Genomic DNA, 288,358 nt, shown 5'->3' with positions numbered 1-288,358 from the left:
TACCGGCAACTGTCTTCCCTGAAGGGCCACGAATAGAATAGCAATCTTTGTCCTCTTCTTGTTTGGACTCTTTTTTAAATTTTTTATTTTTTTGGTAATTTTTTTGGCTGCGCCACACAGCATGGGGGATCTTAGTTCCCCGACGGGGGGATCAAACCTGTGCCCCCTGCACTGGAAGTGTGGAGTCTTAACCACTGGACCGCCAGGGAAGTCCCTGGACTCTTTTAACTCTTTTAACTCTGGCTTCTCTGTTCTGTTCCACTAATTATTTCTCCACAGTACTCTATTGATTTTATTATAATACCTTTTTACTATTCTTCTTTTTCATACATTCTTGGCAATTCTAGGGCGTTTATTCTTCCATAACAATTTTGAGAATCGTATTCATGTTTGTGGTAGACTGAATAATGCCTCCCCCAACAAATATGTCCACCTCCTAATTCCTAGAACCTGTGAATGTTACTTTACTTAGTAAGAGGGACTTTTTGGATGTAATTAAGTTAATGATTTTGACATGGGGAATGATCCTGAATTATCCCATGGGCCCAGTGTCATCACAAAAATTCTTATGAGGGACACAGTAGGAATCAGAGTCGGAAGAGAAGGCAGTGTGACAATAGAAGCACAGATAGGAGTGGTGTGCTTTGAAGATGGAGGAAAGGGCCACAAGCCAAGGAACGAATACAGGTGGCCACCAAGGCATATAGGTGGCCGCAAGAAGCTGAAAAAAGCAAGGAAGTAGATTCTTTTCTCAAAGCCTCCGGATAGAACCAGCCCTGCCAACACCTTGATGTGAAACTGATTTTGCACTTCTGACTTCCAGAACTGTAAGACAATAATTTTGTGTTGTTTTAAGCCACTGAATTTGTGGTAATTTCAGTAGAAAACGAATACAGTGTTACAATAGAAATCACATTAAATTTATATATTGATTTTGTGAAAAATGGCATTTTGTTTCTTTTTTTACTAAACTTATTCTGAAATATTTTATATTTTGCCATTATTGTGAACGAGACATTTTTCTGTTTCTACAATACTTTTATGTAATTATTGTTAGGATTTGAGAAAAGCTACTGATTTTTAAATACTTATTGCTTGTCCAACCATGTTACCAAATTCTCTTATCTTGTTACCTGTACTTGATTCTCTTGGGTTTTGTTGTCATAGTTTGCTTTAAAATTTTTTTTTATTTTTAGGAAAGCAATCACATCATCAGCAAAAACAAAAAGAGCTTTATTCTTATTTTCAAATGTTAGGTCAGTTATTTAATTTTGTTGTGTTAATAAGTTTGGGATCTCTTCCAAGTCAATTTTTAGTCATAATGGTGATGGTGAGCATCCCTTGGGTAGTTTCTGTTTAATTAAAATGGTTTTAGCATTTTGCATGTTAGGGTATTATCTGTCATCAGTTTGGTAAATAGCCTTTATTATATTAATTCTTTAATTCTTATTTTACTCATTGGGAATGGCTGCTACTTTACTAAATACATTTTAAACATCTAAAGATATGATCATATGGTTTTCCTCCCTTAAAGGACTGATGCAGTAGATTGTGTTTAAACTTCCTGGTACTGAACCACCCTTGACTTCGTGGAAGAAGTCATGATCTGGTTTTTGTTTGTTTGTTTGTTTTTTGATACATGACTGGATTCTACTTGTTAATGTTCTTGAACCTATACTTGAAATTTTCTATAATTTTCAATTTTAAATTTATCAGCTTTAAGGTTTTTTTGTTTGTTTGTTTCGTCCGCACTCAGCGGCATGTGGGATCTTAGTTCCCTGACCAGGGATTGAATCCGTGCCCCCTGCATTGGGAGTGTGGAGTCTTAACCACTGGACCACCAGGGAAGTCCAGCTTTAAGTTTATTTTGACTTTATAAAATGAATCGGAGTCTTTTTATCCTTTTCTATGGCTGAGAGTAATTTAAATAAAAGTAATATTGTCAGACCTTTAAAGGTTAGATAAAATTCAGCTAGAAATTCATGCCCGGTGAATTTTCAAACATTTGTATTTCCCTCCTCTTTCCCACTCAACTTTAAACACCTAGATTTTTCTGATATAATTTAGTATTTTATTTCTATATTGTCATTTGAATTATTCTTATAAATCTTTCATTTCAAGAGCCCTCATTTAGACTTACCTATCTCTAGTCAGAATCTTTCTATTTAATATATATACATGTATAAAGATTCATTGCTTACCAGTCACTCTTCTTTTTTTTATCTTCTCCCATATTGAGATTTATATTCTGATTTATTTGATGTTTGGTTTGTCTTTCTGAGTATTTTCCTCAGATAGAGTACATCACAGATAGACTGACACGCTCTCTGAAAGCTTGCATGTCCCTCCTCATATGTATTTTCTTTCACTCTCACAGACTAATGAAACAATGCCAGGGTATGGAATTTCTCTCAGTACTGTGTAATGATATTTCACTGTTTTCTGGCTTCCAGTATTGTGGTCTGATGTGATACCTGTCTGATTATTTTCCCAGTGTAGATAACTTGTTTCTTCTATCTGGAAGTTTACAAAATCTTCTCCTTATCCTTAGAATTCAAGACTTTTATTGAAATATGGCTAAATATGTGTCTTTTCTCCCAGTACTGCATTTCTCTAATGACTAACAATGTTGAACATCTCTTCATATGTGTATTGGCTATTTGTCTGTCCTTGGAGAAATGTTTATTCAAGTGGTATGTTTATTTTTTAATTGGGTTATTTGCCTTTTTATTGGGGCTGTTAGTTGTGTGTTATATGTTTGTGTTAGTTATTTGAACCCATGGCTTCCCAGTGTTTTCTGGATTTCTTTTTTCATCAGTGATCACATCAGCCCAGCAATGATCACATCACATCAGCAAACAATGAGGTCCACATTGGTCATAGTTAATGATGTTCACCAAAGGAATACGTTCTTTATGTTTCGTCAGAAGTTGGAAAAGGTACTTTATGACCTTAATGTAGAATGGCAATCAGTTATTTGGGGCTCAGTGAGAGAAAGAAAAAGTTCTCAGAGCTCTGAATTTACATTTTGAAAGAATCCAGGTTTTCATAGCATAGACTCTAAGGAAGTGAAGCTTGAAGTGAGTTGTTCAGTTAAGAATCTATTACAGTAACCTAGGTGAATGGTGAATGTGTTTGGGCCGTGGGGATAATGGAAGATTATAAGTGATCAGGTAGAATGAAGAGGATTTGCCACTAGATTGACAGTGGTGAAGAGAGAAAGAGAGGAGTCAAGGAAAACTCTAAGGTTATTGTTCTGAGAAACTGGAAGAATGGAATCATTCACTGGGTTTAAGATGACTGTAGGAGAAACAGTTTGAGGAGTAAAATTAAGGGTTCCATTTTTAACATGATAAATGTGAAATTTCTATTAGCTATCCTAATAGGAATATTGAGTAAGCAGTTGGATCTCTCTGCTGGAATTCAAAGGAAAAGTATTGGCTGAAGAGAAAAATTGGGGAATTATTAACAGTTAGATGGCATTTAAAATCATGATATGGTGTGTGTACACACACACACACACACACACACACAATGGAATATTATTCAGCCTTAAAAAGATGGAAATTTTGTCATTTGTGACAACAGAGATGAACCTGGAGGGCATTATTCTAAATGAAATAAGCCAGACAATGAAAGACAAATGCTATATGGTATCACTTATATATGGAATCTAAAAAAAAAAAAAAAAAGGTGGAACTCATAGAAACGGAAAGTAGAAAAGTATTTTTCAGGGGCTTGGGGTAGAGGAAATAGGAAGAGGTTGGTAAAAGGGTAGAAACTTTAAGCTATAAGATGAATAAGTTCTGAGGAACTATGTGATATGGTGATTATAGTTGATAACACCATATTGTGTAATTGAGATTTGTTAAGAGAGTAGAAGTTGAATGTTCTCACACACACAAAAGTAAATATATGAGGTGATGGGTGTATTAATTAACTCAATGGAGGGAATCTTTTCACAATGTATGTGTATATCAATCAAATCACCATGATGTACACTTTAAATATCTTACAGTTTTGTCAATTATACCTCAATAAAACTGAAAAAAAAAGAAAGTCATGATCCTGAATGAGGTTACCTAAGGAATGAGTGTTGTATAGAAGAGAAGAGATTTGAGGTTGGAAAATGACGATGAAAAAGCAGAGGAGGCTAAGAGAAGGCAGTCTGTGAGATACAAGGAAAACCAAGAGAGACAGATGACTTAAAGCCTAGTGAAGATAGTGCCTCAAGAAGGATGGAATGATCGGTTTGGTCAGAGGCAGCTGAGAGGTGGAGTAAGTTGAGCTGGAGAAGGGACCTTTGGATTTGACGATATGGAAGTCATTGGTGGAGTTGATGAAAACTGTTCGGCTGCAGGGGTGGTGATGGAAGTTTGACTGGAGTAGGTTCAAGAGAGAAGTGAATAAGGGATTAAAATTTTTTTCTATTATTATTATTGGCACTTCAAATAAAAATGTTATATTTCTTAATACCAAAACCTAGTCATACTCTGGTAGGTAATCTCTGCTAATTTAAATTTAACACCCATTATTTTAAAAAATACTTAACTAAACCAGCTATTGAAGACACCCACAAACACACTTCACAGAACCAAGTACAAGACATACTGTGATCCTTTGGGATTTCTTTTGGAATATTTGTATAGGAAAGCGAGCAGTTTTAGTGTGAAGGGCGGCAGAGAAATGGGGCAGTGACAGGAGGGAGTAAATGGAGACTCTTTTACAGATGGGGGGAATATTACCGCATAGGCGGTGGAGAGAGAAAAATTGATTCTACAGCAGCAAGATGGAGCCGATTGCTGGAGCAGCACCTTTGTGTAGATGAGAAGGTAGCTAGTGGGAATCTAGCCACAAGTGGCAGGGTTGACCTAAGATAAGGAACCCATGTTTCAGCCAGAGAAGCCAGAAGAAAGGAAGCATGTAAGTGTAGTGAGGCGGGGAGGTTGTGCAGGTCGGGGTTGGGGTGTGTTCTTGCTCTTTGTCTAGTTTGGGCTCAACAGTGACCTTCCGCTCATTTACTGATTTTGTTTCGTCCGAAATTATTTCATTTAGAGAACAGAGTGCTTTGTGTGCTACACTTGAATCTAAGCACTCTTAACTATTTTCGTATTTAAGATAGTATCTTCCTCCTATAGCAGTGCTGTTTCTCTGGGTATGTCTTCTGTTTGTTCACGTCCATCTTCCTCTCTCTTAGTGTTGGTCCCTTGAGATGAGTTGTATTTTTCTTTATTGCCTCTTGGGGATGAGATCTAGTAGCTTGGGTACTAGAAAGCTTGGGTAGCATGCAGAAAACTTGACCTCTGTTTACCTGTTGTTTCAAGGCAGGCAGGTACCAGTTGCTGCTGAGGAATGCAGAGGAAAGTTCTTTTCTCCCCCTTTCATCTTCTTACATTTGCTCAGACTTGGGAGCAGAGAAAACCCAACCCATCCATTGCCGGACTTTTCAACATCTTGTGCCTCAGGAAGAATGGGCACATTTATGTGGGCAAGTTTAAATCCCCGGCCACTCTCTCGGCAGGATCCCCTCTTCTGGTCCTCACCTGGTGCTCTTGCACTGTGGTCCAGGCAGTTGTCCTACTTATGGTGATGAAAAACCTGCATAGTTTCCTTCTCCCAACCTTTAAAAGTTGCCAGGGCCTTGCTTGCACCCAGTACCCTATAGGCTCCTGCAGCCATTTCACTTAGGAGGGTCAGGAGGCAGGGAGCATAGGGCAGAGGGAGCTCCCTGATTCCGTTTGTAAGGCACTTCGGCGGTCTACTTACTTTTCACGTTTGGTAGACATTTGTTGATTATTCCCCATGTGTCAAGCACTGTGCCCGTTTCTCAAAGTATGTCCTGCAGAACATTAGCTATGCAGGATATTAACAGGTGTGTCATGGGAAAGCTGAATTTATGGTTAGTTGGTTCAAAGAAAAGTGAAAGAAGTTACTGCAGGACCTCTCCTCTAATTTCCAGTATTAATGGGAACACTCAACAACTTGTCACATTTCTCAGCAGTCTCAGTATTATTTGAACCATGAAAGCTCTTCTTGAGATATATTTAACAGAACACATCATGGAGCGATTGTTCCTGGAACAAACTTTGGAAAATGTTGCATTCGGGGTGAAGCTAGGTGAGCATATATGTATTACACCATACTCCAGACCAGACTCTTTGTTTTATGTTGTATGTACATGACCTCACTGTTACTTGACCACAGTCCTATGAGGTAGACAGCACTAGGAATATGAAACTCCAAATAATGGCAGAGTTAGGATCTGGCCTTGTTCTATGATACCACTGAAACAGGAGGGAAGGGGGCAGGGCACAACCTTTAAATGAATGACATAGCCATAGGACATGACAGAAACTGGTTGGAACCAACTAGGTCCAAGATGGCGGAAGATTCAACTTCCAGTAGACCTTGAGCCTCATTATACGCTCATTGTAATACATTAGCTAAATGGCACATCCACCAGTGCCATGACAGTTCTGAGGCCAACTATAAAAGATCAAAAAGTGGGCGGTGGCCCAATTTCTGGAAATCCCCACCCCTTCCCTGAAACAATTGGAATAATCCTCCCACTCATTAGCCTATGAAATTACCCACCCCTATAAAAACTGACAACCCCATACCCTGGTGCCTTTCTCACCTTCTGAGATGGCCCACACTCTGTCTGTGGGGTGTGTTTCTCTCTAAATAAATCCACTTCTCACCTATCACTTTGTCTCCCACTGAATTCTTTCTGCCATGAGACATCAAGAACCTGAGCTTCATTAAGTCCTGAGACCAGGTGTGTGATCTCAGTTGGAAGACCGTGGGTTCAAGTCCCAATCCGAGTTGCACAGTTTAACCACCACTTCACCACTTCTCCACTAACCTATTGAAAATTACATGAAGAAAAATCACTTCAGTACAGCTTAACATTGTAAGTAAACCACTGCAGAAACCTGCTCCAGAAAGAGTGTATAGTTTCTAGACTGCCACAGGAGAACTGTCTTTTTGTTGCTTCTTTTCCCAGAATTTAGAGGAGACAGTCAAAATGTTTTTGAGTTCTTCAGTGTCTTCTTTTGGAACCATGCCCAAACAATACATATTAGAGTAACACTGGCTCCTGTAACAAAGATAAACAAGAATGGCTAATAACTCAAACACAATAAAAGTTCACTTCTCATTCATTAACAGTCCAGGACGGGGATTCTGGTCATCAGGGGAAGGTTCTGCTCTACACAGACTTGTAGGACTTCATCAAATGGTGGCTCTGCCATTTTCTTTTTTTTTTTTCCTTCCCTTTTAAAAAATTTATTTATTTTTGGCTGCTTTGGGTCTTCGTTGCTGCGCGCGGGCTTTCTTTAGTTGCGGTGAGCGGGGGCTACTCTTTGTTGCGTGTGTGTGCTTCTCATTGCAGTCTTGTTGTGGAGCGTGGGCTCTAGGTGCGCGGGCTTCAGTAGTTGTGGCTCATGGGCTCTAGAGCACAGCCTCAGTAGTTGTGGAGCATGGGCTTAGTTGCTCCACTGGCATGTGGGATCTTCCCGCAACAGCGCTCGAACCCGTGCCCCCTGCATTGGCAGGAGGATTCTTAACCACTGCGCCACCAGGGGAGCCCAGTTTTCAAAATATTATGTCTCAAGCCACACTGGTGAGATGGGGTGTTGCTGCCTCAGGGAGTACCAGTGGCACACACCACTTCTACTCACAGCTTACTGCTAGAACTCAGTTACATGGCACATCTAACTGCAGGGGTGTCTGGGAGATATCATCCAGCTGTGTGCTCAGGAAGAAAAGAAAACTTATTCTGTTGGACAGCTAGTAGATTCTGCCACACCAAGCGGTGAAAAAGATACCTACCAAAGCTTTCCCTGAGCATCTCTTTAAGATCAGCCGGTAATAATTGTAATGATGACGATGATTTAAAAAATGGAAAAGTGCTTATAATTCAATAATAGGTATCTACCAAATGTATGAAATGTGCAATATGCCATACTAAATGCTTTACATCTATTACCTTTAATCCTCTCATAAATCCTAAGACAAGGGGGAATATTAACCCTGTTTGATACAGAAGGAAACTGAGGCTTATGTCAGATTGAGTAGCAGAGGCCAGATGTAGAACTTGGTCAGTCAGCTTCAAAGCCTGTACAGAACCTCTATTCTATACTCAGAAAACCACTGCATGCTAGGATTACAGCTGTTTAAAAGGAGGCACATAAAAAGACTCAAAGGAGCACACAAAGCGCGTAATACTCATTGTGTCCAGGTGGTGCAACTTATATTTTCTTCTATTTTTTAAAACTATGCTTGAAGAAACTTTTTCCTGCTTCAGACCTTTTCAGTGGGATGGCACTTTTCTTTGAGTGAAAGGAGGAGACTAATTTTACCATTTAAAATGTGGCATTTATAAAAACAAATAAGACAAATCACCTTCTTGATAATAATGGGATGGGGAATGTGACCTTTTCTTTTTCCTGGAACTTGCTTTTGTATAGTCTCTCTGGGGCTTGTCTGTGGCTATGGAAAAAGAAAAGGCTTCTTGGTCGTCTTGTTTGGAACGGGCGTGGCCTTACCTTGTTCTCCACCTGAGTGGGTAACTTACTGGAAAGGGCATTCTGTTTGCTGGGAAAGGGAATCCACGTGGGAATCCTACAGCTTAACATTTTCCTGTCATCATCACATTGCATCTCTTGATGTGGTGTAATCTTTTCTTTCTCTTTTCTATTGCTGTTGTTCTTCTTAAAACTGACAGCTAATTTTGTTTTAAAATGAATTTTATTTTGAACAATCTTAAACTCACAGAAACTGCAAGAACAATACAAAGAATTTTTTTTCCCTCAAACCATTTGACGGTAAGTTGACTACATGATACACTATCCTCCCCCTTTCCCCTTATGTCAGTGGGTATTTCCTAACAACAAAGACATCCTTTTACAAAAGCACAATACACTCATTAAGATCTGCAAATCAACATTGTTACAACTCTAGACCCCATTCAAGTGCTATCTATTGTCCTGCGTCCATTATAGCAAAAGGATCCACCTCAGAACGCCTTGTTGCATTTAGTTGTCAGTCACTTTAGTCTCCTCCAGGCCCATTTTTTAAAAAATTGAAGTATAGCTGATTTAAAATGTTGTGTTAGTTTCAGGTATACAGCAAAGCGATTCAGTTATTTTTATATGTGTGTGTGTATGTGTGTGTGTGTGTGTGTGTGTATGTATGTTCTTCTATATATATATAGAATATGTATATATGTTCTTTTCCAGATTCTTTTCCATTATAGGTTATTGCAAGATATTGAATACAGTTCCCTGTGCTATATATAGTAGGTCCTTGTTGTTTATTTTATATATCTGTTAATCCCAAACTCCTAATTTGTCCCTCCCCCCTCCTTTCCCTTTTGGTAACCATAAGTTTGTTTTCTATGTCTTTGAGTCTATTTCTGTTTTGAAAATAAATTCATTTGTATCATTTTTTTAGATTCCACATATAAGTGATATTATGTGATATTTGTCTTTCTCTGTCTGACTTACTTCACTTAGTATGATAATCTGTAGGTCCATCCATGTTACTGCAAATGGCCTTATTCTTTTTTATGGCTGAGTAGTATTCCATTGTATATGTATACCACATCTTCTTCATCCATTCATCCGTCGATGGACATTTAGGTTCCTTCCATGTCTTGGCTATTGTATGTAGTGCAGCTATGAACATTGGGGTGCATGTATCTAGGCCCATTATTTTATAGACTTCACTCAATCTGGTTTCATCCGATATAAAATTTAGTTTATGCATCTTTGGCAGGAATTTCTCAAGTGCCACTTTATTCTTCTCTTTGCATCCTATCAGGTGCACAGAACAGAAGAAGGGAGCTATCACCATAGATAACTAGAGTATGAACTATGTGTGCTATACAGGGAGGAACCAAGTAAAATCTGTTTGTTAAAATTCCTCTCTGGGTCCCATGGTCTCTACATGACCCAGAAAACATTTCTTTACCAAACATTTGCTTTTCCATCTTCATGTAAATTGCCCTCCTCCCCTTTGGAGTCCCAAACCACTACTTCCAACATCCTCTTTTGCCTTTAGCTGAAGATGATATTTAAGGTGAGGGTTTCAGCCATTTTGGTGAGTTACTCAGTTCTCCTGGCTCTCTCCCATGTATACATGTTATTAAACTTTTATGTGATTTTCTCCTGTTAATCTGCCTCCTGTCAATTTAATTCTCAGGCCAGGCAGAAGAACCAAGACGGGTAGAGGAAAATTTCTTCCTCCCCAACACTATCTGTGTATGTTGAGAACCATGCGTTTACCCCAGATGCATCCAATTCCTGTCCAACATCATGGAATGTATTCTAGTTTTCTTCTTTTCCATATGGTAACTCCCAACTCCAGCAGTAAGAAATTTGGCTCCCAATATCCTTAAATCTCCTTATTTGCTCAATCCCCTAGTATTTAGTGACTCTCCAGTCATGGCCCCTGCCCCCTTGCTGCTGTGTATTCCCTCCTCACGCTGACCTGCCTACCCCACCTTGTGGAAGGGAAGCCGTCCCCACCCTGCTCAGACTCTGCCACCAGCTCCTGCTCGGACACCTTCCTCATCCCACTGAGGTGTGGATTCCCTACATAGGACCAGCGCCCTGTGCGTTTGCCTTCCGTGCCCTCTTGGGCTGTGACTCCTGACACGAGGCACCCCCTGCTGTGTTATGCTGTCCTCACCCGGCTGGGTCTCCACGTCCCCAGAGCAGCTGCAGGGCACCTTCCTCAACCCATTCAGCCCACTCCCCATGGGGATGCTAAGTTCCCCTTTTTATGTGTGCCCTAAAGGGGAGCACAATTTGCCACCCTAAAATATATCTCCTTAGCATGTTAAAACAAAATTCAACTGAGTAAATTTGAACAGATAATTGGCTTTATTAAATAATCCATGAATTGGGCAGCATCTCATCTAGTAAATAGAAGTGTTCTCCTTGGGGTTGTACAAAATGAAAGGTTTTTATAGGAAGAAGGGGGGGAGGGGGCAATTAACAGAAGAAAAGAAAAGATTATTTTTAGGTCAGTTCATCTTCTTTTGGGGTTGGGGGAAGACGGGAATGACACGGGTTTTATCATGCAGATTGCCTCTTTTTTTAAAAAATAAATTTATTTATTTATTTTTGGCTGCGTTGGGTCTTCGTTGCTGCGGGCGGGCTTTCTCTAGTTGCGACGAGCGGAGGCGACTCTTTGTTGTGGTGCGCGGACTTCTCATTGCGGTGGCTTCTCTTGTTGCAGAGCACGGGCTCTAGGTGCATGGGTTTCAGTAGTTGTGACGTGCAGCCTCAGTAGTTGTGGCGCACGGGCTTAGTTACTCCACGGCATGTGGGATCTTCCTGGACCAGGGATTGAAGCCGTGTCCTCCTGCATTGGCAGGCAGATTCTTAACCACTGCGCCACCAGGGAAGTTCCTGCCTCTTCTTTTGCCTGTGAGCTTTTGCCCACGTGACATATTACCTTATTGGTGCTGACCAGAAAATTCTAAACTGGTTGATTAAGATTACATTTCTGGTGAAGGTCGAAACCGCAGTTAGGTTAGGCATTAAATCTAGGTTTGGTATCATGGGCTTTAGCATACGTGATACCATTTTGGGCTTCTGCTTTCCTCTTTAACAGGTACAAGGATTTAGGCTTGTTATTTTAAAGAAACAGCAGACCTGGGAGAAGCTCCGAAAACTCAACAGAAGTTACCCTTCTGAAAGAGACACTTACATTTATGAGGGAAATCTTCACTGGTAAGAGTGTCTTCCTCTCTGTACATGGAAGAGGAGGGAGGAGGAGGAGGACTAAATTTCTAGAAACTCTTATTAGTGGAAAAGGCACTAACTTAAATCTGCATAACAACCTTACCCTTGTTTACTGTGCTTTGTCTGATCATCTCCCATAACTGGCTCCCTCACCCAGCATCTTTCTTTTGCCTTTAGCTGGAGATGGTATTTAAGGTGATGGCTTGGGCCATTGCTGGGAGTGACTCAGTTTTCCTGGGTCTCTCCCATGTATACAGGAGGTATACATGTCATTAGACTTCTGTTGTTTTTCCCTTGTTAACCTGTCTCTTAGTACAGGAGGTGTCTCAGCCAAGAACCTAGAAGGGTAGAGAGAAATTCTGCCTCCTCACCCCCCCAGCCCTTCTCACCCTGCTCGGACTCTGTATCTATGCCAGGCTGTCTTTGCATGGTGCCCTCCTCACTGTGCTGAGGATCCCATACCTGGCATGGGCATCCCTCTTACAGGAGGACCTCCTTGGCGACCTAGGCTCTGATACAGCCTGTGCCTGGCTGTCCCAAGGGATACATTCCTCACCCTGTTCAGGCTGGACACCCTGCCCTGGGCTACCACCACCTCCTCCAGCACTGGTCCCCAACTTTCTGTGCCCCACCAATTGGCTTTAGGGGTGAAATGTTCTAGTGGGAAAGGGGAAATGAAGAGGAAAAAGAAGAAGAGGAACTGTCTTTCTTAGCCTATGATATTGTGAGATATATATATACATATTCTGGTGACCAAAATATATTTCTCATATATATGTGGTCTTTATTCATGGTTCCTGGTTCACAGCTCCCCAAATCCTTGTAATTTCCTGAGGAACTAGAGTAATGGGAGCATCTTTTATTATAATATTTGGTCTCTTGTTCTCAATTCCTGAAGTCTTGTTATTCATAACAAACCCCTTTCCACCACAACTGGGCTTATTTGTTAATGAGGTAACTTTCGGAAAGCACCTAAGGCTGGGGGAGCTGGTAGCAGGGGAATCAACTATGAATAGAGGGTTGGATCTTTCAGTCCCACCCCCTGATTTCTGGGGAGGGGAGAGGTTGAATCAGTCACCAATGACCAGTGGTTTAATCAATCATGCCTATGTAATGAAGCCTCCATAAAAACCCAAAAGGAGAGGGTTCAGAGAGCTTCCAGGTTGCTGAACCAGAAACCTCCATGTGCCACTGTGCGAGACCCCAAACTATACAAGGACAGACGCTCCTTTGTTTGGGATCTCCTCCTCTGTATCTCTTCATCTGGTTGTTGATTTGTATCCTTTAATATCTTTTATTATAAACTAGCAATCTAGTGAGTAAACTGGTTTCCTGAGTCCTATGAGCCTCTGTAGCAAATTAAACCCAAGGAGAGGATGGTGGGAACCTCCTATTTATAGCCACTGGCTCGGAAGCACAGGTAACAACCTGGACTTGTGATTGTCATCTGAATGGAGGGCAGTCTTGTGGGACTGAGCCCTTATCCTGTGGAATTTGATGCTGTCTTTGGGTAGATAGTGTCAGAATTGAATTGAATTGTAGGACACGCAGCTGGTGTCTGTGAATTGCTTGGTGGTGTAGGGAAAATCCCTCCAAACATTGGAATTAGGTGCAGAAACCTCACAGCCCTAAATCATCAGTATGACAAACTCTGAGTTGACTCTTAAGGTTCTGTGCTTCTGATCAAGTTTATTTTGGAGACCATCTCTGGGCACAGAGTTGAAGATCTGGGTGATTAAGAGCTTCAGCAGATAGGGCACCAGGCTAGAGGTTAGGAGGCCTGGCATCTAGTCCTGACCCTGCACTTTGCCAGGGGTATGAAGCCTGTTCCACCTCTAGCCCTTTGTATAAATGGGGTGATAAATAAACAAAATGATCAATAGATAAGATGCCCAGTAGGAGTCCTTTTTCTGCACATATAAAATAGAGATGGTTGTTGTGAAGGTGAAGTGAGGTAAGGCATTCTGAAATGTTTTGAAAACTATAAAAACCTATGCATATGTGACATTTTTATTAGAAAAAGATTTCATCAGGAAATATTAATGTAATGCAAACTTTTAGCAGGACAATCCTATTTTCTTTATGACTTAGAAAATTGATGTGACTAAAACATATCCCAGTACACAGAGCTGAAAATGTGTGCTGGGGAAATAAAATACAGGATGCCTGGGTGGGGGGTTGGGCAGCACATGCTGGATCCTGCTGAAACCAGAACGCTGTAAGTTCGTGGAAGAGCTTTGAAGAACTTCCAATTTAATACAGTTTGCATATTTATCAATTGCTTTATTATAAACTTTCTAAGAGCAAGATTTTTTTCTTCAGTGATACCCAAGTTTACTCCTCTGTCTCCTCTGTGGAAATTTCCTCTGTGCACTGACACTGTTGTAGCTGCTTCTAGGACTTCCTTTTTCATTACTGTTTACCATCCACATATGTGTGGTATGTAATTGAACTATCTCCTATTTCAACAAAAGAAGTCAACTCAATGGGATCTCTAAATCTGAAAATTCCTTGAGTCCCAAAGCTTCCATTTATGCAAAAGGAATGAATTTAAGAAGTTTTCCCATATATTATGAACAAAATTCCTCTCTGGCATTTTTATAAGTGATTCTAATACATATTTAAATTACTTCTCACTTATTCTTGAGTGCTAGAATAATGAATTAATAAGCACAGCTAAGCCAAAAAAGGGGCCCTGAGGCCACCAGCCCTGTATGGATTACAAGTAAAGACTGGCTTCTAATGTTGCTCTATGTTAGAGGGACGTAGGCTTTATTTTTTAAAGATTCCAGAAAAACCACAAGAGAAGTTCAGCACCGTTCAAAAGAAGAAATAAGGTCAAAGTTTAGGGAAGGCAGAGTTGAGAAATCCCCACATTTGAGAAAGCTAGAGACAGCATGAACATTGCGAGGAAGTGGTCAGTTCTAGCAGACAGTGGGTCAGCATGAGGTTGAAAGAAGATGAAAACCACTGACTCATGGCCGCCTCTTGCATTTGGCAGGCTGCCAAGTGCCTTTACACATTCTTTTTTTTTTTTAAACATCTTTATTGGAGTATAATTGCTTTACAATGGTGTGTTAGTTTCTGCTTTATAACAAAGTGAATCAGTTATACATATCCATATGTCCCCATATCTCTTCCCTCTTGCATCTCCCTCCCTATCCCACCCCTCCCTATCCCACCCCTCTAGGTGGACACAAAGCACCGAGCTGATCTCCCTGTGCTATGCAGCTGCTTCCCACTAGCTAGCTATTTTACGTTTGGTAGTGTATATATGTCCATGCCACTCTCTCACTTTGTCACAGCTTACCCTTCCCCCTCCCCATATCCTCATACACATTCTTAGTTATTTCTGCAGGCACGTTGTAACTGCAAGGGATTTCTTAGCTCAGTGGTAACTGGGAGATGCCACGCAGGTAACTGAGCTGGGCCAATGAATGGGAGGAGGAACGGGCTGTCTACAGGGTGACCCGGAGGGTGTCACTGTGTGGCACTGTGTGAAGCCACTGTGTGGCTTCAACTGGATAGGACCGCCTCTGAGGATTAAGTTACTTTCACGTATCTCTCTTCATTCATCCATTCATTCCTTTAGGAAACCCTATCCTTGCATAGATAGGGTTGTCAGGTGGTTTAAACCAAAAATTCCAGACATACGATAAAAATGTGTAGACCAAGTTAAAAAAAAAAAACACCTAAAATTCCAGTGATATGGAAAACTTATTAGTTAGAGATGGTGGCTTGTACACATGTGTTTATCTTGGTTCTCTTGAAAGACCCCATTAAAATGACAATGAATTTTATATCAGAGCACAAACGCATAAGGACAAAGAGAGTAGAGGAGACAGGGGGAAAGAAGGCAAGATGGAGAGCCAACAGATGAGTGGGAACTGACGTAGCCAACTCAAAGAAGTGAAACCCTAAGCTGCCTGTGGTGGAAAAGGAATCATCCACTCGCTTTACACCACAGACCCCAGAAATGCTCAGAAATCCGTGACACCACATATCTCTAAGATGCGGGAAAACAGGTTGAAAATCCTTTTAGGAAGCAGTTAGAAGCCCCACTCCCTTCTCAAAGTCCTGCAGCCGAGGGTCCCTTCCCCACCTTTGCACAGGACTGAAGGCTTGTCTGTAGAGCCACATTGCCCTTTACAGTGGCCACTCAGCACATGTGGTTTTTGAGCACTTGAAATGTGGCTCTTCCAAATCGAGATGTGCTGTAAGTGTGAAATACACACCGGACTTGAAGACAGTACAATAAAAAAGAATGTGAAATACCTCTTGACGTTTTAAAAAATATTGATTACAAGTTGAAACAATAGTGCTCTTGATATGTCGGGTTACATGAAACATGATTAAAATTCACTTCTCTTTTTATTTTTTTAATATGACTGAGAGAAAATTTAAAATTATTTCCATGGCTCCCATTATGTTTCTGTTGGACAGCGCTGCTCTAGAGAGTGTGAACCAAGGGTGACGCGGGGGCAAGGGCACGGCTGAGGGGTTTCCATACTGAAAACAGGAGGGCCAAGCGAAGGCTAACATGAAATAGTCAGACCCTAGCCTCTTCCCTTACTCAGATCCCAGGTTGCTGGCAGCTGGTCTGCTAACCTCAGGTTGGAGAGGGGAACACCTAGCCCAGGACAGCCTAGGAGAAGACCTACGCAGATCTGCAAGCAAACCCCGGCAGCCCCTGCCATCTCCACAGCATTCACTTCTGTGCATGAAGATGGGTTCCTGAAAACGCCTGCAACTGTCTTGGGGAGAATGTGCTTCTCGGCCTGCACATCCCAGCCAGAAATGCCAGAGCCAACGTCCCTGCAGTTGGTGGATACAGAGCCCAGTTCCCTGGCTCTTCCACTGGGTAGACAACCCTGAGCTGTGTGACCCACAGGGACTTGAGTTCTGCAAAGTGCCGAGTTTGCTTGCCCTGGACAGCCTCCTTCCTCCCCTGCCTCCCCACCGGGCTTTCCTGAGATGACCCATGAAATTAATTTCCTGCACTCGGCTTCTTGTCTCTGGGTCTGCTTTGGGGAGAACCTAAACCAAGACACATTCTTTTTTTTTCCCTGACGTTTATTTATTTATTTATTTTCTTATTAGTCATGCATTTTATACACATCAGTGTATACACGTCAACCCCAATCTCCCAATTCATCCCACCACCACCACCCCTACCCTCTGCCGCTTTCCCCCCATGGTGTCCATGCGTTTTTTGTCTACTTCTGTGTCTCAATTTCTCCTCTGCAAACCAGTCCATCTGTACCATTTTCGAGGTTCCACATATATGCGTTAATATACGATATTTGTTTTTCTCTTTCTGACTTATTTTACTCTATATGACAGTCTCTAGATGCATCCACGTCTCTACAAATGACCCAATTTCATACCTTTTTATGGCTGAGTAATATTCCATTGTATATATGTACCACATCTTCTTTATCCGTTCGTCTGTCGATGGGCATTTAGGTTGCTTCCATGACCTGGCTATTGTAAATAGTGTTGCAATGAACATTGGGGTGCGTGTGTCTTTTTGAATTATGGTTTTCTGTGGGTATATGCCCAGTAGTGGGATTGCTGGGTCATATGGTAATTCTATTTTTAGTTCTTTAAGGAACCTCCATACTGTTCTCCATAGTAGCTGTATCAATTTACATTCCCACCAACAGTGCAAGAGGGTTCCCTTTTCTCCACACCCTCTCCAGCATTTGTTGTTTGTAGATTTTCTGATGATGCCCATTCTAACTGGTGTGAGGTGATACTTCATTGTAGTTTTGATTTGCATTTCTCTAATAGTGATGTTGAGCATCCTTTCATGTGTTTGTTGGCAATCTGTGTATCTTCTTTGGAGAAATGTCTCTTTAGGTCTTCTGCCCATTTTTGGATTGGGTTGTTTGTTTTTTTAATATTGAGCTGCATGAGCTGTTTATATATGTTAGAAATTAATCCTTTGTCCATTGATTCATTTGCAAATATTTTCTCCCATTCTGAGGATTGTCTTTTCGTCTTGTTTATGGTTTCCTTTGCTGTGCAAAAGCTTTTAAGTTTCATTAGGTCCCATTTGTTTACTTTTGTTTTTATTTCCATTACTCTAGGAGGTGGATCAAAAAATATCCTGGTGTGATTTATGTCAAAGAGTGTTCTTCCTATGTTTGCCTCTAAGAGTTTTATAGTGTCCGGTCTTACATTTAGGTCTCTAATCCATTTTGAGTTTATTTTTGTGTATGGTGTTAGGGAGTGTTCTAATTTCATTCTTTTACATGTAGCTGTCCAGTTTTCCCAGCACCACTTATTGAAGAGACTGTCTTTTCTCTGCTGTATATCCTTGCCTCCTTTGTCATAGATTAGTTGACCATAGGTGCGTGGGTTTATCTCTGGGCTTTCTATCCTGTTCCATTGATCTATATTTCTGTTTTTGTGCCAGTACCATATTGTCTTGATTATTGTTGCTTTGTAGTATAGTCTGAAGCCAGAGAGCCTGATTCCTCCAGCTCCGTTTTTTTCCCTCAAGACTGCTCTGGCTATTCGGGGTCTTTTGTGTCTCCATACAAATTTTAAGATTTTTTGTTCTAGTTCTGTAAAAAATGCCATTGGTAATTTGATAGGGACTGCATTGAATCTGTAGATTGCTTTGGGTAGTATAGTCATTTTCATAATATTGATTCTTCCAATCCAAGAACATGGTGTATCTCTTCATATGTTGGTATCATCTTTAATTTCTTTCATCAGTGTCTTATAGTTTTCTGCATACAGGTCTTTTGTCTCCCTAGGTAGGTTTATTCCTAGGTATTTTATTCCTTTTGTTGCAGTGGTAAATGGGAGTGTTTCCTTAATTTTTCTTTTAGATTTTTCATCATTAGTATATAGGAATGCAAGAGATTTCTGTGCATTAATTTTGTATCCTGCAACTTTACCAAATTCATTGATTAGCTCTAGTAGTTTTCTGGTGGCATCTTTAGGATTGTCTATGTATGGTATCATGACATCTGCAAACAGTGACAGTTTTACTTCTTCTTTTCCGATTTGGATTCCTTTTATTTCTTTTTCTTCTCTGATTGCCATGGCTAAGACTTCCAAAACTATGTTGAATAATAGTGGTGAGAGTGGACATCCTTGCCTTGTTCCTGATCTTAGAGGAAATGCTTTCAGTTTTTCACCATTGAGAATGATGTTTGCTGTGGGTTTGTCATATATGACCTTTATTATGTTGAGGTAGGTTCCCTCTATGCCCACTTTCTGGAGAGTTTTTATCATAAATGGGTGTTGAATTTTGTCAAAAGCTTTTTCTGCCTCTATTGAGATGATCATATGGTTTTTATTCTTCAATTTGTTAATATGGTGTATCACATTGATTGATTTGCGTATATTGAAGAATCCTTGCATCTCTGGGATAAATCCCACTTGATCATGGTGTATGATCCTTTTTATGTGTTGTTGGATTCTGTTTGCTAGTATTTTGTTGAGGATTTTTGCATCTATATTCATCAGTGATATTGGTCTGTAGTTTTCTTTTTTTGTAGTGTCTTTGTCTGGTTTTGGTATCAGGGTGATGGTGGCCTCGTAGAATGAGTTTGGGAGTTTTACTTCCTCTGCAATTTTTTGGAAGAGTTTGAGAAGGATGGGTGTTAGCTCTTGTCTGAATGTTTGATAGCATTCACCTGTGAAGCCATCTGGTCCTGCACTTTTGTTTGTTGGAAGACTTTTAATCACAGTTTCAATTTCATTACTTGTGATTGGTCTGTTCCTATTTTCTATTTCTTCCTGGTTCAGTCTTGGAAGGTTATACCTTTCTAAGAATTTGTCCATTTCTTCCAGGTTGTCCATTTTATTGGCATACAGTTGCTTGTAGTAGTCTCTTAGGATGCTTTGTATTTCTGTGGTGTCTGTTGTAACTTCTCCTTTTTCATTTCTAATTTTATTGACTTGAACCCTCTCCCTCTTTTTCTTGATGAGTCTGGCTAATGGTTTATCAATTTTGTTTATCTTCTCAAGGAATCAGCTTTTAGTTTTATTGACCTTTGCTATTGTTTTCTTTGTTTCTATTTCATTTATTTCTGCTCTGATCTTTATGATTTCTTTCCTTCTGCTAACTTTGGGTTTTGTTTGTTCTTCTTTCTCTAGTTCCTTTAGGTGTAAGGTTAGATTGTTTATTTGAGATTTTTCTTGTTCCTTGAGGTAAGCTTGTATAGCTATAAACTTCCCTCTTAGAACTGCTTTTGCTGCATCCCATAGGTATTGGATCGTCATGTTTTCATTGTCATTTGTCTCTAGGTATTTTTTGATTTCCTCTTTGATTTCTTCAGTGTTCTCTTGGTTATTTAGTAACATATTATTTAGCCTCCATGTGTTTGTGTTTTTTACGTTTTTTTCCCTGTAATTGATTTCTAATCTCATAGCATTGTGGTCAGAAAAGATGCTTGATATGATTTCAATTTTCTTAAATTTACTGAGGCTTGGTTTGTGACCCAAGATGTGATCTATCCTGGAGAATGTTCCGTTGGCACTTGAGAAGAAAGTGTAATCTGCTGTTTTTGGATAGAATGTCCTATAAATATCAATTAAATCTATCTGGTCTATTGTGTCATTTAAAGCTTGCATTTCCTTATCAATTTTCTGTTTGGATGATCTGTCCATTGGTGTAATGAGGCATTAAAGTCCCCCACTATTATTGTGCTACTGTCGATTTCCTCTTTTAGAGCTGTTAGCAGTCGCCTTATGTATTGAGGTGCTCCTATGTTGGGTGCATATATATTTATAATTGTTATATCTTCTTCTTGGATTGATCCCTTGGTCATTATGCAGTGTCCTTCCTTGTCTCTTGTAACATTCTTTATTTTAAAGTCTATTTTATCTGATATGAGTATTGCTACTCCAGCTTTCTTTTGATTTCCATTTGCATGGAATATCTTTTTCCATCCCCTCACTTTCAGTCTGTATGTGTCCCTAGGTCTGATGTGGGTTTCTTGTAGACAGCATATATATGGATCTTGTTTTTGTGTCCATTCAGCAAGCCTGTGTCTTTTGGTTGGAGCATTTAATCCATTCACGTTTAAGGTAATTATCAATATGTATGTTCCCATTACCATTTTCTTAACTGTTTTGGGTTTGTTTTTGTAGGTCCTTTTCTTCTCTTGTGTTTCCCACTTAGAGAAGTTCTTTTAGCATTTGTTGTAGAGCTGGTTTGGTGGTGCTGAATTTTGTTAGCTTTTGCTTGTCTGTAGAGCTTTTGATTTCTCTATCGAATCTGAATGAGACCCTTGCCAGGTAGAGTAATCTTGGTTGTAGATTCTTCCCTTTCATCTCTTTAAGTATATCATGCCACTCCCTTCTGGCTTGTAGAGTTTCTGCTGAGAAATCAGCTGTTAACCTTATGGGAGTTTCCTTGTATGTTATTTGTCATTTTTCCCTTGCTGCTTTCAATAAATTTTCTTTGTCTTTAATTTGTGCCAATTTGATTACTATGTGTCTCGGCGTGTTTCTCCTTGGGTTTATCCTGTATGGGACTCTGTGCTTCCTGGACTTGGGTGACTATTTCCTTTCCCATATTAGGGAAGTTTTTGACTATAATCTCTTCAAACATTTTCTCGGGTCCTTTCTCTCTCTCTTTTCCTTCTGGGACCCCTACGATGCGAATGTTGTTGCGTTGAATGTTGTCCCAGAGGTTTCTTAGGCTGTCTTCATTTCTTTTCATTCTTTTTTCTTTATTCCGTTCCACAACAGTGAATTCCACCATTCTGTGTTCCAGGTCACTTATCCGTTCTTCTGCCTCAGTTATTCTGCTATTGATTCCTTCTAGTGTATTTTCATTTCAGTTATTGTATTGTTCATCTCTGTTTGTTTGTTCTTTAATTATTCTAGGTCTTTATTAAACATTTCTTGCATCTTCTCGATCTTTGCCTCCATCCTTTTTCCGAGGTCCTGGATCATCTTCACTATCATTATTCTGAATTCTTTTTCTGGAAGATTGCCTATCTCCACTTCGTTTAGTTACTTTTCTGGGGTTTTATCTTGTTCCTTCATCTAGTACATAGCCCTCTGCCTTTTCATCTTGTCTGTCTTTCTGTGAATGTGGTTTTTGTTCCACAGGCTGCAGGATTGTAGTTCTTCTTGCTTCTGCTGTCTGCCCTCTGGTGGATGAGGCTATCTAAGAGGCTTGTGGAAGTTCCCTGACGGGAGGGACTGGTGGTGGGTAGAGCTGGCTGTTGCTCTGGTGGGCAGAGCTCAGTAAAACTTTAATCCGCTTGTCTGCTGATGGGTGGGGCTAGGTTCCCTCCCTGTTGGTTGTTTGGCCTGAGGTGACCCAACACTGGAGCCTACCCGGGCTCTTTGGTGGGGCTAATGGCGGACTCTGGGAGGGCTCACGCCAAGGAGTACTTCCCAGAACTTCTGCTGCCAGTGTCCTTGTCCCTTGGTGAGCCACAGCTCTCCCCCGCCTCTGCAGGAGACCCTCCAACACTAGCAAGTAGGTCTGGTTCAGTCTCCTATGGGGTCACTGCTCCTTCCCCTGCGTCTCGATGCGCACACTACTTTGTGTGTGCCCTCCAAGAGTGGAGTTTCGGGCTTCCCTGGTGGCGCAGTGGTTGAGAATCTGCCTGCCAATGCAAGGGATGCGGGTTCGAGCCATGGTCTGGGAAGATCCCCCATGCCGCGGAGCAACTGGGCCCATGAGCCACAACTACTGAGCCTGCGCGTCTGGAGCCTGTGCTCTGCAACAAGAGAGGCCGCGACAGTGAGAGGCCCGCGCACCGCGATGAAGAGTGGCCCCCCACTTGCCACAACTAGAGAAAGCCCTCCCACAGAAACGAAGACCCAACACAGCCAAAAATAAATAAATAAATAAATTTAAAAAAAAAAAAAAAGCTAGGAAGGGGAGGTGGTGGTGGAAATTTTGAAAAAAAAAAAAAAAAAAAGAGTGTAGTCTCTGTTTTCCCCCAGTCCTGCCGAAGTCCTGCAATCAAATCCCACTAGCCTTCAAAGTCTGATTCTCTAGGAATTCCTCCTCCCGTTGCTGAACCCCCAGGTTGGGAAGCCTGACGTGTGACTCAGAACCTGCACTCCAGTGGGTGGGCTTCTGTGGTGTAAGTGTTCTCCAGTTTGTGAGTCACCCACCCAGCAGTTACGGGATTTGATTTTATTGTGATAGTGCCCCTCTTACAGTCTCATTGCGGCTTCTCCTTTGTCTTTGCATGTGGGGTATCTTTTTTGGTGAGTTCCAGTGTCTTCCTGTTGATGATTGTTCAGCAGTTAGTTGTGATTCCGGTATTCTCAAAAGAGAGAGTGAGAGCATGTCCTTCTACTCCACCATCTTGAGCGAATCTCACCAAGACACATTCTGAGAGTGGAGATTCTTCAGGAAAAGAGCCCAGCCGTGTTCCTCTGCAGGGGAGCTGCTGCGGATGCGCCTCACCCATGCTCTCAGCTCCTTCCAGAGCCTACTTTTAAATATGAGCAGGGAGCCCAAACCACCAGACATTGGAGGGAATCCTCTAATGATTCAGAGAGCAAAACAACATTGTTTTTTAAATGATAATCTATTTTATGGCTCGTTTTTGTGCCCCGCTTGTGCATGGAAGTAATATTGTGCCATAAGAATAAGACTGAATGCATAAAAAGGATGTGTGTGTGTCTGTGCCTCTTTCGCTAAACAGAAAGCTGAACTACTAGGCTGACTGACTCCTACCTATGCCAGGTGCCTCTCACTGAGTCAGGTGCTGGAATGCAGAGATGACAGTCAGTCCCTGCTGTTCAAGGAGGTACAGTTCAAGAGAGAAGTTAGCCAAGAGGGGAGATGCTTATTGTGCCACAGGAAAGAGTGGGATAGACTCTGCACAATGGGGTAAGGGTGCCCAAGTGGCCCTAAAACAAACAGGCTGGGGGAGGGCACGAGGAGACATGTACAGAGGGCCACCAGGATGCAGCAGAAGGAAGGACATTCCCAGCAAGGACCACGGAAGGGACCACATGCGGAAAACTGAAATATCCTGAGATGTCCGCAGTGAAGGGTGTGAACAGGAAAGGGTCCAGGAATGGGGCTGGAGGGGAGCCGGGCCTGGCTTATTATGCCAAGGAGGTGGAATGACTTTCTACAGGAACCCAGGCATCATTGAAAGGCTCCGAGCAGCTTCACCTAAAGAGAGAACGTCTCCAGTGGCCTCCACAGTCTTTCCTTAGTGGCCAGATGCCCCCTGCCCCTGTAGAGGAAATGCAAGCAACCACTACCTACCTCTGTATCTTTTTTTAAATTTGAAGTATAGTTAATTTACAATGTTATGTTAGTTTCAAGTCTACAGGAAAGTGATTCAGTTACATATATATATACATATATATTTGTGTGTATATATATATGTGTGTGTGTGTGTGTATATATATATACACACACACACACACGCACACACTTTTTCAGATTCTTTTCCATTATAGGTTATTATAAGATACTGACTATGGTTCCCTGTGCTATACAGTAGGTCTTTGCTGTTTACCTATTTTATATATAGTAGTGTGTATCTGTTCATTGCAATCTCCTAATTTATCCCCCCCACCCCTGCTATCCCCTTTGGTAACCATAAGATTGTTTTCTATGTCTGTGAGTCTATTTCTGTTTTGTAAATAAGATCATTTGTATCATTATTTTAGATTCCACATAAGTGATATCATATGATATTTATCTTTTTCTGTCTGACTTACTTCACTTAATATGGTAATCTCTAAGTCCATCCATGCTGCTGCAAATGGCATTATTTCATTCTTTTTTATGGCTGACTAATATTCCATTATATATATATAATACATATATACACAAATATATACATATATATTATATATATATATATCACATCTTCTTTATTCATTCATCTGTTGAGGGACATTTAGCTTGCTTCCATGTCTTGGCTGTTGTAAATAGTGCTGCTATGAACATTGGGTACATGTATCATTTTGAATTATGGTTTTCTCTGGATATATGCCCAGGAGTGAGATTGCAGGATCATAGGGTAAGTCTCTTTTTAGTTTTTTTTTTTTTTTTTAATTTTTATTTATTTATTTATTTATTTATGGCTGTGTTGGATCTTCGTTTCTGTGCGAGGGCTTTCTCCAGTTGTGGCAAGCGGGGGCCACTCTTCATCGTGGTGCGCGGGCCTCTCACTATCGCAGCCTCTCTTGTTGCGGAGCACAGGCTCCAGACGCGCAGGCTCAGTAATTGTGGCTCACGGGCCCAGCTGCTCTGCGGCATGTGGGATCTTCCCAGACCAGGGCTCGAACCCGTGTCCCCTGCATTGGGAGGCAGACTCTCAACCACTGCGCCACCAGGGAAGCCCCTATTTTTAGTTTTTTAAGGGACCTCCATAGTGTTCTCCATAGTGGCTGCAGCAACTTACATTCCCACCAACAGTGTAGGAGGGTTCCCTTTTCTCTGCACCCTCACCAGCATTTGTTATTTGTAGACTTTTTAAATGATGGCCATTCTGACTGGTGTGAGGTGGTACCTCATTGTAGTTTTGATGTGCATTTCTCTAATAGTTAATGATGCTGAGCATCTTTTCATGTGCCTGTTGGCCATCTGTATATCTTCTTTGGAGATCTGTATCTCTTGACGCCTATGGCGCCAGGTGCCTGGCAGTGCTGTGAAGTGTGCCTTTTGTGCTTTAAGTGTCCCCTCCCCCCATGAGTGATATCCATGTTTTTGTTCCTCTCACTCAGCGCCTCCATTAGGCCTAGGGCCTCTCACCAAGGAGCTGAGTGGCAGGCATTCCTCCTGCTGAGACCCATTCACTTCGAGTGAGGAGTCAGTGGATTGGATGCTCTGATCCTGGCGAGTGTAAAATTCTTTCCAAGTTACACGAGATCATCTTAAACCAGTTACATGAGAAAAGTTTCTAGAAAGCACTAAGAATGATAAGGGGAGAATGTCAGGCTCCTGACAGGGTGACAGGGAAGAGATCTGCTGGTAGAAGTCCTCATGACACCCCTAAATCATCACCGAGACACAGGGGATCTGGAGAGGCATAAACAGGCAAAGGAAGGAAGATGTTTTAGGGAGCTGAGCAGGGTCTGCCAGGCAGCCCTTAAAACCGTCTGCAGGCAGCACAGTAGGGCTTTCTGACAGTATAGAGCAAGAGAATGGGTGTGGCTGTTAGAATAAAACAATCTACAAAAATAGGTGATTGTGGGCTAAATATGGCCTATGGGCCACAGTTTGCCAACTCTGATATAGAGGTAAAAAAAATTATGGGCTTTGGACACACATAGACGTGAACTCAAATCCTAGCTCCAGTATCTACCAGGTGTGTGGTCTTATGAAGGTTAGTTGACCTCTCCAATCCTCATTTCTCTTGAATGTAAAATGGGATAGTAATACCCACATCTAGTATAGTGACAAGCCTAAGATTCTAAATGTAAAGACCTTAACACTATGCCTGGCACATGTAGGCACCTAACAAATATTAGTCCCTCTTCTCTACTTTGACTTTTCCTTAAGCTGGCATTGTTTAAAATGTGTGGGTATTGGGACTTCCCTGGTGGCGCAGTGGTTAAGAATCTGCCTGCCAATGCAGGGGACACAGGTTCAAGCCCTGGTCTGGGAAGATCCCACAGGCTGCGGAGCAGCTAAGCCCGTGTGCCACAACTACTGAGCCTGCGCTCTAGAGCCCGCGAGCCACATCTGCTGAGCGTGCGTGCCACAACTACTGAAGCCTACGCGCCCAGAGCCCGTGCACCGCAATGAAGGGTAGCCCCAGCTCGCCGCAACTAGAGAAAGCCTGCGCGCAGCAACGAAGACCCAACGCAGCCAAAAGTAATTAAATAAAATAAAATTTAAAAAAATGTGTGGGTATCAGTAAATACTCATTGATTGATCCCTTGGTTGATTGATCAGATGGCAGATCCCAGAGAGGTAGGGTGTGAGTCAGGATATTTTTGGGGTCCCATATTTCTTGGATGGCATATACTTGGGATGCTGTGTAAAGTTTGGAAGTCACTAAAGGGATCTGAAGATTTTCCTTTCAGTTAGTTGCAGGCAAAATAAATTGATTGGCTAATTGAAGCAAAAACAAAATTTACTGGAAGAGTATGGTGTAGCTCAGAAGCTCCAAGAGAAGCTGGGGAATTAGATTTAGAGCTGATTAGGCAGCTAAAGGGGAGCCTCAGAGGCAGGAATTTCACATCAGACTTGCCAGAAGTCTTTGTTTCTTTTATATTGAAGTATTTATCTTAACATTCAAAGTCCCATGGAGAGTTCGGATTGAATGAGCTTGGTTCTCTCTCTCTCTTTCACTATATGAGAGAGGAAAGAGGAAGGATCTTGGCCAGGATCCCGCAGGGACCCATTGACTTCCTTAGTGGGGAAGCCAGCACCTGGTTGAGTAAACTAGATTGTGGCCACAATAAGCTCTTATGAAGAGAAATTTCTCAGACTCAACAAAAGGCATAAGGATTCTTGGGCTGAAAGGCCCCTTGTTCATCTGGTACGATTTCTCAACCTTGGCACTGTTGACATTTGGGGCAGAATAATTCTTTGTTGTGGGGAGCTGTCTTGTAGAATGTTTAGCAGCATCCTGGTCTCTACCAAGTAGATGCTAGTAGCAGTGCTCCCTCCCCCTCCCATATCCCTGGGGAGGGCGGCAAAAATCACCCCAGGTTGAGAACTGTAGGACTGCTTCATATCCTGGGGGTCCTCTGAATGTTATGCCCGGTTAGAGCTTATGTAACCAGTCCCTCAAGGACTTGGTCAGCCTTGAGGGTAGACTCAATTAGTACTTGGGATCCACTCTACTTCCTGAGTGGATGCTATATTATTGGGATCCACTCTACCTCCTGAGTGGATCCTATATTATTGGGATCCACTCTACTTCCTGAGTGGATGCTGTATTATTTCACTTACCACAAAATATTTTAATAACGTTTTTAATATGACAATTTCTAAACAGCCCCAGATTCAGGTAAGGCTTTGCCTCTCCGATGTTCTAGACACTCCAAGGTGAATACATGAATAAGTGAATGAATACATATATGAATGGAAAAGAGAGAAAGATGCATCCACTTTTATTCTGTCTGCACAGTGGCTATAGTAGTTCTTTCTTTTTGCACCATCCCAGCGCCAATGTCCCTTTTTTCCTTTCTGATTTCGTTCGAGGAGTTACCTCCCCCTCTTCCACAAATCATGCAGTTGTGGTAGGACTGGGAAACCTGGTCCTGCTTTCCTGCTGAGGAAGCCCAAGGTCCCTGGGGGATTCTTTCTCTCACGTCACCGTACCTCATAGCGGCATCTGACTCCAGCTCAACCAGTTAGAATTTTTCTCCCAGGAGCTTGAGGGCTAAAGGGCAAAGAAGGGGGGAGGGGGAAGAAGAGGAATGGATAACTGTGGAATGTTGGCTTCCAAAGGGATTGAGAGCATCTGCTTCATCGTGCCCACTGCCCTGAGGAGGCACATGGGCTCAGCACCATTTGGTGACTTTCCCAAAGTTGCTCTGTCAGGAAAGAGAAGGCTAATGGGGCCTCTGGGGAAGAAAAGAGAGAAAAAGAGATAGACATGGGTGGAAGAGGGAGAGGGAAACCAGGCAAGAAGGAAGAGAAGCTGTTGCTCAGGAAAGGCATTGGTGTGGATCCGCCCACTCGTGACCCGGGGCTGTAGCTTGCCCACCAGATGTCAGGTTCTGTGGGGAATGAGTCACTCAGGGCCTCACCGACTCATGATGACCATTCCATTACGTCCTTTGGAAACATGTGAGGCTGTGCTTCTGGCCAACAGCTTCCCCTTTAAAACAGCAACTACCACTACCATTGCTGCTATTTGTTATTAAGCTCTATGTTCTCTGTTGGGCCATGGCATATATTGAATATTTTCTCATTGATTCCTCTCAGAAAGCCAGTGAGATAGGTGATAGTATTGTCCCCATCTTATGGATGAAGATATTGAAGTTCAGAGAAGTTAACTTGCCCAAAAGCAGAAACAGGCTTTGAACCAAGGTCTGACTCACTGCAAGCAAGGCCTTGACTACAGGCAGTGGTGGCTTTCCAGCCTAGAACCTCCTAGCTCCAGGCCCTGGAAAAATGGAGGAGAGGGCGTGAGAGTGCCCCACATCCGAGGCCAGCTCACACCCACGCGGATCTCTATGCCTTCAGCTTTTGAAGCAGGACTTAACTTTTTGAACCTGACTTTGATCTGGCTTTGGAAATGCAGCTATCTCCTGATGCAGCTACCCCACTCTCCATCTGGTGAATTAGCTTGCTTTCCATGTCCTCCTCCCTCCCTTGGTCTATGGGTCAGTGGGCTACTCGATAGCACCTTGGCCAGAGAATCAATGGATAAGGAAAGGAAGCAAAGGAAAACTTAGCCCAACTCTTGTTACCTGAGGCAGCAGCTGAAATCAATGCCCACAAAGGGGGTTTTGTATTTCCCATGAATTTAAAATGTGCCTGTCACTCATGCTACCAAATGTCCTGAGCTGGTGATCCAAAAGAGAGTGCAATCATTGTGCAAGCAGGACAGTTTATAAGGAAATAGCACACAGATATGCAGTAAAAACGCAACCCCAGGGAGCTGACTATTCAGCTGTTTCTATGTTGCTCCAGCCTTGGTAGGGGGAGGGGGAGGAGTGGCACTGGTGAAAAGCCCAAGATCCCCCGAGACAGGGGGTTCAAGGCCTGCTCCCCACTCTCTCTGTGGGTCCAGATCATGCTCCCCACTGCCTCTGTGCTGCTTCCTCACTCCTCGCCTGAGGGAGGCTGTCCTTTCTGTACGCTGTTTCCAGTCTTGGTCAGGGAACACACAAGCTTGGTTTGTAAATTGAGGTGTCTGGATGTCGGAAAGATACGATAAAATTATCAGCAGCTACTGAGCCAATATTGGCTCCTGACAAGCTTGGCCATTGGGAGGATATTTTCTGGTGGGCTTGACTGAAGTTTTGCAGGGAACGGAGGCCATTCCCATCAGAGGAGTAACAGGTGCCTTTTCAAAACTTCTTTCTTTTTTAAAAAATGCTCTCCGACACGGACAAGGGGAGCCACCGTTGTGTAAGAAAATACCATTTTGGTTAACAGCACAGAGGTGCAGTGAAGCTTTGCTCGCAAGGTGAGGGGCGATTCTGTTTTCGCTGAAGAGTGATTCTATTTTATTTCTGAGGTTGAAAGTGAAACAAGAAGATAAAGCTTCCTAATTCTGACTTAAGTTCTTTTTTAAAATTATTATTCTTAGGAACATCTTCAATGTCAAAGAGAATTACATTTTCCACCCTCTTCTCTCCCCCTCTTCTTCTTCTTCTTTTTTTTTTTTTACATCTTTATTGGAGTATAATTGCTTCACAATGGTGTGTTACTTTCTGCTTTATAACAAAGTGAATCAGTTATACATATACATATGTCCCCGTATCTCTTCCCTCCTGTGTCTCCCTCCCTCCCACCCTCCCTATCCCACCCCTCGAGGTGGTCACAGAGCACCGAGCTGATCTCCCTGTGCTATGCGGCTGCTTCCCACTAGCTATCTATTTTACGTTTGGTAGTGTATATATGTCCATGCCACTCTCTCACTTTGTCCCAGCTTACCCTTCCCCCTCCCCGTACCCTCAAGTCCATTCCCTAGTAGGTCTGCGTCTTTATTCCCGTCTTGCCCCTAGGTTCTTCATGACCATTTTTTTTTTCTTTTTTTAGATTCCATATATATTTGTTAGCATACGGTATTTGTTTTTCTCTTTCTGACTTACTTCACTCTGTATGACAGACTCTAGGTCCATCCACCTCACTACAAATAATTCAATTTCGTTTCTTTTTATGGCTGAGTAATATTCCATTATATATGTGCCACATCTTCTTTATCCATTCATCTGTGGATGGACACTTAGGTTGCTTCCATGTCCTGGCTATTGTAAATAGAGCTGCAATGAACATTTTGGTACATGACTCTTTTTGAATTATGGTTTTCTCAGGGTATATGGCCAGTAGTGGGATTGCTGGGTCGTATGGTAGTTCTATTTTTAGTTTAGTTTTTTTTTTTTTTAAATAATTTACCACCTTAGCCATTTATTTATTTATTTATTTATTTATGGCTGTGTTGGGTCTTCGTTTCTGTGCGAGGGCTTTCTCCAGTTGCGGCAAGCGGGGGCCACTCTTCATCGCGGTGCACGGGCCTCTCATTATCGCTGCCTCTCTTGTTGCGGAGCACAGGCTCCAGATGTGCAGGCTCTAATTGTGGCTCACGGGCCTAGTTGCTCCGCGGCATGTGGGATCTTCCCAGACCAGGGCTCGAACCCGTGTCCCCTGCATTGGCAGGCAGATTCTCAACCACTGCGCCACCAGGGAAGCCCCTATTTTTAGTTTTTTAAGGAACCCCCATACTGTTCTCCACAGTGGCTGTATCAACTTACATTCCCACCAACAGTGCAAGGGGGTTCCCTTTTCTCCACACCCTCTGCAGCATTTATTATTTGTAGAATTTTTGATGATGGCCATTCTGACTGGTGTGAGGTGATACCTCATTGTAGTTTTGATTTGCATTTCTCTAATGACTAGTGATGTTGAGCAGTCTTTCATGTGTTTGTTGGCAGTCTGTATATCTTCTTTAGAGAAATGTCTCTTTAGGTCTTCTGCCCATTTTTGGATTGGGTTGTTTGTTTTTTTGATATTGAGCTGCATGAGCTGCTTGTAAATTTTGGAGATTAATCCTTTGTCAGTTGCTTCATTTGCAAATATTTTCTCCCATTCTGAGGGTTGTCTTTTCATCTTGTTTATGGTTTCCTTTGCTGTGCAAAAGCTTTTAAGTTTCATTAGGTCCCATTTGTTTATTTTTGTTTTTATTTCCATTTCTCTAGGAGGTGGGTCAAAAAGGATTCTTGCTGTGATTTATGTCATAGAGTGTTCTGCCTATGTTTTCCTCTAAGAGTTTGATAGTGTCTGGCCTTACATTTAGGTCTTTAATCCATTTTGAGTTTACTTTTGTGTATGGTGTTAGGGAGTGTTCTAATTTCATTCTTTTACATGTAGCTGTCCAGTTTCCCCAGCACCACTTATTGAAGAGGCTGTCTTTTCTCCATTGTATATTCTTGCCTCCTTTATCAAAGATAAGGTGACCATATGTGTGTGGGTTTATCTCTGGGCTTTCTATCCTGTTCCATTGATCTATATTTCTGTTTTTGTGCCAGTACCATACTGTCTTGATTACTGTAGCTTTGTACTGTAGTCTGAAGTCAGGGAGCCTGATTCCTCCAGCTCTGTTTTTCTTTCTCAAGATTGCTTTGGCTATTCGGGGTCTTTTGTGGTTCCATACACATTGTGAAATTTTTTGTTCTAGTTCTGTGAAAAAGGCCAGTGGTAGTTTGATAGGGAGTGCGTTGAATCTGTAGATTGCTTTGGGTAGTAGAGTCATTTTCACAATGTTGATTCTTCCAATCCAAGAACATGGTATATCTCTCCATCTGTTTGTATCATCATTAATTTCTTTCATCAGTGTCCTATAATTTTCTGCATACAGGTCTTTTGTCTCCTTAGGTAGGTTTATTCCTAGATATTTTATTCTTTTTGTTGCAATGATAAATGGGAGTGTTTTCTTAATTTCACTTTCAGATTTTTCATCATTAATGTATAGGAATGCAAGAGATTTCTGTGCATTAATTTTGTATGCTGCTACTTTACCACATTCATTGATTAGCTCTAGTAGTTTTCTGGTAGCATCTTTAGAATTCTCTATGCATAGTATCATGTCATCTGCAAACAGTGGCAGCTTTACTTCTTCTTTTCCGATTTGGATTCCTTTCATTTCTTTTTCTTCTCTGATTGCTGTGGCTAAAACTTCCAAACCTATGTTGAATGATAGTGGTGAGAGTGGGCAACCTTGTCTTATTCCTGATCTTAGTTGAAATGGTTTCAGTTTTTCACCATTGAGGACGATGTTGGCTGTGGGTTTGTCATATATGGCCTTTATTATGTTGAGGAAAGTTCCCTCTATGCCTACTTTCTGGATGGTTTTTATCATAAATGGGTGTTGAATTTTGTCGAAAGCTTTATCTGCATCTATTGAGATTATCATATGGTTTTTCTCCTTCAATTTGTTAATATGGTGTATCACATTGATTGATTTGCGTATATTGAAGAATCCTTGCATCCCTGGGATAAATCCCACTTGATCATGGTGTATGATCCTTTTAATGTGCTGTTGGATTCTGTTTGCTAGTATTTTGTTGGGGATTTTTGCATCTATGTTCATCAGTGATATTGGCCTGTAGTTTTCTTTCTTTGTGACATCTTTGTCTGGTTTTGGTATCAGGGTGATGGTGGCCTCGTAGAATGAGTTTGGGAGTGTTCCTCCCTCTGATATATTTTGGAAGAGTTTGAGAAGGGTAAGTGTTAGCTCTTCTCTAAATGTTTGATAGAATTCGCCTGTGAAGCCATCTGGTCCTGGGCTTTTGTTTGTTGGAAGATTTTTAATCACAGTTTCAATTTCAGTGCTTGTGATTGGTCTGTTCATATTTTCTATTTCTTCCTGGTTCAGTCTTGGAAGGTTGTGCATTTCTAAGAATTTGTCCATTTCTTCCAGGTTGTGCATTTTATTGGCATACAGTTGCATGTCGTAATCTCTTATGATCCTTTGTATTTCTGCAGTGTCAGTTGTTACTTCTCCTTTTTCATTTCTAATTCTATTGATTTGAGTGATTTGAGTCTTCTCCCTTTTTTTCTTGATGAGTCTGGCTAATGGTTTATCAATTTTGTTTGTCTTCTCAAAGAACCAGTTTTTAGTTTTATTGATCTTTGCGATCGTTTCCTTCATTTCTTTTTCATTTATCTCTGATCTGATCTTTATGATTTCTTTCCTTCTGCTAACTTTGGGGTTTTTTTGTTCTTCTTTCTCTAATTGCTTTAGTTGTAAGGTTAGGTTGTTTATTTGAGATGTTTCTTGTGTCTTAAGGTAGGATTGTATTGCTATAAACTTCCCTCTTAGAACTGCTTTTGCTGCATCTCATAGGTTTTGGGTCGTTGTGTTTTCATTGTCATTTGTTTCTAGGTAGTTTTTGATTTCGTCTTTGATTTCTTCAGTGATCTCTTGGTTATTAAGTAGTGTGTTGTTTAGCCTCCATGTGTGTGTATTTCTTTCAGATTTTTTCCTGTAATTGATATCTAGTCTCATAGCGTTGTGGTTGGAAAAGATACTTGATACGATTTCAGTTTTCTTAAATTTACCAAGGCTTGATTTGTGACCCAAGATAGGATCTATCCTGGAGAATGTTCCATGAGCACTTGAGAAGAATGTGTATTCTGTTGTTTTTGGATGGAATGGCCTATAAATATCAATTAAGTCCATCTCGTTTAATGTATCATTTAAAGCTTGTGTTTCCTTATTTATTTTCATTTTGGATGATCTGTCCATTGGTGAAAGTGGGGTGTTAAAGTCCCCTATTATGATTGTGTTCCTGTCAATTTCCCCTTTTGTGGCTGTTAGTATTTGCCTTATGTATTGAGGTGCTCCTATGTTGGGTTCATACATATTTACGATTGTTATATCTTCTTCTTGGATTGATCCCTTGATCATTATGTAGTGTCCTTCTTTGTCTCTTGTAATAGTCTTTGTTTTAAACTCTATTTTGTCTGATATGAGAATTGCTACTCCAGCTTTCTTTTGATTTCCATTTGCATGGAATATCTTTTTCCATCCCCTCACTTTCAGTCTGTATATGTCCCTAGGTCTGAAGTGGGTCTCTTGTAGACAGCATATACACGGGTCTTGCTTTTGTATCCATTCAGCCAATCTATGTCTTTTCTTTGGAGCATTTAATCCATTTACATTTAAGGTGATTATCGATATGTATCTTCCTATTACCATTTTCTTAATTGTTTGGGGTTTGTTTTTGTGGGTCTTTTCCTTCTCTTGTGTTTCCTGCCTAGAGAAGTTCCTTTAGTATTTGTTGTAAAGCTGGTTTGGTGACACTGAATTCTCTTAGCTTTTGCTTGTCTGTAAAGGTTTTAATTTCTCCGTCAAATCTGAATGAGATCCTTGCTGGGTAGAGTAATCTTGGTTGTAGGTTTTTCTCCTTCATCACTTTAAATATGTCCTGCCACTCCCTTCTGGCTTGCAGAGTTTCTGCTGAACGATCAGCTGTTAACCTTATGGGGATTCCCTTGTGTGTTATTTGTTGTTTTTCCCTTGCTGCTTTTAATATTTTTTCTTCGTATTTAATTTTTGATAGTTTGATTAATAAGTGTCTTGGCATGTTTCTCCTTGGATTTATCCTGTATGGGACTCTCTGTGCTTCCTGGACTTGATTAACTATTTCCTTTCCCATATTAGGGAAGTTTTCAACTATAATCTCTTCAAATATCTTCTCAGTCCCTTTCTTTTTCTCTTCTTCTTCTGGGACCCCTATAATTCGAAGGTTGGTGCGTTTAATGTTGTCCCGGAGGTCTCTGAGACTGTCCTCAATTCTTTTCATTCTTTTTTCTTTATTCTTCTCTGCAGTAGTTATTTCCACTATTTTATCTTCCAGGGCACTTATCCATTCTTCTGCCTCAGTTATTCTGCTATTGATCCCTTCTAGAGAATTTTAAATTTCATTTATTGTGTTGTTCATTATTGTTTGTTTGCCCTGTAGTTCTTCTAGGTCCTTGTTAAACGTTTCTTGTATTTTCTCCATTCTATTTCCAAGATTTTGGATCATCTTTACTATCATTATTCTGAATTCTTTTTCAGGTAGACTGCCTATTTCCTCTTCATTTGTTACGTCTGGTGGGTTTTTGCCTTGCTCCTTCATCTGCTGTGTGTTTCTCTGTCTTCTCATTTTGCTTACCTTACTGTGTTTGGGGTCTCCTTTTTGCAGGCTGCAGGTTCGTAGTTCTCGTTGTGTTTGGTGTCTGTCCCCCGTGGCTAAGGTTGATTCAGTGGGTTGTGTAGGCTTCCTGGTGGAGGGGACTAGTGCCTGTGTTCTGGTGGATGAGGCTGGATCTTGTCTTTCTGGTGGGCACGTCCACGTCTGGTGGTGTGTTTTGGGGTGTTTGTGGCCTTATTATGATTTTAAGCAGCCTCTCTGCTAATGGACAGGTTTGTGTTCCTGTCTTGCTAGTTGTTTGGCATAGGGTGTCCTGCACTGTAGCTTGCTGGTCGTTGAGTGGAGCTGGGTCTTGGCGTTGAGATGGAGATCTCTGGGAGATTTTCACCGTTTGGTATTACGTGGAGCTGGGAGGTCTCTTGTGGAGCAGTGTCCTGAAGTTGGCTCTCCCACCTGAGAGGCACAGCCCTGACGCCTGGCTGGAGCACCAAGAGCCTGTCATCCACATGGCTCAGAATAAAAGGGAGGATAAAAAAGAAAGAAAGAAGATAAAATAAAATAGAATAAAATAAAGTTATTAAAATAAAAAGTAATTTTTAAGAAAAAAATTTTTTAAAGTAAAAAAAAAAAAAAGACTGACATAACCCTAGGACCAATGGTGAAAGCCAAGCTATACAGACAAAATCACATACAGAAGCATACACATACACACTTACAAAAAGAGAAAAAAGGAAAAAAAAAAAAAATATCGTTGCTCCCAAAGTCCACCTCCTCAATTTGGGATGATTCGTTGTCTATTCAGGTATTCCACAGATGCAGGTACATCAAGTTGATTGTGGAGATTTAATCCGCTGCTCCTGAGGCTGCTGGGAGAAATTTCCCTTTCTCTTCTTTGTTCGCACAGCTCCTGGGGTTCAGCTTTGGATTTGGACCCGCCTCTGCGTGTAGGTCGCCTGAGGGCATCTGTTCTTCACTCAGACAGGACGGGGTTAAAGGAGCAGCTGATTAAGGGGCTCTGGCTCACTCAGGCCAGGGGAGGGAGGGGTACGGATGCGGGGTGAGCCTGCGGCGGCAGAGGCCGGCGTGACGTTGCAACAGCCTGAGGCGCGCCGTGCGTTCTCCCGGGGAAGTTGTCGCTGGATCACGGGACCCTGGCAGTGGCGGGCTGCACCGGCTCCCGGGAGGGGCGGTGTGGAGAGTGACCTGTGCTCGCACACAGGCTTCTTGGTGGCGGCAGCAGCAGCCTTAGCGTCTCATGCCCGTCTCTGGGGTCCGCGCTGATAGCCGCGGCTCGCGCCCGTCTCTGGAGCTCCTTTAAGCGGCGCTCTGAATCCTCTCCTCGCGCACTCCAAAGCAAAGATGGAAGAAAAAGTCTCTTGTCTCTTCGGCAGCTCCAGACTTTTTCCCGGACTCCCTCCCGGCTAGCTGTGGCGCACTAACCCCTTCAGGCTGTGTTCACGCCGCCAACCCCAGTCCTCTCCCTGCGATCCGACCGAAGCCCGAGCCTCAGCTCCCAGCCCCGCCCGCTCAGGCGGCTGAGCAGAGAAGCCTCTCGGGCTGGTGAGTGCCGGTCGGCACCGCTCCTCTGTGCGGGAATGTCTCCGCTTTGCCCTCTGCACCCCTGTGGCTGCGCTCTCCTCCGTGGCTCCGAAGCTTCCCCCGTCTGCCACCCGCAGTCTCCGCCCGCGAAGGGGCTTCCTAGTGTGTGGAAACCTTTCCTCCTTCACAGCTCCCTCCCACTGGTGCAGGTCCCGTCCCTATTCTTTTGTCTCTGTTTTTTCTTTTTTCTTTTGCCCTACCCAGGTACGTGGGGAGTTTCTTGCCTTTTGGGAGGTCTGAGGTCTTCTGCCAGCGTTCAGTGGGTGTTCTGTAGGAGCTGTTCCACACGTAGATGTATTTCTGATGTATTAGTGGGGAGGAAGGTGATCTCCACGTCTTACTCTTCCACCATCTTGAAGCTCTTCCCCTCTTCTTTTTAAAGATTTTCTGGAAGGTTATTACTATCTCTCTAGCTTTTGATCATGAAGAAATCTCAAACAAAAGTAAAAAGAGAAGTACAGTAAATCCTCATACACTCTGGGAAAATTTAAAGCTAGCAAAAGTACGGAAATAAATGGAATTAAATAGCAACCACGGAGGAAAGCAAGATTTTTGCTTTTGAATTCTCAATAATAAAGGCATCTCAGTTGCACATTGAGATGTAAATTAATAAGACTTTCCTCTTTTGGGGGCTCCACCTCTGGCTCAGCCCCTAAAATCTCCCTCTGTGGCTTCTTTCTTGCCACAGGCATTCATGAATATACAAAGGTCTTGGATGGAAGGCAGATGAAACCAGAGATTTCAGCAAAGCCTCATAAATAGGTTTTCAGAAAAGCCAGCTGGCTGTCGGGTTGGTAACATCCTGGGGAAGCTGCAGGTAGGCCCAAAGGAGGGAAGATAGAGGGATGGGGCACACCAGAGAAAACACTTCCACTTACCTAGCCAGGCTGTGCGGTCAGCAAGGAACCAGGGAGACAGAGTGTTCAGTGGTCTAGACTAGACTCTCGCACACCCACAGACCACTTGGGGATCTTACTAAGGTGCAGATGGAGTCAACGGGTTTGGGGGAAGCCTGAGAACCTGCATTTCTAACAAGCTCCCAGGCGAAGCCAGCGTCCTGGGCTGAAACCTGTGTAGTCTCACAAGGCCCTGTGCTCAGAAGGGACCCTGAGCTTGGTTTAATGGTCTACTGTCACCCTTTTGAAATTCTTAGTAATTTTCAACTTGAACTTGTGTTTTGGAGGTAAAGCCTGATGGGCCAGTGTAGCCTGCGTGAGAGTGGTGGAGATGCATGCAGTGCAGTATGAATATGCGTGTCCCCTGTCTCTTGCTATACCATCACATGCAGTGTTTGAGATGACCCATGACTACAAAATTCTGCTGGGAGTTCCGTAGGTCTTAAAGCGAGTACAGGGTAATGTGTTATGTCAAGACTTAGGAAGGTTGGGGGCACTGACGGCCTTGGAATCATTACTTGCTGTGAACCAGAAAGAAGGAAATGATGTTCTAAGACACATGAATAACCAAGGAACCCTATTATATTCTTTTATTATGTTGCTTCTCTATATTAAGCCAACCACTTATGCTAAAAATGATGCCATAGAAAGAAAGGGAAAGTTTCCTTTCCTTTCACTCTTTCCTTATTTATCAGGAAGCAGAAGGTACAGATTGTTCTTAGAATGTCTGCTTATTAAGAGGTAGAATAAGAACAACTGAGTTGCTTTATTCAGTGTTTCCACTGTTCTGTGAAGAACAAAATACATCTGTGTGTACAATTACAAAATACAAATTGTGTAATTTCAATGATTCCACGTATGAGTTAAATTTACATTTCCATTTAAAACTGGCCTTACATGATAAAAAGATGAATGAGAAATCCATGCTAGTAATTTAAAATCTTACTGTGTCTTTACTTAGAATGACATTAAATGGCAAATGTAAAACACCACAACATTTTGAGGGGCTGTGGAGGAAAGGAAGAACTTTATCTTCAGTACCTTTCATGGAACTTTCTTCCTGCTTTTTGAACAAAGGACTCACGTTTTTATTTTGTTCTGGGCCACACAAATTATAGAGCTGGCCCTGCCCTTAGGCGATGCTGATGTTCCTGGCCAACAGACCAATTTTGAGAGCCAAGTTTTGAAGCCAGACAGATCTGAGTTCAATTGCAGACACTACCATGTGCTAGTTGTTTCTGTGATCTTAGGTGTTCCTTAAAGGAATATGTAAGAGAAAGGGAAGCATTATCTTTATGTCTTAATAATAATAATAATTTTCTAAGTTGGTATGTGATACTTTTGCTCATATACTTTAGTTTCCTTATCTATACAATGTGGAGGGTAATTCCTCCCAGGTAGGAATTCAAAAGACAACCCCGTCCTCTAAGCCTTCTCACCCTCTGCATACCCTGGAGCTGAACAAGGGGTCCATCCATCCTCTACTGTAGTTAGAGGTTGACCTGTTGCTCCTCCTGCTCAAATGCAAGCTCCCTGAAAACTGGGTCATGTCATGCCTCTATCCGGAACCCATCCTGCACAGCCAGCTTCTACCACAGTATCAATAGTATTATAGCCTAGATGTTTAATATTGAATGAATACAAATTCTCTGCTTCAACAAAGCAAAGGAAAACAGATTAAAAATAATTACAAGTGCCATGGTCGAGATACGACACATTCCCTCTAGATTTTTGCCATTTGTCCCACTATTAATATTCTCCCCTGTCCTTTTTCCTATTCAAATCATGCTTGTCGGGCTTCCCTGGTGGTGCAGTGGTTAGGAATCCTCCTGCCAATGCAGGGGACACAGGTTCGAGCCCTGGTCTGGGAGGATCCCACATGCCGCGGAGCAACTAACCCCTTGCACCACAACTACTGAGCCTACACTCTAGACCCCGCAAGCCACAACTACTGAAGCCCGCGCGCCTAGAGTCCATGCTCCACAACAAGAGAAGACACCGCAATGAGAAGCCCGCACACCGCAACAAAGAGTAGCCCCCGCTCGCCAAAACTAGAGAAAGCCTGTGCGCAGCAACGAAGACCCAACGCAGCCAAAAATAAAAATAAATAAATTTAAAAAAAATCACACTTGTCCTTCAAGGATCAGCCACGTGAGTGTGGGTGATCCTTTGGGCTATAAGAGGGTTTGATAATATCTCTGGTTCCGTTTTCCCAAAGTCTCTTGGTTCTGCCCTCCACTAGCATCTACTCAGCTCCTCTTGTACATGGCTGCAGCATCTCAGGCTTTCATACCATCTGGAAGTAGGGAGAGCGTCTGCATCCTAGAATTCCCAGGAAAGATCCTGTGCTTTGTTCTGATTGGCTGACCTCTGAACCAATTTTAGTGGTAAAGTTATGTTAGAGGTTGATTAGCTTAAATCTGAGATGACCTAAACTAATCACTTAGATGAGGGAAGTCTTTCTGTTGATCTTTTTTTTTTTTTTGATGTCAGATATTATTTATTTGTTACTCTTAGAGCATCTTGTTTTTGGCTGGACTCAGCCTTAGAGGTAGAAGCTCTCAGAGAGGACAGCCTCCATCTCTTGGTAACCTGTTCTTGGCGTTTTTCTTTGGCCTCCTTTATTCTCTTGGCCAAAAGTTTAGCGTATTCTGCAACCTCTTCCTTCTTTTTCTTTTTCTTTTTTTAAAAATTTGTTTATTTATTTGGTCGAGCTGGGTCTTAGTTGTGGCTCTTGGGCTCCTTGGTTGTGGCTCACTAGCTCTTTAGTTGCAGCAGGTGGGCTCCTTAGTTATGGCTCACGGTCTCCTTAGTTTCAGCATGCATGTGGGATCTAGTTCCCTGACCAGGGATCGAACCCGGGCCCCCTGTATTGGGAGCTCAGAGTCTTAACCACTGGGCGACCAGGGAAGTCCTACTTATCTTCCTTAGTATGCCTCCTTGTTGGTAGTGGGGTTAATCCCAACCAAACAAAACACCATGGAGCAGGTGGTGGTAGATTAGCTATTGGAGGACAACCTGGATATTCTTCATACTCCCTATCACAGCTCTGGCAGATCCATGGTCTCTGTTAATAAACATTGCCTCTTCTAGGACTCCATAGCCCTTTGAGATAATAGTTCAGCTCTCTTGTTTTAAATGTAAGGAAATGAGGCCCCACAGAGAATAAGGGAGGGGCTTGCTCAAGATTCATATCTAGTTAGTGGCAAAGCTGAGACTGGACCACACTGCTTCCACCTCAGTTAGCCCTTAATTATATACTCTATTGCCTTCTGGTGCCATTTAAAGATGTTGTGTTTAGATATTTTCTTTCCTTCTAGACACCGAGTTTCCAGGGACTAAAGACCATGTATTCTGTCTGCACTGCAGCACTTAGTTTAGGATTATAATGAAAACTTAGCTCAGGACTATAAACATATTAAGTTGACTCAATAGTATTAGCAGAATAAATGAAAACTGTGTTTATCACCAAAGTGCCAAGCAAAAGTCAAATAACAAATTAAACAATTATTATTGATAAGTTATTACTGTGATGTGACCAGAGAGATATTTTGCCTTTCCTTTAAGTAAGAATGATATAGAATTTAACCTAAAATTCTCAGACTTATGAATAATTTCTATATATCAGAAGCTCTTTATATCAACTATAGCCCTTATTATATGTATACCTATATCTATCTATCTGTCCATCTATCTATCTACCATCCATCTATCTTTGTTTCCTCTTTCAGAAATCACCTGTATTTAAAAGAGGAAAGAACTTGTAATCTTCAAAATGTATAGAACTTTTAAATATTATCTAGTTGTTTTATCTGTGAACTGAGAAATTTGGTTGAACTGGCTCCAAATTGTTGTCTCTGTGTTTCCAAAGTATTAGTGAAGTTAGAGTCTTCTTCAGCAAGTGGAGAAACAGAAGGAACCCCATATCACAATGAAATTTAATTGAGAAAGTGTTCCTTAAGAAGAAACTCTTCTCCACCATCTGAGGTGCCTGCTGCTTCGCGCTGAGAATGCAAAGTCGGGACCAGAATTCCTGTGCGTGGGAGGAGGGCAAAAGGGGAAGGTGGACATTCTGTCGCCACCCCCACCCCTCAACCCTAGCAGATACCTGTACCCAACCTGGGTCTCAGAGATCCCTCCACACTTCTTTTTGCCCCTTTATTAAGCAACTCCATCGTTTCATTATATCCATTTTATTTTTTTTAATTGAAGTATAGCTGATTTACAATGTTGTGTTAATTTCTGCTATATAGCAGAGTGATTCAGTTATACGTATATATACATATATATATATACATATGTACACACATTCTTTTTTATATATTCTTTTCCATTATGGTTTATCATAGGATATTGAATAAAGTTCCCTGTGCTATACAGTAGGATCTTGTTTATGCATTCTATATTATAATAGCTCACATCTGCTAACCTCAACCTCCCACTCCATCCTTCCCCCACCCCCCTGGCAACCACAAGTCTGGCAACCACAAGTCTGTTCTCTGTGTTCGTGAGTCTGTTTCTGTTTTACAGATAGGTTCATTTGTGTCATATTTTAGATTCCACATATAAGTGATATCATATAGTATTTATCTTTCTCTTTCTGACTTACTTCACTTAGTATGAGAATCTTTAGTTGTATCCATGTTGCTGCAAATGGCATTATTTCATTCTTTTTTATGGCTGAGCAGTATTCCATTGTATATATGTACCACATCTTCTTTATCCATTCATCTGTTGATGGACATTTAGGTTGTTTCCATGTCTTGGCTATTGTGAATCGTGCTGCTATGAACTATTTTTTTTGAACGATCTTTTTGAATTATAGTTTTGTCCAGATATATGCCCAGGAGTGGTATTGCTGGATCATATGGTAATTCTATTTTTAGTTTTCTGAGGAACCGCCATACTGATTTCCACAGTGGCTGCACCAACTTAATGTTCCCACCAGCAGTGTAGGAGAGTTCCCTTTTCTCCACACCCTCTCATCACTTTTTTTTATTGTTGTTACTTGTAGAGTTTTAAATGCTGGCCATTCTGACTGGTATGATGTGTACCTCATTGTAGTTTTGATTTGCATTTCTCTAATAATTAGCAGTGTTGAGCATCTTTTCATATGCCTATTGGCCATCTGTATGTCTTTTTGGAGCAGTGTTTATTTAGGTCTTCTGCCCATTTTTCGATTGGGTTGTTTTTTTGTTGTTGAGTTGTATGAGCTATTTGTATATTTTGGAACTTAAGCCTTTGTCAGTCACATCATTTGCAAATATTTTCTCCCATCCTGTAGGTTGTCTTTTAATTTTGTTTATGGTTTCCTTTGCTGTGCAAAAGCTTGTAAGTTTGATTATGTCCCATTTGTTTATTTTTGTTTTTATTTCTATTGAATTGGGAGACTGACCTAAGAAAACATTGGTATGATTTATGTCAGAGAATGTTTTGCCTATGATCTCATCTGGGAGTTTTATGGTGTCATGTTTTATATTTAAGTCTTTAAGCCATTTTAAGTTTATTTTTGTGTATGGTGCGAGGGTGTGTTCTAACGTCATTGATTTACATGTGGCTCTCCAAATTTCCCAACACTGCTTGCTAAAGAGACTTTTCCCATTGTATATTCTTGCCTCTTTTGTCAAAGATTAATTGACCATAGGTATGTGGGTTTATTTCTGGGCTCTCTGTTCTGTTCCATTGATTCATATGTCTATTTTTGTGCCAGTACCATGTCATTTTGATTACTGTCCCTTTGTAGTATTGTCTGAAGTCTGGGAGGTTATGCCTCCTGCTTTGTTCTTTTTCTTCAGGATTGCTTTGGCAATTCTGGGTCTTTTATGGTTCCATGTGAATTTTAGGATTATTTGTTCTAGTTCTGGGAAAAATGTCATGGGTAATTTGATAGGGATCACATTACATCTGTAGATTGCTTTGGGTAGTATGGCCATTTTAACAATATTAACTCTTCCCATCCAAGAGCATGGGATATCTTTCCATTTCTTTGAATCATCTTCCGTTTCCTTTATTAATGTTTTATAGTTCTCAGAGTATAAGTCTTTCACCTCCTTGGTCAGGTTTATTCCTAGGTATTTTATTTTTGGGGGTGCAATTTTAAAAGATATTGTTTTTTCACATTCCCTTTCTGATACTTCATTGTTAGTGTAAAGAAATGCAACCGATTTCTGTATGTTAATCTTGTATCCTGCTACCTTGATGAATTCGTTTATCAGTTCTATAAGCTTTTGTGTGGAGTCTTTAGGGTTTTCTATATATAGTATCATGTCATCTGCATATAATGACAGTTTTACCTCTTCCCTTCCAATTTGGATTCCTTTTATTTCTTTTTTTTGTCTGACTGCTGTGGCTAGGACTTCCAATACTGTGTTGAATAGAAGAGGTGAGAGTGGGCATCCTCGTCTTGTTCCAGATTTTAGTGGGTAGGCTTTCAGCTTTTCACCGTTATATCCATTTTATTTTAGTGCAATATTCTATTTATTCCACACATAACCCAGATTATATCAGGGTCCAGCTTTACGCATTGGTGATCTCCACTAATCCCACAACCTTCAAGTTTGAAGTTTACTCAGGAATTTTTGTGAATTCCCAGGAAATTACATTTATATCCTCCCCTGTGCTCAAGGGCAACTTCCCCATGTAATCATTTTTGGCCTTACATCAAGCTAGACACAGGGCCCTTTTCAAATTCGCCCCAAAGAATCCACTTCTGCAAAGAGCAAAGTGCTGTTTATTAAAGAAACTGTCAGGGTAACAAAGACAGAGCGAGGTGTGAGCCCTCCCTACAGCCAAAATTTAAAACCCTCTCTCAATGATTGTTTTATTACAAATTCTCTCTTGGGCTAAGTGCTGTGAACTCTTTACCTCCCCCCTCCCCCCATTCCTCTCTCATTTTTATACAGAACAATTCAGTTCTCTCAGATCCCTGTCAACCTGCACACCTATGCTATCCTAACATGGCATGTGGGTGAGACCTCCTTTTATCATAATCAATCCTCTTAAGAGAGTAATTACAGTTTTGTATGTAGAAATATCTTTTGTTTGTTTTTATTTACACTGTGGTTACGTCCTCAATAAAGGGTTTCCTAAATCTTCCCTCCTACTTCTCAGTTTCTCAACAAATTCCTATTGTTTATACTGTTTGTATTAATCTCTCAATGCTTCTAACGTGTAACTAACGAAGTCACATATTTGATGGTGGGTACTTTCTCTCTCTCTGTCTCCCCACATCTAGTTTTCTCCCTCCATGTTAGCTGTGTCTATAACAGAGCTGTCACCCATCTATGGCCTGGCTCTGGAGAACTTCTCTTGTGTATCTCTTCCATCTCTTCCCAATTCTGCCTTCAGTGACTTCTGGGACCTTGGGGTTGGACAGGCTCTGGGCAGGGAAGGCGTGGAAATCCCTTAGCTTGTGTTAGGACTGAAGGGCCATGAGATGTCCCCCTGAGTAAGACAGAGGGGACCCCAGTGGGAAAGAGCCACCAAAGGCAAGGACAGTTGTCACCCAGACTCACCGTGCAGACGAGGACACCCTGGAAGAGCTGGCTCCTTGCCTGATGCACCTGGAGCCCACTGGTGGGATGCTCATTTACCTTCATTGCTGGACGACTCTGGTGTCCTGCTTGTCAACAAGTGTCTCTGAGGTGTTCCCAGACCTCACCTGGTGGCCTGACCTCAGCCTGACCTCATCTCATTCTCCCACATTCAGAAATTCTCTCCAGGTGCTCCTGGACATCAAGGAGGAGGAAAGAATCTAGCAGCTTCCACATGCTGCATGCAGGGCCCCCCCCCCCCGAGAGAGGCCTCTGGTGAGTGGAGAGAGACAAGCTCCTGTCAGAGGAAGAGGCAGTGAGAGAAGGGGGTGGACCACGTCCACAGGAGACGCCGCCTCCAGGAAAGGCTGAGCATCGTGCCTGAGACTGTCGGGCAGAAGAGGCCACCCGGGGCTGTCTGGGGAGGTTTGGAATCAAGTCCCATTGAGTCTGAGTTAAAGTGGAGGCTGTTGGAGCTGAAGCCGAGACAGCGAGGAGGGGGGTTTAGATGACAGTCGGCTGAGTCAGTTCTCCATGGGGTTGGTTGGAGAACCTTTTCCTAAAGGGCTCTTTAGCCTCCTGTAGGATCCCTTTGCTTCTGCCTTCTACCCCATGTCACTTGGGCTCCTATTTCCCAGCTGGGAAACATGCCTGAAAGGGGCTGACCTGAACCAGGACTCACTGTCTCTGTGGAAATGGTGGTTAATCTTTTCCCTTCCTTCCTGTATCCTTCCCAGCACGGATTGTGCCACCCAGGGCCCCTGTACAATCCAGTACCACCTGGATGGACAGAGGAGGGAGACCCCCAGGGAGGAGAGGGTGAAAGACGGCCTTGGGGTGAGTGTGAAGGGCTACAATGACATGGGGACATGGGAGCATATGAGCTCGGCTGCCGTCCTGTCCCCTGCAGTGCTCCTGGCTACGGGTGGTACCTCCTGGCTCCAGCGGCCACCTGGGGAATTCCCTGTTGCAGGCAGCTTTGTGCAGACGTTCCATCAGGCTCGCTGCAGCCAGAGGTGCCGCAGGACAACCAGGGGAGCTGAACTTCCTGTGTCATGGGAGCCGGTGGAAGATGCCGCTCCTGACGGGTCCTCCTGGGACACCCCAGCTCCCCTGCCAGAGTCCTCTCTAACTTTGACTTTCTCATCTCTGGCCTCCACCCTCTCATACGCTGCACCAACCCCCATCAGTGTCCTTTTCTTCTCTCTCCCTGCAGGGGGTCTCTCTGCCACTGGGTCTCGATTTCTTAATGGTCTGTTGCCTACTCCGATGACATGACCTTTCCTTTCTAGCCGCAGAGCAGACTCTCACACACTCCATCCTGTTACCCAGCCAAACTCGGTGCCCGACCTAACCTCCTCATCTTCCTTCTCCGTATCGGGTTATGGATCTCCCACCCAGAGTTTTTGTTTAAAGAGCCGTAGTTCTATTTATTAGTCAGCGAACATCAGGGCGGTGAGGGGAAGGGCCCAGCCCGGGCAGCCCCCACTATTGCCTTGTGTCCCCAAAACCTAGGGGCTCCTGGCACAGGAAGAACAGGGTCCAGCTGTTGACCCCGGGGGGGAAGCAGATGACCCTGGCCTAGGTACCAACTCATGAACCCCCATCCCAGGCCCATCTCTCTAGGGCCACTGAGGCCCTCTTGGAGCCAGGCTGGCTAGACTCTGGGATCCTGATTCCAGGCCATGGGCAGGTGGGCTTAGGTCTCAAGCTCCAGGCTAAGCCAAAGGCCAACCTTCAGGTCCACAGCCTGAATGTACCATGAACAAACCGCTGGGGCCATCTGCCAGCGCGGTCCTTTATGCTCAGAGGGCTGGAGAGGTTAGGGCGGCGCAGCTCGTCCTGCCTTCCACAGGCTGTGCACCTGCTCTGGCTTCTGGATAATGGCCCTAGAAAAGCAACCTTTGGCTCCTATCAGGTGGGGCAGGCTTAGAGAGCAAACCGTCTTAAAGTATAGAAAGATTCATTTCTGCCTCTATTAATCTAGTCTATAATATTGCACACCCCTTGTTTCATTTGTCTTTGAGGATACCTTGCAGTTTGGGGTTGAAAACTGGGCATGATGTACTGGGTAAAAGGAACTGAGTGAGGGTTTATGTTGATCTGGCCAGGGGTTAGGCTGTGTTTACTGTTTGCTGTAGCTATAGGTGTGAGAGGCTCCCTGTCCTCTGGTGTCCTTGTTTTTGTCTCCCTTACTGTCCCTGGGTTTCCCTAGAGACTTCTTAACTCTTTCCTGAGACGCTCATTTCTTTCCATCACGTTCCCCTGTTATACAGGAGCCCTGTGATGCGGTGGGGCTGCAGGGGGTGCCGGGAGGAAGGAAGTGCTCTGTAGTCCTATGATTAGGTCTCAGTCTTCAGTGAGCCTGTGCTCCTGGCTGACCTTCACCAGTGCTTCTCAGTTTCATTGTTTTTCCCCTCTTAGGTGAAACAGGAAGGCTTAGAGGGGACTGGATTTGAATATTTTCCATCTCCCAGGCTCTGGTAAAACCCTTGGAGGCAGTCCTTTGTAAAATGAAATGTTCTGGGCGTAAGTAAAAACAGCTCCTTTCCCCTTCCTCCTGCTGGAAGCACTAGGGAATTTTTCTCCTGTCTTCACTGTGAAAAGTTAGTGATACTCCTAGAGGTAAAACTCAGAAAAGGGGAGGGTCCCCCTAGGACTGCTCACCCCTCAGAACTTCTAACTCTCAGACTTGTCCACACTGAGCCTCCAGCAATTTGTCGGTTATAGTTTAGATTTCCCTACCCTGGTGCTGGTTCCCTTGGAGGTTTCTGCTCCTGGGCTTCTGCTCTGGTAAGTTATGATTCTCTGTATACACCTGTTGGTCCCTTTAATGTTGGAGGCAGGTGTTTGGCCTGCGACCTCAGTTCTCTGGGGGAGATAAGAAGAGTTATTAGTTTGCAGTTTGTTCATCTTTTTTCTTGTGTGGACAGGAGACACAACTTCCAAGCTCCTTACATACTGGACCAGAAACTGGAAATCTCCTCACTTAATTTGATTTTTCCAAACTGAAGTTCAGAGATGTTTAGTCACCCACCCATTAGGTAGAAAAGCCAGGACTAGAGAAAGGGGATGTGACTCTCATGTCAGTGATCTTTCTCATGTACCAGATGCTCACCAAAGGTGAGGTGGTGGCTTAACACACCTCAGACACTGGCCCTGGGTCCCCTAGGAAGTCATTACCAGATCCCAATCTTTGCTTCTCTCCGCAGTCAGACAGGATTTCCATACTCAGGGGGATAGTACAAGACCCGTCGCAGGTGGCAAGGGAGAAGCATCCAGGAGAGATGCCTCAGTCTCGCTCTGCTTCCAGCACTGGGTTTCCCTCCCCTTTCCCGACTCTTGCCCACATGGAAAGCTGTTTGCTGAATAACGGTGGAACGATAAGAACATACTTGACCAGAAAACACTTTCAAACGCGTTTTGTCCACATCCGGGGCTCACGGTGTGGTGCTAATCTAGGCTCCGTGATTCATCTTGTATAGGCTTGGGTTTCTGCAGGTGTCACTGACATTGAGCACAAAGGCAATGGGGCTCCCCGGGATTCTGCACACCAGGCCTTGACCACACCTAGGGTCGGGGCACCCTGTGCACGAATGTTCTGACACCGTGGTGGTAGAGACGGTCATTGAGTCCCCAGAAGCCCGCCTCTTGGACCACAGGCTACTCTCTCTGTGTCCGGAGCTGTGCAAGGGCCTCCTGTTCCCGGAGGCAGTCTTCATGGCAGGCTTTAATGTTTGGAACTGCACCAGAATCTCCCTGTTTAGGGCAGGGTTCCAGGACAGGGAAGGGAGTTCCATCCCTTGAAGACTGTCATCTAGAACATGCCATTAACCCCGAGCACCCAAGTTGAAACTTGTTATTTTCTCACAGCCACAGGAACAGGTCTGGGTTTCTTTAGGGACCCCAGTGGGCAGTTGGGGGACTTATAGCCACTGCCTCCCCACCCCTACCCTGAACCTCAGGCTCTGTTCCTTCTTTCCATTGGAGGGACTGTCAGTGCCATAAGGTGGTAATTTTCCTCTATGGAGATTCTCGTTAGACCTATTATATTGCTTCAGGTAATGGTTGTCATGGGGTTAGTTACCAAGCTATTTATTGCTGTTCCCTAGTCCCTGCCAGAATAGATTTTGAAAAGGAGGAAAAGGTAACTTTACTTTCTTTTCCAAGAAATTCTGGGCTACTGGTCTTAACGGTGGCATATTAATTATTTGATGCTGAGTAACAAATTATTCCAAATCTTAGTGTCTTAAAGCCAGCAACATTTATGATCTCACAGTTTTGGCCAATCAGGAGTCAGCTGCGTAGCTGGCTCAGGGTCCCTCACAAGGCTGAGCTCCAGCTTTTGGCCTCGGTTATAGTCATCTCAAGGCGTATCTTGGGGAGGATCCATCTGCTTCCAGACTCATTCACGTGGCTTTTGGCAAGCTTTGGGTCCTTTCTGGCTGTGGTCCTGGATATTAGTTCCTCGCCACGTGGGATTCTCTGTGGGGCAGCTCACAGTTTGGCCTCTGGCTTCCCTCAGAGCGGTGAGGGAGAAAGAGAGAGAGAGCGAACAAGATAGACGTTACTGTTGTTTTATAAGCTAATTCTGGAAGTGTCATTCTATCACTTTTGCTGTATTCTGTTGGTCAGGAATGAGTCACTAGGTCCAGCCCACACTCGAGGGGAGAGGATTGCACAAGGGCTTGAATACCAGGAGGTGGGGACCAAGGAGAGTCCTCTTGGAGGCTGCCTACTACAGGCTGTTAATTGCTCTGTGTGTTTCCCAGATCAGAAGTCACAGGGCATCTGTTGTAGAACGCTTTCCAGGCTCTTGTGTGGGAAGTGAATTTCGCTGGGTGTTCCTCAGGGGGTGGAGATAATCTGGAGAGAGATGGAGTCACTGGGTTGAAAGATTCGCTCCAGGGGTTTGAGAGAAAGTCGGCAGAGGAATCTACAAGCATCAATGTCTTGTGTGCAGGTGTCCCAGCAGGCAGTAGGACTTCTGATGGGTGAACTGATGTATTTGCTGGGGCTCTGTGATCTATAGCTTAGTCTCAGGAGCTGCATGGAAGTCGCCAGATCCCCCAGATGGTAAAGAGGCTGTGGAGTCACCTGCCTTTGGATAGAATATGTGGTCTTGGACAATAAACATCCCAGTGGCAACCATGATGTACCAAAGACCAAACAGTCTTTCCTCGGTAAATTTTTTTGACAGATTGTAGCACTAAAGAGTTAAAGAACACCCAGTGATGACTGATATTGGGAGGGTTCTCATCCTAGTAATGGGAGGTAAGGATTAGATAGAATTTAATTTAGGAAAATTAAGTTATGTGATATTTCTTTTGCCTCAGCATTGTAAAAGTATATTATGTTATATTTAGATTTATTATGTATTTAATCTTTACAACCCTTTATAGGTATTGTTTGTTCCTTTGATAGAAGGGAAATTGGAGCACAGAAAAGTGAATATATGTTTAGTGGGCTAGCATAGAAGAAGCCAGGGCTGGAGAACCCTATTATATTGTGAGGGATCAATTTACTCGGCTTAATATAACCAAAAAAAAGGAAATACACTGACGATAACTGAGAAGTCTGGGAAGCAGGGTAGATGCAGGGGCGCAATTCAAGTCATCAGGATGCCATTGTCCTCTCTTGTTTGTTGCCATCCTTCTACACTTCTGCCTTTTCAGGCTTTATGTAATACCAGGACACCTGGCAGCGAGTTCAGACCGAAACACTCCAGGTTCAAGTGCCTCTGAAAATGCAGAGGCTCTCACAGAAGTCCCCGCAAAGTCCTGCTGTGTCTTTTGGCCTCCAGTTGGGTCATGCATCTGTGTCTGAATCTCTCACTGAGGGAATGCAGTGCTCCTTTTTGACTAGGCCTGGGGCACATGCCCATCTTGGACAGTGGGTTTGTGGCGGGACAGTTCCATACACAAACTGAGACTGAAGAATGGAGGTCATTTCCCCAGAAATGAATATCATTCAGTAGAGATAACAATTGATTCCCACTAATAGAAATGATAACTGCAAACATTGCATTTTATTGCCTCATCGGATAGTAACTGATTATGCATCTATCAGCAAATTCATTTGATCATTCCTGATATACTATATATAGCACTGGTTTTTATCCATTTAACTGGTCTTAACATCTTAATTAACATAATTAATTAGTGAGTTGAATAAATCTTTGACACCTGTTCACTTCATAGTTTTATGAAAGTCATGTTTTTAACTTTTAAAATATTGTATTTTAGCAAGTGGGAGGAGACTACTCTTTTCATTTTATATATGGTTCTCATTTTCCTTTAAAATCCACCTGGATAATATATATCCTCAGGAGAGTTGTAGCTTTAAATTTGTCTAACATTTTAAACAACTTGCCATCCAGGTTAGTCAGACTGGGAAGTCCCGAGCCAAGCTGCTCTGGCAGATGCTGTGTGGAACAGAGATGAGCCATCCCTACAAAGTCCTGCCCAAATTGTAGATTAATGAGCAAAATGAATAAATTATTGTTTTAAGCCACTCGGTGTTAAAGTCATTTGTGATATCGAAATAAATGATACAGGGGGACTTTCCTTTAAATATATCTTTGCCTGAAATTTTTACAACAAATATCTGTTACATTTAAATATTTTTAAATTTGGGGGGAAAAATTAAAATTAGAAACATAGCAAGAGTTTCTATTTGTGTTTCCCTTGCTTATATCCTATGTGAGTTCTAATTTCCAAGTCATCTAGGGGTCAAAAGGCATTTCTTCACTGAACACTGTTATGACAGTAACTCTTGACTGCTTAGATCTTCTTACACCGGAGAGAAAAGATAAGGAAAGATGGAAGCCATACATGGATTATAAAGAAAGTAAATACTATCAAGTGCTGAATTTATGGATCATTTTCTTTCCAGCTTGATCAGTGCTTCTTTACTCACACCATGTTCTCTAAACTTCAGGTCAGTGGGTCAATCGCTGATTCCTATTCTTGGTTTGGAGAAAGTCTTTTCCTGTGCGATATTTTTCATTTATGAGGCATCTCTACTTATTGAAGGTGGGGACTGGGGGTGAGGCTCGTTTTTCTTCTGAACTCATTGGTCATTCCAGTGTTCCTCAGGAGTGACTTGGGGAGATCAACATTCCTCATGACCTTAGCGGGAGCTGCATTCTCAGAAGGCTGGCCCTTGGTGTTGCCAACCTTTCCTCATGAGCTTGAAGACACCTCCTCATCTCTTTGATATGAGACAGAGGTGAGCCAAATCAGTCCTTCAACTATATCCTTTCTTTATTCTCCATGACTGTGAGTGCATTGAACTAACATATATGTAAACCAGACTCTAGGTCATTCTGTCCATTACAGTATCAGCTAGAAGAACAGTGAGAAGTTGACAGGTTTTTGAGATGCACTTGCATTCTATCACAGCATAATCAATTGTTCATTGCCCTCTCTAGCCTGGGAGGAGGGAGAGGTGCAGGGAGAGGAAGAGGCTTGCAGTCAGAATTTTTAGGCTTGGTCAGAGCTCAAAGAAACACAGCTAGTTGAACTTATGAGTCTGATCTACTATGCAGATCCATGTACATGCCTTCAGGAGCCAGGGGCCCCGTTGTGGCCTGCTTTTCTCGGAGAACCTCAGGGACAAAAACATTGGGGTAGAGAGTAGGGCAATTGACGGAGTTTATTGCTTCAACATTTTTTGACTTGATACTTAGGGACGCAGGAATGGTATTTGAGTGTCTACAGGGAAATGTGGCCTAGGACAGGTTATTAAATGCCACATGTATTAAGAAAAATTCTCAGATTTTCAAACTAAAACATTATCTCTTGCAAATCAGTAAGTGAAAAATAACTATCTCCACTTAAAAAATGGATAACGGACATAAACAGTCAATTCACAAAAGAAGAAATACAGATGACGAGAAATATATATAAAAAAGTTCGTTTTACTAGTTTGAAGGAAATGCAAATAAAAACAATGGTATCTTTTTCTTGCTGTCAGAATGGTCTAGATTAAAAAAGATATCAAAGCCCAATATTGGCGAGCATTGACGAAGATTTTCTCCTTGACCAAACTCTAGGCAGGCTCCTCTGAGCCCTCTTCTTGACTAAGCCTCAACTTTGGCCTATAAAAAACTACAAATTCTCCACACAAATGATTTTGTCGACTCCTCTGCCCCCACATTAAAAGACCTAAACAAACACTGATATAATTTCTAACAGCTCCAGACCACATCCCTAGGATGACACTAGCCCCTCTTCAGGTGCCTGCCTGAGAAAGCTCAAGGATGCCAAAAGAATTTACTGTTCATTCCAGCCAACACCTGACTATTGGCCCCTGAACGCCCTTTCTTGGAGCATTTAATAAAAAGGGCTTACAATTGTGAATCCTTCCTCTGTCCCTTTGAGATATATACTGTCACCTACAACTCAGGAGTGTCTTTCTAAAGGACCTGAAAGCCATTCCATTAAAATGTAATCATCAGGAAGGGTAGGGCCTGTTTCCCAGTCTCTGTGGGAGGATAGAATTGTAGCTTCAGTAATTGCCAGCTAGCAGACACAGCGGTCCTAATCCTGATTTTTCACTTCCCTGACTCATACTGAGCCCCAGCTCCGCTCCCCTCTCCTCTTTCATTTTCCCTTTAAAACACCCAGTCACCTCTGTATAAGTCAACGTTGACTTCAGTTTACACTGAACCTCCTTCTCTATTGCAATAGCGTATTACTTGTTAAAATCTGTCCTTAACAATTTTCACTAATATATGACTCTATTTATCTTTGACAGCATGTGGAGAAATGCAGAGTCTCATGCAGTGATAGTCTAAATGAGTATAATCATTCCTTAGGTGGTTTAGCAATATTTATCAACAATTTAAATTTTTTTCAACTGAAGTATACTACTTCTAGGAAATTATCAAAAAGATTTTTGGACATGGAAAGATGATCAGAACACAAACTCTGCCTCTTTCTCTCTCTCTACATGTATATAAAATTTATAAACATACATCTGGAAAGATCTTCCAGATAAATGTATTATAATGTGTTAATAAATAGTGGTGTGATTAAGTGGTAAGACTGGGTGATTTTACCCTCTTTTTTTATACTTTCTATTTTGTTTATTTTTCAATAAGGACGTATCCTTCCTGTAAGCAGAAAAGAAAATGAAGCTATTTTATTTTATATGTTGAGAAAATCAATTAGAACAAGAGATATCAGTGACCACCATCAGAAAAATTCAGATATGCAAGGACCATTGGTCTGCTTTTTTGTCCCAGTGCTGTGATTCACCAGCTGTGTGATCTTGAGTATGTCACATAAGCATCAAGTTCCTACCAAAATGTTACTTGTGCTCGTGTTCAGGTGGTGATAACAGGGAGAGACATTTTCCTTTCCTAGTCTTCCTATTCTCCTGTATTTTCCAATTTTTACAAAATGATCACGAATTACTTCTAATGATGGCATATAACCTATATGAAACTATACAAAACTTGTTCATTCTGTTTATAAGAAAATGATGGATAACTAGTATGAACTTTTGGAAATTGTCTTTCTGGTGAGGAAATAATTTTAAACATAAAATGTGCGAATGCCTTTTGTGTTGGAAATCATTGGAAATTCCTCCTCTATTGAGTTTTCAAATAGGAAAGCTTTTTATGAGTCTCTTTGTTCATAAAAGTACTTTTTTTTTCCTTTTGCAATTAATAGGTATTTGGGGGTGGGTGCTTTGAGTGTATGTAACTATCCTGTTGTTCGTCAAATTTTTAATTAACTAATTAATATCAGAATGATATGAACTCATGGAATCTTACTTTATTCAATAGGTTATAATCTGTTAGCATGATTATTTATCTTGGTCCTCACATTGTCCCAAATCTAGCCAGTTGGAGCCCCTTCAATCTGTCTCTGTGTTCTTTGACATGTCCCCATCAAAAGCCCTATAGACAGCATCTTCAAGTGTTCAAATGAATATCACAAGGATGCAGTGAGAAAAGCACAAATCAGTTCTGAGTTATAGATGCCAAAGATGAATAACCTGAAACCCAAATCAAGGGACATTCTACTGAATACTGTGAGAGATCTTCCTAAGTGTCAGGGTTATGAAAGTCAAGGAAAGACTGAGGAATTGTTCTAGATTGAAGGAAACTAAAGAGACGTGACAACTAAATGCCACTTGTGGTTCTGAACTGGATCCTTTTGCTTTAAAGGATATATTTCAACAGGTGAAACTTGAATGGCATCTGTGGATTAGATGGTAGTAGTGTTTCAGTGTTAATTTCCTGGTTTTGATAGCTGTATTAGGTTATGAGGAGAATGTCCTTGTTTGTCGGAAGTATACTAAACATCTAGGGGTGAGGAGGCATTATGCAGACAACTTACTCTCCGATATTTCAGGAAAAGTAATTTCTTCTTCTGTTCTTGCAAGTTTGAGATTGTTTCCAAATTAAAAATTAAAAACCAGAGGTAAACTGAGGAAAGGTAAGAGATGGAAAGCCTGGAAAGAGCTAGAGGTGGAGTAAGGCAGAGGATGGCATAAAATGGCTATATCTGAGAGAAGAGGAGGAGGATTCACGAGAATTAGTCTATTTAAAAGAGGGGACAGCAGAGGAAACGAGATGCTAATATGGTTGACAGAAAGTAAAGGTGGGGTTGGCAATGGATTTGGAGAAGTTGGCAAGTTAACAGACAAAGGGCTGAGTGAATGGGGAGATGAGGAAAAGAACTCATGTTTATTGAATGCCTTCTATGTATTAAGTACTAGGCTGGACATTTAAATCCCATTTAACTCTTACATAAACTTGTAAAATGGGAGTTTTATCCACATTTTAAAAATGGATAACTAAGGTTCAAAGAAGTTGAGTAGTCCAAAGTAATATAGCTGGTAAGCAGAACCAGGATTTAATTCCCAGTATGTATAGTTTCAGTGAGAATGGGATAGTAGAGGAATGGTCTCATCAGGTCATGAAAGGGGAAGAATTTAATTTTTTCACCCCAGAGGTTAGAGGGAGCACAGAGACTGAGTGAGATGGTGGGGGTTTGGAAGTCGGGATTGAAGCCAGGTCTTGAATAATTTGAAGAGATGTGCTAGCTGAAGTCATTGGGGAAATGGTAGAAAAGCAAAGAAAAGAGAAACATTGAGAAACACCATCACTTATAGGTGAGAGGAGGCAAGAGGGGCTCAAAGAGGATTTGCAGAAGGCGAAGGGGGCATTGTAGGCCAGCTTCTAAGAAGGCACCCGATGATTCGCACCTCCTAGTATTCATATCCTTGTGTAATCCTCTCCCCTTGAGTGGGGGCTGGATCTAGTGACTTGCTTCTAATCAGTAGAATGCAGCAAAATTGGCAGGATGTTGCTTCTGTGATATGGTTACAAAAATGGTAACCTCCATCTTGCTAGCAAATTCTTTGTTGTTGATGTCAATGAAACAAGCTGCCAGGTTGGAGAGGACCATGAGGCAGAGAACTGAGGATAGCCTCCAGCTAATGACCAGCAAGGAATGAGGCCCTCAGTTCAACAACCTTCGAGAAACTGAATCCTGCCAACAACCATGTGAATGAACTTGGAGGCAGATTCTGTCCCAGTTGAACCTCTTGTGAGAGGGAACAAAGTCAGGAATGACTTATGACACCATCTTGGTGATGTCACCCCTCTTGATGGAGTCTTGTGAGGGACTCTGAGCCAACACTGTGATTATTGTAGCCTGTGAGAGACCTTGAAGTGGAGGATCCAGCTGAGATGTATCTGGATTTCCAATCCACAGAAACTGAGATCATAAATGTGTGTTGTTTTAGGCTGCTAAGTCTTGGGTTACAGTTGATCTTCATTATTCAAGGATTCCATAATTGCAAATTCACCTACTCACTAAAATTTATTTGTAACCCCAGATCCATACTCATCTTGTTTTCATGGTCAGTTATGGACACGTACAGAGTGGTGAAAGTTCGAGTTGTCTGATGCGCATGCTCCCAGATGAGGTTGAACAAGGCAAGGCTCAGCCTTCTGGTCTCAGTCCTCATACCGTAAACAAGCGTCCTTTTCATGGTCTATTTAGTGCCATGTTTTTGGTATTTTTGTGATTTTTGTTTGTAATTTTACTCTTTAAAATGGTCCCCAAGGATAGAGTTGAAGTGCTGTCTAATGTTCCTAAGTGCTGTGATGTGCCTTACGGAGAAAATTCGTGTATTAGATAAGCTTTGTTCAGGCATGAGTTATATTCAGGATTTGGCTGTGAGTTCAATGTTAATGGGTCAACAATATATATTAAAGAAAGTGTATTTAAACAGAAACACATATAAAACAAGATTAGGTATTGATCAGTTGATGGAAATGTGACCAGAGGCTCACAGGAACCTAACCCTGTATTTCCTCTAGGAGCAATGGTTCAGTACATGCTAATTCAGTGTTCTCATTGCCTTTGTAGGATGTAACTGCCTCAAATAATGAGAATTCACTGTCATTTGTTATGTAGCAATAGATAACAAAAATGGGGGTGGGTGGGTAAAAGGACAATCCACTTCACCAACCTATGGGAGAAGAGTTTCACAAGGAGGGCATGATTAAGCATCAAGGGTGCAGGTCTCTCACTGGGAGTAAGGCAAGGGAGGTAGTGGATGGCAATTATTAGTGTCTGTCATCTGAGTATCACTAAAATGGTTGCATATCAAGAAGAAATAATTTTGTTTGGCTAAAGAGAATTGTTTTGAATGGATGTAAGTGAAAGTCTAGGAAAATGAGCTTCACAGGGCAATCCCCTTGCTCTATAAAGGTTACTGCCGTGTGAGGATTGATGTGTCAGAAGGCACCAGTTTCATTAAAAGCTCCGTGACTGTTCAGGGTGATGTAGCCCAGGGCAGGCTTCTGGCAGCTGCCGCAGCACTGATGCTGCCAATGCAGGGAAATGGTACAACTACAGGAGAAGCTGTAGAAGGGAATAGCCCCTGACGACCCAAAGCACCTTAACACGGCTCTTCCATGATCTGTGGCTGAAAGTTTAAGGTATTTTCATTTTATTTACTTTTAACTTCAGCCTATGAAAGGTTTATTGTTTATTTTGATTTTTAATTAGACTCCCAGCTTCATTCTGGGTCCCCAGTCCTCACCCTACCCCTGTATTCCCTCTAATGAGTGTGCTAAGTCATTCAATATGCATGGACTTTGTATAATATGTAGCATTGTTTTGTGTGTGTAGGCTTAGAATTTACATAAATGGCACTATGCTGTAAATACTGAGTTCTTCCTTCTTCCACTCTACCCTGTGATTTGTGTTGCTCCATCAATGTGTAATTTGTTGCTTCTAACAGCTGTGTAATACACCATAGTGTGTATCCCCGACATTTTACCCATCCTTTCCCCTAGCCTGCCTTCCATTCCCACGACCAGTTAGGTGAAGGGAGCAGAATGAAGGTTAACAGTACACGTTGTAGTATCATGCCCTTCATTTGCCTGTAATTGCTTCTCAGTCTTCTCTTGTCCTTCTTCCCTTCATTGGGTAGAGGACAGTATTCACCAGGACTCATTCCTAGATCATGAGGACATGCAATGTCTCACTTTTTGCAGAGCAACTTCCCATTTGGTTCCTCCAGCAACTTTCTGAGAAGCAGAGGTACACATTTGTTTATTAGGTTAAAAAAAAAAAAAAGCTTAGTGGTAATTCCCAACACCACTTGATGGCTGTAAAAGTAAAAAAAAAAAAAAAAAAACAATAACAACAACAACTAAAAATAAAATGGCATTTAATGAATTTTAAATAAAAAATAAACATATGCTATGAAAAGGCAAGAGACAGAGAAAGGAGAAGTTGACAAAATCAAGTAACCATGAAACATGGAGATGCTTCCAAAGTGAGAAATTGCTTACCCAGAGGGTAAACAACACATTTTGAAAGCTTAGCTCATTGAGGCATGGAAAGCAAAAATGAAAAGGGATTAAAGTTTGGGTGACAAGGAAGCCAGAATTTATACTGTCCTCAAGGACCAAGTGCCCAGCCAGACTGATATCCAGATAAGACTCCTGCAAAGTGAAGCTAGAAATAGATTCTTGCTGACTCAGAAAAAGAAAGCCATCACTTATGTGTGGAATCAATGTTTATTTCTGAATTATACAGAGAGGATATATATATATATATATATATATATATATATATATATATATATATATATATAGTGTTGTTACATATCTTTATATTATTAATTTGCACTATTTAGGTAGAATTTATTTATTTATTTACCAAAACAAAGGTCTAGTAGATACTTTATTCTGAGCGATCCAATACGTGGTAGAAAAAAAACCTTTAAATATATAAAAGATTAGTTTGTGCACATCTAAATGTTTCTAAGGGAACAAACTACAGAGGCATTGTGATTAATTAGATGAGGGTTGCAAACTTAGTACCATAACTGAATACTTAAAACAAGACCTTAACAACACAAAGGCTTGGAGTAGTGACTTCCTCACACATGTCGGAGTTATGTCTTAGAACAGGGGTCCCCAACCCCCCCTCCCCAGCCACGGCCTGTTTGGAGCCGGGCCGCACAGCAGGAGGTGAGGGGCGGGCGAGCCGGCGAAGCTTCATCTGCTCCCCATCGCTCTCATTACCTCCGAAACCACCCCACCCCACCCCACCCCCACCCTGTCCCTGGAAAAATCGTCTTCCATGAAACCGGACCCTGGTACCAAAACGGTTGGGGACCTATGTCTTATAAGATAACCCCGTAAAACATTGTATGGCTTCAACAGGAACTTCCGGGTTTTCTTCCGCCCCCAGCTATTGCCCTCAAACAAACTTTCTTACTCCCTGATGATATCTTCTGTGCAGATTTTTGTTCTTTCTCTTAATCAAGGAGCTAAGTGAATAGCAGTTGCCACTTTAGGAAAACAATGCTTTTGCCCCAATGACCCCTTGGTTCCCTTAACTACAAATCTACAGGAAAAGTGCAAACAGTTCCCAGAAGTCAGAACCAAAGCAAGAATGCTCAGAATGCAAGAGCTAGATAGTTAATGATGTGAATGTTTACATCTGTCTACATATCTGCTGAGGGATTATTTTTTTCAGGATTCTTCTAGGCTTCTATGTACTTGGTTTGAATTTACCTGGTTGCCTTTCTCTAGCACATGCAATTAATTTGTCTTTTTAAGATAATAAAATAGCAGATGCCTATCAGAATGGTTACGCAGCCCGTAGAACAGCCCAAACAAAATCACTGATTGAGCAAGATGCTCATAATTTCCATGTAGGAAGATGAAGCTCCAAACAGAATACCACCTGAGTAGCCTTCCATGAACAGGCTGCCCAAGTTCAGAGAAAATGTGAATGGTGAGATTGTTGTCTTGTCCGGTTGACTCCATCACAAGAGCCCTTTATGGACAGCTCTATGTCCCCGGGTTCACACCGCTAAGCTGAACAGCGGATTCTTCATTACTTCCGGTGGCTAGGGGGACCATGTAATTTATCTTCCAAAATGGGATACGGCTGAGCGAAAGGGAGCATTGTGACTAATTATGCCAGGGCAGCAGTGAGCAAACCGGAAAATTGGGTCATTGCTCTGTTCTGGGAGAGGCATAACTTGGGCTGCCAAAGGCGGAGGTGAGCTGTGGGAGGGGCTGCGCCCCAGGGGTTTTCCTCTCAGACACGCCAGGTGCTGTGAGGGAGGAGGACCCCAAAGAATGGTTTAACAGGATACCAAGCGGAAAGGGACCGAGGGGAGGACATAGATAGCTGGGGCTTATGGAGGAAAGAGAGCTGACCTGTGCGTAAGAGAGCGCGTCTGGAAGGTGGGTGGAGGCGGACGGGAAGCAGATGAGGGCGGGGCAATTCAGTCACCTGTGCAAAGACGTCTACTTCAAAGCATTTCAAAGCTCATGACACGCAGGGCTCGGAGTGTCCCCGACAGCTCTCCCGGATGCAGTTACCACCCTCAGACTACGGTGGAACCCCGTTCTCCACTACATTTTAATTTTTGCTAGCTCATTAGTAATAGCTGATACTGGAGACTGAGAATCGTCTCCAGGGTAAGGGCAGGACCTCAGCAACGCCTCTCTGTACAGCCAAAAGCCTTCTTAGCAGGCTTCACTTTGGGTCGTGTAAACACAACCTGAGCCACGGGCTCGTGGCTAGGACTCCTTGCCGTTTTCAGCAGGCCATGCGTTCCACTGATTTGTGGATGCCAAAATTCTCTTTCTTAAGAGTAAATTAGTTTGTGCGTTTGTGCATGCTGTTAGAGAAACCAGTATCTGAATACAAATGGGGAGGGGGAAGGATGGATGTGCTGACACAGGGCTCAGCAAACGCTTTCTATAAAGAGAGTCAGTGTTTTAGGCTCCGTGGGCCCATGGTCTATGGCGATTACTCCACTCTGCTGCTGTAGTACAAAAGTAGCTGCAGAGAGTCTGTAAGCAAATTTGTGTGGCCGTGTTTCAGTAAAACTTTATTTATGGGGACTGAAATTTGAATAGTTTTTATGTGTCATGAAATATTGAGAACATTTTTTTTCTCAGCCCAAAGTGTGAAAGCCATTCTTGACTCGAAGGCCATAGGGCAACAGGTAGGGGCGCTGGATTTACAAACCCGTCGCTCTGCTAGAGGCCCACGGGTTTTAAACCACATTGGTGTTTTAAAGGGCATATGAAGACTTATAAAGGACTATTTTGCAAATGATAGTAGACTCATGTTTAATTTGAAACCTGTGATTAGAGTGTGTTAAAGCAGATTACTTTTTATAATGCATGTGAGAAAGAAATTCAGATAACTGAATGTTACCAAATAACGAATTTCTGAGTGGGCCACCTTACATAGAACACTTGGCACTTAAAGTGTAACTAAGTTTAAGTTAAACTAAGAACTAAGTTTATGGCTTGAAGCACAGACAGCTATCAGAAATGGGGACATTGATCCTTAAGTTTCTCAACGTGGAGGCTGGAGAAATGATTTTGTAAAAAGACCAATTCACAGAAAACATGATGCCCAATTTGATAACTAAAATAAAATTGATGTGAATTAGAAAGCCTGGCTTCCTTTAGAGACGCTAGAAGAGACGATTCACGTGGACAAGAATCGAGTGGGCACTTAGCTGATGTGGTGTCACACCTGTGTCTACTTTATGGCTGTCTTAAGCAAGCTTAGGATTTTAAAGGTAGAGTTATGTGGGGACCACTTTCCTAGGGACTGTTGAGCCCTGTGTATTTTAAACCTGAAATGATCACCAAGGAGAAATCCAGCTAATCTATGGCAACAAATCTACTCACAATGAATAGTGGACTGAAGTTATCTTAGTGGTCAACACCAGTCTAAGAGATGAAATACCACTGCACCAAGGGTTAATGAAAATATTGAAATGGAAGGTCCTACTTTCTTGCTAAGGTTCAACTAAAATCTTGGAGGCACATAACTGGCAAAATAGGAAAATACACACAATTTCATAAAACATGTTAAGAGCAAACACGTTCCCTTACTGTTTTTCCCCTTAGAAATTTAGAATGGCACCAGGTAGTGCAAAGTGGGAAAAAAGTACCATCAGCCCTGTCTCTTCCAGGTAGATATGTTTCAACAGAACCACAAAGCAGAAAAGCATCCTCTTCTTCCAGCCATGGTCAACTAGGGCTTTTCTTTTAGCTTCAGATTAATACTTTGGAAAAAAAGAAAAAAAGAAAAGAAATGAGAAACATGAGACACTGAATAGAAACAGTAATGATTTGAGGAGGGCTGTGCTTGCTTTTTTTCCTCAAAGGACTTACTGAAAATAAATCATGCACGCTTCTTATACTAGACAAATCTGGTAAAACACAGTCTTCCCTAGTTGCCAAGGCTCTCTTTAACGTATGCAATCTGTTCACTTTTATCAAACTTTCTGGAAGCATTTTACGCCTTTCCAAATGATCTAGAGGGCAAAAGACTTGTGTGAAGGCTCCCTTTTAAGTGGATTACGATAAGGAACATTATTGCATTTTGGAAATCCACCTATTTTTTAGTAAATGGCCTTTCCTTGTGGGGCAAAAAAATGGTCTGCTTGAAATAAGGAACATCTGACAAGCGCTAAATACTAAGACAGAGGTAAACAATAAAACAACAATGGCAAAAACCCTCCAATATTTAAAAAAAATTTTTCCCATTATAAAAGAAATGCATGTTTGTTTTTTGTTTTTGAAAAATACAGAAAACTATGAAGAAAAATAAAATTTAAAAGTCACCTCTTGGGCCACCATCCAAAGAAAACCACTGGTGACCTTTTTTCATGCATAGCACCTTTGATTCCTCCCCCCAGATATTTTGTCTTGGAGTTTTAAAAATTTTATGTTAAATTCATCAAGAGTATGTTTCTAACATGTGAAAAGTTATAAACTTGCTACCGTATGTATGACCTTGGAAACGTGAGGCTAAATGAAAGAAGCCAGACCCAAAGCCCATGTGCCATGTGACTGCATTGACAGGAAGCGCCCAGAAGAGGCAGATATAGTCAGGAAGTAGGTTGGTGATTGCCAGGGACTTGGGGTCAGGGGAAATGGAGAGTGATGGGGTTACTTTCTGAGGTGAGGAAAATGTTCTAAAATTGATTGTGGCATTGGTTGTACAACTCAGCGACAATGCTGAGCCACTGAACTGTGCAGTTTAAATGGATGAATTCTATTTCAGTAAAGCTGTTATTTAAAAAAGCACAAGTCGAAACCACAATGAGATACCACCTCACACCCACCGGGATGGCTATTATCGAAAAAACAGAAAACAAAAGTGTTGGAGGAAAGGGAACCCTTGTGCACTGCTGGTGGGAATGTAAATTACTGCAGCCATTATGGGAGACAGTATGGAGGTTCCTCAAAAAATTAAAAATAGGACTACCATATGACCCAACAATTCCACTTCTAGGTACATATCCAAAATAATTAAAAACAGGGACTCAAACAGATATTTTTACAACCATGTTCACAGCAGCATCGTTCACAATAGCTAGGAGGTGGAAGCCACCCAAGTGTCCGTCAATGGATGACTGGATAACAAAATGTGGTCTATACATACAATGAATATTAAGAAGGAAGGAAACTGACAGTTGCTACAACATGGATGAACCTTGAGGACATTAAGCCAAGTGAAATAAACCAGTCACAGAAAGATAAATATCGTGTGATTCCACTTATATGAGGGCCCTAGAGCAGTCAAATTCAGACAGAAAGTAGAAGGGGGGTGGGGGGTCGGGAGCTGTGGTTTAATGGGGATGGATTTTTAGTTTTGCAAGACGAAGAAGTTCTGGAGATCGGTTGCCTAACAACGTGAATGTACTTAACATCACTGAACTGTACACTTAAAAATGGTTAAGACACTATTCAATACATTTTGTGTTAGGTGTATTTTACCATAATTTAGAAAAAACTGATAAACCGAGGGGGGCTAGCATTACTATGGCCCACACGTCCCTCCCCGCAGGTAGAGGCCACCTCGCTCCTGAATCGTCTGTCATTTCCGTGACAGCACGTGCTTGGTTCTGTGTGCTTCTGAACCGTGTGTGTGAGGTGTCCGTGGGTGTGAGGCACTCTCTTTCCCCTCCAGGTGACGCGTGAGGGACTTACCGGCTGTGACTCCACTTTCACTCTCACCCTCCAAAATTTTCTAAAGTCAAAGGATTTGCCTGAAAAGGGCGCCAACTACTTTAATGAGATGGATTCCTATATCCTAAGAAAAGCTTGTTGTAAAGAATGTCTATTGAGTTTGGTAACCATAAGTTTGTTTCCTATGTCTGTGGGTCTATTTGTTTTGTATATGAGTTCATTTGTATCGGGGTTTTTTTTTTTTTTTGGATTCCACATATAAGTGATATCACATGACATTTGTCCTTTGTCTGGCTTACTTCACTTAGTATGATAATCTCCAGGTCAAGGGAAAAGAATCTGAAAAAGAATATATATATATATGATATATATATGACGTATATATGTATACTGAATCACTGCTGTACACCTGAAAGTGACACAATATTGTAAATCAACTACACTTCAATTAAAAAAAAAGAATGTCTACTGAGTTCCCAAATATCTAGGGAATAAGCCTAAAATGGCTTCGGGCCACTTGTGCCTCTCTTCCACCTCATGTGAACATATCACAACTTCCCGGCACCTACCAAAGAAGAGGGCTACAGCCAGTGAACACTCAGAGGAAGAACTTCCACCATGAGAAAAGAAAAACGCTTTGTTTGAAACAGGCAGTTTGGGAAGTATGTGCGGATTTTGCTTAGGTCTGCCCTCCCTCCCGAGCCTTAAGTCTGTATCTTGCAAAGGTTACTGTGCTTTGCTTGTGGCATCTGCAGCAGCCGAGCCCTGTTCATTCTCGCAGCTCTGCAAATAAAGCCAACCCATCCAGTCTACAGTAGTTAAGGTATCCTTCCTTTGAAATACCCTCAGCAATTCTACCACTTCTTAGCTCTGGGGCCTTGGCCTAGTTACCTATCTTCTCTAAGTCTCCATTTCTGTATCTGTAAAGCAGAACAATCGTATCTCTCTCACGGCTTGCTAAGGATTAAGTCTAAAGTGTTTTCAGTTGCACATAACGAGCACACAGTAAATGTCTATTATTAGTAGCAGTAGTATTAGTACTAGTAGTAGAGTAGCAGTAGAAGCTCTGTGTCTTTCTGAAATGGGAAAATCATCTCTCTGCTTACAATAATCTCGTCTCCTTTGGGAGTTTTCAAATCCAGCCATGCTGACTGTCAGGAGAGGCCAGGTTGTCATGGATATTAATCTCTATTTTATGCCCTCAAGGATCTGACTTGTTTTCTTACCAGCAGGGTTTTACCATGGAGGTGTCTTCTTTTTATCCACTCTGACCCCTTCGATCTTTTAGATTAGATCTTTTTCTAATATGCATTTTCAAAAGACAGATCCTTCTTGACTTGTTTTTGCTTCAAAAATGGACTTCCAGCTGCAGTTATTCCCAAAAGAATGTATTAAGTTTGATTGATGATTGGATTTTTATTCTTATTCATATGATGGTGGCTCAGTTTCTTTCGCAGACCAAGAAAATATTTATTACACTTGGGGCACAACATCTGAAAAGTGTGAATGGGGGTCAGAACACTTGAAATCATCTTGAAAAGTTTAAAGGGCAAGGTCACTTTGTTTCATCACCTAGGCACCTGATAAAAATCTGAAAAAAACACACCATTTTGAAACATCTCATTTTTCATACTGACTTATTTTGTAAACCTTTTACGGTTTAATTTAACCCTTCAGCTTTTGGTAAACAAGAAGCTGAAAAGTTGAAATTTAATAACCCAGTTTATGGAAGGAGCAAGAGATAGTCAAAAGTGGATGATTTTTAAGTTAATACAGGAAACCACACTGAACATTAATTTCCGAGACAACAGTTGTGTTGTGAAGCTAATGAAGCTATGGATGATGCTACTAATTTAAGTCTCCCCACATAGAACCACTTCTCCTGGATCATGTACACTTTTTATGTGTGTAAGAATATAAAAAGTCATGTTGCAGGTTTTAGGAGATGAATGAATAAATAAAATCCAAACCTGAGAGTGAAGGAGACAAGCACCTGGGGCTACTTTTAAAAATAGTATGCTTTTTGGAAAAAACTTACTTTTAATCAGACTTGAAATATGAAAGGAGTATTCCTCATTGGGCAGATGGGCTTCACTTTCTAGAACTAATTTTCCAGTGAGACATATAGTAGCTTTCTGCTAATTTCCCATAGGCTATTTTGGCTTCTAATGTGTGTTAAACGAAGTTTTTTACAAAGCGTCTGACAATATTGTTTAATGATAAAAGGAAACTCTCATGTTTTCTGTAGGAAGAGCAGGGAGATGGGCTTAACCTTCCCTTCTCTCTCTGAGGAAAATGAGAGGCCATTACAGTATCAGCACACATCGCATTTTATTCTCGGCCTTAATTGAGCTCCTTGGAAGAGCCTTTGCCCATTTTGCAGTTTATCCATTTAATACTAGCTAGAGAAGGTGTAAAATGCTTCCACTCAGGAACCAGAAGGTAAACGAAGCCTGGTATTCTGATACTAAACAAAGCCAGAAACCCAGGGCTGGAAGTCAGCAGAAAAAAATCTCGGCCACTCTGGCCCTCCTCCCGTTTCACATCCTCCACACTGTGAGCGTGTGCCTGGTAAAGAAGAGCTTAGGAAAGAGAGGGCTGAAGAAAGCGGAAGCCTGGAGAGGAGTATTTTCTAAGAAGTGGGAAGTAACGTTAACAATTTGCAGCATCCCCCCGCCCCCATGCCCAGCCCTGGAATGAACCCCAACAGAAGCAGTGTTTTGCCCTCTCCCCAGCCCAAACAGCCCTTTATACAGATGAGGAGCAAAACACACAAGGCAGGCAAAGGAGTGGGTAAGCCCGCAGATGTAGCAGCTGTAGGCTAGTGAGGGACATCCGTCCGCACAGCTCGTTAACTGTGGGCACAGGACTCTGCTCTAGGGGGCGCTGTTTTGATGAGGGAGGGATGATTTGCACAAAGAATTAGATGGACTAAGGGCCTATGGTTTTTTTGTTTTGCCGAATTTTCGCGTGGCAATTTGCTTGAAGCAATTGCTGTCTTCATCTCAAAAAAGGTGGGACCAGTGTAACCTTCAGAAAAGTAGCTGCTCGATTTCAAAGGTCTCTTTTACAGCTTTTGTTCTTTGTGTACTTTTCAGTAAAGACCTTCTCTTTCAAGTTTTTGTGTATAAACTTCCTTAAACTGTAAGGTCACCATGGCAACTGCAGAGTAAGTGCACTGAGATTTTCCAGTTTCCCTTCAGACCTCCTCCAGGGAAAGGAGGTCACAAGAGAACAAAATGTGACAATAGCAGATACATTTAAATGTGATCTTTGCTCCTCCTTCTGGATTCCTGTGAAGAAGGACAAGGTTAAATTCTCCACAACTCAGACCCAATTAGGAGCCCCCGATTGGATGGCCAATTTCCCTGAGAGCATGATGGTGACCACAGTTTATTCCCTGAAACTGACCGGGACAGTAATGAACTCTATTTGTCTTAGGCGACAAATTTTGTCCTCCCTGGTGTTCTGTTAGATCAGAGGTTGAATACCCATTCCAGCATTAAGACCACCTCTCTCTGATTTCAAAACCACTGGCTCTGAAACTGCCCTGCAAAGGCTCCAGTCCCAGCTCTGGGCCATTCTTAACAGCTGTACTAATTGGACTGGCCAGCTAATCTCTCTATGCTGCTCTTTCCTTATCTACAAAACACACCTCATTGGCTTATTCTGAGGATAAAAATCAGAGAGTGTGCATGCAGGTTTTTACATAGAACCTGGCACGTGGTAAGAACCCATTACATGCTCAATTTTTATTTCTCACCGGATGAGACTAGATGGAATAGATCATTTCTAAAGTTCCATCCGGACTCAGCTGCCTCTTGAATTTTCGAAACAAGGACGTTTTCTCTTCCATCCACCAAAATAAGTTCAAATGGAAGTCCCTACTTTCACTAATTAAAATATGAATGATGTAATTCAGAAAGCAGAGTTGCATTCCTCTTGCCCAAATGCTTTTACATCTGGCTCAGATACTCATTTTCTCCTCACTTTTGGACTGGAAAAATAGAATGCCAAATGAAGACTTAGGTTGTCCTTAAGTCATCTAATGGTGATCATGAATGAGATGGTGTTAAGCTGGCACATTTCTCTTTAAGTTTCTAAATTCAGGAATAGAGAACATGAAAGCTGAACATCTAAACGGTGTTTACCCAATCCTCAATGTATTTTTGTCTTTCAGAGCCCAGCCATACAACATAATAAGTAACCACACAGTTGTTATTGATGGTGAATTCTTACTCCTTCTCCATAGAAGACATTTCTGGGTCATTGTAAAGGCAGCTAGTTCTGAGTGCAAGGGGGGAAAAAAAAAGGAAGCAGTAAACATTTTCTCCACTGTTACCACTTTGTAAACACGACAGATTTGGCCTTTTTAAACTGTTTAGTGTGGTCCCATTGCTACTACTGAACACATCTACACCTGAACAGATGATGAGATTAAGCTCTGATTCTTTTACCATCAGTTTTGAAATACAGTAATTGCTCCTGATTTAGAAACACAAAAGGAAGTTTGAGAACTCCAAACACCTCCAGTGGTCTCTTCTGTGCTTGTTTTGTTTGTTTGTTTGTTTGTTTGTTTTTTCTTTTTCCTGACTTTTCAATCTATCTTATTCAGGGAACATTATATTGCAAATTTTTATTTGTAACCCAAATAATATAATATTTTAGACACAAAGGACAATCCCTCTCAAGCAGCCTGATATTATTTATATAGGAACACAGTTAACTTTCAGTTTTCACAACAACGAAGATTTTCCAAGACACTAAAAGGTAGAATGCCAATTTCAGCTTTCTTTGGTGTTGTTACAGAAAAATACCTTACAGCTGATCTGTATTCAGGTCAAACAAGTGAGTCCTAACATTAACCTAAACTGATTGTGTCCAGAAAGAAAAAGGTAACCATATAAAATAAGGAAACTTTTATTATGGTGTATGAATGTGTTTATGCTTTCTTGTGTAATATTAGCTGCTTTTGATATTCCATGTGATTCCTCTGTTAGCCAATTTCAAATTTGCTTTATATTAATTTCCAATTAATACTTAACACTTCAACTGTTACTTGTTCCCCTCTGGTAAATATTTTATTGTTGGCAAACAAACACTATTTAAAGAGATGCTGTGATCCTTTTTACATGCGAGAGTTCCTCTTGTAATGTGAATAATTTCACAAGCCAGGGTATCTGTCTGCACATCAGAGGTTCGGTTATTAATGTTAGGTATTTTGTTGAAAATGGCAGAAGTCTGGCTCCCTGAGAAGGGCAGAGGGCTTTTTGCCCCTCTCCAGCTACCCTTCTCGCTGGTGGTGGTATTTTTATGGAGGATACCTGGCAACTCTAGTGAACAAGGACAGTCAGGCAAGTGTTGACAGTGTTCTAGAAAAACCTAGTAAAGCTGGAATGGAATCCAGGCAGGGCAGTCTTCCAAACCTAGCTTTTCTGCTTTTTAACTTTGCGTAATCCTTCCAGAGCAAACAGCGATTTGCAGTTCACATACTACTGTCACTCCAGAGGCGACAGACGGATTCTTCGCCGTTTTCAAAATAAGAATGGCTCTATAGATACAACTTATCCTTTGAAAGTATTTTCTTTCCTATATAAAACTAAAGGTTTAAGGAAAAAATAAGGCAGGCTGAGGAAATTGCTTTCTGAAAGTCCATTAGAGGTGGAGGTGGTATGTGTGTGTATGTGTATGTGGGGAGAGGGTGAATGTTTAAAAACACTAGTGGGACTAAAGACAGATAGGCTTTGTTCCCTGACAGGGTTACGTGTTTGCTTTTGTTAGGACCAGCCTGAAGCGTTCTAGTTAAGGTCGTGTGGAAAGTCAGGGGGCATCTGTTCGTGAAAGGAACCTGGTTTTTCTGGCTTCTAGACTCTAACCATAGATCTGCAGTGATTATGTTTTCTGAACCTCAAATCATCCTCTACAGTCTGTCCAAGGGTTGGGGGACCACTTCAGAGGCTGAAAGGTAGTCAAGAAGATGTAGCTAGCGTGCCAAAACGGAAGGATTCTGAGGGATTTCAAATCATCGGTGGGGTCAACAGAGTAAAATTCTTTATCCTTCCACGTTTTCAGATGCGCAGATATATCTCATTGCCTCATCTCTGTAATGTCACCATCAGAAGAAGTAGGATCAATTTGGAGGAGAATTCAGACAGGCGGCTTACTCACTGAATCCAAAGCAAGAGCATAGATCTCCTAGGACAAATCTATTTGTTTGTATTCAGCCATTTACTTTAAGACAGTGATTCTCAAAGCAAGGTACCGAGACTGGCAGTATTAGCATTACTGGGAACTTGTTAGAAATACAGATTCTCAGGCCTGCCGAATCGGAAACTTTGAGGGCGAGGCCCAGGACACTTGTGTTTTAACAAGTGCTCCAGGTGATTCTGATGGACAGTTAAGATTGAGAACCACTGCCCCACAGCAATGATCTTAGTCTTATGCACGTTCGCCAATTCATGCAGCAGAAATTTACTAAGCATCTAGTATGTACTAGGCATGAGCTTGGTGCTTCCTTTAGGAAGGAGATCAAGACATCTCAGGACCACCCAAGACCATTTAGATATCGGGGGAGAGGGTCTGTGGCAGTAGATAAGTGAACAAAATGAAGAATTTGAGAGAAAGAAAGAGAAAGCTACACAACTAAACCAAAAATGATCACTGTTTTCCTGTGGTAGCTAAGCAGGAAGAGTAGAAATATGGAGGGAAAATATCTACTGAAGGAGGCAAGATTGTATGGTAATGATAGCACAGGACTAGGACTCTATAGTGGGTTTGGCTGGAAAATTATTGATGCTCCTTCCCCATCTTTTGTCTTGAAAACAGCTCCTTAATTTCATAAATACGTTATCCTAAAAAAATGAATACGAAAGGGAAACTAATCGCTAGTTCTCTTTGTAGGGAAAGCTCATGACACAGTGCAATTTGAGCACAGATAACTGCTGAAGGGGTACATTACACCAACTTTCGGTTCCTTGATTCCTAATATCTTCCTTCTTTCCACAACTTGTTGTTTTCAACAGTTGAGTTAGAGACTAAGAAGATTCTGTTAGAGTAAAAATGTGTGTAATTTTGAGTATTGTTAGTCTAAATGGGTGTCAGTTACCTTGAAAGAAAACTAGAGGATAGGAATATTTAACAGTAAACTACTCTAACGCTAAACTTTCTAAAGCAAAAACCTTTCCTTGAGTTTTTAAACCCAAAAGATCCATACTATAGGCAAATAATTCTACAGATTACCTGCTGTAAAAATGTGCTGTAGGCAAAACATATCTAAATGGATTGTTTTCATGAGGCATTGGCATTTACCACCTATGCAGGTAAAGCTTCACTAATTTAGATCTTACTTATTCAGAATTTGTAGCTGTTTGGACATTGTCCAGGCTTTCTGCTTTTGCAATATCTATTAAAACAGGAACGGGTTATAAAAATTAACAGTGTAAGCAACATTTGAAATGGAGAAGCTTAATACAGCAAATATTCTTGTCTAGATTTCACATAAGGTGGCAGAAAAATTATTTGTGACCGGGAAATAAGAAAAGGAAATTACTGGATGTTCTTTAAAAGCAGTGCTGAGTTGACTTTCTATTGATCTTACACCTCTGTAGAGGCAAATGTTAACTTGTAGATTTTTACTGAGCAGAGATGCAAATAATTTCTGTCCAGTGGAAAAGATAACCCTAAGGTTACAGTTTATTGCCCTGTTGAACATTAATCAGTTTTGTATCTAAACCAACATTTTTATCCTAATGTTCCTTTATAAACTGCCTATAGACGTCTAGCTTTTCAAATGCTCTTTGAACTAGTTTTAACAGCTTACTGGTTCCTTCATTAAATAATTAGTTGAATAAAATCATTGGCATGTATTCATTTTATATTTGCATTAAAGTTATGATTGTGCTGTTTTGAAAACTATACTTTAATAATAGTGAGCAATCATTTTTTTATTCATCCAAATAGCTCAGAAGCTGTTAGTTGAGCTGTATTTGCCAGTCACTAAATAAGGTGTTTTTAAAAAATCTTGGAAATCCGTGAATTTGGTTCTACAAAACTATTGCAAAATTCAACTTGCCATCATTTTTCTGCATTAGTATGAATTGGTGAGGTTTATTGCCTCAATATAGCCAAGCAATCATCTGGATGTTATACTGTATGTGGCAGGTGCCTGTGATGTGTTTCTTTTGCTGTAGTGCCTAAAATTGCATGTATATTTTTAAAAGAAATTAAACAACAGTAACAAGATGACCAAGATAACCAAGATCATGGGGCGGGGGCGGGGGGGGGTGGTGTTGGCAAATAGATTGTAGTACAAAGAACAGAAATTACATCTATCATGGAACAAAGGAAACTTTTAAAGGGCAGCATTATTGTTAGGATGCAAGAATAAAACACCAGGCATGCAGGTTCTCCCAATTCACTCCTGAAATGCAAGCCAACATCACTGCCAGCTGCTGAATGGAAACCAAGTCTTACTTAGCTGCTTCTGATGCTTCCCTCAGTTCTTCATCCAGTCTGCATGAGCAAAAATTAGCAGTGTAGAAAAGAAACAAAAAAGAAGCAAGCAGAGCGTGAGAAGAGTCACCCAGCAAAGCAGAGCCAAACATAAGTGGAGCGTATGTGCTTTTAAAAACCAACCTTTGGAGCACTGAGACACATTCCTTCAATTAAATATGGTGTTTTAAGAACTCCAATTCAACATTTATGTACGTTTCTTTTGCAAAGTCCTTCATAAAGATGATGATAGATATAAACGTTGCAAGAAAATTGGCAACATGCTGGCTGAATAAAGCTGGAAACAGCCATAGCAGTTGTTGGGGACAGTTAAAGTTAGCTTGCAGCCTGGGCCAAGTCAGGGACGTATCTGGTTTAGTAGGTTTCAGTTGCAAATTAGGTTGACCTCAACAGCTTTCTTTACACACAAGACAAAGACGGGAAAAGATATACTACAAGGGACTGATACGAGGACCTCTTGCTCTGATAGCGTGTTGAGGTCACCCACAAGTAAGACACTGGTGTACACACACAGAGGGCCCAGCGTGAATTGTAGATCAGGAGACTTTTACCTCACACTTCTCTTATAAGCTCTCTCTTCATCGTACCTTACAGGATAAAAAATGAATGCAGTGAGGAAAACGAGCAGACAGATGGAAAAAAATGACAGGTCAGTGTTTTACAGAACAGTCAAAACATGAGAGGGAAAGCCTACCCAAAGAGTAATCAAATTGCCTTTGGGGAGAAATCTTATTTTTATTAGATATAGTCAATGATTTCGAATTTATGATTATATACAGCCAATCCTCATGATTTGCAGAGTCCGTGTTTGCAAATTCGCCTACTTGCTAAACCATAGTTGCAACCTCTAAAGCAGTACTTACGGCACTTTCGTGGTCACTTGTGGACGTTCACAGAGTGACCAGAAATTTGAGTCACCTGACCTGTGGGTTCCCAGCTGATGTGGAACTAGGCGAGGCTCTGCCTTCTCGTCTCAGCTCTCTTGCTGCAAACAAGTAGGCTTTTTACAGTCTCTGAAGTGCCATGTTTTTCTCATTTTTGTGCTTTTTGCTGGCGATCTCTTTCTTTATTAAAAATGTTCCCCAAACATTGTGCTTAAGTACCATCTAGTATTCCTAAGCACAGGGAGGCTATGATGTGCCTTAGGGAAGAATATATGTGTGTTAGATACGCTTTATTCAGGCACAAGTTACAGTGCTGTTGGCCCTGAGTTCAGTGTTAGTGAATCAACAGTACTGATCAAATAAAGTGTCTTTAAACAGAAACGCAATAAAACAAGGTTATATATTAGTCGGTAAATGAAAATGTTGTGACTGAGTACTCACAGAAACTCAGCGCTGTATTCCCCCTAGAAACAGTGGTTCAGTACTTTATTCAAATCTTGTAAGAACACCACTGCCACAAATAATAAGAATCGCCTGTAATCAGTGATTATAAATCTGATTCCAGATTGGGCTCGTTTTTCTTTCATTTAAGCCCTTTGATGACAGGCTCCATCCCAGCTGAATATTGGTCTTGGGATTGGATGAGATCAGACCCTCTGAATGCTATTGTGTAATGGGAAGGAGCTATGGCTTGTTATCAATTTGAAAATGGCATAATATGAAAATGAGGCAATGAGGGTCAGTCACAGAAATGAGAGAAAGGACATCCAGAGGAGATGGATTACAAAAGACAGGAGAAATCAATCATGGACACATGGGGAGGGCGTGCATGGTTGTAAATTTCTTCCTCCAGAAGAAACTCTTTCCAAATGAAGCCCTTCCTCCCAAAGAAACTTTTCCCAAATGGAGCCCTTGAAAACTGACATGTGTAGATGAATGAAAAGCTCCTCAGGCATGTTTAACTTCTCAACAACTAAACTTCCCTGTATGAGTAGCAAGTCTCTAAAAGCAACACAATTACAATAAATAACATTCTGGACTGCCAGCTTTGTGCCAGGCTTCCTCAATGCTTTATGTACACTGTTCTCATTCAATCCTCAGGACCTTTCCATTGCTCCTTCCTTTCTCATTTTAAAGATGCTGAAGCTGAGACTCAGAGGGTTTTTTGGGTTTTTTTTTTTAATTATTTATTTTATTTTTGGCTGCGTTGGGTCTTTGTTGCTGTGCACAGGCTTTCTCTAGTTGCAGCGAGCAGGGGCTACTCTTTCTTTGTTGCAGTGCGTGGGCTTCTCATTGCGGTGGCTTCTCTTGTTGCGGAGCATGGGCTCTAGGTGTGCGGGCTTCAGTAGGTGTGGCTCGCGGGCTCTAGAGCGCAGGCTCAGTAGTTATGGCGCACGGGCTTAGTTGCTCCGCGCGTGTGGGATCTTCCCGGACCAGGGCTCGAACCGGTGTCCCCTGCATTGGCAGGCAGATTCTCAACCACTGCGCCACCAGGGAAGCCCAGACTCAGGGTTTTAAATAGGTTTCCTGAAGTCTCAGGCAGGTGGGAAGGTTCACACCTAATGCTAAGCCTCCAAAGCCCACTCTCTTCTCTTTTTCCACTTGCCACACCGGGGAAGCACTGCCATATTTACCTAGAAAATGTCCAGTGCTCATTTCCACTTGACGAGGGAAGGTCCTTGTTATCTTTTGCAAAGGGAGACAGCATTATAGGAGGTGGGTGCTCCAGTACTTTTACATTTAAAGACTAGGAGTGGGTTTTGGAGATGGGGTCCCTTTTTTGAGGCAGCAGGCTAGAGCTAGAAGGTGTGCTGGTTTCGGGACTCTGTGAAGCCAGTGAGGATTAAAGCCACCATTCGGCGCTTATGAGCACTCTGCTTGATTCAGCTGAGCTAACTGGCGGTTCTCAACCCAGCTGGTACCCTCTGTTCTTACCTGATATTGGGATGCCGGAGAACCAAATGCAGCTGCTTCTGAGCCTTGACTTTAGATGGTTTTTTAAGGGAGGTAAGGAAATCTGCTAGAAAAGGGCCTGGGCTGACCTGGATTTGAATTCTAGTTCCATCTCTTCCTTGTTCCTACTTATACTTTGCATAAGTAACGTCCCCTTCCTAAGTTGTCTTGCTTATCTGTAAACGGGGGTTTACTGTGGGGATTAAATACAAGATATAAATAGAGCACTTCTATGCCTAGCACAGCAGAGACACTTCCTTCCAGTTTCTGTGCCTTTTTTTTTTTTTTTTTTTTTTTAAAGTGAGGGGACTCTTTTTTGGAAGCCCAAATTGGGAGGTCACTTTTGCTCTCCATCTTATGGAGGAAGATGGCTGTTATTGTTATCCTTGTTATCCTTGACTGTTTCCTCTGGAGCTGATGGTTAGATTCCTCCCAGTTTTAATCACACAGAAAGCTAGTGAATCAGACACAGTGAAAGAAAAACATGATCGACAGTAAACAATAGCTCTTTTGCAACAATGAACCAGTTAGGAGGGTTCCTTCTCCAGCGTCATGTTTTTAAGTCCCAGCTCCAAGCAGTTGTTCGGTTAACTTTTTATTTTTATTTTTATTATTTTTGCAGCATAATCCTACAACCTTCAGTATCCATACTTTCTTCCCACAGGCTTTACCCTGTACTGAGTAAGGAGGTCATTCCTAACCGCACCACCCACCACTCTGCTTTATCTTTCACCTGAAGGGAACCATGAAGAAAAAGGACTGAGAGGAAAACAGAGAAAGGGTAATTTTTTTTCTCTTTTCCTAGGGTCAAGCAGATAAATTACTTTATGTAAGGCAGTGAAGAAATCCAGGCTATGCACAAAACATACTGGGTCTGTGTGGCATGCAAGACACAAGTAACAAATCTGCTGATTAATGTTAAATTCATGCTTTCTCCAAAATGGTAGTAAATTCAAGATAAAAACGAGGAAATTTCAATAACACCAATAGAAGATTATGTGAAAGAAGATCTGAAAGAACAGAACAGTTATCGCTAGGTTATAAGAAAGGAAAATATTTATTGGAGAATATTTAATATTCGTTTTAAATATAAGGTAATGCCATTTCCCCATATTTTATAAATGAGTTATTTTCTAATCTCCTTCTCCAGACATGCAATATTTCTTACCAAATCTTCAAAACCATCAGGACTTACTTGATGATGCTCTCTGGAATATGGATGCAATCCATTGGGATCAGCCCACTGAGTTCTGATAAGCTACTGACGTATTTAATTTTACTGCTGAACTTTGAACTAGAAAAAAGAAAAGAAAAAAGATATCAGTCGCGCCTCCATCCCTTCTCAGGCTGCTGCCTCTTCTTGAAAATTGTTATCACCTTGCCCCAGCACTCTTACTAAGAAGAATGGCTACATTATTTGAGTAGTTACTATGTGCCAGACACTGTTTTAACTGGTTTATATATATTAACTCTTTTATTTCCTATGATTGATAGCCTAATGAGGTAGATACTATTATTGTTCTCTTTTTAAAGATAAGGAAACTGAAAACATAGGGAGTTAAGTGTTTGCCCAGATTTCACCTTCAGTAAGTGGCAAAGCCTAGATTTAAACCCGGGCAGCCTGACTGCAGGGTCCACACATTGCATGGCCTCCCCGGTGGTTCCTGCCACTCTGAACTGTCACTGGTTTATGGTTTGTTTCCCTTTGTTTGCTTGTTTGTTTTTAGCAAACAAAAATCTTGTCATTAGTTCTTTCAGAATCTACCACGGTTGATATATTTTTAAAGTATATATAAAGTTGTTTTCCTCTTATTTTTTTAGTTTTACTTTTATTTTAAATATATGTATACTTTTTAAAGTTTTAAATCTTGGAAGGTCATTCCAGATGAACCAATGCTCAAAAAACAATGTTCCAATAATCGGATTTGAATGACAGACGGCTTTCATCTCAATGTTGTCATTTTAGATGTGTGTAAATGCATAGAAAACAACTTGCAAGGAGACCCCTGAATTTGCCTCTGGGGAAGGGGGTTGGGTACAAGAGTCGGTAGTTGCTGAAGGAAGAACCTGGTCTTTATAATGATTGGATGTTTTATAAGAAGGAAGCATTTTTGTATTATTGGTGTAATAGCAAGCTAATTCTAAAAATGTATCATTCCACTTGAAAGGGAATTTGATCAAGCATCAAACTTTCTTGAATGTTCTCTAATGAAAGGGCCTCCCCAGTCTACTGGGAGGATGCTGCGCCATCCGCCAACTCTACTGTCTTCTGTTCAACTGCTGTGTATTCTAATAGGAAGTCTTTTCAAGGTCAGTTCTCCATACATCTATCTTTCACATTTGACTTGCAGTTTTGACCCTGGGCCACTGGCTGTGACTTGTGAACAGCCTTCATCTCCAAAAAGTCACTTCTCGTCCTCCTGATCAGCCTTGGGTGAACACACACTACCAACAATATGCTACCTTAGGCCACTTCCTTCCTCCAGGGTTTTCAAGCTAAATTCAGGTTTTGATGATAAAAGATGGAGGGGGTGGAATAAAAAGGCAGAAGAAGTTAGTTATGCAAGGGGGACACCTCCACACTGGAATGTACAGTTCTCTAGACATGCCTGGTGTATGGCACCTCCTTCTTGGTGTGTTGGTACCTGCTGTTTCCTCTACCTGGCTTTAGCTAGCCAATGCTATTAGTCTTCCAAACTCAACTTGAGGGCACATTCTTCTGGAAAGCCTCTCGATGCAGACTCTCAGCCTTCACACTCCACCTGTTACCTTAAAACTCACACTCACCGTGAGTTATCAGCCCCCATCGTGCTTCCTTTGTACCCTGTATTATAACTGTTTTCTAGTCTGCCTATGTCAGCTGCCAGGCTGTGAACTCCCTGAGGACAGCAATTGAGCTATTTAATTTCTCAGCCTCCAGCACCTAACCCAACGCTTGACACAGACAAACAATTCATTTTAAAAAAAGGAATGTGAGGGGGGAGAGAAAAATTAGGAGTATGGGATTAGCAGATACAAACTACTATATATATAAAATAGATAAACAACAAGGTCCTACTGTGTAACACAGGGAACTATATTCAATATCCTGCAATAAACCATAATGGAAATATGATATATATTCTTTTTCATATTCAGTTTTATATATATATATAAAACTGAATCACCTCACTGTACACCAGAAACTAACACAACATTGTAAATCAGTTATACTTCAATTTAAAAAATACATGAATTAAAAGAAAAAAAGAACTTGCCATATACATCTATCATAGGTGTTACCCTTTAGCAGTGAAAAGACCTATAATACATTTTAGTGACCTCTTTTTTTCAGTTCAAAAAATTGATGACACTGATGTAGACTGATTTACAGAGGGATATTTAAAGAGGGTCTTACATGATGAAATTGTAGAACACAATGAACATAATTCTTTAGAATTATGCAGACATTGGGTTCAAAGCCTGAATCTTTCATTTCTTGGCTGTGTTACCTTAGACCTGGGGTTGGCAAACCATGGCCCGTGGGCCAAAGCCAGCTTATGATTTTTTATTTTACATCCTTGAGCTACAACTGGTTTTTACATTTTTTAAATGGTTGAAAAATGATAAAAAGAAGAATATTGTGTGACATGTAAAAGATTTCAGAAAATTCAATTTCAGTATTCATAAATCAAGTTTTATTGGAACACAGCCATACTTATTTATTTACATATTGTCTATGGCTGCTTTTACCCTACCATGGCAGAGCTGAGTGGTTGTGATTGAGACTGTATGTATGACACTTAAAATATTTAATATCTGATCCTTTACAGAATGGGTTTGCTGGCTCCTGCTTTAGACAATTTATTTGACCTCACTGAACCTCAGGGTTTTTTCCTATATAACAGAAAATAGTAAGCAGCACCTCCTTCAGAGGACTGTCATTAGGGTTAAATAAAATAATGCATATAAGCACTCAGTAAAGGTAGGCCATTATTATATGTGATTTACCACAACACTACTTGCTATAAGTTTATTATTTTTGTTGTAATTATTATTATTATCTTGAAACGCCCTTCAATAAATGTTGACTTACAATCTGTTTTCAATACTCTTACCATAACAAGTATTTATCAGGAAGAAATATATTTGTTTTATAATAAGAGCTGAACTATTAAATAAACATCAGTGAATCAATATCAATTCTAATGTTTGCTTTTTTACCCATTAAAGTTTATATAAGCTCTTCCTACTCCCCTGTCAAAGCATTTTCTGCTAATCTTAAAATAAGTGGCTTTTTGTACGTCTTAAAAGCTCATATTATTTCTTAAAGTAATATAACATGGTATGGTAAAGAAATCTTTGCCAGAGGAAAACTAGGTTGAATCCTGCTACTGCTCAGTTTTTGGAAGTAGGGGATGGGAATGCTAAATAAATAAGTGAACACGGAACAAAAAAGGTGGACTCTGAAAGGCACAGTAAAATCTACGTAAAAAAAATATAAAGGATTTTAACCTTTAATTGTTTTCTCCAGAAGTGAGGTGATCAGAATTTTTCTTAGGGATTCATTAATAACTTTGAGATGGAAAAATTTCAATTTATCTGATTGGTATCCTGACGTTAGGGAAGACATTGTTCTAGTTAGCTGAAGTATAGTTGATTCACAATATTGTATTAGTTTCAGGCATACAACACAGTGATTCAGTATTTTTATAGACTATATTCCACTGAAGTTATTATAAAATGTTGGCTATATTCCCTGTGCTGTATAATATATGCTTGTAGCTTATTTATTTTACACCTAGTAGTTTGTACCTCTTAATTCCATACCCCTATCGTGCCCCTCCCTATTTTATTTTTTAAAGCTCTCTAGAAAACCTGTACTGTCCCTTTCATTTAACTGTCTCATTCTTACTATATAAGAGGCATATCTTACTTTTCATCACTGAAATGTAAGGTTATACAGCATCTAACACAGAATAGATGATAAACAAATATTTACTGATTTGAAGTGAATTTAAACCAAGAAGCCTTATGGATAATCAAAACAAAGCTCTCAAAATGGCTGCTCAGACTCTTTACCTACCTTTGGTAACCTCCGTGGGATTTGTTCAGAAGAAACAGAACAATTAAGACAAGACCTGGCTTCTGTTTCTGTCCTTGGTGTGTCTTTATTTTCCATTGTTATGTTACTCTACCTCTTTGATTCTCTACAATATACCATATATTACTTTAAAAGTACTATTTGTTCCCTTTTGTAATATGGCATAGAAACCTCACTATTTTATCTTCTATGTTTACAGCAAGCAGTATAAAAGTCATGTTTTATAATTATGGGGGAAAAATATTCACTGTGAAAATATGGTCACTCTTAATTAGAGTCTCTTGCTGGGTAGTCCAAAGTATATTTTCAGGAAAGGCAGAGGCAAACATATTTTCCTACTCTCCTGGTTTATGAATTTTTGTTTAGAAGACAATGAATACATATTTTTAAAAACTAGTATGTTTACTTTTACTACAATAATGACCGTACCTTATAAAAGGTCGTGTAATTGCAAGGATTGTTCTGATGAACCAAGATGGATGAACAATGATGAATGATTTTAAGTTCTTCCGCAACCTATTGTGAAAAAAAAAAAAAAAAATTACTCATAACCTATTTTGAGTGGGAGTTAAAACAGAAAGTATATCCCTAAATAAGAATATATATATGATATTAGGGAATTCTATGTAAGTTACTGTTATCTGGTAGGAAGGTACAGAATGCCATGATCAATAAAACGAATGCCTTTTGAGATATAATTTGAAACATGCATAATTCAAACCTCATTTTCCCATAAGAATAAATGTAAAATAGAATTTTTGTATTCTTGGAGTGCATAAATCTATAACCATATGGCATGTTTTTGTTTAACAATGTTTTTCATTTTTGTCAGCATTATTTTTACTATTTTGAAATGAATACACTCCTACTAGCAACTTAGCCAATTTGTTCTACTGAGCCTGGGTTTCTTCTTCTGTAGAGTGAAAATGGTAACAGTATATCATGTGGTTGTTTGGCCTTCAGATAATCATTTTAACGTTTTGTACATTCAGGCATATTTTTCAGCATTAGCAATGCTACTTTATGTATGCTTAGATGATTAATGGATTTTAGTTACTATAACAGGACACTCACATGTTGCTTTACAGAGAGCCACATCTGAGGGGAAGCCACACATATGGAAGACATCATAAATTTGTATGCTTATTATGACAATTTTCCTGTAGATGGCAATAACGTGTTTGGTTCTAATAAAACCAGTATGGATAGAAGTGACGTATCTTGAGGAAGGGGCACACAAAGGCACCATAGGGGCCAGAATTAACAGCGAATGTTGAAATAAGAGCACTAGGGTTGCCTAAGTCACAACAGTCCTAGTGCACAACAATGGCCACAAGGTTACATGATACTAGTAAAGAATCATGGACTTTGGCTTATCAGCTCAAATTGCACCTCCATATGGCAACAGCATATGAGTACTTTAAAATACTTGTTGCCAAGTTTGAGATTACAGCGTTTAACAAAATCTGGGGAAGATCTGCTTTATTTCAAATTTGGGGCATCAAGTGACACATTAATATTTTTATAATTTATTATCTCAAATCAGCATTAATTCAATATTCCTAAATTGTGATTGCACCTTTGGTAAATTAAAAGGTCACTGAAGATGGGAGTCACTGAGGAAGTCAAAACAGTGATTAGATAATGGAGCCACATACCGTCTGTCAATCATCTGGTAGCATTTCTTCATCCAGCCTAGCCCTGGCATCTTCCGTCTTGGGGTTGCACCATTCAAGTACACAATCATATAGTCTTCAGCTACCATCAACTCTAATGTACTTATTACATATCTGATCACAGGAAGAAAGATAAGTGTTTTCAGTTCCCACATGAAAGAGTTCATCTTATTTCACCATAATTATATAACATTTAAATTACAGGGTGCATGACATTTAAGAATGGTTGCACATATTCCCTCTTCAGCTTGAGAAGAATGCAGTTACCTAAGATCACTTCTTTGAGAGTATTACTCATTTATTTGCAGTTATCGTTTTTTCATTTTTTTTTTTTTAATGCAGGTACACTTGAAAAATGCGTAGGTTAGAAACCTGACTTTCAAAAATGTCAGCAATGCTATTATATACTAAGGGCAAGTCAGATTAAATAAAGGCAGATATAAATGAAGTCAGGTTATCATCAGTTGGCTAAGAACATGTTATCAGAGAACAAAAATAATACTTCACCCAAAGGAAATGTTACAGAATTCTAAAATGCAGACCAGACTGTGTTCATTTTGTTTTCAATTCATTCTACAGACAAAACAGCTCCTCTAAAGCTTTTGGTCTCTTGAGCAATTTTCCTTGACACAGATTTCATCAACTTTTAATCAAAGGCTTAGAATAGTCTACATCATCTATTTCCTTTTATTAAAGATGCTCTATCTGCCATCGCATGCCCGCAGACATTAACTGAAAACATTTTGTTGTAAATATCACTCACAGGAAAAGATTTTCCATGACATAGTGGTAATCTGCCCGACTGCTGTCTGGCAGAAAACAGGCAGCAAACACAATGATGGCATTTAGGCCATCCCCGTAGTATCCTAGAGGACAAACAAAAAGACATTTGTAACCAACTGAAAGCTCTTAACAAGATAATATTTAACCTAAAGGATAAATCTGGAAGCCTTGGCAAGAATGTGTATGTGGATGTATTAGGTACATCTTTAAATGAGTATTATATAGACTATATTTCTATAAGTATATACACATATAATTATCTTTCAGTGGCTAAGATGTAAGTTATATAAATTCTTAAATAGTGTGAATACATTTGCATATATAGGGTATCCATGTATTATGGATGATTATATGTGTTGTACATAGTCATAAGTGTGTTAGAAGTATTCAACTTATCAAAGGATGGTGGGGCAACACTTTTTGACTTAAGGGCTTCTAATTTATATAATAAAACTAATTTATATAACACTCTTTCTTTTAATGGCTAAGAAAGAGGTTCTCTTTGATCCTCTTTAGTTCATCCTAGTTGTAGCAAGCCTGTGTTCCTTGAAAGCCCATCTTCGAAATTCGTGGCAAGGGTTGGTCAGGTCTCCACAGGTTTGTCTCTGGAATCTCAATGTACTGTATTTTTATTTTTTAATATCCATTTTTAAACATTTGTGATTTGTGTCATGTAGTTCTGGACTTTAGAAACATTAAAGAGATTTCCTCAAAGCTTTGAGTAGGAGGACAGGACACACCCTCAAGCCTGATCAGAACTCAGTGTGTCATTTTTTCAGAACTCTAAATACCCCTCTGGTGATTACAAGGCAGTAAAATACTGGCTGGATATAGATTTGGATGGGCTTAACTCTTGAAAAGCAGTTTAATAAGATGTTCTCTACAAGGATAGAGAGTATGACTCTACCACAAAAGAGGTGGGGGAAGAAAGTGATACCAACTACAAATACATCAAATTATGGGTTTGCGTATATTACTAATTTGAGGTTGCTGTAGACAATGTTTATGCTACATATCTTAGAAGATGCTACCTACATAAGTATATACCTGATGCAACACATATTTGCAAAACAGGATTGCAGTAGCTTCCCTCTGGATTTTTTGCTTTAGTCCCATCTTTTCTGAAATGTAGGTATTTACTAACTTTTTTTTTAGAATGTGGTATGAAGGAGAACGGCAGAAGGAGATATATTTTAATATAAGAAGTGTTTGTTCCATAAACAGTTTCATTTAGGAAGAGCCATAACTGAATAGAAATCCGCAAAGGATAGGATTAGTGTCACTAAGCCACCCTAACACCACAAAAATATGCAGTTCAGGCTCAGCACAATGAAAAAGACAGAGTTCATTAAAAGAAAAAAGTAGGTGTAATGAATCCCTCTTAAAAACAAGTACAAAAGTATTGTTAGAGACACCAGGAAAGGCAGAGACAAGATGGCAGAGTAGAAGGACTTAAGTTCACCTCCTCACATGAAAACACCAAAATCACAACTAACTGCTGAACAACCATTGACAAAAAAGACTCGACCCTAACAAAAAAAGATATACACCCAAAGACAAAGAGGAAGCCACAATGAGATGGTAGGAGGGGATCTTTCACAACATAATCAAATCCCTCACTGGAAAATAATTATATCACAGAGCTTCTCCCACAGGAGTGAGAATTCTGAGCCCCACATCAGGCTCCCCAGCCTGGGGGCCTGGCATTGGGCAGAGGATCCCTCAGGCATTTGGCGCTTTGAAGGCCAGTGGGGCTTTAGCACAGCAGCTCCACAGGACTGGGGGAAACAGAAAGAGACTCCACTCTTGGAGGGCACACACAAGGTTTAATGTGCACTGGGGCCCAGGGCAGAGCAGTGACTCCACAGGAGCCTGGGCTAGACCTACCTGCGCATCTTGGAGGGTCTCCTGGGGAGAGGGGATTGGCTGTGGCTCACTGTGGGGGCAAGGACACTGGTGGTGGACACCCCAGGGAATACCCATTGGCGTGAGCTCACCTGGAGGTCGCCAGTTTGGCACCGAGACCTGGCCCCACCCAACAACCTGCAGGCTCCAGTGCTGGGACACCTCAGGCCAAACAACCAACAGGGTGGGAACAGAGCCCCACCCATCAGCAGACAGGCTGCCTAAAGTCATCCTGAGCCAACAGCTGCCTATATTTATATACCGCTTAACCTGGCCCTGCCCATGAGAGGGACAAGACCCAGCTCCCCCCACCAGTGGGCAGACACCAGTCCCTCCCATCAGAAAGCGTGCACAAGCCCCTGGACCAACCTCACCCACCGGGGGTAGACACCAGAACCAAGAAGAATTACAGTCCTGCAGCTGGAGGAACGGAGACCACAAACACAGAAAGTTAGACAAAATGAGATGGCAAAGAAATATGTTCCAGGTGAAGGAACAAGATAAAACCCCAGAAGAACAACTAAGTGAAGTGGAAATAGGCAATCTACCCAAAAAAGAATTCAGAGTAGTGATAGTAAAGATGATCCAAGATCTCAGAAAAAGAATGGAGGCACAGACTGAGAGGATACAAGAAATGTTTAATAAAGAGCTAGAAGCTTTAAAGAACAAACAGAGATGGACAATACAATAAGTGAGGTGAAAAATATGCCAGAAGGAATCAGTAGCAGAATAAATGAGGCAGAAGAACAAATAAGTGAGCTGGAAGACAGAATGGTGGAAAATCACTGCCATGGAAATGAGGACAGTCTAAGAGACCTCTGGGACAACATTAAACGCACCAACATTCGCATTATAGGGATCCCAGAAGGAGAAGAGTGAGAGAAAGGGCCTGAGAAAATATTTGAAGAGATAATAGCCAAAAACTTCCCTAACATGAAAAAGGAAACACTCAAGTCCAGGAAGTGCAGAGCCCCATACAGGATAAATCTAAGAAGGAACACACCAAGACACATAATAATCAAATTGACAAAAATTAAAGACAAAGAAAAAATATTAAAAGCAACAAGGGAAAAGCAACAAATAACATACAAGGGAATCCCCATAAGGTTATCAGCTGAACTTTCAGCAGAAACTCTGCAGTCTAGAAGGGGGTGGCATGATATACTTAAAGTGATGAAAGGGAAAAACCTACAACCAAGAATACTCTACCCAGCAAGGCTCTCACTGAGATCTGACAGAGAAATCAAAAGCTTTACAGACAACCAAAAGCTAAGAGAATTCAGCACCACCAAACCAGCTTTACAACAAATGCTAAAGGAACTTCTCTCAGCAAAAAAGAAAAGGCCACAACTAGAAACAAGAAAATTACAAACAGGAAAGCTCACCGGTAAAAAGCAAACATACAGTAAAGGTAGGAAATCATCCACACGATGAAAAACCAGCAATCGTGAGAAGAGGAGAGTACAAATGCAGGATATTGGAAATGCATTTGAAATTAAGAGACTAGCAACTTTAAACAATCTTGTATATATATAGACTGCTATATCGAAACCTTATGGTAACTGCAAACCAAAAATCTACAATAGGTTAACACACAAAAAAGAAAAAGCAATCCAAACACAACACTAAAGATAGTCATCAAATCAAAATAGAAGAGAACAAAAGAGGGAGGGAAGAAAAAAGACCTACAAAAGCAAATCCAAAACAATTTAACAAGATGGCAATAAGAACTTACATATCAATAATTACCTTAAATGTAAATGGATTAAATGTTCCAACCAAAAGACATAGACTGGCTGAATGGATACAAAAACAAGACCCGTATATATTCTGTCTACAACAGACCCACTTCAGATCTAAGGACACATACAGACTGAAAGTGAGGGGATGGAAAAAGGTATTCCATGCAAATGGAAATCGAAAGAAAGCTGGAGCAGCAATACTGATATCAGACAAAATAGACTTTAAAATAAAGAATGTTACAAGAGAGAAAGAAGGACACTACATAATGATCAAGGGATCAATCCAAGAAGAAGATATAAAAATTGTAAACACATATACAAATCCAATGTAGGAGTGCCTTAATATATAAGGCAAATGCTAACAGCCATTTCTGCTAAAAGGAGAAATCGACTGTAGCACAATAATAATGGGAGACTTGGTGGGAGGGAGGGAGATGCAAGAGGGAAGAGATATGGGGATATATGTATAGCTGATTCACTTTTTTATAAAGCAGAAACTAACACACCACTGTAAAGCAATTATACTCCAATAAAGATGTTAAAAATAATAATAATAATGGGGGACTTTAACACCCCTCTTACATCAATGGACAGATCATCCAGATAGAAAATCAATAAGGAAACACAGGCCTTAAATGACACATTAGATCAGATGGACTTAATTGACATTTATAGAATATTCCATCCAAAAGCAGCAGGATACACATTCTTCTTATGTGCACATGGAACATTCTCCAGGATAGATCACATCTTGGGTCACAAATCAAGCCTCAGTAAATTTGAGGGAATGGAAATCCTATCAAGCATCTTCTCTGACCACAATGCTATGATATTAGAAATAAACTACAAGGAAAAAACTGTAAAAAAAAAAAAAAAAAACCAAACACGTGGTGGCTAAACATATGTTATTAAATGACCAATGGATGACTGAAGAAATCAGAGGAAATCAAAAACCTAGTGACAAATGAAAATGAAAACACAATGATCCAAAACCTATGGGATGCAGCAAAAGCAGTTCTAAGAGGGAAGTTTATAGCAATATAGTCTTACCTCAGGAAACAAGAAGAGTCTCAAACAACCTAACCTTATACCTAAAGCAACTAGAGAAAGAAGAACCAAAAAAACCCCAAAGTTAGCAGAAGGAAAGAAATCGTAAAGATCAGTGCAGAAATAAATGAAATAGAGAAGAAGAAAACAATAGCAAAGATGAATGAAACTAAAAGCTGGTTCTTTGAGAAGACAAAATTGATAAGCCTTTAGCCAGACTCATGAGGAAAAAAAGGGAGAGGACTCAAATCAATAAAATTAGAAATGAAAAAGAAGTTACAACTGACACCACAGAAATACAAAGGAACATAAGAGACTACTACAAGCAACTGTATGCCAAGAAATTGGACAATCTGGAAGAAATGGACAAATTCTTAGAAAGGTACTATCTCCCAAGACTGAATCAGGAAGAAGTAGAAAATATGAACAGACCAGTCACAAGCACTGAAATTGAAACTGTGATTTAAAAATGCCCAACAAACAAAAGTCCAGGACTAGAAGGCTTCACAGGCGAATTCTATCAAACATTTACAGAAGAGTTAACACCTATTCTTTTGAAACTCTTCCAAAAAAGTCAACGAGGAAGGAACAGTCCCAAGCTCATTCTATGAGGCCACCATCATACCACACAAAGATACCAGAAAAAAAGAAAATTACCGGCCAATATCACTGATGAACATAGATGCAAAAATCCTCAACAAATACTAGCAAACCGAATCCAGCAATACATTAAGGATCATACACCATGATCGAGTGGGATTTATCCCAGGCATGCAAGGAGTTTTCAATATACACAAGTAAATCAGTGTGATACACCACATTAACAAACTGAATAATAAAAACCATATGATCCTCTCAATAGATGCAGAAAAAGCTTTTGACAAAATTCAACACCCATTTATGATAAAAACTCTCCAGAAAGTGAGCATAGAGGGAACCCACCTCAACATAATAAAGGCTATATATGAAAAACCACAGTCAACATCATTCTCAATGGTGAAAAACTGAAAGCATTTCCTCTAAGATCAGGAACAAGACAAGGATGTCCACTCTTGCCACTCTTACTCAACATAGTTTTGGAAGTCCTAGCCATGGCAATCAGAGAAGAAAATGAAATAAGAGGAATCCAAATTGGAAAAGAAGAAGTAAAGCGGTCACTGTTTGCAGATGACATGATACTATACATAGAAAATCCTAAATATGCTGCCAGAAAACTACTAGGGCTCATCAATGAATCTGGTAAGGTTGCAGGATACAAAATTAATACACAGAAATCTGTTACATTTCTATACACTAGCAATGAAAGATCAGAAAGAGAAATTCAAGAAATAATTCCACTTACCATCGCATCAAAAATAATAAAATACCTAGGAATAAACCTGCCTACGGAGGCAAAAGACCTGTACTTTGAAAACTGTAAGACGCTGATGAAAGACATTGAAGATGACACAAACAGATGGAAAGATATACCATGTTCTTGGATTGGAAGAATCAATATTGTCAAAATGACTATACTACCCAAGGCAATCTACAGATTCAGTGCTATCCCTATGAAATTACCAAGGGCATTTTTCACAGAAGTAGAGAAAAAAATTTTTTAATTTGTATGGAAACACAAAAGACCTCAAATAGCTAAAGCAATCCTGAGAAAGAAAAATGAAGCTGGAGGAATCAGGCTCCCTGGCTTCAGACTACACTACAGAGCTCCAGAATCAAAACAGTATGGTACTGACATGAAAACAGAAATAAAAAGCAATGGAACAGGACAGAAAGCCCAGAAATAAACCCACACACCTATGATCAATTAATCTACAACAAAGGAGGCAAGAATATACAATGGAGAAAAGACAGTCTTTTCAATAGTGGTGCTGGGAAAACCAGACAGCTACATATAAAAGAATGAAACTAGAACATTCTCTAACACCATACACAAAATGGATTAAAGACCTAAATGTAAGACCAGATACTATAACACTCTTAGAGGAAAACATAGGCAGAACAGTCTTTGACATAAACCGTAGCAGTATCTTTTTGGATCCACCTCCTAGAGTAATGAAAATAAAAACAAAAATAAGCAAATGGGACCTAATCAAACTTAACAAGCTTTTGCACAGCAAAGGAAACCATAAACAAAATGAAAACACAACCCACAGAATGGGAGAATATATTTGCATATGAAGTGACTGACAAGGGATTAATCCCCAAACTATACAAACAGCTCATGCAGCTCAATATCAAATAAACAAACAATCCAATCAAAAAATGGGCAGAAGCTCTAAATAGACATTTCTCCAAAGAAGATATACAGATGGCCAAAAAGCACATGAAAAGATGTTCAACAAAGCTAATTATTAGAGAAATGCAAATCAAAACTACAATGAGGTATCACCTCACACTGGTCAGAATGGCTATCATCAAAAAGTCTACAATAAATGCTGGAGAGCATGTGGAGAAAAGGGAGCCCTTCTACACTGTTGGTGGAAATGTAATTTGATACAGCCACTATGGAGAACCGTATGCAGGTTCCTTAAAAAACTAAAAATTGAACTACCATATGACCCAGCAATCCCATTCCTGGGCATATGTCCAGAGAAAACCATAATTTGAAAAGATGCATTCATCCCAATGTTCACTGCAGCAGTATTTACAATAGCCAAGACACGAAAACAATCTAAATGTCCATCGACAGAGGAACGGATAAAGAAGATGTGGTACATATATACAATGGAATGTTACTCAGCCGTAAAAAGGAATGAAGTAATGCCATTTGCAGCAACATGGATAGCCCTAGAGATTATCATACTAAGTGAAGAGAAAGACAGAGACAGAGAAAGACAAGTATTATATCACTTATATATGGAATATAAAAAAATGATACAAATGAAGTTATTTACATAACAGAAACAGAATCACAAACTTTGAAAACAAACTTATGGTTTCCAGAGGGGAAATGGGGAGGGGGGCGATAAAATTAGGAGTTTGGGGTTAACACATACACACTACCATATATAAAATAGGTCATCAACAAGGACCTACTGTATAGCACAGGGAACTCTACTCAATATTCTGTAATAACCTATATGGGAAAAGAATCTGAAAAAGAATGGATATATGTATATGTACAATTGAATCATGCTGAAACTAACACATCACCCCTGAAACTAACACAACATTGCAAATCAGCGATACACTAATATCTAATAAAAATTAGATTAAAAAAATAAAAAATTTTATAAAAGCATCCTTTCAAAAGCTTCTTTCTAAATGTAGCTGTCTGACTCCAGGGTGTCAGGATAATTGCAAGATCATGAGGCTCAGTTACTTTGATTTCTTTTTCTATTTCTGGAGAATTTCTAAGAATACGTTGTTGTCGTTTTTTAAAGGAAAGACTGAGGTTTATAAACAGTACTTCAGAAGTCATCCTAAATGGCAATTCAGCTGTTTGTGTTACTGCTGTCTGTCCCTGGCATGTTGTAGTATCACGTTGGCTTGGGTATATTTAACCAAAGGAATATTCATCGGTCAACTTACCACTTCCTGATCAATGACTAAGCTGGGATTGTCTCTTTCTATAAAAAATCACTGAAATTAACAAATGATGATGGATTTTGCATTTTGGGGCAGAGGATTTGTAGGAAGGGAAGAAGAGGCAAAAGAAAGAGGAGGAGAGGAAGAGATGTATCGTGTAAGGAAGGAAAGAGAAAAAGATTTCCTCGTGAAAGTTTTCTTCTAAATCAAGAGCAGGTGCCGTCATTGTCAGGCTTTGGAGCTATTCCAGATAGCAATTGCTGGCAAAGTGTAATAACGTGAATGAACAGGACCATTTGCATTTTGTTCCTCGCCAGTGTCTCCAAGGGGGTCAGCTAACCCAATTTCTACGCTAAATATGCAGCTGACTCAAGTGAAGTTGCCTGTCAGCAAATGCAGAGTTCACGTGAAGTTTCACTTTTTAACACATGTATTTTATCAGACTGTCTTCTCAGTAACGGTGAGGTGAATTCAGGGTGTGTGTGCTGAGATGCATGAGCTATCCCACCGTGGTGTCTCCTGAGACCCTCGGAAGCAACGATGCAAACCTTACCTGAGGCAGAACAGAGAGGCATGAAAGGGACGTAACACAAGTTTGCTGGCCAGCAAATGGAATGGAGAGAGAAGGAAAGATACCACAGTCGCAACCAAAACATACACACACACACACCAGCCTGCAACTCTTCTCATCCTTTCCAGGATCATTTGTCCAGCAACACTGCAGAGAAGGTTACCTGAGTCTCCTATAATGAAATAAGAGAAGTAAAAACACAAGACAGGAAACGCCTCGTTACAATGCTTTGGCGTGACTGCCCTTGGTTATTTAATTGTGTTCTCTGCTTCAGGCTCAAAAATGCCAGTTCTGGCCTCAAAGTGACCCCTCACTGTTGGCTAAACCAAACCACCCAGACTTCTTTTTCTTTGCTTTTCTACTTAAGCAGATGGCAGGGATAATACTCATGGGCTCATAGGAGGTGACATGGCTTTGAGATCATCCTTTCTTGACTGATGAAGTAACTGAGGCCCAGGGGAGTTAAGTGATGTACCAAGATCACAGACTAATCAGTGGCCAAGACGGGTCTTGAACCCTATCCTTCTACATTGTGTACAGGGCCTCTGGCCATAGCTCATGTGGAGGTCACTAAAGCTGACATGAAATATTTGTTCAAATACTGCTCTCACACACAGATGTTCCCAGCTGGTGTGGACACTCTTGCAGCAAACTTAAGGGGCGCTTTTAACCACCCCCATCTTGCAGTCGTGCTGCCCAGAGCACTGAACAGCTGGCACTTCCCTACTGGCCTGAGTGGGATAACTTCCTCACAGCAAAATGCAAGACACCAAAACAACATCTCTGTTCACTCTGGAGTGCTGCTTTTTTAAATGCTCATCAGAAGCCAGGATGACAAACTCAATGGACCGGTAACTAGGGAGTGTGACTTTCTCAGATCATTAAGGTCTGAGAAAGTGGTATGAGCTTCTAAGACAGCAGACAAAGCTTTGGCAAATTCAGAAGTAACATGTGAACTGTCTTTACCTCCAGAGCACAAAAGCTGGTCAGGGCGTAGGAAGAGGTGGCATCTCCCTAACATTCCGGTGGGTGCAGCCAGAGGCACACTCATGCAAGCCAGCACCTGGAGAAGGCCGAGGCAGAGCCAGGGAGAGGAAAGGTGGCCTTCTCTCTCCAACAAACCAGACAGTTACAAAAAATGAGCTGACAACACAGAAAGGAGAGGAGCAGATGCCAAGGGGAGGAGGTGGTAGGGATGGAGGGCACAGCAAACCAGGTTATCCCTGAGATATCAGGTGTTTTCACAAAGAATGTGACAGGCGGAAGCAGTGGCTTTTTTTGACCCAGGTGTGCTGATGAAAATCACTCTCTCCTGATTCAGGCAACAGAACGATGGGCTCAACCCACCCATCCAACCCACCTAACTTCACTGTGGATGAAAGAATAAGCAGGTGAGTCTGCTGGGGTAATAAGGGATAACTTGGCCTTATAATAACAGTGAAGCCGTGAGCCTGCCTTCTTCACAACAAAGGGACTTCTAATTTATGACCTGAATGGTAAAAATGTACAGGGACAGTCACTGCATGACAGACTTTGACAGACTTTTCTACATATCTTGTACTTTTTAGAATGAGCATAGGATATTTTATAGTCGTCTTTTTTTTTTTTTTTTCTAAAAAGCAAACAAACCAAAAATACCTGATGGGTGGTGCAAAGGAGATATGACCTTCTGGGAAGATCTGGATGATGTTCAGATGGTGGTTTTCATTAGAAGAACAACAGGACTGACTCTATGGCCAGCTGTCTGTCATTTTCAGCAAGATTAGGCCTGCTCTCATTCCAAAGGGCTGTGGGAAAAGTCTCCCTTAGAGGAGCTATCACTGGGCCGTATTACCATTTCAGGGCAAATGGTGAAAAAGGAAGGTCAGGGCCGGGGACACCTATGGGCATTTTCCTTCACTACCATGGGTGGGGGCCCTGGGGGGTCCTGATAACTTCCATGGAGGTAGCAATGCATGGGGCAGAAAGTGGAAAATCTGTGGTGAAGGGAAGTTGGAGGGAAAAGGCAAAACATTCTTCTGCTTGTTAGAAAACCAAAGCTCCGGGTTTAATGCAGCGCCAAGACACTTATTTCCCTGTGCTCGATAAGGAAGACAGAACAATTGCCTTGTCAGCTTACACTTTTCCTGGAAGAGCTGAGTGGTTAGGGTGGGGCGTCAGGACTGCAGGGAAGTTGTGCATGCAGCAGAAAAAGCCAAAAAGCCATTTATGGATTCTGAAGTTGACAACATTCCATGTGTCGCTTGTGCTCATGTGATTTTTTGTGAGTCCCAAATTAATCAAGGCTCCTGGAGCTCCAAGAAAGCAGTGAAAATACAAAACAGAGCCTTTTCTCTCCCTTGTCCCTTATGAAGTGGGTGGAGATCTTGGCTGGAGTGGGCTGTTGTCAGGCATAGATGTAATGGAGTTTATAGAAAAGCAAACTTCAACTAGGGAGAAAAAAAGGACCAGGCTAAGTCTAAAAAGATTTCCTAAAGCTTCTGAAGAGGATTCCAAAGATTGGTCTGGAATTAAAAGCACCTCTTACTGCAGGCCATGTAGAAAACAGACTTGAAAACAATTCAGTTAAACCCTGCAACTGACCCATATGAATTCCAAACAGACACTATTAAATTGGACAACTATGGCTTTCAAGAAATTTGCACTGAAGATGATAGCTATCAGGTATGCAAAATGCAAAAGGCATTTTTCACATTGGAAAGTTACTTTTGCATAGTAAGCTTTCCAGTGTTCACTGAATTGAGTATGAAATTATACGCTCAGCTCTACAGTGCCCTGAACGTTGACTGCCTAATAGGGTCGTGGGACGTCATGCTGCAGAGAACCCTAGTTTTGTTTTCTTATAAAAACTATGTGGCCACCCCGCTCCCTGCTTCCCAGGTTTGCAGAGCTCAGCTACCTCCATGAGAAATGACTCTCCTGTAGGGCTCGATGACCTTCATGTCAATCCGCTGCTCCTGTTCTCCAATCACCACGGTCCTCCACAGCCGGTTGTCCTCTCGCTCCTCTTCTGCTGTATATTCCGGAATAGACTCTGACTCTTGGCCAGAATCTTTGTTGGCTGTGTGATCCTCTGGAAATGAAGCATAGAGCAGGGATAAAGAAGAAAGACCTCCACAGGTGAGGCAGTTCAGCAACTAGCGACCTCCTGGCAGAGTCAACCCGACGGAGCTCCCTGTTTTGTACAACTCTGATAGAGCTTGACACCATCCTGATCACATAAAGGACACTCAGTGAAGTCTTATTGATTGACTCACTGAACAACCAATCCATTCCGAAGGCCAGGCGGAGGGTGGGGATAGGAAAAGAGCTAGAGCTGCCTTGTGTCTGTAGTGGTCCAAGGGGGCATGGGCTGGTGCTAACTCATCCTTGATCATATAAGTTGTAGACTGCAGGTCTTTCTGATGGGGTGAAAGGCTATTCATCAGGCCTTATTTTCCTTGGGCCACATTTCTTGGTGTATCCTGAGTGCTCAGAGTGTTTTGGGGGCCCTCAGCTCAGTATCTTGATGATACCGCCAGCCTAGACCCCCACTCTAAGACTCTTACAGTGGGGTTGAATCCCCTTCTCTACTGGGAGCGCATCTGGACATTAATTTGATATTACTTCCTATACATTTTTCAAAATATGCTACACAAAGATTTTACAGTAAGTGAGAAACAACCTCGTAGACCAGAAGTGCTCCAAGGCCAAAAATTCACAAGACTCTTACTTGTGGGTGCCCAAGGCAATGATAAAGCCCACTGAGCATTCTTGGGGGAGAAATTTACTACCCACTCTTGTGCATCAAGAAAAAAGTAACCATATTTAGTTTTCTTAAAAGAATAAGCAACAATTGTTTCCATTTTTACTTCAAGTACTAGTAGAATTTAACAATGGTTATTCTACGTATGTTTAAGTTACTTGGAAAAAAGGATTATTTATAGCTTTCACAATAATTCTGTCAGATGTTATCATTCTTAATTTTCCATTTCATGAGAAATTACCTTTGATTTATACTCCACTTGTATTCTTTTAATGGCACTTTGATAATAATAACAGCAGTATTTATTAAGCATCTACCGTGTATCAGGCACAACAGTAGATACTACAGCAGACATGATACCAATGCAAAAACTCTGAAGTAACTACCTCAGGTCACAGAGTTAGGAAGCAAATACAATCAGACCCTTACCTTTTCTACTCTTCTAAGCTATCACATTGTACCTTGAATGTGTAACTGTCTCATTCTCATTTATTTTACTATAAGGCAGTGAGTTCCTTGGGCTAAGAAATTGTGCCAGAATCATCTTTAATATCTGCCTCCACCAACCCACTCAACCCTTAGCTTGAAACCCTGCACAGAGCACTCAGTAAAACTTGGGAGGGTGAGTGGATAAATAAAACTTGGACAAGTTCCTGGAAGTACAGGTAATCTGTAAGGGAGCCACAACAGAGCCATTATGTTCCGTAAGATCCCACAAGACAAATTCAAACGTGTGTAATTACCTGTGACTTAGAATAGCAAAATGGAGTCCAGCCGGGAAGCAATCCTAGCCTTTTAGGCCAACACCAACAGCTACTACCACCTGCAGAGCCTTGCAGTCACTCTGGCTTTCTCTGGATTCCCACCAGCGCTTGCAGCTTACTCAGGATGGGAAAGCAGCAACCTTGGCTTCAGATCAAGCGCTGCGTCAACTTGTGCAAATCCATCCATCTGCCCTGGACTCCCTTTCTGGGATCCCTTCCTGCTTCTCCCTTCCCACTTGGGTTAGGACCCTCGGATGCTCCTTTCAGCTCCCTTCCCAGGACCCTGTTTTCCCACCGGTCTCTGCTCCCTCAGACCTCTGGGCTCTGGTGCGGGTTTGTCTTCTGAGGTTCTTGTACACACCTGCTCTTCTCTGCAATGTACTCACCATCCACCAACCCCTCTTCACCCTGTTTGGGACTTTCTGGCCTGCTCTACGTTGACTCTGGTGATCTGTGTGGGGTTGTTTTGTTTTCTGCATGCTTTTATTGAGGCTACTTTGTTAAAAAAATTTTTTTTTGTATACTCTGTTCTCTTTGCTTATTATAAAAATAAAACACATTAATAAAAGTACAAGCAATACAGAAATTGTTGGGTGGGGGCTAGTGGTGTGATGGATAACGCATCTGACTACGGATCAGAAGATTCCAGAAACTGTTCAGAGAAACAGCAAAAAACACCAATGCCACTCTCACTCATTTTTGTTTGATATGTAGTTTTCTTTCTGTACTCATGTGCACAAATATACTTTTTTTTCCCAGAAAGTATGATTAATCTCTATCTTCTGCATGTTCTGTACGTCCTGTTCTACAATGTGCTTCCACCTAATAACACAGCATGGGCTTCTTTTCATCTCAGTGAATATAAACCCTGCTCATTATTAAAAATAGCCCTAGAGTATTCAATTTTACTTATGTCTTTTAGTTTATCAGTCCCATAGCGATGGGAATTTAGTTTTATTCTATTTTATGGGTTGTTGTTCCTTATAAAGAGTTTGCTGCAATAAGTATCTCTGTAAAGGTGTCTTACCTCTTTTGTGCACATATTGCTACAGGTTACCTTTCTAGCAATGGAATGCTGGGTCAGAGGGTCTAAGCACTGAAAGGCTTTATGAGCATTTTTGCCCTTGAATATATCACACCAAAATATCTGAGAGTACCTATTTCCTCACGCTATTAAAACCACTGGCGGAACTTCCCTGGTTGCGCAGTGGTTAAGAATCCGCCTGCCAATGCAGGGGACATGGGTTTGAGCCCTGGTCCAGGAAGATCCCACATGCACGGAGCAACTAAGCCCATGCGCCACAACTACTGAGCCCGCGCACCACAACGACTGAGCCCGCATGCCACAACTACTGAAGCCTGCACATCTAGAGCCCGTGCTCCGCAACAAGAGAAGCCACCGCAATGAGAAGCCCATGTACTGCAATGAAGAATAGCCCCCGCTCGCCACAACTAGAGAAAGCCCCCGTGCAGCAGTGAAGACCCAATGCAGCCAAAAATTTTTTAAAAATCAATAAATTTATTAAAAAAAAAACAACACTGGAGGTTATCAAAGTTTTTAATTGTTGAAAATTTAGGGTGAAACTTCTCTCTTTGTTGTTTTAATGTATATTAAATTACTAAAGAAGGTGAGAATTATTAAGTGTTTATTGGTTATTTATATTTCTCTTACTGACAGGGAGGTACCTGATAAATCCTTTGCCTATTGTGGTCCTTATTGATTTTTTGGAGTTCTTTATACAGAACTTTGTCATATATTGCAATTATTTTCCTGCCTTGTGCTTAGTTTTTGAATTTGTGATTTTTCCCAAATAGAAATATATTTTTATATAGTTGAATCTGTCAGTTTTTGTCTGTATGCTTTTTGATTGTTGTATCATAGTAAGAAAGGACACTACACTCCTACCTTAAAAGTATGTATACATGTACACAAACATTTTCCTACAGTTTACTTTTAAAAACAGCATTATTCATTTTGGCATAGAAGTTTGAGGCTAGCACATGTAAATCAGTGAAGTTAGAACACACCCTCTCACCATACACAAATATAAACTCAAAATGGCTTAAAGACTTAAACATAAGACATGACACCATAAAACTCCTAGAAGAGAACATAGGCAAAACAGTCTCTGACATAAGTCATACCAATGTTTTCTTAGGTCAGTCTCCCATGGCAGTAGAAATAAAAGCAAACAAATGGGGCCTAATCAAACTTACAAGCTTTTGCACAGCAAAGGAAACCATAAACAAAAGACAACCTATAGAATGAGAGAAGACATTTGCAAATGATGCAACCGACAAGGGCTTAATTTCCAAAATATACAAACAGCTCATACAACTCAACAACCAAAAAACAAACAACCCAATCCAAAAACAGGCAGAAGACCGAAATAGACATTTTTCCAAAGAAGAAATACAGATGGTCAATAGGCACATGAAAATATGCTCAACATTGCTAATTATTAGAGTAATGCAAATCAAAACTACAATGAGGTACCACCTCACACCAGTCAGAATGGCCATCAGTAAACAGTCGACTGCTGTAGAGGGTGTGGAGAAAAGGGAACCCTCCTACACTGTTGGTGGGAATGTAAGTTGGTGCAGCCACTGTGGAAAACAGTATGGAGGTTCCTCAGAAAACTAAAAATAGAATTACCATATGATCCAGCAATCTCACTCCTGGGCATATATCTGGACAAAACTATAATTCAAAAAGATACATGCACCCCTGTATTTATAGCAGCACTATTCACTATAGCCAAGACATAGAAATAACCTAAACGTCCATCAACAGATGAATGGATAAAGAAGATGTGGTACATATATACAATGGAATACTACTCAGCCATAAAAAAGAATGAAATAATACCATTTGCAGCAACATGGATGTACCTGAAGATTCTCGTACTAAGTGAAGTAAGTCAGAAAGAGAAATTCAAATACCATATGATATCACCTATATGTGGAATCTAAAATATGACACAATGAAACTATCTATGAAACAGAAACAGAATCACGGACATAGAGAACAGACTGATGGTTGCCAAGGGGGAGAGGGGTCGGGGGAGGGATGGAGTGGGAGTTTGGGATTAGCAGATGCAAACTATGATATATAGGATGGATCAACAACAAGGTCCTACTGTACAGCACAGAGAACTATATTCAATATCCTGTGATAAACCATAATGGAAAAGAATATAAAAAAAAGAATGTATATATATGTATAACTGAATCACTTTGCTGTACAGCAGTAATTAACACAACATTGTAAATCAACTATACTTCAATAAAAAAAAGCTTGAGGCTGGACCTTTTTATCAAATGTTATTCCTAATGTTTCAGAGAAAGCATGGCCAAGTTGGTATGGCTCCTCCTTTTCCCACCTCTTCTGATTGATGTAAATGAAATAAAGTTATATAAGAGCTAGGGGTACAGTACATTGTCTTAAGGTGTTCAATTCTGGAAGTCAACAATCTAAGCTAGGAGGAAGTAAAAGTAGCTTTATTTTACTCCCTTGAATTAATAGTATCTTCTCAAACTTAATAATTCTTCTGGGACTTCCCTGGTGGCGCAGTGGTTGAGAATCCGCCTGCCAGTGCAGGGAACACAGGTTCAATCCCTGGTCCGGGAAGATCCCACATGCTGTGGAGCACCTAAGCCTGTGCGCCACAACTACTGAGCCTGCGCTCTAGAGCCCGCAAGCCACAACTGAAGCCCACATGCCACAACCACTGAAGCCCGTGCACCCTAGAGCCTGTGGGCCACAACTACTAAGCCCACGCACTGCAACTATTAAGCCCATGTGCCGCAATGGCTGAGCCCACATGCCTAGAGCCCGAGCTCCACAACAAGAGAAGCCACTGCAATGAGAAGCCCGCCCACCACAATGAAGAGCAGCCCCCGCTCGCCGCAACTAGAGAAAGACCGCACGCAGCAATGAAGACCCAACACAGCCAGAAATAAAATAAAAAATTAAATTAAATTAAATTTTAAAAATATGAGAAAACTACTTTAAAAAAAATAATTCTTCTGCTACAACTATAAATTACCGTCCTCCCATTGCTATCATTTTCTCACTATTTGCAAAATTTTCTGGTCTCATTTAACTCTCTATCCCCAGGCCCTCCAAATTTAATGTTTGGTCTCATGCTCTCTTCACTAAGAAATGCTTGATTTTCTTTGTCTCCTTTTCTGAATAACAGGCTTTTCTCCCTGGCGACTGTTGAAGTCAATTAAGCCCTGGTACACAGGGGAGAAGTCAACTTGAACATTTTCTTTTGCCTTTGGTGAGATGATTTAGTACACAGGCTCCTGAATATCCTGTGCTAACAGATCACAGTGGGGAGTCCACTGTTGGTGATCATACAGACTAACAAAAGATGAGGCGATGAGGCCAGCTGTGGCCTCCAGTAGGGACATACATCTGTAAAGGGGACTAGCTTTCTATGTTGTGATCTTGCACTGATAATGGGAACAGTCTGAAAATGCCTTAAAAGACATTCATTACGTTTGAACTTTTTCCTTTAATTTTTTTTTTTTTTAAAGCCAAAGAGCCTCTTTATTTGTATTAAATGTTAGAAATCACTCCCAGGAAGAAAATGAGGTTAGGTATTATTCATGACATATTTGATCACTAACATAGGCATAATTGAATCCTGAACATGCTATGTATTAATCTAGACTATTGATTTAGAGAACATTAGGTTGAATGTTACTAATTTAATTTGTAGGAGGAGTGCTTTCTAAATGACACTCATCATTCAAGACATGTTTAGTATTATGCTAAATACCCAGAGATTTATAAACTAGCTTTTAATTTTCATTCCTAACATACCTTTCATCTCTCCCTTTTATGCTACTTAGTATCCAATGTGGATTCAGGTTTGTTTGAGCCTGAAGTATATATAGTTTTGGGGGGAGGGAGCTTTTTAAGGAAAATAATCTTTTCTTTTTTTTTTTTTTTCCAACTTCTACAAAAGCATATAATGATGTGAACATATTTCTAGGGACCCTTCCTGACAGAATGAAGCTTAAGTTCAGCTTCATCTTTTGCCAGTATCACAAACTGAGAAAATTCTTCACTTTTTTCCTGTTGAAGTGTAGTTCAGTACAGTCGGAAAGAGCATAGCTGGGGTTCAAACACGGGCTCTCTCCATCTTCTTTGCTATTGCTAGAGTCCTAGGTACATCTTAGTCCCAGGCGACAAGAGTAACTTGCTCAGTGGTCTTCCCACTTCCATTTTTTCATACACTCTGCCCCCCGGGTTTGAACTGTTACTTGCTAGAGGAAAGACATCCTGTACCCAGCTAAGAAAGTCTTTAAAGTTCTTCAGGTGACAACAGGTATGTAGTTAATTTGAATGTGAAAACTCAGCATACAAAAATACAAGGAAAAATCATCCTTTCAGACCACATCATCATTATGGCATAAGGTTGCTCGTGGGTAAAACAGAATAAGCCTAACACTTGCCTAGTTAATATGCAGAGTTAAAACAGGGAATTGATTTTATAAGCTGGTTGCCTGTAGGCTGTGAAAATAATGGAAGACTGCAGATAAGGAAGTTAAGTGAAGTGACTACCTGATTATGTGGAAAAAACGTTAGGGCATCTTATTCACATAGGAAACTGTCTGTCATTAGGGGTTAGTTTTAGAAAAGATAGCTTAAACGAGGTCACTAAACATCGCTTAGCCTAGGAAGAAAAAATATAAGCGCACATGAGTGTTTCTTATAATGTTCTTATCAGAAATATTCAGGCTAAAATTCTCTATCATTTTTCCATTTCCCTTATGAAATGCCTTTGCTGAGACCTGAATTACAGTAAAAGTAACTCTGCAGTTGGTTTGGAAAACAGAAATAGGTCATCATCAATTTTCTGACCTTTGGATATTTTTAAGTTTATAGGATTAGTATAATAAAGTATTAAAAGAAAAAAAAAGCTCAGATCTCCCTTAATATGAGAGACTGGCCTGTTACATCCTTCACTATCTACATATTTCTGATATCTTTGGCACTTCTAAATATCAAAGGAAGTCAAGCCTTAATTATGTCGGTACTTTGAATGATATTTGGACACAGCTATTAAAGAAAATAGCTTGGAAGGGAAGACTAATTTAATATCTTTTGATAGTGAGCTTCAGAAATTTTCCATAAGCAAAATCACATTGTGGGCAAATAACCTGGCAGCAATGTTTGGTGATCATCAACTGAATAAAACAGGCAAATGGTGTAAACATCCTTTAAGCACTTGGGAAATTAAGGGCCCTCAAGTCACCGGAAAATGGCTGGATAAAAGGGAATGTAAATGTGAGGGTGGGTCACCAGGCTTGACTTCAGGTGTGCTAGCCTAACCTAGTAAAAAGATTCTTCTATTCACTGTCAGTATATTTATGGAGAAGGAGCGTGGCCCAGGAGTCGAGGACAACAGCTCAGGTTTGGAATGCTGGCTCTGACATTTACTGCCTATGTGACCTCAGGTGAATTGCTTAACCTCTGGGGGTAACATAATACCTACTCATAGATTTGACGTGAGCATTAATATAGTTAATATTTATAATGCACCTAGCACAGATCCTGGCACACAGTAAGCACTATGAAAAGTGTTCATTAAATAAAATTAATGACTGACCAAACACTCTTGAAAGCCTGTGCCTTAAAAACTCCAGTTTTGTTTAGAATGTATATGCCTAGTTCAGAATGCTCACACAACAAACAAACAAACAACAAGAAAACCATGAAGCTTTCCAAGCATTAATTTCATACTTTGGGACGCTAATGTATTCTCTCTTTATAGTCAGTTATCTATATCTGCATGTTTATAAAATATAGCTGTTCAGATGCACTTTGTGTTTTCAATGTTTAATGTTGTTTTTAAAACAGTGTCTGAACATACATCTTTCATATGAAAATCAAGGTGGACTTAAAATTCAGCTTACATTAAAATTCTCTCCTTTGAGTTTAAGACCTAAAAGCAGGGTTGTGGCTGTTAATCTGGTTCTTTCAACATAACTGTGTCGACTAAATAAAAAGAACTGTGTCAGCAAGTGGCAGCTTTAATTACCAGTTTGCTCAGCCACCGCCACTTTGCTTGACAGTTTTACTGTTTATAAAAAGAAAAGGTTCAGATGTGGTGTGACACAGCTCTCCAGGGCAACAGGGAAGTACAGGGGGAGGAGAGGGAGGGGCTCGCAGGGTCCTGCCACAGCTGTCTTCTCTGGGATTTTAAGTTAAGGCATGATTTTTACACTTGAAGATCTATTAGCAGAAGAAGGGCTGGGAGAGCTGGGGTCAGCTGGAAAGGATGGAGTAGCTGGGGAAGAGTGTCTGAGATGGCAGAAAAGAATATGAATTCAAGACCTTTCACCTCCTGTTTGTGTATTTCAACCTACAGGGTCAAATATCCTGATAACTCTAAAAATCCAAGAACATGATAAAAGTGCAATATAAAATCTCTACTTAAACATGATAGTCTGTAATACAAGTAGTTTAGCCACTTCCTGTTTTCTTAGCTTGAGGAAATAAAGCTTTACACTCTGTGAAGGCAGTGTCTGAATCTATGCTGGTGGTTGTAGCCCTGGTTGCTCAATGACCATTGGTTGACTTAAGTAATTTGATGATGACTCTCCTAATTTCATAACTATGTTCTTCTATGAAAGAAACTGCTGGAATCAGTATAGCTCTAAATGAGTCAGGGAATCATTCAATTGTGGTATTTCTTTTTTAATCATTTTCAAAGTGTATCAAAGCAGTAGCTGTAGCCAGGATTCTCTTACTTTCAAATTCAAATACTATAAAGTCAGAGAATGCCACCCTGTAAAACTGAAACTACATGATGCCATTTTTTAAAGCAAGTGCTTTGTATAGATTTCTTAACAAACGCAATTTCATTGAGCAAGAGAAAGAACTAAAATAAGGCTGGTAATCATATCAGGAGTGCCAGTGTTTGATCCAGCAGCTTTTAATTTTCTTCCTTTTTATTCTTCCCCCAGCACACACCCTGTCCCATCCCTCCTTCCTTCCTGCTTTATTGGGGATATAGCACTAAACATAAGAAAGTCCCTGACCTTGTGGAGCAGACATTCTAGTGGGAAGAGAAAGAAAACAGAGATGCAAACAAATAGTTAAATGATATGATTTCAATTAGTGTGATGCATGGAAAATAAAGTGAATACTGGGATAGAGAGTGACTAGGTGGTGGGGTGGGGAATGCCTTTGATTACAGAGGTCAGGGAAGGCCTCTGCGAAGGTGACATCTGATTAAGATCTGAATAAAGAGAAGGAGCCACCCATGTAGGATCTGTGGGAAAGAACATTCCAGACAGTGGGAGCTTGTACAGAGAAACTGGTAAGCTCTAATTTTTCCACTTCTAATTTTATCTTCCAGATTAAATTCTCTTTCTCTGCAAACCCAGTCCCAATTTTCTTATAACACAGCATGTAACAGTTTCCCTACAACCCCAGCCAAGCACAAGGCCTGGCATAAAGTAGGGGTTTAACAAAGGAGTGATGGCTATGTATGACCTCTGTTAGCCACACCTGTTCTGTCAAGCTCTAAACCGTCAATCATGGCCACCTATGACCTGAGATACAAACAGAAGCTTCTAGAAATCACAGAAAGGAGCCACCAGCAACACAATGAGAGGTTTGTTCCTAAAGCCACTTAGATGGCATTAGATAAGATTAGATAATCTTTCACTTTTCACTTAACTTTGGCCTTGCCAACTTGGCAACTTACCATGCCCAGTGTACTCAAAAGAATCTGCTTCATCGGGGGTATCGAGTTCATCCACATTGATATCAATTTCATCTGGACTGTCCAAGTTATCATCAGAGAGAATAGACCCTTCACTTTGATCCAGAGACAGATTGATATTTGGGGCTGTGAGTTTGATTCTCTGAGGATGACTGCCATTAAGATCCAGAGAATTAGGAGGTTCTAAAGCAGATAAAGAGCAACATTAAGTATTAGACCATACACACGGCTGCCAACAGTGGGTGTGGGCCCCAGTGAAAAACCATTTTGAGGCCCTTTCAGCAAAGGCACACCTGCTAAAACTCCTCATGTGGGATTTAGACCCCACTCTTGACCAGCAGGCCTCAGTACTGGCTCGCCCCAGCTACATCAGCCCTGGCCACGCAGAAATAGGAAGTGGGAGCCATTGCTAAATGGGCAGAGATGTAGTTTTTAGAACTGCCCTGTTCAGGTTTGAGAACTTGACATTGATATAATACTGAATCAAATTTTTTATGATGCATATTACTTAAGAAAAACAGTTAAGCTTTACACATAACTTAAAATGATTCATGTAGACTTTATTCCTGTGAAATGGAGGATACAAACTTTATCTGTAATATTACAGACACTCCCAAAATACGTCTCTTTAGTTCCTGACAACTCTGTTGTGAACTTTCTTAGGCTTTTTTTTTTTTTTGGCAATAAAACTGAGGTACCCTCCCAGATTACATTCCTTGATCAAGCAGTCATTACTTCTTATGCCAATATTGCTTGACATTGGTTCCTGTACCGTAGTGATAGTCTCCTTGTGTAAGGCTCATGGAATTAGCTCCCACTCGTTCACTGTAATATGCATCTTGCTGTTCAAGAGCCTTTCACTTAACAGAAGCAGAGCTGGAGAAGTCATTTTTAACCAAGTTGATCCCAACTAAACAATGTTAGAGAGATACCTTAACAAAAAAATTTCAGGATTCCCTATCACAAAATGTTTTGAAGGCCATCTGGTATACCCATCAATTCTGGAATTCTAACTCTAGTCTTGTCTCTTGTCCTAAGGAAGCTGACACTGTTTCTTTGTCATTAAGATTTTTTTTTTTTTCTGTATAGACAACACCTGAACTGTGTTCCATGTAATGTTTTTATGTATTACTTGAAAAAAAGTTTCTATTGATCCGTCAGTTTGTAAAACTTTGGGTTTCCCTATTACAGGGATTCTCAGAGCTGTGCTGTCCAAAAGAAATTTTTTGTGATGGTAGAAATGTTATGTATATAACACTTTTGTTTTTTTTTTTTGGCCATGCCACACGGCTTGTGGGATCTTAGTTCCCTGACCAGGGATCAAACCTGGGCCCCCTGCAGCGGAAGCGCAGATTTCTAACCACTGGACTGCCAGGGAATTCCCACAATTCACCTTTTTTAATAAAAAGTGAATTGTGGACCTTGAAGAGTGGAGCAGATGTACAGTGGCTACCATGCTTATTTGGCCATAGAACACTTAAGAATAGTTATGTCACATGATTAGTACTTTGAAGAATGCACTTTAAATACTTGGACAGAAATAAAAAATTGACTCCCTTCTTTCTCAATTCTAGGCTTGACTGATAATGTCAGGGTTCAGGATCTTGGTATGATCCTGTAGCTGGTACAGTGCAAAGGAGTGAACCTAGTACAGAGTGAGAGTCATATAGGTTGCAACTGAAATTTTTAAATTCCTTTTTGTATATGCCTTGGGTTGTAAAGTGTAGTTTGGGTTTTTTGTTTGTTTTTCTTTTTTAATAATCAGGATACTGAGCATCCTTAATATTAAATCGCTAATTTTAAATATTCTCACACTTAAGTATAAATCTGGTGAACTTAGATGTTAGAATTTGGTATAATGATAAACAGCAGCCAGTTATCACAGGAACTGAAAACATTGGCAGATCCAGGCATGGCCCAGGAGATAAAGGGCGGCCCACACTAGTTGATGATTCAAGTCAACTCTGAAATTAACCACATCAAGCCTAACACCTTCCTCACACATATTTTTTTCCTCTCTTCACTTTTTTCACTGATATCACAAGTTGGATGCACAGGAAATGGTTCTCTCACTGAATAATGAACACGTTTGGATATAGAACACTGCTGAAGAAAATGAATGAACACTCTCTCACCAGGCCTCATGTCTGCAGCACTGGGACTCAGCATTCCCTCCTCAAAGGGGATGTCCATTCCCACATCCTCTGACAGTAGTCTGAAAAAACAAACAAACAAAAACAAAGCAGAGTGTAAAAAATTGTGTGGGATTTAATTTTCTTTGAAAAGGAAACCCAGAGATTCCAGGATGGCATTTTCAAGAAACCAAGTATGTGTACTGAATCCATTGTAAGTGGCCCCAAATTCGAATACAGACTTTCTGCAGTTACTGTGAATGAGAACCACGGACTCGGATTTTACTCCGTGCACAGGGCGAGTCACTTCTTCTGCCAGTTCTCACAAGTAAACACACCTCAAGTAAGAAATTCAGAAACAGGAGAAGCAAATAACTAATAAAATATACTTAAGGGGACATTTAATTTTTTTTTCAACAGGGGATACAATATATGTGCTTTGGTGTAAGTACAGACCTGACTTTGTATATATCTCTTCCTCTGTGTAAATTTGAGCATGTTACCTAAACTGCTGTGGGCAGAGGAAAGCATACTCTGCTGATCTCTATTTGTAAAACAGGGATAGGCCACCTACCTGAGTTGTTGAAAGATTAAGCAATGAATGTAAAGTGCCTAACATTCCTGAGAAGGTGCCAACTGATGTTATTTTCCTTCCTTCTTTGAATATTTAAAGATTCATTGTGAATTATAAGTTGGTGAAGATGGTTCTGGTCATGAGTTACCATCTCTTCTCTCTAATCAGTGTTGAACCCGGGACTGTTGAACCCAGGACTTACCCACTTGGTAAGACTAGTGGAAGGGAACAGACAAATACTGGAGGAAACTGTGGCAAATCTATATGCTCTTGTAGGAAGCTGATCACTGTTCAAAGTAAATTCCCCTTGACTTATTTTTATCTCCTGACCCCCGTTCAGTACATCCCCATTTATCACGATAATATATATATATATATTTTAACATCTTTATTGGAGTATAAGTGCTTTACAATGGTGTGTTAGTTTCTGCTTTATAACAAAGTGAATCAGCTATACATATACATATATATCCCCATATCCCCTCCCTCTTGCGTCTCCCTACCACCCTCCCTACGACAATATATTTTTCTTCGTGGTGGCTTCCATGTAATTTCACTCATCTAGGGTGAATACCTCTGATGTAGGCACTAATCTAAACTTAAACATGATAAACCTTTGTGTTAAAGTTCTAAATTTAATCCCTCCCTCCCTCTCTTACTGCGACTCCTCTCCACCTCAATCTGGGTCTACCAAACATTTGGAGTTTGCTTACCTGGATGATCAGTTTCTTCAGGATTCAAGTTAAACCCCTTATTGTTAACAAAGCCTATGACGTAAACAAAATCCTGTGTCTCTAGTGATAACTGTACTTGCTTCATTTATTCAGCAAATATGTATCGAGTGTCTACTCTGTGCTAAGGATGTGGAAGAATGAAACAGACCAGCCTCGTGCTTGTGGCGAAGATGGGATGATGGAGTTAAAATAATGAGGACTGTCACCAACAATTCAGCGCTGCTCCCCTGAGAGAAGTAAATGCCTGTGTCCTTACCCGTCAACCCCACAGACCCCTTCAAAAACACAACCCCAGGGAGTTTCTTTCTCCATACACTTGTTGTGGCTTCTGCCCTATATGTTCTCTGAAATGAGTCCTGCACCCTAGTCGAAAAACAGTGAGCAAGGGGTCAGCGTGTGAGTCAAAGGCAATAAACTTATTGGCAGGAACAAGATAACCCTTGCCAGAGACGCACCGCATGGGATGCAGCAAACCAGACTGTCCAGCAATGGAGGTGGGGTGGTAGGCAAAGAGAAGGCCTGCTCTAGGCCGCAGTTTGAAAGTCCTGGGACCCAGAGGGTTAGCTGTCTAGGTTTCCCATGCTGTTGCAGTTTTTCAAATTTCCTTACAATGACCCCTTGTCATCTGAAGTAATCTGTGTGCGTTCTCTTTGACATCAACCCTGTAGTACCTGTAAAGTAGCAAAATGCTGCTGTTGAGAGCAGCTAGATTCAAATCTTAGCTCTACCCCTTACTGTGTGTCATATGGCAAGTTACTTAATCTTTCTGTGCCTCCATTTCCTCGCCAATAAAAAAGAGAGACTGTGCAATGCCTGAAAGGAACACTGAAAGAAAAAAATGTTATCGACTTTATTGTAGTTCTTTTTGCTATTATAATTGCCTTCTCCATTAGCCTTGAAGCTTCATGAGGACAGAAACCATGTCTGTCTTCTTTACTGTTACATCTCCAGCACCTGGTAGAAATAAATACCCGATAAATATGTGTTGGATTGAATTACTGAACTTGAAATCCCCTAAATGCACATGTACATTATTTTCTCTAGTTGCCTATGAGTCAACCTTAAAAAAAAAAATTTTTTTTTAAATGACATCATATCTACTTGCTTCAGAGAGCACATAAGGGTGCTGGCCTTAGCTCCAAAATAAATATGAAGGGTTTAAAAATAGACAGATAGTATCCATCTTAAAATTTGGTAGGTTTTGTTGATGTTTGTGAGTTACAGGCAACATCATGGAATAATTGAAAGGGTCCTAGATATGAGGCTATAGTCCTGGGTTACAGTTCTACGATTAGTACTGACAAGCTTATTAACCCTGAGAAAATTAGCTGACCGTCTTTGTGATTTTAAATTAAGATAATGAATACCGAATATTACAGTGACTGTGAAGAATAAACAGAATAAATAGAATACATAAGAAAATACTCTGGAAATTATAAAGCATTGAGTAAGTTTAAGGTATTGTGTTCCCTCATTTTAAACATAATAGCAGGATCAGTGATTTAATTGAAGTCTGTCATGGTTGGACAAAACATATACTAAGGTTATTAAAATTGGGGTATCAGCCTAGGTAAGGGAAAATTTCAGTGCTGCACAAATCTCCATAGAGCCTATAAGTGCCCTGGACTCACTGAAGTTAGTAAATAGAGCCTTTGTCTCTCAGTGCCCCTTTACGGCACAGAGACGCAGTTAAGAAAGTTCTAGAAAACCGGAGGCGGCATACCTGAGGGAAAAGAAAAGCTGAAGCTGTGAACAGGCAGTGATGGGAAGAGAGGGACTCACAAATCCACAGATATTACAGAAGGCCGTGGGGAGTTTTTAGGAAACCCCAGGGACAGAGAAGGAACGCTGCACCAGAACAGCCCAGAGGCAAACCTGGGAGAAACCCAAGTTATGCCCATTGTAAATACTTCAACCATATTCATACATTAGGTCTATAAATATTTGTAGAAATGAAGTGGCTAGAGTCGTTGGCGATGGAACAGCATGGAGTTTTACCAACGGGAAAGGAAGCCTCTTGGGATCTGTTAGGTAACAAATCAGTTCATAGTGAAGGTTAAGTATTTTACCTTACCCAACCGTAGTCATTACCTAATTAGGGATTTTCTCTGTACGGAAGGGAGCTACCAAACAGGCTGGGGGTGTTGTAAACACTGAGTCTGACTCTACTATGGCTGACCTCCCCAACAGATGCTTGGCTCCACGTCGCCATCTAGAGGACGGATCCAGAACTGTTTGTTTGCTAGGCGGGTTTTATAAACATTATCGCTCTTCACCAAATAGTTCTGGCTCTCCGCCTTTTGCGCACGTGTCCTCCTCTGAAATTAGGGTGGCCATGTGACTTGCTTTGATCAATGAAACGAGGGCAGAAGTGGCAGGTGTCACTTCCGGGCAGAAGAATTAGGACCAAGTGTAGGTGCCACATGCTGTTCCCCGCCTTGGTGCCTATGGAGGAGCTCAGCCCAGGGGCTGTGAGGAGCAGAGCCCCTACTGAATAAAGATCATTGGATATATGAGCAAGAAAGAAATCTTTTTGTTTTGCCCTGAGATATTGGGTTTCTGTGTTACCACATGCTAATCCAGCCCATTCTGAGTAGTACAGCTGATCTTTATTGTTTGTTTTGAAGGGAATATCTGACTGGCACTATGCCCTGATTTGGGTAACCCATTTCCCACATTCTCAACCCAGGCTCAGGTTGATGGTAAACATCTTCTTGTCTAGGTTTGCTTTAGCATTTAGGAACATTCTTTAAAATGAGGACAAAGCTCAGAAGAGCATCAAACGCTTTTCAAGCATTCTATAAACTTGAATATTAATATACCACATTTATGGGTTTTTCATAGCCACCTAGCCCTTGTCAATTTACTTAATATTTTTCTTTAAACTGACTTAACTAAGTTTGTTTTGAAAGGAAGGTTTGTTATCACTGTATATAAGGAAACTGAGAATCACTCACCTAAAATAAATAGTCACATAAATTAAATATAATCAAAATAAAACAATGCTATTAAATTCAAGGTAGAAACCCCTGGGCTCTCCCTCTGAGACTTTTATTTGCTAAAAAAAAAAAAAAAAGAGATCAGAAAGTGTCTGGCAAGGTGTAATGTCATTTATCATTATAAATCCAAAGAAATGCTATATAAGACAGAACACCCTAAAAGTAATTAATACATTTCCAAACTTGAAAGAGACCGAGGGAAATCCCCAGGTGCTGGAAATGAAGAGTTATTCTAGAAAGCTGATGAAAGGTAGCCTGCAGGATTTTGGACTGGACATAGGCCTTTGGGCCCCACAGGAGAAGTGACCTCCAGGTGCTGGAAGAAAGGCCTAGACCTGAACTTCTAAATAAGGCCGTGGCCCTTAAAAAGCGGCCCTCTTAATGAAAGAGGGATGAGAACAAACTCTATCCTCTGGCCTTGGAAAGCACAGTCTGCCTGGAATCTTGGGTGGAAAACAAAAAGCAACCTATGAGAATTAGAGACACTGCTTGTATGCCAAGTATGTCTTGATTTATATTACCTGAATGATGTAGGAAACGCAAGTCAAGAGATTAAAATTAAAATTCACCTAGGACCATTGAAGGCCTAGAGGCCTAGGGTTCCAAAAGAACCAAATACGAAACCACTTGATAGTGCTTTTACTATCTAGGATTCACTGGAAATCCACTTAGGAGAAAGAGAAAACCCTCTGAAAGGTGAACCCACACCAACACCCTCACCCACACCCACCAAACTACAAACTAAACTAAGGAAAAACACTATGGGGGATTGCCAGCAGATGCTGTAAACAGAAGAACTAGCAATAAATCTTTAAAAAAAAAAAAAACCAATATGAAAGAGATTATAATAATTAAAGAATAATTTTTAAACCTTCGTGGTGTTAAAGCACTGAGATTTGGGGTTGTTTGTCATAGCAGGCAGTGTCATTTACCCTGAGTAGCCATGCTGGTTAAAAAAGGGAACATCTAAAAATAATAGGGGCTTCCCTGGTGGTGCAGTGGTTGAGAATCTGCCTGCCAATGCAGGGGACACGGGTTCGAGCCCTGGTCTGGGAAGATCCCACATGCCGCGGAGCAACTGGGCCCGTGAGCCACAGCTACTGAGCCTGTGCATCTGGAGCTTGTGCTCTGCAACAAGAGAGGCCGCAACAGTGAGAGGCCCGTGCACCGCGATGAAGAGTGGCCCCCACTTGCCACAACTAGAGGAAGCCCTCGCACAGAAACGAAGACCCAACACAGCCAAAAATAAATAAATAAATAAATAATTTAAAAAAATAAAAAATAAAAAAAATAAAAATAAAAATAATGCAGAAGTGTTGACGATAAAGTGATATAAAAAGAAATATCAGAAAAACAATAGCCACAGGAAAGCAATTGTCACAATATTAGTAGCAAACAAAATAGACTTCAGGCAGAAAAGCATTATTAAGGCTTAAGAAAGTTATTACTTTACAATAAAAGGAGGAATTTCTCAGAAGATATATTGATCCAGAGCCAATATGCTTTTAACAACATAGGCCAAAAAATCGGATATAAATTATAAGGAGAAATTAACTTCATGGGGGGAAATTTGAATGTCTCAAGAATTTAGAAATCAATCTGAAAAAATTCATAAAGATACAGAAGATCTGAACAAAGCACTAGCATAGCTTGGTCTAATGGACAGATCCACACTCAAGAAAAATACACAATTTTTTCAAACTCATGAAAACTATATAGAATGTCTTGTAAAATACCAAAAGTCAACATTGCATGTACCTTATTTTCTGACTTCAGGGCCATATGTAAGAAATCAATCATAAAAAGACTGTTTGGAAATTTAAAAACACATCTGTAAGTAACTGAACAATAAAGCCCTACGTGTCAAAACTTGTGAAAGCAGCTAAAGAAATTCCTAGAGGAAAATAAATAGCCTTGAACTCAGATATTAGAAAAGAAAATGGATGAATTAGCTAAGGGTTCAACTCAATCCAGGAAGTCGGAAGAAGAACCGTGCTCTTAGGTGATTCAGTGCTAGTTATACTGAATCTGGGCACCCCTCTAATCACAAATACCACCAAGTGGGGAACAGTGACATAAATAGCATCTTCCAATTTGAGAATGGATCCCATGTATATTAGTAGATTTTGTGTTTCTGGTACTTCTGCTTCTTAATAAAGAAATTAGCGCGCAGTAGCACGGCGGTCCTGACACCAGAGTAAAAGACTGACCGAAAAAGGACAACTCTGGGACCTGGCTATATGCACCCTCTTGAGTTTAGACCAGGTACAAAGGTAAGCCCACTCTACATTGTATATCCTTCCAGCATTTATGAATCTGGAGGGATTTAACTCTTGTAGGATTATCCTTGTCCGAGATCAGGTTCTTTTTAATAGCGAATGAGCAGTGAACCAAGACTTAGCGCACACACAGCACTTCTGAATTCTAATGTTTCCTGGCAAGCATGCACACCCAGCAGCAGGCAGCAGCCCTTTTAGGGAATAATCATTCTTATAAGACTGACCACTAAAAAATACAGCTCCATAGAAATAGGGTAGCAGGTTAAGGTTGTTAATTGTTCTTTAGAAAAATACCATATGGTTATGCTGATAAATTTTGGGAAATGATTACATAAAGAGAAAGTTCCTTTGTGACAGAGTTCATAAGTCACTTTCTCTAGGAGTGGAGATAAAATGAAAAAAAAGAAGAAACAAAACCTTTCATGAGGTGCTTGCCTGCTTTTGTTGAGTACATAAATTAGCCCTTTAAAGACCAATGGTTGGAGAGTTGCCATTTCAGGATCCTTGTCTGATAAAGTAGGCTGCACAATTTAAGATAAGGGTACATGCCACCCTGTGTGCCCCAGAGCTCTTATCACATTACTCAACTGGGAGGCAAGGCAGAGACACTGGGGTTCACACTCAGCTTAATCAAGCTGATACCCAGGAAAGGATGGGAACTTAGGTCCCACAACAGGAAGCTGGGTTTGAGCCCATGAAATGAGGCTCTTGTCAACAATTAGCTACCCCACTGGGCCTCACTCACCCTAGAAAAGATAAGTGTGGTGACTCCTATAAGTCAGCCAGCTGAGGCAGATAAGGAAGGGGGTGAGAATAGGGAAGGTAGATGACAAAAAACTAAAGGAACACAAGCACTGGGCACTCACCCAGTTACCACCTTCTCTAGGGATTTTGCAGAACCCCACAAACCACAGCCATCTGTTCTCATGTTCTCAGAGGAGAGAAACATTATACAGTCTCCTTACGCAGGGCTGAATTCTCAAAATCTGCAGGTAGCAAAAGTCACTTGCTGTCCAAATGACCCTTGAATTATAGCATATGTGGTTTTGTATAAAATCCTTTGTAGTAAACCTTATGAGCCCTAAAGTTTGAGGAATACAGCAGGAATAGAAGGAAAGCCTAAATATCATTTAAAACATTTGCTTTTCAGATAATAATTAATTAAATCCTTGGCTATGAACAGGGCTGCATGGAGAATTCTACCTCTTGCCTGCATGGTATATATTATTCTCTTTTTCACATGTTTTCTAAAACCTTATGACATATCAATATTTGTTGTTGAGAAGATTCAATTAAATGGCATAATCTCACACTGGGAAGGGGCATACACTTGTTTCTGAAGCAAATCTACAGTTCATAACTTGGATTACTCACAGGCATTTCAAATCCAACATGTACAAAACTGAATTCAGCATCTTCCTCTGCACAGATCTGCTACATCCTACATTCTCTGTGGTAGTTTTAAAAAAATTTCCACAAATTCTTTGACATTCCTTTCAGAAGTTGGAGCCTAACCCCCCCCCCCTTTCCTTAAGTGTGGACGGAACTTGGTGACTTGCTTTTAAAGAACAGAGTAAGGTAGAAGTGACAGTGTGTGGCTTGTCAGACTAGGTCCTAAAAAGCACGTGGCTTCCTCTTTGCTCTCTCTTGGATCACTCACTCTGGGAGAAGCCTGCTGCTGCCATGTCCTAAGGATGCTCAGGCAGCCCTATGGAGAGATCCAGGTGGTGAGGAACCAAGGCTTCCTGTAAAAATCCAGGAAGGAACTGAGGCCTCCTGCCAATAGCCATGTGGGTGGGTCACCTTGGAAGCAGATCCTCCAGCCCCCATCGAGCCTTCAGATGACTGATGTCTCGACAGCAACTTCATAAGAGACCCTGAGTCAGAATCACCTAGCTAATCTGCTCTTAAATTCCCCACACAGAAACTGTGAGAGAAAAAATGTTGTTTTAAGCTGCTAAATTTCGAGATAATTTATTACACAGCAATGGTCAGCTAATACCTTCCCCATGCCAGTGAATGTCCCTACCAATCACCTGTGAGCTCCCAAACCCCCAAATTGGCGATCATTCTTAATTTCCTTCTTTTTCTAACATTCCTTCCCAATCCAGTTGACCATCCTGACCGTCCAGTCTTACACATTTGCAACCTCCTCTCCTCTTTATTTTCACTGCTAAGACCTTAGTTCAAATTCATTTTTTCCTTGCAGAAACCTGCTTCTGATTTTACTCCCCACCCCCTTCAAATTGCTAACTCAATATCTAACCATCTCAATCTAACCTTCTTGTTTCAGTCCTTTCATGTCCCCACTGTCTCAAGGGAAGGGTAATGGCTCACCAGGCTTCACGGTCTGGCCTCCCAGGCTGAACTCGAGCCTCCTCTCCCATCGCTCACTCCCCACTTGGTTCTTGCTTGTCTTCTAGAACTCAGCTTAGACATCTCAGCCACTGAGCTCATCCCCACCCCACACAGTTGGGTCAAGTCCAACAGTACCCTGAGCTCACATCAAATGGGTATTTTTCATGATTTACAACCGTCTATTCCTAACTTCTCTGGCCCCACCACCCTCCCCATTCCTCCCCACTCTCATCCCCCCTCCACACATGCACACAGAGGTCCTTGAAGGCAGGCACTCCCAATGCTTAGCCTGTGTGCTTAGCAGAGGGCCTAGCATGTGGTGGAGGTGAATAACTTAACTACTGAATAGACACCCTTATTTAGAGACGGGAGGATGCCCTGCTTTTCTAGTAGAGTGTTCCTCATAAGGTCTCACCACATATTGGAACTTGACCACTCAAATTGTCTACCAACAAATTACGTCTGATAACAAGTTAAGTTTTCTTCAAAACATAATTTAGAAATGTGAGGTGACTCTTACAGAAGTCATACCACAAAGGAGTAATTGCTCTAAACATAATAAGGTGAAGTTCACCCAGTGTAGAGTTTACAGTGCCCTCTTCCACAATGATAAAAGCGCCTCTCAGATGCTATTAGGAACGACCCGGTGGGGGTGGGGATGGGGATGGGGGTCCTGGGGGGGGGAGGGGGATGGGCGTGCTAAGTAAGGATGAGGTTCTCGAGAAATGAGGAGGAAGAGAAATGGACGACCGTTTGTCTTCAGAAATGAAGAGTCTTTAGGGCGAGAGTCAGCAGCTCCTGTAGGATGACCAAGTGACCAGAGTCTCAGCACAGACTCCTGCAACCCTGCCCACCCCCCACTTCAGCAGCTCAGCACCTCCTGGAATTTCTCTTTTGTGCAGATGAGTCTGTAGATGCCTCCCTGCCCTACCATCCTGCCCGAGGGGATATGCTCACAAGGATTCCTCTCCCCAGCAGTGCAATGCAATGGCTGCACTGCCTTGGTTTTACTTCCCCTCAGTCGCTCAAGAGTGTGGACAGTCTGGCACCAGAAATACAAACAACAGGGGCCTACAGAGACACTCTTCCAACTGCTGCTCAAGCAGTTATATTTGTTGATCCCTAGGGCATGGCAGGGGAGTTAAGTCTTTGACTTCTCTAGAGCTGGGGTCAGCAAAGTTTTTCTGTAAAGGGCCAGATACTAAATTTGTTAACGTTTTGCAGGCCACACAGTCTTTATCATAACTAGTCAACTTTGCTGTAGCACAAAAATAGCCATAAGATATGTAAATGAAGGGGCGTGGCTATGTTCCAATAAAACTGGGTAGAAAAACAGGTGGCCAACTAACTAGATTTGACCTGGAGGCCATAGTTTGCTGACCCCTGTTCTAGATGAAAACAACTTGAATACAATTTCATTTCTCAAAAGGGAACGCTCTTACACTGTTGGTGGGAATGTAAATTGATGCACCCACTAGGGAGAACAGTATGGAAGTTCCTTAAAATACTAAAAGTAACATTTCTCCAAAGAAGAAATACAGATGGCCAATAGGCACATGAAAAGATGCTCAACATCACTAATTATTAGAGTAATGCAAATCAAAACTACAATGAGGTACCACCTCACACCAGTCAGGATGGCCATCATTAAAAAGTCTACAAATACCAAATGCTGGAGAAGGTGTGGAGAAAAGGGAACCGTCCTACACTGTTGGTGGGAATGTAAGTTGGTGCAGCCACTGTGGAAAATGGTATGGAGGTTCCTCAGAAAACTAAAAATAGAATTACCATATGATCCAGCAATCCCACTCCTGGGCATGTATCTGGACAAAACTATAATTCAAAAAGATACATGCACCCCTATAGTTCATAGCAGCACTATTCACAATAGCCAAGACATGGAAACAACCTAAATGTCCATCGACAGAGGAATGGATAAAGAAGATGTGGTACATATATACAATGGAATACTACTCAGCCATAAAAAGAACGACATATTGCCATTTGCAGCAACATAGATACAACTAGAGATTATCACACTAAGTAAGTCAGAAAGAGAAAGACAAATACCATGTGATATTTTTTATATGTGGAATCTAAATATGACACAAATGAACCTATGTGTGAAACAGAAACAGAATCACAGATATAGAGAAAAGACTTGTGGTTGCCAAGGGGGAGGGGTTTGGGGGAGGGATGGAGTGGGAGGTTGGGGTTAGCAGTGCTTTTATATATAGAATGGATAAACAACAAGGACCTACCTACTGTATAGCACAGAGAACTGTATTCAATATCCTGTGATAAACCATAATGGAAAAGAATATATAAAAAAAGAATGTGTATATGTGTGTGTGTATATATATATGTATGTATGTATAACTGAATCACTTTGCTGTACAGTAGTAATTAACACAACATTGTAAATCAACTATACTTCAATTAAAAAAAAAAAAACTAAAAATAGAGTTACCATATGGTCCAGCAATCCCACTCCTGCGTATATATCCAGAAGAGACAAAAACTCTAATTCGAAAAGATACATGCGACCCAGTGTTCACAGCAGCACTATTTACAATAGCCAAGACATGGAAACAACTTAAATATCCAATGACAGATGAATGGATAAAGAAGATGTGGTATATATATATATATATATATATATATATATATACAATGGAATCTTAGCCATAAAAAAGAATGAAATAATGCCATTTGCAGCAACATGGATGGACCTAGAGATTAGCACACAGAGAAAAACAAATGTCATAATACAAATGAACTTATTTTCAAAACAGAAATAGACTCACAGACATAGAAAACAAACTTATGGTTACAAAAGGGGAAGTGGGGGAGGGATAAATTAGGAATTAGGGAGTAACAGATATACACTACTATGTGTAAAATAGATAAACAACAAGGACCTACTGTATAGCTCAGGGAACTATATTCAATACCTTGTAATAACCTATAATGGACAAGAATCTGAAAAGGAATACATATATATATATTCAGATATGTATATATATGTCTATGTATATATGTCTGTGTCTGTCTGTGTGTGTGTGTATATCTGAATCACTTTGCTATACACCTGAAACTAACACAACATTGTAAATCAACTATACTTCAATTAAAAAAAAAAAAAACAAAGACCTTGGGGGAAGTATCTAACCCAATCTTTGAGAGCTTCTTGCCATTTCTCTCTTTGGGAGATAAGAGTGCTTTGCACCATTTTGCCCTCAGCTTTGAACCCTAGTTGTCTATTTAACTGAATAAACTAAAGGAAATATAGTCTAATTTAATATTCCACTAAAGGAATTTTTCCAAATAATTTATTATTTTTTTGAAAAAGTATAAAGGATAATCTAAATGCTCAGCAGGGGAGTGATTAAATACAACATGAAATTCATCACTGTATATCAATGCAAAAAATTTCTAAATGTATTGACATGCATGGGATGGCATCTAAGGTATACTTAATAAATCAAATTACAAGGTGGTATGTTTAGAATGATGTAATTTGTATAAAGTTATGCACATTTATACATATGTTTAGGCACAGACAATATCTAGAAGGATAGAAATTATTAATTTCTATTAATAATTTAATTAATTAATAGGGGCTATGTATAGGGAGCAGTTTAGGGAGAAAGGGATTTTTTACTTTTTATTTATTTACTCTTCTGTGTTTTTTCAATTTTTAAAATACCAGCATGGGCAACAGTTTAAGATAAAGAGGTAATTTAAATATAATAATATTTAATATTTAATAATATAATAATAATAATATTCTCTATGAGTTTCTAGAAATCCTCACTTGGACAATTTCCAGCTGACATTAGAAAGAATTAAGTGCTTCGTCAGTAGTAATTTCAGTTGTTTATCAGCAGCAATAGTATGCTGTCACGTCCCACTGCCATATTATCAGGGCTTTCGATGTTTTCCAAATTAAAGTAGGGAGGAGCTGGCATAGAAAGCTGAAATATTAGCATCACTGAAGAAAGGGAGGAGTTTAGCCTTTGATAAGCGGGCCTTGGCAGAGGGGCGGCTACCCCCTTGGGCCACATGTCTGTCATATCCCTTCATCCTCACCAGTATCTTCTGAAGGTCTGATCTCTGCAAGCCAGTGGGTATATTAAAATAAATAAGCCACAGCCACTACCTCCTCCTCATGGCGATTGCTGATTCATTTATCTTTTGCAGTAGGTTGTTTTAAATTTATCTAATTCTACACTTTTGCAGTCTGTATCTGCACTCTATCTTTTAATAGTTTCTCTTTTTCCAGTCGTCTGTTCTTTTCACTTTGGTTCCTTTTATTCTCTCTTTATTTTCTTAGATTTGCTGCTTTCTATGTTTCAGTTTTGAATTTTGTTTCCTAAAACAATATTTTTCTAGGTTCTGAAAATTTTACCATTTTATTTATGTTCTTTTTTCCTTAAAGAAAAAAACCCTCCTTGATTCTATGTAGTATCTCTGTCTTTATACTTTATACGTTTGAAATAACATTGTGTGTTTTGTTTTGTTTCTTAAATAAATTTATTTATTTTTTATTTTTGGCTGCTTTGGGTGTTCGTTGCTGCGCACGGGCTTTCTCTAGTTGTGGTGAGCAGGCTTCTCATTGCGGTGGCTTCTCTTGTTGCGGAGCACAGGCTCTAGGTGCGTGGGCTTCAGTAGTTGCAGTGCATGGGCTCAGTAGTTGTGGCTTGTGGGCTCTAGAGCGCAGGCTCAGTAATTGTGGCACATAGGCTTAGTTGCTCCACGGCATGTGGGATCTTCCCGGACCAGGGCTCGAACCCGTGTCCCCTGCATTGGCAGGAGGATTCTTAACCACTGCACCACCAGGGAAGTCCCAACATTGTGTTTTTGATAGCATCCTTTTAAGGCATCATTTTGTTTTCTGTTTGCCAGATGAAGAAACTGGGGCAGAGAATAAAAACATTTTCATCTGGATGGGCCAACGGTTGGCTCCTAGAGGGTCAGCTGGTATCCTGTGCCCCACAGAATCCCTGGGGGGCTGAGAGCACTGCCTGGCAGCTGGCACCCAGTGAGCTTTTGTTGAATAAATACATGCTGGAAGCTCCAGAATTCTGTGCCTTCGGTAACATCACCCCATTTTTATTTTCTGTATTTCCTTCCTGGTGGCCCAATTGTTCCTTGCTTTCCTTGAGCATAAAGTTCCTTTATATTTTCATTCCCACACAGTCCCTGGCTGTGGTTGAAAATGGAGTCACCTCTCGGACCCCAGGGACCCCAGGAAGCGGGCGGATTTCTGGAATCTACTCCCGCTATCAGCGCCCCATGAGCTCAGGCCTGTGACTGACAGGGACAGACACAGAAACGGACACATGAGGAGGACTTGTGCCTGAGGGTTCCAAACCATCCTGCTGGCAAAAGACACACAGAAGGGGTGCTTCCGGTCATTTGTTTCAGCCAGTGCTTCCCAAAGCCTGTGCCCAGAGGAGAGGGTCTACAGACCCTGAAGGAGGGCTCTGTACCCAGTGAGCTTGGGAAACACCGAATAGTCTGCCCTCCTTTCGGGACTTTATAACGCATGTGAACTCATCATAGACTCTGAGATGTTCTACAGAAGGTAAAAATGTTTGATTTTGTTTACCTCGTTTTTGACCAAGGAATCTTTTTTTCTTCTTTTCCCTTCCTTCCCTCCTTCCTTCCTTCCTCTCGTAACATGTTAATACAGAACAAAATTTGGGAAGCACAGCTCTGAGATATAACCCAGTGAGATGTGTGGGCCTCTCTGAACATCTGCACATCTTGGCCTACATCTACCAAGAGTCTAGCAGATGCAGCCTGAATTCCTGTATGCTTTCTCCTCTTCCAGAAAGAGTACAGGATAGCAACTAAAGTCTCAGACTCTGGAGTCAGATCACCTGCACTTGAATCCTACTCTGACCTTTTTAAATGTGTGACCTTAGGTAAGATGCAGAATTCCCCTCTGTGTCTCAGTTTCCTCATCTGTAAATGGGGAAACTATCAATACCTACTTCAGGGGCTGTTGCAAGGTTTAAACGAGTTGACTTAAGTAAGGGTAGAGAGTACTGCCTGGCACATCTTAGCTGATGCTACAGGAGGGTTAGATATTGCTGCTGTTATTGTTTCAGTAATTCTGCTAAAAATTAGAATAGAAAAGTGGTTTTCAAAGGCAGTACCTCAGGTCACAAGAGCATTTTTTTTGCAGAAATAGAAAACTCCATCCTAAAAATCATATGAAATTTCAAGGGGTCCCAAATAGCCAAAACAATCTTGAAAAAGAAGAACAAATTTGGATGTATCACACTTCCTCACTTCAAAACTTATTACAAAGCTATAGTAATCAAAACAGAGTGGTACCACCATCAAGACAGAAACAAAGACCAATGGAATAGAATAGAGAACCCAGAAATAAACCTACACATATATGGTCAAATGACTGACAAGGATACCAAGACCATTCAATGGGGCAAGGACAGTCTCTTCAACAAATGACACTGGGAAGGACTTCCCTGGTGGCGCAGTGGTTAAGAATCCACCTGCCAATGCAGGGGACACGGGTTCGAGCCCTGGTCTGGGAAGATCCCACATGCTGCAGGGCAACTAAGCCCGGGCACCACAGCTACTGAGCCTGTGCTCTAGAGCCCTCGAGCCATAACTACTGAGCCCATGTGCCACAACTACTGAAGCCCGTGTGCCTAAAGCCCGTGCTCTGCAACAAGAGAAGCCACCGCAATGAGAAGCCCGCACACTGCAACGAAGAGTAGCCCCCGCTTGCGGCAACTAGCAAAAGCCCACGTGCAGCAACGAAGGCTCAACGCAGCCATAAATAAATAAATAAATAAATAAATAAAATTAAAAAAAAAACAAAAAACAAATGACACTGGGAAAACAGGATATCCACATGCAAAAGAATGAAGGTGGATCCTTACCTTACACCATATACAAAAATTATCTCGAAATGGATTAAAGACCTAAAAGTAAGACCTAAAATTATAAAACTCCTAGGAGAAAACATAGTGGGGAAAGCTTCATGACATTGGATTTGGCAATGATTTCTTGGATGTGACACCAAAAGCACAGCCAAGAGAAGCAATACTAGATAAACAGGACTACATCAAACTGGAGGCAGAGTTGGCTGCATACTCAACTCCAGGGCAGCTCCAGTGTCCCTAATCCCCATTCCTGACTCTTGTTCTTATTTCCTCCCTCTTGCCAGTGGTTAGGGTGTAACAGATCTAGGTTAGCTGATGTCTTGGCAATGGGAAAATTCTGAATCACACTTCAGGTTTCAGTGTTCTTTGGGGACTCTGGACTCCCTTAGATCCCCAATTCAAAGCTGAAAAGAAGTTCCTTCATACCTCTATCCCCAACCTTATTCTCCTGCAAGGAGTTTCTCCTTAGACTTTCAGACCACAGACAACTAAGAAGAACCAACGCTCACAAATAGGGAGGCAAGGTGGGGTCAATAGGATCAACCCCCCTCTGCCTCTTATTAACCATGGAACTGCGGTAAAGTTAGCTGACCTCCCTAAGACTTAGTTTCTTCACCTGCAAAATGAGTATTATACGAGGAATAGCGTGAGATTTCAAAGATAATGAGTAAAGTGTTTGGCAAAAGTTCTACTATTTAATATTACTCTTACTATTATTAGAAGATTTGGGGCTCAACTAGGCCTGCCATATTCACCGTGAATCTCCAAGGTGGTCATGGAACCCCTGAAGTGACCCTTAGACTCAACATTTTTTTTTTTTTCCTAGAAAGCCTGTTTATTGATTATTCTCTCCATGTATGTTTTAGTAAGTGGTGATACTCTCGATCAAGGAATCCATTATTAACCTAATTTTCTAATGGAGGAAGAGGTAAAAGATACTTATCACCTTCTATGGAATCTATCAACTTAAGACCAAAATTAACAGCAATAAATTTGGAAACAGTAAAATTTTTGGTTTGTATTTCATGGATGGTGCTGCTGTTTCAACCTTATAAAGTAAAGTTGTCTGCTTTCCAAATTCCAAAAATTACCATACTCCCCCCCCCCTTACCATACTAACCAGTGCCCTTTGGTTTCTTTAGGACAAGGAAGGGCTAAAGGGTTGATTATGGATATACAATTTTGAGTTGGGACCTTTCACACATACAAATCACACTGAGCGGCCATTTACTTTACAGAGCAGTTTAAAGATTGCGCATTAGCCAAATTAACTTGTTCCACCCACCCTACTGGAGGAGAAAAAACCCAACACCCATAAAACTACTTCACTTGATGGCATGTGCCCGTAGACTCAACACTGAAGAATGACAAATGAAGTGTGGGGCTGGCCGACAGGAATTCCCAGCACATTCTCTGTTATGGGCTGGATTCCTGCCCCCGCCTCCCAAATTCATGTGTTGAAATCCTAACCTCCAGTACCTCAGAATGTTGAGTGTACTTGGAGATAAGGTCTTTAAAGAGGTAATTAAGTTAAAATGAGGTTATTAGGGTGGGCCCTAATCTGATATGACAGGTGTCCTATTATATAGGAGGAGATTAGGACACAGGCACGCACAGAAGGAAGACCAAGTGAAGACAAGGGGTGAAGACAGCCATCTACGAGCTAAGGAAAGAGGCCTCAGAAGAAGCCAATCCTGCCGACACCTTGATCTCGGAATTTTATCCTCCAGAATTGTGAAAAAAATGAATTTCTGTTATTTAAGCTACCCAGTCTGTGGTACTTTGTTATGGCAGCTCAAGCAAATGAATACAGCATCTGATCTCCTTCATCAGCAGTTTCAAGGAGGAGAATCTCAGCTATGGAAGGAGTATATCAGGCCTTCCGTTCTTCCTTCCTACTAGAAAGCCCTTCTACTGCTGCCTGACAAATCTAGAGGGAAGGAGAGAAGCCCAAGTCAGGTCCCTCATGGCTGAAAGAAGCCATCACCTTTATTTACACATGCCCCACTGTACAGTATAATCACATTCTATGAAGCTAATTTATGAGACTTGATTAATTTTGTACTCTCCTCAGGGATATAGTCAGTAATCATACAGCTATGCCAACTTCACAAGGAGAGCTGATTCTTTTAGCTATTCCTTTTACATTGGTATGCCTTCATTGTATAAATGTAGACAGCTATTTAGGGAAAAAATGTGCTTATGATTTTAAATAATCGTTGTTCACAGAATTATGGCATTATATAGGATTCCAAGACTCTGGTATATGACTCACATTTTCTAGTTACCAGGTCCCTGCTGGTAAATAAACGTTAGTATTGGGAAATAAAATTAACAGCCTAAGACCAGCCACCTACGACCAAGCAAATTAGAAAAAGCCTTGAGTCTATAAACTGTTAAGTGTATGAAAATTTTGGTTAGAAGCTTCAGTCTCAGTTATATCAAGAACATGATTCAGTTATATCAAGAACATGACCTGTGATCGTCCCTGAACTTAGTCTAATCAACAAAGAAAACTTCCCCACAGCTAGCCCAGGAATGGGGCTTTACTCCATCCCAAGCTTTCTTTCTTTCAGTTATCAATACCTTTCCAGAGATCAATAATCTCTAGCTATCCTCTCATCTCCATTTTACCTGCCCTCCTAACCGATCTTGTGCACAGCTGCTCTCCTGAGATCACATTATGTTGGTTTTACTCCTGTTTTGTTTTAGAAAGAGCTATTTCTAAAACTTCCAACTTCATCAACCCTTTCCTGGGTGTTTCTGGGAGTTGGACATAGAAAAATGTAATTGCTTAAGTGGCAACATTTTTATTCTTCTCTTGCTTCATGGGCAATGGTAGCTTTATGAATGGGGTTTCCATATTGGATTTGGACAACAGTAAATCCTGTTTTTGAGGGCACTATAGGAAGCCTATGTTCCTTTCTGAATTTTTGGATTGGAGGGACTTTGAAAGATATCTGTCTCCAGGCAAAACTACCCCTAAACAATTCTGATTATCCCCCCTAGGGTTTCCAAACCAGTTTCCCATAAGCCTTGATAGATGTAGATTCTCTGGTACTCACTGTTTGTTTCCCAGGTTATTATTCTTTCAGGTAGGAATTTAACAAACGGTTCAGTCCTAGAACCATGTGGAAAGTGTTAGTCTGGGGGAGGGTATATTACTAAGAGAATGGTTCAGACACACATTCTGCGTGTGTCTGAGAATTTAAAATCTAGGAGAATAAAGAGGAAAAGACATACAAGTTTACACAAAACGGTAGGGTAAAATCCATGAGTGATAATCATGGGGTTTCAGAGATAGGAGTAGTTCCTCCAAATGTGGGCAGAGTGGATAAACCTGGAAGTCTCCAGACAACAGGTAGCAGTTTTGGGGCTGGATCTTGTGGATAGGCTGGGGAAGGAGTGGGGATAGATGACATCTGAGCTCCCCTGTTCCCCTTCTCCCTTCTTTGTCCCCAGCCCCCATGCCCACTGTCAAGACTCATTCTGATTTCTACTCTATGAGTCAGAATCTTCTTGGCACTTGTCAGGGGCACCATTCGGCCTGATCCCTGTCCTTAAACTGCCACTGCCTAGGAAGGAAGGGAATGACGGGAAGAAAAAGTCACCATCCTCTTTACATCCCACTCCGTTAGGTCCACCTCAGTAGATCTAGAGGCTTGCAGCCCTGCGCTCTTGCTAACAATGGAAGTGTCGTCATAGAAACCATGGCCCAGCGTTGGGACCGTGACCTGATGCTGACTAATCAGATGTGGGTTTAGCTTTCTGAAAGTGCTCCTGCCAAAGCTCAGTCTATCTTGTTCAGATGAGAGAGCTTCACGCTTTTGTCACCTTGCTTATATTAACTTATATCGAGGGCAGCAAGGCTGCAGATTCTCAGTCATGAGGAATGAAATGATACCCTATCACAGGGTGTGCCAATTCTTCACTAGGCACCTCCTCAGAAGATTCTTATCTCCCTCAGTTTTCAAGCACTATGCCTTTCTTCCACGTCTGCAGTTCTGTAATCGCCTCTCTTCTTTCCATCCTAGGCAGGGTCAGTCCCTTCTATTTCAGGTGGACTACCACCTCTCATCTTGCCTCCCATCTCTCCCACACCATCGCCAGTCTACTGCCAATCCAAACCCCCAACTCATAAAACACTGGCTTCCCACTGCCAACACATTTCATACAAATTTCTTTGACCCTCAGGGCTTTCCACCATTTAGATCAATCCACCACTAGCATCCCCCAATACTCTACCTTTCAGACAACATGAGCTCCTAGTTTCCCAAGTCTTGTTGACAGTCCTCTTCCCTCTCTTGGTGTATATTCCCTTCTGCTGAAATGTTCCTTCCCCCAACTACTGAATCCACCTCATCCATGAATCCTGTATTTACTCCTCTACAATAAAGGAGGAGCAAGGCTCTCCCAACTTGGAGGGCCCAGAGCCCCTCAGTTCCACCTCTTATGGAATTGACTTTACTCCGCCTTTTGCAAGCCATTTGTTTTGCCTTTGTATCACATGCAGTCTTTAGGGGTAGACAGCATCTTGTTCATAATAAATGCACAAGCTCTGAGAATAGAGTCCAGTTTCATTTCCCCCAAATTTCTAAGGGTTGTAAAGGAATTAGGAAATGCTACCTTACCCTTAAAATAGAAGAGTAGTAGCGTTTTTTGTGTGTTTTTTTTAAGCTCTGAGAAATGTAAATGCACGGGCCAGGTTTTGCTAAGGGCTTCTCAAAGGCCTGGGGTGAAAGGAAATAGCATGAGACCAAGAGCTGGCCACCTGGGTTCTGATCGTGGCCCAGCCACTGACTGTGACCTTGAGTCAATCTCTCACTCTAACTAGAGCTCATTTGCTTGCTTATAAACTGAGGAAGTGAGTCAAAATGAATTCTACAATTTGTTTCACCTTATCTTACCTTAGCAATTGAAACTCAGGATGCAAGAATAATATGGAAAATCACACAACTATCAAAACCCCAGGCAAATGGCTTAACAGAGCCTTCAAATGATCATGGTGTTCAGACAGGGGTATCCATTCCTGCCTCTTCTCCTGCAACCCTTTTGCACACCTATCCACCACTACCCCATGACTCCTGCCATTATTAATCCAGAAAAAAGCTGTACCCAAATGTTCTTTGTCAACTCTGATACAGACAGGATACCAGGGACAGAATCTGTCCTTCACTACTTTTCCCTCTGCCCCTTCTCATCCCTTCCCCTCTCCCCCAACTATCCTACTGACTAGAATGGATAAGGAATTGAGAACCCATCCCAAATTCAAATACTACCCTAGCAGGAAGTTGATTCGAGTAAAGCCACTGTCTGCAAAATCTTGGCATGTCAAAGCAATTCCAGGCTAGCGAAGAAGAAAAAAATAAGCTTTTATTTGCTGTAGGTGAACTCAAGCTTTCCTGTCATAACCTATATTGAGTACCTGAACCTATGTGCAAACCCCGCACTGTCTTCTAGCTTGCTAGAAAGTATGAAGTCTAAAGATCAAAAAAGTATCGTGATCCTTTATTTAATAAGAGATAAATCCTTCCCTGAGTACAAAGACATTCAAGAATGAAAAACCAAATGGAAATTCACTGGAAAGTACCAAAGAGAGCCCTAACCATTGGGAAAAAGTTAATTTGACTTCTTGTTAATAGGAAGGAGAATCTGGCTCATTACCCTTAAGCACCTATGAAGCTTTAGATCTTATTTAGGATATAAAGGGTAACTTTGCATTACAAAGCGAAATCTCCTGGGGATGTTTAGGTGCTGCTGACTGTGCATGACAACAGCCACGTCTTGTTTATTTGTCTTTGAGTTGCAGAGCAAGGTCCAAGCCATTTTAAAGTACAGAGCTTTCACTAGCCTGCATAAGTATAATTTACTGATAGAGATACTTCCGGAAAGGCACTTTCTTTCTCCCAGATAATTTGTCTCTTTAAATTAACAGAAAGGTCATGGATCTTTTTTTTTAATTACCAGGAAGTTTAATCTAATAATTCCAGTTTTTACATTCTGTGAATATCATCAATTATGATTTTAAGAAAACTTTCATCAAATGAACATTTTGAAGTGGACTCATTCAGTGGCAGCTTCTATTTTTCTCTCTAGGAGGGGGTCGGGGGACCATCTGGTGGGAAATGAGCCCAGAAGCTGTGCTCGAATAGCAGTTTACATAAGATCCACAGCACATCAACAGTTCCTATGAAAGAAGGGGGGCAGTTTATAGAGATTATGTCCCCCCTCCCCCTTAAGTCACCATGACAGGTGATTTGTCATGACACTGATCTCAGGCAGAATCACACTTTAAATCACTTCTTCTAGATGGGAGTCTTGTTTTTTTTGGTTTCCATAGAGGAATTCCATAACCTATGTCTTTCCTGCTTGAAATTAACCAGGTGATAATTTTTTTCTAGTTTCTCACATAACTTAGTTTCTCAGTAAAATACTGATATTCTCTAAGTAGCGTATTCTGTCTTGATTTTGAAAAAGCAATAGAAAACAACATAAGCCCATTTTTGAGGATGACCTATTTCTGCAGCTTAGAACTTAGGTAAGGTTTAAATGTTACAAGATTCATCAGAAAAAAGAGAAGTGTATGTTACTAGCTTCAATGACTATTAGCAATAACATAAAAAATTAAAATGCCACTGTACCAGGGCCACTCTGCTTGTCAAATAATCCAAATAGACATTTCAATACCCATCAGACGAGAGTCCTAAACGGTTTCCCAACTGTCATTTCTTTTGCTTTTCTATCTCCATTTTCATCATAGACATAAAGGAATAAAAAATGTTTATAGCCGTGCAGAGTCTGTTTACCTAATTACCTGCCCACCAAGGGAGGGGCAGGAGATAGCGTACAGGACCACAAGCCCTTCCAGTAAGAGATGATACAGAGTGAAATGCAGCTGCCAGCTGTCACTTTCAAGGGGCTGGGCAGAGCTCTGCATCCTGTCACCCCCTTCCCTCTCCCCCTCCAGCTTCCCAGCTGCAATAGCCCAGTCTGTGAAAGCAACACTCTCCACTGCAATCTGACCTCCCACAGCCCATCCTCCTAAAGCCGCACCAGGACCCACCTACCTTCTGAGGACAGAGGAGGCTCGAGAGTGAGAAGGATGCTCGGTTACTGCTCCTCAGCATCTCCTGTCTGGAGCAGTTAACTGGGAATACGGAGTCGCCTCCATTTTCTGGTCACGTGATCACGGGCACATCTAAATAAGGACGATCACCTGCCCCTCCGATCTCCCAGTGAGCCCATCACCCCTGCTGCTCTGCTCCAGCTGGGGGATGGAGCTGGGGCTGTGAAGAGTTTCTTTTGGGAATATAAAATGCTCTTTCACACAGGTTGTGGAGTCAGAAATGCCCCTTGATTTTTGTGTCTGCTCAGAAAAACTGCTGTCACTCCTGTTCCTGAGTAAGACTGGATGTGAATGGGCTCAAAGCACAGATTGGAAGGAATTTAGTTCCCCTGAAACCTCTTTTTTAAAAAAATCCTGCAGCTTCACGGCATACCCAGTGAGATGGTAGTGTAATTATTTTCATTTCATAGACAGTGGTTAAGACCATAATAAAAATGGACTATGGAAGCATAGCAAGATACATAAAGAAGTCCAGTTGGAGATTCTAGAGAAAGTTAGGATGTTTGCCCAAGATCCACACAGCTTTGACTATTGAGAAATAAAGCCATGTGACCAGTAAGCATTTAGACTCTGGAGTCAGAAGGCCTGAGTTTGAATCTAACTTCCACTACTTATTAGCGAGTTTGGAGCAGTTACTAAACTGCCTGGTGCCTCAGACTGCTGACTCACAAATGGACAATACTAACAATGTTACTTTAAAGCAAGATAATTTAGGTAGAGATTTTAGAGAGACTGGGTTAAAATAACTCACAGTAAAGGTTAGCTACTATTATTAATTCTAAAAATGCCAACAGAAATATTTGATGGAGTTAAGTCAAATGAAATGTGAATGAAAAGCTTACATACTAGAAAAGCATACATTGATTAATTTGATCTTCAAAGGAAAAGAATATGTTGTCAGACAAATCAAACAAAGACTTCTGATCAAGATCAGGCAAAATGTCAACGTGAAAAGTAACTATAGGCACCATCCTCAGAACTAGGTTGTTAGAAATCCCATATTATACGATCTTTTTCCCTTTTAGGCAGGGTAGTGGGTAGGTGGGTTGGGGAGGGCGCTATGGTAGAACAGGGGGAGATGGCAGTTTTCGGTAACCTCCGACTGAGCTAACTCCAAGAAAACAGGAAAGTGAATTACTCAGCAGAGGACCTGGCCGCGGTAAATACTTAAGAAATGTTAGCTCCTATTCTTAAAATGAAGGGCACTCCTTGTCTTCTCCATGGCTGTTGGGGCTGGTGAGGGGGCAGTGGGGAAAGGAGAAGAGGAAAAAGTGAATTTTTCTCTCTCTACTTAAACTAAAAGCCTACAAAATTCTTCCAAATTATAAGCAGTTATGAAAATAATTTCTCATGTGCCTTCTATCGTTCAGCAATGGGGAATTGGGGGTGGGGCCATTAGGGGGTCATGACTTTTTCAGGGTTCAGCAAAAACCTAGTACAGTTCCCAAAGCCAAGATGAACCAGAAATCAGCAGGGGAAAATAGATGGCTTCAGAGCTGGTTGTACCCTGGGTGTCCAGGGTGAAGGCTAAAAATGGGGTCTCTTCTTTGTGAAGTGTGGCTCATTAGGAGTTTCCCTCCTCAGCTGGAAAAAAGTAGCAGTTGGAGCTACAGAAAAAGGAGTTACGTGCTGTAGAACAGACACTGTAATTGAACCTACCCTTAATATGTTTTAAAAGTCAACAGTTGAGAGAGAAAGTGATTAAGTTATTGTCATCAGGCCAATCATAGAATACCTTCAAAACATTTAAGTAGCACTTCATTAAATGGGGAAATATGGGACATCTGTTATCACCAATGATATTTCCTCTTGTCTTACAGGATGTTCTCTCAGACATATTTTGTCAAGGCAAAATAGCCCAGCTCAGTGTCAGCTGGGCACCTGAGGAAATATACTATCTTATTCATCCCACTGAAGCAGTTACAATTATTATTAAAAAAAAAAAAAAAAAAAATTCCTACTTAAATGCAATAAGTAGCATCCTGATTATTACATGGACGAAAAGGACATGGTAGATATCAATTCAGGGGATTTTTAGTTATTCTGTGAGAGCCTAATACTTTCAAATGATCACTTAATGAATTGAAGTTTAAAAAAGCAAAAATAAAAGAAGTCTTTGAAGATTATATATGGTCAAGTACTACTTGAGTTGATGTAACAGATGATTAAGTAAACAGAATAATTTTTCCTCTCTGGAGATTCAAACTGGTATAGGCAAAGGATAACAAAGGCAAAACAAAAAACAAAAAAAGAACCAAAACAACTGAACAGGCACACCTGTTTTTCTCCATGAGGCTGAGTGAAGTGGGTAACAGCACTCTAAGCAAACTGAAAGGCTATAAGAATCTTGGAAGCACTATAATGAAGAAGAAATATACAAGAACACTAAAATAGATAACTATGGTCTCAAATTTCAAAACAAGGGGAAAGATGGATTTTGCAACATTAGAAAAGATGCATATTCCTGTTATGAACTGAATGTTTGTGCCCTCCCCTCAATTCATCAGTTGAGCCTCTCCCTGTGTGATGGTTTTAGGAGGTGGGGCCTTTGGGAAGTAATTAGGATTAGGTGAGGTGAGGAGGGTGAGGCACTCATGAGTGGAATTAGTGCCCTTATAAAAAACCCCACAGAGCTCTCTCACTTTTTCTACTATTCGAGGATACAGTGAGAAGTTGGAAGTCTGAAACCTGGAAGAGGGCTCTAACCAGAACCCAACCATGCTGGCACCCTGATTTTGAATTTCCAACCTCCAGGACTTTGAGAAATAAATCTAGCACATCTCCCTCGGAAAAGGAAGCAGTAAACACCAGTAATTATCATTTTTATTAAAAGCCAATTATGTTGGACGAACTTGACTTTCTTTTCCATTCCTTCAATCAGCTGTATTTATGAGGCGCCTCAACATGTGGCAAGGGTTGCTCTAAGCACTAGGGGTACAGCAGTAAACAAGACAAACCAAATGTCTGCTTTCCTGGAGGGTCCATTCTCATGGGTGGAGACAGACACGACAAAATCAATTAAACAGATAAACAGAAAATCTTTTCAGACAGGAAAAAAAAAAAAGTGGTAGGAAGAAAATGAAGCAGGGCTGTGGGATGGAGCACAGTTCTCAGCCTTGGCACTGTTGGCCCTTGGGGCTGGATAATCCTGTGTCCTGCGGGGCGCTCTTGTGATTGTTGGATGTGTAGCAGCATTTGCGACCTCTACCCATAGATGACAGTAGCATCACCCGAGTTGTGGCAATCAAAAATGTCTCCAGGTATTGCTAGACGTCCCCTAGGTGGGAGGGGCAAAATTGCCCCCAGTTGAAAACTAGAATAACTTGGTGGTACAGTTATTGCTACTGTAGATGGAGCAGTTATAGGAGGTCTCTCTGGGGAACCCCAAACCATGAGAATAAGCCAGCCATGTCAGGAGAGTTCTAGACAGAGACTTACAGCTGGCACTAAATCACTAAATTGGAAGAGTCTGGTGGGCAAGACGGAGGGCTGGTAGAGAGAGTGGTCTTAGTGATCACAGACGTAAGCAGCAACTGGGGGACACAGGGCCTTACAGACTATAGTTAAGAATCAGAATTTTATTCCACAATAAATGAGAAGACATTGGAGGGTTTTAAAAAGATAGGTAGCGAAAGAATGATATTCTCATTTGAAAGACTCACTCAAGCCAGTGAATGGAGAACGGACTGTAGGACCAGGTTGGCAGGATGGAGACAGGAGTCTGGTTGAAGGATCCATGTGGGCTGCCCAGGGCAGGGCTGCCACATAAGGTTGGGTGGATTGTGTGTGTACTGGGTTGATGGTTTATAGATAGGAAACTGGGGCTCAGGTAAGTAGTTATACTCAGCTAGTTCATTATAATAAAGTTGAGAAGGAGGCCACCTCCAATATGGTTAGATGAAAGATCCAGGTCTGACAAACAATTCCAGTCTCCAATTTCCCTCTTGAACTGGAATTGGAAGTTAGCAGTAGGGAAATGTATCATGGCACTCCATGAACTTGTAGTTCAGTTATGGACGTGTTGGCAGAAGTAAATGGTGATTGGTGCTCAGTGGCAAAAGCAGGGACCTCTGAGATAAATAGAAAGAACATGAAACATATGAACAAGAAGAAAGCCAGTATAGCAATATTAATATCAGGGAGAAAAGAGAGATGAAAGCAAAATTTAATAAAGTAGAAAACAAGCAAACAAAAGGAAAAAATTAACCAAATCTAGTTATTAGAAAAGACTAATAATATGAACCCATCTCTAGAAAGATTGAACAAGGAAAAAAGAGAGAAGATACAAATAGATAATATTAGGAATAAAAGAATTATATAACTAACTACAGATATAGTAGAGATTGAAAACTAGTAAGAATATGAACAATTTCATTACAAAACCTTTGAAAACTTTGATGAACAATTTTCTAGAAAAATATTAAATAGCAGAGTTGATGCAGAAAGAATTAGAAAACCTGAACAGACCAGTAATCATTAAGAAATCACATTACTAGTAAAATATCTATCCCCCAAATAAGGAATAGGCACAGACAATTCTATAAATATTACCTAATTCTCACGTATTAGAGAAACCCCCTGGCTTATACAAGTTATTCTGAAGAACAGAAGAAAAGGAAGTCTCCCTAGTTTGTTTTATGGTGTCAGCACAACTTTGATTCCTAAACCAGACAAGAGCTGTATGATGAAGGAAAATCATAGGCCAGTGTCAATTAGGAAAATCTAAATTATTTCCCGTGGTAGAGGGAAACTAAATACTGCACTGAAGTTTCTAAAATTCACCCATCTAAATGACTTCACTATCCCCCTTTCAATTTATATTTGACTTCAAGTTACAACTTAAGTATAAATGCTGTTTAAGGTAGTCTGGGATATAAAGATGTATAAGCCTCAAGTGGCTTACGTCCAGATAGGTTAAGAGAGTCTCTAGTAAATATAACATGAGGCGGAATGTGAGGATGGCCACAAAAAGGTTCAAAGTACAATGAGATTCAGGAGATGGAGGGATTCCTTCTGTTTGATAAGACTGGAGAATGTTTTAGGAAGGAAGAGACATTTGGTCTGGGTCTTAAATGAAGAGTGGAATTTCAATATGCAGGAAACAAGATGGAGGAGCAAGGAATTAAAAGAGGTGCCAAGATAAGAGCAAAGAGGCAAGAAAAAAAAAGTCTCTTCAGGGGAAACGTGAACATTTCTATGAAGAGGATATATGTGCTTATTTATACTTCCACTTTAAGACAAAGCTGGTAGATATATAAAAACCCACCACCACCATATGACTTAAAAATACCTGGGGAAAAAAAAAAAAGAGTGACAGGATCACAACACGAAATTAAGACTTAGAGTAATACAATAAAATACATATTCCGGAATTCTATACATTTGATACTAGTAAGTGATAAACTTGGCTGTGAAACATAAACTTCCAAGGGGTCAACTCAAAGGGATAAACATGATCAATTACATAAATGTTATTAAATAAAGTCACATTATTTAACTAATAGTCAAGATGGAGATTGGATTGGATTTGCTCATGAGAGCACAGATATTCTGATTAGAAAATCATGGTATCAGTAATATCCTTGGCATAGAGGTGAGTTTCACTGGGCTGACCTAACGTTTTCCATCAAGATAAGCCAATGACCTACAACAAAAACAAAACAGAATAAAGAAACTGTGTGGGATCCTCTGCAACATGGTACAGGTACATAGTTCTCTGCTGCCTGGGCTTAATCCAGGGCACATTTTGGAACATGTAAAGGACCATTTGCATTACATATTTTTCACTCAATCTACCATAAATTCTGATTCTCAGTTGATCAACATTTCAGATAGTTTAAGGGAGTGAATTAAAAATTTTACTCCCTGGAAGTTGGACAGCACATGTAAATCAGTGGAGTTGGAACACACCCTCACACCATGCACAAAAATAAACTCAAAATGGCTTAAGAACTTAAACATAAGACATGACACCATAAAACTCTTAGAGGAGAACATAGCAAAACATTCTCTGACATAAATCGTACCAGTGTTTTCTTAGGTCAGTCTCCCAAGGCAATAGAAATAAAAACAAAAATAAACAAATGGGACCTAATCAAACTTATAAGCTTTTGCACAGCAAAGGAAACCATAGACAAAATTGAAAGACAACCTACAGACTGGGAGAAAATATTTGCACATGATATGCCTGACAAGGGCTTAACTTCCAAAATATACAAACAACTCATACAACTCAATAACAAAAAAACAAACTACCCAGTCAGAAAATGGACAGAAGGCCTAAATAGACATTTTTCCAAAGACATACAGATGGTCAATAGGCACATGAAAAGATGCTCATCATCGCTAATTATTAGAGAAATGCAAATCAAAACTACAATGAGGTACCACCTCACACCAGTCAGAATGGCCATCATTAAAAAGTCTACAAATAATAAATGCTGTAGAGGGTGTGGAGAAAAGGGAACCCTCCTACACTGTTGGTGGGAATGTAAGTTGGTGCAGCCACTGTGGAAAACAGTATGGAGGTTCCTCAGAAAACTAAAAATAGAGTTACCGTATGATCCAGCAGTACCACTCCTGGACATATATCTGGACAAAACTGTAATTCGAAAAGATACATGCACCCCTATGTTCATAGCAGCATTATTCACAATAGCCAAGACATGGAAACAACCTAAATGTCCATCGACAAATGAATGGATAAAGAAGATGTGGTACATATATACAATGGAAGACTACTCAGCCATAAAAAGCAATGAAATAATGCCATTTACAGCAACATGGATGGACCTAGAGATTATCGTACTAAGTGAAGTACGTCAGAAAGAGAAAGACAAATACCATGTGATATCACTTATATGTGGAATCTAAAATATGACACAAATGAACTTATCTATGAAACAGAAACGGACTCACAGATATAGAGAACAGACTTAACGGTTGCCAAGGGGGAGAGAGGGTGTGGGAGGGATCGATTTGGCGTTTGGGATTAGCAGATACAAACTATTATATAGAGAATGAATGAACAAGGCCCTACTGTATCGCACAGGGAACTATATTCAATATCCTGTGATAAACCATAATAGAAAAGAATATTTTTTAAAAAGAGCATGTATATATATATATGTATAACTGAATCACTTTGCTGTTTAGCAGAAATTAACATTGTAAATCAACTATACTTCAATAAATTAAAAAATTAAAAATTAAAAACAAATTTACTCCCCAGCCATGACCTAGAACCAGACTCTCTTATGTTGACAACTTTAAAAAGCCACATCCTTTAACCAACGGTTAAAATGGAGGGAAGGTGACATTCTAATTTCCTCCATTGGTATAGCTTGGATTTCTACAAAGGGTGACCCAATCCTAGACTGAGTTTTTGACAGCCTTTGTTCTAAAGGAACTCTCATATGTATCTTGAAAACAGATCCTCCGATGCACTGGAGGAGTACTTAACTAATCCTGTATGTTTATATAACTCAGTCCACTTTTCAGAACCTGAGCTTCCATCACTCTCCAATTAAGCCAGCTGTGCTGCCTAACTTCTGTTTGCTTCCTCAGGTCCACTTTCCTACTTTTTCCATGTTGCTCTCCTCCCTGGGAGGCTCCCTCACCTCACCCTCTAAATTCCCCTTCGTTTTAACCAATGAGGGCCCCTGGCGGGAGATCAGAGGAGGAAGGGAGGAGGCTTCCTTCCTGTGGGAAGGCCTCAGGCTGGCTTTGTCCCTCAACAGTAGGTCACAGCTCCTTGTAGGATGGCCCTTTCTACCCAAAATTCTCATTCTGGGTTCTGGGAATCACCACCTCCCCTCACCCCCTGAGGCCTAGGAATAACAGCTGTTCTGTTACTATTCCTGGGTTGTCACACTATTCCTTGTGAGTGCCTCACAAGTTGCCACCATCTTTGTAAATACTCCCTTTATTAAATATTTCTCCAATTACCCTTATTCGAATGTGTCAGCTCTTTCCTGCTGGGTCCCTGATACGCTAGTACATCTTGCTTTCAAAAGCCATGACTTCTTATCTTCCTCAAATGCCATCAGTTTTCATAAAGGTTCTTTTTTTTCTTACATCAGTTTTGACATTTTGCTATTCCAGCTGGAGAAGTACCTTGGATTTTTCCTCAAGCTAGAAGCCAACACAGTACAAAAGGGCTCCTCTGTGGGTGTTCCTCCCACAGGACAGCTGAGTTGTACCACCTCGTCTCGGCTCGTGGCTTTTTCTCACTATAAAATTCCTCACCGCAAACAAACACCATATCTATAGATATGCAGAAGACTTAAATGTACATTGAGAGGCCTGATTCCCTCGCCTCCCTCTGGCCTCCAGCCACTGGAGCTGGTCCCACACATCACAGATGGGGAGCAGCTTACTGACACAGCAGTAGCCGTCATGGATTTGCTGAGGTGGGAAATACGTGTTCAAGCGTGAAAAGAACTCAGTAGGTCACATGACAGTGTGAAAAGTCAGAGGTGAGTTCTGACTCAGTTATTCTCAAAATCTCTCTTTGGGAAACTTTGGCTATTGAACTTGATGTACTTTTCCATGGGACAATGGGAGAATAGGAATAAACACATCAACCTACAGAAGTTCAAAAAAATTATCTAATTGACAAGCACTGGGCTAGAAGGGAGAAGACTTACGTTCAAGTCCCAACTTTACCACTTTCTCATTTCTGGATGATATTAAACAGCTCACTTATTGAGTCAGTTTTTTCACCTATGAAATTGGGATGATAAAACTTGCCATGTCTATCTCAGATGGAAATTGGATGGACCCAAGAACATACATATTTGTCTATCTGCCAGCACTTATTGGAAGCCTGCTCTGGGAAGGGCTGGCCAGAGGCGCAGAGGCAGCTGGGGTGGGAGTGGGATGGAGGTGAGGAGAGACACCAAAATAGGCTCTTTTGAAAAAAAAAAAAAACAAACAAACAGATTTAAGTCCTGAATTAAAGTAACAATTTAAAGGACTTTTGATGATACTTAATTATCAGCACCTAGTCACCAAATATAACGCACCAAATGATAAAATATAGTTACAAAAATAAATGAACACAGAGTCAGTGCCAAGTTTGGTCTTCCAGGTTTGGTTCAGGGCAAAGCCAGAAAACAGTGAATAAACAAGGGAACACTGTAGTTTACAGAGTATCAATTTACCTTGGAGAAAGGGCAAATGTTTGGAACTGGGATAGAGCCCATTCAAACAGCAAGACTGAGAGAGGCGGGTAGTGTGTGCTCAAAGAGTCTGATTCTTCTGACAGCCCAAATATATCATTACCCGGCCTCGAGAGAAGGAGTCAAAAGATTATCCCTTTACCCGTTTTTCATTTCCAGCATTCACATGGGTGTAAGACCCAACGTACTAACTCCTCAGCCAAAAGTCATAGACAGAAAAAGCTGATTTCAGAAGGTCTCATGAAAAACATAAAAGGATCTTCTAGTGGTGTCACTCACAGGGAGAAAGACAAATTCTTTTCCATAGTCTTGTCAGACAGAAAAAAAAAAAGCCAAAAATTACTAATTTAAAAAGAAAAAAAGAATGCACAGAGATCACCATAAGAAGCAGGTCATGGGGAATATGAAATCTATTGTGTTTAAATGTCATTTTAGGGAGTACCAAATAACTCACCTCGCAGAAGTAGCAGACAATGGGATTGACATACACACACTACTATATATAAAATAGATAACTAATAAGGACCTACTATTTAGCACAAGGAACTCTACTCGATACCCTGTAATGGCCTATATAGGAAAAGAATCTAAAAAAGAGTGGATATATGTATGTGTATAACTGACTAACTTTGCTGTACACCTGAAACTGACACAACATTGTAAATCAACTGTACTCCAATAAAAATTTTGTAAAAAGCTATAGCTCCACAAATATAAGGATTAGGTTACTTCTAAATACTCTGTTTCAAACGTACATGTGACAAGAGCTCCCCCTCCTTTCCATCCCTCTCCCTTCTTCCTCCCCCATTGCCCTCTGCTGCATGTATCTACAAAGGTTGGACAAGTATTGTCAATTTTCTTAGTCCTCTTGGAAATTATTTCCTTCCATCACCCCGTACAGCTATATCCTTGCCCCACACCTATAGAAAGCCAATATATTTGTATAGCAATGTATTTATATAATTCTGATGGTGCGTTTACAAACGTTAATGGTTCCATGCTCTCTTAGCATGTAGTTCAGGCTTCTGCATATAACCTCTGATAATGTTATGTGGCAACTTGGCTAGGCTATGATGCCCAGTTATTTGGTTAAACACCAGTCTAGATGTTGCTGTGAAAGTATTTTTTAGATGTGATTAACACTGAAATCAGCAGACTTTGAGAAAAGCAGATTACCCTCTGGAATGTGGGTGGGCCTCGTCCAATCAGTTGAAGGCCTTAAGAGCAAAGTCTGAAATTTCCTGAAAAGAAAGGAACTCTTCTCAAACCTGCAACACAGAGCCTGCTGCCCTGCAGAATTCTGACTCAAAACTGCAACAACTCTTGCCTGAGTTTCTAGCCTGCTGGCCTGTCCTACAGAATTCAGACTTGCCAGCCTCTAAAACTGTGTGAGCCAATTCCAATTCCTTAAAATAATTTCCCCTCCCTCCCTCCCTTTTCTCTCTCTCAGACATACATATTTCTCCTATTGGTTCTGTTTCTCTGGAGAACACTGACTAAAACACAATTACCCTTTCTTCACATGACATTCTTGCAACCATGCCTCCCTTAAAGTAAATACATACATGGTTCTTTGTTTTAAGAAAAGTCTGTGTGCTGCAGATGAGTCTGTAGATGTTCTCTGTGACGACACAGGAAAGATCAGGCATATGCATCACTGTATGGGGTATTGGCGCACAATCCTTAGCTGGCGGGTCTACAGCTGGAGGATTACCAAGCTGTTGGCAAAAGCCTCTGGGAAGATTGATCCTAGGGAACTAGAACACAGTGCTGAAGATCTCAAGGGAGATTGTTTATCTCCCAGCACTCATAACAAGTTTTGTTAACAAGAGACAGTAGGTGAGGTACGACGAGAAAAGGTGTCTTCCTAATGCTCCCTCAGATTTTGAGAATATGGCCTACTGCTCTCCAAAACAGTGTGGGAGCTGAGAGGAGGTGTGGCTGGCTGATGTGAGGGCAAGAAGCCAATTTGTAGATGGTGTGTCATCGTGCATATACTATCAGCCTACTTTCATTTTTGAAGGCCAAGTTTTAATTTTTTTTTTTTTTTTCAGGACAGTCTTGATTTTGGTCCTATGATCAGATTATGCATCAGAAGATGTCTCCAGGTTTTTGGTGTGGAGAATATGGCTATCTTACCATATTGCTTCTGTGATCACCTTCCTGTCTCCAGGATTTTCTTTATGCTACTCTCCTCAGTTAACTTGGCTGGCCTCTCACCCCCTTTCTCCACCTTTCCAGACTATGAGCTTCCCTTTAATGCCTGTCTCAAATCGCAGTTCTCAGGACCGCAGTATGACTTTTGTGGGCCTTAGGCACTTTTGCCTTCACGGGCTCCTTCTCTCACTCAAAACAAAACAAAACAAAAACCTAAAAATTTGCTTCACATCTGCATTGGCAGAAAGAAATATAATCCACACCAGAATATAATCCACGTAGGAATATAATCACTTTTTCTTTTAATTTTGAAAGAAATTCAAAGCTTCTCATGGGCCTTTTAAAATATCATGGGCCCTGGGCACTCTGCCTCCTGATGCTGCTGGATGATAAGCCATCCTCGTTCCTCACCCATAAAAGTATCCTATACAGATGCCTCTCTCTTAACTTATTAACATAGAGAGGCTCAAATTCAAATCCCAGCCTCTTCACTTTCTAACTATAAACCAGAGCAAGTGAGTCAAACTTTCTGGACATCAGTTTCCTCCCTTGTGTAATTCTTACCTCATACAGTTGCCATGGTAACGTGAGAGCCTGTATATACAATGCTTAGTACCTGGTCCGGAGCAAATGCCCATAACTGGTAGCTATTTATATTTAACCTGACATTGGTCATCAACTATCTTGATTTAACTATCACACTATTATCTACCTTTTCACTTATGTTTAACTCCTTTATTAAACTGTAAACTCCTAGAGGGATGGGACTAAGTTTTAGACCAGCGGTTCTCAAACTACTGTGCATCAGAATCCCCTGGAGGAAGTGTTGAAACACAGACGGCTGGGTCCCACCCCGAGTTCTTGATTCGGGAGGTATGGGGTGAGGCAGGTAATATGCCTTTCTATCAAGTATCCAGGTGATGATGAGGCCTGCTGGTTTTAGGGCCCCATTTAGAAAACTACTGTTTTAGATAATTCTGCACCCTCCCCAAATCTAGCACAGAGAAAAGCTTTCCAATACTTCAGAGTAAATTATTTAGGCAAAAGGTAACACAAAATCCAGAGGGAAAATCTGCCCCCTCCCCCAACTGTGAGAAGATTTCCATTACTTCAGGGGCTGAGCAGAAAGAGATGAGCAAAGAAATCTCATTAAAAGAAAAGGGGCCAGTGGCACAATTGAACACTGTCATCTGTTGGGTTTCAGGGGCATGTGCAAAATGCAGACAAGAAGCCAAATAATAGCTCAGCCAACTCGAGGCTGCCTGTGTTCTGAGCTCAATCTATAACAGTGCCAGCAGGGCTGCTGGGACCCATCTGCTACTCTCTTTTTGACAACAGATCTGAGGTCCCTCTGGAAGGAAATAGCTTGACAGGAAGAAAGAAAGATTAGGCCAACTTAAAATGTCTGGATTTATGAAGCTGCACTTGAATATGGCACAGATTTTAACTCTTTATGGCACTTTGCTAACCTTCAATATACCCCTGCTAGTCTTTTCAATTTCTCTGTCCCTTTCATGGAGAAATGTGAATGCCAAAGCTCTCCTGGACACTTTCTATTTATACATAAATTAAGGTCGCAGGATTCAATAATGCAGGAAGCCTTGAGATCCTCCAGCCCAATGCACCGATTTTATGGATGAGGAAACTTAAGCCTAGGGTTAATCCTAAAATACGTAACTGGTAGTGGTAGAGCCAGGCTGGAATCCAGCTGCCTTGACTTGCAGTGGGTATGTAGTGTGTATAGTCCTTTACGCTCCTAAAATGACTAGGAAAAAGATATCCTAAATGTCCATCAACAGAGGAATGGATAAAGAAGATGTGGTACATATAAATGATGGAATACTACTCAGCCATTAAAAAGAATGAAATAATGCCATTTGCAGCAACATGGATGGACCTAGGGATTACCATACTAAGTGAGAGACAAATATCATATGATATCACTTGTATGTGAAATCTAAAAAAAAATGATACAAATGAACTTATTTACAAAACAGAAACAGACCCACAGACTTTGAAAACAAACTTACCGTTACCAAAGGGGAAATGTCGAGGGGGGGAGGGGATAAATTAGGAGTTTGGGATTAACATATACACACTACTATATATGAGATAGATAATCAACAAGGTCCTACTGTATAGCACAGGGAACTCTACTCAGTATTCTGTAATGACCAATATGGGAAAAGAATCTGAAAAAGAATGGATATATGTATATGAATAAATGAATCACTTTGCTGTACACCTGAAACTAATACAACATTGTAAATCAACTATACTCCAGTGTAAAATAAAAATTAAATTTTAAGGAATGAGTAGGAAGAAGATATCTTTTCTCCACTACATTTTAAGGAGGAAACATGATTTTCTCCTTTACTTAGGTTACTTTTCACAACATGCCCTTTTGTCCCTGGAAGCAGGAGGGCTTTATCAGAGCCACTGAAGAGAAATGAACCACTGTAAACAGTTTTAGCAGGGCCTGGAAACTTGAGGGCAGGGACAATGTCCATTGGTTACCCAGAAACTTGGCCAGAGCAGATTCTCAAAAACCAAATGGTGAATGAACAAATGAATGAATTTCTGGTTTGATGGTTATTTGCCAATTTTTCAGTCAATTAAGGAATGAATGTTTCACATTAAGATTTTAAGCCTGCTGTGGATTCTCTTCTTTCTTTATTAGTAAGTGAGATGCTTACATGAAACCACAATCACCTTTTCTGTACTATAGGCAGTGTGTCTGCTGGAAAAGTACAGGCTTTGGTGGTGGAAAATTTTGAATCCCAGAGTGTTCACTCTGTTTACTTAATTCTAGGCAAGTTATAGAAACTTTCTGAGCCTCAACTCCCCTCCCCCAACCAGTATGTGTAAAATAAAGATAATACTACTTACTACTTGAGGGTTTCTGTACAGATTAAATAAGATAATGTGTGCAGACTGCCTTGCACTATGAATAAATGTGTGTGTCCTCTTCCCTCCAGCACCAACTGCCTATTTAAGAGTAGTATAGGTATTGAGTAGGTGAAGTAAGTGTAAGTATCAGGAGAGTAAGTATAAGACTTTGGATGGAAACTGAAGGGACTTCTTTGGCTGAAAAGGTACACAAATCATCATCATCATTATGGTTACCCAGCAGCTGCTTTTATGGATGATATGCTTTGAAATAAATATAAGCAAAGCTCCTATCATCTAGGTATTCTTCACATTCCATAATCCCTCACCATTTCCCCAGTTTCCAATAAAATAGTTTTCAGGAAAAAAATAAACTGAGCTTTTTGCTTACCCTTTTGTTCTTGGTTTCCTTGTCCTGGGCTCAAGAAACTCTGTCTCCTCCTCCATTTCTGTTTCAGGGATTATGTTTTTCTGAGAAGACTGTGGTGAGAGCATTTCCCATTCATTGTCATAGGTGACAGCCTGCAACATAACTGTATCGGGGCCAGCGCTGCCTCGGCTCATGTTCTTCCACGATTGGCTGCCCAGGCCAGAGGCTTCCTCTAGTGCTGAAGATTCTAGAGGCTTCATTTCTCCCAGAATCTGCATTTGGGGGCCCTTGCCCAAGCTGTGATCAGAGGCTGGCTCCACAGCCTCGCCGGACCATCCAGGCCCTGAGTCCCTAGTCTCCAGTGATGGGTCACCAACCTCACTACGGCCCAAGACCATCCAACTCTGGTCTTGCCTAGGGCTTCCAAAAGATGATCTCTTATCATCTTCGGAAGACATTCTCTCTGCAGAAAGATGGTTTCTTTCACTTAAGGAAGCAGGTTGATGTGTGTCTGGGAAGCTTGCTAACTGAGTTCCTGGCAGCCCCGTTTCTTCGGAATCTATGTGCAACTCTTCTAATTCCGATGCGATTTCTCTTGCCTCACAGGCCTCTGGCTCTGGGGGTGAATTTTCTTCGTGCTTTACAAGTATGTAATCGATGTGTAGTGCAGGATGATCTTCATTCTTCTCAGTGTACCTTTCTTCCCCGTATTCTGATTTTACCTGCTCAGGCTCTTTGGTCAGAATTATTTTTTCTTCTTCCAACTCTAATATCCCCTTGCTGGCACCTAGAAGTGGAAGATGAAGGTGAGAAGGAGAGAACAAGGCTTAATTAACACACTGTGTGACTTGTGATCTTTGCAAATGATCTATCTAAAGAGAGATAGTTTAAAAAACATTTTTATTTTGTAGAGCTGTTTAATTTTCTCAGACCCTCTCAAGGATACTTATTAGACAAGCGGTAGAAATTACTGTGGTAAGGCAGAACTTGGTTAAGCACGCACTGCAAATGTAGTTAGTTCCTCTAGAGCCACATTGGTAGGAAAAGTGTGTTTTACAAATGCATTCATTGAATGAAAGCAGCAATTTCTTGAGGGTGGAGGAATGAAAGGTTTCTTACCATTTGGTGGTCCTATGTCGCCACCTGCTGGTGAATCTGAATGACCTGTTTCTACTTCCCAGTCAACGTTTGACGGAGACAACTCAATGTTGGCGTCGACTCCGACAGGCAAAGAAACTGACTCAGGGTCTTCATGAACATGCAGCGCAACCGGCTGGCATTCAGGCTGTCTGTTTGTGGCCTCAGCGTGGTTTTCCTTGTTTCTTTCATCAGGAAGGGCAGAAAGCAATATCTCTGCGGCTTCGCCCCCCAGAGGCTCATTCTCTGGAGTCCCAGCTTCCTCTGTGGTTTCGACACCAGGAGTAGGTTCCGTGAGATAGGACAAATCAAATGGAGGTGTGTAAGGTGCCAGCTCTTGCTTCGGGGCATCTTCTTCCAAGGGAGGGTCACCGCCATAGACAAAGTGTTCAGGCTCTTTCATTAAATCTTCATCAATATTTTGGCCCATGACTTCATACTCAAAATCACCCCACGAGGCTTCAGAGGAACAGATATCTTGCTTCCCTGCCTCCCCATCAAATGGCATTTCAGGATTTCCTTCGGATAATGTCAGTTTACTCACATCATCTATTGTTCCCGTGGATGTGTTGAGACCTGAGGCATTGCTGAAACTGTGGTCAAAGGCAGCTTCGCTGACATCCAGACAAATGTCCGAGGCTAGCAAAGTATCAGGAACTGTGGCAGGATTCTCAGTAGCAAAAGCTTGCTTATGGTCCAACGGGCCCCCTGCATCGGTCTGACTCTCAGGAGAAAAGTCTTCTGATATCCAAGAGCTGGTGCTATCCACAGTTGGCTCTGGGTGAGTTACACAAATATCAGTTCCCAAGTTTTCAATCATTGGGATTGTTCTGTCAGTGGGTTCCAAAATTGGTGCTGTATCTGGGTTGGCTCCCTTTTCTGACGCTTTTAAACTTGTAATGTTTTCACCGTTTATTTCGGAAGGTTCAGGAGAACCTTTGTGAGAGGCAGGTTGAGATGAGTCATTTGTGTTTGCCTGCTCGCTGATCCGAGGCAGCGGAATTGCGTTTTCAGAAGATAGTTCTGAAGTACATGGGACAAATTCCTGCGCTGGCTCCTGACTGGGTTCTTCGTCTCTCTCTGGCTCGGTGGGATATAACTCACCGGATTCCCCTTCAGGTCCCATCCCAGCACTGATGTGCTGCTTAGTCTCTGGCTTTGCTTCATAATCATGACATACATCAGGGCTGTTGGAAGCCTGGGAATTGCTGTCGTGGTCACAGTGAGTCAGTATATCAGGATTCTCACCATCTGTCTTCACACCGAAGGGTTGTTTCACATCCATCCACAAGTCGGGTGAAGCTGAGGCCAGTTGCCCACCCTCTTGGAAGTTGCCGTGTAAAATATCTGGAACAAACGCACCTTGGGGGCCCTCACTAGGGGTAGAGTCGTCCCATTCAGAGCCTGACTTCTTTATCAACTGGGTGGAAGAACTGACAGCAGGGAAATCTTCAGACGCAATGCTTGAATCTGTCATTTCACTGGGGTGTGATTTTTCTTCTTCCCACCAATTTGTTTCTTGACACTCAGGAGTTGATACATTAGATATAATGCATCCATCTTCATCTGTGTGAGTAAATGTTGGGTCTGGCTGATTCCAGACAGACGGCACTGTATTCTGACACTGCTCTTGGGTAGGTATTTCAGAGGTGAGTTTGTCACTGGCAGAAGACATGGTTTGTTCTCTGGAATCCTTGTCTTTAATTTGGTCCAGTATTACAAGCTGGCTAAGCTGACCAGCTTCTGGGTCTGGCTGCCTTGGTTGAATGTTCCAAAGTTGCTCGTAGGCATTCTCCCCATTATTATCCAGAAAGCGTGACTCATGTTTATCACTGAAAGGATTGGTACAGTGCGTTTCCAGGGATTCAGTATCACCCTGAAGGGGTACTCCCCAGGGACCCACGTTTTGGCGTGGTGAGGAATTCATCTCTAGCACAGCACTTGAGTTAGGTAATTCCCCTTCAAATGCCCTCTCAGTTGGTCGCCCTTCCTGTAGCGAGGCGTTCCACCACTCCGTGCTCTCAGCTGAGAAGCCAGCCATTTCCAAATTAGAATAATTTTCATTCTTTAGTTCAGCTTTGGGAGATATTTGCCATATGACATCTCCCGTCCTCCCTGTTTCTGGAGAAGACTTCGTCTCCTTCTCCACTGCTGTAACCTGTACTTCAGTCTCCTTTAGTGGCAAGAAATTCCAATGATCAGGACTGCTTTGTTGATTGTCACAGAATGGGTTTGACTTATTCTCATTCTCTGCTGGTTCTGGACTGCCTATATAGGCGGAACATTCCTCAGACTTGGGATCAGCTGTGGCCAAGGACTTATTAGATTCATTCAATGAATCCCAAGCTCTGAGTTCACTCTGAGCAACCTGGCAAGTGGCTGAATGGATCTCTTTCTCCACTGACTCTTCATCGCCTACACTATCATCATCAGAACCTGAGCTTGTTGAAATGAACTTGGCATCCTCTTGCTGCACAGTTTCAGGAATATCACATTCACTTTTTTCCTGATGGCTAACCACTAGATTTCTTTCCTGATATACATCTAAATATTCAGAATATTTGCCTGTTTCAGGGCTAGACAAAGAGGAAAAGGAATCACCATCTATTGAGTCATTCCAAATCTCTAAATATTTAGGAACATTGTGATCTAAGCTCTTTTCAAACTTGTCCATTCTGTTTTTCTCCAAACCCTTCATTTCGGTAATTACTTCTACTTGACCATCAGTAGTAATTAGTTCAGATTCTTGGTAATTCTGTGTATTCCAATCATCTTGGTTTTCCTTCTGATGCCCAGTATTGGGTCCTTGGTCCCAGGAAGGCAATGCAGCCGAAGAGTCATTTAGGTCAGGACTGGATGCACTTGAATGTGTATACTCACTAGAAATACTGTCTCTGTCATCATTTCCTGATAAATTGGCTCCTGGAGGGCTGTTTTCAATATTCTTAACTTCGAGATTCTTATTTATCTCAGAACTTGTGCAGTTGACCTGCACATCACTGTCTCTAGGGCCATCCCAAACGTCAAGTCCTTGGGGACATCCATAAGGTAGGTCTTGGTTCATTCTCTCCGGCTCCAGAATGTTACATTCTTCAGCTTCCTCCACATCCATTTCAGGTAGAAATATACTTATTGTGGAATTCAGCCTACCTGAAATTTCAGTAGTTTCACCTGAATTTCTGTGACTCATGAGGTGCTCTTCACAGGTCTCTTTTGCCTGCAGGTGATCTGTGGACACCTCTGTTTGCACATCACAGGGGTCTGGAGTGTAAGACCCCTTCTCATGCTCTAATACCTCCTGGGGTTCCTCAGTTTGAGGACTGGAAGTGACTGAAAGAGAGCTGATTTTGCCTGATTCATTGGAGATTTCTGGATGATCAGATGCAGCTGGGGAAGGGCATTCCTGGCCACCTTGCCCTTTTCCAGAAGCCCCTGAGGTTCCATCCATTGGCTCCTCCTCACTGGGGCACTCCCTATCGGTGGCTCCATGGGATTCCTTCTCACTTTCCTTTTGTCCATAACTGGGACCCCTCCAGGGATCTGAGCATGCAAAATGCCCTGAATTCTCAAGTCTGGTCACCAAATACGCCATATCACTGGGTGGGGTTCTCCTGCATGTGTCCTGCTTGTCAGGATCAAGTGTTTCTGACTCACTGGCTCCAGAGGCTTCCAGCATGTCTGGGATGTGACTGTCCTGAATTTTTTCTAATGAGCTGGAAGTTTCAGGAGGTGATTTGCTTTGTTCTGGACCTGTAACATACGACGGGCCGGGTAACATTAATGACGACATGGCGTTCTCTCTCATAACGGAATCCCAAATACTATTCGCGATCAGCTGCCCGCTTTTCTCATTCAGCATGTGATATTCGTTGGGAGCAGTGTCCAAGCTGTGCTCAGAAGAGGCAGGGAGTTCCCAATCTGTCTGATTTGCTTCCTGATACTCCACGCTCCAGGGTTCTACCTGCCTCACTGCAAATCGGGTTTCGGGTTCAGAAGCTTCAGCCATGTACCCCTGTGCCTGGCCTTCACCAGTGATGGCCACAGCCGCACTGCAGTCATCCCAGTCCAAGTCGTTGTCCATATCCGAGATGGTCGCAGTAGACTGCGTGTCCTCCAGAATCACTCTGTTCCACAAGTCGAGATTGTCGGGGGCCGCCTGGCAGGAGTTAGCGCTGCTGTGCAGAAGTGTGAGTTGTCGGTTTGTTTCATTGTACAGCTGCATCATGCTGGGGTCATCGTAGCTGGACTGGCTGCTTTCCCCAATGTCATCCTCCACGGAGGTGTTCTGATCATCTGTGGGCTCTGCCTGGAGTAAATCTTTATCTGGGCTGTGAGTGGCATTTATTTCAGAGCTACCATCTGCGTGAGGTGAAGCCCACATTTTCAGGTTCCCAGGACCTGAACTAATACTATCTCTAGGTGGCTGCTCTGGGGACTGAGGAGGCATGTCAGCGTCCCCTGAGGTACAGTTAGCATCTTGTGACTCGAAACCTGCCTCTTTAGCAAATGGCTCGTCTTTGCTTTCTTTTTCGTCTCCGGCAAATGTTGGTGAAGTATAAGAGTCAGAAGTGGAGTAGTTGGTATCTAAGGGGGATGGCACCGAATCTTCCCCTATGTTGGAGGCACTGTAATCGGAACATTTATAGGATAAGAAGGAATCTTCCCAAGGTGCTAGGACATCTGACCCTCCTTTCTTGTTACCCTCCTCAAAAAGGTTCCAGGAGTCTACATTTTCGTACACCTTCCCCCTAATTTTTGGATCCACGAAACCATTCTGATCATCCTTTACTGGCTTAGAACTATTCCATGCATGATCCAGATCAGATCTGGGATTTCCAGATACAAGAATATCATCCCCGGAGTCATGGTTCTTCTTGCCCCAGATTTCTGGAACTGCTTCACTATTTGCGTCACTGTGCGAAATGTCTATGAGGTCTTCTGAAGGGAAAGAAAACCCGCTTTTTGCCATGGCCCACTCGTTTGGGTCCCTCACAGAAGGTGTCTCACCACTCATCGGGTGCAGATTCCAGGTATTTTTCAAAGCTTCGGCGTCATCTTCTTTAGCAAATGCTCTCCAGGCTGGGAATGACGCTGCAGCAGCTGGTTCCCCGTCATCCGTGGGATTTCCCCATGGCTCAGGCATGGCTGTGGGTGAGCGATCAGAACGCCACAAAGCAGCAAAGTCTTCTATCAGGTGGTTTGTTCCCTGAGGAAAAGCATTTGGCAAATGCGAGTTTTCAGGGGACATATTCTGAAACTGCAAGTTTTTCTCATTTCGGTCTTGAATATTATTGCTGCCCAGCCCAGGCTGACCAAATTCTGACTCCCAGGGACTTGACTTGGGGAAGTTGAGAGTCTTGGGTTGAAATATAGAATCTGAGGCTCTCCTATCAACTGGGCTTGGCTTATGATCTTTCCATGACTCGGGGCTCTGGAAGACAGATTCCTGTTCACTGGAACTCCATGCATCTGCAGTGTTTCTAGAGTCAATTTCCAAACCACCCCACCAGCTGCTGCACCGTGCCTGGGTTGGAGGTGGCCCAGTGTGACCCGTGTTGACTGTTTTTGGGGTCATATCTTCTGAAGAGAGTAGAGCTGGTTCTTCAGTGGATGGTGAGCTTTCCACAAAGCTATTCATAGGTGTTGGTGGGACCCTCCTTCCAACATTTTTCAGACTTTCTGGTGAAAGAGATTCATCTTCCACAAACCCTGTCAGGCTCAAATGTCTTTCAGAATTATCACTGGGACTTTCTTGTCTCTGGACAAACTCCTCATCAAATTCCACAAGGCTATCTTTGCCAGTCACTGACAAAAGAGAACTGGATGAATAATTCGACACGTCCATCCCTATCCCATCAAGTCTTTTAGGCCCCGTGGCGAGCTGTCCTTCTGATGAATCGCTGTTGGGGAAGAAGTCATCTGTTGGGGAGTAGTCTGCAGAATGGGAAGATGGTTGGGACTGCCCAGAAACCATGGGTGCTGGGTCAAAGTTGAAAAGGTCAAAGGATTCACTGTGTTCTCCAGACGGGGCATGCTCCTCCGCTACTGCCCCTTCAGGGATGGGGCTATAGGAGTCAAATCCTGGGAGGAGGCTGTGGTGAGGCCCAGCACCTTCTCCCACTGGACTGTCATCACTGAGGAAAACTGAGCTCTCCTTGGATGAGCGGCTGCTCCTAATGGTGGCCAATCCGCTATCCGGGCTAACGAGGTCCACGTTGACATCCACCTGGGCCTGGTTAGAATCGCTGAGATCGGGAGGGTTTTCCATGAAATTCGCGGAGCTGGGCTGTGGCTCTATGTCAGAACCATACAACTCCATAATCCCGGAGGACCCCTGGGAGAGCGGGGCGCTGCCTGCCACTGCTTCTGTGGAGGATGTCCGGCTGTTAGAGGCCATCTCTGGACACCTCCTATTGATGACTTCCTTGACCAGGAGAACCACGTGATCACAAGTCACTGAAGGGTTCTCCTGCTGATACACCAGAATCTCATCACAGCCACATTCAAAGGTCTCCAGCTCCAGGCGAGGGTTCTGGCACTCTTCCAGTTCACAGCAAATCTGTCGGGGAGGCACAGGGATTTGTGTGAGCACTCAGGCTCTCTTAGCTCTTTGCAATTTGTCTTTCTTAATTTTTTGTAATGTAAAATTAATCTGTGTTCATCTGTCTAGAAAGAAGACTGAGAACTGTATAACATAAAACATGGAAAGTCCCACTTAATATACCACCAATGCTTTCTTTAATCCTACCAAATTGGCTTTTTGTTGAACCCAAAATCATTTAAAACCTCTCCTCAGTGTAACTTAATACCATCTTCCAACAGGAGTAAAATTCAACTTCGCAAAAGCCAGAGATAATGCTGGTTGCTGACAAAACTAGGGGAAAAGTATTGGAATAAGGGAAAATGGGGCAGAAGGAAGGCTCTTGTTGGTAGCAGGCAGCCAGGACCTGCTTTAACCTCTGAAAGCCTCAGAAGGCAAAGGAGAAAGTAGGAAAGAGAAAGCAGCTACCAGGGACAGCTTTCTCAACGGCACTCAGGCCCCAACTGTCTCTTCCTGCCCCAGGAGACATCTACATGGGGCCCAGAACAGACAAAGCTGCCTTGGAAGGCAGGGAGATGTGTGATGGTCAGTGTGAGGCCAAAACTGGGCTGTAGCTCTATGATTTTTTTAGGAAATGTTGAAGATATTTTGCACACTGGGCATTTGAAATGGCCCCATAGGATTAGTGGAGGTAATAATAATAACAACAACAATAATAGTAACAACTACAGAGCTCACATAGATAGTAATAATAATAATTAACATTTATTGAATGCTTTCATATGCCAGACACAGTTCTAAGGGTTTTATGTGCATCATCTCCTTTAATCCTCACAATAATTCTACAAGGTAGGAACTTTTTATCCCCATTTTTCCAGTGAGGAAATAGAGAGACAGGAAGCTTAAATAACTTGACCAACAACACACAGCTAACAAGTGATGGAGCCACATTTTGAACTCAGGCAGTCAAGCTGCAAAGGCTGACCCTTAACCAACTGTGACCACATGGCCAAAGAAGGATTCCTCTAGAGCAGTCTTGACTTTGTGTTGCTCAAGATTTTAAGGAGATGTCTCTTGGGCAAATGGGTGGGGAGGGTTGGGGTGGGGGCCGAGGAGAGACATGGTGGAGTCAACTCAAGGGCTTCTAACCTCATCATCCACTCTTCTACTTCTGTCTGTTTTAGATTAACCAATTTCGAGATTGATTTGCTACAAAAAGTGATTTGAAAACCACTGTATTGGAGGCTTAGGAGACCTAAGTCCTGTCCCTAGGAAACCAGTGATCAAAGATAAAATTCAGCTTTGAAACTCAGTGCAGAGCAAAGCACTAAAAAAGCCACAGGCTGGTGATGCAATTCACAGATGTATGTGGGTCAGAAGGGTACCAAAAGCATCTGCAGCAGGAGAAGGGGGCTCACTCATATCTGGACTTGAGAGGGCACCAGAGAGGCTGGAGAGTGACTTCAGTCATATATCAAGAAATGGATCTCTTGGGGGACAGAAAGTGAGGATGTCAAAGAAGGGAGTTGAGACTTCACCTCTAGCCACCTGTGGGTAGACCAGTTATCTAATCCATTAGTGAGGAAAGATAAGTGATGAAACCGTTCTATGTCCATGTCATCCATATTATAATGAATTACATATGTTCTCATATTAGTTATTAAATACACCTGCTTTGGCATACCCACTGCCCTATTTTCATTAATTTTGTCTATTTCTTATATTTCCAAAGCCTTGGGTTAAAAGACTCTGTTCTCAACCAAGAAGATCTGACTGATTACCCAATCAGAATTTTAGTACCTGGAGAAAAACCTTTTTTTTTTTTTTTTTTATCATATATGAATGTTTTTTCTCAAGACATATCCAAGGTGTCAGGGTGGTTGTGGTCAAAAAACTAACTTGGATTAAAGCTTCAGATCACAGTTACTAAACACTGGACACCAAACAGATGTTTAGTCAGGGACTAAACTTTGTTATCACCAGGTAGTCCTCAAGGAGAACGGTATCCAAAGGAGGACTAGCCCTTATTGGGTAAAAAAGATATGATCTTTCTCCTTATGAATTCAGCCTAGAAAAGAAACGGTTATGGGGCTCTTTTAAATGCCCCTATGTGGGGTGAAGGGAGTCAAAAGGTACAAACTTCCAGTTATAAAATAAACAAGTCATGGAGATGTCATGTACCGCATGGAGACTATAGTTAATAATAGTGTACTGCGGATTTGAAAGCTGCTAAGAGAGTAGAGAGTAGTCCTCATCGCAAGAAAAAACCTGTCATTATGTATGGTGATGGATGTTAACTGGACTTATTGTGGTGATTATTTCACAACATATACAAACATTGAATCATTATATTGTACACTCAAAATATAATGTTATCTGTCAATTATTCCTCAATTTAAAAAAAAGGCCAACTTTTATCTCACTGACAATTCTATTTAGATGATTTTTTGGTAATACAGCATCAAAACTAAAAACTAAAAATCTGAATTAAAGCACTGATAAATAAATAAATAAATAATTAACTAACTAACTAACAGAATGTGCAAAATACCCCCAACATTTCTTAAAACTCAAACTCTAGGACCTTATCTCTTGGACCAATTTCTTTAAGTCACCAGTCCATGGCCGTCTTCCACCGCATGTTCTGAGAGCCAGCAGGAGGGGATGCAGTGAAATGTGCTGGGTCAAGGAGGTCCTTACCTGACTGCACAGCTCTAGGTTCTCAGAGTACACAGCGATCTGTCGTCTGGGCTGCTGCTCCTCCGACAGGTAGTTGGCCAAGAGGATGAGGACATCAAAACCGAACTTGTCTGAGAATGCTTTCAAATCACTGGTGATACTGCTGTGAAATGTACAGTCCTGAAACAACAGTCAATTTGATATTAATGTCAAACTGCCCAGCTCTGGGGAGTTGTGCCATAAATTTGTCCACTCTTAGGATGTATTACCACTGATACTTATTATTAGATGCAAATGAAATAAACACTTTGCTTTGAGAAAGTTTGGAAATTTTCATGCTATGGCTTAAAATATACTTTTGCTTTTTTTGTTTTGTTTTCCTAAACCAGGAAAGGAAGGCATCTTTGCTATTTTTATTAAGAATAGTTTAGAGAGGAACAAATAGCTTAACATCTTTTTCCTAAAATGTTTATTCAAATACTGACTTTGTAAAACATACTTTTCCTTTTATTGTTCATAGGACATAGGAATGTCTGCTAAATATTATTATTGATACTACCCACTAGAAAAATAGGAGGAAGTTATTGTTCTTTTCTATAATTGTTTTCTAATGGTTATCATTAACTCCAAGCAGAATCCCTAAAGATGGATTTAGCTGAGTCTACTGAATGCCTTTTATTCCAGTGTAGAAGTCTAGGAGATTTGTGTTAGGGATGTGATGTCAGATCTGCTTGCTCTAAGTGGTAGCTAAGGAGGAATGAATAACTGTGGAAAAGGGACCCATTACCGCAGAGTACCCAGACCTGTGGCTCACATTATCTGTGGAAATGTTCTGGCCTTTTCCAGTTTTATTAACTACAATGAGAACCACTTTGTCAGCATGGTTGTCTCTCTTTCTTAAAAAAAAAAAATACACTGAAGACCGTATCTTAGCCCCTAGCATAATGCATGGCATATACTAGTTGCTCAAGAAAAGTTTGTTGAATGACTGGAGAGACATATATACAAAATCAACCTGTGCTACATAATCCTTTATCATAGTGTATATATATATAATAGCACATGTAAATGACAATCATATAATCATCAACTGACAGTCCACTGCTCTACTCAGTGAAAATCACCGTGATGTGCATTCAAGAGATATAAAGAATTCTAATTTTCTTCTGCTTACAAAGTCATCAGAATTATGCATGCCACTGGTAAAACATTAAAGCAGTACAGAAATGTGTCCCGTAGGAAGTGGAAGTACCACGTACCTCCTCCTCAGATAACCATTATGAAGAACTAAACAGTGCAGTGCATATAGGTGCAGATTTTTTTCACGTCCAGATTAATGTTTGTATGTGGTAGCTCTTTGACACTTGTGGATTTGATATTTGTGGCTTAGACTATTTACCAGCCACTTAAAATTGCCATAATACATGTACTCTGTAATTCTGCTGAGCCAAATCTCAAGGTCGATGAGGTTCCCGAGAGGGCACACAAGAAACCTGGCAGTTGGGCGGGCCCAGCCCATCACCAGCTTCCATGCCTCTAGGAGCCTTGTTGTCCACTCCTGAGGCCACTACTCTTCAGTTACAAGGTGCACATGGGAATTCACAAAGATCTCAGGATATATTGCTGATGAATTCAAAGGATCTATCGCACTGACTTGGTAATGAAATTTATCATGCTCAAATACAATAGCTTTTGGAAGTATGCACACGGTCAGCTTTCATGCTTTTAATTTATTGTCCAAGTGTCATAATAATAATAATAATCTTTAAATAGGTACTTCAAAAATATTAATTCACCCACAAAAGAAGTAGATATTTAGAGTGAGCTTTTTTTAAAAAAAAATTGGACCTCCTATTATACACAATGTGCATTCAATAGATAAAATTATTTCAAATCATCATTGGTATTAACCATCAAGAACCTCAATGCTGAGCTTTTTGCCATTAAGAATTGTAAATGAAGATATGGTCCCAAAGGAAAACAATAATGGACAACTCCACGTACATCTTATCTCCAGTGACTGAAGGCTTTGGCACAAGAAGACTTACAATTTTCCTTTCAAAATATTGTTTTCATTATGTACATAAACTCATTCCCCCCAACATATTTATAAACCCTTAAAAGAAGACACACCATTTCTAAGAGATTTTCACGTACAATAACAATTATCACGACACTCCGAGCTGGGTCACTCAAACAAGAGAAGGCTGGTTTTACTGGTACCTCAGCACAAGATTAAGATTCAGTAGAATAAGCATTATTCAGAGCCATACTTGTGGAACATTTGCTATTCAAAAATGTTGGCTGAGCTCCAATCTGTTTGGATTTGTCTGTGTTAGGGACTTCCGTGGTGGTCTAGTGGTAAAGAATCCGCCTTCCAATACAGGGGACGCGGGTTTGATCCCTGGTTGGGGAACTAAGATGCCACATGCTGCGGGGACAACATGCGCCACAACTACTGAGCCCGCGTGCCACAACTACTGAGCCCGCACGCCACAACTAGAGAGAAGCCCGCACGCCGCAACAAAAGATCCCGCATACCTCAACGAAGATCCCGCATGCAGTAACAAACACACGGCGCACGGCCAAAAAATAAAAAAATTTTAAAAATTAATTAATTAATTAATTTAAATTATGGCTCTAGGATCTTGCTAAACTCAAGTCCAGCGGCACTGGCACTGTCAGGCATCTTGTTAGAAATGTAGGGTCTCAGGTCACACCCCAGACCTACTGAAGCAGAATCTGCATTTCCCACAAATCCTAGGCAATTCAAATGCACATGGAAATATGAAGAGCACTGCTCTAGGGAGCCATTTTTAATTCATCTATTTTCCTATGAACCAATCCTTCGGGCTCTCTCAATGCTGTCACGGGACTTTTACTGACTCAGGCCCTTAGCTCCTTGCTCCTCACACCAGCCTCATCATAAACATCACCCTGGGGTGTGTCTTTCTGGGCCGCTTTGTTAGAGGTTCTCATTTAGCAGCCCAGGATTGGGTCCAAGAATCTGTAATTTCATTACATACCTCAAGTGATTCTTAGAATCAAGCTGCTTTGAGTAATACTGCCCCAGTTTTCCTCTGGGTGGCCCTGAATTCCACAGGATCACATGAGGTATTGATAAAGCAAAGATTTATGTGAAACATTTAGGCATATTAGAGAAATAAAATACTTACATTTTATAGTCACCCCAAAACAGACTGTCAACAACTATGTCCTATCCACCCTAGTAAAATTGCCCAAACCAGATTCGATCTCACTGGCTTTAGGATAATGTCAGGAGTTTCATGTTTAAAACAGAATCAAACAAGGGAATGAGTAAGATTCTTCAGGAATCCGGGAGGCAGGGTCTGTTTGTTCTACTTTTATGCCGGTGCTGTTTGCATAGGACATAATTTATTATTGTCTTCTAGCTACGCAGGGAGTCATGTGCTGTAACAGCTCTTATGTTGCTGACAAGCTAGGCTGGCCCTGAATAAATACCACTTCATCATCAACACAACCCAACTGTAGACACAGGTTGGCATTTTATTCCCCCCATCTGCCTTCTACCTGATAAATTACTGTTTTAGTTACGAGTATACAAATACTATTTGTTAATCTGCTCAAACGTCTCCAAAATGTTTTCCCTACCTTAAGTTAAAACTATATATATATATATATCCCACTCAATTTGCCAAAGGTTTAGAAAAGAAAGGAATCCTACCTTCCTTTACCACCTAATCCCACCATCCAAACGTCCACATTTGAAATATGACCCCAGCCTGAGATTGCTGCATGGAATTTAGGAAGTTACTTTACTAATCATTACACCTGGGAAATGACTGGCCAAAACCCAGACTATTCCAACACACCAGTTAGGAAGAATGGGAAAGTGCTCCCTGTCAGTCTTTTGTCACTCATGGATGCAGAGATTAGATCATTAAACATTTTTAGAGGTCACGAGTTCTTTTGCTTCAGTAATTCCTAGTTTTGAAATGAGTAGGAAGACCTGAAAATGTAGGGAGAAAAAGGCTTTGTTATTTCCTGACCAAAAGCAAGGTGTAGATCTCAAGGGCCCTAAGAAGAGGTTGATGATCATAAGGACAAAGGTCAGGAAAACAAATGATAGGGCTCTATTTTAACTAATATGACAACCAAGAAAGTGATAGTGTCCCACAGATTTACTACATTAGTGGTTGAAAGTACTTGGACAAATGCAGTGGAAAATTCCATTCTCTCACAAAATTCTATTTTATTGATATTTCTTATTCCATTGCTCTGAAAATTTTAGTTTTTATTCTATACACTGATAGCTTTAGTGCATCACATGAAATACAAGTGATCTAAATAATGTCTTATAAACATCTGAGTCCTTAAATGTGCATATTCTTTGAAAGAGAAAAACCCACTCTCCTTACATTGCTCATATATTTGTATTTCTATTGTCTTCTGAATCCCTCCTGTCAGGTTTCTGCCCCCATCATTCCACTGAAACGGCTCTTCTCAAAAGTATCAATAATTTCCAGGTCACCAAATCCCAAAATCTGTTTCCTGTTCTTACTCTAATTAACTTCTCCCAAGAATCTCAAGAGGTTGATCTTCCCTCCTTCTTGAAATATTTAACTCCTTCACTTTCCTGTCATTGCACTCTCCTTGGTTTTCTCCCAACTCACTGGCTACTCCTCAGTCACCTTTGTTATTCCTCTCCCTCAGTCAACCTCTAAATGTCCCTAACCCCTTTCTCTTTGTCTATACATTCTCCTTAGTGATTTCATCCAGTCACATGGCTTTCAAACCGCCTATCTGCCAGTGACAACCAAATTACATCCACCTGAACACTAACCTTGGTTATCCATGTGATATCATCACATCAATGTCTAATAAGCATCTCAAATAAAATACAACCTACCTCCACCCCAGTTTCCTCCATAGCATCAAATGGCACCACCATCCACCCAATTACTCAAGCCAAACATCTAGGAATTATTCTTGATTCCTTTTCCCCCCACATTCTTCACATAATCCATCAGCAAATCCTGTTAACTTTCCCTCTAAAACATATCTCAAGTCCAAACACTTCCCTCACTTCTTTCTATCTCTGTTAGTGTCGTAGCCACAGTTGCCATTATCTCTTCCCTGAACTTGGGTGATAGCCCTTCAACTGGTCTCCCTGTAGCTGCTCTTGTCTCCTCTCCCTACGATCAGTTCTCCACACGGGACCAAGAAAGAGCTTTGAAAAAATGTAACCAGAACCATGATATTCTTCTGCTTAAAACCCACTCAAAAGTTTCTCAATGGAATAATTATTATTTACATTGCTTTATTTGTTTTAAAACAGAGAAGAGACAGGTTTAATGTCCTCGAGACTGAGTTCTTATAAATCAATGAGAAAAAGCAGACATAGCAATAGAAAAAATAGTTGGTGAACGTAAAAGACAATTTACAATTGAAATACCTGAAATCATTAACAATCAAAGAAATCCTCTGATAAGAAAAGGTTTCATCTTCTCTTTTCCTATAATTGATGAATATGGCTGAATGGGCATTCTCATACACTGTTAGAAATATATTCTAAAGAAATAATCATATATACACACAAAAGGTTTGTGGACAAAGTATTCACTGAATTATTACTATAATAACTAAAATTTGAAACAGTCTAAATGTCCAACAATAGAGAACTGGTTCAATAAATTATGGAACAGTAACATAAAAGAATATTATGTTGCTATTAAAAATCATGCTATCAAAGAATACTTAATGACACAAGAAAAGATCATAGTGTAAAGTAGAAAATAATTTCTATAATCATATAAAATTAGAATGTCATTTCTATAGGTATTCAACTAATATATATTGAAATTAACATATGATGGATATGAAGATACCTTGATATTAAAGTTGTCATAATTTAGCCAAATTGCTAATCTAAAATGTGATTGTGTCTCTCCACTATTTTAGGGCACTCTCTCCAAGGTTCGTAGTAAAGACTTGGGAGGTTAACTTTGGCTTTGCCATTCACTAGCTGGGTGCCTTGAGTGAGTTTCTCTCATCTCTCTGAGCCTTAGAGTTCCTCATCGGTAAACCCTCACCTCATAACACTGTTGTGAGTATTAAGAACATATGTGTATCAAAAAGCAGGCCCAGTGTTTGGCATATAGTAGACAATAAATGTTAAATCCCTTTCCTTTCCTGATTCTTCAACTATCAAAAGGTCGTTCTTAGGATTCATGGGAGTAATTTGATTCATAGAAAGTATTTCACAAATTCTTGGTATGGGAACTGAATATTCATATTACAATTTCTTACCTTATATTCTTTATAATACTGTGAACTTTCAAATGATAATCACACACATCTTTAAGTCATTAAAGTGATTCACATGTAAAATTCCTCGATGTAAGATGATAGAGGAAGTTACATATGAAGCAAAGTCATTTAAAAAGTAATATAAGATATAAAAACTCTGGGTCAAGCAGTGTTTATCTCATTAATGGATCCTTTATCCTTAATTCCAAGTTAGACTCAATGAATGAGCTTCTGTTTGCCACTACACAAATAAAGCAACAGAAAAATGTGTAGTGATTTTTTTCCTTCAGCCAAATCACCATGGATAGAGCCTTTTGCATCATTCCAAGTGCCATACTACCTTTGAGACAGGCTGGGACCTGGGACCCTTTGCTGCAGTGCTTGCACCTGGACAAACGTCTCCTTGAGCAACCAAATTCAAAGAAACCATAAGGGACTAAAAATAATTGTGTACATGGGCAGTTGGGGCCCAATTATGGACAACAAGATACAAAAAGACTAAAAAAAAAAAAAAAACAAACACCCAACAGCCACTTCTGAACAGCAGGGAGCAAAAACGGGGTTGGGAGCAAAAGCAGGGTACTGTGCATGCCCCCTGCACTCGACACCACGAAAGGGGTGGGCAGACCACCTAAGCCGCCCCTCTGGCCCGACCCCTGGACACACCCCTACCCTCACCCCACGTAAGGAACCAGCTTGTCCCCGCCCCCCGCCCCCGCTTCGGGGAGCGAGCAAGGGAACCTGTTACTTGTTTTCCCTCTCCCCCTCCTGCAGCAGGGGCCCCATTAAAGCCTTGCCTGAATTTCTTGTCTGGCCTCTTATCAATTTCTGTTGATTAGGGAAGACCAATAACGCTGGTCAGTATCACATTCAGTGGATTTTATTCCTCGTGCTAGTACTTTCCATTTAGGTCCAGTACTCTGGACTACATACATAATCCAAAACAGTTTTCTGTCTTACAAATTACAAATGAAATATATTGAGTAATGCATTTATTAAATAAAAGAAAAATAAATTATTTTCTGATGTCATGGACAAACTATTCCCAGATTTATTATGTCTGAAATTTTTTTCTTCTTCCAGGAAATAGAAAAATCAAGTGAGCATATATAATCTGTAGGTAGGATGCTTGTGTAAAAATCATGACCAAGATTAAAACACAAGCTCATACAGCTTCATCTTTGAGAACAGTGAGTCTTAGAAAGATAGTATGACAATCCATAACTACCTTGTAAGCAAAATGGTCGGCATGGATTGCTGAGTTACTGAAATTTATGAGTATAGTTTGACATTTATACTCTGCATGGATTTACTTCCAGACTGAGGACTATGTTATCAAGATATATGAAAAATGCTGAGGTATGTACACAAATGTTCTTACCGAAAGCTTCATGATTTATGCTACCAAAATTCCATTATGATGTTTAAAATATTCAGCAATAATGAAGTCTGATAATTTTGACAGGAAAGTGATTTATGAGAACAGAAAATGCATAAATTAAAGAGATTTTATTTATTCTGTTTTTTGTACACTTTAATTGGTAAGCAAAGATATTCCCCATGTTATTTTTAAAAAACTCTATGGTTCTTATTTCTGTAAGCTAGCCAAGGTATTTTAGTAGTAAAAACTTCACTGGGTCTATTTAACTATATTATGCATCATATTTTGAAAATAGAGCCAAGCAGTACATGTTATCATTCAAAAAGAGAGCCCTTTCATGAAAAGATTTTGTGAAAATTAAAATACTACAATATATAAATGTATAACAAATATAATTTTAATTATATTAAATTATATTAACATATTTAATTATATTAAATTATATTAACATATTAATATAATTTTCATTTAAACCAATAGTATATTGCCTAAAATGATTTCATCATACACTGCTTCTGCATTAAGCACTCTGTTAAATGCTTTACATCATCTCATTTAAACTTTAAGCTGTCCAGATGATGTTGGTAACGTTATTTCTGTTTTGCATTGAGAAAATGGAGGGTTTAGAAGGTTAAGTAATTGATGTTACACAGCTCACATGTGTAAAAACAGGACTTGGTCCCAGGTGAGTCTGACTTCAGAGCCCAGGTTCTAACCTATATGTTATTCTCAAATGAAATAATTCTTGAAAGATATTACTAACTCCATTTTTAATTTCATAAAAGTTTTTTGCTACTCCATTTACTTCTGTTTGTTATTAATTCTCCCTTGTCACTATACACAAGCAAGCCACATCCTTGATTTTAACCAATGCTAATAATGTGATGCTTAAGCTTTCTGATGAGTCAATATTATCATTGATCTTTATGATCAATTTCCAGTTTCTCATTTACTCTATAAAATATTGGTGTAGGCTGACCATTAACTCATGTATGAGCCTAATTGAAAACTTGCCCAAAGAAACTGCTATAAAGTTTCTGGCAGCAATGTGTACTTTTAAAAAGTTGGGCATGCATGTGTACACACAAAAAGCAGATGAACTGGCATAGTCACGGTTTGTCCGGAATTACCCTCATGTAGTTTTTCTTGCTCTGATACCTTAGACACACAAACAATGGAAGAATCCCCACTTTACCATTTAGTATGTAAAAAAATCTCATCATTTAAGGATGCTCCTAACATTACTTTCCTTCTGCTCAAAAGTCTAGGGAAACCAGGAATTAGGATTCCAGGAAGGGGGTACAAAGACAAAAGAGGTAATTTTTTTTACCCCAATGGAGTGGGCATCTTAATACAAAGAGCCTATAATATCACCATTATTTCAAGCAAAGCCCTCTTGTAAAGGCACAACTATCAAAGACTAATTAATGTATCAATCTGCAGATGCTTCAATTTAGGTCAAGCATGTCTTAAGTATTAGAGAAGAAACCAACAATCTTGTAAGCAATCATCCTTGTAAGGTCATCATTTGGGTTGAAGAATTCAAGAATAGAGGGAGACAGCACGAGTACTGAAAACCACTGTTTTCATGTCATGGGACAAATAATTATAAACATTTCATTAATGGAGGGAAAGAGAGAAAGAAAGAGAGAGAAGGGGGCAGGGGAGGGGAGGGGTAAAGATGAGAGGGAGATTGGCAGATGGTTCATCTGAAAGCACAGGTGTAAGTTAAGGACTTCTTGAAATTAAATGGGTTGTTTTCAGATCAATCTGAAATTAAGCAAGTTGGCATCCTGCCTCATCCTCACTGTCTCCACCATAAGGAGAACCAATGAATGTTACGCCAACAGAGAGTTGCCCTAGAAAAAGATGCTTATATACTGTACTTCATGAAAGGGAGTCCTAGGTAGCCTCTCACAACTAGTTAATAGTAGATAGAATACTTGGTTGTGGGGAGGCTCACAACCAATTAAAGACAAACACGTCATCACCTTATTTACCAGCTCAGCCTAATTTACATTTTCTTTAAGGACAGACCCATAATCATCAAAACTTTTCAATACAGTATGAATTTAAGGACTCCGTGAGAAAAGGGCTAGACTGTTGTTCCACTTAAGGACTCCTTTATTAAAGTTTGTGTATGTTTATAAGGATTTCTATATGGGAATGAATAACTCAGGACCTATGCATAATGGAAAATCCACTCACTAGTCATGCTTTATTTTTGAAATGGTAGAACCTGGGCAACACACCAGCTACCAAATAATAATAAATTATTTCCGTAATTGTGTATAGATGTTTAAAAAAAATCCCCATCAGCCTGTTTTGAACCATGAGCTTGAACAATTATGGCTTTATTTATTTTCCTTTGTAAAAATAAATCATCTAGTTTGAACAATATTTCAATAAAGCAGGAAACCTTCCTTCCTCTCTGGGTACCCCTTTCTGATTCATGGAAACCACCAGTCAGGTCTCCAGAGCCCTTGCTGTACGTGTACACTGCACACACTTTTTTTTGATTTCTCTAAGCTGTGTCAATATTAACCTGAGCAAATGAAGATCAAACTGTCTCTTTTGTTCCTCCTGCTTCTCACATGGGGAGAACAATATGGCTCTTGTCAGAGGTGCTTCATCATTTTGGCTCAAGGAAACTGTCAGTACAGTTTGGGATTCGTTCTTCATGGGCAGATATCCTGATGGGTCTAATGAAGTCTTTCTGCTGACAACTCATTTGCTAAAAATACCCAACCATCACCAAGTTTAAGTGGGGAATACGGTTGTGTCCCCTTTGCTATCAACCCAATGAAAGTAATTTCTTTTGAAGTCTAAAATATCTATATATCAAGGTACACACCTCTCATCATCCATATCTGTTCTTGCTGGTTTCCATTTGCTCAGTGATAAACTTTATGACATTCTTAAATTGGAATATAATAGGGTAAACACCAATCTTAGAGCACACATGCAGAGCCAACAGTCTGTGTGTGCCATTTGTTGCAATTCTAAGCTATTTACTAGAAACCCCCTCCTGCAAACAGATACACTCTGGGGTCTGTGGTTTCATTTTCATTGGAGATGTCTGTGTGTGGGGAGCTTGAGGAATTCATTTCCAGGTAAGGACGCTGTATTGTTGTGACTCTCTTGGCCCCAACACACAGAAACTTAACTCAAACTGGCTTAAGAAAAACTCAGAAAGCTCTGGGGAGGGTTCTCAAAAAAGCAAAGGAAGAACTGGAGGACAAGCTGGGAGGAGGGCAAGGGTTACCAGGGATGTGGGGGGCCACTCAGCTTCTCCATCCTCTTCTCCTGGCTTCATTCTCCTCTCCTGCGACCAACTAGCGTGCTCCATGTGGTCGGAAACATGGGTGGCTGCAGTTCCAGGGCAGACCTTCCAGGTTTAGTCAAGGCTCACTCCCTCTTGGTCTTGAGTTTGAAAACACTAGAGAAAGAATTCTGGTTGTTCCCAGTCGGGTTGGGTGCCTAGCCTTGTGCCAAGCAATTGAGGTGGGTTGGAAGACCACAAAATACAGGTGTGGTACCTGTTATAAGAGTGATGGGTATGAGTCATTCCCTCAAAGAGGGGGGCTGAGCAGCTAAACCTTTAGGTGGGCACCCTAGCTATCAGGCACAAAGGACTCCACTCTCTCTCTCTCTCTCTCTCACACACACACACACACATCCATACACACTATAACACCCACACATACACATCAGTAATTTCCCAAATCCCTATTTTATTTCCAGCCAACCAAGCCCAAGTCATAGGGAGACATGATACCTGGAAAGATAACGTCAGTTAACTTTCATTTTTATGGACGTTTACACCCCAACTAAGAAGGGTATTATAAAGAGGAGTGATAAAAAAAAATCTATAAAATGTTAAGCTTATAAAATGAAAATTATGCTTAATCAATCAAAAATATAATGCTATCTAATCAATCCAGGAAAAAGAGGTCAAGCCTCCTTAATCTTTATTCTTTCAGGTTGGTGTGAGGGATTCTCTTTTTGGCCCCTGCTCAAATCTCCCCTATAACCGTCAAACTTCCATTGCTATTTGCACCATACACGTAGGGCATCAAAATGCTTTCAATACAAATTAGAAATTATCTACAGGCCCTACCCACAAGGCAGAGAGTATTTGAGCTAAATCTGGTGGGACAAGAATTGTATTTCTATGTTATCAGTTTATACAAGAGTTATTTATAGAAGGGCTATAAGCAGGCCAAATATTGGCAAAAAAAATCTGAATTCGTAACAGGTAAAAAATGATAACTTTAGAGTAGCGTTTCTCACTAGACATTACTGACTTTTGGGGCTGGATCATTCTCTGTTGTGGGGACCATCCTGTGCATTGTTGGATGTTTAGCAGCATCCCTGGTCTCCACCCACTAGATGCCAATAGCTAACTCTCTCTCCGAGGTGTGACAATCAAATACGTCTCCAGACATTGTCAGATGTCAACTGCAGGACAAAAATGCCCTAACTGAGAAAAGTAGAGAATAACAGTAGGAGAATCTTGCAAACTTAATTCAAATCACATTCGACTCTTTCAGAAATATTACTGCATAAAGCAAGACACATCATTAATTCTGTCTGGTTTAAGAGGCAGGAGGAACCTAAAAAAAAATCAGAGATGGGGAACTTCTACACAAATACTCTGTAATAACTGGCCAAATATTTCCCTTTTCTAGGCTGGTAAAAATTTTAAATTTCCATCAATTGTCTTTGAGTTTATATTGGTATGCTTATAAAATAAACAACATTTTGATTCTCTTAAAAGGCAGGATGATTTAAAAGAAAGAGCCAGGATTTTACTAAAACACCTACTTCCTATGCCAGGAAAATGAAGTTTTCCTAGGTATTTTCCAGAGTTTTTTTAAGTCTAGAAAAACTGTATTAATTCAGGTCAGTTATGGGTAAATAGGGCATTTTAAAAACCAAACTTTATATTTGGGATTCCTGAAAATAATACGCATAGTTATCTTTGATCTCCATTATGGTAACCCTAAAATACGGCAGATATTTGAGTTTTAAATTATCTTATTTTGTTGTCTTCATTTGCCCTAACTATAGAATCAGGCCACTGTTAAAGCTCCTTATTTCTTATACAGCTGCAAAGGCAAGCAACCCAGTTCTCCATAGTCTCTGGTTAGCAGGCCCAACTAATTTAAGAATATGCAGTTTGTCTGTGACTGGTTTCTCTTGGGGCTGGAGATGTCCATTCGTGAGGCTCAAAGAGCATCGTCTCTCCTGCTCCCAGGATGATCCTACTGAGATGGACTGAATGAGGGAGAAGAGGACCTCTGGTGACCACCGGTCCCTGGGCCATGGCTCATGTCTGTCTATCTTTACTTATCTCCCTGATTTTTCCCTATTATTCTTAACTCTGTTTTCACTCTCAGCCTAAAAGGTCACCAATAATGCCAATATGCCCACCCAGGGCCTAGAAGTTTGGACAGAAACCAATTTTCTCCTATTCAGAGACCCCCACTGCACACACTGATACCTCCTCCCCAGCACTGCTTACTGAACAGAAACTTCCTAGAGAAATGCCTCACATGAATTTGCAAGTTGGGGCACTCGACAGGTGGACAGCATTCTTCAATTCAGAGATGCATTTTCTGCCTCTAATTTGGAGAATCTGGAACAGGCTGAGGCTGCCCTTGCTAGGAGTGCACTGCCCTTCCACGCGCTCCCCCTCCAAATCCTGCTCCTCTCATGCCAGCCTTCCTCCTCCTCAGGGAGCAGGTCCTTTAACTCCAATTTCTCTAAGCTCCACAATTGCCCCCGTCCCCAGATACGCACTAAAACAGTGGTTTCTAACTCATGTTCTGTGTGATAATCCCTGTGTCTCAGACCAGTTGGTAGGCAGAGACAACGGCTAGGATGGCTTCTGTGCCCTCTAAAGAATCTTCTTATCAAGATGCTAAAAGTACCGAAAGAATACACTGTCCAGACGAATGGATAAAGAAGATGTGGCACATATATACAGTGGAATATTACTCAGCCATTAGACGGAACGAAATTGGGTCATTTGTAGAGACGTGGGTGGACCTAGAGACTGTCATATAGAGTGAAGTAAGTCAGAAAAACAAATATCGTATACTAAACGCATATATGTAGAATCTAGAAAAATGGTACAGATGAACCGGTGTGCAAGACAGAACTAGAGACACAGATGTAGAGAACAAGCATATGGACACCAAGGGGGGAAAGGGGGGTGGGATGAATTGGGAGATTGGGATTGACATATATACAGTAATATGTATAAAATAGATAACTAATGAAAACTTGCTGTATAGCACACGGAACTCCACTTTGCTGTACAGTAGAAACTAACACAACATTGTAAAACAACTATACCCCAATTAAAAAAAAAACATATTAGTAATAAAATTGCAAATTACAAAAAAAAAGAATACACTGTCCAAAGAAAACAACTGAAAACCACCAGGATTTCTTAAAGTCTGGGTAAAATAGGCTGCTTAAAATGTCAAGGCAGATGTGTGACACAGCATATGAACTACCAGCCACGGGATCCTCCCAGTTGAGAAGGAAGACAAGGCTTCAGGGCAGCTTTCTGCACTATGCCTAGCTATCCACCTGGCGAGGAGGGGAGAGGAGATCTATAAAAATATTTCAAGATAGATCTGCTCGTCCGCTTCTCTTCTCCATCGCTGCCATTTATATTAATTTTAAGTTATTTATTTATTTATAAAATGAAATATAGTTGATTTACTATGTTGTGTTAATTTCTGCTGTACAGCAAAGTGATTCAGTTATACATATATATATATACATTCTTTTCAATATTCTTTTCCATTATGGTTTATCACTGAATATAGTTACTGTGCTATATACTGAATATAGTTCCCTGTGCTATACAGTAGCACCTTAATTCTGCAAGTAGCTAGGCAGCTGGATAGCTGGAAAAATAATACTAGTCATTTTTCTACCTGCTGAGAGAGGCCACTCTGCTACCTGACTGAGTCTGCCACGGGTGTGAGTCCTTGGGAGGGGAAAAGAAGCAAGCTTCTCGCCTCTTGTCTCATTGGGCTCAACCTCCCCCAGTACCATCCCAACACATACATACAATAGCATTGCCCCAACATCTGAAAGACAGACAGCAGCATCTTAAGTAATCCTTATAAATGATATTCCTGACCAACAAGCTTGTTCCAAACTAGAAGCCTCTGACTTCATTCCTTGACTATACAGTTTCTCTGGAATCATCCTAAAACCACAGATCTTTCTTTAGATTTTTAAGAGTCTAAGTGGATAAGGTGGTGTCTGAGGTGATTAAAATCCTCACCTACAAGGTTTCAGGACATCCTATGAACTCTTTACAATATCAGAGGTCAGAGAAGTCATTGATTTGCCCTTATTTTCACATGATTTCCTATCACGCACCATAAAATACAGCCAGTATCATTTTGTTCTTTTAGGGTTTTTGCTATTAATTTTGTGATCCATGAAACCATTTTTAAAAGTGATCTGCTTGTAAAAAGTTTTAGGTTTTCTCTTTCTGAAGTACAGATAATATTAATTATTTAAAGAATCCTGTAGCTAGAAGCTAGTTTGATTAGCAAAGAAAAGTATTTATTGAAGTCCTTTTATGTGGGAGATTCAGGTTAAGTACTATGGAATGGAATGGCAAATCAACTCTGGGCATCAAGAAAACGAGTTGGTTTTTCTGCTTCCAGGTGATCTCTCCTTCTTACATTGAAATGAGGGGGTCGGGGTAGGTGTTTGTAAGTTCTCTTCAAGTTTTGATATTCAGTGATTTAACAATCTAAGATGAAAGGGTGTTCAGAAGCTAGGGGTTTATCAGGGACAGAGGAGAAGGTGATAAAAGCACAAAAAAGGTTTAAATTTTAAAATTATTGAACCTACAAGAGAAAATACAATAATATAGTGAAGCAATAAAGACCCCGCCTGTGAAATGAGGCAGACTCTAATTTGATTCTGAGCTATGCCATTTATAGTTACACAACTTTGGGTAATTTCCTTAGCCTCTAAGCCTTAATTTCAGCATCCAAAAATGGGAGTAATAATACCTACTTCATAGTTTATAGAGAGGATTAAATGAAATAGTTAATATAAAATGCTAGCACAGTGCTTAGAATATTATAAATAATAAATACTAGGTTTTAAGAGTAGTTTAGTTTGCCATAGACATATGCATTTTTTTCTGTCCATCATTCCTTTCTTTGGGGAGGACCCCTCCTCACTTCATGTGGCTGGTGTGGGGCTGTCCTTATTCCTAAACTGAGCTCTAGGTGTGGCAGGTCACTCAGGCCCAGCGAAACTGTACTCCACCCCCTTGGCTACATAATGGTTTCAGGAATAATATGTGACCTGATCTGGGCCAATCAGAGCCTTCACAGGAATTCTGTGACGCTCCTTCTTCCTTCCTCTGAGATCCTGAGATCTAAGGATCACATTTGTTTGAAGCTGCCCGTGGCCATCCTGGGGAATCATGGAGAGGGCTACCTGAGAAGGAAGCCAACACAGAGGCAAGAGGTAGAGAAAAAGAGACAAGCTCTGATGATACAGTTTGGCTTTGAGTCCAAGAGTATCAGAAGCTAGGTCTACCTGGGATTATCACCTACTAGAGCAATTAGTTCCCTGTTTTCCTTAAGCAAATCTGAGTTGAGTTTCTGTCACTTACAACCAAAGAACTATGAAGAGAGAGACAAATCTACAATTTATGAAAAACTGCTAAATGATTATAATAATAGACGTGGACATTTTCAGCAGCAGAGGCCACTTCAAGAGACAATATCTTCTTCTAAATCATTACTTTCTACATTTTAGTAACAGAAAAAGAAGATGGGTATTGTTTCCTCATTAGTCACAGCTAGTGGCTAGCCCCTTGGTGGCTGAAAATTAAGTCACAGAGACACCAAAAGAATTTGGGGAGCCTACCAGCTGGACTCCTGGTAGCCAAGGGCAGGAAAGTAGCAGAAGTAACTGGAAGGCTGACCATGGGAGACTTTAGAATCACTTGTTATGCTGCACCAGCCCAGGAAGAACAAAGGTTAAAATGTAAAGAATCAAAACCTAAAAGTGTTATGACACTTAAAGAGAAAGTAAAATTTTATGTTTGTAGAGCAATGTTGGCTTTTCCATGTATGATCAATCTTAGGTGATGTCTCTCAATTCTCTAGCTAGTAGCAAGAAAAAAGTTAGTGATGTTCACTTAACGGTTGAGAGCAGTGAGGCTCAAGAAACTTGAGGAACAGTCCCAGTATCACACACAGTTATTTGATGGTAGAGCTGCAACTAGAACCCAAGTTTTCTGAGTTTTATTCTAGTACATTTGAATATGCCATCTGTCCTCATTTCAGGTTGAGTGATATATTTGATATGGACATAAAAGGAAACTTATTTAACTTAACATTGTCTTTCTTTTAATCACTTTTCATTCTCCTATTGTAATCTAAGCAGAAAATATCAGAAGCCAAATTTGGATAGCTGATGAAATTACTTTGCAGCCTCATGGTCTAGTTGGGTGTGTGTGTGTGAAAACTTATTTTAAGAGATTTTTGCTAATGCCATTGGCAGCAACATGGATGGACCTAGAGATTATCATACTAAGTTGAAGTAAGACGAGAAAGGCAAATATCATATGATATCGCTTATATGTGGAATCTAAAAAAAATGATACAAATGAACTTATTTACAAAGCAGAAATAGACCCACAGACATAGAAAGCAAACATGATTACCAAAGGGGAAAGCGGGGTGGGGGGGAATAAATTAGGAGTTTGGGATTAACGTATACACACTACTATATATAAAATAGATAACCAGCAAGGACCTACAGTATAGCACAGGGAATTATACTCAATATTTTGTAATAACCTATAAAGGAAAAGAATCTGAAAAATATATATTTTGTAATAACCTATAGGGGAAAGAATCTGCCATATATATTGCCATATATATATATATATATACATAAACTGAATCACTGTGCTGTACACCTGAAACTAATACAACACTAAATCAACTATACTTCAATTTAAAAAAAGAATTTCTCTATACATTTATTTTCAAAAACAGATAAGCACCATGGTGGTAGGCATTCAGGAAACTTGGTGTTGGTATGTGAATAAAACATACACATACTACAAAATTAGGCAAAATGTTATATGATGTGCCATATGCTGTAGATAATTTCTGGTCTGCTACATAAAAGTAAGAACTTCTGTGTTAACCTCTAGAAGGACAACAAAATGAACAGGAAGTTGCTAAATAATTTGAGTGGCTTCGTCCTTGGGCTTTCCAGTATTCTAGCCTCTGAATATGGCAGCCAAGGAGGTCTAAAGGGAAGCAAGTACAGCATCACCTACTGCCCCAGTAGAGGTTCTGAGAACCACAAGCCTTCCTACCCTCCACAATGATCCAGAAAAGGTCCCATGTGCAGCACAGCATCGTACTTTATAGAAAAGGCATGAAGTGGTAAGTAGGGAGGCTATCCCTAATTCTAGTCTCACAAAGTTCAACTGTCATTGACAGCAGCCTATGTCTTTTCATGTGTGGCTGTATCCCTTCTTGATGCGATAAAACTAAGAAAACGTGTTTATTTGTAGGCTTACTGTAAACAGAAGCACAAGGAGATACCTTTAAATAAGGAAGAGAAGGCAAAAGGTAAGAGTCTCTAAGTAAACTGCCAGGTTGATGAGTCTAGGAATTATCAAGCATCATCAGTTGGTTGCCTCCAGCCCCATCCTTCCTTGAGAGGGGCACAGATGATCACGCAAACCAAGCTCAATATTGAATCACTGGCAGTGCTCGACTTTACTACTAACATCAGTGAGAGCAGACACTTATATAAACTGCTGTAGGGCAACCCGTAAGGGTGCAGAGTGCAAGACCATACAGAAATATTACAGATCCCATAGTCAGAAACCTCACCAGGAGCTATCTACTCTAGCAACATAGCCTCAGGTACAAATTTACATGCAATAATTCATATTCTACCAAATAAATCCCAGGCAAACAGAGTAATGCAAAAACACATTTCCTGCTGTCAAGAAAATTTCTGGCAAAATTAATCAACCATTCATCCATTCAGGCTCTTTGCATACCCTTTTGTCAAAGAGGGAATACTAAGAGATTTCTTTTCTCTTCCACGCACTCATTTCAATGAATTGAAGAATCCATCAAGCTTGAGTTGATTTATTGAACTGTCTCTTAGCTCAGCAGTACAACTACAGCAAATGAACTGGTAACTTCTCCTAAAACCAGCAGTGATTCAATTCAACAATATCTGATTTATTTAACTCTTCATAATTCTGGATTTAACTTATTTTTGCATTTTAGCTCTAAGCATATTGATTTTCAGTCTACTTCCAAACAGCACAAAATTTTGGATACAACCTTGCACATCTGCATGCATTATTTAGTATTCCAATAGAATCTATATGCTTGGGTTAATGCTAAGACTTCCACCTTTAAGAGACATTGACACATGGATAATAGTTAGGTTTACAAAAGGATTTCTTTACAGCTTTTCTCTAAGGCAAACTGTTTGTTCTGGTGGATAATATTTAATGTTAACACTGGATGACCAGTCACTGTGGTTCAAAGCACTAAAGACACATAGATTTCTTATTTTTGTATTTATTTTAATCATTCTACCAGGTGAGGAGAAACACTATGAGGTGATATTTAAGGCATAAACATTAGAGAGAAAACCATGCTGACTGTTTAAACATGGGTTTTCTCACCAAACCTCGTCCACTGAGCCCCACGGAGCCCATTTATCACATACCAGCTTTGCATTTTTCTTTGTAAAGATATACGACCTTTGCCTATTAGATTTCATTAACAGGGCACCATACAAGGCTCCTTTGCACATGGCAGGATAGAAAGCGCAACATCCTCGCCTGAAGGATTTGCGGAACCAAGCTCATCTTCAATCTTTGTCCCTGGGAGGCACTTTTAACACCTGCCAACCACAGCACTATCATCAGAAAAACATTTAGAGATTTATCTTCGGGCTGGTAATTATAAGAGATAATTTGTTTGGAGTATGGATAAAGTTGGTCTAGCATAAACAAACTAGAGGCTCAAATTACATGACGAACATCATTAACTATTGATTTAACCACTGCGGGTCTGCAGGCTTACTGACACTCTGAAGATGGCAGGTTCCTAAGCGACAACTTTGGCCTCAAAATTATGGTTGTTGAGGGACATGCATTTCCGTGCATGCTCAGGGTCTTCCTGGCTTTCATTGCTTTCCTTCTTTTGAGGATCCAACTCTAGGTAACCTCTGTTTAGAACTCTGAACATTAAGGATTGTTGACTGTCATATTTTAGAATTCAAGATACTTTGTTTTGGAAAGATATTTTTACAGGGATGAAGTGAAAGGCATCATGTGTCACAGACCACTTTACCTTTCACAGCCCTTTGCATATATTATCTCATCAGAGCCTCACAATCACCCTGTGAAATGGGTAAAGCTGGCTTTTGAGCTCATTTGATAAGTGAGCAAACTGAAACAAAGAGGAGCTAAGGGTTTAAGGACCTTGACCAAACTACATTATGAGTGGATTCCTTAGGATGGTCCATTATTCTCATCCAGGGGAAAAACAAGTGCTTCAAGTGCTTTGAGGAGCCAAGAGCAAAGTTATCCATCTCTTTGCCTTTAAGAAGATACTTGTGGGTAGAAAAGTCAGATGTGATTATGTATACAACCCTATTTTCCACCCAGAACACCAATCCCAGAACTGAAACAGGGACACAGGGGGTAAGAGAAAAGTCTCATAGGCAAATATACAGAAGATATGAGAATAAACGCTAGAGTTTCTTGTTGGGATAACGGCTGTATCCAACACAACTCTGTCTTTAAGTGTCTCAATGTGAAGAGTTACAGCCTCAAGCTCACAGTTTAAAGCAGCGCCTTTATACTCAGTAAGTACTCAATAAATGATGCTATTAATATTTGTTAATGCCTTCATTAATAACGGTAACAAAAAGTTCCACTGAGCCTTTCCAAAATACAGGTATTTGTAATTCAGGATTTATTTTTACTTGAGAAAGGTAATATGCTGCACATAACGACAATTATGCTAGGGCAGCCCCCTGAAAACACACAAATATTTATGCAACAAAATGTATACAGTGGGATAAAGACTGTAAATATCAGGTCAGAGTTTGCTGCCAAAGATTTTATTTTTTTTGAATTTTTGAATTTTATTTATTTTTTTATACAGCAGGTTCTTATTAGTTATCTATTTTATACATATTAGTGTATACGTGTCAATCCCAATCTCCCAATTCATCCCCCCACCACCACAACACCCGCTGCTTTCCCCCCTTGGTGTCCATACGTTTATTCTCTACATCTGTGTCTCAATTTCTGCCCTGCACACTGGTTCATTTGTACCATTTCCAAAGATTTTTTTAAATCGTAGTTTTTTTCAGAGCTTTTTGGATTTCAGAATTGCAGATGAGGGATTATAGATGTGGACTAATTCTCAATTCGACGTTAAATATTGAATATCCATTGCTCAGTGAAAAAGAGTAGCAATCTCTTCCAATTATATGCTGACATAAATTTAGAATTAGGTATGGAGAGGTCATCTGATTGACCACCAATGTGAGTCAATTCAAAGGAGAGAGACAGAAGGTATTAAAGCAAAATCTCATTAATATAAACTCTAATTAATTTAAATGGTGGACTGTCCAAAATTTACATTCGTTTTCTCAATGAAAACATTTAGTGGTTCCCAAACGCTGCAAGAGGAATGTTTTACTTGCTTAAGGATAACTTTTAAAACCTTTAATTAAACACTTTAATAATTAAAATTAAAATTTTTATATTTAAGTAGAAATCTCTCAGTGATCAAGGTAGATACCCGCATTTCCTCTAGTTATCAGGTTATGTTGTCTGATTCAAGTTTTTATATGTTTTCAGAAGTAAGAAAACTTTTTTATTTAAAAAAATAATCTAACTCATATCACATTCATTTTGGCTTTTCTTGCATTTATCTAAATTAGTAAGGTTTGAACTCCATACCAGGTGAATTCTTTCCCAGAGCTGGGGCCAAATTAAGATTTCAAAGAGGATTTCTAGTCAAGCCTTTATGGCTCAGGTTATACTCATAAACATTTTTAAAGTAACATTTATGCATATGAACCAAAAGTTTCCATTAAGTATAACACATTTGCTGATCAATAAAAATATGGCCTATAGATGCATGGTAGCTGTAAGTAGTACTCATTTCTCCGTCAGTTTTTAGATCAAATACACTAACAGTGTTAGTTCTCAAATATCACAAGACTGTTTTTCTTTCTGTGATTCCTCCCTAAACTACAAAATTAGGTTGTGATCTCTCCTGATGTTATCAAGGTATGTTTGGTATAATCACAAAAAGAGTATCATGGAATAGATGCCAGCTAACAGCACCAGCAAGAGAGTCATGAGCCAGAATACAGAGTCCAGGAAGCATATATAGAAATTTAATATATAACAAGGCTGGTGTTTCAAACTCAGTGGGAAATGAGTATTTTGACTTATAAATGATATCGACATAATTGTTACACACCTGAAGAAAGAATGTTAAACTTAAATTCCAGCTGGATTAAAGACGTAAATGTAAAAAAGTTAAAAAATAAACTATTTGAAAACAATCAAGGAGACTATTTATATAATCCTGTACTCGGGAGAGCTTATTAAGAACACCCAACGATTCAATGACCATGAAGGAAAGAAGATATTTTCCTTTATAAAATTAAAAAATTTTAAAGTGGTGTTTTAACACATCACAAACAAAGTCAAAAGACAAATAATGGACTGGGAAAATTATCTGTAGCACTTATGACAAAACAACTATTAATCCCTAACATACAAAACCTTCCAAAAAACCAGTAAGAAAAAAGGCAGACAACTCAATTAAAAAAAAAAAAGAAACTTGCAATTGAGAGAAGAAAAATAAATGGTCAATGAACATATGACAAAAAGTTTGATCTCACAAGTAACCAAGGAAAAAGCAAATCAAATACACATGTGATACCATTTTTTCTATCAAGCTGTCTAACATTTTAAAGGGAAAAAAAGTCTAGGGGTGCTCAGGATACAGGAAAGCAGTTCTCTCAAATACAGCTGTAAGAGTGTAGATTACTACAAAATTGTGGAAAATAATCTGACATTATTAATATTAAAAATAGAGAGTTTATGAATCAGCAATAGTTTTGCAAAACCATTCTATGAAATAAAAGAAATACGATGTAAGGATATATTTATAAGGATAGTTAATGCAACATTGTTTTGTGGTGGCAAAAAGTTGGAAACAGTTCGACTGTCCCTCTGTGGGGACAGTCTCTCCCCATGAAAGGACAGTCATGTCCCATTCAACCACGGAAAGGAAGATCATTTGACATTAAAAGACTGAGTTAGGTATAGATCTTTACTTGACATACTGTGAAGAGAAAAAAGAAAATTCCAGAATAATGTATATAGCATGATCCTATTGTTAACAAAAATATAATTACATATTCCATAATTCCATATATATGTTCCATGTATATGTACATATGTCTGTACGCAATTGTGTAAACAGAATTTGTTTAGTTACCTTGGGGGAAGGTAATTGAAGGTGTGTGAGTGTAGGACAATTTACCTACTGTTTCTTTATGTGTTTTATACCATTTTCTTAATAAAACAAGCATGTGTATATCTGTAATTTTTAAAATACAATAAAAAGAAAATGAGAGAATAATAAAAAGAACCACGAGTTTGTTTTCGGTTTATGCTGGAGAGTCTGGGTAAAATGCTCAAGCTCATCTAAGCGCGCGACTAAGCACTTGTGGTTATAAGAGTTAACTGAGGCGCCTTCAGCAACTCATTTGTTAAACAGTCAGTTCCTTCTGAACGAAATGCAAGTCATTACCCACCCAAACAAGAAACAACTCTGCAGATGTGTCTCCCATGCCAAGTTCACGGTCTGTGTTATTATAATCCTCTATTCAGTTGGCAAATATCCTTATAAGATTTAAACTAGGCAAACCAAACACTCCGAGGTCAAAGCAATAAAGGGGGTTGAAGTTAGAGCACTAGATGAGCGATTAGGGAAAATTCCTTCTAGAATAAAGGGTGGGGCTTCCCTGGTGGCGCAGTGGTTGAGAATCTGCCTGCCAATGCAGGGGACACGGGTTCGAGCCCTGGTCTGGGAAGATCCCACATGCCGCGGAGCGACTAGGCCCGTGAGCCACAACTACTGAGCCTGCGCGTCTGGAGCCTGTGCTCCGCAACAAGAGAGGCCACGACAGTGAGAGGCCCGCGCACTGCAACGAAGAGTGGCCCCCGCTCGCAGCAACTAGAGAAAGCCCTCGCGCAGAAACGAAGACCCAACACAGCCAAAAATAAAAATAAATAAATAAATAAATTTATAGAATAAAGGGTGGACCACAGAAGACTTCCTTTAGTGGGGAGATATGTCTCTGGTGAGGGGCTGGATGACAAAGGGTCCAGGGAGGACTACACAGATCAGGGCTTCGTCTACCCCACGGGTGGGGCCGTCTGCTCCTACCTCATGTCCGCGCTTCTCCACAGCTGCCCCTCCTCAAGCCCTCCTGCAGACTCAGCATTAAACTTAGGCAGCCTGCATACCCGTCCCACTCAAAACAACCGGCCGTGGGGTTGACGTGAACTCGCTGAACTCGCTAGTCTGGTTTACAAAGGCATACCCTAGCCTTCCCTTCCAAGTTCCTGCAATGTTCCTCACATGGTGGACAATCTCTCTCTTCCTTTCCCTACCCCACTCCTACCCCTACCATGAACCCCCCTGTTTAATCCTCCTTGGAAAAAAGCCCTGACTCCTGAGTCCCAGCCAATATAATTCGTAGCCCTCACCTCCATTCACCATGGCTGTGCCTCACCCATCTGCCAGGGCTCCATACGGCTCTACCCTGAACCTTGTTTCGGAGACCAGATCAAAGGATACTGCCCACCATTCTATGCCTTGATGAGTGTCTTTAGCTGGCTCCTCACAGCTGTGTTGGCTTTACCTAGGAGTGGCTGTTCTCTAGGAAAATGTCTCAGGTCAACCCCAGACTCTCCCCCACCAAGCTGCCCGTTGGGCTGCACCCCAGAGTCCTGCAAGCCCTGTACTTGCCCAGGCTCAAGACGGAAGAAAGGGCCCAGAGTCAGCCACAGAGACATCAACGGTTTAATGGATGGGGGGAGCTTACATGTCTGAAGCAAGGTCCTGGAGTGACACCCCATTGTGGACGGCAGACAGCGGGCAGCACAAGGCAGCAGCAGTCTTTGCTTGGGTAGAGGGAGGGAAGTGACCAGTTATAGGGGCAACTGACGTCAGGTTGGCTCATCAGTTACCAAGGAAACCAGCAGAGAAGCATGCCCCTTTGATAAGCTATCACAATGGAGAGGTTCTGATCTAAAGATTGGAACAATCACCAGCTGGGGCCTGGAGCAAGTTTGTAGGCATTTTACTGATTAGGCTCTATGAGAAGGTCAGTCAGGTGAGTAGGGTGTAGGTGAAGCAGGGACTGGTCAAGCAGGGGATGTACAGAGAGCGAGAGAACAGCCATCTTGAGTGGCTAATCATGTATTGCCTTACTAAGACCATGCAGCCATTGCTTCAGTGGGACCTGATTTTGGCTAATCGTTTACCTTCCTTTGCTGGAAAAGGAAGAAAACAGTAGTAGGTGCCTATTGCTTTAGTCTGCCCAGCACTTTACTCTCCTGTTAACAGACCTTCTCGTTGGCCAGAGGGCTGGGCAGCTGATTCAGGCTGGGCGAATCATAGTACCTTACTCTCACTACCCTTGGGGACAGGTAAAGGGAAGGGGCAGGTATCCCTACAAGCATCAATCAGTGTCCTCCCGAGCTTAGAGAGAGAAGTTTTTTTGTCTCTGACAGTGAAACTTTCCTAAGTGTGTCTAGAGCAGCTGACAGCCCCCGTGCCTCGAAGGGCAGAATGAGGGAGATCCAGAGGGAAGCAAAGCTAAGAGGTGGAGAGTCCTTGGCTTAGTAATATGAGCCAGTGAAACCCTTGCCTTTTTTTTTTTTTCCTTTGGCCAGGGGAGGTTAACTAGAATCAAGTTGGTTTTCTATCTAAAACCAGAGTCCTAACTAATGCAAAAGTTAACATTTATTGATTCTTTGATGTGCCAGGAATTGTACTAGGGTCTTTAAACACATTATTTCATTTTCATTTATCTTCCACAACAGTCCTATTACCTTCCCCATTTTGGTGGTGAGGAGACTGTGGCACCGAGGGGGTAGCAACTTGCCAAAGGTCACACAGGTAGTCACAGGAGGAGCCTCAGTTCAAAGCCCGGAGTTCTGCCCTCTGCTTCACTACCTGCGCTTCTGTACAGTTGCTTCCTGGATGTGGGAAGACAACTCGAAGGGAAGAAAATCGACTGGCCCCCTTAAGAAATAAACTCTTGAAGGAATTCCTCAAGCAATACTGCTTCAGGATGGTGACAAATCCCTTTGGGGCATTTCTTCTCTTTGAAAACACCTCTTTTATCTTCCTTAATATCCACCCTTCTCCCTCTGTTCTCTCCACTTCTGTTCTACTAGGAATTCTGGCCAAAGTTCAGACATTTCCCATCACTCAGAAGGCCTTCTTCCCCTAAGATAATGCAAAGAAATCCTGATATTATCTGAGGGAGTGCAGGTTGGTACAAGGATCAGAAGTTCAATGCCTTTGTCTGCCGTGTAGGGCAGTGCCACTTGAACCAGAAGGTCTGGAGAGCCATGAAGATTTTAAGAAGGGAGCAGGGTGTGATTTGATTTACATTTTATTGTGAAGGGCAGACTGGAGATGACTTGTATTCAAGATCAGAAAGCCAGTTACAAAGAGCTGGCCCCCTAAGAGTCTCCCTAGCAGGACTGCTACTTGCAGGCTGTGCTCAGAGCTCAGGTATCCAACAAGAGGGGAGAGTGGGGCTTAAATCCTGTCCGTGATCCAGGCCATGATCCACTCACAAAGCCACTTCTGGGGGTGGGGCACTATCAACAGAAGGAAGGGGGTCTTGCCGTAATTTGCAAAAAGGTGCCCATGGGCTAGTTGCTGTCTTGGTTGCTATATCCTGGGTAAAACAAGATGAGGTCTTGAACGAAGGCAGTAGCAATGGGATTAGAGAGAAGGGAACAAGTTCACATATGTCTTGTGAGTTTGAGGTGCTTGTGTGAAAACCAAGAGAGCTATATGATATCTCTATATATCTAGAAATTAATTGATGGTCAGATCTAAAAACAGCATTTGGAAGTTGCTAACGCATTCCCAAAGGATAGTTGGTGGGAATGTGGAGCACAATTGAGTCTCTGCTGAAAAATGCAAAGGGCATAGAAATGCACTGTTATTTACTGAGCTGTACTAGGAGACAAGTATAAAGTTTAAGAAAAGAAATGATTAACGTTCAACAGAAGGTCCCTGCTGTATCACTTTGCCAAGCTCTCCGGCACCGCACTTGAGCCCACCTAAATCTGAACCGTTAACATACACATAATACAAAAGAAGTGGAACTTGCCTTTGGCCTCACAAATCGCCTCTTCTCATACACTCTGCTAAGCAGCCTGGATGGATATAAACAGCTGTTCATTGCAAGAATGCTAGATATTCTTCAGTGACAGATGGCAGCAATTCCCTGGGGTACACACACACACACACACACACACACACACACACACACACACACACGAACCTCAGTAAGGTCGATAACATTGATACTCATCAATGAAGTTACTGAAATTTAGAGATTTAAAGAAAGGCCTAGAATTAAAAATACACTTAAGTTAGTATTTCTTCCAGGCTCCATGCCAGCAGATTTTACTTTGGATAGTTTCTGTGAACAAAAACACTTTCCATTTTATATTTCACTTTTTTAAAGAGTAAGAGATCCTTTGCCACAATCAGATCAGTAAATGACTGTTCTCTATATCTCAGATCCCCCTCTGCCCTTGTCAGAGGGAGCAGAAAAACTCTAAAAGTGTATCTTCTTGGGAAGCATACCAGACAAATCCATAATGGAATGTGGCAGAATGGTTTGTTGAAATCACCATATATGGAAAAAATTTCTCATAGAAAATATTACTAGAAATTCTCACTAATCCCTCCAACTTCAAGCCAAAATGAATAACTCAATAGATCTGATTAGTTATTGTGACAGAAAGGAAACAGGGAATATTCAGATCACATTCTTTACAAAACTAGTGATGACTTTCCAAGCAGTGGACTTTTCTCCAACTCAATTTAAATGTAGAGAACTATCAAATCCGGATCTCAAGAAAACCCAGGACACCATTTGGGGTTATCCTTTGAAATTTCTTCTCAAGACAGCTTAGTTGCGTTCTTCATAAAATCATATAATTTTAGAATTAAAGTGAGAGCAAGATTGAATGCTGGTTTGAGATGGGCTGTAAAGGCCATTTAGTTCAATCACCCACCCAATTATTAAATATTAAATTTCTTATACCTCATTCTGCCAAATGGTTACATAACCTGAGGTTGAACATTTCCACAGATAGAAAAGTCGTGGCCAGCTGAGATGGCTCATTCCATCTTTGGATAGGTCCATTAGAACGTTTTTTCCTTATGTGGAGGCAAAATTGTCTCCTTAAGCTTTTTCCTATTGATTTTGACTCTCTCGAATAGAATGTTGATAATAACAATGAATATTTGAGTGCTCACAACATGGTAGGCCCTGCTCTGAGCATATGACATAGATTCATTTATTTATTATTCAAAATAATCCTTTTAGATAGGTTAATACTGATGTTAATATCATTCCCAATCTACAGAGGTGGAAGACTGAGGCACAGAAGAATTAAATAACTTTCCCAAGACCACATGCTCTAAAAGGGATGGATCCAGGATTAGGAGTCAGGCATACTGACTCCAGAGTCCAAGTACTATAATTTTAAAGTTGCCTAAATGATTCCAATGTGTCCTCAGGGTTGATAACCATGGATCTAGTCAAAATCTGTCATGTTTCAGATTGTAAACTTGTAAAAGGTCGCATCGCTATTATGAGGCCAAGGACCAGAACTCAGGTCTCATGACTCAACAGTCTGGAATTATTTCCAACATGCATTTTTGCCGGCCTCTCTTCTCTATACCTAGTCCCTTTAAAAAAAAGGCCAGCCCCTTGCAGTGGGAAGGATGCATGTGTGAGTGCACATATAGAAAAGCTGGCTTTAGGACTAACTCAGGTTGGGAGTACACAGGATCTGCTGATCTGGCAAAGAAAAAGCAGAGTCACAGGTTTGTCTCTGAAAAGTTAGCACTGCCCCTTTCTGCTTTTACTCTCTTACTCAGGAATAAAAATGTTCCAGGACATCCCAACCTCACCAGTTCCACAGAAAACATTCTATCATATCCTAATGAATCTCCTACTGATGGACTTTTTCACATGGGCAAGGATGAGCATTTTTTAAAAAGTATCCTCAAGTAGTTCTAACATTAACTCAACTTTTTGCTGGATTTTACAGGCCAAACTCCTATTTTTTGATTCCTTTAGATGCTTGCAGAGGTATCCTGGCAATTCATGCACTTGCTTTCCATTTGATCAATTATATAGGACATTTCAAAAGTCCATCACTTTGGTTCTTAAAGCTTTGATAGAGATTTATAGCTTTCCTTTTCACTCTTTTCCACCTTGTTACTTATTTATCTTTCTTATTCATTCAACTATTTATTAAACAGATATTTATTGAAGGCCTTCTGTAGTCCCTGACCCTGATTTCTTTTTCTTCAAGGCATTTTGAAGAACCTGAAATCATACTGTATATTTACTTGCTTACTTTATTGTCCATCTCCCTTGACCGCAACAGAATGTTAGGTCCATGACAGCAGGGACTTTGTCATGTTCATACTGTGCTGCTGATACCTAAATCACTGGCTGGCCCATGGTAGATGTTCAATAAATATTTATTGAATAAATAAATAAATGGGTGAGTGAGTGAATGAATGGATGAATGAATAAAAAAGTGGATGAGTGAATGGATGGATGGAGAAGTGAATACCAAGTATCAGACTCTGGGGATATAAAAAATGTGTTAAGCTTCTTACCCTAAAGGAGTTTGCAATCCTAGTGCAGCTAAGCATATAAGATTCTAGGTTGTCCCACGGACGTATAAACAAAGAGCATTAACTGGAAGCAGAAGGGAAGGAATCTACAAGCTTGCCTGGAGAAGTCAAGGAAGCTGGCATTTGAGTTGAGATGTAAAGGAGGAGGGGAATTTGCCCAGTGGTCAAGCAGGGCCTGACATTTACAATGGGAGAAACAGATATCAAAGGGCAGGCCTCTGAGCAATGAGGAATAGACAGAAGTGGAGATTTCAGAATAACATTCAGAACAGAGTTCATCAACAGACATGCTTAACAGGGACTTCATCTGTTTTGTGACCAGTATATGCCAAGACAGTAGGAAACACCCACTGTGGCTGAAACCAGATTTAAATGTCAATAACAGACCTTGGACAGTTTACTTAACTTCTCCACCCTCAGTTTCCTCATCTGTAAAATGAGGATTTAAAAAAGTAATTACTTCACTGAGTCACTGTTAGGAATAAATAAATTAATATATATGAAGCACTAGCTGTACACTACAGTTAGTTCTGCTAGAATGTGGCACATGCTGGCTAAAAAATTCCTATGCAAAATCTCACAGTGAAAAACACAGAGGTTATTGGAAAAATAAAGATGGGGCACAACCCACAAAAACTTCGATGACACATTGAGCCCAATAAAAAAGGTAGCAGTTTTACACATGGTACGTGGCTAATAAATACTATAATAAATACAGCACTTTGAAGACCTACAGTTTGCTTTTGGAAATGGGCATGGGAAGGGTTATAACTTGGCGGTTACTGTGACAGTGGTGGAAGGAGGGTTATCTGAAATCAGACTGAAAGTTCTAACACCAGACATGGATGGGTGTGGCTCGTAACACATGCTGTGAACATGTAGCTGGTACACATTTGAGGGGGATGTGTGTGTGTGTGCACATTCACATGCGTTTTGTATATTCCTCCTAGGCTCCATTCAGTTAGGTGCTGTTTTCTGTGTTCACCTGGTATTTCTCAAGGACAAAATCATGCACAATTAAACATGAAATTTGCATTATGCTGACACTGTTCCCTAATATATCAGTTGTACTGGAATAAATTCACATTTTCAAAACCAGCATTAGAGCAGAACTGACTGTAAGTGTTCAATAAAGACTAGCTGTTACAAAAATATTTAGAGCACAATAATATTAAGTATTGACCAGCTGACAGCACAAAGTTAACAACTTAGGGAGATTCCCTGCCCCCCTGCCCCTCTGCAGCCTTTCAACCTAACATAAGAAATTCCAGAACTAGCTGATGCTTTGAGTTTCTGGGTCCTTTTCTTATCACTCAATGTTCCTTAACCCAAAATAATCAACAAAGTATCTTTGAATAATAGGCTAAATATAAAATGCAATTTAATTAATTAAAGTTTTTTTTCAGGTCATGACTTGGTGATTTTTTAAAATTAATTTTTATTGGAGCATAGTTGCTTTACAATGTTGTGTTAGTTTCTACTGTACAGCAAAATGAATCAGCCATACGTATACATATATCCCCTCCCTTTTGGACTTCCCTCCCATTCAGGTCACCACAGTGCATTAAGTAGAGTTCCCTGTGCCATACAGTATGTTCTCATTGGTTATCTATTTTATACATAGTGCAATTTAATTTAAAAACAATGAAATCCCACTCTCCCCAGCCCCATTCCCCCACAACTGCCAGCTTGCTATTTCACTTATATCTTGAGCAGATATTACGGGACTGTAGGGTAAAAGGGATTTTTAAAAAGAGAACTCAATTTTTAAGAACAGAACGAAAGGACTTCTAAAATTGCCATTTTCTTTATTGCATTCATTCAAAAAAACTAAAACTCTCAACCAATTAAAAGCTTGATTCTAAAACTTGAAGTCCCAGAGTCCAAAATTTGGGAGGCAACTGACTCAAGGTGCACGTAAGATCTAGTTAAAATTACTTAAAACATTGATCATGCGGAATTTTAAGTAAATCTGCATTTTAAATCAATGTTTTCCTATCTTCATATACAACATTGATAAATATAATTTAAGTGAGTTATATGAGAGTTTGCTTAAGGAAAAAGGTTATAGGGGACCTACCTAAGGTTTTGCACCTTCACTGAAGAAAAGGTAACCCAGATAACTGCACCATCCTCTCCGACCTTGCTTTTTCAACTTGAAAATGCATTCAAACACCTGGAGCCTTCTTAAAATGCAGGTCTTCACAGACCCTTTTTGGTGAAAATCTGAAAATCCCCCAGTTGATGAGAGGTCTCGTAAGTTTATGTGTTTGTCAAAAAGAACTGCTTTTTCTAGATACAAAATTACATTTTGATTTAATTCACCCAACGTGGATAGGATGTTTACCCTGGTGTCTCTTCTAATCTGCGTGAAATATATCCTTGATCCCAAGGGACACGCAGGAACTGCGAATTTGACATAAACTGGGCCATGATCGCTCTCCTCTTTGGATTAATAAAACCCCTGAAAGCTTTTTGCTTCGCTCGCCGCCAGGTGGCGCTACTTCCCCATTCTTCCCGGTGGCTCGGATGCCTTGCGTTTCATCCTAACCTTTGGACGCTTCCTCCACCTTCCAACAACTGCATTCTGTTTGCCAACACATGCGTTTTTTCAAAATCTCATTAGATACATAATGCTTTCGGCCAAGCTTGCGTCCCGAGAGCATTGTGTCCTCCCTGGAGGACTCCCTAGGGTCTGGAATGAGGAAAAGTCGGGTTGTTAAAAAGTGGGAAACAGGGGACCCGCTTATACCAAACGTTTGTCATAGAAACGAAACGGATGCTTCACACTAACTGTGAGAAGACCCTGGGGGCATTTGAATGCTGTGTATTTTTTCCCCAGTGATAATTAAACTGTAGTGTTTGCAGCATTCTCAGGGCTGGATTAGCCAGTGCAGGCAAAAGTGTGTAATCGGTATTAATCTCCCAGAATGTCACTGCTGTTGCCTATCAATCTGCATAAATTCTACCACAAAACTTTAGGAAAAAATGCTATTCAGAGCAAATGATGCATCAAATTCAAACAGGCCATCAAGATTGCTAATGGATTTTAATAGCAGCTATTACAGCATAATAGTATTTTCCCAACAGCTGTTTGTTGATACAATTCTCCGTTTACAGGACCTTTTTGTCCAATCCCAGGAGATGGCCCGCCTGTTCATTTATAATCATTTGGTTCCACCTACAAACAAATGCTGCTTTATTTGCATTTGGAGACCGTGAATGGTCTGCAGCTTTGACCCACTCCCACCTCATTCAACGAAACCAACAGCGAATATTACAAGCTAGATTAATTAGTTAATATTTAGATGTACTAACTACTGCCAGAACAAACACTGTCAACTGGCCAAATCAAAGAGAAGCTTTTATTGATTGCTTGGCTACATTCTGAGCAATGTGAGTTGTTGAAAACTGCCTTTTACTGTTATATAGAGGAGTAATGGCTCTAAACTAGGATTAAGACTGAAATTTTTGAAACAAAAGGATCCATAAACTATTCGAGTTTTTCTGTTGGAGATGACTAATATTAGAGAATGCCAATAAATCACTGCCAAAGCGAAGGGTCTGATTGGTATTAATAACTGTGATAATATCAAGGTGAGGGAGAATGTATTAATGAAACCCAAAGCTTTGTTTCCTGTGGAATGGTCAAGAGATTATAGCATTGAAAATAAATATTAGTTCATGGGTTCACGAGGAATCACCTAAGGAATGCATTTAAAATGTGGATTCCTGGCCCCTACCCCAGAGATTTGAAGCAGGGCCCAGGAATTCACATTTTAACAAGCACTCCACGGGATTCTGGTGCCCATCATCCATGGACCACACTTTGAGAAAATCCGGGAAAAATGGCATTAGTTTATAAATATATCCCAAAAGCCTTAGTGCAGTTTTAGGTTTGAATGACTCCAGAAGTACACATGGTTTTAAAAGTACATAAAACATCCTTTGAAAGTTTATTTTTATTCTTTTTCCACTCATTTAGTTTTGTAAATTTAGAAAAAGTAATTTTCAGTTATTTTTTCTTTCCGGTGAATGTTTTCTATCTTCAATCAGGAGATTAAAAGAAAACAAAGTTTCAAAATTGCTCAAAACTTACAAAACTAAATATGTGTAAAAGAAAGGAAAATAATTACATTCCCAAAAGAAGTTCTTTGCAAGTTTATAGTTTTTATACATCTGACACTATTAATGGGTAAACCTGCACTAAAGGCTTTTGGGCAAACTCTACAGAACTTACTTAAATGCAGGCTTGTTGAAACTAAGAAGTAGGACTGAACCCTCAGTCCTGTCTAGTAGCCGCTAGTGGCTTCGATTTAGAGGCATCTGCATGTATAAATCTCAGTCAGGCAGGTGCTGGTGGGTCTCCTGGGTTAGCGCTGCAGAGTTGCCGTAGAATCAAGTGGGAATAACAAAAAGAGGAAATGATTGCTCTGTTGAGTCAGGGTATCAGAGAGGATGCAGGCATCTTACACTCCGTAGAACTTTACAATCCACAAAAGCGTTTACATCTACGTTATTTCATTTAACCCTCACCATCCTGATAGGCAGGTAGCATTTCTCCCACTTTACAGATGAGAAAAGGAGTTTCTGTGATTGGTCCAGAAAAAAAAAAAAATCACTGATAGCAAGTGGCTGAGAACTCAAAGCCTAGTCTCTGACCCTTCTCTATGTCATGGCCATCCAGGAACAGGGGTCCAGTTCAGGCAATGAAGCCTGTGAGGGCTCAGAAGGTTCAGGAAGGGGCAGATGAGAAGGTGACAATATGGAACAAGAACTGTGAGGCCTGCTATGCTGCAGTGCAAGACAAGGCTGGAGATGCAGACTCCAGACTGGAAGAAACAAGACCTTTAGCTAGAGGCCACTGATAGCGGTGCAGGTAGCATTCTCAACCCTAGAGGCCCTGCCTGCTCGCCTCTTTGTCTGTGTCTTCCTGGAGACAACCTAAGGAGGTGTCCTGGAAACAGTGCACACAAAGCCTGCCTCTGTCACAGAGTTCCTGTGTGACTGTGAACTCACTGTTACATTTCTTTGACCTTCACTTGCCTCCTTGGTACATACGATAATAGCTTCCCCTCAGAGTTGTTCTGATTTTAAATAAATTAATTAAAATAAGATGATGTACTTGGCAAAGAGCTAGTCACTTGCATCTAATCTGACCCCTTGGTGTAGAAGTGGAGCTGACTTGCCCTTCCCTGGGTCACTGGCTGTTGCAGCCTGTTGTCACTGTAGCCTCAGCACCCTCATATAGCAGGCACGCCATACAGTTTTCTGAATGAATGAATGGACCAAACTCATGCTCTCCCCATGACACACCAGCTACTTCCCTGGGGGTCTTTATTTCTATTACTGGCGTCATTTTTCTTTCCTTATGATCTAGGACAGGAATTTTGGAATGACCCTTTATAACACCCTCCATTCCTCCCCCCATATCAGTACCAAAGAGTCATCTTTTCTCTGACCACTGCTTCTCTTCTGACTCTAATAATTCTAGGTTGTATGCTTATGACTTCTGTCCAGAACCACTGGAATAACCTAACTGCTCTTCCTGCCATCTCTTTACCCGGCATGCTATATCCACATTAATCTCCTTAAATCTTGCCATGATGTTAGTCAAAGTCCTCAAAAAGTAATACTTAAGTGTCCCAGTGTTCCACATCATGGCTATGTCTTACCTTTCCACCCTCATCTCCTATTATGTCTTTTCAGACTTGCTCTACGTCAACCAAGCTGAGCACCCTGGCTCCCTGAACACATCTTAGATTTACCATATCTGTGCCTAGCAAGAAAGTTAACAAGACTCAATAGAGGTTCACTGAATTTAATCAAAGCAAATAGAATAGAATTGCCCGAATACTTCTGCTCAAAAATGACTATGAATCAGAAGCCTCAGTTGGACAACTGAGCACTGCCCCATACCTTCCTCACTCTTTCCGCCATCAGTTTTATCTCCTGTGAGATCCCCCCACCTTCTCTTTGCTACAGAGAGAAAATACATAAACCGCTCCAGAGTAGAGCCATCATCAAGAAAGGGGGTATGAGTTTGGGAGGAAGAGTAACCTGTACTTGTGTAGGTCACATATATCTCATTCGATAAGGTGGCATTTGTATTTGAACACTGCAAAAATTAATCAGACATATTCCAAGTCTATGTTTGGAGTCTTTATAGCCCCCAAATGAACCAAAGACTTATTCTATTGAATTTGGGAACTCTCATTTTGTAGACTTGAGCTGAATATAATTTTATCCTTGGGCATCAAAGACCAGGGTTAAATAATTGATTTTCTCTTTCCTGGGAGGGTTTTTGTTTTGTTTTGTTCGTTTTTGGTTATGTTTATTTTAGACATTTTATTTTTGGTCACTAGGTGGCTCTGAATTTCCACTGGAAAATAAGTCATTAGAAAACTCATGAAAATATGCAATTTTCACTGAATAATTTTAAAATACTTCTTTAAAAATTTTTTGACTTGAGAACATTGATCAAAATTTTAAAAACCCCATAAACTCCAAATAGCAATATATTAGTTCATCTCCCCTATCTATTGCTTTCAGAATATATTATTTATAGCTTTATATGAAATTTATGGCTATTGCATTGGTTATAGGGGCAATTTTTAAATGACTAATAAACTATGATCCAAATAATGTTACAGATCTTCCTCAACACCCTGATAATCCAATCGTACACTGAAAATATCATAAGGCGAAAAGGCATTCAATACACCTAACCTACTGAACATCACAGCTTAGCCTAGCCTACCTTAAATGTGCTCAGAACGCTTACACTAGCCTACGGTTGGGCAAAATCATCTAACACAAAGCCTATTTTATAATTAAGTGTTGACTATCTCATGTAATTTATTGACTACTCTACAGTTAATGAAAAACAGAATGTTTTTTTAGGTGCAGAATGGTTGTAAGTGTATCGGTTTTTACTCTCATGATCTCATGGCTGTCTGGGAGCTATGGCTCGCTGCCACTGCCTAGCATCACTAGAGAGTATCATACCACATATCATTAGGTTGGGAAAATATCAAAATTCAAAATTCGAAGTATGATGTCTACTGAATGCATATTGCTTTCACACCCATAAAGTGGAAAAGTTGTAAGTAGAACCATGGTAAGTTGAGGACCATCTGTGTGGTCAAACAACTGGGCCTATCATATTTTTAAAAAGACTTCAAAATATTGTCATATAACTTTAATTGCTTTGAAATCTTTCCTAACCATACATTAACAGCCTCTGGAAGGTCTAGAACAAATTCCTTAATCATTTTTAGGTTGATAACTTTAAACAAAAAGAATTATTGGAACAAGGATCTTTTAGCCAATTTGGAAGTCGCCATACTGGCGTTGTAATTTACTGTACTATGTTCCACTTCACCCATAAAAAGTGCTGCATCTGAGTCCTGTAAGGATTTAATGTGTTTCCAGATCTTTAATGACAGTACTCTCTATTATCTCGTTGCAAAGTATGTCAATATAGGAAGAAGCCATCCAAAGCTATCTCTGGATAACCTATTAATAAAGGAGGTGAGAGTGGTGGGTGGAGAAACATAGGGAGAGAGAGTGACTCTGACTGGGAATAATCTAGACGTTGTCTGCTTGGCTTGAGCTTTCTGGAGGAGACCCACCTTTAAAATTCACTTTCTAATGCCAGTTTGCCCAGTTGTCCTGCATCAGTCTACAGATTCCACAAATGTTCATTTCATCTCTTAACAAACTCAGAGAGAGCTTGTGAGATATTTGTTATAATTTTACTCCCATCCTCTGCCCATCCCTTTCCAAACTCTCCAAGTTTTCCCCATTTCTTTTACGTGTTCGAAAGGCAGGCCATGAAGAATGACTGGTTGTGCATCCTTTACTCCTGATTCTTGTATGTAGGTATAGGTACATAGCAACTGAAGACAGTATCAGACTGAGCTGCAAAGCAAGGCCCTTCTCCATGAGCTTGGTTATTGACATGTGAAGAGTCTAAATGGATACACTTGTTTTCCAGCAACTTGTCAATCTTGCTCCAAACTACATAAGGTGCTTTTAGTTGCATTCAAGGTAAATCTCAGACAGGGTAATCTTCAAGTGAGAGCAGCAGACATTGGGCATTCACTTTCTGATTTACAATTTTTTTTAACTGGTAAAACAGCTTCTATCACTCACCACTGCATCTCTGCTCCAGCCCCAGTGAATGCTTGTCATTTCTGAAACACCTTCTGCTGTCACATACCTGTGTTCCCTCCACCCAGTACACCATGACCCCTTCCTTCTCCACCTGACGAACTACTCTTCTTTCAAGGTTTATCTCAAGTGATGAGAAAACTGAAGTCTTCTGTCAGGGGCAGTATTATAGTTTGATGATAAAGAGCCCAGACACTGGAGTTAAGGCTACCTGGGTTTGAAGTCCAGTTAAGTCACTTATTGGTTATGAGATCTTGAGCAAGTTACTTAATTTCAGTTTCCTCATCCATTAAATGGGATAATGAGTACCAGCCTCATAGAGTTACCTCATAGAGTGAGGTTTCAAACAAGTTACCTGAAAAGGACTTCGTGTAGCGCCTGTTGTACTGTAGGCTGTGTAGGTATTGGTAAGTTATGTAGGAAGTGTAGTATGCTAAGTGAGCTATAACTTACGGGTTAGCTGTTCTTTTGGAAGTGCTCACCCCAAGTCTGAATTAGATGTGGCTCCTTTCTACTCTCTCAGAGGAAACACAATCATAACTCTTAGCACATCAACCAGAAGTTGACAGTTTACTTGCCCAGTTCCTCCAATGGACTGTGCTGAGACAAAAATAATGAACGGGTGAGGTTTCATATTCCCCACCCCCCGTCCCCAGTTGAGCATTTGGGTATTGTCTATTAGCTTCCCTACTCCCCGGCTCTCCCTGAAGAGTGAGGGATTGAAAGCCACATGGGTGAACACCAGAGAAGAGTGGATGGAGTGGATGGGATGAACTGGGAGGCCTGGAATGGAAAAAGAGAGTGGTAACTGGGAAGATGGGGCAAGACCAGGGGATGGGACACTGCGGGGAAGAGGAAGACTTCTTCTGTGCTTAGGTAATGAGAGGTGTCCATGAGTCGCGGAATAGAGCAAAGGAAACGCCAATTAATTGCCATGGGCTATGCACTTAGCGCACACTACACCATTTGTGAGATACTAGCAAAGATGGGAATTCCTGTTCAAACGAGGCTTCACTAGGAGGACACCTCTAGAGCTGACCTGTGGATCTCAACTTTGTAGATTTATAAGATTACATGTTATGCAAGCGTAGGGGCAATGTCCTCATTCATTAATGTATTCATTTACTCATTAGAATATTATGTATATTATATATTATATACAGAACAAATATTTATGAACAATTTCTGTGGGTCAGGCACTGTTCTAGGCACTGGTGATAAGGTAGCCAACAAGACAGACCATACCACTGCTCTCATGGAGTTGCGTTTTAGTGCACGAAGTCAAATAATAAGTAAATAAATAAACAAATGCTAATAGTGATTAAGTGCCAAGTAGAATACAACATAGTGTGATGAGAGGGAGCATGATAAAGGGAAAAGGGAGGTCTAAACTGAGAAATCTGGGAAGTGATAAGGTTATATTTGAGTTGACATTCTTGAATGATAAGAAATGGCCAGCTCCTTCAAATTCTGAGGTCAGAGTATTCCAGATAGAAGAAATAGCACGTGCAAAGGGCCTGGGATCAACTCAGTGGATTAGAAAACAGGGGGGAGGTTGGCGTGACTGCAGCGAACTGCCAAAGGGGGTGCATCAGAGTGTCAGGAAGGACTAGATGATGCAGAGCTTTGTGGGTCATGGAAATGAGTTTGGATTTTATTCAAAGGGCAATGGGAAGCTGCTAGAGGTTTAAAGTTGGCGGGGGGAGTCCAACTTAAAATTTTTGTTTATATTTGAGTTTTATACAAATTACTCTGGTCATTATATAGAGATTGGACAGCAAAAGGGTAGGAATAGGGAGACCAGTTAGATTATTGCAGTGGTCAAGGTAAGAGGTGGTGACTGGGACTGGGACTTTTTTTTGGACTGAACAAGTCATTTGCTTGGCTTCCTTGAGATCCTTCTCCCTCCACTGGCATGTAAACTACTTGCCCTCAGGGATTTTTGTCTGTTTCATTCACTACTATATCCCCAGTATCTAGAATAGAATTTGGTATATAGAAGACACTTGCTAAATGTTGTTAAATGAATTCACCAAGAGGGACAAGAATGGTGCAGGGCAGAGTTAAAGAAAAATTCAGAAGTTCTGTTTAGGACATGTTAAATGTGAGATACTTATTAGACATTTAGATGGAGATGTCAAATAGGCAAGTTAGAGACATAAGTTTTGAGTTGAGGAGCAGATGTACATTTGGGGATCACTGACATAATGATCACCTAGGGTGGGCGTGGAGTTACAGAAAAGTCGATGAGCTGGAAACGAGCAGGGAGTTTCAACACTTAAAAGTTAAACTGAAGAGGAGAAGTTAGCAAAAGAGATAGAAAAGGAGCTTTTAAAAGGAGGGAGGTATGCGGAACAAAATTATGTCTTATAAGCCAAGATAAAATGGTTGTCATGAAGCAGGTCAACTGGTTTGAATGCTGCTGAGAGGCCAAGAAAGATATGAACAGATAAATTGCTCTTAAATTTTTTTTTTAACATTTCATATCTAGCTTTATTTATTTACTTATTTTTAACATCTTTATTGGAATATAATTGCTTTACAATGGTGTGTTAGTTTCCGCTTTATAACGAAGTAAATCACCTATACATATACATATATCCCCATATCTCCACCCTCTTGCATCTCCCTCCCACCCTCCTTATCCCACCCCTCTAGGTGGTCACAAAGCACCGAGCTGATCTCCCTGTGCTATGCGGCTACTTCCCACTAGCTATCTATTTTACATTTGGTAGTATATATAAGTCCATGCCACTCTCTCACTTCGCCCCAGCTTACCCTTCCCCCTCCCCAGGTCCTCAAGTACATTCTCTACGTCTGCATCTTTACTCCTGTCCTGCCCCTAGGTTCTTCAGAACAATTTTTTGTTTTTTAGATTCCATATATATGTGTTAGCATATGGTATTTTTCTCTTTCTGACTTACCTCACACTGTATGACAGTCTCTAGGTCCATCGACCTCACTACAAATAACTCAATTTCGTTTCTTTTTATGGCTGAGTAATATTCCATTGTATATATGTTCCACATCTTCTTTATCCATTCATCTGTAGATGGACACTTAGTTTGCTTCCATGTCTGGGCTATTGTAAATAGACCTGCAGTGAACATTGTGGTACAGGACTCTTTTTGAATTATGGTTTTCTCAGGGTATATATGCCTGCCCAGTACTGGGATTGCTGGGTCGTATGGTAGTTCTATTTTTAGTTTTTTAAGGAACCTCCATACTGTTCTCCATAGTGGCTGTATCAATTTACATTCCCACCAACAGTGCAAGAGGGTTCCCTTTTCTCCACACCCTCTCCAACATTTATTGTTTGTAGATTTTTTAATGAGGGCCATTCTGACTGGTGTGAGGTGATACCTCATTGTAGTTTTGATTTGCATTTCTCTAATGATTAATGATGTTGAGCATCCATTCATGTGTTTGTTGGCAATCTGTATATCTTCTTTGGAGAAATGTCTATTTACGTCTTCTGCCCATTTTTGGATTGGGTTGTTTGTTTTTTGATATTGAGCTGCATGAGCTGATTGTAAATTTTGGAGATTAATCCTTTGTCAGTTGCTTAATTTGCAAATATTTTCTCCCATTCTGAGGGTTGTCTTTTCGTCTTGTTTAGGATTTCCTTTGCTGTGCAAGAGCTTTTAAGTTTCATTAGGTCCCATTTGTTTATTTTTGTTTTTATTTCCATTTCTCTAGGAGGTAGGTCAAAAAGGATCTTGCTGTGATTTATGTCACAGAGTGTTCTGCCTATGTTTTCCTCTAAGAGTTTGATAGTGTCTGGCTTTACATTTAGGTCTTTAATCCATTTTGAGTTTATTTTTGTGTATGGTGTTAGGGAGTATTCTAACTTCATTCTTTTACATGTAGCTGTCCAGTTTTCCCAGCACCACTTATTGAAGAGGCTGCCTTTTCTCCATTGTATATTCTTGCCTCCATTATCAAAGATAAGGTGACCATATGTGCGTGGGTTTATCTCTGGGCTTTCTATCCTGTTCCATTGATCTGTATTTCTGTTTTTGTGCCATTACCATACTGTCTTGATTACTGTAGCTTTGTGGTATAGTCTGAAGTCCAGGAGCCTGAGTCCTCCAGCTCCGTTTTTCTTTCTCAAGATTGCTTTGGCTATTCGGGGTCTTTTGTGTTTCCATACAAATTGTGAAATTTTTTATTCTAGTTCTGTGAAAAATGCCAGTGGTAGTTTGATAGGGATTGCATTGAATCTGTAGATTGCTTTGGGTAGTAGAGTCATTTTCACAATGTTGATTCTTCCAAGCCAAGAACATGGTATATCTCTCCATCTGTTTGTATCACCTTTAATTTCTTTCATCAGTGTCTTATAGTTTTCTGCACACAGGTCTTTTGTCTCCTTAGGTAGGTTTATTCCTAGGTATTTTATTCTTTTTGTTGCAGTGGTAAATGGGAGTGTTTCCTTAATTTCTCTTTCAGATTTTTCATCATTAGTGTATAGGAATGCAAGAGTTTTCTGTGCATTAATTTTGTATCCTGCTACTTTACCAAATTCACTGATTAGCTCTAGTAGTTTTCTGGTGGCATCTTTAGGATTCTCTATGTATAGTATCATGTCATCTGCAAACAGTGACAGCTTTACTTCTTCTTTTCTGATTTGAATTCCTTTTATTTCTTTTTCTTCTCTGATTGCTGTGGCCAAAACTTCCAAAACTATGTTGAATAATAGTGGTGAGAGTGGACAACCTTGTCTTGTTCCTGATCTTAGAGGAAATGGTTTCAGTTTTTCACCATTCAGAACGATGTTGGCTGTGGGTTTGTCATATATGGCCTTTATTATGTTGAGATAAGTTCCCTCTATGCCTACTTTCTGGAGGGTTTTTATCATAAATGGGTGTTGAATTTTGTCGAAAGCTTTTTCTGCATCTACTGAGATGATCATATGGTTTTTCTCCTTCAGTTTGTTAATATAGTTTAACACATTGATTGATTTGCATATATTGAAGAATCCTTGCATTCCTGGGATAAACCCCACTTGATCATGGTGTATGATCCTTTTAATGTGCTGTTGGATTCTGTTTGCTAGTATTTTGTTGAGGATTTTTGCATCTATGTTCATCAGTGATATTGGCCTGTAGTTTTCTTTCTTTGTGACATCTTTGTCTGGTTTTGGTATCAGGGTGATGGTGGCCTCATAGAATGAGTATGGGAGTGTTCCTCCCTCTGCTATATTTTGGAAGAGTTTGAGAAGGATAGGTGTTTGCTCTTCTCTAAATGTTTGATAGAATTCGCCCGTGAAGCCATCTGGTCCTGGGCTTTTGTTTGTTCGAAGATTTGTAATCACAGTCTCAATTTCAGTGCTTGTGATTGGTCTGTTTTTATTTTCTATTTCTTCCTGGTTCAGACTTGGAAGGTTGTGCTTTTGTAAGAATTTGTCCATTTCTTCCAGGTTGTCCATTTTATTGGCACAGAGTTGCTTGTAGTAATCTCTCATGATCCTTTGTATTTCTGCAGTGTCAATTGTTACTTCTCCTTTTTCATTTCTAATTCTATTGATTTGAGTCTTCTCCCTTTTTTCCTTGATGAGTCTGGCTAATGGTTTATCAATTTTGTTTATCTTCTCAAAGAACCAGCTTTTAGTTTTATTGATATTTGCAATCGTTTCCTTCATTTCTTTTTTATTGCTCATCTGACCTTTATGATTTCTTTCCTTCTGCTAACTTTGGCTTTTTTTTGTTCTTCTTTCTCTAATTGCTTTAGGTGTAAGGTTAGGTTGTTTATTTGAGATGTTTTTTGTTTCTTGAGGTAGGATTGTATTGCTATAAACTTCCCTCTTAGAACTGCTTTTGCTGCATCCCATAGGTTTTGGGTCATCGTGTTTTCATTGTCATGTGTTTCTAGGTATTTTTTGATTTCCTGTTTGCATTCTTCAGTGATCTCTTGGTTATTAAGTAGTGTATTGTTTAGCCTCCATGGTTTGTATTTTTTACAGATTTTTTCCTGTAGTTGATATCTAGTCTCATAGCGTTGTTGTCGGAAAAGATACTTGATACGATTTCAATTTTCTTAAATTTACCAAGGCTTGATTTGTGACTCAAGGTATGATCTATCCTGGAGAATGTTCCATGAGCACTTGAGAAGAAAGTGTATTCTGTTGTTTTTGGATGGAATGTCCTATAAATATCAATTAAGTCCATCTTGTTTAATGTATCATTTAAAGCTTGTGTTTCCTTATTTATTTTCATTTTGGATGATCTGTCCACTGGTGAAAGTGGGGTGTTAAAGTCCCCTACTATGATTGTGTTACTGTCAATTTCCCGTCTTATGGCTGTTAGCATTTGTCTTATGTATTGAGGTGCTCCTATGTTGGGTATATAAATATTCACAATTGTTATATCTTCTTGGATTCATCCCTTGATCATTATGTAGTGTCCTTCTTTGTCTCTTGTAATAGTCTTTATTTTAAAGTCTCTTTTGTCTGATATGAGAATTGCTACTCCAGCTTTCTTTTGATTTCCATTTGCATGGGCGATCTTTTTCCATCCCATCACTTTCAGTCTGTATGTGTCCCTAGGTCTGAAGTGGGTCTCTTGTAGACAGCATATATACGGGTCTTGTTTTTGTATCCATTCAGCCAGTCTATGTCTTTTGGTTGGAGCATTTAATCCATTTACATTTAAGGTAATTATTGATATGTATGTTCCTATTACCATTTTCTTAATTGTCTTGGGTTTGTTATTGTAAGTCTTTTCCTTCTCCTGTGTTTCCTGCCTAGAGAAGTTCCTTTAGCATTTGTTGTAAAGCTGGTTTTGTGGTGCTGAATTCTCTTGGGTTTTGCTTTTCTGTAAAGGTTTGAATTTCTCCGTCAAATCTGAATGAGATCCTTGCTGGGTAGAGTAATCTTGGTTGTAGGTTTTTCCCTTTCATCACTTTAAATATGTCCTGCCACTCCCTTCTGGCTTGCAGAGTTTCTGCTGAAAGATCAGCTGTTAACCTTACGGGGATTCTGTTGTATGTTATTTGTTGGTTTTCCCTTGCTGCTTTTAATATTTTTTCTTTGTATTTAATTTTTGATAGTCTGATTAATATGTGTCTTGGCATGTTTCTCCTTGGATTTATATTATATGGGACCCTATGTGCTTCCTGGACTTGATTGACCATTTCCTTTCCCATATTAGGGAAGTTTTCAACTATAATCTCTTCAAATATTTTCTCAATCCCCTTCTTTTTCTCTTCTTCTTCTGGGACACCTATAATTTGAATGTTGGTGCATTTAATGTTGTCCCAGAAGTCTCTAAGACTGTCCTCAATTCTTTTCATTCTTTTTTCTTTATTCTGCTCTACAGTAGTTATTTCCACTATTTTATCTTCCAGGTCACTTGTCCATTCTTCTGCCTCAGTTTTTCTGCTATTGATTCCTTCTAGAGAATTTTTAATTTCATTTATTGTGTTGTTCATCACTGTTTGTTTGCTCTTTAGTTCTTCTAGGTCCTTATTAAACGTTTCCTGTATTTTCTCCATTCTATTTCCAAGATTTTGGATCATCTTTACTATCATTACTCTGAATTCTTTTTCAGGTAGACTGCCTATTTCCTCTTCATTTGTTTGGTCTGGTGGGTTTTTACCTTGCTCCTTCATCTGCTGTGTGTTTCTTTGTCTTCTCATTTTGCTTAACTTATCGTGTTTGGGGTCTCCTTTTCGCAGGCTGCAGGTTCGTAGCTCCCGTTGTTTTTGGTGTCTGCCCCCAGTGGCTAAGGTTGGTTGAGTGGGTTGTGTAGGCTTCCTGGTGGAGGGGACTGGTGCCTGTGTTCTGGTGGATGAGGCTGGATCTTGTCTTTCTGGTGGGCAGGACCACGTCCGGTGGTGTGTTTTGGGGTGTCTGTGGCCTTATTATGATTTTAGGCAGCCTCTCTGCTAATGGGTGGGGTTGTGTTCCTGTCTTGCTAGTTGTTTGGCATAGGGTTTCCAGCACTGTAGGTTGCTGGTCGTTGAGTGGAGCTGGGTCTTAGCATTGAGATGGAGATCTCTGGGAGAGCTTTCGCCGTTTGATATTACGTGGAGCTGGGAGGTCTCTGGTGGACCAATGTCCTGAACTCAGCTCTCACACCTCAGATGCAGAGGCCTGACACCCGGCCGGAGCCCCAAGACCTTGTCAGCCACACGGCCAGGTACGTGGGGAGTTTCTTGCTTTTGGGGAAGTTGAAGTCTTCTGCCAGCGTTCAGTAGGTGCTGTGTAGGAGTTGTTCCACATGTAGATATATTTCTGATGTATTTGTGGGGAGGAAGGTGATCTCCACGTCTTACTCCTCTGCCATCTTGAAAGTCTCCTCCATCTACATTTTTTTTCTTTTTTAACATCTTTATTGGAGTATAATTGCTTTACATTGTTGTGTTAGTTTCTGCTGTATAACAAAGTTTATCAGCTATACGTATACATATATCTCCACATCTCCTCCCTCTTGTGTCTCCCTCCCACCCTCCCTATCCCACCCCTCTAGGTGGTCACAAAGCACCGAGCTGGTCTCCCTGTGCTATGTAGCTGCTTCCCACTAGCTATCTATTTTACATTTGGTAGTGTATATATGTCAATGCCACTCTCTCACTTTGTCCCAGCTTACCCTTCCCCCTCCCCGTGTCCTCAAGTCCATTCTCTATGTCTGCGTCTTTATTTCTGTCCTGCCCAGGTTTTAGATAACCTTGACCAGAGAGGTCTTAATAGAATGGCGGGATTATAAACCTGCCTGGAGTAGACTGAGTAAACAAAGGGCATGAAGTGGAGAAAGGCACTATAAACAGCTCTCATATTTGCATTTCTAGCAATTAGCACATTGTTTGATTGGGTGGTTGCTCAATCTTTCCTGCATAAATAAATGAATGAATAACCTATGCATGCATCAATCCATCTATCCATCCCTGGGGTTTCAGACTTCACATGTTGAAGGCACAGACTTATCTAGTGAGAAGACATTTGTATCAGGAATTAGGAGACAGAATCAGGTCTCCATCATCACTGTCTAGATTTCTGAACTTGGTCAAACCAATATCTTTCTGTGCCTCAGTCTCCTTGTCTATAAAATGAAGAGGTTAGACTAGATGGTCTCTAAGATCCAGCTTTAGAATCCTGAACCCAGGACCTATTCTTTAGAAGTTTTAAATGTCAGAATAAATATACCAATGTAAGTACAGTGTCATTCTTAGATTTTACAAATTAGCTCTAAGCAGAGTTGAAAGTTTCAGCGGATACCATATGTTCACTCTTCAGGCAAAGCCTATCTGTATGAGATGAATGCCAGCATTGAGTGGGTGGCTGTGTGCTTTGTGGGGTGAATATATTACTAATGGTCACTGAGGGAAAAGGAGTCAACTCCCTCTTTCCTTGAGGATTCTTCCCTTTTTGTCTTAAAGCATGCTCAATTTTCCTTTATTTAAAATAAAACATGTGTTATTAGATTCTGCATCTGAACCAATTAACATTCTATTCTGCCAAATGAAGCTTCTTGGACAACTGGGTCACGTTCACAGACAATGCGCCTTCCCACCATTTCTTCGGGGAATCTTGCTTTCATTCACGTGGCTACGGCCCTGTGCACCTCTCTCATTTCATCCTGTACTACTTCCCCCCACTCTCTGAGGGCCAATCACGTTGGCCTTCTTGTTCTTGAATATGTCAACCTTGTTCCTGCTTTTGCATCTTTGGATTTGCCATTTTTCAGCCTAAGATGTTCTGTTCCGAGCTTTTCTTGTGTTGGGCTCTTCTTATCACCTCCTCTGTGAGGTCTTCCTCTCTAAAGTACTACCTAATCCAATCTAGAGTATTACCCTCCACCCCCACCCTAACACTGTCACTGTCAGTTCACACACACACACACACACACACACACTATTCAAAATTATCTTATTTTCCTTATTTATTACCGTCTACCTCCACCACCACCACACCTGCCTCATCCCCGCAAGGAGAAGGTAAGCTCCATGAAATCAGAGTCTCACCTATCTTGTTCATGGTAATATTCCCCAGTATCTAGGACGGTGTCTCACACATACCTAGTGATGGATAAATATTTGTTGAACAAATACATAAGCTCTCCCCTCTACTGAAACTATTGACTATAGTCACTGGTGGCCCACTCAAACAGAATGGCTTTTCTTCTTGTTTTCCATTGCTTAGTTGCCCTTGACCCTATTGATCTCCTCTTTTTTAAAAAAACAATTTTCCAGAACCTTGGCTTCTATGACAGCATGACAACAACCCTCTTGTTATTCTTCCCTTGCTTCCTTTGCTGACTTCTCTTCTTTCTCCTCTCCTAACGTGGAAAAGACTCATCAGCTCTCTCTGTATGTATTATACCCTCTCTCATGAGTCTTTAAATGAATCCAGCCTTCCCAGCACAATTCTACCAGTGGTTTAAAAGCTCAGCTAATGGAAATAGACGTTGGCTCCTATATTCATTCAGTCCACTGTCCCATTTACCTCGCAGGTCTGCTGTTTGCTATTCTTATCTTCCCTGGCTTTCCAGTCCTCTTGGATCCTCACTCAAGCTCCCAAAAGGACAAGGGGGGCTGGAGGCGGTGGTGAGTTGTACAGTCACATTTTTCCAACCTTCTGCATTCTTTCTTCCATGATTTGGAAATTGCTCTCCAGCTACATGCACCACAGTGGGTCAGAAGTTGTCCCATCTCCTTCCAGCCCCTCTAGCCCCACTTTGGCCAGCCCAGCACTGCTGCCTGAAAACGAGGATCACTCAGGTATGGTTTTCTTCCCCAGAAAGCTGTTCACCCTCTAGACTAGAACTGGCATCTCTATCTCCAGATAGGGTCTCTATCTCCAGCCAGCATTTCTCATTTTCTCTCAGGTCTCTTATCTTTGCCTTATAAAGAAAGTTGAAGTTGAAGTCATTTCATGACAGACTCACTTCAGAAAAAGAAACTTTAACTCACCTCACCCTACTCTGACCACTTCCTTTGAATATCTTATCACCTAAGTAATTTGAATTCCCTTATGATTTAATCATAAACCATTGGACATTTATGTGGTGTGAGACTCTGTATGAATTTTATGTTACATCTTTTAAAAAAAGAACATGTAAATCTTTACTTTGAATAATTCCTACTACCAAAAGCATTTTCCTTTGTCAACAATTTTGATTATAGAAATAATACATGCTTGTTTTAACAAGTCAAATCCTCCAAAGCTGTTAAATATGCATTACTTATCCAAGCATTCCATAAAGATTGCTTGGAGTCCTATTATGCGCTGGGCATTCTTTAGGAGTGAAACTATAGAAGCGAACCAAGTTCCAGCTCACAGGAGCTCGTGTGCTAGCAAGAGAGATACACAAACCAGAACAAGGTCACATGAGGATAAGTGCAATGAAGAAAAGTAAGATGGAGTCAGGGGTGAGGGATTTCTGGGTGGCAGAGTGGGAATGGCTATTTTAAACAGAGTGTTCAAGGACGGTGTTCAGCTAACATTGAACAGAGTCCCAAATGGCTGTAAAATGTATACATGAAAAACAGTTTTTGGTAAATCACATTTTTAAAAATTTGCTAAATGTTCATTCAGCACATTGATTTTTAGAAAATTCAGCGAGAACCAGAAAAGGGGAAAACTGAACCTAAATGTCATTCTGGCTGAAGGGTAGACCAGAGAATCTGCTAACGCATTCTGCCTTTATTTCCAAGCATTTCCCCAGGAAGAAGCCACCATACTCCTTTTACTGCCCACAAAGACCACAGACCACTCAGGTGCAGTTTGCAGATGGTATGCTGAGTGAGGAAGGAAAAGCCACTCCAGCTTACTCCATTAAATGGCAGCACGAATGCTCACTTTGTGATAAGGACAACATGAACAGTATGCCACTCAGTGGGTTCATTAAGATGCTTCCACTATATTGATGCCAGATACAAAGCCACATTGCAGCAAATTGGCCAGACAAGAAGTCAGAGAACAGAATACTTGGTCCCACACAAACTGCCTTTTAACCCACAAATACTTGAACTTCACTTTAGGCTTTAGACCAGGGAGTCAACTGGGAAAGCCCTCCAAAGACAAAGGAAAACCAAAACAGCTTCTGCTCCCTGGCTGCTAAAGGAAAAGAGGTTTTTGTTTGTTGTTTGTTTTTAACCTATTCTAGGGCCAAAATGCAGTGCTTCTCCCTTGCAGACACCAGTGCCCACTACAGACAGAAGTTACAAAGTTGCCATGGCTTTTCAGTATTGATATGGAGAGGCTCTCTGAGAGATGGATTCTTCAGTTCAATACTCACAATCATTTTCTCAAAAATATTTATTTAGTTGTTTAAAAAACTTACTATAGTCATTTTGGGCCACTTCAACCATAGCAAGACATAATTTGAGCCTAACCAATCACTTGTTATAGTTCATACATATGTCTTGAAACTCTGGGAACTATTTGTCTCCAAGCTCTAGCAAAACCAAAGACAGCCTCTGTGACTTTGCAAACGTCTTCTTCCCTGGGGAAGGCTAATGGCAACTTTTGGCAATGTAAATTATTGATAGGCAGCCACACACATGTATTTCAAAAACTAAGTGGCCTTCAACAGATGAATGGATAAAGATGTGAGATACACACACACACACACACACACACACACACACACACACACACACACTGGAATATTACTCAGCCATAAAAAAGGATGAAATAATGCCATTTGCAGCAACATGGATGGACCTAGAGATTATCATACTAAGTGAAGTAAGTCAGAGAAAGAAAAATATGATATGATATCACTTATATGTGGAATCTAAAAAAAAGATACAAATGAACTTATTTACAAAACAGAAATAGACTCACAGACATAGAAAACAAAATTATGGTGACCAAAAGAGAAAGAGGGGGAAGGGATAAATTAGAAGTTTGGGATTAACAGATACACACTACTATACATAAAATAGATAAACAACAAGGGCCTACTGTACAGCACAGAGAACTATATTCAATATCTTGTTATAACCTGTAATGGAAAAGAATCTGAAAATATATATACATATTCTTATATATATTCTTATATATACACACACATATATACATATATGTCTAACTGAATCACTTTGCTGTACACCTGAAACTAACACAACATTGTAAATCAATTATACTCCAATTATAAAACAAAAACAAACAAAAACTAAGTGGTCTAACAAAAGGTGAGAAGCACAACCAGGTCACTTCGCGCTCTTTTCTGTGAACTGGAAAAGTTCATATTTGCTCCAGAACTTTCCCATCTGGGAAAAGGAACAATTTATATTAAGAAATAAAAACCAAATCAAAGCAAATACACTATACGATTTCTTACACTGGAATTTGTTACCTAAGATTCCACCACTTCCCCTACTTTCTATTACTTTATACGCACTTATTTTCCCCAAGTTATTTTTACTTTACCAAAGTGGACTTTGCTGTCACCACTGGAATTCATCCAGCTCAAGGAAAAACTTGGAATCAGTATATGCACTGGTTGAACAGGAATGAAAGAGACAAGCCACAGTGCCCCCAAACCTTTTTATTGAAGAAACAGCAAGCTTTTTAAACCCTGGGAGGATACCGGAATGAACAAATGGAAAGAAAAGTTGATCTATGTTGGACGATCTATCCGCTGTTCATGTTATCTGGCTTTCTAATTGTCATACGTTGACCCTGCAGTCACATCACATACAAACTAATATATCTTAAATAAATGTGTGCAATAATCATGTCGGAATCTTTTCTTGCCTGTTCCTATGTTACAACTGTTGGTAAAGGGAATTTAACAACAAAGAAACTTACTTAGGAGACCTCACGTGTTAATTAATTTTGGTAGAAATAACCCCGCAAAAAGAAGGTGGAAAGTAATTGATGGAATAAAGCAAGTAGAGAAATGGGAATTAAAAAGAGAAGGAGCAAGCGAAAATGAAACGAAGTGACTGTGTAGGAGACAGCAGACCTATTTTAAGTCTGCAGGGCTAGGAAAGGACAGGTATTTTTAAACTTAACTGGATGGTTTCAAATAACAACTAGATTATCTATTTGAAAACTTGGGCAGAGTAGAGGAAAAGGAATAGGCTCACTTCTCTAAATCAGAGAGAAATTAAGATTTTTTTTTTTTTAAGTTAAAAATGGAGGGACCAGGTGGGATCTAGAGCCATTGGGTAGTGAAGAGGCTGCAGATTTTAGGGACAGAAAAACATTAGTTCAAATTCTATTACCAGCTGTGAATAACTTTTTGTCCCTGAGCTTCAATTTCCTCATCTGTAAAATGGGAACGCTAATGTCGACTCCACAGAGAGGTTGTAAAAAAACAGAGATAATTTACGTCAAGTTCTTAGCACGCTGTGATCACTAAGTGAATTATAAAACAATACTTCAGTCCCAAAGAGGAAAAAAAGTCTCCCTGTCACTTGCCAAACTGAGCTGAGTACGATTAGACAGAAAATCAAGTACACGTGGGAAAAAAACACCCTTGTTCACTAAACACCTGTGTGAAAGACTGAAAGACAAAAAAGAAAAATCTTATGATGTTGGGGCTATGGATGAAAACAGCCAGCGCGCATCTCTTAGAAATGACAAAGGGGAACAACACAATCGTTATACTTTGTCATTTTAAAAAGCATTTTCTTCCTCTACCCATATTTCAGGTACGCAAGGACTGTTATCTCTTTACATTTGTCCTAGAACTCCTGAAGTTTTCTTGAGTGTAAACTTGGTTTTACATCATCTCATTTCAGTCAAATCCTTCTAGGTCTTAACATCTTCTGGAAAATGCACAGGGACTGCTCACCTGGTCTTCAGGCCAGTGACACAACTACATTTCCGACCCAAATCCTCTAGCTCTATGGCTCAGTCCGACACCAGGTCCTACCCTTTCTATTGTAACTGTCATCACTCTCCCAATCCTATGATCTCCATTCCTGAGGAAGATTCCTAGTTATACAGTCTCTTATTTCCTTTCAATGAATTCAAATCCGTTTTCCAGGTACCAGATTTTAGAAGAGACAAGTTTAAGAATACCGACTTTACTTTTAAATATCCATTCTTCATAACTATGAAAACCAATTTCCAGTTTTCCAGAGTAATCAACTCATGAGAAAAAATTAATAATTCAGTAAATACAAATGAAATTTGGATTCAGTCAAATATCTAGGGTTGTTTTACAAGGAACACAGTGGTATAAATAATCAGAATGGACTCATAAGTACTCCTTTCCAGACTTTCAGAAGTTTAGTCCTGGTTACTGGCCAAAATTACTAGGATCTTTGTTTTCCTGGTCATTGTTCTGATTTTTTTTAAGTGATAGACTGAGGACCCCCTCAATAAGCAACACACTATGATGACTAATGTAACTCCCTGCTGTAATCAAATACGACTCACAGTTATTGAAATATAAAATTATAAGGCTAGCACCCAGGAGTTAACAAGAAATGTTAAACAGTTTAAAAAAAATGATACTAATTTTAGCCAGTAAGTCAAATTTTTATTTTTCCTCTATTCTCAACAAGCATCTATAATTTCCATATGGTTCGTAGATTATTTTCTCATATAAAATTCTCATATTTCTCATTCTCCTGTTAATCAATGATTAACAACATTCAAATGATGGAAAGACTTCAGTGACACACTGGATTATCTCTCAGCTAACACTGGAATATATTACACAGCACATCTACATGAGGGCCATCTATCCTTTCTTTGAACGTCCCCAGTAACAGAGACCAGCACAATTCATTATATTGTTAGGTGGTTCTAGCGGTGTAAAAGGACTTCCAAAAACTGAGTCAAAACTTGTGATTCTGGGAATCTGTACACAAAGTCTTTGTGCTGGGTCTAGTTTTCTCTCCTGGAGCAAACCTTTCCATTTCTATGAAGCAGTTTTTTGTACGTTTCAAGAATTATCAAGCCTTCCCTTGAATTCCCTTTCTCATTGTCATAACACACACATGGAAAAAGGGACTGAATCTTTCTTCCACTCCGCTGAGATTCTTGTGACTTCTAGACTCTTCCTCTTGGGTCAGGTTCCCACATCTGCCACTACACTGCCATCCAGCTAACTTCCTGTAGGGCCCTTCCCTTTCTCCCATGGCCCATGGTCCCTGAAGTTGAATATTGCTGAGAGATGAGGGTGGGAGGAGGAAACAGGTGGGAGGTGGGCAGAGAACAAATGGGGAGAAACGCAATGACCAGAGCATCTGGAACTGCTACGGACAAAGGGCTAGGGAATGTATTCAGGGACTCCCTCAGTGAAGTGGGAGAGGATGGCAACCTCATTTTTAGTAGAGAGGCCTTTCCATACCACCTTGCTCCAACAGTGCGGAAAGGACGTGTCTACTGAGGGATAGTGTGATGAGCACAGAAATAACAGGAAGGCAGAAAAATGTAGAGGGCTGCTGAAGCAGGCAAGAGCATCCCCCAGCCCCTGCCCCTGAGCCTTGCACACCAGGCACTGTGCAATGGTGTCCACAATGCAGAGCTCTGAGCCTGGCCCACGGAAGGCACTCAATACAGTTTGCTGACTAAAGAAATCAATTTCAGGTTCAGGGACTCCTTCGCTCCTTCCCAAACTTACTCATTGATTCAGTTCAATAAATATTTGTTGAGCCCCTTCTCTGTGCAAGGCATTCTTTTAGACACTGATGATACAGCAGTGAGCCAAACAGACAAAACTCCCTGCCCTCGTGAAGCTTATATTTCAACGTTAGAGAGACACAATAGCAGTTAGTATGTCCTATGCCAGCTGTGACGGGGCATTGCAGACAAAGAATGATCAAAGTAGTTGATAGATTATAATCTATAGATTGATACATTATAGATTATCAAAATCTATAAATAGAGACGATCAGGAGGAGGAGGAGGAGTTATTATCTTATAAAAGGTGGTCAGGGAAGCACTCACTGTTCAGATGACATTTGAGCAGAGAACTAGAGTAAGTTCACTGAGCTAGCTATGCAGATATCTGGGGGAACAGTGTTTCAGTCAAAGGGGAACAGCAGATGCAAAGCCCATGAGGCAAAAACACATGCTTGTCATGTTCCAGGAACAGCAAAGAAGTCAGCACGTCTATAACGGGAGGTGGAGAGGGTTGGGAGGAAGTCCTAGTAGATGAGGTTAGAGGGAACCAGAGCATGTACTTGTATCTGGGGGTTCCCAGTTGGGAAGTTGGGAAGTTCCCAACTTCCCAACTCCCAACTTCTTAGAGACACCCTAAGAAGGTTTTTAATTCACTACACTCAGTAGCGAAGTGGTTTGATGAGGACTTTGGGGTTGCAGAGGGTGGGATCTGAGGCTCAGCCCAGTTGTTTACTAGCTGTGTGAACTTGGATCACTGGATGATCATTTCTCACCTCTGAGCCTCAGGGTCCTCATCTGTGAAGTGGGATGATAATATGATTTGCTTCTTTGGATTATTAGAAAGATGGATTGAGTTGTTTATTTTATGTGCTTAGAACAATGCCTGGTTTAGCACATGTAGTGGAGAACTGAGAAATGGCATAAAGTCAACTTAAAGAAATGTCAGATGTTACTATTATTATTATTAGCTTTCACCGTTTTGACATGCCCTGATTTGACCTTACTTGAGCCTCAACACAAATTAAGCTGTTAACAAAGGCATTGCTCATTCTGGGCAAAGACTGAGCACCACGGCCATCACCATCTCCTTACTGGTTGATGTCTTGAGCTTTCTAGCTAAATCACAAGTTATCTTAAATAAAAGAAATCTTAACATTTCCTCAATGATTCCTTCTCACTTTTGAAGGCACTATTTTGTATGGCTAAAATTTTGAAGAGCTTGAGAAGTATAGGTTTCAATAAAATATAAAATCAATGTTAGATTAAAATTTTCTGGACAATACTCATGTTCACAGGAAATACTTTAGAATGTATGTACAAGATAATTAAATGGTCAATAGGTAAAGTAAAAAGCTTAGACATTATTTTTTTTTGAAGTATCTTACTGTTCCCTTAGTTATTTGGTAGAGAATTAAAAAATAGCAGTTACTTCTGCATAATCCAACCTGCAGGATTAATGTTCTTTGGGGAAAGACTGAGATCTTTAAATGTATAGTTTCCTTCCAAAATCAAGGTTCTATTGTGAAATATGCCAAGGCCCTTCTTCAAGACAAGTAATCTACTGTACATCTTTTTTCTGGAATGGACTTTTATGGAAAATATTGTCAACATCTAGTCACTTTAGCTCTCAAAATGCTTCATCTTAAGAGAAGGTTTTGGATTTTCATATATATTCTTGTGGAAGGAAAGGGCTGTGGTTTGGACTTCGTAAGGTCTTTATTCAACATAAACAAATAGGTAAAGAAATCTCTATGACAGGAATCTGAAACATTGTCCCTGGTGCTCATAAATACTCACTGTATTGTCTGAAATGACTTATCTCAGTCCTGACTGTGGGCTCAGATTTACTGTACAGTTCATCAACTTCTCAGCATGATGGATAATGAATGTTTCATTTACATCGCTAATTGCCAAGCCATGGTTCCCGCAACCTTTAACCCGTATGCTTTATCCCATTATCACCATATGTCAATATAATTGCATTTAACATTCCAAATGATAAACTTTCTTCTATGCAGAGAAATATTTTTCGCAAAGAAATCATGTGAGGACTGCTGATAAAAATTCAAGTTTATTACAGGAAAGGACAAGGACTAACCCAGAAGAATAGGTAGATTCTCATAACTAGTAAAATTCATTTTTGGACAAGGACTTTTGATTTCATAGTTAGGAAAAATAATGGTATTTTCTTAAGAAATTACCTTTGTTAGCTTTTAGTTCAACAATTGCATAAAAAGAGATTCCCAAAGTGGTGCAATTAGATCTTCAGGCTTATGTAATATCCCTCCAAAATCTTTTTAAACTAATTAGTAATAACTACATGATCCAGTTATATTTTCTGTCTTTATCAGCCAGTAAACCAATAATGAAGTAATCCCTACCATGACCACTAATTCAGACTTGAACAAATTTTCACAGAAAGGAGTGAAAAATATCAAGTATCAAAAATCCTAAACTGGAAGAAAAGTTGTGAGACCCATTTGGCCACCTTGTATTCAAGATTCATTTAAAGATGGGCTTTTTAGGCTTGAGCATCAGGCGATGTCTGTTTGTGGATTTGCCCAGGGACACACAGACTGCACTGCAAAGCTGGGCTGTGCTTGCCACCTTGACCTCCAGGGTTTCCTGCCTCAGCACATGATCCAGTACATCCATCAACACATCCTGTTAGTTATAACTCAAAAGTATAGAGTTAAATTTGTCTACTCTTAGAGTTAAATTTGTCTACTCTTAAATTTGTCTATTACAGCTCTGCTGCCCCCCATCCTACTTCAAGTCATTGTCACCTCTCCCCTGGTCTGTTATAGAAGTCTCTATTCTATCTCTTTATTTCTGTCCTTACCTCCTTCCCATCAGTTCTTTGCCACGTCCCTACCCTTCTTAGAGTCCTCCAGTAGCTTCCATTGTACTCAGAATAAAAACCTCACAAATCCATTGTTTACTCTGGCCTGTGAGGCCTTGGGTGATCTGACTCGACCACCTCTCCAGCCATGCCACGCCACTCTCCTCCCCACATTCACTACGATCCATTCAGTTCCTAAAGGATGTTCTGTCCATTTCCTGAATGTGTCAATCTATTTCCTGCTTCAGAGGCTTCGCACTGCTATTCCCTTTGCCTGCAATGCTCTTATCCATAAACCTCTGCGACTCTGGTGTACCCTTAATTTATAAGCCTAAAAACTAACTTTTCAAGGAAGCTTTTCACAACCTCCCCATCTAATGTAAATTAGGTTATATTGGTATCACATTTTCTCATAGCAGCATCCTATGCTTTTCTTTATAGCACTAAATTAGTTTGAAATATACATTTATTTGTGTGATTATCTGTTTAATGTCTAGCTCTCCCACTAGACCGAAAGCTCCCTGAGGATAAAAAACTGCATGTACTTTATCTCCTTCTATTCGTCGTACCTAGCACATAGCATGTTGAATGGGTGAAGGAGTTAGTTAAAATATCTTGCTTGGTGTTTCACCTTCTACTCTACCAGACTCTAATTCCCTAAAACCAAAGTGCACTGCAAAGAAGATGGGGAAGTTGGAGTCAGGGTGTGGGTAGGTAGATAAGGTAAGTAAGTAAATAAGTAAGTATGTAGGTAAGATAACCAGAGACACAGAAACGCAGAAAATGTGGGGAAAGCTCAAAAGCACTTCAGCCCCTTAGAGGAGAAGTAACACAGAAGAACTTTCAGAAAGGGAGAGAATGAGTGAAAGAATGCCCTTCATCAGGAGGAACATTCAGCATTTTTGATAATTTTAGAGAGGCAGTACAGTGGAGTGGTTAAGACCATGAACTCTGGAGCCAGATGCTGCCTCCTCATATTTGGGTGACCTTGTGAAAGTTCTTATACTATCTGTGCTTCATCCTCTTTATTTGAAAAATGGACATAACAATAGTACTTCTTCCCAGAGTCATCATGAGGAGTAATTGAGTTAATTTTTGTAAAACCCACTGAAGAGCACCTGCCACATGTTAAGTTCTATATAAGTATGTTAAAAAAAAATAAAATTTTGGAGTTACAAGCAGTATAGCTTGGTTGGGAGATATCTCCTTGGGTTCTACTGCTTTATATCTTAATGAATTATAACACATATATTTAGTGTCTCGGTAAACACCAAGGTCAATAACCAAAGAGCTAGTCCACTCTGAGTCTCAGCGATGACGTATTTCTAGATTACCACTGATTACACTATTTCTCTGAGTAGTCAATGCACCAAAGACTAGTGGGTGTCCTGATGGTTGGGATGAGTTACATGATAGAATGAGGACCAGACCAGAAGCCAGAAGTCATGGCTTTTATCCACAGTCCTGCTATCACCTAGCTGTGTGACCTTGGCAGATGTTCTAGGTCTTAGATTGTTGTCTATGAAAGAAGGACGTTGAATTAGACAATCTCAATATCTCTCTTAGCCTCTCAAATTATGTCTTCTATTTCTTTAGTTTCTTTTAAAATGCCCAAGCAGTGCATATAGAAGGTATTGTGGTGATTAAACAGAAAGGCACAGATCTAAAAACAAAGGAGACACCTAACAAACATCAACTGTATCTGATTACATATTTCCTAACCGGAAGTCCTGTGACCTGTGAGATCGGTGGAGGGGAGCTCGAGAGAACGGCATGTGTGGAGGGCCGGGAAAGTGCCAGGCACTGCGAGAGTAGCTTTACAAAGTTTACTTCATGTGTTCCTCCCAACAGCCTGGTGAGATAAGTAATAGCATTCTATGTGCTCCATGAAGCAACAGAGAGAGTGCTTGTGAGGCCCAGAGGCCTACAACACCATGTATAGTTCCCAACGAAAGATCAGAGTGTGCTGACGTCTGTCATTTGTCACCTTCAAAGGTGGCCTACGTTTCCAGGAGGAAAACAAGAGGGCCTGGTGACTCTACCAACGGAGGCCACACATCTGGTGCAGCTGAAATAACTGATGTCTCTGGAAACATCAATGTGAAAATATAATATGTGAAGAGGATTTGATTTCACACATTTTTGGCCTCTTTAAATACCCCACACACAAACATAAAAGGAAGCACAGAAATAGCTACTTTATAAAGCGACACTGAGCACCCAGTTTCCTCCTCGGAAATTCTTAATGGCTTTGAAGTCCTCTGCTCATTTCTATCCTTCCTAGTCATTGGCCTCCCAGAATGTACTGCCCATTCTCTGTGCCTGGATTCCTATGGTCTGTCTGGGCCTCTTGGATTTATCCTCACAGACTCTGGGTTCCTTACCTTGGCTCGGTGCCTGTCCTTGGGTATTCGTTCTTCGCTCTCCCACATCTCAGGGAGAGGTGCCCTGCCACCATCTTGGGACATCAACAAGCTTTGCCCTATGCCTAGTCCTTGCTTGTAGGGGGAAAAACATTAGAACATAAATTGATGTGCTCCTTAAAGGATAAACGAGAAAATAGATCCCATTATGGATGTTTCTTTGAAAATGATTCAGGATTTGAAAAGCAGCCACTAAGTGAGCATTACCCATGAGAGAAATAGGCCAGAAAATCTTCACGACATATAACAGACCAAACCAAAGACTGTGCTGACAGTGAGGTGGAAAAGCAGGGGAGGAGATAATCACAGATCAGAAGGTCAGGATTCTGACCTCTGTGTCCATGATCAAGCCATTTCCTATTTCCTAGCCTCCATTTCCTAATCTGCAAAATAAAAGCACCATAACATTTGATCTCTAAGGCTCCTTCTGGTCCCAACATTCTCTATAAATCTAGTCATGTTAATTTTCAGTGTTTAGTTCCCAGGTCTATACTGTGGCATTTGTACATTGGTAGGATAAAATTTTCTATTTGGTCCAAAGACTAAATATGTTCATGTTGTTGACCATTATTTTGTTGACTGTTTTTCCTGAAGTAGAGTACTGGCCCAGGGCATTGATAAACAGTCTGTCATGAGTCTCTGGCCCTTCCCAGGGCTATATTCAATAGCGCACAGCATAATGATGATTATGGAGTGAGTCATCTGAGCACTGGCATCCTAAGTGCCTTTGTCCACAGTGAAATTCATTGTTCACTTTTGTGCCCATTTTCAAGAGCTCAAAATGTCACTCCATTTAAGCCCACCAGATCAACCTTTTTTACCTGGAAGAATTCAATGCTACATGCAGCTATGGGAATTTAATTACATATTCTCTCTTCCACATCCTGATGCAAATGTTTTTAGTTTTAAATAATCACTGCTGGAACTGGAAAACTCCTGAGGGATACTATTGGTATATTACAACCCAAAGATGAGCCCTTTATCCCTCCCCTCTGTTTCCTTCTAGCATAAAGTTCATATGCTTAGCCTTGCACTAAGGCTCTCCATGACCTCGCCTCTCTCCATCTCCTTAGCCTCATTGGTCATCACCATCACCCCTTCTCATGTGCTCGAACAGAATCTCTCTAATTTTTAATTCTCCAGACGTATCAGTCATACATTATGCTCTCTGCCTAACAGGCTTTTCCTCACCTCCCAAATCTTGAATGATGTAAAGCTTTTAATAAATAGAATATCTTACCTCACACAAAATAGGGACACTTAACGGGATTCGTTATCACATGAAATAGTAAATGCTGAAAGTCAATGCTTGATTACAAAAGGTTTAGGTAAATTTATGGGATGCCAGAGCCACAGAGGGAATGCTGTCGGCGGGGGGGGGGGGGGGGGGGGGTGCTCCTAAGCCTGGGGTGTGGAAACAAGACAGAGAACCTTATGTTATCCTGTATAATGCACTTCATTCCCCTCCCCATCCAGACTCCTCCAAGGGTAACACAGAGGTGGAGAAAGAAAGAAAAAGGAGACGCACAGAGAGAAAGAGACCAGACTACTGGCTGTAGAGAATGCTCTGACAATCCAGGATGGCAACTGCAATGTTCTCTTGTGATGCCCTTAGCCTCTGGGTGAGCTGAATATTTGTTTTTACAAGATCAAATAAGCTTTTTACAGAATCGATACAGTGCTAATCCCCAGAGGTAACCTCTATCCATTTCATCGTATACAGAGTGCTCTCCAGAATTTTAGCAAATCCCACAGGTCACTTATCTCAACTTTGAGATATATTTATCCCCTTAGTTAATCGGGAGAAATAGGGCGCTCTTGTGAGCCACAGTTGAGGTTCCCTCCTGGCAATAAAACGCTTACAAAGAGCTACTCAGGACTAGCTGCTCAGAGCCGTGTTGTGACTGTGTGCATGTCAGTGTGCCTCTCGCTCTTTGACCCATTATTGCAGACTTAAAAACAAGCATGTTTTCAAATGGCGCTATGAGCTGCCAATGATGTATCACCACCATATCTCATTATTCTCCACTAAATGTGTTAGTAATGTGATCTGTTAACATAAAAAAAGTTTGACTTCACAAAAGCAGCTGGAAATGGACAACCATAATATGCATAAATCTAACTCCTACCATCGGCTACACACTGCTTGACACATATTGTTAGAAGCACCTCGCATTTGCAAGTTCTCTTAAGCAAAATACTTGCATTAGGTCTCAGCTGGGGCTGTGCATCAGGCAGTTCGGAGGAATATTCAATTCTCAGCGGAGGCCAGAATTTGAATCCTCTCATCTTTTAGGAATCATTTGCTAAGTTTGGAGAGAACTCAGGCAGCACAGGTGCTCCCACAGATATCTCTGAACTTCCATCCCTCTTTGTTCATTCATGGTCCAATGAATAAAGGTTATCTTTGAACTGATGCTCATGGGGAATAAAAAAAGAACTCTAAATGATACCAACAGCAGGGATCAAAAAAATATTAGATTTAAGCTCACATTGGTCAACAGAAACAAGAGTACAAAGGACTTGGAGAAATCACTGTCCCTGTCTCTATAAGCCCCAGTCAACAGCAGGGCCCAACGCAGGGATCTCTGTCCGTCGGCCCAAAGTCATGAGTTTAATTCTCCTAATACTAATACTAGCTACCGACCATCTCTGGCTTCTTTTCTTGACATACATTAGCTTCTAGCCTTTGCTTCCCTGGCTTTATCTTTACTCCCAGCACATTACTGACCAGTCCTCTCTTCACTCTGTCGCTTGGTCCTTCTCCCCAGGAACAACAATAACTCTCAAGTCTTGATTTCCATTCCTACCACTAACCTGAACACCCAGATCCTTACTGGGTATAGTGCCTTAGATGAACTTCAGGTATTTCAAACTCAAAACATTCCAAATCAAACTATCTTCCTCTCTTTCTTTTGCCTCCTAGATGTTCTCCTCTCCCTTTTTTACTGATTGCACTTAACAGCATGATCCTCTGTGGAGTCATGCAAGTTAGAAACCCAGTGGCTCCTTGCGGTACATGCATGTAAGGTCTGCGGGGAGAGAGTCACAGAGGCAGAAGGATGACTGATTACACCATTTAGATGTAGGCCATCACTCCTGGACCTTCACAATCATCAGGGGCAAGACCTCAGATGCTACCTGCCCCTTAGAGTCCTCCCTACCTCCCCTCCCTACCAAGGAGTCACAGAATTTGCTACATCTGAGAATTCCAATTGGGAACTCATACTTTTTATCATACTAATTTTTTAAACTTGCTGAAAGTTTGTTTTTCCGAAATCCTAATCCCAAATGACTCTTTCTTACAGTGTTTTGGCATACTGTATCACTTTGATTCTTTGTTATAGTTTTTCTTACTCTCTTATCACTGAAGTGCTTTTTTATTCTCTTTGTTTTATTATTAGATTACATCATTATATTACTTATCACTATTTTATTCTTTTAGGTATCAATTTATTAAACTTAGTATACATTTACCCTTATTCCTGACTTTAAAACATTTAATCATTTGCCATGTTTATTATCTTTGTTGTATATATTTCATTCTTCCTAATTTCTGTTCATTTCTTTTTTGAGGCAGAAAATTCCACATATTTCATACTTTCATCCCTTTTTCTCCATAGCCAAAGGCATTTCTTTGGTTTAGACCTTCAGCAGCTCCAGCCTGACCTGTTTGCCAACAACCTCTGCAATGCGCCCTTGGTCACTGGACTCTCCTGTAGTCCAGTCTGCAACTGCCCAGAAGAGAAAGCCAAATCTAGTAACATGGTACGCAAGGCCCTTCACAGTCCAGCTTCTCCTTATCTATTCACTTCTACTGCAGTTTTCCACTCCTCCTATCATAAAAAACTAATCAACAGAAACCTCAATTAAATAGAGTTGGGAGACCAAGGGGGAGTTCTCACACCCTGTGATGATAGCAGAGCCCAACAGGAAACAGAAAGACTCTTCTTCTTTCCTGGCAAGGACCCAGCCAATAAAAAGCCATGGACTCTTTGTTTATCTTAGCCCTCCTACCTTCCTTTTCCTCTCTATAAAAGCACTCTCCTTCCCTTCCACCCAGGGACTTGCACATGGCTTACCATGGTTACAGACCCCTAACTGCAATTCTCTGCTGATCCCCAATAAACCCATCTTTGCTGAAGAAATATCTGGCAGTCTATTGTGAGTATTAAACAAATGCACAGAAAGCGCTTAGAACAGTGCTCCACACATTTGAAGCACTTTGATGTGCTGGTTATCATGACTGTGCTCAATTTGAAGATGATGACAACCCGCGTGGGGCTACATCTGGTGACTGGAGATCGCAGGGATCACAAATCTTATAATAAGAAAAGAGCAAAACTTAGATTTGCAAGTACAGAGGAGCTAGTAAGTTCTTGGCATGCAGTTGGCGCTCAAACAGGTCTTGGTTCATCTTGTTCAGTGAATCAGGTTCCAAATCTAAGTCTCTGTTTTGTTGTTTTGAATCTCAGGAAAAGATGTGTACATAAGCTTTAAGATGGAGTTAAAACAGCTCTCCTGACTGATTGGGAAGAGCAAGTACAAACTCCTGAAAGTCATTCTCTCCCAGGGAAGACCCAAGGAAGGGCCTAGTAGGAGCTTAAGCCTTCCTCATATTTCCTTCAGCCTCCATCTTCATATTTTCAGACAGACAGTAAATATTTTTACACTTCTGTGGGAAATGTTTTGAATGCACAGCTTCAAGACAAGCCCCTTATAAGTACATTGCCATCTTGAGCTAATATAAAAATCAGAAAACTTCACCTGCCAAATAATCCCTTCCATTTTGGTGGCTGCTACAGACTGAATGTCTGTTTCCCCCTACCCACCTCCACCACCAAACTCATATGTTGAAACCTAATCCCCAATGTGATGGTATTTGGAGCCAGGGCTTTTGGGAGGTGATTAGGTTATGAGTACAGAGCCCTCATGAATGGGATTAGTGCCCTTATAAAAGAGACCCCAGAGAGCTCCCTTGACCCTTCTGCTATGTGAGGACAAAGCCAGAAGACAGCCGTCTGTGAACTGAGAAGCAGGCCCTCACCAGACACCAAATCTGCCAGTGCCTTGAACTTGGACATCCTAGCCTTTAAAACTATGAAAAATAAATTTCTGTTGATTATAAGCCATCCAGTCTATGGCATTCTATTATAGCAGCCTGAATTCATTAAGACAGTGATGTTGTTGATATTCTTCCTGTACCCATCAGTGGCAACCTACTTCCCACCCCTATTGCCAGGAAATCTGCATTTAATTAAATTAGAATCAGTGCAGGCAAAGCGAAGTAAAAAGTCCACAGTCGATCTTATAAAAATAAAGAGGAGAAAGGCTATGTTTTCCCATGTTCCCTGAATGTGGATTTGTGTTTGCCATAAATTAGGCCTGCTGCGAGAACGATGCTGAGCTTCCCATATGGCAAATATCAGATTGAGACACACAAGTAGAAATTATCTTCATATTCTTGAATTAATTCTGTTCAGCTTATTTAGAGTGTCATCATATTCAGCAAGCATTCAAGAAGCAACATGGTTAGAAATCCAGTGAGGCTTCCAAGTACAATGAAAGTTAATGACCAAACTTTCTGAAGTCAAGAACAGTATTTTTTTTATTATTTGGAGTTCAAGTTTAAGAATGATTCTTTCACTTTTCTATTATTATTATTGTGAAGTAGAATAGAAAGCAGAGGTCTGAAGGAGACTGTCAAAATCTATTCGAACAAATATTTAGAGAACCATGAATTCATCTGTCTTAGATCTGGAGATTCTTCTTTCTGACACAAAATACTTTTTCGTTTGTTTGTTTTCGGTTTTGTTTTTGTTTGTTTTGCTTTATTTGTTTTTCTAAATGAACAACTCAGGAGAGAAACCGAAAGTGCCGCTGCCCTTTTACCTTTGTAAGGAGACTGCTCCTTGCTTATGTGGAAAGTTTGGAGTCTAAAGACCTCACAACCAAGACCACAGAATTACGATATTGGATATCTTTCCTTTCAATATCGGTTTTCTGCTTTCCACAAGCCGTGTTTGGATCCTGGCTCAGACACCTTCCTCAGTGTGTAAGAAATCACTGAATCTTTGCAAGCCTCTATTTCTTTATCTGCAACATGGGAACAAAAAAATGGATCTACTACACAGCATCCTCGAGAGGATTCATCACATGTGAAAGCTGAATCACAGTGCTGGCCAGAGGCAGGTGATTCGTTAAATCTTTTCTCTCTTCACTTCTGCCTTCTCCTCACTCTCTCCTTCAGTTAATGGATATTTATAACTGATCTTTGGAGTCAAAGTGTCCTTGATAGCCATTGTTTCTTCCCTTCATTTTGTGGGTTCTAAAATCCGTTACCCCAGGTTGGCCAGTTTGCTCAACCTGACCAGCGGAAACCCAGTTCTCCTTGATGACCTCTGAATATGTGTTAGTCTACGGCCTTTTAGCTAGAGCCAAATGAAGGCAAGCCCTGCCCCGTATGATCTTCATCCTCCAGTACATACACAAGAAGTAGGAGATACAGAATATAACAGAATTTTAATATAGTGAACAGTGTGATTTTCATTCCCAGAATTTCATTTAACTTTCTGGCTTCTGTCTCACAGAAGTAGATCATGAGGCATCCATTGGGCATGGCTGAGGTGATGCTACTGAATAACAGAGAAAGGACTCAGAAGTAAAGGACAGATTTGGCAGAAAAGACAAAGAACCAGACCACTCTGCCTCTAGAAGAGACCCGGAAGCATCTAACTGAGGGAGGGGAAAAGAATCAGAAAGGGAAGGAAGAAAGCTTAGATGCTGGGGGACCTTGAGGAAGATGTGCACAGGACCCGGAGAAAGAGCTAGGCTGAGGCTGGGAAGGAGAGAGGAAGGGAGCATGGCTGAACACCTCAGACAGGTTCGAGCACCCAGGAGCAGCACTGACCTGTGCCCACTTTCCCAAAGAGGGTCTGAGAAAGTAGCCAACATCAGGATGTCCATTCTCTGCATGGAGCAAGGGCAGAGGCAGTGCAGATGTGGGGTGCAGAGGAGATCAGGACTGTCTCACAGAGAGCAGGACGAGATGGACGAGGGGCTACAGAATTCTTCTCCATGTGCCCCCAAGTGGCATGGTTTGGGTAGAGAGAAATAGACCTGATGCTTGGGATCTAACACCCTCACCATCATTATTCCAAAAAAAAAGAATAATCCTATGAGAAAAAGTATACATTAGGGTTTAAATGCACATTTGTAAGGTTAAATATTTTTATTTGTTTAGGTCCTCTGTCTATTTTTTAAATTAGGAATTTAGCTATTTTCTTAATAATTTGTAACAATTCTTCATACATTAATAATATCATTTGTGAATAAATAGTAAATACTTCCTGAACTTTGTTTTATTTTGGTCTTTTAATGTAAAGTGTTTTTTCCCCTTTCTAGATTTGGGCATTATTAGGTTAGCTACATAGGGAATGCTAGCACTCATTATGTGCTGGCTTGTACTTCATTTCAATGACATTTTCTTTAATCCCCATGATGTCCCCAAAAGGTGGATCTTCTTCATTTTACAGACATCAACACTGACGCCTACGGTTAAGTAATTTGTCCAAAGATAAAGTGCTAGTAAAAGGAATTGCTCAAATCCAAGTCTATTACACCAGGCAGGGTTTGGTACAGCAGCACTGATAACATGCAGATAAGGGAGAGTGCAGAGGGAGCTTTCAGACCATTGCTTCTTAGGCCAGAAGGGGTTGAAAATTAGTGGCATAAAAGGACACTCTTTGAAACACAAGGTGATAGGTATACAAAGAGTAAAGTAAATAATGTAAATAATACCGTACACAGCTAGCAATAAATGATAGTTATGAATCCAAGAGCAGGAATACAAGCAAAAGTTATAAATGTGTTCTCTAAGGAGGGCAGAGGGTTAACAAATGTTTGCTCAGGGTCCTCAATGACTAAAAAGAAGAATGAAATTACACCAGCTAAGGTAAGGTCTGTCTTGCCAATTAAGAGACCATCTCATTAGAGCCGCTAAGGGCAACACACGTTGTCTTGGAACTTCCTGGAAATGGCTCAGAATGGTGAATCCCTTGCTTCTGATGGGGTTCCATTCAGACAAGAGAAAAACGAGAAGAGAGCAGGAACTCTGGGTATTATTTACTCAACCACTATAATACCAGTTTGAATTAGCTTAGATTCGGAATTACAGAATTTTTTACTCAACAAGTCTATAGAGCACATCTAATTTACTAGCCCCCATTCCTACATGGAACCCTTGATCTTGAAACATACAAACAAAAAAAGCTCAGAAGGGTTTACATGGTTAGCTTAAGTTCACCTAGTCAGCTTATCACAAATCTAGGTCTAGAATTCCAGTCTTTTAGTTTCTACTTCATGGTTCTTCGTTCCATATATAGAATTTTTCAAATCTGATGTTCCTTCCAGTCTGACTTTCAAAAACGAATGGACCTATAAAGATATTATGAACCTACCCAGTAAACCACAACCACAGGTATCCTTCTTAACAATGCATTGTTTTGTCTAGAGCTAGGCAAGTTTTGTGTTTTTTTAAAAAATCAGACTAGCTACTATTTATTGAGCACTTAATATGCATACAAAGCTGCCAAGCATTTTACACATACTAAATCCTCAAAACAAGTCTATGAAGTAGATTTTTAAATTTCTTTTCCACAGATGTGAGCTACTGTGGTTTTGAGAAAATAAATAAATATGCTCATAAAGCAAAAGGCAGAGGCAGGAATTCAGACTCGGGCCATATGCCTTATCACTCGGGAGGCACCCAGAGGCAACACGGTGGTGATGAACTGCTCAGCCTCTGGACATGGAATGCCGGGGCATAAATTTTACCTCCTCCACCACTTTGTAGCTGAGTAACCTTTAGTAAGTTACATACCCTCTGTAAGCCTCAGACATCTGCTCCATAAAATGGGATTATTAACAGTTAACTACCTCACAGAGTGGCCATAAGAATTAAATGGGACAAATCACATTAAGTTTTAAATGCAGTGTCTGGAACATACTCAGCATTTGATACATGATACCAATTATTATTACTATTCCCCAAACGATCAGTATCTTGATCTAGACCTGTTAGAAGGAAAAATCCCTCCAGCGCTCTTCTACCTGCCATGAAGAAAGGCAGGAGAAGGTTATGGACCCCTGCTGCTCTAACATATGGTCAGGGCTGAGACAATAGACAGCCCTTACCTGGGAATGGGGGCTTAATTGGCAGATGCCTAGATGACCGGATAGCCCAGATGCCTGGGCTCTAGCTCTTGGCCGAGAAGCAGCTCTGGCCAACCTCCAGAATGAATTCACAGAAACTATTATTCAAACTAGGACTCAGCTATAGGCACATAGGTGTCCTAAAATCAAGTCTACCTTCTTCTGAATAGTGCCACCATCAATGGCGCTGGTCTTCAAGGACATCTGCACACTGTCAAAGCACCCTAACTTTACAGTCACCAAACCGGTAAGACCCAGACAAACGTTGAGAGGAATCAAGCACCAGACACAAACTCCTGCCTTTGGAAAAGATCCCTCCAGGGTCATTCTGTAAATTGCATCTTAGCCGACACCACTGGATCTTGAAACAGCCTGAAGATCAGCCTCAGTCCACAGAGAGTTCATGACTCAACTTGTCTTAGTTTGTAATCCAATCTAATTTTGAGTTGCTGATGGCCCGTGAGAGAGCCAGTGTAAGTTCTCCTGAAGTGATGTGACCATGTTATCTCTACCTTATGATTTCTTGTAAACAAGTTTGAGAAAGAGAGACAGCATGAGGAAGGGCAGAAAGGGGCAGGTGAAGGAAAGAGAAAGAAGTGTAAATATTTTGTTCATGTTAAAAATCAGACTTTCACTAACAGCATCCAAATATGTGACTTATAATGAATCATGTATCCCATTTTTTTATAACTGATAATGAGTATATCCCATTAATTCAAAATCTCAGGTAGACATAAAAATCACATTTAACTTTGTAATCAAATGTCCAGAAATAATTTGGTATTAAATTACTCACTTCTGCCTGGACTCTGACTTTTCATATTGAGAGAATTTCTGAGAATAAGACTCAAACAGACTGATATTGAGATGAAAAGACTACTGTAAAACAACTGCAGAATCTTATAAATCAAAGGGAACTTATTGACTGTTCCAACCCTTGACTTCACAGATGCCTCATTTTGTTTAATCCAGACTCTAATATTTAAATAGTATATAATTTGGGTAAAAATTCTTTTCTTTACAAAAGATATGGGGTCATTAATAAAATCAATGCCACATACATTGATGAAGAAAGCATAATACTCTTCTAACAGCGACCCAAGCTACAAATCCTGCCAATTACAAAAGAATTTTTTAAATAGCCAAGAAGAGGGTCTGCAGAAGGTGTTATGGAACTGATTGGCTCAAAGACCAAAAATAAGAAACAATATCATTGAATGACAAGGGCTGTTAAAATAAAACCTCACTGTGATGATTCCCCTTACACACAGGAGAAGCAGGAAAGGGATGGCAAAAATGATAGGAAAGAAATGGGGAAAAAAGGATCTGAATGAGGAAAACAATGAAAATTAGAAGAGAGAACTGGAGCTAGCACAGGATTCAGAGACTGATGGATTCACTCAGCCTGAATTCACAGGGAGCCTACTCAGTGCAGACACTGTGCTAAGGGCTGGGAATTCATGGGACGAGCAAGAAGACAAAATTTCCATACTCAGAGTCACAGGCTAGAGGAGGGAGACAGTTAAGCAAACCAGAAGTTTCACAATAAAGCAATAAACACTGTGATAGAATAATATAAATGGAACTAGAAGAGCAAAGAGGCAGAGTTCCCAATTCTTGCTCAAGCATCTGGGGAGAAGATGCAGGTTCTGAATCTCAAGGGCTTAGGAGTCGGCAGGCAGGCGGGAGGAGGAAAAGCAGTGGAGGTGAGAGGTGTGTCCCTGTACAAGCACAGGCAACAGGAGGACACAGAACATTCAACATCACCTGCGGGTCATTCTCATGGTAGGAATGAAGCAGAGCATTCTCACGAAGGAGGGTAAAGATGCGGCCGAAGTAAACTAGAAGTGGGACTTGATTTAGCAAGTGACGGAGAGGCATGGAAGGGTTTTGAGCACAGGAACAATATGACCCAAGTCATAATCTAGAAAGTGAAGAGGATGCATTAGAGAGGGGCACATCTAAAGAGAGGGACGCCAGAAAGGAACGTCTGCAGTACTGTCCAAAGGATGAAGAATACGAACTTGAACTAAGGTGGAAGTGCTGGGGCTGGAAGGAGGTGAGGGCTTCGTGAGTCGCTGGGCAGTGGAGGTGACAGGATTTGACAGATGCTCGGTAGAGTGCTTGGTAGAAGGTGAGGAGAGGTCAGAGATAAGGCGCAGTGAATGGTGCAACTGGAAAGTGTCAGAGTCCAGAGCAGTGAAAAGTGGCCGCAGAGAACAGGGACCCTCCTGAAGGATGTGCAAAGAAACAGGCATGTGCAAAGGCAGGAATCTGGACATGAATTGCTTCCACCTCTTGGCTATTGTGGATAGTGCTACTATGAACATGGGTAAACAGTAGTATATTTTTAAGTATGAAGTGCTTACCGGGAAGAAAAAGGCTAAAGATTAAGCATCTGAATGCTCTCAGGGACCTACACCGGGTACCTCAAACAGTCACAGAAAGTTCAAGGCTCCCGCTTTATCTCTACCATCATTAGAGAGTCCTTAAGCACACAACCATGCTATAGATCTAGGAGTAGAAGGTTTTTGTAATAAATGGGTTGGTGCAAAAATCTCTCTTTCCTTGGATTCGACTTTCCCTGACTCTTGCAAACTGAAAATGGTTAAGATTCAGGCCAAGATCAGGAGAGGCACTGAGGAAAAGGTACTTCCCCAATCCGTTGTCCTGTCTGTCGCTAACTTTGACAAAAGCACTCCTTAGAGAGTCACACACAATCCAGTCCAGGTCACCAGGGTAGAAGACTTCATGTATAGGACAGTGATATCGAAACTTAAGATCAGTGCTTTCCAATGAATGTGCCAGGAGCAAGCCAGAGGTGTGTTGCCAAATTTTGATCCATGTGTAAAATCTATTTTTGCCTCAACTGAGCAGACAGATTGTTACTACAGAGCCTTAATGGAATATTGAACAGGGAGGATATGAGATTCAGAGTGGGGGTGGGAGGAGGTATAACTTTTTCTAAGTTAAACATAGAAGGAGCCATCTTACACCATGCTGGCCCTAGAGAAAGCGCACATGTGTATCAGAATATTAGAACGTTAAAGGACTTTGACCCATGAGCACATTCAGCCGGGGTGGTCAGGACAGTGAAAGTTCTACTCCAATTGGAAGGGTCCACAAGAAAATTGTGTGATCACTGTCGACCCCTTCATAGATACCATAAGTTCCGTTTTGTGCAATAGCAATTGCGTTGCAATCAATACTGACTTACTTTGAGTAGTTTATAATTTATTGATACGCAAATGTGACACCTACCAAAAAACTGTGTTAGAAAGAGTTCAATGACCACAAAAGAGGTGAGAACCACTGCCCTAGTGCTAATTTTCTTGAAATGTCCCCTATGTGGCAAATACTCCCTGGAATGTACAGCAGCAGTCGCTGAGAGATCAATTAGATTAGAATCCCAGTCTCTTTCTGTCAGAGATGTGATTGATCATTTTTTGGAGAAAGAGCAGAGTAAAATGCATATGAAGTTTTTGTTTTTTACTGTCATTTATGGGTGTTATTTTTTTCATTAATTTTTATTGGAGTATAGTTGCTTTACAATGTTGTGTTAGTGTCTGCTGTGAAGTGTAGCAAAGTGAATCAGCTACTCGTATACATATATCCCCTCTTTTTTTGGATTTCCTTCCCATTCAGGTCACCACAGAGCATTGAGTAGCGTTCCCTGTGCTATACAGTACGTTCTCATTAGTTATCTATTTTATACACAGTATGAATAGTGTATATATGTCAATCTCAATCTCCCCATTCATCCCACCCTCCCCTCCCCCCAGATATCCATACCTCCATTCTCTACATCTGTGTCTCTATTTCTGCTTTGCAAGTAAGTGCATCTGTATCCTTTTTCTAGGTTCCACATATAAGCGATATTATACTACATTTGTTTTTCTCTTCCTGACTTACTTCACTCTGTATGACAGTCTCTAGGTCCATCCACATCTCTGCAAATTGCACAATTTCGTTCCTTTTTATGGCTGAGTAATATTCCATTGTATATATGTACCACATCTTCTTTATCCATTCTTTTGTTGATGGACATTTAGGTTGCTTCCATGTCCTGGCTATTCTAAATAGTGCTGCAATGAACATTGGGGTGCATGTATCTTTTGGAATTATGGTTTTGTCTAGGTATATGCCCAGGAGTGGGATTGCTGGGTCATATGGTAGTTCTACTTTTAGTTTTTTAAGGAACCTCCATACTGTTTTCCATAGTGGCTGTATCAATTTACATTCCCACCAACAGTGTAAGAGGGTTCCCTTTTCTCCACACCCTCTCCAGCATTTATTGTTTGTAGACTTTTTGATGATGGCCATTCTGACTGGTGTGAGGTGATACCTCATTGTAGTTTTGATTTGCATTTCATTTCTCTAATAATTAGTGATGTTGAGCATCTTTTCGTGTGTTTGTTGGCCATCTATATGTCTTCAGGGTGTTATTATTTTAAATTTAAAATATCCAAATTAAGTTTCCAATTCTTCTTTTTTCATTTAATTGTTAGCCCACAGTGCTGTTGTGTGTGTTTGGCAATGGATTGCTAACCTCTGTGAGGTTAAATAACTTTTGTATCAGTTAGTGCTTTGGGAAAGAAGACGTTGAACCCTAGTCTTCTGGACACAGAATTCATGTCTGCAGTGAGCCTCAGACCCTCTGTTTGTTCACCTGGATTGATAGAGTATCAAGGGCAATTTCCATCTATTTTTAAGATTACTCATAATGTTAGACTGTGTGCATACACTGTCAAAGAGTGGAAACTAACGCTGAATAACATATGAATAAATTACAAGATATATTTTACACTTAACATTTTTCAAAAAACTCCTCCTGCTGTTAAAGCCCATGCCCCATAAACATCATCAGTAAAGCAGTGAAAAAAGCAAGGATAACAACCCTCAAATGATAAATTGGTCAAATTTAGAGAAGTCAAAATAAGCAGTATTTTCCTTACCAGTCAAATGCAAAGGTTACACACACATGCTCACCAACTGCCTTTCTCCTAGTGGTAGATTATAAAACAGTGATTTCATTTGTGTTCAGAAACAAACATGAGTAAAAGCTATTAACCAAGGTCTAATAGTTATCTAATAAATATTTTAATTGAGTGATATTTCTACATATAGTATTGTATTAGGACTGCTTAAAAAGGAAATATTAGCTGCATACAATTCAGAAAGTTCTTGCTGTCTTTGAAAAGAGTAGCCTCAAATAAAATTGATTAGCAGAAAAGAATACTAGAATATACTTATACCATAGTCTATGTTTGGAATATGAAATAGATATAGAAAATTTAGCATGGATACAATTCAGCATCACTTAGCAGGTTATTAATGAAAAGTAATAGAAGTTAATTGGCATCACTAAGTAACTAATTTCTTAAAATGATGATTTCTTTAATCACAGCTATTTCTACCGGGCAGACACCAAAGCTTTCTTTATAAGATGAGTAAGTACATTTTAAAATATGTACGATTTTAAACGATTTGGAAGAGTTCCAGAACCTAATCTAAAGAAAACCATATCTATCTTTCCAATTTTATCAGATTATAATTTATTAATCATAATGGAAATAATTTCCATTTATCACTTTAAAATGCAGTTTCCACTTATCAATGTAAAAAAAGAGGAAGTCTAAAGGTAAACTCTCTCCAAGTACTATGTGGATCCAATAAGAAATGTTATCAAATCATTTAATATGATATAAAACATTTCCTGCCACTTTTTTTCTGTAAGAGTCACTGGAAACGAGATTAAACCAGCAAAGCTTCTCGTTAGTCAGTTAGTTGAAGCCATCAGTACTGGATAGAGTTGATGTTCAGGATCTGACCTAGGGCATCAATAAAACAACCAAGACACGGACTCTTTCAATGGTGTATAAGCATTATGTCATTAATCGAGCTTGGATTGTAACACTCTATTCTTATAAGGTGACAAATTAACCATATGGATACCTCACAGATGACAAAACTAAGATATATTAAACTCGGTGGGGTAAACACACCCACAGGCAAATCTAATAGACTGACATTTTTAATACTAATTGAAGCTGATTGATTTACGTATTCTACGTTTTCAGCTCTCCGAAATGATGTATTTAATGTTTTATTTTTAAACACAATTAAAAAATAATATATAAATATATACATACTGCAAATGTAGTACAGATAACAAATTCATTTAAGCCCATTTATGCACATTAGTAACACACCATGTGGCAGAGACACTAGGACTACAAGAAGACCCCTTGGCGATTTATTTTATATTAAATCCCTAATGGCCTCTCCTTATCTTTGCAAAAATATGCACGAAAGTCCAGACTATGCAGCCATTGAAATGAATGGTTATTTATTTGCTAAACGAGAACCCTATGTTTAATGTTCCTTAGACATAAGGTAGTCTGGAAAAGTCGCATTCCTACAGCTCCATACATCATTTATTTTACATACCCTAACTTCTCACAACAGGCAGCGGAAAAATATCTCTGAACAGCATTGTAAGTTGCTGAGATTTTTGTTTCCAATTCCATTACTGGAAGATTAAAATGTTAACATGTTTACTTGCTTCTTTAGCAACAAAAACAAATTCATGCACCATCTTGGTGCCTGACACACACATGGATATAAAATGGAAGAGAGTTGGCAGATAACAAAAACTAAAATCAAACAATGGAAGAATAGCAAAAGTTCAAACTTGTAAATAAACCTTAATTAAATACAAAAGAGAAAGCATCATGTACTTTAAATTTGTCTGCAAATATATACACTAATAATTAGAAAGTTCTAATAGTGGATTCGTGCTCTTTCAAAGAAAGGTTTTTTTTTTCTCTTTATGTAACGTGCATAAAATATGCCCCCAAACTTGGTCCTGGACATATTAGCTTTTAATATTCATCCTGACATCAACACACTTTCCTATCAAATCACTTCATGTCGGGTTCACACAAATAAAATGTTGCAGGCCCAGGGATATCCTTAGGAGATAAGCAAAAACACATTGTTTGCTCCCTCCTTCACTGCTTTCTCCATCTAACTTCCAACAGATTCTCATATAGTTAAAATTGAGAAAGTTTTTTAGAAGAAAGAATTCACAAAGGAATGAATCCCCGGCAGGGAGGAATGTATGGAATGGGGGATGGGACAAGACCACCTCATCTTAGAGGAAAAGGCAACTCAGCTTTCTCTATACATATACACATAATGCAGAACAAGCAGGACTCAAAACATGCAATTTTAGGATCACGCTGTGGGGTTAGTGCTTGCCTTGATCCTATGTAAAAAATCAGGCAAACCCCACGATTTTTCTGCACAGTCTTAGGTAACAAAGCTTCTCAGGCACTTCAATTTGCAAGTCTCAGCTGAGTAGCCAAAATTGCAGTCTTTAATAGAGTTAAGCTTCTACTCTCCCCCAGCAACGCTGGTTACTGGTGGGAGGGAGTGTGATCTCTTCATTCTTTCCCCACCTTCCCTTCTACTCCACATTCATTTTGCTCACTGTAGTTTCTGACTGCTTTTGGGTTGGAGCATGAGGAAGTAAGATGAAGTCAGAGGAGTAGGAGAGTTATTACTTGACTGTTACTTTCCAGCGTACCTAAATTTTAGAGCTCTCTACGCTTCACAGGTGGGTTACCTTCACGGGCTCCCTGTGGATCTGTAGTTGCTCTCATCTCCTATCTCCCCTGCCCTCCTGGAATGGGTGGAATCCACTTCTCACTTCCCCAGCTCTTAGGAAGCTGGCTCTGACTCCGGCTTCTCTTAGCTGAGATATACTTTGTTTTCACTTCAAGTCAGCCCACTTGGGCAGGATCCACGAAAAACGCATGCTGGCTCTCTCGCACACATAGCCCAGATCTGGTCTGGCATAAATATTCCTGCATCCACTATTCTAACAATTTTCTCAGGGTGAAGGCTACTGCACGCAGCCACCTGTTCTATGTCCCACTGTCAACATAGCCAGTCAGCACATCTCTCGCCCTTTAGATTTTCTGGGTAAGAATGAAACACCTGCCCACTGTGTCTCCCAAACTGAAAGGGTCACATATGAGTCTCTCTGGGTGGCCTTTCAGAACCCACTGCCCAGGCTCCAGGGGAGGGACTGATGCCCCCTCTCCCTTAATCACATGGGACACACACATCTCAAAATGTCTCCTCTTTTCTATTTCCAAATTTCAATCCTTTTATTCCTTCTAAGATGGTAAAAGCCTCAAAAGCACTATAAGCAGATTTCGCCTACTTCTTTTGAAAATTTTGTATCATGGTCTCACAGATGGCTTTGGGAAGGGTTATCTACTGTCTCCATCCCTTTTTTTTTTTTAACATCTTTACTGGAGTATAATTGCTTTACAATGGTGTGTTAGTTTCTGCTGTATAACAAAGCGAATCAGCTATACATATACATACATCTCCATATCTCCTCCCTCTTGCGTCTCCCTCTCCCCCTCCCTATCCCAGCCCTCTAGGTGGTCACAAAGCACCAAGCTGATCTCCCTGTGCTATGTGTCTCCATCCTTCTACTGAACCTTTTAACTGAACGTCTCTGCAAGCTGTGTTCCTTTGGTCCCTGCAGAGCTGGTCTCCATCCTCCTCCACCCTGCTCTCTGCTGCAGCACAGAGGCCCTCTGGACCACATCAAGAGTCTCTTCTAGACTCGCATTTCCTGTTGGTTTCAGCCAATGGGAAACCCTAACAGGTGCTGGGAAGGAGGAAGGAGAGTGATGGCAGAGTGTCTACTCCTACATTTCCTTTCTTTTGGGGTCACTTTGGACTTGGGCACTCCTTGACCAAAGGCTCTTCCTGAAGTGGCCCTCTCTTTTCAACATTCTCCTTCCAGGTTCTGGAAACTTCTCCTTTCCTTTTCCTTTCATGCTGAGGGTAATAACCCCTGGGACACTACTCTCTTCCTTGCAGTATCCCTCACTCTGCCTTCACCTAATAAAATGGCTCACTTTATTAGACCTACCTCAAATTATCTCAATTGAATGGGCCACCTGTTCCCGCTGGGATTGATACTATCTTGTTACAAATATGTAGCTTGAGATGCACAAACATATTTTTCAAACTAAATTATACCATGTGCAAATATGAACATGCCCAGTTTCCTATTGCTTAAGAGTTTTGAATAAACATTTCTAACCTGATAATCCTGTCTCTTTACTCTTTATAATTTCCTATTTCTATGAATTCTTGAAAATTCAAAGCAAATCTTTATAAACTTAAAAAAAATAGTTCATAAAATCCTTCACTACTACCGGAGACCTTTAAGCCTGCTAGAAGAATACAGAAGCCCTGGAGCCGTAGTCCCATCCTAGGAGGCAGATTTATCAGCTGAATCAGTCAAAAAGCAAGAACTTCATTTCATGATTGTCCTCTCCCAGTGATTCATTGGTAACTTGACTCTTCCAATGGGCTTAAGAACATCTGATAGGATGGCCTTCATCTGAATAAAATCTAAGACAACTGAAACCACAAAAAAGTTACAAATACTTGAGAAACTAGATAACAAAGATTCCTGCTTGGAGGTTCTGGTGGATTTTAAGTGATCACAGATTATCTCCAGCTCCTCCCATTTGGAGGTGGAGTCTCTTTCCTCACTCTGTCTGGGCTGGCCCCATGACATGACTTGTTTTGACCAATAAAATGTGGCATGACTTTGTGGGACTTGCAAGCACCCAAAGTTCTTGCTTCCACCATCTTGGAAGGCTTCTGCTCTAGAGTGAAGAAGCCTGGGATGAAAGGCCATATATAGAGAGAGGCTCAGTCACCTAGCTATTCATTCCAACCCTCCCAGCTGAGTGAAGCAACCCTAGATCAACCAGTCTAGCAGAGCCACCAGCTGACTGTAGTCACAGGAGTAAGCTCAGACAAGACCAGTAGAATCATATGAATTACTAAATTGTTGTTCTTTGAAGCCACTTAGTTTTGGGGAAACATGGACTTTCTTATCTGTCATACCAGAATTATGTCCACAGCCAGTTAATTCAGTAAGAGAATTCCAGAAAAATATAGACTAGGTAACCATTGATGGTAACAGTTAGCTTATTTTTCTGTGACCCAACATAGAACAATTAGGAAAGAATGAGGACTTTGAAATCCGCTGTCCCTGGGTTGGAATGCTTACTCTGTAGTTTATTTCCCATTTCTGAGTCTCAGTTTAATCACCTGTAAAATAGATATAATAACTGCCTACATACATCATAAGGAAGGCGTCAGGATTTTAAAAGATAACTAATATAAAGCACCTAACATAGTGCTAGAAACTTGGTGAATGCCAATTTCCTTCCTCAGTATCCGTGTATATGTGTCCAAAATTTGGAAACTGAATCAAATGGCTCTAAGTCAATGACACTCAAAATGTGTCTGGACCAGCAACATCAGCATCCCAAGGAACTTATTAGACATACAAATTCTCAGACCCCACCCAGAGCTATTGATTCAGAAACTCTGGTGTCCTGTATTGCCCCATTAAAGCCAACTAAAATTACCAATCATTCATGAGCTTGTACTATAGTATCTAGCCTATATTTCAGCATATAGTAGCTACTCAATAAAAATGTTTGATGACAAATGACTGTTAATGGGTGATTAAGTGGATGGATGAGATGAGTGCATGCTTTCAGACCCTCCTCTTCAACCCTGGTGTCCTAAGGACAGATTAGCCAGTCTGACGTGCTATAGGCTGACCTGGTGATGTCAACGACTGTAATACAGGTTGGGAGCCTCATTGTTTGGGCTCCACGGGCAGGTAGGTACAAGATGACTGTTTGATTTGGGTTAAAAAGAAAGCACTCTTAAAGACCAAAACAATGTAGAGTCAACAACAGGTGTACTTGGCATGGGCATTCCAAAGACACTGAAAATTAGATTTCATAACGGCATCATGAAAAGAATGCTAGCCTAAAATTCTGGAAGGCAAAACATAGCCACAAATACTTCATGCCATGAACTACCATTTCTAGAAGAGTCTACTACAGTTAATTTACAAGTTGGAAATAATAATGGACTTATTTCAGAGGGTATTCATGGAGGTTCAATGAGAAAATAAAAATAAAATGCATGGTGCATAGTAAACACTCAACAAATGTTGGATGCTATCATATTTATTTTTAAAATTTGAATTATTCGAGGTATTGACTAGCACCATGCTATGAATACAGAGAGCATTAAATTATTCTTTTGAAGGAATAAAAGAAGACGATAATAAATTACCAAATCCTAGTTCTAGCACCTTGTTCTGTTTTCCCCTTTCTACCACTAGGTGACACCACCAACCTACCATAACCCACTCTTCTCCCACAGATTCCACACAGCCAATCTTCACAATCACTGTTGATTAAGGAACAAGATGTCTATTCTGGAAAGAATCCTAAATTATTCTTTTGTTTGAGTCTTCTTATTTATCTAAATTGCCTCTGGCTATTTGGTACAAATTTATTATTTCCTCAGTGTATAATAAAAAAGAGTTTTTGTTACTTAGGGAACCAATTCAGCATTTACCTACATGGATGGGAAGGGAGCACTCTAATACCACCCCACTTCACAGTTTCTCTTCTGTACACGTTTCTTCTGTCACAAGAAAAAGGAAAAAATTTTCCTTTAGTTTCACAGCCTGCTTTTCTATGACAAGTTGATACAATGTAGTAATTAACCATTAAAATATTGTGTATGATTCACAGGAGTGTTACAGACAAACTAATTTAAACCAAGGTCAGGTCTCCAAATCAGCAAAATAACTCTGAAAGTGGGTGAGAGAGAAAATAAACAAGAGAAGAGGTAAGCAACAGCTGCTATTAAAAGTAACACTGGGCAGCTAAAACTGGTCTGAGTACATTCCTAAAAATGTAATTAGCCAAATCCTTCCAGAAATTAAACCATCAAAATGACATTATAGTACACTTTAAAAATGTATTTACAGAGCGAAAGAGCACTCATCCTAGCATATCACTATGTCCTGAGGGTTTCCCTTCTCATAAAGAAAGTTGCAGAAGAGAATTAGATATTATGCTATAAAAAAGTTCAAATTATCACTGATATATTTTGTGAAATGCTGCTTCTTAATTCCCTCAGCAGTGCTGAAGTTGAGAATGAATTAACTTAATAGGCTGTTTTCTGGCTTCTTTGTCATTTTATTGGGTGGCTAAAATGACTAGAACCAAAGCCTACCTATTAGCTTTCCAAATACCAACATTTATTAAAGGGTCATGATAAGAGAGGTACTGAATTCTACCATATCACGGAGCTCATTTTCTCAGGAAGGCAGGCATGGATATTCCATTTCCTCCACAAGGAAAGGGTCAACTTACTGCTCCTACTAAAGGATTTCAGTAAAACAGAAGTGCCTGCTTATTACTTTTGAAGTCTAGAAATGTACCATTTTTATTTACATAAGTTGCAGTGATACATGAATTTATTCAAAATGCCTTCTGATAATATGCCCATTTCCCCACAGTGACTGTGAACTTAAGAGACAGGTCCCCAAATAAGGTGACAGAGGTACCAGAAATACCACATCTAAATGGAGAGCCTTAGAAATTTTGGTGACATACAGAAAGACTTTTTATTGGCTTTTTAAGTACAAATAATTAAGAAGTTACTGGAAGAAAGTGTGGTAATACCAAGGCAGGAGAAGTGGCAGTGAAGAATGGAATAGGGTTTCTGCAAAGGAGCAGGTGGACATACGAAAAAGGGAAAAGCTGTGTGAAACCTGCAAAGGAAAGGAAAGACAGGAAGTGATAAAAAAAAAAAAGATATGCAGAAAATGTGGTCCAAAGACTGTTACCAGATCTCACTAGTACAGCCCATGACAGTGAAGCTCAGGAGGAAACTGGTGACAACCCAGGATGCATTGCTGAAGAGAACAAGCTCTGTGTCTCTACCAGAATAGAAGAGACCAGAGAGTGGGGAAGACAAGGCTTCCAGGGCAAGAGCCTGAGCCTCCAGCATGCGTGGTGACTGATGAATAGAGGCAGCGGTGACTGTGATGTCTGTGTCCAAGTAGGAAAGACCCTAAAGACTAATTATCCGATGCTCTTCAGTTCTGTACACATGAACCATTATCTCTAGCTGCAGTGTGGCCCTACCCACTCTTAATCTAAGCCAAGATCATTAACTGTCACAAATATACCATTGACCAAAGTGCATGAAACCAGATAAGTAAATTATCATAAATTAAGATTCTACTTTTCCTTGATTCATAGAAGAAAGTCTAGGACTTAATGACACAGTTGGATATGAGAAGCAATCCCCTTCTTTGGTAAAGTCTCCAAAGATGGTCACCTTCAATTCCTTCCCTCCCTATAGGCACATGCTCCTCCTCACATCAAGAACTGGGGTCTAAAGGTTGCCCACTCTCACCACTATTATTCAACATAGTTGTGGAAGTTTTAGCCACAGCAATCAGAGAAGAAAAAGAAATAAAATGAATCCAAATTGGAAAAGAAGAAGTAAAACTGTCACTGTTTGCAGATGACATGATACTATACATACAGAATTCTAAAGATGCTACCAGAAAACTACTAGAGCTAATCAGTGAATTTGGTAAAGTAGCAGGATACAAAATTAATGCACAGAAAACTCTTGCATTCCTATACACTAATGATGAAAAATCTGAAAGAGAAATTAAGGAAACACTCCCATTTACCACTGCAACAAAAAGAATAAAATACCTAGGAATAAACCTACCTAAAGAGACAAAAGACCTGTATGCAGAAAACTATAAGACATTGATGAAAGAAATCAAAGATGATACAAACAGATGGAGAGATATACCATGTTCTTGGATTGGAAGAATCAACATTGTGAAGATGACTATACTACCCAAAGCAATCTACAGATTTAATGCAATCCCTATCAAACTACCAAAGGCATTTTTCACAGAACTAGAACAAAAAATTTCACAATTTGTATGGAAACAGAAAAGACCCCGAATAGCCAAAGCAATCTTGAGAAAGAAAAACGGAGCTGGAGGAATCAGGCTCCCTGACTTCAGACTATACTACAAAGCTACGGTAATCAAAACAGCATGGTATTGGCACAAAAACAGATATATGTATCAATGGAACAGAACGGAGAGCCCAGAAAAAAACCCACACACCTACAGTTAATTAATCTTTGACAAAGAAGGCAAGAATATACAACAGAGAATAGACAGTCTCCTCAGCAAGTGGTGTCAGGAAAGTTGGACAGTGGCATGTATATCAATGAAGTTAGAACACACCCTGCCACCATACACAAAAATAAACTCAAAATGGCTTAACGACTTAAATATAAGACTTGACACCATAAAACTCTTAGAAGAGAACATAGGCAAAACATTCTCAGACCTAAATCATACCAATGTTTTCTTAGGTCAGTCTCCCAAGGCAGGAGAAATAAAAGCAAAAATAAACAAATGGGATCTAATTAAACTTAAAAGCTTTTCACAGCAAAGGAAACCATAAACAAAACAAAAAGACAACCCTCAGAATGGGAGAAAATACTTGCAATTGAAGCAACCGACAAGGATTGATTTCTAAAATATACAAACAGCTCACGCAGCTCAATATCATAAAAACAAATGACACAATAAAAATATGGGAAGATGATCTAAACAGACATTTCTCCAAAGAATACATACAGATGGCCAAAAAGCACATGAAAAGATGCTGAACATCACTAATTATTAGAGAAATGCAAATCAAAACTACAATGAGGTACCACCTTACACCGGTCAGAATGTCCATCATTCTGTCTACAAATGACAAATGCTGGAGAAGGTGTGAGAAAAGGGAACCCTCCTACAGTGTTGGTAGGAATGTAAGTTGGTGCAGCCACTATGCAAAACAGTATGGTGGTTCCTCAGAAAACTAAAAATAGAGTTGCCATATAATCCTGCAATCCCACACCTGGGCATATATTCAGAGAAAACTATAATTCGAAAAGATAACATGCACCCAATGTTCACTGCAGCACTATTTACAATAGCCAAGACATGGAAACAACCTAAATGTCCATCAACAGATGAATGGATAAAGAAGATGTGGTACATATATGCAATAGAATACTACTCAGCCATAAAAAAGAATGCCATTTGCAGCAACATGGATGGACCTAGAGATTATCATACTACGTGAGGTAAGTCAGAAAGAGAAAGACAAATACCATAAGATATCACTTATATATGGAATCTAAAATATGACACAAATGAACTTATCTATGAAAGAGAAACAGACTCACAGACATAGAGAACAGACTTGTGGTTGCCAAGGAGGAGGGGGCACAGGGGAGGGATGGATTGGGAGTCTGGGGTTAGCAGATGCAAACTGGTATATATAGAATGGATAAACGACGAGGTCCTACTGTATAGCACAGGGAACTATATTCAATATCCTATGATAAACCATAATGGAAAAGAATATGAAAAAGAATGTATATATGTAAAACTGAATCACTTTGCTGCACAGTAGAAATTAACACAACATTGTAAATCAACCATACTTCAGTAAAATAAATTTTAAAATACACACACAAAAAAGAATTGGGGTCTAATTCCCAGTGGTGTGTTTGTGCTGACTTGTACAGGTTGGTAAGCAATGACTGTAAAATTTTCAGGAAGATTTTCAGAATTTTCAGAAAAACCCACCATTAACAAATTAAACACAGCCATTTAAAAAACTAGATTAAATATTCCACATTAAATAAATTACATTAAAAACAAAAGTCATAAATTCTCAAAACTCATCACTTCCTAATTATTCTACTACATTATCTATGTTCTATTGCATCTGTCTGCTGGAAAAGCTATATTATGGTATGCTTCTGTGCGTCTCTTCCCAATCTGTTTTTTTTTTTTACAAATAAAATTGTAATATATTTAAAGTATACAACATGATGGTGAGCTTTTTTCTTTTCTTTTTTTTGTGATAATGCTTAAGATCTACTCTCTTAGCAAATTTCAATTATACAATACAGTGTTAGAACTATTCCTCACTGTGTTTTGATGATATCACATTGGTACCTTGAAACTAGCCATGGTAAGAGTATTTACACTATGAAAATTGGCAAACACTACAAAGCAAAGCTTGTTTAATTGATTTATTGGTTTTCTAGAGCAGGTGTTGGCAAATTACGGCCCACAGGCCAAATTCAGCCCACTGCCTGTTTCTGTACAGCCGGTGAGCTAAACACTTTCTAATCGTTATTAAGTCCCACATAAAATCCTCACTTTTGCCTCTTGGACCATAAAGCCTAAAATATTTACTATCTAGCTCTTTGCAGAAAAAAATTTGTCTGTCTCGACTTAAGAAACTAATGGAGAAAGTTAATTATGTAGGCTAAACTTAAAAGTGGATTGTGTTTCTAGCCATCACATTGTGAATAGCACAAAAATAAAAACAAAACTCTGAGGACATGTTCTTCCAGTATTTGAAAACTATTCTTTAAGTCAGCAGAGAAGTCATTCATGCTGTTGACAAACAGGTAAAGTTCAGACAAAAAATCTTTGTTGTTTCACTTTCTTGTTAAAAAAAAAAAAATCAACCACATTCTTGTTGGAACTATACTGGTTCATCAATTGCAGCGCAAGAGTTGCATTAAAATTAAGTAACTCATTCTGTAAGAATCGATTGTACAGAATTTACAATAAAGAGTATGTAATTTGTAAATTGTGTGCTATATATCCTGCATATCAGTAATATGTGTGGATTTTTTTTTTTTTTTTAGAGAGCCCATTGTTAAACATTTACCAGCACACGACTGCTAATTCTATTTTATCATCGATCTGGGCTGGCCTTAGGGAATTTCATGAACAATAAAATATGATGGAAGTGATATTCTGAGATATTTGAAGTTAGGTTCAGATTCCATCTGAGTCTCTTCCAAAGCTCGCTCTTGTGGCTCTCTCTCCGAATCTGTCAGGCTGTGAGCAGCCCACACCCCGTGAGTCCCAACTGAGCTCACAGGTGACTACCATCTGACTGCAACTGCATGAGAAACTCTGAGCAAAAACTGCCCATCTGAACCCAAAAAAAAGCCAAAGAACTATGAGAGATAATAACATCTTAGTTTAAGTCTCGAGGTTCTGGGGGTGGCTTGTGACACAGCAGTAGGTAACTGGAACACCATTTTATTCTGAGGAGAAGGCAGTGAGCGGGGAGCCAATTGGACCCAACACCTCATGACCTCAGGAATCCTAGGTTGGGGTATCGCAGCTCTGTTTTGTTCCATGTCCTTGGTGCTAAGCGGATGCATGGGCACATTGCGGGGTGGGGATGTAACGAAAAGAGAGAGTGGTTATGGATGATACACACCCACATTTGCATGTAAATCTGAATCATATTGTCCACCAGAGATGCAGCAGGTAAAATACCGTCAAATGGGACACGGACTCTACCCTGTCCACTCACTAGCAATCAACCCCATCTGGGCTTCCTGGAGTTGCATGCAGCTCCCTCCACAGCTTTCTTCCTTTCTGCCCCACGCCCAGTAGCCATTTTTGAGGCTAACTTCCCCACAGCCTCTTGATGAGGCCATGTCCTCACAGCGTCTGATCTCATTATCGCATTCCCACTTCACAGTTGCCCAGGGAAGTCAGTGGGGATTTCTGGGCCCTGAGGAGAGTTTATGCCTGGGGTAGGCTCTGTGTTTTCTATGCTCCTGCCTTTCCACTTCCTCCATGTGAATACACTTCTATAGCATTTCAGGGGAGAAGGAGAAGTGTCCAGGGCACCACCCCTTAGCAAAGAAAGCACAGTGCATAATGAATAACTTTATGATCTCTAAATATTGAGTATTGAGGTATTTTGTACCATTGAGGGAAATAAATATAAAGAAGTATGGCTAGATCGGCCAAGATCGGTGAATCATTTAAATCCATTTGAAACTAGTCAATAGGTTAAAAAAACAAAAATATCAAGTTGCCTCCAACCTCAGTTTAGCTGTAAATACAAAACAGGAATTCCATTATAAGGTATTTCTAGATAGGCCAGTTTTGCAGACTTCATCTGGTATCTTAAAATATTTTTGGTCATCTCCAGAAGGAGCTACCTACCTACAAATTGTAAGGATTCTAAATATTATACGCTTCAGCTGCCTAGTACATTTTTTCCCAGAGACAAAGTGCTATTGCAGCTGATATGATAAACCATTTGTTAAATAGGGAATTTCGATTCCCTCATTTCAATTACGTCTCATTACCAAGAACTGCTCATAGCTCAGAGTAGGAATGCAAGTCTACTTTTCTGATTTCAGGTTTCACTTTTTTATCCTGCCATTGTCCTCAAGAAGCTATGAATTATTAGCTCTAAATTAGTTTCAAATTATAATTCACACTTCAGATGACTCACACACACTGACTGCTAAATTCACACAATGAAAGTCACCTAACCGTGTTTGTCATTTGCTTTAAACCCCTTTGGACTCTTCAGCCAGGTATGAATTGAGAACTCCTAACACCTCAACTACTCAGAATTTCATTATTAGGAATTACCATAGTGCTTAAAGTAATATTGTTTCCTTTCCATAAAAAATTTCTACCATTAAATTTTTTCACTGATTTGGGCTGCTATTTTGAACACAGATTTGAAAAAGTTACATTACAACAAGGTAAACCAGAATACCCATGTCCTTGAATTCTAGAGGCAGGCAGAGAAAAAAAATCAGAATTCCTTCCTTCCTACATGGTGTGTCCTATCCCTCACCTCATAATCTTTTTTCTTATTATTTTTATCTACTTGACTTATTTTTCCAAATCTCCTCTATATGAGGGGCTGATAATTACATTTACTATGAATACTTAGATGATGTTTACAGATCAAAAATTAAAATGATTTTTAAAAGAAGCAAAGATATGAACATAAACAAGAAGTGGCTTGGTACCAAGAGTAGGGAAAACAAGAGTTCCAACCAAGGATTGCTTAAGGATGTCTGTCGAGGCTGTCCAACACCTGGAGTTCGCGGCAATGATTGACAACTGATGACTTACTAGCAAACCCCCGAGCGGGCATCATATTCCAAGTAGTAAACACAGTGTTTGGGCAGAACACACCCAGATTTTGGTCCCAGCTCTGTATTAGACAAATGATTTAACCTTTTTAGATTCCAATTTCCTCACTTCCAAGATGGAGATTGTGGCAGAGACTGGCTAATTATTCTTCAAACTGGTCCTTCTTCTTGGACATACAATTAGACTGCATTTCTCAGCCTCCCTGCAGTCAGATGCAACCATGTGACTGGGCCAATGAAATGTGAGCAGAAGTGACAGATGCTACGTTATGAAAAGATCCATAAAGCCTCCCACCTTTGGCCCTCCAAGCTCTTCTCTATCTTGAGAGACAGGATGGATGGAGATGTCTCAGGCAATCTTGGGAGCCACACGTTAAAGATGGTCTCTGAATCACCCCTGGCCACACAACCAGGAACACTAAATTGGATTTTGCTGCATGAGCAAAAAATGCATAAGTTATGTGTTGAGTGTTTGAGATTTGGGGTTTACCTGTTACTGCTGTTAGAGTTACCTTAACTAATACAGGGGTACTAATAGCATCTCTACCTCAGGGGGTTGCTGGGAAGATTAAAGAAGACAATGCTTGCAAATTCTTACTCTACTGCCTGATACACAGTGAGCACTTGTCATCAAATGTTAACTCCGTCTTAGCAAGTAGGAGTTGGCAGCCCTGGACCCAAAAGGAAACAGAGGCAGTGGTTACACATATTTCCATTGGGTTAGCCAAACAGCTTTGAAAAATCACCTCCAGCATAAGCGTTAGGCATTTTGAAGAATATGCTAATCAAAAATAATATATACTTCCTCAAATATTACTATGCATTTTATGACAAAATAAGGTAGGTAAATACTCTAGAGGTATTTTCATCCTGAACTCCAAAAAACTCCAAGCTCAGACAATGAAAAATCATGTTTCACGCTTAAATTTGGTAAACCAGGTTTCATACTGGTTCGCTGAGTCTTAAATCACCTGTTACAATGGTTCGAAGATGCTTCACTGCAGCCTGAGTAAAAATGTTCACTTTCGTTAGGGAGGAGTTTAACAGTGATCTTGGGAATTCATTCTGGTCCGTGCTCTGAATGCTAAGGGAAAAGGTTGGTAGGAGGGAAAAGGAGTTTTCCCCTCCTGGGTGTTCCAAGGTGCTGCTTGGCTGGTAATCGCTGTGCAGGGCATCCCATGTGTTCTATTCCAGGTTTCAAATAGCATAGTGTCTGGTCAGGAGGGGGCCCCAGAGAGAAAACAGGCTGGAGCTATTTCCTAAGACTCCAGCTCTGAATAAAGGAGACAAAATTTCAAGAGTTGGAAATCCCCACTTTTCCTCATTTGAAGGAAATTGATTTAAAATAAAAACATGTGGGAGCGACAGATGAAATGTACTTAGCAGGCAATAGGTTCATTCATACAGTCTTATTATATGTTGAAGTCCTAACCTCCAGCACCTCAGAATGTGACTTTATTTGGAAATAGAGTCACTGCAGATATAATAGTTAAGATAAGGTCATCAGGGTGGGCCTTAATCCAATATGACTAATGACCATATGAAAAGGAAAAATTTGGAGACACGCATAGGGGGAAGATAATGCGAAAACAAAGGCAGAGACCAAGGTGGTACTTCTATAAGCCAAGGAATGCCAAAGATTGCCTGCAAACCACCAGAAGCTAGGAGAGAGGAATGGAACAGATTCTCTCTCAGCTTTCAGAAGGAACCTGTCCTGCCAATACCAGATCTTGGACTTCCAGCCTCCAGACTGTGACACAATAAAGGTATGTTGTTTAAGCCACACGGTGTGTGGTGCTTCGTTATGGCAGCAAACTGACACAGTATATATATGGGAATAAATCATAACATGATTGGTCATAACAAAAGTGATCAAGTCAGTGCCTGGTTATTATTCTTCCTGAAGAGAGATGCTAATGACTTACAGCCTTTTGGGAAATGCTTAAAGGAGACGTAATAAACTTGGTGTTGGCAAGGGAACTATTCACGTGGTATTGCCATGAGCAATCTCATTTGCTTCATTGGCACCTTACTGGAATGGAAAGATTTGTCCCTTTCCCTTAACATCTAGACCTACTGCTTTACTAGGAGTAAAGTAGGCCCAGGATGTATAATCGCTCCATTCTGCTGGAGCGAATGGAGCATAAAGGCAAAATTTGTTCCAGTTAAGCATGTACTTTAATATCCATAAATTCTCTTCTTTTTTTTCCCTAAGGCTTTACTATTTAAAGTTTTTAACATAGATTTGGTTTTTGGCAACCTTCGTTTCTCTCTACTGGTTCCTCCACTAAAATGCAGAATTAGAACAAAATCAAAACCACCTGTGTCTCTTTCCTGATAATCAAATTGGCAAACAATGAAAAGGGCACAAAGGATCAGGTACAACCATAATGAAAGAAGTGGATTCCTATATGTGGTGTGTATGCCCCACAGGATGTGTGCTATATCCAGACTCAGAATGAACCGGAGGCCCTGTGAAATGGGACTGCAGTTATCTTTTCCATGGTCCTAGCTTCCAAGTCCTCTCTGCAAGAAGAACTAGCCCTCTGGCCATGCTTCTGATATGGCCATTTTTTTATCTACTGCTTTTCAAGGTCACACTCATTCTGACCTCACATATTGAGCAAAGCACTGAAACTCAGTATTACTGTAATTATTTACTTTCGATGGTAGATTTTCAATAACCCATATAACCTTAATTAGAACAACTATCATTTGTGAGATATACTACCATAAAAAGGAGAGACAAAAGGTTTAGTAGCTTTCTCTTTATAACGTAGAGGGCCGGAGTGAACCCATCTGTCAAAGGCAGTGGTTTCTACCACCCAAACCAGTGCTTCCCTCCGAAGGACATTCTATATATGTTGCAAGGAGACAAATTCTTCTTATTTTCTCAATATTTCCACCCAAGAAAATTAACTGGGTCATCAGGTAAATACAAGCCATGACACATACAACTGTGGAGTTGCAAAGGGCCATTGAAAATGTAAGGAATCCTCTTTCCCATTGCCCTGACATCACACAGAACTTCCAGTTGATTCCTTCCAGTGACAAGTAACCCATTCGAATTTTGGACTGCTGGATAAGCAGTTCTGCTGATAAATATGTGGGCCATATTTTATCTATCTGAGCTCAGCCTTCAGCTACAGTTGAAACCAATTGGAAGGAAACAAAGTAAATTGACTTGGATGCATAGCTAGATGGCTTTGCTCTCCTAGCTGACTTACTTAAATTTAACAGAAAATGAAAATCAGATATCAAAGGAACAAATGGCAGACACCAACGTGTATTTGTATTAACCAAATACCTACTATGTCCCCAGCACTGTGCCAGGAAATCAAAGGGAGATAGAAGTCAACAATACCATCTTTATCCCCAATTAACTTAAAATATTGTCTAACCATGATTAAATATTTGAAACAAGTTCAAAATTAATGGAAGATATAGTATATATTTAAGTCCTAAGTTGGTCAATTTTGCAAGTGGTAATAGAAAATGGAGAATTTCTACAAGTCATCATGAAGTAGCTAGGTCTTGACCATGCTTTGAAGGACAAGTGAGATTTAGAAAGTCATAGGAACTAAGAAAATTTCTTTCTTGAAATATATCTAGATTTAAAGGGCTATTAGACAGCTGTTCCAAAACACACAAAATAAGACAGGGGGAATTCTGTCATTATTTTTAAATGGGAATGGGAAAGGAATATTGAAATATAATCAAATATAGATAGAGATTGTGAAAACGCCACTGTATCATAGGATGATCTATGCAGAAAACCAAACTCTGCCCTTAACTTGGGGATTTTTCCAACTAAAAGATTAAATAAATAGTGTACATTTTCTCTCTCAAAGAAAATATACAATGTTATTAAGGAGTTCCTTCTTCATTTCTCAGTTATCTTTAATATCCCTGTTATGCACAAGTGAAAAGCTCTCATTCAGCTGATTAGAGTTTAATCTGTGTACCCTTCTTTATACGTATAAATGTCCTTCTCCCTCCTCCCAGAAGATCATATAGCTCTTCCAGAGATGTACTTAGCCACCTGATTAATTACTGGCCCTCTATGTAAATTACTGTCAAAATTAGATGATTTTTTATCACTTATTCAGCTTGATAAACATTTACAGTTTAACATATCTGACAGAGCCATTTGTATACCCCTATAATATAAATGAAGGTACATTAAAGCTACAGTAAGTCTATAATAATAATAATAGCCTTAAAATAATTTGCTAACTACAGACAGTTCCCTAAGCAATTACAAGATGCTCTGTGTTAATTTAGAAAGGAATTCCAAACAAGGCATTTAAAACCTAATAAGATGCCATTAAATGAAGGGAGACGGGAGGGGGAAAAGAGAAAGAAAACCCTAAGGCCTGAACTGGTAGAAATGATTCTCAAAGCTACTGACCCTTCTAGAAACAAAGCAGATTTCTAATTGAAGGTGATTATCTACTTACTACATCCCAAATTGCATGTATTTCTTGTATTGAGTCACATCATCGTCTAATTACATGGAACATTTATCAATTCGAAAGTCCATAGAAACAGTTGAGTTTCTATATGCAATGAGAATGTGGTCTGTAAAGTATGAGGCACTATATCACCACCAAGTGTGAGTATCTTTAGCGACAACACTCTGCCTCTTGGTACTCATATGGACGTACAAGCCGAACTACGATATCAAAACATCTAGGGACAACTTTACAAAGAAATCACAGAAAAAGGCACCTGGTTTGCTCTTGGGTTTTCCGAGGCATGGATACCCCTATGCGTGCCTGCTATGCCCTAGAAATATACACAGTGATACAGTCACCATTACCACAAGAAAAATAAAAAGAATAGCAACATACAGTTCTAAAATCTAAAAGACAAAATGCCTATAAAGCAATTTTTATCTCCATAAACTTGACTTGAGAGTTCAGTGCCTCAATTAAAGGTGGATGGCTTGACCAAGGCAACATAACAGTAAAAAATACTCAGACTTCTGCATGGCATAAATGAGCCTCTGTAAAATATAATTCCCATTAGTTAGGTTAATTAAGATTAACATGCAAGTCACTGAAAAGCCCCAAAGTAGACAAAAGACAATTTACCAAGGAAACATACAAAGTCAAGAGCTGCATTCACGGGCTTCCCTGGTGGCGCAGTGGTTGAGAGTCTGCCTGCTAATGCAGGGGACACGGGTTCGAGCCCTGGTCTGGGAAGATCCCACATGCCGCGGAGCGACTAGGCCCGTGAGCCACAACTACTGAGCCTGCGCGTCTGGAGCCTGTGCTCCGCAACAAGAGAGGCCGCGATAGCGAGAGGCCCGCGCACTGCGATGAAGAGTGGCCCCCGCTTGCCGCATCTAGAGAAAGCCCTCGCACAGAAACGAAGACCCAACACAGCCAAACATAAAAAATAATAAAAAACAAGGGTATCTTTTAAAAAAAAAAAAAAAAAAAAAAAAAGAGCTGCATTCACTTTGAATCATTCATTTAACAGATTGGAAGGAGGGTCTTATTAATACTTGAGTTGTCACCACTGATTATCAAAATGACATGGATCCAAATAGCTTACAAAAGCCAAAGGACAACTTGGTTTCTTAGAACAGATCTATGGACAATGCAGGGAAGTGCACAGAAAAAGGAAGTGAATCTAATCACATGTATAATCATTGTTATTAAACAGGATATACATATACATACACATACATGTATACATACGTGATTACGTTTTAGGTTTTGTTTTACTGAGATGAATGAAATGGCACTCATCTTGGGAATCCAGGTTTGGCATTTTTCATTGGTTTAGCATAGTGTTTTCACCCAAAATAATAACCCGTATTCCTAGTCAAATATATCACAAAGAAGCAAATATATCACAGCAAAAGACTAATACTAACTTATGCAATAGAGAGACTCGTATTCCATTTTCTCAGAATGCAATTGTGTGAAATCTGTCATTGCCGAAAAAGCTTTCCCACCCTTACCTCCAGGGTCATGTTCACGCTACTAATGGCCACTTTTATTTCTCCATCTGAAAGTTCCTTCAGATTCTTCAGCATTGTCTGTTCAATACTTAAACCTGTGGATGAGAGAAAAAAACAGTATGTTATACTTGGGGAACATTTTTGGTAATATCAAGGGATTATCTAAAGAAGTCACCCTTTTAATTTCAGTATTTCCCCTCTCATATTTCTTTTAACCATAATAAACACACATATAAGGCAAAAATCACATTACTGACAATGTTTGCATCAGTTAGGATCCCAGCAGGAAATAGCATTCACCCCTCAGGATGCAAAAGAAGATTCTTTAATGGCAGGACTCTTACAGAGATGTGGGCGGGACTGAGAAAACTAATAAAAGATAGTGAAGCATCCGGAGACTAGCAGAGGTTCAAAGGAGGGAAACAGGGATCTGGAACAGTAGAAGAGGGGCTGCCAGAAACTTAGCACCAAACAGGAAGGGAGCAGGGAAGAAATATTACAGCCTCTTCTCCTTCCTTTGACTCCCACGCCCCATATGTTTCTAACTCTTCCCATGGACCAAATCCAACCAGAAACCAGTAATCTTCAGGGGAGCCCAGAAGATCAAATACTCAGAGGTCAGACTCTGGAAGCCCATAGCAGACAAAAGCAGAGAAGGGAAGGGGAGGAGGTAAAAAAAAACTAGCATAACCAAGCAAATAACCAAATAATACCTAAGAAGGCCACAATTTGCTTTCAGGATGCATTAAGGTGAGCCTCCATGTTTTCAACTGTAATTTTACTCAAAATGCACTTTATAAATATGACCCATAAAACTATCATAATTAAGTTGGTCACCCTTGTAATAGGCTCTGGCAATAGGAGATATAGGATTTCTTAAATGATGGGAGGAATAATCCAGAAGGGATAAATTATCCAGAACTGCATAGTTTTAGTCAGCTGACCGATGTGCTTCAATAAAATTTATCACGGAAAAACAGGAAAGGCTCTGGTTTAACAGTGAATTCTCACCCTAGGTTATTATATCAGATTAGGCCTAAACTCTTGAGAAGAAGACTTACAATAAAGGCCTGTAAAGCACGTATCTCCTACCCAGATGCATATTAAGACAGCAGAGTCAACTACTTGCCCTTCCAACTTAGAACACTATCAATCACAGCAGTATGGGGAAACAGATATGTACTAAATAGTTTTCTTCGACTTGAAGATTGGAAGGCTTCAATCTATCATACGACAGCGTAAAATGATTTATAGAACATATAGTGACATTAAAAGTTTGGTCTAATTTTGAAAATGAATGACAAAATGCATACCATCATGCAGCTATACATCCGCGTACACCACGTGCACATGCACATGAGCATATGTAACAGAAGGTGTGGCAGGTGCGTCAGTGCCCCGTCCACATTTCCTCAGACTTTCCCAATGCAGCGCCCTCAACCACTAGCACCTGCATCTCTTTTCCTGCGGGCTTTCTCTGGCTGCCAGAGCCCACCCTGGGGGCATTAACAGTCCCTAGGACTAAGTAGCCCTCAACATTCCAGTGGTATGCTCGTAACAAAACCTGAGTTGTAGTGTTCATTTCTGTGTTGTCAATACTTCTACCATGGCTGATTTCAACCTGCCAACCCAACAGCAACCCACTCACAAAATTCCTGAAAATTTAACAATCAGCTCTTGGAGCTCTGATAAACAAGTTACAACATGCCACTGCACACCTCGGGTAGGAAAACTCTGCAGTGCAATTTTACACTCTTTACCAGAGTTCCCTAGCGGGATGAAGGCCTGGTTTCCCACAAAGCTAACTTGCTTGTTAAAGTGTTCCATGCCCTATCAGTGTTTTCTGGGATCACCTCCCAAATAAATTGCTTTGCCTCAGGCTCTGCCCCGAGGGATCCCAAACTAAGGGAGAAAGCTATGCACCTTAAAGGTAGACTGTCTGGGTTTAAATCCTGGCCTGGCCACTTCCTAGCTGTGTGTGTGATGATGGGAAAGCAAAGATGCCTTTCTGTGCTTCAGTGTTCTCATCTGGAAATCAGGGATAATAAATAATTCCACCTGACAGGGTTGTTGCAAGGACTCTAATTCATGCAAAGTTATACCATCAGAACCTTGTACATATTAGGCACTTAATGAACTATAGCTATTATTATTATTATTATTATTATTATTATTATTATTAAACAATTGATCCAGGAAATCCACTCTCTTGACAAAGCCTAGACTTACAGAACACTTTTATCTGCTGAAGAGTCTTTTCTCTTATTTTTTTCTAAAATTAATTGATTGATGAAATCTCATTGTGCTTGACATTGCTCCTGCCACATTCTCAAAATAGAACCCTCTCAGCACAGGGATTTCATGTAATGATGCATCTGGGGTGCCCATTAGATGCATGGATTAACCACACATCCAGACACGAAGGTCTCAGAGGAAAGCCTGCAGTACAGACTGTCTGCTTCCAGATGAGTCAACACAGTATGCCTGAAAATCTTCCACAAGCTCCAACAATAGGGAAGAACGTGAAGGCACACTCAAATTCACCTCCTGGGGCCCAGTAACACTCCACATCACAAACCATCCCTCCTCAGCAGCTGAGACAGAGCTGGGGGACAGAGTCTCTCACCCTGAGCACTGAACTGGGTCTCCTGCAGGACGTTGATAATGTCATCTCTTGGAGGTAAGCGAGGAAATTTTTCTTCCAGGATAGAAAGAATTTCCTCCTGCTTCTCTGAGATCTTCTTGGGTTCCATGGCCATCCACTTGAAAAGGATGCTACCTGAAAGGCATGAATAAAATGGCCTTTAAACTTTCCAGTCAAGCCAGGATGGGGCCCAGAAAAATAAATGTCTTCTGGTCTCTCAATCTCTGCTTCTACTTCCAGATTCCAGATTCTTGCCTGGGCCTCATTGTGTAACATTCAAGAGACAGTTTTTAGAAAACCCTTCAGATACTGTCTGTCCTGCCTCATTGTTCTCTGAGTATTAATACCAACAACTGAACTGACTATAGCATACTTTATGGCAGAGTTATACATAAAGGAACAAAATCTGTCTCTTTCCCCCACCCCACACAGATACACAAAAGTGATAAACGTTGGTTTTAAATGATTTCAGAATGGAAGGTAATGATAAACTATTTAAGGATATTAAATATGATTTAATATTTCCCTTTAATAATCTCTTTAAGAGATCACAGAGAAGATTGTTTCCACTCATCATATTGCTGATTTCACATAAGAACTTCCTCCTTTTAAAACTTAAATGAAGGGAGATCAGCTCGGTGCTTTGTGACCACCTAGAGGGGTAGGATTGGGAGGGTGGGAGGGAGACGCAAGAGGGAGGAGATATGGGGATATATGTATATGTATAGCTGATTCACTTTGTTATAAAGCAGAAACTGACACACCATTGTAAAGCAATTATACTCCAATAAAGATGTTAAAAAAAAATTAAATGATTTCATACTCTCAATGTCAGCACCAAAGGAATTGGATAAGGTAGTGAACCTCAAATCCACTCCCAATCTTCCAGGTACCACACAGTTTTGAAGTTATTTACTAATATCTAATTATAAGGATTCATAAACTGGCTCTAAATCACGGGTTTCGATTACAAAGTGATTTGATAATACGAATGACTGACCTCTCACAAACTCCTGGAATTTCTATGCATAATCTCACCTTGAAAGGGAGGAGTTACCACCTGTCACATCTCCTTCCCCTGCATCCTGAGGCCAGACTAACACAGAGTCATGGGGGAAATGGAAGTTTTGCTTAATGATGAATGATTAAACTCTCTAAAAATCCTCAAACTTATTGATTAATCAGGGTGTCACCATCTCTCTAGCTTTCAGTGTGGCCTAAATGATAATATAGGGGGAAGGAAAATAAAGAAAGTGGTAAGAATGTAAAAGGAGAAATGAAGTAATGAGTGAGGGAAAACTATGGTACATCATCTTGCCATCTACCTGGAGATCTATAGAACCTAGAGAATAGATACACGTTCACCATTAAAAATCCTGAAAAATCCCAAGCAAGTCATCTGGCCTCTCTGTTCCTATTTGCCTATTTTAAAAATAGAAATAATACTGCTTTCCCAGCTTATAAGGTTATATACTAAAAATCAATAAATGTAAACATCATAATGAAAAATAAATACTGCCAAACACATTTAAAGCATCTCATTCATTCATTCATTCCTTTAGCAAAGAACTACTGAACACCTATTATAAGCCAGGCACTGTGCTAGATGCTAATGATTCATGACTGGACTAGAGCTAGCCTTGCCCCTTGAAGCTTATAGTAGTTTAGGAGATACAAAGAAGTAAACACATAAATTTTCAGTATAAGGGGGATAAGAAATATTGCTGAGGAAATACACAGTACTCTGAATCTAGGCAAGAATTTAGGAGTCAGAAAAGGTTTCCTAGAGAATGAGTTAATAAGCTAAGCTGAGATTTGAATGATAACTAGGAACTTAAGGCGAAGGCAAGGTAAAAGGGACATCATGACCCAGGTAGATCATATGCAAAGGCACTGAGGTGGGAGAGGATTTGGCCAGTTCAAGAAATGGAAAGAAATTAATTAGAACTAGAGAGTACAGTCTTAAAGAAAAATTTTTGAAAAATCAGGTTGGAGAGGTAAACAGGGCTCAGGTCCTGAAGGGCCTTTCAAGCTATCTTAAAATTTGTCTTTCATATTCTAAGGGAAATGGAGAGTCACTAGAATTTTAAGCAGGGAGAGGCAACATGCTCGAATTTATGTTTTATAAGACTCACTCTGGCTACCATGAGGAAATGAATTAGACAAGGCATACTGGGAGAATCAGAAGGCTGTTTTAGATGAGAACTAAAGAAGGAGCAGTCAGTATGAAGGGAATTGAACAGATTCAAGGCAAATTATCATTTAAAGATGGGGCGGGGAGTAGCCAACTGGATTCTGAATATACCCTTTGGTCTGACAATTCTGACATAAAACCTGAAATATAAGGATGATTTTTATACTCTTTGTTAAGGCAATGGTGAATCTAAATTTCAAAAAAGATCTTCATACGTTTGCCAGATTACTTGTTCCAAGAACAAGGAGAAAATCTAGATAATTTTTTTGGGAAAAATCTGTGAAGGCATCAGAGAGTTACCCAGGTGACTATCTTAGAAGCTACAATCCTGGAGAGAAAGTAAGTGCAAAGAGGTAAACCCAACATTTGATGTTGCTTTTCCCCTCTGAGTGTTTGCTAATTCATATTGTAGCCAATCAGCTGAGAAGATTAGCAGATCTAACAGCAGTTTCACAGGAGTAGGGAGACAAAAATTGCAGCTCAGAGCTCTCCACAGAGGAATCTTAAATATCCCAGGTTTTGAGATGAGATCCCTGGAGAGAATGTCCCCACATCCTGGAATAAAGATTGGAAAAATACGGTCTGCAGGGCAAGTATGACCTACTGCCTGTTTTTATAAATAAAGTTTTATTGGAACACAACCACACCCATTAATTTACATATTTTTCATGGATGTTTTTGTGCTTTAATGACAGGGTTGCATAGTTGCAACAGAGACCACAGACCTGCAAAGTCTAAAATATTTCCTATCTAATCCGACACAGAAAAAGTTTGCTGAGTCCTGCCTGTAAGAAAAGGGTGAAGCAAAAATAGACCAGTCTTCGTGAAGCCTGAAATCCTGATTTGAATCAGCTCAAACACAGAATAGATTAAGTTTATCTGACACTCTTCTAACTGCCTTTGAAGTGCAAAAGTAAATCCTCTCCATAACAAAGGAATTTCATCATCTATAGCATCATCTCTACATTTTGCATATACATATTCAGCATTCAGTAAAAAATTACCAAGCATAAAGGAAATATAAACAAATGAATGGAAACTCCAGAGGAAAAAACTCTTGAGAAAAAGAATGGAAACAGAATCGGGGGAATAAAAAAATTAGCTGGAGAATTATAGAAGAGAATTAGAATCTATAAATAAAATGTTTAAAAGAAATTTTAAAGCTATAAATTTATAACTGAACAAAAATATCTGTAAACAACAGATTATAGCAAGGAAAAAGTTAACGAATTGAAAAATATCTTAGAAGAAAATATCCACACTGACGCATGGAGAGAAAAATGGATAAAAATATAGAGATGAGCATAAGAAACATAGGTGACATAGAAAAAAGGTCTAAGATATACATAATAGGAATTCCCCTTGGAAAGGAGAGAGAAAAATGGGCTGAAACAATATTTGAAAAACAGTGGTCAATCATTTTTCAAAATTAATGAAAGATACTACTCTAATACTTGAGATAAATTATGAACCCAAATCAGAATAAATACAAAGAAAAACACCTCTAGGCACATGACAGTGAAACAGCTAAAAATTACAGAGGGAAAAAGTTTTAAATCAGAGAAAAAGAAATATATTACTGTCAAAGGAACTACAATAAAACTGAGAGCTAATTTCACCTAAAATGATGAAAATCAGAAGACATTGGAATTACAGCTTCAAAGTGCTGATACAAAATAATTGCTGATGTTGAATTCTATACTGAAATATAAGAAAACAATGAAGGCAAAATAAAGACATTTTCAGAAATATAAACTGGAAGAATTTGTCACAAGAAGAACCCACACTAACAAAACAGTAAAGGCAGAGGGAAATTATTATAGATGGAAGCAAAGGAATGCAGGAAGGAAAGAACACTGGAGAATATAAATATGTGGGTAAGAATAAATCAATATTCACTGTATAAAACATTTATAATATGGAGTTTAAAATATATGTGTAATTAAAATACATTTCAAAAAAAATAAAGAAAATCTTAGTAAAAAAATAAACTAAAATAAAATAAAATACGTTTCAATAATAACAAATTGCAGAATGAACTAAGTAGAGATAAATGGCTCTAAGGCTCTTGGATGATCAGACAAGTGGCAAAAATGTCGATTTACAAGAGATTTTAATGGTATTTTGTAATCTTTATTATAACGCTAAAATAATTTTCTAAAAAAGAATTCATAACTAATAAGCTAATGGAAGGAAATGTAATAGTAAAAATCCTTATTTAGTGTAATAGCAGTAAAGAAATGAGAGGAAAAGGGGAAAATGTGAGATAAATAGAAAACAAATAGCAAAATGACAAATTAAACCCAAATGTTAGAGCAATTATATTAATGTAAAGAGACAATTAGTGTTGAGTGGGTATAGAGTTTCAGTGTTGCAAGACGAAAAAGTTCTAGAGATCTGTTGCACAACAATGTGAATATGCTTAACGCTACTGAACCATACACTTAAAAATGTTTAAGATGGTAAATCTAATGTTATGTGTTTTTTACCAACAACAAACAAGTAAACAGACAAAGTACTTCCATTAAAAGACAAAAATTATGACCCTGAATTTTAAAAACTACAATAGCAATATACTATTTGCAAAAGCACACCTTAGATATAGTGATATTGAAAACCAAAGTAAAAGAATAGAAAAAGATGTAACATTGATATAATATACTATTATTAGATAAAGTAGACTCTGACAAGAAGAATTACTTGAAATTAAGACAAATATGTATTTATTATTAAAGATTCAACCGTCAGGTAGATACATCAATCCTAAATTTATATGAGCTAATAACATTACCTAATAGCTTCTAAATATGTAAAACAAAAATTGGCAAAACTGGATGAAGAATGAGATAAAAACACAGTCTCAGTGGGAAATTTTGCACACACATCTCTCAGCAACTCTAAGAACCAGCAGGAAAAAAAATCTGTAAATATGTAGAATATTTCAGCAACATGAGTAACAAAGTTGGCCTAATTAACATAAATTGAACATTGTTATCAACAATGGCAGACTATACTTTCTTTTCTAATACAAATGAGACATTAACCAAAATTAACTACCTGTTGAGACAAAAAGTCAAGCCTTAACAAATTTCAAAGGATTACAATCACATAGTTATATTCTATGACCATCAGGAAAATAGTCTAAAAATCAGTAATAAAACAAAACTAGAAAATTTCCAAATGTTTGAAAAATAAACAATGCACTTCTAAATAACTCATGGTAAAAGAAGAAATTAAAGCATAAATTACAATATATTTTAATTGAATGATAATGAAAATATGACATTTAGATTTGTAAGATGCAACTAAAGCTATGCTCTGAGGAACTTTTATATCCTCAAAAGCATAAGATGTTAAAAAAAACTGACAAATTCAACTAAAAAAATGTATAAGGAAGGATATAATAAAGGTAAGAGCAAAACTTAAAGACACAGGAAAGAAACGTATACAGAAAATAAAACAACAAATTGATGCTTTGAAAAGACTAACAGTTTTTTAAAAACTGTTCAAGAAAAAAAGAGAGAGAAGAATGATAGAAGGTATAATTTTCCAGTATTAGGAATGAAGCGTGACATACTACAGATTCTAATGACATTAAAAGATAAGTACAACGTTAATAGATTTTAAATTTTAGAGGAAATGGACATTTCTGGAAAAACTCAACTTGCCAAAGCTGGCAGGAAAAGAAATTTAAAATCTGGATGGTTTTGTATTTATTTTAAAATGAATCCATAGTTTAATAGCCATAGTTGCACACATTTAAAAAATACTAATTTTACACAAATTCTTCCGAAGATTAGAAGGAGAAAACACTTCCCAACTTATTTTCTGAATCCAGCATAATCTTCATACCAACACTCAACAGAAACATTACAAGAAAGAAGTAGAGGCAGGTCTCTCTCATAAACGTAGTTGCAAAAAAGTTTTTTAAAGCTAGTCCCAAATCAAATTAGCAATATATAATAGGATATTGTATTGTCACCAAATAGGGATTTCCTAGGAATTAAAGGACAAGTTAACATTCAAAAGTTAATTAATATAATTCACCACACTAATAGAAGAGAAAAATCAAATGACCACTTCAGTAGATGTCAGGTAATGAAACTACTTGATAAAATCCAAGATTTAATCATATAAAATCTCAGCCAAGTGGAAATAGAGAAGACAATTTCCTTAATTTGATGAAGGGCATTTGTAAAAACCAAATAAGGAAAGCAAACATTATATTTAACTGTGAAATACTGAAAGACTTCCACCTCGAATCAGGAATGAGACAAAGATGCCTGCTATTTCTATTTCTATTTAACACTTCAATGTGAATCCTAGCCCAGAGAAATAACACGGGTAAAAGAAGCAAAAGTATAAAGAAAGAAAAGGAAGAAATAAAAACTGACTTCTTCATAGATGGTATGTGTATGAACTTACAAATGAAAATACAAATGAATTATTCATTAATACAAATGAATTAATTAATTAGTAATACAAATAGTAATAGTAATACAAATAAACTTAAAATAGTAAATAAATTTTGCAAGGTTGATGGATATAAGGTCAATAATACAACCCTTGTATTTCTATAAACAATCATGAACAATTAGAAAATCAAATTTAAATTAAAAAACTGTAATAGCATCAAAATATAAATATTTAGGAATAAACTTCACAAAAATGTGCCTGGCTTACAGTCAAATCAAGAATCCAATTTCTTCAATTTGGGGATCTTAATTTTAAAATACATAAAAAGGCAGTATTCAGAAATTAATCTAACAGATATTGCACCAAACAGAATCCTACACAACAATTCAATGAAAAGAAACTTCTGACATTATAATTAGGTTTACCTTGACAATTAAAAAGGAGAAGATGTTCTGATGTAAGTAGGAAAAAAATAACTCATATTATTGACCAAAAATGGTCACCATACTGAGTTGTTTTTACTGCAGAAGAAAGGCTATGGCCCAACTTTATCCAAGAGACTCATCTATAGCAAGTTTTTCTACTTCACTTCAGAGACCCATTTAGCGACATACTTAGTTAAATATCAGTATCAGGATGTGGAGCAGCCAAAGGCACCTCTTCGCAAAATCAAACCTATTTTTGGCATAAGAGTTGACTTAACTTCCAGCAAATTCAGCAGAACTAAAAAATACTTAAATCCATATACATGTACCCAAATGCGTCCCAGCTATTCACAGGCCACTGGGGATTAACGACAAGCAACAGAGAAAGCAATTATAATAAAATAGTAACAAACATTTCATTCCATTAGGAAAAAAAACCAACCACATATTCTTTGTTCAAAAGAATAGAGAAGTGAAAGACCTCTTGCCAAAAGCAACTGCAGTGCATTAATATTAAACATGATCTAATGAAGTCAGAAGTTGTTTGGGGAAATCATTCACCACAGTCAAGGCATAATCTGCAGGATAAATTCTTAGCAGAAAAGAAGGGATTTTTAAACCTCTTTCCTGTTTCACCTGGGATCATTTTCTTTTTCATACTGAAACAAAAAAAATTAAAGGATGAATAATAGAGAGGGGGGCGAAGGGAGAAGGAAGGAGAAAAAAATAGAAAATACAACTTAGCTTATATTTTTGCCTGAACAGTGATAAAAAGGGAGCATATTATTCAAGTGCTTAGTAATCTTATAAATTTAAAATGTCTGAATTTAAGAATAAAATTTATCTTTATATGGCAAAAGAAATAATTAACACTCTAAGGTTGAGGAAATATTCTGGTTTTATATCTTGCAGGAAAAATAATTTCTTTCCCCTTCCCCCAACACAGGCCATCCCTCTTCCTAAGCAAAACAGCCGCTTAATTCCTTTCGGACTTTGTAACCATTTTGGGAGATGGATGATTCACTCTTTGGGCAAGAGAGAAAAAAAAAAAAAGAAAGAAAAAAATCTGGCTCTGTTCCTTTCCTATTTTACCTCCTTAAAAGGATCTTTTTGAAGCTGTTAATCTAGGCTACGAAAATAGCAAGCAACAATTCTTTATTAAAGTTCAAATGGAATGACCAACAGAAGGAGAGAGTTGTTTCTTTAAAACCTAGGGCATAGTTTTTCCGCGTCCTAAGCTAAGAACAATTGCTGTTATCTGTTTCACTATTCAAGTTGTGGCTCTGTCAAGGCCTTATACACATAAACATGAAAGGCCGGGTGAAGTGTGGTTTTGATGGAAACCTGCCTGGTAATCAGCGGCTGCAATCTCATCATTGCCAGCTGGTTCTGGGAAGCACACACACACATATGTGGGCACACAAACCCCCAATGCGATGATTCAGCAATTTAATGGACCTTAAATTTGGCAATTACTCTCTAGTAAACATTTCTGCAGGAAATAAAAGAATACAGGTTAGGAGTCTGGCAGGTCTATAATTTTTTGCTTTTGGTACAAACCCAGGGCATAACCAAACACCAACTTTAGGCCACCATGACTGTATAATGTGACTTTTAGATAGAACAGGTTGCAGCTTGTTTGAAAATGATAATAAAATCTTAGAAGCAGGTACTAGGAGGGAGAAAGTAGGAAGAGGAGGAGGAGATGAAAAGAAAAGTCAGAAGAAAAGAAAAAAACCAAAGAAACAAGAACCACAACAGCAAAAACAGAGATGGGAAGGGGATGAAAAGACACATTTCCAAAAATCAGGGTTACTTATGATCTCATCTGAATGAGCACATTCTTTTCTTAGACAAATAATTTCTTACACAAATAATTAGAAAGTAATCTCCATAAGTAAATCTATGCCTTTTCAGATGAAAGCGATGCTAATGATCTGTATCCTGAAATTTCTAAGTTTGAGGTATGTCCTACTAAAAGACAACAGCAAGACCTAGCTATTGTAAGAAGTATTAATTCAAGAAAACACAAATTATGTCAACTTTGTTAAATCCCCTACAGAGCCTGAACACACATTAGCCATGGCTGGGTCACCTGTTGACATTTATCCATAACTCTCCTGCCAAGGTCCATATGATAGCATGACAGGGGAGATTATTAGATAAACACAGCAGGTTATTTCTACACTGGCAACTTGATACCTACTTCTGATCAGTATACAAATGATCTTTTAACAGCATCCACAATAATCAGGTTCTATCTCCATATTTGAATATAATATTATCCCATAATGCAAACATTTTGATATACAGCTACAGCAGTGAGTATAAGACTACAAAAGATTCCAATATGACTGATTTTAAGTATTAATATCCTGTATTTAGAGAAAAATATCAGCATGTATAGAAAAGAGATTTGGAACAGGAAATAAGGTTACTAGACAAGATGAAGCTGATTAAAACCATCCCCATACGCTGACTGAGGAGCAGAAAGTGTGTGATGCACTCTGCCCAGCTCCTGTATAAAATGCTGTTACATATGTGAAAGTTGGAGGATGCCTATGACTATTAGGTGTCTTTTCAAGAAGACTGACGTAAGGAAAAAACCTTTAGACTTAGATATTCTTTCAATAAGGAACTGGTATATGTGTTTGTTTTAGTAATAATATGAATTTTACAATTAATTATATTTCTATTTTTTCATTGACTCCAGGAAGCTCATATTCAAACTTTGAAAGAGAACACCACTTTTACTCCTCCAAATTTATTTATTTGTATGTTTCCTGACTCTGACCCTTTTTTCTGTTTTGTTATATTTACATGCATTTTTGTAAGCCACTTCAAATATTCTGTGGAAGAAGAAAGGACACAAAAAATAAAATAAATAAATAATAGATGAATAGATGATAGATAACTGACCTATGCAAATAGATACTACATTTAATATAAATATAGAGATCTAATAACAACAAGAGTATATACTCTATGATTCCATCTATATAATATACAAAACAGACAAAAACCAATCTCTAGTGTTATGGGGGACACATAGGTGTGGTAAAATTTAAAGAAAAGCAGGAAAGTGTGTGCCGTAAAAATCAGAATATTGGTTACCCTTACTTAGTTAGAGAGGGAGTGAGTGGTAACGGGGAGGGGCACAAAGCGGTCATCTTGTTCTACTTCTTTACCTGGTTAATTGTTAAAAGGGTGTCCTTTTTGTGATATTTCACTGAGCTGTATATTTATATTTTTATATTTATGTTTTGTATTCTTTTCTGTGCATGTATTATACTCCATGAAAGGGTTAAACTTATATATATAAAATGGACAACCAAAAGATGCAAATAAAAACAAATGTTTGCAAAATACGAAAACAAGGATTTCTAAAAGCTAAAAAAGTGGGGGGTTATTATTGGAAGAAACAATGTTCAAATTCCGGACATTAAGAATGTTGTAGGGGTGGGCTGGAATGAAATGGAAATTACAATATCATAGTACCAATTAAATCAATATAGTCATAAAAACAGAAACTATATAAACAATCTTGCAAAATTCATTTTATGACAGGATTTATTGAGGGTCTATTATATGACAGGCACTGTTCCAGGCACCAAAGATAAGAACAGTGGAACAGTAGGCTCCATCTTTTGCACATTAAGGAACACACAGAAAATTAGTTTTTTTTTCAGCCTACCAGGCTAAGAGGCATACTCAGGGTCCTCTCCAAGGACTGAGGGGATCAATATCTTGGCCCACTTGAAAACCACTTACAGCACACCAGTGTGCCTCAGCATGATGGATTTTAGGATATGATCTTGGGAATGAAAGGCAAAGAACAATCAAATTGATTAAGTACTTAGTTTGAAGTATATTCAGATTTTTTTGGCACAAAGTTTATAATAATATATCTTCCATAGAGGTCCAATTATGCTGTTTTTTAAAGATTCTTTCAAGTCTTGACTGTAAATATTTAACCCTCATGACATCTGGAAACAGACATTTTTCAAAATTCTTTATGGCAAAGGTGTGTGTAAATTTGCATCCCTTCAAGACCTAGAAGAATGCATAATACATGTTCTAGACATGTGTATCAAATTAATGATCATTTTGAGCAACCCCAGATACAAAATAACATAGCTATTTCCAGAGAAAACCCTTCAGAAAGAATTATGTTATGAAAATAATGAATCCTAAAATTATTTACAGGCACATAAAAAAAGTTCCCTTTAAAACTTCCCTGTAGGTTTGGTGTTAATACATGATTGGAAAACTATAAAATCTAAGTTTGAGTTTAGTGAACATAGCAAAATTCGACTTGATTCCTTTCTTATATTTATTAAAGATTCAAGAGGCTTTAAAAATTGGCCCATTGCCCTTCTCACTCTGAACATTTCAGTTACCTTTTTAAAGTCCAACTCCTCGGATCATAATCCTTCCGTTCCCTTTTGGCCAAACTGTTCAGTGATGTTTCACCTCCCTTCCACGTAATGTATACATGCATATGCACACGCACACACTTTGGTCAAAGGTCCTCAGAGCCCTCTTTCCACTATAATAAGACACCCATGTCTACTACCTCCCAGGCTTCAGTGACTCTGGCTTCCTCATGACAGTGTCTGTATTGGCAGTCTTCACAGGTAGAGGCACTGTATCCGTTCAAATTCCAATTTCCAAGCAACAAGGAAGTGATGTCCCTAAGCTGCCAGCTTTCCAGGGCCATCTCAAGCCCAAAGTTATGAAAAATATCTGATGATAAGAAAAACCAAGGTCCTTTACCATAGTTCTAACTCTTGGTAGCTTTGAAAACTAAAACTAAGGTAACTGACAAGAGGGTCTGCATCCCTAATTCCCTAAATCCGAATATCATCATCGTTGTCATCATCGTCATGGTCAACAACAAAATCATATCTTTGTTCCAGTGTACTGCAGTTTGATATTATTTTATTACTAATAGAAAATCATGATGAACTATTCCTTGACTACATTTCTTTCCTACTAAACAACACGTGTATTTTTTTGAACAATAAACCAAACTTCTTAGTTTGCAAAATGTTTAAACAGCATATTCTCTAGTGTTTGCCTGCACCACATATTTGCACTGCCAAACAACTTCCTTCTTGGCCGAGATCCCCGATCGCCTTTATTTCCCTTCTGCTCTGTCATAAATAAATGATCGCGCTTACTTAGTTTACTTGAAGGCACAGTTTCCCAGAGAGCAGTTTTACAGATGTCCATAGCCAGAAAAGTATTTAAAACAAGTTGACTGGGGCCGTTGGTTCTAAGACATTTATCGGAACTATAAAAGTCTAGGACCTTTTTCTCTCCAAATTCTGGTAGAAGTAGAGGAAACAAAGGAAAAAGGCCTTAAAAGAGTTGTCACGTATTCTTAGGCTTCTCTTTCCTTTTTTAATTCTTTCAGCCTGTTAATCACTGCTTTTCACTTTCCTATGTCAAATACTTCTGAGAAAAGTCTTTGTCTACCATGTTCAAGACGGATTGTTGGAAGGAGAAAAAAAAGCTTTATACAAAACCCCAAACTGCCCTACACAAGACAATATGGAATTTTTGTGGTTAATTTTGTGGCACCAAAGTCAACTGACAATTTCCAGCTTGGAAACCACTTTTTAGAAGCGATGGGCTCCAATGAGGAAGATGAAAGAGAGATGAGGGGGATAATTGACGATGGTGTGCTTAAAGCAGTCTGGTGAAGGTGGAGAACACTACATCATGGGGGGAGAAGGAGGTGGCAATTTGACCATAAAAGCCCTGCACAATATCACCAAAATGAAGGTGTGTAACTTTGCCATCCAAGCAGTACTATATAAACGAAGCACGTATAAGTACCAGCAGATATTTCCATGTAGGTGTGTGGAATTCTGGCCCATATCCACGCTGTTCTGGAGCAAGAATCACCTCTGGAAGCTGTTAGATGGCCACAGGAGCTATTCCCGCTCCCCAGCAGAAGTGCAGCGGGTCCATTTAATATGCTGATCTGGTGCAAGAGCAAAGATCCTTCATGCCTATTTCTAAATGCACATTTTTAATATTCAATATAATGCTACTCTTTAACAAACTCTTTACTCCCTGCCTCTCTGATGAAGCTTCCCGTGGTCTTGAAAGGGATTGTTAACCCAAGAATGGATCGCACTCTTTCTGCATGAGCGAGTCAAGAGACACTCCATTAAGCCTTCCAGTATTTAATAGAAAGAGTCATCTCTCACCTCTGAGCAGATGAGCCAGCTGCTCGGTGATGAGGTCGGGAGCCTCCTGGAGAATCTCTTTCACCACCAGAGAGGAGGAAGACTCTCGGTACTCAGACCCGGCATCGCCCTGTTCAACTGGATTAATGACCTTGACGACTGCTGATTCTAAAGTTTTGTCCTCACTGTAAAGCAAATGGAGGAGAGGAAGAGGAAGAGATATGGCATGTTTTCTTACTTTGTGGAATTATTTAACCTCTGCTTCCACACCAATAACCTCCTCTCAATAGCCAAATACATAAGTAAATTCACATGACTTATTCTACGTGTTGTCACATTTCAACTAATCACCTCCCCAAGAGTCTTAGAAGACCTTCACACCTTAGTACCTCTTCACACCTCTTGTTTTGCTGTTGGACATAATAATAGCAACAATAATAATTATTGTTATAGCTAATATTTACTGAGCTTCCACTACGGGTCAGACACTATAATAAATACTTTCAGAGTATTATCACATTTTATACCATAAAATGACCCTATTCAATGGGTTCTATTAAAATCCCCATTTTACAATGGGGGAAAAAGGCATGAAAAGGCTAAGAAACGTGACTAAAACAACATGGGGAATATAACCAATATTTTGTAAAAACTGTAAATGGAATGTAACCTTTAAAAATGTATAAAAAATAAAATAAGATAAAATAAAAGTGACCAAGGTCACATAGCTAGCAAGTAGACTACTTGCATTTAAACTCTATCTAGTTCCAAAGTTCACACATCCAGTTATGGTGCTGGAGAAAAAAATACTACTGGCTTATTTATTTCCACATCATTCTTTTTACATGAGATAGAGCTGGCTTTTATCGAAGGCAGGAAGAAAGATGTGGATAAAACTGACTGTATTCTTTCTGTCTGGCAAAAACCAAAGAATGGCAATGAAGAAAATGATCTCAATTTGTTTTTGAAAAACATTCTATTTCATAAACAATCCAAAAGCCAGACTCACAACTTCAGTCTCAAAACCAGCATGGTTTCCATTTTAATTGATAACAAAACTCTCCCTAAGATGTTGACTGAAACACGTGTTTCATAGTTCACTCCTTTGGCTTCCTGCATTGTTTTTGTCCACATCTACTTGTGTTATAGTTGGTTTGAAAAAGTTAACACGTAAATTTAGTCAAGCACGTGATCATCCTGAACACTAATAACTGAAGTCAGTCAAATAACCTATGAATAACTCTCACCCAGTTGTCAACAACTGATTGATAAATGTTATTCAAAAGAATTTTGTGTGTTTCAAATAACATGGGGATAAAAACAGCCCCACACAGGCAGATTATTTTCCAAACTCTTTATAACTGAATGAACTGCATGACTGACACTACAGCGTATTCATACCTAAAGATGCTTCCTTAAGAAGGTTAGATTAAAAATTAGATACTTGTACACGTTTTTATTTCATGTATACTAAGATCAGTGTCCGCTGGTGAATGTCATCAATGATTAGCAAATTGGCAAAGTGTGCAAAAAAACTATCATCTCAAACTACTGGGATGTTTAACTGGGGACTCTTCACTCATTAGCAACAGAGAGCTTATCAAAATAGGACTCTTTGCGATGGGCTGTAAGGTCCTTGAAAGCAGGGAATTTGTCTCATTCCTCTTTATGTACCTGTAGATTCATGTACCAGTTAGCAACCCCTAAGTACTTATTGAAGGAAGCAGAAGAGCCATGTTCTCTTCCAAACTCTTCTACTAACTGCATGTGGTACTTTGGGCAAGTCATTTGCAACACTGGGTTTCAGGTTTCTTGTCCATAAGATAAGGAGTTCAAATTACATGAACTATCAAAAATCCATCCTGCTTTTATAGTATAATGCTATGAATAAATGAGCCAGTGATCAAAGGGCTTTCATAGCCCATGTACATAATTTTCCATTTCACTACTAAGATAAGAATCTTTCAGTTTTACTTAGTGTTTAATTTCAATCTTCATTATACATTTTCAGCAACAATACATAGGACTGTCGCGTTGCTATAAGAAAGTGTTTGAAATGATTTAAAATTATAATTTTGGTCTATTTTACAAGAACTTTCCACTCAAAGATGTCATATTTGAAATGCCAAAGTAAAAACAGAGAATTGGCATAGCCTGAATTTTGACGTAAGAGAAAAAACACATTCCCTTTCCTGTGAATGTCCTCGGCCTTTAATACATCTCCCTAAACTACAGAAATCCTGAACAAGGTAACACTTTGCTCAAAAGAACCTTTGTTAAAAGATCAAACCTCCCTCCAGAACCTCACGTGAAGCCTTACCTTGCCAGCATGTTGCTGCCAACAAGTGTTAGAGATAACTTCCCTTCATCATTTAGCTGATGCAGATTAATTTCATCTCGGAATATGTGGAATGATTCAGAGATATTTAGCTCTTCTAAAATAAACCTTGTCTCGGTGAAGTAGCTGAATTCAGTTCTTGATATGTTCAGCACGGGCAAACAGAGAACCTCAGGTGGGCTGACCTACCAGGAAAAAAAGTTGACTGAATCACTGACAGCAGCAGGAGGAAAGAATACAACTACATTTTCTCAAACCTGAGGGTAACTGGAAGGGGAACGAAAGTCCTTTGACCTCGCTAAACCACTTGACATTCATAACCAGCTTTTCCTGAACCCAATTAGCAGAGCATTTTCCGTGGGTAAGTGGCCCCTAATTTTTCTTAACCTCTTGTTACTCCACATGAAACTTCTCGTGCCTTTCTTGAAATATTTTATGTCTCATTGCACCCCTTCCACGATTGAAAAATATACATATACATTCTCTTCTTCATAGGAAACAAATTCACATGTCTTTATGGAATCAGCAGAAAATTAGAATGATTACAGCAGGATAGGTCAAGACTGTGGTGACACAGAAGGCCTATATGACCCATCTGTATTGGATGCCTGCCACTTGGCTCCAGCCAACTGTTTCCATGCAAAAAATTCAGGTCCAGGATAGGTAAATCTTTCAATTACTCAAGAAAAGCTAGAAATCTTGATTTGGGCATATTATCTGTGAGTTTAATTGTTACAATTAACTTTTTAATTAAAAATACTGTGTAGGAGGGGAATTCCCTGGTGGTCCAGTGGTTAAGACTCCACACTTCCAATGCAGCGGGCATGGGTTTGATCCTGGTCGGGGAACTAAGATCCCACATGCTGCACGGCAAGGCCAAAAAAAAAAAAATACTGTGTAGGTTAGTGAAAACTCATATGAGCCAAAATCTGGCTCACAGACTAGCAGATTGCGATTTCGATTAATTTCTTATATTATTTTAAAAAATCTTATGTTAACAAACCTCTTAAAAAAAACTGTAGTGATGGGGGAAACAGGAGATGGGTAGACATTAGAGAATTTCAGCTTCACAATAATAAACTTATTTTTCCATAGGAATTTTTAAAATGAAGGTGCTTTTTAAAATGACTATGAGTCTATAGTAAAAAACCCTAAATATCGCTGAGAGAATGTGGGGTTTGGGAACACTGAATTTTTGCATAAAGTAAATGGCCTTTGTTATCTCGTCATCACCAGCTCTGTCACAAGCCTAGTATTTATGACACAGTTTTAACATCTTTATCATCCATCTCCCCTTCCTAGCAGGGATTTTTGTCTTTTTTGTTCAGTTATGTTTCTCAGTGCATATAATGGTCTGGCACAAAGTAGACTAACACATATTTGTTGAGTGGAATAAATGAATTACCTACTGCTATGGTATACAAAGCACAAAGCCATTCCAACAAGGTAGTTTTTATTCCACCTGTCAGGCTAATACAGAATCACAATCGTGTAATAATTATTAGCAATTTATGCATAGCAAGTTGTTTTTCTTATTAATTGATAGAGTTATATCTAACTCCTGATACTGAAACTTGAGTCAAGAGCCATATGGCCTGAGCCTATGCTGGCAGGACCTATTCTGGAGTTGGAGTCAGAAAAACTAGGTTCTAGCCCCAGCCTCTGCTGTGTGACTTTGAGAAAGCTATTTTTCTTTCTGAACCTCAGTTTTCCCCATCCATAGAATGGGGCTTACCTACCAGAGTGAAAAGTATTTAAACAGTCAAACATGTGAAGCTGCAAACTCTGCCCTTCTCCTATGTGTTAATACTCTGAGAGGGAGTAGCCAGGTTCTCAGGAAAAATCAAAATGGAGATGCAGACCTGTGATAGGGGGCAGGGTCCAGTAAATGAAGAGGAAGACACAGATATTTAACAAATTCCCAGTAGGTGACCCATCACTAATTCCATATTGGTCCCCATGCTTAGTAGCGAGCCTTAGAAGAGGGAGAAAAGAGGCCACACATCTCTTTATCTATTTTACTATTACAACTAGTTTTCTCATTCCTTTTGTTGGATGTTATTATATTCATTCAGGACACCATAGTTGGTGGTGGTGGTGTCATTATTATTATATAATTTCCTTAAGAGTCCATGCCATGGTCAGTCTAAAAACCAGTCTGGTTCAGTCAACTCTATGTTCTCAAGACAAGCAATGCCTTTTTTCTAGAAGTCAAAAAACCCAGTTAAATCATTAATCATTAGAGAAATGCAAATCAAAACTACAATGAGATATCATCTCACACCGGTCAGAATGGCCATCATCAAAAAATCTACAAACAATAAATGCTGGAGAGGGTGTGGAGAAAAGGGAACCCTCTTGCACTGTTGGTGGGAATATAAATTGATACAGCCACTATGGAGAACAGTATGGAGGTTCCTTAAAAAACTAAAACTAGAACTACCATAGGACCCAGCAATCCCACTACTGGGCATATACCCTGAGAAAACCGTAATTCAGAAAGAGTCATGTACCACAATGTTCACTGCAGCTCTATTTACAATAGCCAGGACATAGAAACAACCTAAGTGTCCATCGACAGATGAATGGATAAAGAAGATGTGGCACATATACACAATGGAATATCACTCAGCCATAAAAAGAAACGAAACTGAGTTATTTGTAGTGAGGTGGATGGACCTAGAGTCTGTCATACAGAGTGAAGTAAGTCAGAAAGAGAAAAACAAATACCGTATGCTAACACATATATATGGAATCTAAAAAAAAAAAATAATAATAATAATAATAATAATGGTCATGAAGAACCTAGGGGCAAGACGGGAATAAAAACACAGACCTACTAGAGGGTGGACTTGGGGATACGGGGGTGGGGGTGGGGGTGGGCTGGGACGAGGTGGGAGGGTGGCATGGACGTGTATACACTACGGGGCGTGAAGTGGATAGCTGGTGGGAGGCGGCCACGTGGCGCAGGGAGATCAGCTCGGTGCTTTGTGACCACCTAGAGGGGTGGGATGGGGAGGGGGGGAGGGAGGGAGACGCAGGAGGGGGGAGATATGGGGACGTATGTATATGTGTGACATTCACTTTGTTGTAGGGCAGAGGCTAACGCACCATTGTGGAGCAATTATACTCCAATAAAGACGTTTAAAAAACAAAAAACAAAAAACCCAGTTAAGGCGGGCAGTGGGGGGAGATAAATTAGGAGTTTGGGATTAACAGATACACATTATTATATATAAAATAGGTAAACAACAAGGACCTACTGCATAGCACAGGGAATTATACTCAGTATCTTGTAATATCCTATAATGGAAAAGAATCTGAAAATCAAGTGTACAGCAAAGTAACTGAATCGCTTTGCTGTACACTCGAAACTAACACAATATTGTAAATTAACTATACTTCAATAAAAAAATAAATAAATAAGAAAAAATCCAGTTAATAAGATTAGTATTCAATACGCATGTCTTAACACAGACACATTTCTCTTCTCATACCAATTAATCTCCCTTGTAAATTTTGGCACATTTTAAGATAAATTTGATAGAAAGCCGTATGTAGATATAAGAAGATTTTATCTGGCATTTTTGTCAGCTGCTGCCCTAAAGCCATTCTTGCCACCTATAGCTCATTCTGGAAGACTGGGTTTCATGTGAATTTAAATCGTTCTAGATCAGCTATGCATACTCTCAGAGTTAAGGATCCAAACAAAATTGGAATAAAACAAATTTGACTCCAGAAAATTAAAAACTGTGTGAAATTGGAAATAGCACTGAGACACTCATAATGTACTTTTTTAGGCTTTAAGGTGAGCCATTAACATGGGCTGATGAATTTATGGAATGGAAATTTTAAAACAGTTTATTGCAAGAAAGGTCTTTTCCACCTCTGGCCCAAGGGAGATTATTGCAACTGAGAATGACCTTGCTGTGCAAAGTCAGGCTAAAAGGCAAACACAGAATATAGATGTGACATGTAATACCTCTATTACTGAAAATTCCAGCCAGTATGCTCTGTACTTCATGTAAGGTTCACACAGGTTATTCTGCACATATTTTTCTACTGCCAAAGGCAAGATTATCCAACAAGGATGGTAAAGGAAAACAAGAAATTCTGAACCTTACTTTTGTCAATTCTCTGAATTTCCATAAAAGTAATCAACTATTATAAAATTTTTAAATTTTTATTTGAAAAAAATTGATCTTATTGAAATAATGTTTTATGCAGAGTCAGTAAAAAATGACTAGAACAATGCCTAACGTGTAGTAAGTGACCAATAAATATTTGTTGATTAATGGATTATAATACATTATTCTCTGCAACAATAAACCAGAACATGAAAATTTAAGTTTCCTTGTTTTTCCTGAAAATGTTTTTTTAAAGTTATATCATAATTCAAATAAAAAGCATAATCTTCTTTTCCCTCACCTTGTCTAGAAAGTAAGCATATGTGAAGGCAGAAATGAGAGAATCCAGGTCACACGATTTATGTCCAATAACCACATGGACCTTCTCCAAGCGTTTGCTTCGATTCTGAAACAAATCCAAATAAAACATCACAATTTAACAACAGATTAATATAAAGTGGATATTTTTCAATGTTTTTTAAAGTATGCCTTAGCTATATTCAGACAATTGCAGAAATTCATAAATGTATCATGAAGCTTTATATAAGGACATAAAACTGCACAACATGTTTAACATTCAGAAATGCTCATTCAAATTTTAGTTAACTGTCAGGAACAGAAAATTGTTGGTTCGAAACCTTGGGAGCTTCCTTGGGTGAAATCTGAAACTGGCCCCCATACACAGAAGGCAAGGGGAGATTGACGAAAGAGGCAGGCCACTCCAGATAGGTGGCAGGTTCAATAAGCAAGGGAACTTGCTTACAAGGCTTGTCTTGGGCGGCCACAAGACAAGTATATCTCCACACCTGCCCACCAGAATCAAAAGTTTATATAGAGGCCTTAACTGGCTTCAGTGACGTATGGTCTCAACAACACATTGCTCTCTCGAGGCTGTGTCCTTGAAAATGGTTCCCACTGTGTGATCAGTGGGCAGATTGTACCTTCCAAGGTCAGGGGAGGGGGTGAGGAGCCTTCAATTGCCAGGGTCTAGCTCTCGGGTCAACTGGCAGTCATGTCCTCTCAATGACCTCCTCCAACAAAAATGTGGTTTTATTAAGATCATCCACAGTCTAACTTAATATGAACTGTATCTCTGAGTCATAATTTTTTAGTAAAAGATTATTTTGGTCTAAAGAGCAGTTCCATAGTATTCCATATCACTTCCTTATATAAGATGTTCTTCTCACTTTGAGAGACAAAGTGACTTTTTTTCATATGTCCCTGGCGTGCAACACAATTTGGTAGGAATTTATTTTTTCCTGCCACATTTTGGGTGACAGGATATGCTCTCTCTACATTACATTCTATCAGTTAGCAAATAAAAGTTGTTGTAACACTTTTCTTCCCTCCAGAGAGAGGACTCTGATTAGTATTATTTCTCTAAAAATACAAATCAGTTGCTATTAAAGAGTGTATATTGTCACCTCTCTGTAAGAGAATACATATTATTTTCTTTCCTGGCTAACTCAATACTTCCTTAAAATTCCTTTATAGAAGGCTGACCTCCTTATAAAATACTGAGTTGGAATTGCTAAAGAACTAATCACTTCCAGAAAATTTCACAACAAAACTGTCCAATAATGATGTGTAACCTAAATTGACATCTTTATAGTATGTCAGAGATGATACATATGTATACTTCCCCCACTTTTCATCCTTTGTTTTAATTTCTTTTTTTAGGACTGACTAGAAAGCCAACTCAATTATAGTACAGCTCAAAAAACCTACATTAAAAATCCACTGTTCGTGACCACTTCAATAAAAAAGACTTGTTATTCCTTTTTCTACAGAACAAAGGTAAAGGATTATTTAGTAACTTACTAGGCCTCTTACAATGTGTTGGTAAGTATAGGGAACTGCCATATCAGACTCAGAAACTAGTTATTCAACAACCAAGTTGTGGCCCAAGGAACATAATAAAGTAAATCTCGGAGGAGGCTTAGTCAAGAGCCTATCAACGTAGAGAATGATGGCAGGATCAATATTGCAGATGAGTCGTCCAGTATGCAATATTGTTAAACTAAAATAAATGTATATATTTTAAAATATATTGACATCTTGATCTTTAGTAAAACAACAGGATTTTAAAATGTTATAAACTCTCCAAAGATAATTACAACCACTGTCCTCCCATCACCATCTGTAGCGCCCATTCCTTCCTCTCCCAGCTTCCTTCTCTCGAGCTCATAAATTTATAGCTAGCTCACTTGTACTTTCTGAGGATTCGTCGAGGCCCAGTTCTTACTCTCAAAGCCAGACTGCTTCCCCTGTGCAAGACTGTTAGATATTTTAGAGGTATCTAAAGAAATTTGGCTAAATGGAATTACACTCCATTACAACACAAACAAATGCATTAGGAAATCATATTACTGTAGACTGTTGTTCTTCCGAGAAGCTCGAAGGTCTAAGTAGACATTACCTCATTTCTCCTCCCATATCTCTTGTAAAGCAGACAGTAAGAAGATTAATAACACGCTTTATAGGTCAATAGAGTCTGTGATAGGACCAGGATTGTTCCCAGAACCCATGATCCAGTACAAAGAGCCCTGTCTCTTCTGCCCTTCACCAACCACTCCATAATGACTTCAGCATCCACAAAGTGAGCAAGCATGGAGATTGAGGGAGAAAGAGAATGTTAAATATGCCTTCTAAATACAGCAAGGCTTCAGAAAATTATAGCATTAAAATGATCCCAAAGCTGACCTATCTGCTTTCTTGTCTAGGTTCAGTAATTCCTAGGCACGGCTCTGCATTCAACACTCAACTTGCATGAAAGAAGACATGGGGGGAAATAAGAAGACTTGTGTGCCAATTCATTTCAAAGCCCAAGCCAATCATTAATTAGAAAAAGAAAGGAGCTAAATAGGATTGTGAACCCAAACATGTGGGACCAATTTTCACAATTTGGGAATCTTCTAAAATTATGATTTATTCATCCTTCTCCATTTAAAGAGAAAAAAGCACGTATCATCTCACAGATCAGGCTGTAGAAGATCCCAGTACAAATCTTTGAGGGTTACTTTTAGTGCCACATGCCTCTCTTCATGCTTTCTTGTTTGTCTTCTGATTCCCCCTTCTTCCCACACATCCAGTTCCCTAAGAGTCATGACTTCTTCTGGCGCCATTTACTGTGTCTGCCATCTCCAGTCAATGCCCCAGCCCCAAGGCTCCAACACTATCTTCTCCCCAGCACTCACCTCCATCAAAATGTACCATTCTGGTGCCCATACTATCAGGGATCTATCTGCTCCTCCACTAGCAATTCCAATAGAGAGTCCATGCCAATGAGTACCCTTGGGTTAATGCGTTACCCACCAAGGTAACGTACTTTCATTTTAAAGAGACCTTCCAGAGATTATGCCACAATCCAAAAAGATGACCAGAAATTTCAGGCTGGCTGAAAATGTTGGACAAGCAAAAAGGGACCTCACAACAAGAAGGTACCTTTGGTGACTACCAATCAGCCTTAAAAATAGTAGACTCAACCTCAAAAAAATCTTAGATGTTCCAAAGTGCCTGATTCCTACCAAAACCCACTAAGATATAATTAGAGTGTAGCAAAAGTCAGATATCATAATAACCAGGCTCAGACAGACTCCTGCCTGCTTGGAGGCATAAAACATGAAACTAGTTATATCAATCTTAATGCCTATGTCCCTTGATACAGTTCAAATTGGAGTTTAGAGTATTCACAAAGAGACAAATTATGCTCAAATAAAAGTGACATATGTACAATTTTATCAATTCAATTAATCATTGTCATTCAACTAATAAAACCCTGTTTGTGCCAGGCATTGCACAAGTCCTTGGGATACAGCACTGAACCAAACAGACAAAAATCCCAGTCCCCACGGCACTTTTATTTTAGTGCAAGGAGATATAAAGAACCAGTAATTAGATTATGATGAATGGAAGAGGAGGGTGCCCTGGGATGAGGCTCACTGAGAAGGTGACATTTGAATAAAGACCCAAAGTGAAGAAGTGGGACCTCCAGTTATCTCAGGCCAAGGAAATAGCAGGTGCAAAGGTGAAAGCATGCCCAGGATGTTCAACAAATAATTATTACCTAGTGTATACATTTTCTAAATGTGACTTTGTAAACTCCTAGCCAGGAGTGAATAGATCTGGCAAGGAAATAGCCATCCCCTGGTATTGATACAAGTACACCAAGCCTTAAGGAATCTCAGGAGATAGACGATTCATCGTTACTACCTACACCCAGTGCTGAGCAAGCCCAACACAAAATGGAATCTTGATAATGGGTTGAAATAGACACTATACTCAATTTATACTATACCCTGCACTTCTGAATAGATAGACAGAATCTTTCCATAATCAATGTACAAAAGAAAACATATTGAATATGCCAGTATTCCAGATCACAATTTTAATATGCTTTCAAAGTGTAAATCTATACCTCACTAAAATGAGACTCCTTAATGAAGTTTACTTCTTACCTCTTTTTAAAAGCAGAGAAATACCTAAGCATTCAGATTCAACCGCCCGTGAAAGCAAACTGTACTTGTCAGGCAAAAGCACTTTCAAACACACCCACAGAAAACAGATCTGATCAGAAAGAGCCTTGCCGTAAGCTCAGCCTCCTCTGTCAATTTTTTCATAACTCCACCCTCTGAGAAATAAAGCTGCTCCTGCCTGGAACTTTCACATCCAGAGCCCCACAGCTAACCTTTAGTCAACAAGCCCTTGCAATACAGTTATACTATGATTTCTCCACACCCATCCTACCCAACTCTCTTTTCTTAAAAACCCCAGGCAAATGTTTTCAAAAATAATGATTTGAAATGAACTTTGTTTCAAAAACGTTATAGGCAAAGCCTACGAAAGTTGGAGAGTCCCCTTCCTCTCGCACATTAAAGCAGGGCACATTCCTTAGTCCCTCATCCTTAACCAAAAAGTGAAGACGCGAGAGAAGAAGAAGCTGCTTGAATTTATCGAATGGTATCTCCAAAGAAACCCAGGCACAGAAAACAGTTGGCAACTGACTTGACTACTTCTAACTCCAAGTCAATGAGGGGGTCTTCCTTCCTGAAGGCTGGCTCTGGGTGGCACAGAAAAGGGCCTGGTTCCTCCCCAGAAAAACCCCGTGAATCTACGGCTGCCGTGATTCTAAATCAGAAGACTCACAGGATGGGCAAGAGGAAACCTTACATGCTGCTAATCCCTATCAATCCCTATCTCCACGCCAGTCACAGCCACCAGGAAAACCAGGAGGGGGGTGGGGGGGATGCATAAGGAACCACAGCCAAATGAGCAGCAGGGACAAAGAGAGCTGTGGAGCTGCCCAGAGCAACCTGGTCTTCCAAAGGCGAGAACTATAAGTCTCTGATCAGCTCTGTCGGATATGGATAAAGTCACATCCTTTGTTCATTTGGTAAATGAATGAGATGCCTCTTGATATCGGCCTTGGGTTTGAGATGATGTCTGGAACTCCTGACCTCCTGAACTTCTCATAATCTTATCATTACCTGGAAAAAGGTTGGGACCCAGAGGGAGCAAACGCTGGAGGGATGGCAACAATCCAAAGTTTAAATAAGCAAAGGAGAAAAAGCTTATCACTCTATGCAAAGTCCCCAGAACACAGGGACTTTCCTCATCAACTGAAACCTTTGTATTTTATTCCTTATTTTTGTTTATTTTTCTGGTAAGAAAAAAAATACATGTCATTATAAAAAGTCAGACACAACAAAAATTAATAAAACAAAGATAACAACTGTTAACATATTGTTGAATATTCTACGTTTTAAATTTACGCACGTATATTTACCCATATACTTTACAAAAATGGGGTACTTCTATTCCCACTCTTTAGAGACTTCCTTTTTTCACTTAACAGTATACTATGGACCTTTTTCCATGACCAAAACTACAGTTATTCTTCATTCTTACTGGCTTAATGGTAGCAATTGTGTGGACACATCTGTATGTATAGAGGGGTGGCAGGGTTGGTATGTATATATAGAATTCCTGGAATTAGAGTATGTGCTTCTTTTTTAAATCTGCATGATATTGCCAAATAGGATACTCTGGTCCACTGGCCACCTAGCTTAGTCCAGTTTCACTCTAATGGCTAATTAATAAACAATAAGAAGTGACTGGAGGCTGTAACTGATCTCTTCTGAGAACTGTACTTCAGGTTATGTGTAAAAGCAAAAACATTTACCAGAATCTACAAATTCAGGACACAGACTTTTTATATTTAATTTTCTCATAAATGTCCAAATTTAATTGGTGACGTACTAGATGAATATAAACCAATGAATTAGGAAAAGGTAAAAAGCTTTCAATGACGAAACTCAAATGATTTTGAGATAATTTAATTGTCTCACTTACTGATAAAACTAAAACCTAATCAATGCAGAGAAGTATATATTGTCTAGAGCCTCCCCACTCACCGCCCTCCTAACCAACCCCAGTAATATTTTCCTTCAGCCTCTCTTTGCCATGCTGAAGAAGGCCCTCTTTTAATATCTCTCATTTGGGAAAAATGAGGGATGAGAGTCGGTCTGAGCAAATTCAGCTCTAAATGGCTCAGACCCTGTGCACCTGTATCCCTTCTAGACTGTCAAATGCAGAGGCCATTGTGGGTAGGCGGTGAGGGGGCAAAAGCTAAACCCACCTATTGCCCAAGGCCCTTCTTCTTGGGTGGGCATCTGGGTCCCCAGTTTCCTTGGGGTCAGGATCTTTTTAGTTGGGGCATCGGGTACTGGCTCAACCATTCTTTGTCTTTCTCAGGTGAATCCATTTTCCTCAGCCTGTTTGCTACCGATCTTGAAAACACAATGCTCTCAAAAGGAATGACTTCATATATGGTTTACATACTTCCTCTGGATCATAATAATGATTTGGGCTGGAATTGTTATTTTACTTACAGCATTTAATTTTTTTATATTTTTTTGTTCAATATTCCTTTACTGACAATGTCCTCAAAGGACAGTATTGGGGGACAGCACCATTATTTTTCCTCCACAACTTCAACCAGAAAAGGTCAAGGATGGTCCTCCCAAATCCTTACCTTTCCTGAAAAGCCCCTTTAGGAATTGTCCTACATAGCTTCCTAAGATATTATCATTTTTCAGCCATTCCACTTTTGGGGGAACTGTGTCCATACATTTATTACCAACTGGATGGGGTAGCTCTTTACTTCCCTTTTGGTACTGCTTCCTTTCAGCTTAAATACAAATCTGTCCGCCATGGTTTCATAGATTTTTATAATCTCTCAACCTTCCTCTTTTCAGACTTAAGAGCTGTAGTCTTTTCCATCTAGCCTCATCTCTGACCTTCCACTGTCTGTGACCCTTTGCTATGCTTAGACCTTGCTATGAACTGAATTGTGTACCCCCATAATGCATATGTCAAAGGCCTAACCGCCAATGTGATGGTATTTGGAAATGGGGTTTTTGAAAAATAATTGGGTATACATTTAGTCATGAGGGTGGGGCCCTCAAGATGGAATTAGTGCTCTTATAAGACACCAGAGTGCTTGTGCTATCTCTCTATTTCTTTCTATCTCTCTCCACCATGTGAGATCACAGGGAGAAGGAGGCTTTTGATAAGCCCAGATGATGGTTCTCACCAGAACCCAACCATGCTGACACCCTGATCTTGGACTTCCAGGCTTCAGAACTGTGAGAAATAAATTTCTGGTGTTTACCCCATCCAGTCCATGGTATTTTGTTATGGCAGCCCAAACTTACTAATACAGACCTCCAAATTGGACTCATTCCAAAATTTAAATCTACCTAGCAAATAACTGATCTTTAGAGAAAGCTTGGAAGAGCTTATTTTACTAAATGATTGATGTCAAAGGCAATACAAGGGTTTTAAAAAACCAAATGAAAAAGAACACCCCTGCTACACACACATAGAAAACTACACCCATGTCACCTAAGGTTAATTTACTATCAAACATAGAGTTAATTTATACCATCATAGTAATGTAAGTTACTTTATAAAATAATGTATGTTCATTGTAAAATATTTGGAAAATGTAGAAACACAAAGAAAAATACCCTCAAGACCCAAAATAATCACTATGAACACAACATATTCCTTCCAACTTTGTTCTATACATTTATGAGTGTTCTCTTTTGTAATACTGTGATCATATTACACCTAACATTTTGTAGCTTCTCTTTTTTAACAACATTCTGCATATTCTTTTAAAATTCTAAAATATAAATGTTGTGATGACCAGGAGTAATATGTGTTTGCTTTTGTAACCCCAGCTGCCCAGTCTATTGCTTTGCACACAGTAGGTGCTCAATAACCATTGAAAAAATGAATAAGTAAATGAATAACTATGACATTTAATGGATACAGTATTCATTAATAAGGATCATTATAAATTATTTAGTCAGTTCCCTACTGTTGCAGATTTAAGGTAATTTTTTAATAATGTAAATAAGACTGCAGGGAATATTTGGAACATAGTATTTTTGTGCCCATCTCTAGTTATTTCTTAGGATAAACTCCCAAATTTTACATTTCTGGGTCAAAGAATGTAAGTATTTTAACGCTCACCAGAAAAGTTGTAGAAATTTACATTTTCACCTACAGAAATACCTGATTTTCAAATCTTCAACTCTGTGTTTAAGCATTATCTTGTTGATAGGTAAAATAGTATCTTAATGTTGTATTTATTATAATTATAAGGACTTTAGGTCATTTTTTCATATGGATTCTAAACATTCCTGTCTTCATACAGACAAATTTTTTGTGAATTTTTCACTGTATATCCTTTTAGGATGTTTATCCTATTCTCACTGATGAATTAAAATACTATATTATTAACAAATTCAACTCTGGAAACATTAATAAGATATTACTTTGTTCTCTGGCCTTGGGCATCTATGGAACAGCTTGTTCAATAAGTTGCATTAAGTGTGCAATAAGGATGAATTATTTAATATGACATTATCCTTTCAAGCACTAAAGAGTAATGGTACACTCTTTACCATCTTTTCCTCAGTCTACCTACTGTGCTTTCTGAAAATGTTGCAATAATACAGGTCAGACTCTGCCTTGGTCTCTAGCTCTTGATCGGAATGCATTTACTTCTCTTATAATTAGCCTCATGTAAAAATGATAATGCAATTTAAATTTAAATCTAAGGTGCTGAATTTATCATTATTAAGTGTCTTTAAAAGTAGTGAAAATTTTGATAGACAACAGCACCAAAAAGAATGACAGAACTAAGAGAATAGATCTTAAAAGTCCTCATCACAAAGAAAAAAAATTGTAACTATGTATGGTGATGGATGTTTAAATAAAAATAGATTGATTGTGGTGATCATTTCACTATATATTATATACAAATATCAAATCATTATGCTGTACACCTGAGACTAATATAATGTTACATGTAAACTATATCCCAGTAAATATATACATATAACATGTGATTTAGCTACTTCAATTCTGTGGGAAAAAATGATAAAAGATAAACAACAGAGCAGGAGATAATATTTGCACCATCTTGCTATTAAAAGGGCAATATTCCTAACATACAAAAAGTTTATACACATTGATTTAGAAAAAGACAAACAACCAATGGAATAATCAGTAGAAGTATGAACAGGCAATTAACAGAAGAAAAAATGAATAAATGAAAAGAAATTCAGCCTTATTAGTAGTCATGGAAATGCAAATTAGACCAACAATAAAACGGTTTTTTTTTTTTTTGGCCCATCACATTGGCAAAAAATTGAGAGTGCTAGCATCCACCGCTGGTTAGACTGTAGGCAACAGAAAGGAATACTACAACCAATGTGGGAATAATTTGACAGTATCCTTTAAAATGCAGAATGTTCACACTTTTTGATCCAACTAATTTATTTCACTTATAGGCATCTATTCTATAGAAATAAAATCACCAATAAATATGGATACTTTAAAATTCCTTATTATAATTCAAAGTCCATTGTTAAATATGGATAGTCAATAAAATCCCAAAGAATGTTTATTGAAGCAGTATTTGTAATGGAAGCAAAAAAAACAAAACAAAAAACAAATAAGAAGCAATGTCAATATATAACAACCAAGGAATCGTTGGACAAATTATGGACTATCCATGAAGTAGAATCAAAGCAACTATTACCAAGCAAATGAGTTAGATCACCATCTAATGACCTGGAAAGATGTATTCCAATATTTTTCCCACTACATCACATGGCTACTTCTTCCTTCCTGGGTCCTGCCTCTCAGAAGAAAAGCATGCTATGGCTTCCACTTGGGTGACAGTACTGTCTTGCTGACTGCACTAGGATCACCTACTAGGACATATTGTAATGCAGATTTCTGAGCCCATCCTGATAGTCAGAATTAGTAAATCTGTAGTAAAGTCTAAGAATACTGTGACTTGTTTGGGAAGCATGGCCTTAAAGAGAACCCAAGGTTAGCGCCCAAGGACCATCTGGCTTCTGTCAGCTGCAGAATGTAGCTGCATTTGGGTTTTGAAAGGGGCTGCTGGAGTTGCTCTAGATTAAGTACAATTTCAGAGGGAATTACTGATGTTACATTACTTAGATTTACTCAAGTCTAGAGTTAGAAAAGGGCTTGGGGTAACCCAGTTGAAACTCATCAATGGTTTCCAAAGTCAGGTTGTGAACCTCCAAGTAAGAGAAGAAACCATGTAAACTCCTGTTTAACTCATCCTTTTAAGTTTTCCGTTTTTCTAAAAATACACAATGTGCCTTATATGCTAGTCAATTAATACATGAACAGAATTCAGAAATAAATATATGTCTTCAGAGAATGAACTCAAAAGACTTTTACTAATGCTGTTGTACAACCAAAAAATGTTAGAGACCATTTTTTATAGATGAGAAACTACGAACTGAGAGATAACGAGCAGAGGTAAGTAATAACTGTATCCCCCATCTAAAGTCCACCATGGGCCAACACTCTACTTCTGCTGTGTAGTACGGCGAAACAAAAGTCAACCACACAAATGAAAATAAACAGTAACTCTCTTCGTTTACTGGCATGTGCAATCTTTAGTTCCCAGTCACCCATGCATTTGGGGGTCAGCTATTCAATATCAAGAGATCCAGTTCTACTAGATCAATGGTTCCTTGCAAGCCCTGGCCACATCTTGAACTTGGTATCTCCCAGAGTTCCTAAGGCAGTGAGTGTTCTGCACACAGCTGATGCTCAAATCAACATTTGCTAGTGAAAACAATGATTGGATATAACAGTTGGGCAGAAGAGGGTTTTCAATTTTTAGATCCTTTGTCATGCTCTTATGAAATAACAGTACTATGGACTAACACTTTGTTAATAGCACAAAAGTTAAAAATTGTATTACGGGCTGCAAGTAATCATCCCTCTCTCAAGCTTAACAGATTCTCATTTCGTGGTGGGGTCTCTCTCTGAATCTCTCTACACACACACACACACACACACACACACACACACACACACATATACCCCAGAGTATGATGACACATGCATTCTGCCTACCTCATGGTATAAAGTTCAAAACAAAGCTTTCAAATGATTTTATATAGTGACAGATTTTATGACTATTATTCATCACATATTACTTATCACATATTTTCCCCTTTCCGCTTGACTTCTGAATCTATTCCACATTCTAAATTATTCATTATTCTGAAGACATAACTGTTGTAATAATTTTCTTTTTGATGTCTCAAGCAGTGGAAAGTAGTCCACCGTGGAACTCTGTCAAAACATGACTTGCTATTAGTGGTGTGCGTCAAACGGGTCCAATCCTGGGCCCTGATCCGTTAACCCCCATAGAAGGGTTTAACTGTAATTAGCTACCAGGTGTTACTCAGCTGTGGCCCCAGCACTTAAGTGGTTAATGGATGTCCAGTGTACAGTAATTTTAAAATTCCAGTTTACATGATTTCAAGACAAAAGGGTATTTATTGTATTAGCAATCAGAGCTAGTGAGGTTGCTGCCCCAAAGCACTGTTTTTCTAAGGAATTCTAAAACTTCATAGAGTGCTCTTTTACCTATTTTGCAGTTATATCATATCCCTTTCAGTTGACAAAATGTGGAAAATGTGTCATAAAGTTCAAATTACTTCCTATTGTCTATTCATAAATAGGATAACAATAAGACATACAACTGCTTTCCCCAAAGGTCGTTAAGTGTTCAAATCTAGAATGTCCTTTTCATAAAACGCTGATAATTTCTCAAGCTGGGAGATGAATATGTGGAGTTTTCTCGGGCCCCTCTGTGGTGTGTGCTTAAAAACATAAATAATTAAAAGTAACTCTGAGAGACTAAGACAAGAAAGCAAAGAGGTTTACAAGAAAGAAGGAGAGAAAGGAAAGAAAAAAAGAAAGAGAGGGACGGAGGGAGGGAAAGAGAGAGAGAAGGAAGGAAGGATGAGGGAGGGAGGAAGAAGGGATGAAGGGCGGGAAAGCCCTTTTCACCAGGTCTTGGCAAAAGCCTGGGCGCTTGAGTGCACACTCTGGGTAGCTAGTCAGAGCATGTCTGGTTTCCATCCTTAGAGGTGAATCAGCACTTAGAATTGTACTTGGTAAAAATACTCAACTAAATATCGATTGAAAGGATGGACTAAAGCAATAAATAAAAGCCCAAATTCTGAGTTCGCGGGCAGCTAAAGCCTGGATTGAGACCAGAACAGTACAACCAGGAAGATGGTTTGTCTCCCTCCTCCTATGCCCTTCACCTCCCTCATCTACTACCCTATACCCTCCCACGAACACTCACACACGTCCCACGCCCTTTGGGACATTTTTTTTTATCTTTGTCTTATGGGGAGGGGCTGGAGAAGAACAGCAGCGTTTATGATACCATCCAGGCACAACAAATGAAAATCAAACCCTCTTGGACCCGGAAAAGCCAATCCGCAGCACCCTGACACGATTGCAACGGAATCTTCTGTGATGTAATTGAACAAAGAAAATGTTCTCAGTGGAACTAGGATTTAGGGCTAAATCAGCGAGATGTCCCAGGGCTGTCAGGTTAACTTAGTATCAGGAAAATTACTGGAGGGAATTAAAGAACTGAAAGCCTTCCCTTTGCTTTTCTTTTTGTGGGCTTGCTTTTTTTCCCCCTTCATCTTGGCAGCTTTATGTTATTCTTACGCTCCTACGTGCACGTTATCTGAATGTTCACCCTGGCTGCAATAAGTCAAAAACAATTTTTAAAAGGTGGAGAAATAGCCCCCAGTTGTGATTTCAATCATGATTCACTAGAGCACTCGGACCTGCTTCCCTGTTTTTTACTTTCCTCATCCATGGAAAAAAGAAATGCACTTTGAACACAAGGTGGACGTAAATGGGAAGGGGGGTTCCTTAATAACTTTTTAATCAACATATCACGGGAAAACTTAGGATGACACTTAGTAAATATATGACCTGCACTAAGTGTTTCTGTAAAACTTCTGTAGTAAATAACTTATATCAAGCGCAGAGGGAAAAGATCCAAAATAACAAAAGGTATGATGACCTTTGAACTACTTCACTTTACCTGTCATTTTCTATCCATCCAAACACAGTCTCAAGGCTCTCTGCTAAGAATATAGAACCTTCTTAAAAATAGGATGTACGTCTGTGTGTAGACAGGTGTTGCTGGGTTCTGTAGCACATGTCCACACACACTCTCAGGCCTGCTCCATTTGACCAAGTCCATCAATACGAATAACTCCTTGAATGAGGTGCATATGGGAATAAGGAGGAAGTGACATCACTGTTAACACCTATGTAGAAACTGAGAAGCTAAATAGCCACCCCCTTTCCCAATAGCTGCACTAAAGGATGGACATGGACTCAGGGAATTCTATAAAATGGAAGTCCCCCCATGTGGGTCATTGACACAATCCCTGCTGGAATAACTCACAGAAGCAGCTCTAGGATAAAGCACTTTGTCCAGGGATGGGCAACACCCAACCCACTGAGCTTCGAAATACAGTATCAATCAGAAAAAAAAAAAAAAAGATTAGAAAGCTATGCTTACGTTACTACTTCTCAAATTTGCCCTCAATATTAATATTTAGTAATAGCCCTAATTTTTGTTGCTATCTTTCTCACCTTTAAAGTTGTTATAAGTTGTAGGAATTTACTTTTGTCCTTGATTAAAAGTATTTCCTTTTTTACTGGAAACATGGTGATTCATAAGTATTTTAATTTTTCTTTAATGGATCCTTATGGAAAAGAAAAAAAAGCCTTCTCAGCTCTACACTAAGTTCCCAGAACTTTCTTTTGTGAGCCTTCTCTCAGATCAGGTCCTCTTAACTGTGTCGCCTCTTTCAAAGCCAGCCGCTGTATGGCGCAGGCTGTCCAGATCCTTTAATTATTTCTTCTTCCTCAGACTGGGAGGGCTGAAGCTAATTAGTCAGGTTTTTTCTCTCCATGATCAAGCCAAGATGCGCTCGGAAGACTTTTCCCAGAAGCTTTGCTTTTCTGCAGTCAGCTTTTTGTTGTCATAAGGAAGATCTATTGCTTTAATACTCACGCGAGTAAACGTCTGTATTTGGAATGGACGTCAGGCAGGTGACACCACACACCTGGCATGTCTGAAACCTTCTCAGACATGACAGTAATGAACAGATAAGTGGCTAGAAGCCGGCAGGAGGAGAAGATGCGTTTCCAGCAAGATGCAGTTATGCATGTTCACAGGGACATGTACTAGAGATATGCAGAGCAATGACTGTACTTTGCAAAGATGACAGTTTTTAATGATGCCGTTATTTAGTACACTGTGTGTTTTTCAGTGACAGAAGAACCCTCACCTTCCAAGTGACCTCTCATTCTCTCTTGCTGTCTCTCAATATTTTGCAAAATAGAAAACCCTCTTCAAAACTAAACAGTACCTGGCACAGAGTAGTTGGGTATTCAATAAAGATTTATTAAAATATGTGTCTGGTGACACAGCATAGTGCCGTAGGATATAGATGTAGATGAAGATATAAAAATATGTGCATATGTATTATTTCATATGTTTTAAAAGCATAAACATGTTAACATTAACTTAAGTACCACCCTCTGAGAACAAGCTTCTCCAGTGAAAAGTTTCCAGTTTTCTAAGCATCAGATCCTTCCAACCCTGGGAAAATATGATTTTATGATTCTAAGTACTAAATAACCTACGTTTCAGTTGCCCAGACATTTTCCCTTTGCTCTCTTCTGTTGAGAGAATTGCCCGGAGTCTCCAAACGTAGCCCCTCAATATAGAAAAATTTCAATATATCCATTTGAATTTTACTTTCGCCATTTAAAGGTGCATCACCAACTGAATAGATTATGAAAAAGTTACCTTTAATACAAAATATTTGAACAAAGTTTTCTGCCTTGATATTTTAAATAATCATGTAAAAAAAGAAAGGTGTTATATTAGAGGAAGATTTTGTTATTTTAATTTTTAAATAGGTGTCACATTGAACTTTCAATAAAAAATATATATCCAAAGAATGACAAATGAGGAAGGTTTAAAAATATTATGGCAACCTTAACAATACATAATAAAAATGCATCAGACCGCCAAATCTTTCACCATAATAAACAGCTGTAACATGGATGACATCAGCTTTTAAAATTTTTCACTCATCTTGTAAAATAAATCTTTGTTCATTTTGGGCTTGTGGCTATATTCAATGATGAATTATGTACAGCTTTTAATTAAAAACTCATATTTTCTTACCATTTTATTTTCCTTAAGAGAGTACTCTTTCTGAGTAATTTCTTTAGCAGAAGTTTAAAAATTCGATAACAACTAGAATATTACATCCTAATTTCTTAATACTGTGGTCTCTGCTCTGAAAATTCCAAATATTTGAAACTATTAGTAACTTAACACTTATGACAACTGCAAACACACTGTCCTATGTATACATGCGAAGCTTTTGGAGGTACTGATGTAGAAGCAAATAGTCTTATTAGAAATACTTGTCAGTTACTCACCAGACAACAATTGGAGAAGTGAATCTATGGTTTTTAGACCCAAAGGAGTAATAGCATTTTAGCAGTGACCTTGAACTGATGAAGAAAGTATTGTTTATCTTCACAAATCAATCAAAGTCCTGCCCTATGCTCCCCTCCCAAGTTTTGTTGCTGTTGGTTTGTTT

The 288,358-nt window shown here is 40.0% G+C and overlaps 1 protein-coding gene across 2 annotated transcripts; it reads right to left on the bottom strand.

The window, feature by feature from the left end:
- Window positions 1–69,261: 69,261 nt before the first annotated feature.
- Window positions 69,262–268,157, bottom strand: PRUNE2 (prune homolog 2 with BCH domain). 2 transcript variants are annotated; one of them, XM_061201171.1, is made up of 16 exons: window positions 268,132–268,157; window positions 265,833–265,996; window positions 252,559–252,711; window positions 249,933–250,027; window positions 156,070–156,228; window positions 146,811–153,387; window positions 145,713–146,478; window positions 108,104–108,183; window positions 105,951–106,151; window positions 95,609–95,782; window positions 83,897–83,999; window positions 83,116–83,247; window positions 81,887–81,973; window positions 77,570–77,668; window positions 73,499–73,537; window positions 69,262–69,313 (listed from the first exon to the last, which is right to left on the bottom strand). In XM_061201171.1, the coding sequence occupies exons 1-16, from the start codon at window positions 268,140–268,142 to the stop codon at window positions 69,262–69,264; spliced, it is 8,892 nt and encodes a 2,963-aa protein (XP_061057154.1). In that variant the 5' UTR covers window positions 268,143–268,157. The 2 variants fall into 2 exon arrangements, with proteins under 2 accessions (XP_061057154.1, XP_061057155.1); XM_061201172.1 differs by lacking the exons at window positions 156,070–156,228; window positions 249,933–250,027; window positions 252,559–252,711; window positions 265,833–265,996; window positions 268,132–268,157 and adding an exon at window positions 74,089–74,124 and having other exon boundaries at window positions 146,811–153,240.
- Window positions 268,158–288,358: the final 20,201 nt, after the last annotated feature.

Source organism: Eubalaena glacialis, chromosome 9, assembly GCF_028564815.1.
Source record: "Eubalaena glacialis isolate mEubGla1 chromosome 9, mEubGla1.1.hap2.+ XY, whole genome shotgun sequence".
Lineage (NCBI taxonomy): Eukaryota > Metazoa > Chordata > Mammalia > Artiodactyla > Balaenidae > Eubalaena > Eubalaena glacialis.
Note: the sequence above shows the minus strand (reverse complement) of the source record. Positions and strands in the feature narration are given on the sequence as shown.

Bases quoted from the DNA above. Each gene is read 5' to 3' on its own strand.
- PRUNE2 (XM_061201171.1), bottom strand. The intron at 156,229-249,932 runs GTAAGGGTGGGA...CTGTTGTTTCAG, and splicing joins GCGTGAACATGACCCTGGAG to GACTGTACATTTCACAGCAG. The intron at 77,669-81,886 runs GTACGGTCATTA...TCTTTTTTCTAG, and splicing joins ATTACACGACCTTTTATAAG to TTCAAAGTTCAGCAGTAAAA.